The following is a 277745-nucleotide window of genomic DNA, read 5'->3' as shown; positions in this document are numbered from 1 at the left end:
CACCGTCTCCATCAATCACATCATCAGCCACTCGCCACAGTCCGTCTCGCCAAATGAGAGTAGACAGGGCTTATTTCTACCACCAGCTCCGCCCCAAGGCTCATGGGGAAGTCCCACTGTCTTCTCTCCCTGTGACCACATGTGGTGGGATCAGGCTCCTTCTCCCACTGGTACAACAGTGGCCGGGGCTCAAAGGAAGTTCTTTCCTAAGAGGAGCTCAGAGACCCTCTCTGGAAAGGAGTCCCCAGGCCCTACATCACCACTCCTCCTGTGGCTTGGATGGACTCCCTCTGAGCCTGCCGCTGAGGCCACGGAACCCAGACCAGCACCGCCGGCCCTCAGGAGGGAGTGTGTCCTGGAGGCAGTTGCAGCGGAACTCGCTTCTTGCAGTTAAAACACACAAAGCCCTCGGGGAGCCTTCAGTGTTCAAAGTGCAGTTGGAAATGCCCGGTGCATTGTGGGTGGGGCCGGGCTGTATGAGAGGGTAGGCCATGACTGTTTTCCCGGCTGCGGCTTTAGGACTCCAGTGCTACTGCTACTGGGAACACAGAGAGGGGTTGCAGCAAGGAGCTCTGTCCCTGTGCACAAGGCCCGTGGCCTGAAGTGTCCCCTGGGAGATGAGTCGGACCAGCCCCGGTGGGGGGAGGGGTCAGAGAGCACATGGTCCCGGCTTTGCCCACCAATAGCAGCTGGGGTGCTTCCGGGGCTCAGGGTCAAGACAGAAAACATTTGCAGCCCCCAGCTCAGGGGTGGGAACTTCGCTTCAGCTACCATCAGCTGGACACTGAGATGAGGAGACCCCGAGATGCACTGAGACCCCCAAACTCCACACCCACTCCCCTCCTCCCAACAGCCCAACAGAGCCGGCGCCTGGCAGATGCGGACCACGGCACCCCGGCTTGCAGGAGACCACGTGGCATGCAGGCCACCAGCACAGGGCCCGGGCACCCCGGGAGGCAGGAGCCTGCACAGAGGGACCTGCGGGGGCCAATATCCGGCCCTCCCCAGTGGGGCCCGGGGTTGTGGCCAGGGTTCACCAACCCCTGACCTGGCCACAGTGCACTCCCACTGAGGAACGTGGCTCTGGGAAGCCGATGGATAAGGTCTTGGGAGGCCCAAGCCGAGTCTCTGCCCCTGACCGCACAGTTGGTCACTCGCCAGTGCTGGAGGCTCCCCGAGAGTTTGTAGATTTTTGGCTTACTCCCTCTGGAGAGTGTCTTATGTCTTCTCAGTGAAATGGAGCGAAAGGAGCGAACTATGCGGTCGGGGGCTCACGGCACCAGGTGTGCGTCTGGCGGCTCAGGCCGACACAGGCTTTCTCCTCCTTGGGCCGCACGGAGACGGCGTGATGGGGACCTGGGTGGAGGGAACCGCGTGTCCCCTTGCTGGCGGACCCCAGGCTGGCACCACGGAGGCAGGCGGCCCCCACCGAGCCCTGTGGGTCCTTTTCCTCCACGTGGACTCTGGGGTGTCACCTAGGAAACCAGACACATTCCTGACTTGGACGAGGAGCCAGAGCCCCCGGAGATGCCCTTCATGTCATCTGGCATCTGGCCGTCCGAGCGCCACACGTTCAGCTCGCCGAAGACGCCCGTCTCGATCATCTCCTCCTGCCAGGGGATGGAGCAGTTGCCCGTGGCGAATTCCTGAAAGAATTCGGTGTCTGTTTTGTCAAAGGCCACACCTTTGACGGTGGAAAAGGCACCCACGTCCTGAATATCCTTCGCGTACACAGTTTTGGAGTCTGGGATGAAAGGGGGTATCAGCATGCCTGTGGGAGACAGAAAACACAGAGGCAGGCACCTCGCGCGGGGAAGGAAGCGCCGTTTAGCCTAAAAAAAACCCCTGCCATGGCTCTGAGATGCACAAAGGCCTGGGGCAGCTCTTCTTTGGGGAAGTGTCCCCGAGGCGGACAGAGAAAGCCCAGTGTGCCTGGAAGGCCCCTGGTTTCCCTGAGACCACACAGCTGGGCTTGAGTGGCGGCGGAAGCAGCCCGGGATCCCAGGGCCCATTCTGGAGCCTTCTCGTGAAAGGGCCTGGCGCTCGCATCTGCCTCCTTGGGAGCCTCCCCTAGGGCCTCATCATGAAGCCGTCTCCTCCCAAACACCCCTTCCCCTGGGGCCCCGTCCCCATCGGGGCTTCCCCTGCACACTCTGCAGACCCCAGACCTCAGGTGCTTCAGCACTTGCTCCAGTGAACTTGGCAGCTTCCTCCCAAACCAGCGTCCCTCCCTGACGCACCACGGCCCCGATGGCCAGGCACAGCCAGTCACAGACATCAACATCCCCAGTGGGTGGGTGAACCCCTCCTCTCAAGGGTCCCCTCCTCGTCCTGTGACCCCTTGGAGCTCCCCTGGGCTCCCTGACCTCAGTCATCCTTGCCTTGCTGGGCCTGCCCAGGGCACCTGTCTGGCAGTCACTGCTGTGACGCCAATATACAAAAGCGACTTCTCATTTGGGGGATCTCCTGCTCTCTGGTCACCCGTGGCCCTGTCCTAAGTTAGTCACACTGCACGTGGACTGACCCTTCCACCTGACCACAGGTTTCTAGGGGGCATGGCTGTGTCTCAGATGCACAAGTGCACGAACACACACACACGCACACACGCACATGCACACACACGCTCACATGCACATGCACACACGTGCACACACATGCACATATGCACACATGCGCACACACGTACATACACACGCACACACATGTACATACATGCACACACATGCACACGCACATGCACACACACAGTATCTTCCACATCCACTTGACAAGCAAGTGCTGGGGATGGATGACTTTCTCCCTGGCAGACAGCCTGAGCCACCGGCCTCTGTTTGATGGTGGGCTCCCTCCAGCACCCGGGGACGTGGTGGAAGGTTTGGGTCTCGAGGTCCCAGTGCAGCCGGCATGTTTCCTGCCTCCTATCGCACGCAGAGCCCTCTGGCCTGATGCCAGCTCCATCAGCTTGTCCTGGGGCTGGGAGGATGAGTGGAGGACTGGGGGCCTTGCTGGGGGCAGAGGGAGAGCCTTGGGGGTCTCAGGCACTCCTCCCTGCTGACTCTCACAGGCTGGACTGGGTGGCCACACAGCCCAGACCCCCGCTCTCCCCGGGGCTGAGGCATCCAACAGTACCGGCCTCCAGCTGCCTCCAGTTAATGTCTTTGAAGAGGAAGTGGGTGCGGAGCTTGTCGCAGGTCTCGTCTCTGAACCCCAGGCGCTTCTCCGGGTCCTTCTCCAGCAGCGCCTCGCAGAAGTCCTTGCTGGCCTGGCTGAACTTGTCAGGGTACTTCACGGGCTCCGAGATGATCCGCTGCTTCAGTTCCTTGTTCTCCACCTGCAGGGATATGCGTCGCCTTAGCCCTGCCGGACCCACCTCTCTTGGGCAGTCAGACCAGACCACAGCCCCTCCCAGAAGAGCCACTGCTCACCCATGTGGGTGGAGGACCCGTGAGGCCTTGTGCCCCTCCCCAGCACAGCAGCATTTGAGGCTCCAGTCTCAGGAATGGAATCCTAAAGACGAAGCTCCCAGGAGCCACAGGTGGGTGCTGTGCATTTTAGGGACTCTGTCTGACCCACCCCCAGCACAGCCGCACCCACCGAGGAAGGAGGAGAGACAGGAAACTGAAGGCCAGCGCAGGCCCAGCTGGGGAGCAGCCTCCGTTTTCACTCCGCCAAGGTGGACAGAAGCCTCGGTGGCTCTGTGGTCTTCAGGAGCTCTGCCAAGGTCTCACTTCCCCACCAGAGGCCCCACTGGTGGGCACAGTGTGAAGGGTGCTGCTCAGCCCCCAACGCCCCTGGATCAGGCCATCGATGCCCCTCCCATAGACATCCCCTTGCCCTGGCAGCCCACGCCTGTGCCACGTCCCACAGATGCAGAGTGGCCACGGGCGTGCTAGTGTCCCGGGACGACTCTGCTGCAAAACCTGTCTTGGTGGGACGGGTCACACGTCCAGGGAAGTCAGGAGGGAGACGGGTGGGCTTGGCCCAGGTGGCATCCAGTGGGCGATGGGTGACCAGGGAAGAGCCACACCCCTCCAGCCCAATGGGACTCTGAGATGGTGGCCTTCTGGCTCTGTGCGGCCACTCCCTCGGTCCAATGAGAGGAAGCCCCAGCCCTGAGCTCTGAGTCAGCCTCACTGGGGAAAAGCCAGCTTTACTCCACTTGTCTCGAATAAGGGACTCTGGCACCTCCGAATGTTATCTCTATTTGCAGTTCTGGTGACCTAGGAGCCGAGACAGCCCAGGAGGTGCTCAGGGGAGACCCAGCAGCTCAGAGCAGTGCTGGGCCCACCGTGGGCAGTGGGGTTCTTGGCGTCTGGGGAGAAGGGGAGCTTGTGCTGCAACAGCGAGGGATAAGACCGTCCAGGGAGGGGGGGCCCACTCCCGTGTCCCCAGGAGCCCCGGCCTCGCCAGTCCCCAGGGGATGAAGCTGCACCCCATGAAGGTGGTTTGTCCTGCTGCCCAGGGTCTGGTAAGTCACCCTCCCTTCTCCAGCCTGCCCCAGAGGCATCGACCCAGCAGGGCCCTCAGAGGCTGAGTGGTCGTGTGCTCTCCAGTGGGAGGGTCTGCCTGCTCTGGGGCACAGGGTGACTTGGAATCCCTCAGCCCTTCCACCTGCAGGCCTCAGGGGCTGGGGGCGTCACTCATCGAGACAGAACAGCATGGCCCAGGAGCGAGACCCCAGGACGTGAATCTGTGACCTCCCCCCCCCGGGCCCACAGAACAACTCCCAGGTCTGCCCCAGTAACAGACCCCATCGCTGCCCCGTCCCCAGTGAGAGCCAGGGCACCAGGGTGGCTGCAGAGACACCTGCCGGCCACCTCCTACCTTCTCTCCACGGGCTCGGAAGGGTCCTCTGGCCGCAATCATCTCATACAGGGTGACCCCCAGGGCAAAGTAGTCCACGGAGAAGTCATACTCCTCGCCCTGCAGGAGCTCGGGGGCCATGAAACCTGCCAGCAAGGGACATTGCGGGTTCAGAGGCGGTCACCTCCATGGTGGGCACGCACTGCGGCAATCGCAGGACTGATGCTCTGAGGATGCATCCCCCGGGGCCTCAGCACTCTCCACATTTGGGACCAGAATATCCTTTGTGGAGGGGCTGCCCTGTGCGTTACCGGGTGCCAAGCAGCACCCCAGACTCTGCCCACGGGGTGACAGCAGCACCCCAGACTCTGCCCACGGGGTGACAGCGGCACCCCAGACTCTGCCCGCGGGGTGACAGCAGCACCCCAGACTCCGCCCGCGGGGTGACAGCAGCACCCCAGACTCTGCCCGCGGGGTGACAGCAGCACCCCCAGGCTGTGACAACCAAAAGCGTCCCATGCCCACTCGAGTGCTGGGCCAGGGCGGGACTTGCTGACTGTAGCTGCACTGAGGCTCTTACTGGGGAGAATCCAACATCAATATCTTTTGAATTTTCCTCTCGAGCTGGTCAGATCATGCCGAGGCGGGTCCACCACATTCTGGGAACCAAGTTCAGAGGAGGCCTGGGGAGCCCCAGCCATCGGTCACTCTCCTCTTCCTCAGCTGTCGGCCTGTTCTCCAGTTGTCCGGTGTCCCAGGAGTGCTATGGGTGTGTCCTCTCCAGAGAGGCAGCCCCAGTTGTCTGCCAAGAAAGCCCTTAGCTGCAGGGACTGTCTTGGGATGGGGGGACGGCTCTGGCTGCAGCCACAGGGGCTGTCTCGGGATGGAGGGACGGGTCTGGGTGCAGCTGTGGGGACGGTCGCAGGATGGAGGGACAGCTCTGGGTGCAGCTGCTCTCATGCAGTCACTCATCCGCCAAAGCCACCTTTGCACAGACACCAGGCACTGGGCACTGACGGTTCCGTGCTGCTTCAGGGGGCTCTGGCAGCAGCTTAGCATTCTGCTTCCTCGTGTCAGCTGCCGGCTCCCCTCACCCATCGTCCGTCTTTCAGCTGCCATGACGCTGCCGCTCACACCCTCCTTTGAGCACGTGGGTTTGTGCTTTTAGCGAGATTCCTTCACTGCCCCCATCCCGGGACTTCAGGAGGGAAAGCACATCATATGTGTGTCCAGCCCACGAGAATATCTGAGTGTCCGCTTCCCGACACTTCACTAAATTCCGAACACACTTTCCACTCCTCACTCTGTGCTCTGGCTCTGCCAGCGGATCAGGGAGCAATGGAGCCGGCAGCCTTGCTCGCTCGTCTGTTGGTGTCGTTAACGTCGAGGCACATCTCTAGGCTCAGCACTTCCACACTCACAAACACTCCTGCTCTAGGTTCCTGCCTGGAAGCCACGCCAGGCTCACGTATGTCTAGTTTGCTGAAGCCGAGTTCTCTGCCTGGTCCCACAGTCTCAGCTCGAGTCTTCTGTACCCTAAAAGGCGCCTCCCCTCACCGTGGCCTGACTCTGAGGCAGCCAAGCGCCTCTCAAGCCCTTCCCAGCTCCTCCTCACAGAGAAGACGGAATCCAGTGTGGACTGTGGCCTCCAGGCACCCCCACGCTGCTCAGGCTGCCACAGGGTCCTCTCTTCTCCTCCCCACGCTGCTCAGGCTGGCACAGGGTCCTCTCTTCTCCTCCTCACCTCTGGCTGAGGCTTGCCCACCTACCTGCCCTTGTCCACCTTTTGTGGCTCCCTGCAGACCCTGCCAGCCAGGCTGTGCCCTCCCCGGCCCTTCCACCCTCTCCATGGTATCCCTCCTTCTTCACAGAGATGAGGTTCAAGGCCACAGCCATGCACTGAGGTTTCCCTCTCCTTGTGAGCAAGCTTCCCCTCCAGGGTGGAAACCGCAGATCCCGCCTGCCTCAGCTCAGGCACTTCCGTGGTCCAGCCCTGTGCCTCTTCCACGGAGCTGGGGCGTCTCTGAGTGATGGCCGCAGACCCTCCAGGCCCCGCTGCGATGCCACCATGGTGATGAGCACAACACTTGCTCCAGCCTGCCCTGAGTGCCAGGCACAGCAGTCCACCATATGCCATGAGCTCGCCATGGGTACTCCTCATCGTATGGGTACTCCTCATCGCATGGGTACTCCTCATCGCATGGGTACTCCTCATCGCCATGGGTACTCCTCATCGCATGGGAACTCCTCATCGCCATGGGTACTCCTCATCGCATCGGTACTCCTCATCGCATGGGTACTCCTCATCGCCATGGGTACTCCTCATCGCATGGGTACTCCTCATCGCATGGGAACTCCTCATCGCATGGGAACTCCTCATCGCATGGGAACTCCTCATCGCATGGGTACTCCTCATCGCCATGGGAACTCCTCATCGCATGGGAACTCCTCATCGCCATGGGTACTCCTCATCGCATGGGTACTCCTCATCGCCATGGGTACTCCTCATCGCATGGGTACTCCTCATCGCCATGGGTACTCCTCATCGCATGGGTACTCCTCATCGCCATGGGTACTCCTCATCGCATGGGTACTCCTCATCGCCATGGGTACTCCTCATCGCATGGGTACTCCTCATCGCCATGGGTACTCCTCATCGCATGGGTACTCCTCATCGCCATGGGTACTCCTCATCGCATGGGTACTCCTCATCGCCATGGGTACTCCTCATCGCCATGGTACTCCTCCTCGCATGGGTACTCCTCATCGCCATGGGTATCCTCCTCGCATGGGTACTCCTCCTCGCCATGGGTACTCCTCATCGCCATGGGTACTCCTCATCGCATGGGTACTCCTCATCGCCATGGGTACTCCTCATCACGTGGGTACTCCTCATCGCGTGGGAACTCCTCATCGCCATGGGTACTCCTCATCGCATGGGTACTCCTCATCGCCATGGGTACTCCTCATCGCATGGGTACTCCTCATCGCCATGGGTACTCCTCATCGCATGGGTACTCCTCATCGCCATGGGTACTCCTCATCGCGTGGGAACTCCTCATCGCCATGGGTACTCCTCATCGCGTGGGTACTCCTCATCGCCATGGGTACTCCTCATCGCGTGGGTACTCCTCATCGCCATGGGTACTCCTCATCGCATGGGTACTCCTCATCGCCATGGGTACTCCTCATCACCATGGGTACTCCTCATCGCATGGGAACTCCTCATCGCATGGGTACTCCTCATCACCATGGGTACTCCTCATCGCATGGGTACTCCTCATCGCATGGGTACTCCTCATTGCATGGGTACTCCTCATCGCCATGGGTACTCCTCATCACATGGGAACTCCTCATCGCATGGGTACTCCTCATCACCATGGGTACTCCTCATCGCATGGGTACTCCTCATCGCCATGGGTACTCCTCATCGCATGGGTACTCCTCATCGCCATGGGTAGTCACAATGGGGATGTGCAGCAACTTGTCTAAGGCCACAGCCCACACCCCACAGCCCATAGGCCACTGTCCACAGCCCACAGGCCACAGCCCATGGTCCACAGGCCACAGCCCACAGCCCACACCCTACAGCCCACAGTCCACAACCCACAAGCCAGTCCACAGACTGTGGGCTGCCCCCGAGTGCTCTGCCCTCTTGTCTCCACTGGCCGTAGCCATGAGCTCTGGGGACTCCCTCCAGATGGCTGCATGCTCACCAAGCAGGGTCCTTGGTAGACATCTGCTCTGGTGAGTCAGACTCCAGGAGAGGTTCAGACACCTGCCTGGCCCCTGAGCCAGCTCTGTGTGGCATGTGGGGCCTGTGTGAGCTATGTCAGCTCCCCAGCTGCCACCCAGGTGAGGCCAGCCCAGCACACAGTGGTGGACAGGCCCGTTAGATGGCCCCATGACGGACGTCCTGGGACTGGGCAGAGGGGCTGCAGGCTGGGGCATGGGGGCTGCTGGGGCTGGTCAGTTCTGACATTTCTGGGTCAAGGTCCTTCCTGGTCCTTTACTGTGTCTGAGGGCCAGGCTGATGTGGCCACAGAATCCTTTTTCCCCAAAAGAGTCGCAGGAACCCTCCTCCACAGAGCCATAGGCCCTGAATATGCCCTGCTGGTCCAGGATTACACTGATGTCAGAATTCTGCCCAGACTCCGGGGAGGAACTGCTCACATGATCACAGTTTCTAGACCCACCCAGAACCTTCTCAGCTCCAGACCAGGCACAAGCAAGGCCCACCAGACTGCAGGCTCCTGTCAGTTCCTGGGCCAAGGAGCTCCCCAGCCCTCCTGGCCTGACCCTGTGACGCAGCCCGGACGGCGCACCTGTTTGTGCCCCAGGCCTCCTGAGGGACCTGCAGCCACGCAGCGGCCAGTAAATATTGACAGAAAGCGTGAGGGAGCCAGCTCTATCTGCTCTGTTCACAAATTCTCCTGCCCCTGAACTCAAACTGAGGACCGGGCATGACCGGCCCCACCCTGTGCACGCCCCTGGGCCAGCACAGCACTGGCAAGGGGGAGTCCCCGGACAGACTCCTGATGGCTGTGGTGTTTCTCTCTGCGTGGGGGGCTGTGGGAGGGTGCGAGAGTGCCAGGAAGAAGGACGCAGACTCTGCGGCTTTGCTGAACTGGCACCGGCCTCCCAGCCTGCACCCTGACGTCAGCATCTCCAGGTCACTGTGCTGGGGTCACAGCCTGAGCCTAGCCCTGCTGTGTGCACCTGGGGCTCCGAGGAACGGGCATCAGTGAAGGCAGGGGGCCCCCTGGCGGCCAGCCGGGCCATCACACTCGGCCTCAAAGCTGGGCCCTTTCCAGCCGTGAGGTTAACTCTTCAAGTCCTGGCCTCGGAGTCCACCTGGATCTCCCCGAAACGCGTGAGGGGGCTTCCACCCACGCGTCACACCCAGGCTTGGCAAGGATCCCAAAGACTTGAGGGCCACAGTGCCCACTGTTTCTACAGACCCAGAAAGAGGCTTGGATCATCTCACGAAGAACAGGTGCCACCCGAGGCTTCCTTGAGCCATGGGATCCCCCAGGGTGAGCTGCCTTACAGAAAGTTCTCAGACCTTCGACCACTGGGTGCCTTTCACAGAGCCCTAAGCACTCAGTGGCTACTGAATCCCGCATCCAGATTGCAACCCAGCCGTGAGGGGTGTGAGCACAGAACTGCCCCTCTTCAGAACTGTGGGGACACAGTCCTTAGCCCCCACCCCGAGGTGCACCTTCCCCTAAGTCCGGCTGCAGCAAGGATGTCCCCGCCTTGGCCACGGCACAAACACACCCGGTGCCTAAGCAGCCACGTGGGAGGATCCGAAACACCACCGCACACAAACCCCACCAGGCGACGGCACCACCTCCCCAGAGCCACAGCAACCCCGGGGAAGGGACAATCTCTGGAAATCCCAGCAGAAGTGATCCCCGACACGCGGACCCTCAAGACTGCAGAGGAGGGAGGAAGAACTGAAATTCACAGTGTGGCTGCTGTACATAGGCGCCAGGCACATGGCGTGTGAGGTCTCCTCAGCAAACCTGTGCACCGAGTGCTAGCAGGAGGCTCGGAGGTTAAGTAAAGCACACAGGCCACACGCCAGCAGGTGCTGGGCCCGGAACACGGACCTCACTCTGCTTGACTGTGGGGGGTCTCCTCTCCTCCGCAGGTGTTGCGAGCCTCCCTGCCTGGGGGAAGGTGAGAGGAGATGAGACGGGATGGGGGAGGCAGCAGGATGCACCGTGCATGTGCACTCACACACAGGCACATGGACACACACATGTGCACAGAGATGCAGGCATGCACACAAGGCACACATGCACACATGTGTGCACAAAGACACAGGCATACACATACAGGCACACAGGCACACGGACACGTGTGTGCACACAGAGGCATGTACAGGCACACATGCACACACACACATGTATACACAAAGACATACACATACAGGCACACAGCACACAGACACACATGTGTGCACAAAGACCCAGGCATGCACACACAGGAACACATGCACACACACAGACACACATATGTGCACAAAGACGCATGCATGCACATACAGGCACACAGGCACACAGACACGTGTGTGCACAGAGACACAGGCATGCACACACAGGCACACATGCATACAGACACACACGTGTGTGCTCCGAGACTCAGGCATGCACACACAGGCACACATGCACACAGGCACACAGACACACACACGTGCACAGAGACGCAGGCATGCACACACAGACACACATGCACACTGTAAAAGAAAAATATCTTGGGACCCAAAATCACTAAACTAAAGGGAAAAGTCAAGCTGGGAGCTGCTTATGGCAAACGCGCCTCCTGTTCTATTCAAAGCCGCCCTCTGCTCACTGAGATAAATGCATATCTGACCGCCTCTCTAGAGAGACTAATCAGAAACTCAAAAGAATGTAGCCATTTGTCTCTTATCTTCCTATGACCTGGAAGCCCCCTCCCCACTTCGAGTTGTCCCCGCCTTTCCAGACAGAACCAGTGTTCATCTTACGTATGCTGACTGATGTCTCCTGGCTCCCTAAAATGTGTAAAACCAAACCATGCTGCGATCACAGGTCAGGACTTCCTGAGGCCATCACAGACTCGTGTCCTCAACCTCAGCAAAATAAACTTTCTAAATTAACTGGTACCTGCCTCCGATTTTCAGGGTTCACAACACTCACATACACATAAATGCACAACCACACAGACACTGTCAGACACAGGCACACACAGACGCCCATGTGCACACAGACACACATATATACAAACTCACATGTATGTGATGTGCACACACATATATACATAAACTCACATGCATGTGATGTGCACACACACATATACACGAACTCACATGTACGTGATATGCACACAGACACATATACACAAACTCACATGTACGTGATGTGCACACAGACACATATATACACAAACTCACATGTACATGATGTGCACACACACATATACACAAACTCACAAGTACATGATGTGCACACAGACACACATATATACACAAACTCATATGTACGTGATGTACACACACATATATACACAAACTCACATGCACGTGATGTGCACACACACATATGTACACGAACTCACATGTACGTGATGTGTACACAGACACACATATATACACAAACTCACATGTATGTGATGTGCACACATGTACATAACAAACTCACATGTACGTGATGTGCACACAGGCACACATATATACACAAACTCACATATATGTGATGTGCACACACATATATACACAAACTCACATGTACATGATGTGCAGACACACATATACACACAAGCTCACATGTACGTGATGTGCACACACACATATATACACAAACTCACACGTACTTGCATGTGCACACAGACACACACATGTACACAGGGATGCACGCATGCACAGAGCCTCCTCAGCTGCGCTCAGACCCTTACCTGGGGTCCCTGCATAGCCCTTGGTCTTGCTCTGCCCATCCAGCAGCTCCACAGCCAGCCCAAGGTCAGAGATCCGGACATTGCCTGAGAGGCAGACATAGTGGAGTCACCCCTGGATGCACAGGTACCGGTGAGCCCAGAGCCACCTTCACACAAACGCACACACACAACACACACTACACCACACACACCACACAGATCACACCACAGACACCACACACCACAGACACCACACACACACACACCACGAACACCACACACCACACAGATCACAACACACACCATGGACACCACACACACACAGATCACACCATACACACACTACACACCACACACACTACACAGATTACACCACACACCCACACCATACCACACAGACACACCACTACTACACTACACATACCATACCACACGCAGACCACATAGACCATACCACCCATACCACACCACACACACACACATATCGCAGACACACACCACACACAGACATACCAGGCAGCCATGAGGTCCCAGAGCCCAGAAGCCTCTCCTCCCTAGCCAGACTCACATGCACACACCCCACCACCACACCACAAACACATACACACACACCCCACACACACACCCCATGACCACACCACAAACATACACACACACCAAACAGCCATAAGCACCACCCAGTGCCCATGATCCTCCCCTCCCCAGCCAAACTCAGACACACCACACACAACCCACATGGTCTCAGACACACCACACTCACTGCACACTCACATACCACACACACCACATTCCACAGACCACACACACAGCACACGCCAACAACCAAAGACTACATACACACCTCACACACACGTGCCACACACAATACCACACATACCACACCCAATACCAGACATACCACATACCACATCAGATACCACACACACACACGCCACACACAATACCACACATACCATGTACCACACCAGATATCTCACACCACACATACACATACCAAGTGACCACGAGGCCCCAGCACCCCAGACTTACACACACCACACACACCAGACATACCAATCACACACTACACATACACACCATATGCTACACACACCTCACACACAACAGACACCCCACAAACCACATACACGTACACAGCACACACCACGCACAGGACAGCGGCTCCCTGGCTGACGGTGAAGGGCGCAGGGTGTAGGGAAGAGGGCCGGTCGCGTTGCAGCTAGGCGTGGGTGCTGCCCACCGGGATCCTCCCATCCCAGCCCCCCACACTCTCTCAGGCCCTGGTGCGTGTCTCGCACTTGACCTGCCAGCGTCGGGAGCCTAAACCCTTGTGTTTATTTCTGAGAAGAATCCCTGTGTGATGCCTCATTCAGGCAGAAGGAAGGTGGGGACTGGGCCTCGCAGACTCGCCATTCCCAGCTAGTTCTGCACCGCAGACCCCTGCACTCACTCCCGTGACTCCTGGTGCCCAATGACACCCCCGCTGTCCACGCAGCTGTCAACCCTCCTGAGGTTGTGCAGAGACCTCCAGGGAAGCTGCGCCCCGCCATCCTCGGAGCCCCCATCCCTCACCGCCGCGGGCACCGCCTACCGTCATTGTCCAGCAGCACGTTCTCAGGCTTGAGGTCGCGGTAGACGATCCGCCGCTGGTGCAGGTGCTCCAGGCCGCAGATGATCTGCGCTGTGTAGAAGACGGCACGTGGCTCCGGGAAGCCGGGATTCTCCTCATTCACGTTGTAGATGTGGTACCTGGGGGCAGACACGCGGGAGCCATGTGCCCCTGGTTTAATGGGGAGTAAAATCATGGAAAGACAGAGCGGGGACCTCAGAACCACATCTCTCTGCCAGCGTTCTGGTCGTTTTGAGGCCTGGCCCCCCAGCGACCCTGCAGAGGAGACCCTGAGGCCATGGTGGCTGGCGGCGTTAGCAGCTCAGGGACCCTGAACCCCAACGGCTAACGGGGAGAAAGTGCCGTCCACGTGCGTCTCCTGTCCCCCTGCTTCCCGGCGCGGGCTGCAGGTGCTGGAAAACAGCCCAGACCGTCTCAGGAAGAGGCCAGGCCGAGGCGGGACGGAGCTCCGCAGGCTCCGAGTTCATCGGACGCGTGAAGATTTGCAGCAAGGTGTTTCTTCTCAGCCTCTTTCCTCCCCCACAAAACATCATTTCTTGTGTTTTCCGTGGACAGGTTTTGCAGAGAAGCAAAACCTAACAAATAAAATACACGATTTAAACTAGGTGGCACCAGGAGTATAGTCACAGGAAACAGGAGAGGAGGCCCTGGAGCCAGGTGGATCATGAGGCGGCCGGAGCCACCAGGCCCTCCCTGGGCACCCCTGTGACTAAGCTTCCCAGCGCCCCCTCCCCTCCGCCTGGGCACCTGGCATGGTGACTTAGTCTGGACTCACATTCCTCATCTGAAAAATGGGGCCACCAGCCTCACCTGAAGGAGTTTCCTTGGAAATTAAAAGCAGGTGAGAATGGGGCATGGTGCTGCCAACCACAGCCACGGCCCCTGCCCATCCCCAACCTTAGGGGTATCAGACACTGTTAATCTTCCAACAATCTTTCTTTTTTTTTTTTTTTTTTGAGACGGAGTCTTGCTCTGTTGCCCAGGCTGGAGTTCAGTGGCGGGATCTCGGCTCACTGTAAGCTCCACCTCCCGGGTTCACGCCATTCTCCTGCCTCAGCCTCCCGAGTAGCTGGGACTACAGGTGCCCGCCACCTTGCCTGGCTAGTTTTTTTGTATTTTTTTAGTAGAGACGGGGTTTCACCGCATTAGCTAGGATGGTCTCGATCTCCTGACCTCGTGATCCACCTGTCTTGGCCTCCCAAAGGGCTGGGATTACAGGCTTGAGCCACTGCGCCTGGCCAAACAATCTTTCAACTTAGATATTATCTCTTCCCATTTTATAGACCAGGAAACAGAACCAAGCAATGGCTAAGCGGCCCAGGTACCAAACGAGCCTGTGATCTGATCTCCCACACGGGCCTGGGACCTGCCTCGGTGATGGATCCGAGGCCAGGACTTTGGGGAGGCAGCACCACCTCCTCTCTGCCGGAAAGCAGCAAGGCCATGGCCCCAGCTGGCCTGATCTTGTCTCCAGCTCCAGCGTCAGCCCCAGGAGTGGGCACTGGTGAAGTTCATCTTCATTTACTCTCCTGGTGCAAGGCCCTCAGCCCTGCAGAGGCCCCTGCACTGCATCACGCGTCCCCCACAGCACCACGTGCCCCCCACACCCACACCAGGGCCACACACAAGGAGGTGCCCTGGCTGTCAGGTTGGGCGCCTCCCAGGCTCCTGCACCAATGTGGGTCCAGGGTGTATTGTTTCAGGAACCCGCGCCTACCGACAGTGAGAAGGGGACGGTGATGGGTGCAAGGCTTTCCCTCGAGGGCAGGCCTCGGGCCACCATGGCTCTGCACGCAGGAAGCAGCCCCATCGGGCCCCCCGCCGCCGGAAACCCTGACCCAGTGGGACAGCAGGGTCCCCTGGCGCCCTCTGGACCAGCCCTTACCTGATGTCGCCTCCGTTCATGATGGTCATCACCAGACAGAGGTCAGCTTTGGTTTCAAACGCATAGGCCAGAGACACAATGAACCTGCTGTGCACTTTCATCAGAATCTTCTTCTCCACCATAGCACCCTGAAAAGTGAGACGATGAGTATGTGATGGCTTTCTTTTTTTTTTTTTTTTTTTTTTTTGAGGCAGAGTCTCGCTCTGTCACCCAGGCTGGAGTGCAGTGGCTGGATCTCGGCTCACTGCAAGCTCCGCCTCCCAGGTTCACGCCATTCTTCTGCCTCAGCCTCCCGAGTAGCTGGGACTACAGGCGCCGCCACCTCGCCCGGCTATTTTTTTGTATTTTTTAGTAGAGACGGGATTTCACTGTGTCAGCCAGGATGGTCTCGATCTCCTGACCTCGTGATCCGCCCGTCTCGGCCTCCCAAAGTGCTGGGATTACAGGCTTGAGCCACCGCGCCCGGCCTGTGATGGCTTTCAATAGGAAAGGGACCAGTGCATTGTAGAGACCGTGTGCACACAGCCACGCCCACTGCACACACAGCCACTAGTCGCAAACACGCTTTAAATGCGCCTTTCACAGAGCAATTGCAAATGACTTCAAAACATGCCTGTACCCCCATTTCAGAAAACCAGATGTGTGAATTCCTTCACACAGGGGACTTCTGGTCTTCCGGGCCAGCCTCTGGCAAGGGGAGGCTCAAGCCCCAAGGCTGAGCAACATGGGTGAGGACCCCACCAGCCCTGCCTGCCCAGCAATCCTGCAGCCACAGCCCTCCCTCCTGTCTAGGCCCCTGTGGGCTGGGCTCACAGACCAGCACCTCCCAAACTACCTCACCACTCTGCTTTGTTTTGTCTTTATTTTATTTATTTATTTTTTTTTTGAGACGGAGTCTCGCTCTGTCGCCCAGGCTAGGGTGCAGTGGCCGGATCTCAGCTCACTGCAAGCTTTGCCTCCCCGGGTTCACGCCATTCTCCTGCCTCAGCCTCCCAAGTAGCTGGGACTACAGGCGCCCACCACCTCGCCCAGCTAGTTTTTTGTGTTTTTTAGTAGAGACGGGGTTTCACTGTGTTAGCCAGGATGGTCTCGATCTCCTGACCTCGTGATCCGCCCGTCTCGGCCTCCCAAAGTGCTGGGATTACAGGCTTGAGCCACCGCGCCCGGCCTTGTCTTTATTTTAAAACCTCACAATGCTCCACCGAATGAGTTTGTAAGGACAAACTCATTTTGTAAGGACAGCACACCCCTCTTTGAAGAGGGAATTCCTGATGTCGGAGACCCCTTTCTGTGCATTCGCACTGGGGGAGGTGTTCAGCTGATGTCAGTGTGGAGTTCAGTTAGGTGATGGAAGTCAGGAGAAGAGGCTGACTGTTGGGTTACATTTACAGTTAGATGTGAATGGCATGGTGTGGGAATTAGATGTCAAGAAAGCTAATTTTTAAAAATTACTGCTACAACCACGTGGCATAGTTACCCACCCCGAGTTCCACAGCAAGAACACACGGATATTCCAGGGCCTCTGCCCAGCGCCATGACCACCTGGTATTTCACCTTCACTAAGGGGTAAGGCCCTGCAGAGCCAGGTTGCACAGCGGCTGCTGCTTAACCCTAAGAGCTTCCTGTGCCCTCAACACAACTGCGCGGTGGGAGAGGGGCCAGGAGCTGCATGGAGCCGAAGTGCAGGGGGCTGGCTCGGGAGATCACGTCCACACCCGGTGCAGCCACTGCCTCTCACCCTTAAGACCTGTAAGCAGCTTCTGCTGATCCTGCCCCAGATGCACAGTCTGACGCCAGTGGGCAGAGCGGATGAAACTTAGCGTGGCCTGCGTGCCCGTCGTTCACTCCCACCCCCAAGAACAGCGCAGTCAGGGGAATAGTTCCTGCATCCGGTGTCACGCCAGGCTTCTCCTCACAGAAAGTGTCATCGGAGTGAGGCTACCTCCATCCTGCCTCAGTTCCTCCTGCATTCACTGCCATCAGAGGAGGCAGGTCCCTGGAAAGTCTTCCACGGCCATGGCAAAGAATCCGGAGACCCTGCCCTCTTCAGCCTCCCCTGAGAGGTCCTCTTTCCCCCACACTTGAGGCTAGTCTGTGGTTGGTGAAAAGCTGACGAACAAAGTGGCACGTCCCCACCCAAAAACGTGGAGGTCCCTCTCCAAGGAGGGATGTCCCCACCCAAAAATGTGGAGGTCCCTCTCCAAGGAGGGATGTCCCCACCCAAAAATGTGGAGGTCCCTCTCTGAGGAGGGACGTCCCCACCCAAAAATGTGGAGGTCCCTCTCCAAGGAGGGATGTCCCCACCCAAAAATGTGGAGGTCGCTCTCCGAGGAGGGACTTCTGCACATGGACTGGAACTGCCCGTGACTGCATGGCCGCAGGGCGCCCACATGGCAAGGCTGGCGAGGCACCAGCTGTTAAGGGCCACCAAGCCCGACAGCGACTTGGGGGCCCTCTGCACCCTGCTGCCCCATCCCTGTTGGCTGGGCCGCGCTGCTCACCTGGTAGCCCTTCCTCTTCTTCAGTCGCTTCTTGTTCAGCTTCTTGCAGGCATACAGCTTGCCGGTCGCCTTCATCTGGCAGGCCGACACCTCCCCAAAACCCCCTTTCCCCAGGACCCTGAAGTCCAGGAACCAGTCCTCCCCCATGGGCTGGGCTTCCAGCCACTTCCACTGCAGGAACCTCAGGAAGTACAGGCTGCCCAGGTACTCCTGGAAGGGGGCTTGGCCCAGATGTGCCAGGGTGGCCTGCAGCAGGGGCTGGAAGAGCCCGTCCTGGCTCTCCATGGGCCCCTCCTTAAACTTCGCCACCATCCCCTCATCCAGGAAGCTGCAGAAGAGTTTGGCCTGGGGGTCCAGGTACTGGGCCAGGATGGTCTGGGCCTTCTGTGGCTGGAGGTCGTTGTCTGCTGTGTCATAGTCCTCGATGTCTTTCCAGAGCTCCAGGGCCGGCACGTGCTGCTCTGCTGATTGCAGGAACTGCTGAAAGAGCTTCTTGCCGATGGGCTGCTCCAAGCACACGCTCTCAAATTCCAGGCTGAGGCTGTCACGGAGGTACTCACACTTGGACAGCGGGGGCAGCTTGAGCTTGGCCAGGTACTTCTTGTCCCGGGAGGATTGGGAGCTGCTGCCGTCAAAGCTGCCTCGGGCGGCGATGAAGGCAGAGTTGGCCACCACGGTCTCCAAGGACCCGAAATCCATCCCGGAGCTGGCTTCCTGTCCGCTTCAGGAGTGAGGGCCCATCGGCCGAGGCCAAGCCGGCGGTGCTCACAGCAGAGCAGGCCTGACCGCTGCCCTTGGCCTGTGGCCCGTCCCTGCCCTCGCTGGACGAGCAGGACGCCCTGGCCGTGTTGAGGGTGCCTAGGGACCACTGGGAAGCCCCTGGGAGCCCGGGGCTGACACAGCACCAGGCTAAATCTCAGCTGGGGTCACGGAGGACGCTTAGGAGTGGCGAGAAGGTGCTAGAAAAAGACAATCCCCTGAGCTGCTTGGAATCCGATTAGCTCATTCTGCCCGGCCCTTTCCTCCAAGGGGCCGCTTCGCTTTTCCCTGAGACGGACAAACAACTCCCAGGCTTCTGGGGCCCCCGGCTGGAGAGGCACTCAAAGCTCTGTTCTGAATCGCCCTGTCCACCCCCTGGCCTCAGCAGCCAGGCTCAAGCCTGCTCTTTCCTTGGGATGTGGGCCCGACAGGAGAGGGTGGTGCCAGGAAACCATAATTTACAAAGGCTGTTTTTCCCTACTATATTTCATTTTTATTTTTAAGAAAATAGCAAGTGAGAAGAAAACCACGTGATAATAGGAATTTAGAGGAAAAAAGCCCACAATGACCAGCTTCCTGGAGGTCTGTAGGTGAGACCACCAGTGCTTACTGAGGGGTCAGTTCCCAATTATTTTTCTTCTTCTCACCTGGGGTTTGCAAGTAAGGCAGGACTGTCAAGAGACAGTTGCTGGTGACACCAGGACCAGGGAGCAGAAGATCCCCGGAGCTACACCAAACCAAGGCTCCACTCAGAGGGACGTATGTGGAATACAGTTGGGGCACACCTGAGACACACCTGGGGCACAGCTGTGGCACACCTGGGGCACACCTGGGACATACCTGGGACACACCTGGGACAGCTGGGGTACAGCTGGGGCACATCTGGGACACACCTGGGGCACACTAAGGAACACCCAGAATCCACCTGAGACACATGTGGGACACAGCTGTGGCACACCTGGGGCACATCTGGGACATACCTGGAACAGCTGAGACACGCCTGGGAACACCTGGTGCACACCCGGAATCCACTTGAGACACACCTGGAACACAGCTGTGGCACACCTGGGGCACATCTGAGACACACCTGGGACAGCTGGGACACACCTGGGACACACCCAGAATCCACCTGAGACACACCCAGGACACATCTGGGGCACACCTGAGATACAGCTGGTGCACATGTAGGATACACCTGGGACTGCTGAGGCATACCTGGGATATGCCTGGGGCACACCTGAGACACTTGAGACAGCTGGGGCACACCTAGGACACACATCTGGGGCACAGCTGGGACACACTGTAGACAGCTGGGGCACACCTGGGACACACGTGGGCTGCACCTGGGGCACACCTGAGACACCTGAAATGCAGCTGAGGAACACTTGGGACCCATCTGAGACACACCTGAGATCCACCTGGGATACAGCTGGTGCACACGTAGGGCACACCTGGGATATGCCTGGGGCACACCTGAGACAGCTGAGGCACACCTAGGACACACCTGGGTCACAGCTGAGACACACTGGAGATAGTTGGGGCACACCTGGGATGCACCTGAGACACACCTAAGACAGCTGAGACACACCTAAGACAGCTGAGGCACACCTGGGATACAACTGTGGCATACCTGAGACACACCTGGGACAGCTGGTGCACACCTGGGGCACACCTGGGATGCAGCTGGGGCACACCTGAGACAGCTGGGGCACACCTGGGATACAACTGTGGCACACCTGAGACACACCTGGGACAGCTGATGCACACCTGGGGCACACATGGAATGCAACTGGGGCACACCTGGGATGCAGCTGGGGCACACCTGAGACAGCTTGGGCACACTTCGGACACACCTGGGACACACCTGGGGATGGTCACACAAATAGGAGTGTCAGCTTCATGAGGGCATGGCCCTGCCTTATTCCAGCACACAGTAGGTACTCAATAAAGGTTTAGAGAAGAACGAGGAGGAAGTTAGCAGGGGATTGGTTCCAGCTCACACAGGGAGGAAGCAAAGGGTCACAGAAAGGAAGAATGCCAGAGTGTGGAGAGGTTGAGACTGTCAGCCCACCCCGTTCCACGTGGGAGAAGAGGCACCTGTGGGAGGGCGCTGGGGCTGCACCTGGCAGGGTCCTCTGTAGCGACCAAGGAGGCTGAAGAGAGGGCCTGCGGACTGAGCTGATGTCCCCACGGCCTCCTGAGGGCTTTGGCAGGTGGATCACAAGTAAATATTTGAGGTGAGTGATATCCCATCGTCCGCCAGGAGCCCTGCACAGGCCCAGCCCTGCCCTTCACAGCGGTGACCTTGGGCCAATCACATTAACTCCTTCCTGCCTGCTCACTCAGTGGGCCAACTGTGGTGCTTTGTGAAGTGAAGCCGTCTCTGCTGACGTCTCCCTGCCTATCCTAAGCCATGCCTCAAACAGCTACACACACGAATCGCCCAGACACCTTGCTGGAATAAAGATTCTGCTTCAGTGGCTGGGCGGTCCAAGACTGTGCACCTGTAACAAGCTCGCAGGTGGTGCTGATGCTGCAGAGATGTGGGGTCTGAGGAGGACGGCTTCCTGTTGGACTGGGGGCTGTTCCACCTGCAGTCATGTTGGGAAGCGTTCGGTGAAATAAAGTTAAATATGTTAAATAAACAAAGTTAAAAATATGTTAGGAAACATGCCCATCACAGGGCTTATTCAGTGATTTCAGGGTGAACATGGTTCTCAAAGAGAAGTAAAGTATGTCGTTCCCCAAATTCATTTGGCCCTGTAAATCCCTTTTTAAACTCTTTATTCTGTGATAGTTGTGGATTTACATGCAGTGTTAAGAAACAATCCAGAGAGATCCTGTGTACCCTTAACTCCGTCTCCTGTAATGATGACTCTTGCCAAGTAGCGAAGATATTGACATCCATACAGTTGAGACAAAGGCCGCCTCCATCCACGGGACCCTCCTGTGCCACTCGCAGACGCACCCACGTTCCTCCAGCCCGCCCTCCTCAACGCCCAGCAACCACGACTTCTCCAAGAACATTATATGAATGGAGTCAGACACTACGTAGCTTTTCAGGATCTGCATTTCTCACTCAGCACCGTTCTCCAAGTGTCAGCCATGCCCTCCTGCTCGTCTCTGAGTTGTGCTCCACAGAGGGTGTCACGGTCTGTTTCGCCGTTCACCGGTTGAAGGACCCCTGGGTCCTGTGTTTAGCTATAAAGCTGCTATAAACATCTGTGTAGGCCTTTGTGTGAATATGTTTCTATTTCTCTGGGGTCAGTGCCCAAAAGTGTCGTTGCTGGTTGCTGGGGCACACAGTAACTGCACGTTTAGTTTCGAAGAAACTGGCAAGCTGTTTTCTGGAGTGGCCATGCCATTTTACATTCCCACCAGCAATGGGGGAGCAGCTCCTTCCTCAGGATTCTCCCCAGAGTTTAGCACTGCCACGGTCTTTTATCTTGGCTCTCCTGGTAGGTGTGGGGTATTCCCTTACGGTTGTAACTTACATTTCCCTAATGGTGGTCGAACACCTTTCCGTGTGTGGATTGCCACCTGTGCGTGCTTTTGGGTGACATGTCTCTTCACATCTTTTGACCATGTAACAACTGGATCGTTTGCTTGCCTGAGTCTTGAGATTCTATCAATATCAGATACTAGTCCTTTGTCAGACACACGGTTTTCGGATGTCCTCTCCCATTGACAGCCTGTCTTTGCCTCCTTTCTATATGGGCATTCACAGAGCAGAAGTTTTAAATTTTGTTGAATGTAAATATTACGGATTGTGCTTTTGGTGTTGTCCAGCTCCAGATCTTGAAGATTTTCTCCCATATTTTTCCTAAAAGTTTTATAGTTTTGCAATTTACATTTATGTTCATATCTACTTTGGGTTAATTTTTGTAGAAGGTTTAAGAGGTTGAGGGTCTTTTTCCTCCCACTTTGGCCAATGGATATCCAGTAGCTCCAGCACTGTTTGTTGAAAAGGCTATTTTTGCTTCATTGACTTCCTTTGGCACCTCTGTCAGTTGCACATATTGTGTGCGTCGACCTCTGGATTTTCTCTTCTGTTCCATTGATCTATGTATCTCCCTCTGACCATACCCTACAATCCTGAGTACCATAGCTACATGATAAGCTTTGAAATTGAGTAGACTGAGTCCTCCCATTTTATTCTTGTTTTTCAAAAAATTTTTCAAAAAATGTTTTAAAAAATGCTATGTTCAAAATATGCAAGAAAATATTTACTTATTCTAGTTCCTTTGCTTTTCTACATAAATTTTAGAAAAATCTTGTATGTATCTACCAAAAACGTTGTGCTTGGATTTTGGTAGGAATTATATTGCACCCATATATCAATCTGGGAAGACGGATCTCTTTGTTGAGTCTTCCACACTATAAACATGGTGTGTGTCTCCATTTATTCAAACTCTATTTCTTTCATCACTATTACATGGGTTTCAGCATGCAAGTCCTGTACATGTCGTGTTAGATTAGCACCTAAATATTCCTCTTGGTGTTGAGCAATCATAAATGGTATTCTGTTTTTAATTTTGGTATCCATATGCCTATTGCTACTATATAGACATACAGTGGATTTCTGTGCCGTCATCTCATATCCTGAGACCTTGCTAAACTCACTTATAAGCTGTAGTTTTGTTATGGATTCTTTGAGATTTTCTACATAAGCATTCATGTTATCTGCAAATAAGGACAGTTTTATTTCTTCCTTTCTGACATTCATGCTTTTTATGTCCTCTTCTTGTTCATTGCTCTAGCTAGAACTTCCAGTACAATGCTGGATAAAAATGAGGGAGCCTTGTTCCCAGTCCTGGGGTAAAAAAAGTTTCATCTTTCACCATTGGGCATACTGTTAGCTGTGGGTTTTTTGTCAGTGCTTTTAATCAAGTTGAACAGGCTTCCTTCTACTCTTGGTTTGCTGAGAGCTTTTATCACATGGAAGCTGAATTTCATCAAATGCTTTTTCTACACTGATTGATATGATTGTGTGGTTTTTCTTTAGCTTGGTAATGTGGTGGATCACACTGATTGGGTTTTGAATCCTGAACTAGCCTTGTATTCCTGGAATACATCCCACTTGGTCACGGCGTCTGCTTTTCATACTTCATTGGATTCAATTTACCAATATTTTGTTTATGGTTTTTGCATCTATATTCATGAGGGATACTGATCTGTAGTGTTCTTTTTTTTGAACTATCCTTGTCTGATTTTGGTATAAAGATAACACTGGTCTTATAAGATGAGTTGGAAAATATTTCCTCTTCTATTTTCCAAAAGATGGTGAGGAATTGGTGTTAATTCTTTATTAAATGTTTGGTAGTATTATCCCATGAAATCATCTGGGCCTAAAGATTTCTTTATTGGGAGATTTTAAATAATTAATTCAATTTTCTTAATAGTTACAGGCTATTTACATTATCTATTAGAAATTGGGTGAGTTGTGATTTTTGATGAAGCAGACCATTATCTAAGTTGTAAAGTTTATGTATGTAGAATTGCGTGTAGTATTTCCTTTCTTATCTTTTTGATATTTGCAGGGTCTGTAGTGATAGCTCCTATTTTATTCCTGCTATCAGTTATCTCAGCCTTCTCTCTAGCTACAGATTTATTAATTTTATTTATATTTTCAAAGAACCAGTCCTCTCGATTGCTTTTGCATTTTCAAGTTCATCGGTTTCTGCTCTTATCTTTTAATTTCTTCCTTCTGCTTGTTTTTTTTTGTTGTTGTTGTGGTTTGCTTGCTCGCTTTTGCTTTGTTTTACTTGCTTTTCTTTTTCTAGGTTTGTGAGATGAGAGCTTAGGTTTTTTTGAGACTTGTCTTCTTTTCTAAAATATGCATTTTTAGTGCTATAAAGTTTCCTCTTAATACTGCTTTAGCTATGTCCTTTGAGTTTTTATATGTTGTATTTTTTCTTCATTCAGTTCCATGTATTTTTAAAATTTCCCTTGAAACTTCCTTTTTGACTCATGAGTACTAGAAGCATGTTGTTCAGTTTTCATATTTGGAGGTTTTTCTGTTATCTTTGTTATTAATATCTAATTTGATTCCATTTTGATTGGAGAACACACTCTGTATGATTTAAATTCTTTAAATTTGCTAAGACTTCCTTTATGGCCCAAGGTATGGCCTATCTTGATATATATTTCATAGGGACTTAAAAAGTACATGTATTCTCTGTTGAGTATTCTACGAATGTCAATGACATCCTGTTGGTTTGATGATGTTGAGTTCTTCTATATCCATGCTAATTTTCTATTTGGTTATTCTATCAATTGTTAAGAGAGGAGTATTGAGATCTCCAACTATAATTGTGGATTTGTTTATTTCTACTTTTAGTTCTATCAGTTTGCTTTCCATATTTTGCAGCTTTCTAATTTTTCATTTGTTTCAGGCTTGTTTGTAACTGCTATTCAAGCATTTTTATCATGGCTGCTTTAAAATTTTTGGCAGCTAATTCTAACATCTCTGTCACCTTGGTGTTGGCATATATTGTCTTTTTAAATTCAGTTTTAGAATTTTAAATTTTTTTTAGCAGAGATGCCCAGGCTGGTCTGGAACTCCTGGTCTAAAATGATCCCCTCACCCCAGCCTCCCAATGCTCTGAGATAACAGGCATGAGCCAAAACACCCAGCTTTGTATTAATTCATCTTAAAATCTTCCTCATTCTTTGTGTGATGAGTGGTTATCTACTGAAACCCAGATGTTTTCATATTATTTAATCCTTCTCTTTTTATTGGCTTTCTCTGACCCCACTTCAGCAGCAAAAGGGAGAGGCTTCACCTTGTTAACACCATGTGGGGCTAGAAGTCTAGGTTTCCCACTGGAAACCTTTGCGTGGGCTCCTGAGGACTGCTGGGTGGGTGGGTAGGAGTCCTGGCTCTCCATATGGTCTGCACTGACACCACAGTGGGTGGTGGCCTTGTCACCGTGTGGTGGCCACAGTCCTAACTTTCCACTAGGCTGTGTCTGACACCACTCAGGTGGGGGGAGAGAGGGGTGACCGGTGGCTACCAGATGTGGGTGGGATTCTGGGCCCCCCTCATTGTCTGGCACCTAATTTGTATGGAGCACCTAGTTCTATGTTTTCAGAGCATGCTCTGGGGAAACTGCCCTCTACCAAGGTCTCTGGCCCTCCTCCCTACATGCATGTGTCCAGAAGAAGGTCATTCTGATAATGTGTACAGTTCAGCACATGTACCTGCTTGTGGAAATTCAGAGACTACATTAGGAAGACTAAATTCAAAGATGCTTAGAAAGAATTCATACTTTGTTCATTTCAAGAGCCTCTGTATACTTCACAGACAACAGCTGCTGCATACCAGTGTTGTCAGAGCCCTGGCACTCTGGGGTCCCAAGGCCACAGGCTGTGAACGATTAGACTGTGGCCTACTGCCAGACCCTGTGTTTTTATTGCCCTAACATTCCAAAGTCAGAAATGGGTACAATGTTAAAGAAAATGCGTAGGATGGGTCCATTAAGAAATTATGGCTGGATGCAGTGACTCACACCTGTAATCCTAACACTTTGGGAGGATCCTTTGAACTCAGGAGTTCTAACCAGTCTGGGCAACATAGGGAGACCCCATCTTTACAAAAAAATAGAAGAAATAAAAATTAGAAATTAAAAAAAAGAAAATAAATTATACGAATTCAGGTTAAAATGATGTCATTCCATATGAATTTTAGGGCAATTATTTTGCAAACTCTAAATTATCCTAAAAAATTAAAGCAGTGTAATGCCCTGAGGGTTTTTCTTTCTTCTAAGAAATGAATTTGGTTACACGGGTCCCTGAGAGGGACGGCCTAGAGGTGACAGTGTGGGAAACTCTGCATGTAATTCTGGACGCACAGGGCTCACCATTTCAGTCGACTTCGATTCATATTTGTCAGAAGGCCCCTGAGCACGTTCCATTTGCCCTGCGTTCCCGTCACCCCCTGCAGAGATGGGCGCTGCAGCCAGCAGGCAGCAATGGCATCCGACATCCAGGACCCCCGTCTCCAACAGCGAAGCCTCCGAGCCGGGATTCTGTAGTGCCCCGCACAACAAGACTGCCTGGGAGCCCTCCATGTCCTGGGGCTCGGCCCCATGGGCGAGGGGCTCAGGCAGAATCTCTGGGCGGAAGTGGGCAGTAATGACTTCACGGTCCCTGCCCCGGCCCTGTGACCCCAATGCACTGCCCAGACCCCCCGGTGACCCCGAGGTGCTGCCCAGGCTGAGCACTCCCCACCTGGACCCTGCCTTACTCCCTCCCACCAGCACTGTTAGAAATGCAGTGTGGGGCCCCCAGGACTCGCTGGGCTGAATCTGTGTTCAGCAGATGCTGAACATTCAGGGTCACTTCATTTCAGGGTCCTCTAGATTTAAGGGCTTATATTTATGAATTCCTCCACAGACACAAAAAAATCCTAAAGGGCTCTCCATGCCACTGCCCTCTGGGGATCTAAGAGGATATTGCTGCTCTGAGTGAATCTGGGAGACAGAGGAGCCCCCGGGGACCCGTGTGTTCCCTGCTGACCCAGCTCCAGCTGCCAGGCTCACCCTTCCACTGGGTGACCCAGAATCGGGCCAGCCGCAGCTGGGGACCCAGGGAGCCGATCACCCCTCACTCACCTGCCTCACACCCTCCCAGGCCAGGGATGCGGCCCCAGCAGGCTCAGCCCAAGGTCGTGGACACAGTGGGTTCAGGCCGGCTCTGCTTTGACCTCGATCTCTCTCCTGAAGGAGAGGAGGGAAGGGGCAGGGCCTGTGAGTGCTGCTCACCCGGGAACGTGCCCTCACCGCAATCAGAGCAGACAAAGCTGAAGCCAAGGGCGTCCCAAGAGCAGCGGGGTGAGGAATGCGGGCCTGGCCCACCCCAGGGGCAACAGCCGGGCTGCACCGGGCCCCTGGTGTTTGGTGAGGCGATGGCCAGCGCTGATAAATCAGCCCTGGACTCTCCCTGGGATCCTTCGCCTGCCATGCCTTTGACCTCTGGCAGAGGAAACTATAAAGCCGAGGCGGGTGTCTGGTCTCAGTCAGGGCGTAGGGGGTGCAAGGAGCAGGCAGGAGGCTCCCAGGCCAGGGACGATGGCGGCGCTGCAGGAGAAGAAGACGTGCGGACAGCGCATGGAGGAGTTCCAGCACTACTGCTGGAATCCGGACACGGGGCAGATGCTGGGCCGCACCCTGTCCCGGTGGGGTATGTGAGGGGGGTGGGCTGGTTGGGTGCATGGAGGGGGCTGCTCTGAGAACGCGGCCTCCAGGTGAGCTCAGGAGGAGGGGAACAGAGGGCCCCTGACAGTGAGACCCAGATGCTGCCCGGATGGCGTGGATGGGCTTTGGCCAGGGCCTCACTGGCCTCCCAGGGAAAGTGAGGGTCCCCAGAGCATCCTGAAGGCTGAGTTGACCTGGAGCCCCGACTGCAGAACGCCAGTGGAGGGCATCCACAGACTGGCCCCAAATTCCAGCCATATGCCTGACAACAGCATTTTAAAAGTATGTTTTCAGTGAATCATTTTTAAAAGAATGTGAAAGGTGGCCATGGCAATTCCTTGGTCACACAGATTCACTCAATAACCTGAATAAGGGGCTCTGCCGAGACGCGGCTGCTAGCCCCTCTTTCTGGGACACCTGCTGGCGTCCAGATGCGGAGGTGGAGAGTAAACTAGGCCTGCCTCAGCCTGTAGTACCTGTGCCTTGTGTGAGGTCCGCCCTGCGGGGTCCTGTCCCTGTGGCTGCGCAGAGGCGCGGGCGGCCTGGCCCTCCTGGGAGGAAAGCAGATGCCTGGGCCTCCAAGGCCACACAGGCGGTGGAAGCATCTGCGTCTACATCAGGACTACCACACCTGTTCCGGGAAACGCCCTCACCCCTCATGGGAGAGTCTGGAGGAAGCACCTGCCTGCTCCCACCTTCTCCAGCGACCCCTGAGCCTCAGATGCAGCTGCACTGTCTGGCCAGGCGCTGGCCCTGGCTCCCAGGGAAGGTTGGGCCCTCCTCAGTCCCCATGGTACCTGGCTCTGGGGGGTCCCAGCGCCGAGGTGGGAATGCAGAGCCCCAGGCCCGTCCCACCTGTACGTGTAGCTGAGACGTGGTGGGAACACCCGCGACACACTGCCAAGCCCCTCACACTCACTGCAGTGCTGGTGAAGGCCGCGGCCCTCGCTGGAGGCTCTGATGTATCAAAGGGCACCAGAGCCCACTGGAGCCACAGTGCATTTGAAGTAGAACAAATACTCTGTTCTTGAAGAGGAAGGGACCGGGGGCAGGGGAGGAGGCGGAAGGGCCTCCTGGGCCAGGTGGGATGGCAGAGCAGGAGACCACGTTGGGGAGGGAGCTGAGGGTGGGGATTGGGCCGGGGGCTGCCGGCCAGGCCCTTGGAAGCCCCATCTTCTGAGCCATTCTAGATGCTAAGACTCCCATGTGCCGCCTCCTGGCTGCAGGGCCACAGAGAACCTTCCGGAATGGTCTCACTGCCCGCTTGGTAGACGTGGCCTCCGTTTAAGTATAAGAAACTCTTAGGGCCCCGGGAAAACACAATTCAAGTGAAATGACAAAAACAAAAGGAATAGGACACGTTATGTTTACTAATGGGAGGACAGGTGCAGGTGTGAGAGAAGCAGAGTGAGCAGCATCTGGCCGGCCCCGGGAGATGGCAGGAATGGGACTCTCACCTCCCAACCCCTCCCCTATGCACTGCAGTGTGCCCTGAACACCGTGGTGCAAGCGGGGGCCCAGGAAGTCCAGGAAGCACAGCCCACTTGAGCCTGGGCCCAGCCTGGCCAACCTTAGGCTCCTAGCCGGGAGGCAGGGCTGAGCCACCTGGTGGAGCTGAGAATCGCCATGAAGCGGGTCGGCAGCCACTGGGGAGACACTCACCGCCCACGTCTCCACTGTGCACCACAGGCCCCAGGGTAGACCCACAGGACCCGCAGCGGGGAAACGGAGACCTCTGCCTTCACGGTGTAGGTCCCTGGGGGGCAGGCGGCCAAGTCAAATAGAAGCCACAGCAGGAGTGACCTGAGAACACTGAGGCAGAGACCTGCAGGGCCAGCACCAGGGAGGTGCCAGGCGTGATCCAGCGAGAGAACAGAACCCTCTCCACCACCACTGGTCCCACGTTGCTGAAGCTGGAAACCCAAAACTGGAGACTGAAGCCAAGCTGCTGGTGGCCACAGGCCCCCGCCACACGAGAATGCTGCTACCAGGGATGCCCGGCAGGGAAAGGAGGGACTCAAAGTGGATGCCAGGTGAGCAAGACCCAGCCCTGAGCCCAGCCGGTGCTGAAGGGACCTGGCTCAGAGACCTGCGCTGTCTCAGCTCACAGGAGGGGCCCCCCCAGAAAAGGACACACGGTCCGCAGGCCACAGCCTCTCATCACAGCTCAGAGCTCCGGCCTCTTGGCCCCACGCTCCCTTGCTTCTCCCTGACTTGGTCCCGCTCTTTGGTTGTGTTTTGGGTCACTGGAGAACGGCTCACTAAGCAGAATCCATGTCACATCACCGGAGAGGAGGAGGAGGCCCAGTTCATTACAGACTTCCCAGAAAGAGAAAAGCCGTAGCAAACACAAAGCCGTCCTCTTCCTGGCGGTGTCTCCATGCAAATGCCTGCTGCGATCCACACAAGCGAATTTACAGAGACGAAGACAGCATCCAGGAGCCGCCCGTGTCCAGGAGCCGCCCATGGCCACGGGGACGGTGGCCTCCATTAGGCTCTGACTCTGAGGGGAAGCTCACAGGAGGGTCTCAGAAGCAGATGAGATGAAGCCACACCCTGAGTGGCCAGTGCCCGTGGATACCCCTGCTTCTGAGAAGAGCCATCTCCAGGGCCTCGCTTCCTCTTCCTGATGTCCTTGTGGAAGCAGGGCTGGCCATGCGCTTCCAGGCCACACTACAGGTCACCATGGGCAGGACCGCACCTTTCTGCCTCAGTTTCCCTTTCTGTGATGGGGAGAACCAGAACTCCCCTCTCAGAGGGCCCTTGGCTCCTGCTGGAGCTGGGATGGTGGCGCAGCCTCGGACACATCTCAAACAGCAGCTAGAGTGAAGTCAGCTGGGTGCAAGGGCCTCGGGTCGCAGGATTCTGCCTGCGTGGACATCGAGACAGGCAAACCCAGAGGCAGAACGTGGCCAGTGGTGCAGGGCTGGGAGGGGAGTGCAGCAACTGTGGGGACGGGGTTTCTGTTTTGGGGGAAGAGAATGTTCTGGAACTAGGTAGGGAAGATGGTCACGCTACATCATGGACGCGCTCGAGGCCATCGAATTGTGCGTGTTAAAATGGCCGACGTGGTAAATGTTGTGCCTGCCTTGTGTTGTAGTGTGGATCAGCCTGTACTACGTGGCCTTCTACGTGGTGATGACTGGGCTCTTCGCCCTGTGCCTCTACGTGCTGATGCAGACGGTTGACCCGTACACGCCCGACTACCAAGACCAGCTACGGTCACCAGGTAAGTGCCGGAGACGCTGCCCCCATGCTGTGTGACAGGCCAGGCTGCTGCCTCCTGGGCTCTGGAGATGCCCAGGGGGACCCGTGCCTTCCCCAGAAATGAAGCTCAGAGAGGCCAGCCCGGCAGCCCCAGGGTGAGCCACACGCCCCAGCAGGTGACCCCGAGGGCGGCCCCCAGCCCCCGAACTGGCTTTCAGAGCAGCCCCAAGGCCTAAGTGGCCCCTTAGTTTCTTTCCATGAGGAAAATGACCCCAAATTATAAAATCTGACTTTGGCTTTAGTTTTAATTATGAAACAGAAGGGTTTTGTTATAGAGACAAGTTTTTCCATCCACTTACTTCCTACGCTCGGATATGCACATGGAATGTTTCTGCAAGGATGTACAGGAAACAGTTTCCAAGGCACACACCCGGGAGACCAGCAGAAAAGAGCTCACTGGTCACCTACACATCAGCAAGGTGTGAGAACAGGGGAACAGGCACCCGAGTTGTCAGAGGCCACAGGACAGACGTCCCTGTCAGTGTGCAGAGCAAGTGCAGAACCTCCTTTTCCCTTAGACCCTGCTGAAGGCTTTTATTTTAAACCATGTATAGATGTTATTCTAACAACATCCACAGAACAGCAACACCTAGCCTCAAATATAAAGCCAGCAGCATCCACAGGGGATCGGCTAAGCAAACTGCAGGCTTCACACAATGAAACCGCATTTATGGAAAGAATGAGGTGAGTTGACACAAAATGACAGAAAAAGAGGCTCCCAATCGCATGGGAAGTGGAAGTGTGTAGCGTGCGTGGCCACTGGGAAGCGAGTGGCATGTGGATGGCGGGCTGGTCCTAAGGACCTGAAGCAAACACACGTTTCTGCATCTTCTGTTTTTCCACAGAAACAAGAGAGTGTGCAAAGGATGCACATTTGACAGTTCACGTCGGGAAAGTCGGCGGTTCTGGGTTTAACTCCCCGCTGTGTGCATCCTGATATTCAGTTTTACGATTAACACGTTGTTAGACCACTTTTGTTCTTAACCAAAACCAGTGAAGACTTTTCTAATGTGTGTTCAAATACAATTTTACACAGAAACCCAGCTGCAGCCTCTGGATTAGTCATCACCTAACAGAGCAGGCACCCAGTGGAGAGAGCCAGCCACCCCCCGACCCCCACCACAGCAGCCAGCCAGGTTTCAGGGCCTCTCACACCCCAGGCGGAGCCGGGGCAACTCCCAGCAAGGCCCCGGGCCACATTCTAACCGTGCTGTCCTGGGGGTCCTTCCTTCCTGTGCTGCAGAGAAGTTTACTCCGAGGAGGCTCCAGGGTTGGGCCACAGCCTCGGGTGTATCCTCAGCCACTTCAGAACTGATGGCTTAAAAGTGGTGAGCATTTGGAGACACTAAACACAAAGGTCTCTCTCTCCAGGGGTAACCTTAAGGCCGGATATTTACGGGGAGAAAGGCCTGGAAATTGTCTACAACGTCTCTGATAACAGAACCTGGGCAGACCTCACACAGACTCTCCACACCTTCCTAGCAGGTAGTGTGAAACATATCCACAGCTGCAACCTTTTTTTATAAGAAACTGGCACTCAGGGCTCAAGGCCTTCCCGGGGGGCAGCCGGGCATCAGGGCCAGGGCAGGACAGGGCTGGCAGGTGCGTCCATCCGCAGGCTACTCTCCAGCGGCCCAGGAGGACAGCATCAACTGCACCTCCGAGCAGTACTTCTTCCAGGAGAGTTTCCCCGCTCCCAACCACACCAAGTTCTCCTGCAAGTTCACGGCAGATATGCTGCAGAACTGCTCAGGCCTGGCGGATCCCAACTTTGGCTTTGAAGAAGGAAAGCCGTGTTTTATTATTAAAATGAACAGGGTGAGTACTGAGGGTCTCCTTCCGGCGCCACTACAACAGTGCGGTCAGGACCTCTCACTCATCCCCACCACAAGGAGCACATGTGTCCCGACCGGGGCTTGCCCAAGCGGGGACAAGGACTCTGGCCTCACCACCCTGTACCTCGGGGTTTGGCACACACCTGTCCCGTTTGGCTCTCAGACACAAATTTAAAACCACTCGTCAGACACCAGCACATAGCTGGTCCTCTAAAACACGTGGAAACACGTGAACAGGGGTCTCTGTGAGGCCAGGGCCCCCTTCAGGGCGGCCAGAGATGCCAGGGCCAGGTAAACGGGTCTCAAGTTCTGGAGTCAGGACTGGGAGGGCTTTAGCACCTTCTAAAGCAGAGGCTTCCAACATGGGACCAGGAGCCCCTCGAGGGGTGTGGGGAGGTGACCCCTGAGCCAGGCTTGAGCAGGGCAGATCCTGGCCAGGCAGAGGGCTTGGGGCCACTGCTCCATGGACCAATCAGCAGCTCTGTGCTGGGCCTCCGGGCAGCTGCGCTGTTCGTTTCCCACTTAACAGGCTGTACACTTGTGCCCTCCACACCTCACGGGTCCCTCTGTCAGCCAGGGTCTCAGCACTGCTGGCATGGAGGGGCTGTGACGGGGGTCCCAGCAGGGCGTGGTGGCCACTGTGCCCGTCTCATGGCAGCTTCCACCCTCGGAGCACAGCAGGGGATGGCTGGGGCTGGAGAAGCCCAGGGAAGAGGTGTGAGGAAGGGGGCTGAAGGCACGGGTGGACCAGAGAGAGTTTTCCAGAATGGCTGTGCAGAGCAGTGGGCGGACCCAGCCCTGCTTCGAGGCAGGCCGGCCCGTGCTCTGTTTCAGCACTCCACCGCAGACCTGGACGCAGTTCGAGAGCTAAGACCTCCCCGCCCCAGCTCTGCCACCTGCCAGCCACCTCCTGAAGCCTGGGCCAAGCGGCCTGCTAATGGGTGGGTTGGGGGAGGGCTGTGGCTCCAAGTGATGAGTTAGTGACACCTATGGGGATTCCTCCAAGGGAAGCCGCATACCAGACCAAGGGCCCTTCTCAGTCCTGGTCAGAAAGCCCAGGCTGGGGCTGGCCAGGTCCCAGCTCCACGGGTGGGTGCCGCTGCACCTCACATGGTGGTGGGGATGAGGAGCAGACACACTCAAGCTTTTCCCTTCTAGATTGTCAAGTTCCTCCCCAGCAACGGCTCGGCCCCCAGAGTGGACTGCGCCTTCCTGGTGAGTATGGCCGCGCGGCGGGCAGGGCTGCCCCAGGAAAGGAGCTTGTCAGGGTCGTGCTGGTTCACGCTGGGCATGGCCCGCCTGGTTCTCTCCAGGAATGTCAACCTCAGCCCCGTAAGCCAGATGTAAACACCACCGAACCATCAGCACAGCGAGTTCCACCATGGGGGTTAAAAAACCAGCAAGGGAAACACGGTGCTGTTTCCTCATCATTTTGCTTCCAAACGCATCTGAGTAGCATATCACCAGCACGTTTCAAAATGCTTGGCGGCCATGTGGAAAGACCAATGTACATCTACCAGTTCTGTTCTTTTTATGTGCCTCTTTACAAAAATATTCCAGCTTGCCAGCAGCTACAATTGTTTGTGTTTAGTATACAGACTGCTAAGAGTTGGCATTGATCTCAGGCTAATTCCAGGCTTTTCTTCAAAATTGCTTTTTAAGTCAACATTTTTTAAAACTAAATGTTTTAAATTAAATGTTTTCTAAGGTTTGCTTCCACCATTACACCCAAAGGCAAAGGTTTCACAGCATGGTTCCATTACTGCGTGGAGCCTTCCCACTCGGGTGTCCGAGAGAACCTCACTTCCCTCGAAGCCTCCACTTTCCGTGTGGGCTACGGGGGTTTGCTTTTCCTTTTTCAATTTATTTGAGCCACACCATGGCTCCTGAGATTCTAACAGATCCAAAGCACCCTTCAGCTGTTTGTTGATGACCCTGAGCTACCCACTGAGCAAGTCTCTGCTTCTGAAATGAGAGGGCCCCAATCTCACAAAAACACGTGTTCACGTGTCCCTCTCACACCAACTTGTAACCCAGTTGTGGCAAAGCAGCACATGCCACTGAACAGTGGCCATCCTCAAGTGTGGACAAGCAAGCAGACTCCCAGCTTCACCCACCTACATCATCCTTCCAACACTTCAAGTTGTTAGAAGCACACATTGAGGGGTCACTGGGCATTTTGCATGCTAACAAATCATATCCTTGCTGAGATCTCAACACTGAGTTGAGATTGCATCTGATTTATGCTAATTATGCAATAAACCGTTTATGCAAGCACCTACACAGTGCACATGTGCACACATGCACACAAATGCAACACACAGACATGGGCACACACCAGCTCCCACCAGACTCAGACAGTGGCCTCTCCTCCCCAGGACCAGCCCCGCGAGCCCGGCCAGCCGCTGCAGGTCGAGTACTACCCTCCCAACGGCACTTTCAGTCTGCACTACTTCCCTTATTACGGGAAAAAAGCCCAGGTAGGTTCCTTCCTTTCACGCTTCCCTCACCACAGCTGCTGAGTCCTCTCACACTTGGCCAAAGGAAAGCAATAAGCACCTTCATGTATAAAAATGAAACAAAAGTGAACAGTCTGCGTGTTTCCCAAGCTCAGGTTCTTGTATCTACTTGGAAACATTCATTTCATGCAACATGAAAATACAACTCCAACTGTTCTACCTTTTTTTTTTTTTTTTGGAGACAGAATCTTGCTCTGTCATCCAGGGTGGATTGCAGCGGTGCAATCTACAGCCTCAACCTCCTGGGCTCAAGTGATCCTCCCACCTCAGCCTCCGGAGTAGCTGGGACCACAGGCACACAACACCATGCCCAGCTAATTTTTGTATTTTTTGTAGAGAAAAGGGTCTCAGTATGTTGTCCAGGGTGGTCTTGAACTCCTGGGCTGAAGCACTCACCCTGCCTCAGCCTCCCAAAGTGCTAGGATTACAGGCATGAGCCACTGGGCCCAGCCTAATTTTTCTACTTCCCAGATCCTCTAAAACAACTGCATATCCACTTCAAAGACTTTCCTCCACGTCACATGCTTTTCCTGTTTCATTTTTATGTTCATCATCATAAGAGTTTGTAGTTAAATTTACTCCTGGTATTGTCTGTCCCCTCCAGACCGTTGCTCTCCATTCTTACATGAGGGGATGTTATCTCAGCAAATTCCAGGGCATGCATTCGGTCACGACCAGTCTTACACAAACGAGCTGCTTCTCTGCACCAACCTGACTGTTGACACTTCCCTTGCTTAGTTTTCTCTCCTTAACTTCAGAGATTTTTGAAACACCTGTCCTTTCCTCACTCCCACTTCAGCCTCACTACAGCAACCCTCTGGTGGCCGCGAAGCTCCTCAATGTCCCCAGGAACACTGAGGTCGCCATTGTGTGCAAGGTCATGGCAGAGCACGTGACCTTCGACAATCCCCACGACCCGTATGAAGGGAAAGTGGAGTTCAAACTCAAGATTGAGAAGTGAAACAGTTTGCGCAGGGGTCCTGGGCACAGCCTGCGGTGTCGCTCATGGACGCCCTCATGGTTGGGCTTCCCTTGCCCCTCAGCTCCCTGCCAAATCATACCCAAAGTGGTTTAGAGCAGCAACGGTGTTGTCAGTGTGGGAACTCCAGAGAAGTGCCCACATGTGAAGGGCCTGCTCGCGAGTATCAGTTCTTCCTTCTTGAATTCTTACAGTTTTTAAATGGAATTTGCTGCTATAAGAATGTCCAGCTAACATGGGAACGCCAAAGCAGCAACTCTCTAATTTACCAGGTTGTAAAAACAATTCGTCTTCTCCTGTGTAGACATCACTTTCTTATTATAATTTATTTTTCTACACTTCAATATGAACTGCCCACATCAATATAAAAACTATTAATGCACTGATATGAAACACGGCTTACACTAATGACATTCTGAATTCTTGCTTTTAAAATTGCAATTCCTATGTTGTAAACATAAAATACATTAAAGTTACTCTTATTGTATGTAAAAAAAAATCGTGTTTCCTGATATGGGAGAAAAATTAAACCAAACACTTCCTTAAAAATCTCATTCTAAAAGTCTCAATTGCAAGTCAGGGAAATTACAAAAACCATGTTGGTGTGGGGTTGTCACCTAAGGATGCTCACAGCTCCGGTAGGCAAACAGTGGGGAGTGAGGGTGTTGGCAACCTGATGGAGTTTAAAACCCAATTAGTTACAAACACACTTCTCGTTCACCAAGAACAAGTCTCTCTTCCAGTTAGCAACTCTAACCCTTTCAGAAAACTGAAATGAGAACATTCTCCCAAACAAGCAAACCTGCTCTTGCTGAAGGCCACGGGTTGCTCACCCAGACGGCAGTGTGCGCCCTGGGTCCCAGTTCCACCACTGAAAGCCACGGGCTTCTCACCCAGACAGTGGCGTGAGGCCTGGGTCCCAGTTCCACCACTGAAGGCCACGGGTTGCTCACCCAGACGGCAGTGTGCGGCCTGGGTCCCAGTTCCACCACTGAAGGCCAAGGGCTGCTCACCCAGACAGTGGCGTGAGGCCTGGGTCCCAGTTCCACCACTGAAGGCCACGGGTTGCTCACCCAGACGGCAGTGTGTGCTCTGGGACCCAGTTCCACCACTGAAGGCCACGGGCTGCTCACCCAAGTGGTGGTGTGCGCCCTGGGTCCCAGTTCCACCACTGAAGGCCATGGGCTGCTCACCCAGACGGCGGTGTGCGCCCTGGGTCCCAGTTCCACCACTGAAGGCCACGGGCTGCTCACCCAGACGGCGGTGTGCGCCCTGGGTCCCAGTTCCACCACTGAAGGCCACGGGCTGCTCACCCAGACGGCGGTGTGCGCTCTGGGACCCAGTTCCACCACTGAAGGCCACGGGCTGCTCACCCAGACGGCGGTGTGCGCCCTGGGTCCCAGTTCCACCACTGAAGGCCAAGGGCTGCTCACCCAGACGGCGATGTGAGGCCTGGGACCCAGTTCCACCACTGAAGGCCACGGGCTGCTCACCCAGACGGCGGTGTGCGCCCTGGGTCCCAGTTCCACCACTGAAGGCCAAGGGCTGCTCACCCAGACGGCGATGTGAGGCCTGGGACCCAGTTCCACACGCTCAGTAGCGTGGCTGTTAGTGCCCAAAGGGCCCCAAGCACAGCGACTGACACGTGGAAATCCATCGACCCCCAGTAGATACAAAATCCATGAAAAACGGTGTCTGAAGAAAGATTACAAACCTTGCAGATACGTTGTAAGGTTAACGAAATCAATTTACGGACGGAAGGCGCTGTACCCAGCATCTCCACTGCTTACTCCATCGGTAAAAACTGCTGGCAAAGGTCTCGGCACAGACGTGAGTTTACCTCATGGGACGCGTGGCCACACTCACAGTCTGTGCTTCTCGGAGGGAGGGGCTTGTGTGCAGCTGACGCCGCTGGCTGCCACTCAAGCTGGAGACAAGGTGGAAGCACAGCTGCGGCGGGCCGTCTGAGACGCAGGGCGGGGCGTCTGAGGCGGAGGGCGGGGCGTCTGAGGCGCAGGGCGGGGCGTCTGAGGCAGAGGGCGGGACGTCTGAGGCAGAGGGCGGGGCGTCTGAGGCGGAGGGCGGGACGTCTGAGGCGGAGGGCGGGGCGTCTGAGGCGGAGGGCGGGGCGTCTGAGGCGCAAGGCGGGACGTCTGAGGCGCAGGGCGGGGCGTCTGAGGCAGAGGGCGGGACGTCTGAGGCGGAGGGCGGGGCGTCTGAGGCGGAGGGCGGGACGTCTGAGGCGGAGGGCGGGGCGTCTGAGGCGGAGGGCGGGGCGTCTGAGGCGCAGGGCGGGACGTCTGAGGCGGAGGGCGGGGCGTCTGAGGCGCAGGGCGGGGCGTCTGAGGCGGAGGGCGGGACGTCTGAGGCGCAGGGCGGGACGTCTGAGGCGCAGGGCGGGCCGTCTGAGACGCAGGGCGGGGCGTCAGAGGCGGAGGGCGGGACGTCTGAGGCGGAGGGCGGGGCGTCTGAGGCGGAGGGCGGGGCGTCTGAGGCGCAGGGCGGGACGTCTGAGGCGGAGGGCGGGGCGTCTGAGGCGCAGGGCGGGGCGTCTGAGGCGCAGGGCGGGGCGTCTGAGGCGCAGGGCGGGGCGTCTGAGGCGGAGGGCGGGGCGTCTGAGGCGCAGGGCGGGGCGTCTGAGGCGCAGGGCGGGACGTCTGAGGCGCAGGGCGGGACGACTGAGGCGCAGGGCGGGACGACTGAGGCGCAGGGCGGGACGACTGAGGCGCAGGGCGAGACGACTGAGGCCCGAGGCCCAGGGCGGCGGTGGCCGGTGGCGCAACACCAGTGCGGAAGACGAGGTACCTGCAGGAGGCGTGGGAGCTTGTGGAATCAGGTCCTGAGCCCAGGACGCTCCATTATGCTGGGCAGTTAGGATTCACAGAGAGGGAAGGAAATTAGGGGCTACGCGCCAAAGACTTAAGTCTGAGTTTTAATTTTGCCTTTGAGAAGTCAGTGGAGCGCTCTTTCGGGAACCCGGAAGGCAGAAGACAAGTCCTTGACTGACCCGAGGCAGTGCGGGAAAGGGCGGCCGTGCCAGCAAGGTTGGCTGCGAGCCCAGGGTCCTCGAGGACAGCCGCCGCCCCGCTCACTGGGAACACGGGAGGAAGCTGAACCGGGGGGCGGTCATGCTCCCAACCAGGAGTAAAACAGCGCTGCCAGGCACAGAAACGAAGTGGGCAGTGACACCAGAATATTCCAATGAACGCAGCCCTCGACGGTCTTAAGCCTCACATTCAGATCTCAGGTTCATTTTTTTGCACATGGAAAATCAGTTTTCCCAATACCAACACTCAGGCTAATATGTGGGACACCTGGGTCACCTCAGTAAGGTCATGCCATGCTGAAGGTCAGAGGTCAGAGGTCAGAGGTGACACCACCTCAAAGTGAGGTGGGGCCATGAGAGTTCATCCCACCCGACTGTCAAAGTCCACCCAGCTGGAACCCAACACGTCTGCCACGTGTCCCAGGGCCACCCAGAACCCCCATCTCCAGGCCTTCACAGAACCCTAGCCTCCACCTCCCTCCCCAGACTCTCCATGGACACCAAAGCCCCCTTCTTTCTTTAGAGGCAGGGTCTCTCTATGCTGCCCAGGCTGGCCTTGAACTCCTGGGCTCCAGCAATCCCACCCACAGGGCACCCGTGTGCCCGATCAGAGCCCCTTCCTGATGAAGCCGGGGGCTGCTCCTGCCCCACCCTTCAGAATCACCAGTCCTAGTTTCAGCCCCAAGGCTTGGAGGGAACCACAGACACAGGAAGCTCGCCACGGGAAGCTACGGTGCACCCGCAGGTGCTGGCTGCACATGCACCCACACGGAGCGCTCTGAGGCACGACTGCCCACTGTTTTATTAAGTTCTACAACCCTTGAGATGCTTATGGTAATTCAAGATTAGGAAAAAATGACTCTTCTAAAACTAGTCTTTTATTGGAATTTTCAGTGATTTAGCCAACTCAAAACACTTAGCTCTCCTTCATACCTTCTATGTCTTTCCAATTTTTTTTGTGGCAAAATACACATAACATAAAATTTACCATCTTAACCACTTTTAATGCAGTTTGGTGGTGGTGGGCACATTCACAGGGTCCTGCAGCCATCACTGCCATCCACCTCCAGGCCTCTCCATCCTTCCAAAGAGAAGGTCGGTCCCATTCAACACTTATTCCCCACCCCCTCCCTCAGCTCCTGGCAACCGTTCAACTTCCTGTCTCCATGATTCAAAGACTCTAAGTACCTCATATAAGTATTTTATGACTGGCATATTTCACATAGTATAACGTCCTCAAGGGGCATCCATGTTGTACCATGACAGGATTTCCTTCCAAAGATTTAAGATTTCGCTGTCCGTACAAACCACACTTTGCTTGTCCACTCATCCATGGATGGACACTTCGGGTGCCTCTGCTGTTTAGCTATCCTAAATAGTGGTACGTGTAGACGTGGGTGTACAAATGTCTCTGGGTATATACCCTAAGCGGAATTGCCGGGCATAGGGTAATTCTGTTTTTAATTCTGTGAAGAACAGACATTTGGTTTTCCATAGTGGCTGTGGCTCTTTACACCCTCACCAACAGTGTAACAGGGCTCTGCCTTCTCCACATCCTCGCCAATGTTTATTTTCTATTTTATAGGTTAATCTATGTTGCCTTCATGATAGTGACATTGAGCCCCTTTCATGTTCTTACAAGCCATTCACAGACTTTTCTTTGGAGAAATGCCTATTCAAGCCCTTGCCTGTTTTAAAATCAGTTTGGTTGGTTGTTGAGTTTTAAGAGTTCTCTATATATCCTGGATATTAATTCCCTACCAGATACAGGGGCTGTGCACACTTTCTCCCATTCTGTGCATTGTCTTTCTATGTTGACACTGTCTTCTAATGCAAGAAGGGTTTCTATTTTCATAAAGTCCACATTGTCTACTTTTCCCTGTGCCTTTGGTGTCATATCCAAAAAAATCACTGCCAAATCCAATGCCATGAAGCTTCTGCTCTGTTTTCTTCTTTTGTTTTTTGAGGCAGAGTCTCGCTCTGTCACCCAGGCTGGAGTGCAGTGGCACGATCTCAACTCACTGCAACCTCTGCCTCCCGGATTCAAGTGATTCTCCTGCCTGTCTCCCGAGTAGCTGGGATTACAGGTGTGCGCCATCTCGCTGGGCTAGTTTTTTGTATTTGTAGTAGAGACGGGGTTTCACCTAGCTTTTACAGTACTAGCTTGACAATACACACCTCTTACAATACTAGCTTTTATAGGTGCCCACATATTTACCTTTACTGAGATCTTGATTTCTTCTTTTGGCTTCAAGCACGTTGGCCAGGCTGGTCTCAAACTCCTGACCTCAAGTGATCCACCTGCCTCGGCCCCCAAAGTGCTGGGATTATAGGAGCCACCGCGCTCAGCCACTCTTGTTTTCTTCAGAGAGTTTGACGGTCTTAAGCCTCACATTCAGATCTCAGGTTCATTTTTTTGCACATGGAAAATCAGTTTTCCCAATACCATTTGTGAAAAGACCACCCTTTCCCCATTGCATGGTCTTGGCTCCCTTGTCAAAAAAATCACTTGACCAAGTATGTGAGGGTGTTTGGCAGGGCTCTCTATTCTATTCCTTTAGTCTGTAGGTCTTTCTTTATGTCAGTACTGCTCTGTTTTGATTATTATAGATTTGTAGTTTTGAAACCAGAAGTATGAGTCCTCCAGCTTTGCTCTTCAAGATTGTTGGGGCTATCTGAGGTCACTTGAGAAATTCTGTATGAATTTTAGGATGAGATTTCTGAAAAACAAATCATTGGGACTTTGACAGGGATTGCATGTAATCTACAGATTAAGTTGGGTAGTGTTGACATCTTAACAATACTGTGTTCAAATACATAGCCATGGGGTGTGTTTCCATTTGTTAATTCTTCTTAGCAGTGTCTTGTCATTTTCATTCTGTAGGTCTTTTATCTCCTCCAAGTTAATTCCTAAGTATTTCATTATTTTGATGCTATTGTAAATGGGATTATTTTAATTCCCTTTTCAGATTTTCATTGTTAGTGTACAGAAACACAAATGACTTCCATATTTACTTTACAACCTATAGCCTTGCTTATTAGTTCTGTTTTTTAGTGGATTCTTTCAGATTTCCTGCATATAAGATCACATCAACATATGGAGATAGTTTTACTTCTTCCTTTCAAATACAAATGCCTTGTATTCATTTTTCTCACATAACTGCTTCGCTAGAACTTCCAGTACTATGTTGAATAGAAAAGGCCAGGGTGGGCATCTCTGCCTTGTCCTTATCTCACAGGAAAAGCTTTTAGTCTTTCACCTTGATGTTTGTTCTCTTTGAGTTTTTCATATATGGCATTAACTATATTGAAGTAGTTTCGTTCTATTCCTAGTTTGTTCTTTTTGCCATAACAGGATGTTGAATTTTTTTTTTTTTTTTTTTTTTTTTGAGACGGAGTCTCGCTCTGTCGCCCAGGCTGGAGTGCAGTGGCCGGATCTCAGCTCACTGCAAGCTCCGCCTCCCAGGTTCACGCCATTCTCCTGCCTCAGCCTCCCGAGTAGCTGGGACTACAGGCGCCTGCCACATCGCCTGGCTAGTTTTTTGTATTTTTTAGTAGAGACGGGGTTTCACCGTGTTAGCCAGGATGGTCTCGATCTCCTGACCTCGTGATCTACCCGTCTCGGCCTCCCAAAGTGCTGGGATTACAGGCTTGAGCCACCGTGCCCGGCCAGGATGTTGAATTTTATAAAATACTTTTTGTACATCACTTGTGATGATTACAGCTGAACACAGTGGCTCACACCTGTAATCCAAGCACTTTGGGGGGCCAAGGTGGGATGATCACTAGAGCCAGGAGTTCAAAACCAGCCTGGGTAACACAGAAACCCTATCTGTGCAAAAAGATAACAAATCAAAAAATTAGCCTGGCATGGTGACACACACCTGTAGTTCCAGCTACTTGGGAGCATAAGGTAGGAGCTTGAGCCCAGGAGTTTCAGGCTGCAATGAGCTATGATCAGGCCACTGTACTCCACCCTGGATGACAGAGCAAGACTCCATCCCTAATTTAAAAAAATAAAAAGCTTTTAAAACAACATTGAGATGATCATGATTTTTGCTTTCATTCTGTTTATGTGTATATTACAACGATCAATTTTCTTATGTCAAAATATCTTTGCATTCTAAAAATAAATCCCACTAGGTCATGCTGTGTAATCTTCTAAAGACGCTGCTAGTATTTACGTTGTATAATCTTTTAAATACATTGCCAGTATTTTGTTGAGGATTTCTGCATCACTGCTCCTCAGGCATGTTGGTATTTTGTGCTTGTAGTGTCTTTTTGGCTTTGATATTGGGGTAGTAATGGTGGCTTCACAGAATGAATGAGAATGTGTTCCCACCTCGTCAATTTTTTGGAAAAGCTTGAGGACTGGTAGTTATTCTTCAAATATTTGGCAGAATTCACCAGAGAAGACACTAGGTCCACAGTGAGATTTTAAAGTACTGATTCAATCTCCTTACTAGTCAAAGGTCTATTCAGATTTTTACTTATTTTAATTAAATCTGGGTAGGTTTTGTTTCTAGGAATTTGTCCATTTCATCTAGGTTTTTTATTATGTTGACATACAATTGTTCCTATTATTCTCTCATAATCCTTTTTATTTCTGTAGAGCCAGTAGAAATGTTCCCATTTTCATTTCTGATTTTAGTAATGTCAATCTTTCTTAGTGTACCTAACTAAAGATTTGTCGGTTTTATTGATGTAAACACACTTTTCGGTTTCTTGATTTTCTCCATTGTTTTTCTGTTCTCTAATTTTAGCTTTGCTCTAATTTTTGTTAAATTGTCTTCCCTCTACTTGCTATGGGTTTAGATTTTTTTCTAATGCCTGAACTTACAAAGTTAGGCCATTGATTTTGAGATATTTCTTGTTTTTTAATGTAAGCGTTTATAGCTATAAATCTCCGTTATCACTGCTTTTGCCTATTTAAGTTTTGGCATTTTCATTGTCCTCTAAGTATTTTGTAAAATCTCCCCTGTGAGTTCTTCTTTCATTGTTTAGGAGTGTGTTGGTTAATTTACATAATTTTGTTAATTTTCCAGTTTTACTTGTTACTGATTTCTGACTTCATCTCCTGTGGTCTGAAAAGATACTTGGCATGTTATCTATCTTATTAAATCTACTGAGACTGAATCTGTACCTAGAAAAATGTCCCATGGAAACCTGGGAAGAGTGTGCATGCTGTAGTTGGGTGGGTGTTCTGTATCTTCATATCTGAGATCTAGCTGGCTTACTGTATACTCTATTTCCTGGTTTTTCTGTCTGATTGACAGTGCTATATTGAAATCTCCAGCTATAATTAAAGAGCTATTTCTCACTTCAATTCTGTTAGTTTTTGCTTCATGAATCTTGATGGTCTGTCATTAGCTGTGTAAATGTTTTTAATTGTTTTATGTTCTCACTGTATTGAAGCTTTTATTAATATATAATGTCCTTTTTTGTAATTTTTAAAATTTAGTCTACTTTGGTATTACTGCTCTCTTCTGGAGACTATTTACACAGAATATCTTTTCCTATGCTTTCACTCTCACCTATTCATCTCTGGATCTAGAGTGAGTACTGTGAAGACAGCATGTAGGTTGATCACGTTTTTATCCACTCTATCAGTCTTTTGATAGGAGAATTTAATCCATTTACATTTAAAGTAATTACTGATAAGGACTTGTTATTTTGCTATATGGCATATATTTTTCCATATGCCCTATAGCTTTTTAGCTCTTCTTGCCTCTCATTTCTTGTATCACTGTCTTCTTTTATGTTAAGTTGGCTTCTTGTAGCTAAAGTTTACATTCATTTCTCATTTCCTTTTCTGTAAATTCTATAGTGATTTTCTTTGTGGTGGTTACATTTAACACCCTAAAGTTGTAACATTTTAATATGAATTTGTACCAGCTTACCTTCAATAGCATAAACAGTTCTCCTTTAAAGCTCTGTTCCCACCCCTTTAGGTTGCTGATACCACAAAATTACCTCTTAGTACATTGTGTGTTCAAAAACAAATACTTCTTTTAAATACATTAGTCTCTTAATCCTGTAAAAAACAAAAAATGGGAATTACAACCTATTCTTACAATACTAGCTTTTACAATGGCCCACATATTTACCTTTATTGAGATCTTGAATTCTTCGTTTGGCTTCAAGCTGTTGTCTACCGTTCTTTCATTCTACCCTGCAGGACTCCCTTAAGCATTTCTTGCAGGGCAGGTCTAGCGGCAGCACACTTCCTCAGCTTTTGTTTATCTGGGAATGTCTTAATTTTGCCCTCGCCTTGTCTTAACTGAAGGACAGTTTTGTCAGCTGTAGGATTCCTGGTACCCAGTTTATTGTTTTTCTTTTAGCAGTTTGAATATACTGGCCCACTGCTTTGTGGCCTCCAGTTTCCGATGAAAACTCTGTGGATAATTTTAATGGGGGCCACCTGTATGTGATGAGTTGCTCCTACTCTCCTGCTTTAAAGATCCTCTCTGTCTTCTGAAAGCTTAATTATAATGTGTCTCGGTGTGGATCTCTGAGTTCATCTTACTTGAAGTTCACGGTGCATCTTGGATGTTTATATTCATATCTTTTATTAAACTTGTTGCATTTTCAGTCATTATTATCTTCAAATATTCTCTCTGCCCCTTTCTCTTCTCCTTCACAGACCTCACAACATGTGCACTGGTCAGCCTGATGGGTGTCCCACGGGCCCCATAGGCTCTGTTCACTTCAATCTTTTCTCTTTTTGCTCCTCAGACTTAGTTATTTCCATTGTTCTGTCTTCAAATTTGCTACTTCTGCCTTTGAATCACTCTGATGAATTTTTCATTTGTTACTGTATTTTTCAGCTACAGAATTTCTTTTTGGTTTTTCAGGTTGTCTGTCTCATTATGATCCTTGCATTTGGTTCTATTATCATTCTCTTGACTTTCTGCACATATTCTTTGGCTTCCGTGAGCATCTTTGACACAGTTTAAAAGTATTTGTCTAGTTTACCTGCCAGCAGATCCTTTCCAAGGACAGTTTTTTTCCCTCTAATTGGGCCATACTTTGCTATTTGTTGGTATGCCTTGTCACTGTTTGTTGAAAAGTGGACATCTGAATCTATTACTGTGGTAAAACTCTGAAAAGAGGTCTCCTGTTCCCCGGGATTTGCCATTTTTGTTATTGCTGTGTTTATTGTTTCTTTGACAGCTCTAGGCTATACCTGTCCCGTGGTTCAGCCTGAGGTGTAAACATAAGGTCTTCTCGGGTCTTTTCTGAGCCTCTCCCTGGGCAGCCCCGTATATACAGTTGATTTTGTACATCCTAGTCTTCAATGTCTGGCTTCCAAAAGGGGTAAGAGAAAAATGAAGGAACAGGGGTTGGGGTAGAAAGCTGAAATGGACCAAAATTAACTGCAATGTGCTGACCAAGCCTCCCTTGAAAGTTTTCAGCCTTCAGTAGATTCCGTAGTTACAGAACAGCTGCATCAGGCAGATCCTGCCCGCGAGGTAGACGTCTACCTGGGGAGCCAGATTCCTGGTGCTTCCTATTCCGCCATCTTCCCAGAATCCTCTCAATTTTATTCTTGTTCTCAAAGTCAAACTTTTAAATTTTGTCTCAATTTTCATTGTGAAAAAAGGCCAAGGAACTTGGCTTATCTTTCTCTGCACCACAGGCACCAAAAAGGAAGGCGCCTCTTTGCCCTGTGTCCACCAAGACCTTCACCCTTGGCCACCTTCCACCTTCAGGGTAGGCTCCCAGCGGATGTGCCTCAGACAACATTTGGTGGGGAAGGGGTTCACGCCCACAGGGACCACCCGGGCCTACCGCGTCTGGGCCTAACAACCTACTTTCTCACTCAAGTATAAAGTAAAACCAACAAGACAGACAAATTTCTAGATAATAATCCTGAATTAGAGAAACACAGCTTGTTTAAAATGCCCATGCGCGTTTTATTAATAAAAACTAACAGTGCCAAGTTAAACAAGTCAAACAATTAAAGTCTCTTTATATTCCATAAAATATTACAGAAAAGTTTATTTGTGTTTCAATAAAAAGACTATCGTTTTAGAACAGGCAGCTAATAGCAACTGTGCAGTTAATGGGTTTTGTGAATAAATTTTAAAAGAGACTACTGCCTGTCCTTAAATTCCTTTTTCTTTTTATAAAAAAAGAACTATTAAAAATGATTGACAAATTTTGAGTTAAAAAATTGTTAAAACATTCTCTATATTTAATTTCAATTTTATAATAGATTACAGGAAGATGCTTATGAAACAAATACATTTGTTTCAGTAGATGTCTTTAAATGATAGACTTATAAGTATGTAAACAACTATATAATAAAAGGTTTCCAAACGCTGCCTGTAAGAAATCAGGCAAATTTTACCATAAGCAATAAACCATTCCAAGCCTTCCAGACAGTCTCCATAGCCGCACCAGCGTGGCAATAAGCTTTAACCAAACAAAAACAAACAAACAAAAGCACTTCGCAATTTGTTGCTGCAAAATAGGGAGAGAAAAGAGTGTATAAACTTAATGGAATCACAACAGTCAATATAATTTAAGGGACAATAAAGTCAATAAGGTTGATGGTGTTTATTGTTTAAAAAGTCGAATTCTGCTGTTTGCTTAGGGCTGTTTAGAAAGTCGAATTCAGCTGTTTGCTTGGACACCGTACCACTGAACAAACTCCACAGTCTCGCTATCCGCCAGCAGGGGCACTGTCCAAACTCACGGCAAGTAAGTGGCATCAGGGGGCGCCGTCCAAACTCACGGCAAATAAGTGGCATCGGGGGCGCCGTCCAAACTCACGGCAAATAAGCGGCATCAGGTGCTCACCGTCCACAACAGGAGGGTGTTTTATTTTCATGGATGCGGATGAAATACAATTTCTTCAGCAAACTCAGCAAAAACTTTTCAGGGGCAAAAATGAACTCTGCACTTAAAGAAAAATAGCAAATGAAAACACAAAATCCTAAAAAGTAAATAAACGCTCTGCATCAGCACACTGGTATCAAAACACACATCCACAGCACATCCTAATCCTACGGGAAACAATCCTTGCTTATCAGAGGTGCATATCTAAATTCAATAGCTTACCAATATCTTCTTGGGAGTAGGCCAAAAGGAACAGAAAACCCACATTAAAAAAAAAGTTTCTTTTCCTAAACGTTTTCCTGAAGCTGAATTTGAAGTGGGGAGGACATCAGTCGTCCTCGTCATTCTCATTGAAGTCATCATCCTCCTCATCGTCCTCCCCAACGTAGGACACCGGGGTCTCCACCCTGGAGCCGCTGTACTGAGACCCATTGGAGCTTGTGGCCAGCATCCCATCTGCGCCGTTGGTCAGGTCACTGCAAGGCAGGAGGCAGATGAGGGGTGGTCAGTGCAGGGCAGCCCACTCAGCCTCCCCTCGCCTGAGGGCCTGTGGCCAAAGGACAGGCAGTGCCCCGCAGGTGTGGGTTTTGTCATTCACACAAACAGAACTCGGAGGTTGTGAGTGTCTGCAGTAGAGCACGCCAACGCTCTGGCACTCACTCCATCCCTGTCTGGTTCTCTTCTAGCCCTGTCTCCTGGCATCCATAACAACAGAAACAGGAGGCCGAGCAGTCACACGCTGCCTCTCCCTCACATCATTCCATCAGGAGCAGTGCCCCAGAGGGAACAAACTGTAAAACCATTAGACCCCTCCCTCCAGGACTTTCACTCATAACCAGCAACAGGAAAAAAGAGAGCCTGGGGCAGGACCGGATGAAGTCCAGAGCATGGGTCAAATCTGGCAGCATGGACCGAGAACCCAGAGGGTTGGCAGCACCACAAAAACCTACCACCAACCAGAGCTCACAACACTCCTAATATTTTTAAATGTTTTTCAATTAACATAAACCCATATGTACATATTTTAATACATTTTAATGGTATTTATTAACACTGCAATAAAAATGAGTCAATGTGCCTTCTGAGGAAGTAATTCCGTATCTTGGAAACAAGTCAGAATGGTGAGAAATTCAGCCATAAAGTTGCTCACTGTAGTTTTTCCTATAACTGGGAACTCCCTAGATGTCCTTTCATGAGGTACTTTTATAATATGTCCTATCATGCCACTATGGACATTGGTATTTGGTGATAGCTTTGTTTCTATTGTTATGAAAAACTGACAAGTCTGAAGAATCACATCCATAAAAAGATTATATGATGATAAAAGTCCTAAAAATACCCGTATCCCACCTCATGGAAGAACCAGCGTTAAACATGTTAAACATGTTTACAGACGGACCCCTACACGTTCACACATAGCTATAAGAATCGGCCTGTCAAAAGCTTGTCACCAAAGTCCTTTCTTCCATCACCACCTCACTGATCCTTGCCACAGATCAGTAACTCATCAATCACCAGTCTCACAGGTGAGGAGGCTAAGGCTGGCAGAGGCTGGCTTTGCACCTCCAGAGCTGGCCGGGAAGCTACACGTGCCTGACACACCTGTTACATCTCATGGCTACAGCACATCCCAACGCAGGCTCAAGTGCACTGCAACTCGCTATGTCGAGCCCTGTTATCCAGACCCATAGGTTACTAAGTTCTTATATTTCTAATTAAAGATTTTATTAAGATTATAATATAAAGTAATACTATATATTGTATCACAATGCAATATAAGAGTTAATAAAATCATTGTTTTGTTAATATTTACCATAAAAGGTATATTTATCTTTGAAGCACTAAGATCAATACCTAGGGACACCATTCTACTCTATGGGATTGCAGGTTAAAGATTAAATACAAATTTATTTAAATAAAGGCCCTTTAATAGCATAGAAACTGTATATATTAATACAATAAAATGTAAGCTGAAAAATGCACGGAACAAAATATGTGTGCTGTGACCGCAAATGCGTTCTGAAAAATACATGCACTGTGACCGTTCTGAAAAATACGTGCGCTGTGACTGCAGATGCGTTCTGAAAAATACGTGCACCATGTTCGTAGACGCGTTCTGAAAAATACGTGTGCTCTGACCACAGACGTGTTCTGAAAAATACGTGCACCATGATCACAGACGCGTTCTGAAAAATATGTGCCACGTTCTGAAAAATACATGCACCTTGATCGCAGACACATTCTGAAAAATAGGTGCACCATGATCACAGACGCGTTCTGAAAAATACGTGCGCTATGATCGACGTGTTCTGAAAAACGTGCAGTGATTGCAGACAGGTTCTGAAAAACACGTGCGCTGTGACTGCAGATGTGTTCTGAAAAAATGGGAGAAGAAAACCTAGAAATACTTGCTGTTACTTGGGCTGCCCGGGACAGGAGGGTTTGGGTGGTTTTCGTTCCTACTTTATTTATTAGGCCATACTTTGAAAAAATCCACCACCATGTATTACTTTTAGTTTTTAGTGAGCAAAAACCAACTGAGAAAAGCAGGGAAAGCCACACAGGGAAAGCCAGCGGGGCCCCACTGCCTGGACAGACAAGCCACATCAGAGCAGCCTCGGACCTGATGGCCACACATGAGACGGCTGCCCTGCCTTGGCCCCTGGACCCTGGGGGAGGCCTAGACGATGCCTCTCCCACACCCTCAACCACTGTCACCTGGCAGAGAACCTTGTGCCGTTAGACGTGGAACCTGCCGTCGTGATGAACACGCCTCCAACAGTTCCCTGAGCCATTTCTGAAAAGGGAAAGAAAATAAGCGAATGGTCATGAAACAGAAACAACACAAGACGCACAGGCCACCAACAAAATGACACGCAGCGCCACAGGACAGACGGCTGGAGAAGCTTCCAGATATCCTTCACTTGTCCAGTATTTTCTGCACTGTGCCACGGAGCAGGACATCCCGCTGTGCAGTCACATAAGCCTGTCTTCTCTAAAAAGGCACAGACAGCCTTGCAATAAATACCTGCACACACTGACTTACAAACGGCACATGTGTGCTTCTGCATCAGTACCACACCCATCGTGAAACGGAACAGAATGAAGTGTCGAGCTGAAACCCTCTTCCCACAGCCCATCCAGGCGGCTCCATGAAGCACGGGACAGAGGCTGGGGTCAGGGCTCAGCCCACGTGGGCGGCCGGAGCCCACTGTCACCTGACAACATGGACCAGCCAGATTTTCACAAGATCTGGAGTGGTTTAGGAGCTCAGGGAGGAATCTCTGACCCTCTCAGGGAATAAATCCACACCCCAAGTTTAGGCTGACAAGACAAGGATAAGCAGATATGGCACTTTCACAATTTCTCACCTTAAAGCCATTCTGCTGTCAGTGGCTGGGACCCTACGGCCCCACGGAAAGAATTCACCAGAACAGAAAAAAAGTTCCTTCAACAAAAGCTCCTGTGCTCCCGGCCCTCCGGAGCAGGACGCCAATGACTCTGAAACGCTTTTTCTCGGTTACTTTGCCCTAGTGACCAATCAGCTACCATCAGTGGGTGGGATCAGCAATCCAACTGCACTTCTCAAAGAATGTCAACTTCTACTTCTGGGCCTACGTGGAGGGTAAAATCCTGACTTAGCATCTCCTCACACAAACCACACGGGAAATCCACACGAGCCACCTGCAGACTCAAGGCCCCCACATCCAGTGGGTGATGGCACTGGCTGGACCCCGCCCCAGCCACACCCCCGCCCCCATGCCCCTCATCGCCCCTTTGTCTTTGCTCCTGGCCCTACACACGTGGGCCCAATCTCAGCAAGACACATCCCAAGCTGGGAGGGGAGGGCGCCATCCAAGGCTGGGGGCCATTCCTCACACAGCCACGCCGGGTTGTCTGGGCATCGCTGACCTGTCACGTACGGCTCCAGAGCCTTGGGGACCAGACTTCTGGCCATTTTAAGGTCTTCGGCAGAGCAGCTCCCCGTCTCCAGTCCACAAGCCATGCCCATCCGCTTCAGCACTTCTATGTCATCATGGATTTCAAATGTGTTGTCAAAATTAAACAGATACTCAAATCTGAAGGGGAAAGGCACAGTCAGAAACACAGGGTCTCCCAGTGGAGCCAGTAACCGGTGGGGCCAGGACAGCTGACCCATGGACCGCCACACACAGCCTCCACATTCCCAGTCATCAGCATCTCCTCACAGAATTTACAAACTCCACAGTAAATGAGGTGAGGGGCAAATCAAGGTCCATTCTCCCAGCACACGCCCTGAGGCACACGCTTCCGGGACACAGCCTCCCACCACCCCACAATGGACAGCAAACCTTGGCTATTTGTGCAACATTTAAAACTTGTCCTCGTGACAATCCCAACAGGGTCAGCTCCCTCAAAAAGAGATAAGCGACCAGAGAATGGCTCCCCGCCCACAACCTACTTGTCATTGGAGATGCTGCAGTCGATGACGGTCTTCTTGCTGGTGTTGACGATGATGAAGGGCAGGTGGATGACTGAGTTGGGTGGCGGCGGCCGGCTGGCCTGCTGCTCTGCATGCCGGTTTCTCTGCACCAGGTTCTTGAAGGCAATTTGCTAAAAAAAGGAGGAGCCAGGTGGCCCGTGGCGGCACAAGAACACAGTCCCTGTGCTCAAGGGGTCCTCACAGCCCTCCCTGCGCCCAGGCCACAGTGAGAAGTTGGCCTGGACATCTGAAAAGGCCAGCACCAGCAGCTGGGTGCTGACCTCTGCAGCCCAGGGACAAAAGCGCTCAGGAAACGAGATCCTGAGGGAAGAACTAAGGGAAAGCGGGCACATAGCCATCTGGGCCCGCGATAAAAGTGTCCTCCATGGGAAGGGCGCTCACACCTCACAGCCATCTGTGCCCGTGATGAAAACGTCCACCACGGCAAGGGTGCTCAACAAAAGACCAATTTTGGAAGTCGATTTCTTGCTGTCCTTCACCCCTCTGAGGCCACCCACCCCCGTGGCACCTACAGGGTGACAGCCTTGGAGGGGGTGCCATGCCGTGGACTTCGCCCACCCTGGAAAGTGGAACGCGGAAGGGCCCGTGTGCTGCAGGGGTGCTCCTCTGGGGGAATGGGCCCTGCAAGGCTGAACCCAGGGCCAGGGCCTCAGGGCCCCAAACCAAGTGTTCCACTTGGAGAGAACTTCTCTGCTATTAATGTAGAGCCAGGAGATTCCCTTCCTCTCCCGGCCACCCTGGGTCTATCCCCGTTGGGGAGGTACTAAGGCAATGGCAACCAGGACTGTCCCTCCTGACAGACTCTGTGGCCCTGAGCAGCTCTCGCCCACGAGTGTCCATCATCATGGCTGCCACACCATCTCCTCTGGGACGGCTCGAGCACACCTCGGTCAGAGCAGCAGTCAGCTCTGCACTGAGCACCCTGCACACGACCCCTCCACACCAGACACGGGGCCCCCAGGGGTGCCGCCCACCCTCAGCACTCAATGGGAGGTGGGGAAGGCCAGCTCCAGGGCCCTGATCAGCACTGTCAAGACCCAGGTGCACTGCGCCCACCACAGTTTTACATGCCTCGCCTGACACCTGGGCCTTGGGTTAAGCACCTCTGAGGGGATTTTTCAAATGCTGCTTTTGCATGAAGTCATCCCTCCATCTGTCTTTTGGCTGTTTAGACACTGTGACGAGGGATACACACATACACATGCATACACACAGGCACATGGATGCAGGCACACACACGCAGGCACGCACACACATGCGTGCACACACACAGGCACATGCATGCAGGCATGCACACACATGCACACACAGGCACATGGACGCAGGTGCACACACACATGCGCACACACACACGCATGCAAGCATGCATACGCACACACATACACAACCTCGCTCTGGGAACACGGCCCACATTCAACACCTATGAGATGAACTCACACTCAGAATCTTAAAGCAGTCATTTGATTTGCCACACAGGAGTGTAACCCAAGGCAGTATTTTGCTGTTATAAAACTAAATTACTAAAATAAAAATTACCCTGCCTCCAAAGATATGTATTCTCTTACCTGTAGAATAAGTTCTTGAAGTTGAGACTGTTTCTGTTTTATTCTTTCAAGTCTCCTCTGTCTTTCCACCTTCAAAAACAAACCCCCCATGTAGAGAATCATCACACTTGTTCCACACAGTGCATTTTACAACCTACATCCTCACAGTGTTACCTATGTTTACCTTGAATATAATCGAAGGGATATGGACAAATCTAGACATAGCAGGTGCTACAAAATACAGGTGAGTTTTTCTTCCATTTCTAAACTATACCTTCTCCCCTCTCCTCTCATTTCTTGGATTTAACTATGGTATCTAAAAAGAAAACAAAAATCCCACAAACTAGGATTCAGAATTAACCTATGCTAGAGTTTAACACACTCTAGTGGGTCTGGGCCAACCATGCTCCCTCCCCTGGCAGCCGAGACTGAGAAACACAGGGAGACGTCTGCATGACCGTCTGCCAGCCGTCCGGACACAGAGAGCATAAGGGCGTGGAGCCCAGACCCTTCTGAGTGACGGACAACACACACATCTACACAGACTTGAAGGGAAACCAAGGTTGAAGGGCCACCTCTAAGTTCTGACATTCCTGAGCCGAGTTGGTGGGCAGACCAATCCACTTGATCTCCTTCTTCTCCTTAGAGATGATGTTCATGGCCATCAGCACGTTTAAGGCATCGTAGACGCGCCGTCTTATGTTCTTCTGGTCATAAGCCTGGGGAAGACAGGGAGAGGATTTTCTAAATGATCCAAAAAAGCCTATGGATCCCACCTTAAACTGTAGACCACGTGCAACGGCTCAAAGGGGCACCCCGCTCACAGAGCTGTCACCCCAACACGTCCTCAGGGAGCGCTCCCACCCTACAGATGATGGAGGGCAAGACAGGGCTGTGCGAAGCCCGGTGTGTTCCAGGAGGGGAGCTGGGGGCCCTCGGGTGTCGAGCCCAGCTGGTGAGGAGGGCACGTCTGCATTTCTGGGCCGCTGGATGTGCAGAGCCAGCCCACGTGCTCACTCACTGATGCTGACAGAGCATCATGCCAGCAAATGGACTGGGAAAAATTCTTTCATGCTGTACTTGGAATTTTCTGTATGGTTTTAACTGTTCCCAAAATTAAGAGTAAAATGTGCCACACCACTTGGTTCCGCTACCCTGGCCTCTCGGCCCCCAGCACACACTTACTGACTCGTTCGGTAAGATGTGGTTGTCGGCAGCACTGAACTCCGCGACCAGCTCGTCCGCCACTTCGTTGTAAGAAGTGGTCCCTTTCCTCTGCACCTTCTCGCAGACCTTCATGGAGAAATGCCGCAGGCCCTTGCCATTCTTCTCTCCTTTCCTGTTGCGCTTCCTTCAAAATACAAAGGAAAAAAGAACCGACTGTCAGCCCTCCTGAGCATCAGTCTGAATCGAGGAATGCTTTTACCTGAGAGCTCTAATGAGCTGCACAAAAAGGGGCCACATCCCACGGGCGCAGCAGATCCAACACGTGAGCAGGCCAGGACCCCCTAGCCCCAGCCCCCAGGCCCAGTGCTCCTGCAGGTCAGAAAGCGAGTGTCTCCCTGGCAGGCTGCACCTCTGTCCTTCCAAGTGTCAGGGAAAACGGGAGGCATCCCCAGGACCCGAATCGGCATATGGAAGGCCTATCAGTACACCAAGCACTTCTTTTTTTTTTTTTCTTTTTTGAGATGGAGTCTCGCTCTGTAGTGGGCTGGAGTGCGGTGGCACGATCTTGGCTCACTGCAACCTCCGCCTCCTGGGTTCAAGCGATTCTCCTGCCTCAGCCTCCCAAGTAGCTGGGATTACAGGCGCCCGCCCACCACCACACCTGGCTAATTTTTTTGTATTTTTAGTAGAGACAGGGTTTCAGCATGTTGGCCAGGATGGTCTCAATCTCTTGACCTCATGATCTGCCGGCCTCGGCTTCCCACAGGGCTGGGATTACAGGTGTGAGCCACAAGCATCACTTTTCTAAAGAGGGCAACCAGAATCAGGAACTATGGGACATTTCAGTGTACATTTGGGAATTTTTAGGACAAATTTCAGCAGGCTATAATTTCATATGGCTTGGGCTGTGATAGCCGCTTCACAACAGGTGCAAACCACTAAGTGTTCTTCACACAGAGGGAAAGCCCAACTCTACACTCTGGTCAGTCCCTGCGTGGCGGGAAAGGTCACCTGAGGTTCCCAGCTGGTGAAGCTTTGGACACCGACACAGGTAGGTTTTTGTAGCTTTGTGTGTGTGTTTTTTTTAAGGAAAGACACAGCTCATCAGATCTTGCTTTAGTGGAAGGAGCCGCTCTGGTGGGACTACTCACGGGGGCCGTAACCCCAGGGGCAGTAGAGGCTGCATTCAGGGGCAGTGGGTGAAATCCATCCCATGTGCTCCCAGCACAGACGATGAAAAGTCTCCAAGGTCCTGTGGCAAGTACAAGGCCAGCTTCTCCCCGTCTTGGCCAAGAGCTGCCAGCCCTTCAAAGAGCACCCACTACACCAGACACAAAGCAGGGTGGGCAGTGCCCAGCCCGACTTCTCCGCAACCGAGGCAGTGCGCCTCGACTGCACACCTGTGCGGGGCACAATGATGGGTGAGTGTGATTCGGAGGCTGACATCAATGCGCATGGGAGCCCCACCGCGCGACAGTGTCACACACGTGGCCCAGGAGAACGTGGAGGTGCGAACCGCAAGCAATCCTACAACTCTAAGGGTCCGGAGGGAAGTGCTCACCCGGCAGACCAAGGTGAGGAGTCGGAAGGCTGGTTCTGAGAGGCAAAGTGAGTGCTGGGGGTGTGTGGGCTTCCTACCACCAGGGTGTTTGACGCTGCCGGTCTCTGAGGCGTACCAATTACCTATAGTCAAAAAAGACAATTCAGACAGTCAGTCCCCGCCCACACGGCGAGGGTGCCACGCCCACCAACTCTTCGCTATCCGCAGCCACTGCGGAATTTCGTTAACCACAGTGAGCAGCCACGACGGGGCAGGAAAAACGTCCGGCGGTGGACGCTTTTGACACGGTGATGGCATCACCACACCTGTTCTGACTGTGGCTCATCTGCCTCCTGTCAGTCACAGGCATCTTCTCCAATTAGACAAAAGCAACAAGAAACTTTGAACAACCCAAGCAAGAACAGGACAGGGCAGAGCGTGACCCCCAAAGGGCTAACGGTCATTTAACGAAGGGGGCGGCACAGAATTCCACACAGGGCACTTCGGCACGCTTCTGTTTTTCCCTTCACCCTTTTACTTCCTTTTAGCAATATGGATGAGGATGAAATTGTATCCTTCCCTGGTACTAAAAAGAGGCCTGAAACAAACCAAAAACAGCTCTCGAAGGACAAAAAGCACAGGCAGGGTGACAGCCATCACCTGGTAACCCTGTGCCCTGGGGCCCTGTCCGGGGGGACCCCTGCACCCGCAATGACGTCAGGCAAGGAGGGAGGGCGACCAGCACTGGGGGCTGAAGGTGGGGGGCTCCACGCACCCCCGGGGCTCACACACCTGGGCCCCTCTAGGGGGAACCACCAGAGGCAAGGCCAGTGTGGACGCTGACCCACCCACCCCACCCCACAGCACACCCAAGGTGTCGACAACTATCTCTTCCTCAAGGGACATGCCGGCTGCTGTGACTTTTGACAAGTTCTTATCACTTTGGTTCCTCAATGAATGTTTGAGTGCAAAAACCTGGGCACCCTCGTACAGGCAAATACAACTCTGACTTCAAAGATCTTGTGGCATGACTCTATCTAAACTGGAAACACTATTTCTCAGTAAATGTTAAGTCATTCAATTCACCACAAATCCAAGTGCCTCAGCGACTGAACTGCTTGTGTGGGCATGTGTCTTCCGCTAAAGGGATTGGAGCTGGACACCTGCATGCTGGCGGGGGGGCCTCATGCGGCCGACGCCCTGAGCTGCTCTAAGCTGGGCCCGCCACCCCGGCTCCCCTTCTTACAGGGATAAATGCATCACCTGCGGTGGCCCTGGGAGCAGCTGAGGGGATACTTTCCAAGTATCCCCAGGCCAGATCGCCTGTCAGCTCCTGAGAAGAAAAGCATTTCAACAGGACCGATCTTTTCATTGACACTCATGTCTCCAATGATCAGAGACACATCAGAGTGCAGCCTTCCGTGGATCACCCTGTTAGCAGGCCACGAAATCAAACTAGTGAATTTGCTGCAAAACGAAACCATACAAAAGATAAGTCTCCTGGGCATGAATAAATGTCCTGTGAAGCTTGTTTGGTTTAATACGTGTGTGTGTGTGTGTGTGTGTGTGTGTGTGTGTGTGCGCGTGCTGCTGGGGCACTGCACCACGTGGCAGATCGAAAGAGCTGACAAAAGGACCCTGCGACCCGGTTGCCTGCAAGCACACTGGCCCCACACGGCTTCCTGCATTGAGTTCAGCGGATGCCGTTCTCCGGGAGCCGATGTAAGACTGAGAACCCGCCAGCTCCATGCCAGGCAGTGCTGGCTGGCTCTGTGCATACCACACGCACAGGTACGGGGGACTGGAGAATCCCACACACGATTCTAACCCACCTCATGGGTCTACTCCTTCCCCAGGAATCCCAGGACCACACAAGGCACTGGATCTTGGCCCCAAGACAAATGCCATCACTGTGCCGCCGTCCTCCAGTCAGGAGCAAACCGACTCACGAAGCGTGGCTCTGACTCACAATGGGGAACATCCCGATAAACCCGCGTGAGCTGAAAACACCCTAAGTCGAAACGCACGTCATCCACCTGTCCTACTGCGCATCACGGCTTAGCCAGTCTACCTTACATGTGCTCAGATCACGCACATTAGCCCAGTCGGGCCAAAGCATCTCACATAAAGCCCACTCTAGATGAGTGTGAGTATCCCAGAACTGGATACCGCACTCAAAGGGAAAAACAGGATGGTCGTGTGGGCACTGGAAGCTGTTTCCACTGAATGCGTGTTGCTTTCGGACCATCTTAAAGTCAAAAAATTGCAGGTCAAACCCACTGTAAGCAGGGAAGAAGAGAAAGCCAGAGGGCAGGTGCACACCAGGTGCTCAATGGTGCTCACCAACAGCCTTTCCTGGAAGACAGGACTCAGCACCCAGGGACACCCTGAGACGAAGCCGCCAGTGCACTGGGAAAGCGTCGTTACGGAGGGCAGGTCTTACGGGGAGCCCTCCCTACTCTCCTGCTTTAACTGCTCCCTGCGGAAGGCCCCACATCATCAGGCCCAAGCAGTGCTGGGCGAGGTTGCCTGCACCTTCCTCTGCGTGCCCTGCATGGCAGCTCCCCTCGCTGCGTCTCCACAGCACTGTCTCTGCTCTTCACCCATCACCTGCAGCTCACCAGCCCTGTGAGCTGAGTCAGCTTCACAGGGGCGGCCTGGAGCCAGCCCTCCCAGGAATGAGACTCAGACGCTTCGCTCCCGGACCTGGCACAGGTGTGTTTCCTTCCTGGTGCACAGGAAGCCGGGTGAACTCCGGCCGGCCGCCTGGCCACAGGATGCCTTCTGGCCTCCCATTCAACAGACATGGAGCAGGCTCCCAGCCTCACTTCCCTACACCAGGAGCCACACTCAACAACCACAGGAGCCACAGCAACACACTGAAGCCCTGGAGGGCGTGTGTGAGCAAAAGCGCAGGGAAAACAGGAACCAAGGGGGTGCCAGAGGGTGGATGGGTCAGTGCCGGGAAGGACAGTTCAGAGTTGGGCCCCTAGGAGAGGAGGTTTCGGAAGCAGAGGCCACACTAGCTGGAGCGGTGGGCAGAGACCCTGGAAGGGAGAAGTGGTCACAGCACAATGAGGGGTGCTGCCCAAAGTTGGGAGGCAGTGGGTCTGACTCCAACCAGGGCTTTTCAGGAGACCCAGGAGCCCTCTGGGAGCAGGAGGCAGGCAGGGGCTGCAAAGTGCCAGGGACACCCACTCCTTGGATTTAACGGTGGCTTCTCTGAAGGATGGGCTCTGCCCTCATGACTCCCCCACCCACCTCTCGTGGGGGAGCAGGGGAGGTGACCCAGGCCCCACAGGTCACGAGGGGTCTTCTCTTCCTACTGTGCTCATGGCTGGAATCCAAGCTGTGCTTCAGAGAAGGTAAATGACATGGCTTCAAACACAGCCATTTGATTCTAAAGCTTTTGCAGCTTCCATGCCAGCAGTTGCTAGAAAATGGAGCATGCGGCGTAAGCATCCCACAGTAGAGGACCTGCCAGAGGACCACCTTGCCTGAGACCAGTCCTCCTCCCCCAGGAGCCCCCCTCACTGGCTCCACAGCGAACCCTAGTGTTTTAAAGCAGCGATCCCCTACCTTTTCAGTACTAGGGACCAGTTTTATGGAAGACAGTTTTTCCACAGACCGGGGTGGGGGGTGGTTTTGGGAAGAAACTGCTCCACCTCAGATCATCAGGCGTTCGGTTCTCATAAGGAGTGCCGCCTGGATCCTGCATGTGCTGTTCACAGTGGGGTTTGCACTCCCGAGAACCGAGAACCGAGAACCTAATAACCGAGAACCGAGAACCTAATGCCGCTGATCCGACAGGAGGCAGGGCTCAGGCAGTCCCCTCCTGCTGTGCAGCCGGCTTCCTAACAGGCCCAGGGGTTGGGGACTCCTGATTTAAGGAATTCCTTCTGCCCTAAGAGCACACTTTTTGCACCTTAATTTCACACACTCTAAAAACTGAGATTACAACGTCTCTGTGTAGCGTGACCCCACTCAGACACAGAATCCTAGAGATGGACCAAGGTTAACTGCAGTGTCCAGAGAGACATGGCCAGCAGTGCAGCTGCAAAGGAAAGGCCACTGCGACCACAGACGCTGCCTTTCGGGACAGAAGCCTGGGTGGGGGCTGCTTCTCACGGGGGTCTCACACAGGCCGCTGCTCCTGCCGGCTGAGCACATCCATCCCGCACACCTTCCTGTGCGTGAGCTATGCTTTGCAGCACTGCAGGCTTCACGAGCATTTGCACCGCAAAAGACCTTGACCTTGACAAGCCCTGTGCCTGCTGGCTGGTGAAGGTCAGAGACCTAACGAACCTCCCACCACTTTCACTCACATGCCTGGACTGAGCTCCACCCCTTGCATCAGAATGAGCCAGTCCCGTTTTTTGTAAACCTCTGGTATATAAAAAGGTTTAAGAGACATTTGCCATTTGTCAGCTTTAACTCCTATCACTGGGATTTTGCAAAGCATAAAACAGCAATGACAAGCTCCACCCGAACAGGTGAATTTAAATCAGGAACTAGACTTTCAGTGACGGAGTTTAAAGCACATCATAAGATAATCTTCTCATTCATTTTCCTCCAGTGTATTCAGACCGGCAGTAAAGACGGAAGTGGTGCTACAATTATTCACCCAGATAAACTCTGCTATGATACACAGCACCTATAAAATCAACCTTATAATTCCCAATCAACTTATAGTCAAATCTATAATGTAATTATAAAGCAAAACAAAAACTGAATTTTTAGCGTTTATCAAAATGGCATTTACTGAAAAGCCGTGATCAGCCGTGATCAGTTATATCAGCCGTATAACATGGAAGAGCTTCCACAAACCGCTACTTTCAATGGCCACAAAACTTCTGCAGAGCGAGGTTTCTGTCACCTCCCACTGGCAGGAAAGGGGCCATGAAAGCTGCGTGGGACCTGGAACCGCTCACTCAGGACAGCTGTGTGGGAGCACGCACGGGGTGCGGGGGAGCACGCATGGGGAGGGGGCGCGTGGGGGGGCTCACGGGGAAGGCAATCCCGCTCACATCTCTCAAAGGTGTGACCCACAAGCCGCTCTCTCTTAAAACTCATATCCTAAGATCTGTTAAAGAGTCCAGAGAATTTCAAGGGTATTTAAATAAATGGAAATAGCAGGACTGCATATAAAATAAAGACTAAAGTGCAAAAATGACCAAAATATCCCTGGTATGTGGTCATTGTTCTCTAAAGAAAACATGATTAGACCAAAGGGAGATGCCCTAGACAACAGAAAACAGCTCAGTACAGAGAGCTCTCTACAGGGCCGGGGACACCTGAGGATGCCTGGGGACACCTGAGAGAGACGTGAGGACACCTGGGGACACCTGAGAGACACGTGAGGACACCTGGGGACGCCTGAGAGATACCTGGGGACACCCGGGGACACCTGAGAGACACGTGAGGACAACTGGGGATGCCTGAGAGACACCTGAGGATACCTGGGGACACCTGAGAGACACGTGAGGACACCTGGGGACGCCTGAGAGATACTTGGGGACACCTGGGGACACCTGAGACACATGTGAGGACACCTGGGGACACCTGAGAGACACGTGGGGACACCTGAGAGACACCTGGGGACACCTGAGAGACACGTGAGGACACCTGGGGACACCTGAGAGACACCTGGGGACACCTGAGAGACACGTGAAGACACCTGGGGACACCTGAGAGACACGTGAGGACACCTGGGGACACCTGAGAGACACCTGGGGACACCTGGGGATGCCTGAGAGACACCTGGGGACACCTGAGAGACACATGAGGACACCTGGGGACACCTGAGAGACACGTGAGGACACCTGAGAGACACCTGAGAGACACGTGAGGACACCTGGGGACACCTGAGAGACACGTGAGGACACCTGGGGACACCTGAGAGACACGTGAGGACACCTGGGGACACCTGAGAGACACGTGAGGACACCTGGGGACACCTGAGAGACACGTGGGGACACCTGAGAGACACCTGGGGATGCCTGAGAGATACCTGGGGACACCTGAGAGACACGTGAGGACACCTGGGGACACCTGAGAGACACGTGAGACAACTGGGGACACCTGAGAGACACGTGAAGACACCTGGGGATGCCTGAGAGATACCTGAGAGACATGTGAGAGACACGTGAGGACACCTGGGGACACCTGAGAGACACGTGAGGACACCTGGGGATACCTGAGAGACACCTGGGAACACCTGAGACACACCTGAGGACACCTGGGGATGCCTGAGAGACACCTGAGGACACCTGGGGATAGGTGAACGGACAGGTTCTCATCCCACCCGGAGGTGTTCAATCCTTGTAAGAGGACAGGGCCACAGCATAGGCAGTGCAGGGTGAGGGGGTGGAGCGGACCAGGAGGCTGGGGTGCGAGAGGTGCTGCATCACCAAAGCCCACAGCTGGCAGGAACAGGGCTGGGACAGTTGCCCAGGCGGGGCCAGAGCATCATCTCAGGACCAGGAAGGAGCTCTCAGGCACCATAAACAAGTCCCTGAGGAAGGACTGGAAGCCCGGCCTAGCCTTGGGGTGGCTGTGTCCCTCCACCACCAGCTCCAGTCACAGCCGAACCTGCCCACCCAGTGCCTGGGGCCCCACTTCTGGTGAGGTCAGGATTCTGTGCGGGCTCCTTGTCTCCAATAGCCTGCCACCGGCAAGAACGCAGAGGGTGGACAGAGACAGGAAACAGCATTGTGACAAGCGGCATCAGTTGGCCAGCAGCAGCCCGGGGAGGGGGGATGCGCCGTTTCCCAACGCCCATGCGCCCCTCTCCTGTGCGCAGCTGAGGGAGCGGCATCTGCCCTGTCACTGCCCCGGGGCCAAGGCACAGCCACGGCCAGGGCCCTGCCCCCCTGGCTTCCCAGCCTGGTGTTGCCAGGAGGGCCACGGCCAACGCTCAGCCACATCACGTAAGCAGCCCTTGTTAGAAGAAGAGCTTTGAGCTCTGACACTAAGAGGAAGGTGCCTCTGGCTGGGGCCGGGGCCCCGCCCACCACCCTCCACCTACTGGAAGGACGGTGTGGGCTGGGGCACACAGGAGTGCTGTGCATGCCATCGTGTCTCCCACAACAACACGCAGGCAGCTGCAGAGGGCCGTGGAAAATCTAGCACTGGCCATGGGCTCCCTGACGAGGGGAAGGCCCTATGCTGCAACCAGAGTCCAAATCCAGGCAGGCCTGGGAGCACCCCCAACCACACGGCTCACCCAACCCCGACCCCGCACCAAGATCCCGACTGTCCGCTCCTGCAGGAGCCTTACCACTTGCTGGGCAATGTTGACATTGGACTGTCCAAAGGTTTTTGGCAAGAGCTGCTTCCCGAGCGGGTTGACAGTGGAGGGGTGAACGGCCACGAGGGACACCACGCCTGCAACACAAAGACACCAGGTCAAGGGGGAGACTCCTTTTCTAAGTTAAGGCTAAAAGTGACCGTCCAGCAAGACGGTGCTTCCAATTAGAGATGCTTAGCTTTCCCCACTTGTACTGTCTCAAATCCATGGCTCAAGTGCAAACACCTCCATGAAGCTTAATTCCCAACGTAAAACCGTAAGGGGAGAGCTGCAGGGCTGTGCTGACGCGACCCAGGTGACCCAGGCTGATCACCCACTGCTCTGGCCCCTCGGCGAGGTCTGCAGAACATGCTGGTGGGACCACGGCCTGGAAAAGTCTGTGATTCTGTGACAATTACGGAACAGAATTTTAAAACTAGAATTTTTATCCCAATATTTCTCTATGAGGCTGCAAACCTAGCATGGAAATCTGATAATCCACTTTTCCTTAGGAAGGAGAGCCACATCTGTTCCTAGGAAGGAGCGTGCCTTCTGTGGAGGCTGCGCCTCTAAACATACAGGAGCCCTCAGAACACTGGTGAAGCAAGTGGGGACCCCTCTGCAGGAGACGTGAGGCCTCTCTCCTCCAATAGCGGAATGCAAAAGGTCCTAGGGACATAGCAGTGGACAAAGTCCTGGAACATTTACACAAAAATAGTAAAATGAAGCAGTAATGATAAAGTTCAAAAACTGGCATCAGCGGGCAGAGAGAACAGAGGAACCTGTAAACTAGGCGGTAGCGAGCACCTGGGAAACAAGGTGGGAGGCCTGGGTGGCCAGCACAGCCCGCACGCGGAGGAGCAAGGGGCTCGCAGTGCCCCGCGGCATGGCTGGGGGAGCTGAGCCGATGGCCCCACATTGGAAAATGCGCGATACCCTCAGGTGAAGAAAAGACAGACTTGCAGGTCATGACAATATCAGGAAAGGAGAACTCCCCAATCTCACCACACCCCAGGCCTCCCCGGACGGCTGCCCATCCGACCTCGGGCCTCCCCCGACAGCCGCCCGAGGAGCTGCAGGCCCTGGACTTCCCCACAGGCATCTCTCTTCATTCCCACCAGTCAGCACCAAAATGACTCACAAATCATCAGTGAGACTTTCGAATATGTCATCTTTGCGATCTGGTTTCATTTTGGGGCCCTTTACAACCCATGCGTTCTAAGAACATCTACTGCTTTTTGTGTGTTTCTTTAAAATATACTAAAGAATGAATTTTGCTGCTACATAAGAACACTTAATAATTTCTCTTAATAACCTAAGTTGGCCAAGACAGATTATTAGGAAGTGATTAAAAAGACATTTGCCTTTTGATTCAACTGGGTTAAATATTAGTATTTTTACCAACCAGTATCAACACATATTTAAAACTCTTTTCTGGAACTAAAATAAGATGATCTGCTGTGGGATAATTTTCTTCCAAAAATAAAGATGCGTATCCTAAGAAAAGCAAATATTTACTTTTTAATTGTTTTATATATGTGAAAGGTATTTTTATTTTAGAATATTCAATTGAAAAGTAAAGATTGTACATATTCAAAATGTACAAGTGATGATTTGATGCACATATACACTGTGTAATACTTACCAGAGAAAGACTTTTTAAAAGCAAACATAATGTTCTACTATGCAGGGAATGATTTAAAATACACAATTAAACACTTTTCAGATTCATGTACAGATGAGTAAATAGTAAGCTTTCAAGAATATTTAGCTGATTCATTACAAAGATAATATCTTCTAAAATTTGCAAACGAGTCTCTAATAATGTGGAGAAAGCAACAGACCTCTGAGTTCACAAAAGCCAGTGGCACCGTCACTCCCCATCAGCAGCCAGGCAGCTCTTTCCGTCCTGCATGGCCGGGCCACAGTACCACAGCGCCCGGCCACAGCGCCGCCCACCAGCACCACAGGTACCGTGCACTCGGGCGTCCCAGTCTGGGGCTCCCCTTTCCTGCCCCAGCAGGGAGTGTGGGTAGGACTCGGGGATTCGGGGGGTGGTGGGGCTGTGGGGCAGCAGTGTAGCTGAGACCCTCGGGGCATCCGGCCTGCCCTCCATCTGCTCCGCCCACAGGCCGGCTGGCTGGCCCGCCTACGCCATCTGTCCTTCCAACCAGGTCTCTCCCTCTGGGCCAGAGGCCAGCACCATGAGGCTGGGGTGGGTTGCTAAGGGTTTTCACAGCTAGGAAGGGGGAGAAACACACAGAGGGGAAGAGGGTCCCTCCGCTGGTACCCAGCGCAGGATGAGTGAATGCAGGCAGACGTCCAGGGCCCCTGAGCTTCCCCACTCACTCCTGTTGTCCACCTGGAGTCTGAGCCCCCACACCAGTTGCAGGTAAAGGGTTTTGGAGCCCGAGGGCTTGCCAAGCACAGAGGGCCCCTCCCAGCCTAGACACAAACCAACAGAGGACCTCTGAGCAGCACACCACATCAACCAGCAGCACCCCTGGGTCACCAGCTGAGTCTCTGCAGGACAGAGGGCAGGGTACGTGCATCAGTAACAGGGAGAAGAAAGAAATCCTGAGGCTGGGGTGAGTATCCCGTGCCCCGCCCCAGAGCAGCATTTCAGAAGGGCCTTGAGATAGGGGCTGAGTTCGCACGCCCACCCGGCCAGTGAGCAGCAAGGCCCCTCCCTGAAGACATCTCAGACCCACACCCAGAAGTACAGGCTGGAAAGGGCAGTGACTTCTGGGGACCAGAGCTGGGTGGGTGGGTTTCTTTTTTTTTTTTTTTTTTGAGATGGAGTCTCGCTCTGCTGCCCAGGCTGGAGTGCAGTGACATCATCTCGGCTCACTGCAACCTCTGCCTCCCGGGTTCCAGCGATTCTCCTGCCTCAGCCTCCTGAGCAGCTGGGACTACAGGCATCCGCCACCACGCCCGGCTAATTTTTGTATTTTTAGTAGAGACGGGGTTTCACCATGTTGGCCAGGCTGGTCTTGAACGCGTGACTTAAGGTGATCCACCCGTCTTGGCCTCCCAAAGTGCTGGGATTACAGGTGTAAGCCAATGTGCCTGGCCGGGCTTCTTGTTTCTATTCATTGAGAAACTTTTCAAATACAAACAATAACACGACAATTTTATTCCAGTACACTTAAAATACACTGTTATCATACTTGCTTCAAGTTTCGTAGAGACATAAGGAGCAGAAATAAAATGAGTCCCCAGGATCCTCAGCCTCCCCGCGAGGCTGCCCGTGTGCAGCACCCAGGGCCTGCAGGGACGTACTCACTTCATTTTTCATACTTTTCCAGGATGTGCTGAACTGAACCTAAGGCTATAACGATTGTTTTTTGTGTGCCTCTGAAACACAGACAAATACTATATGGCTCGCATTCTGCAATTCTGCCAACGCTGTGTTCAGACTTACCCACACGTACAGATCAGGCTGATTTCCTCAAACGCTGCTATGCTATTCCATTGTAATAAAGTGGTCATATGAACACAGACGTCATATGAAAATGCTGTTTGTTATTACTGAACCGCATGCTGTGTGTTTTTCTCAGCACACCTGCTGCCAGCGAAGCCTGGGTCCAAGCGGCCGCTGTCCCAGAGTCCGCCCAGTTCCCCAAGCGGTCATTCCAGTCCAAATGCACCAGTGGCAGCCAGGCTGTCGCTCCCCGCCACTTTTTTGTCCACCTCAGGGTAGAATGTTATTTCAATTAGTAGTAGTTGTTGTTTTTGAGACAGGGTCTCACTCTGTCACCCAGGCAGGAGTGCGGTGGTACAATCTCAGTTCACTGCAACCTCCACCTCCCGGTTCAAGGGATCCTCCCACCTCAACCTCCCAAGCAGCTGGTCCTACAGGCTCGCACCACCACACCCGACTAATTTTCTTATTTTTTGTAAAGACAGGGTTTCGCCACATCGCACAGACTGGTCTTGAACTCCTGAGTTCAAGTCATCCACCCGCCTTGGCCTCTCGAAGTGCTGGGACTACAGGTGTGAGCCACCTTGCCCAGCCAATCATTTAGTTTTAATCTGGCAATATAAGTAGAGTGTTCCACACATTTTCTGGTAAGACTGCCCCACACAATCTATGCGTGGGAGGGAGGAGGACTAACATTTCAGGGACAAGCTGAGTCACATGAAGACATGGCCCACAAGCCGACTCTACAGAAATAATATTGTTTCAACTGTAAAAGGCACACATAGCCTTTTTCAAATGAACTAATTAAAAACATTTTATATACAGCATTTTAAATGGAGAATTCCTTTCTTGGGAAGAAAATTAGTTAAGAATATATATGGTCTGAGTTGCTATAATCCATTAACAGAAAAAGGAGTCTAAATACAGTACTCACATTTTTATCATTACTTATCCTATTCTATTAATATCTACAGGGCTTAAGATAAATTATGAAACCATAAAGTTTTGTATTTTCTGAAAAACAATTTTAACTTCTTTACATTGTCAGAGCCAGACGTCTACGAGTTACTGTTTTGCCCACCAAGCTGGAGATGTTTTGTCTGCTCATCTGGTCAAGCACAGCCCCTCTGCAGGGGAGCGGCTCCGCAGGGGAGAGCCTCTGTGGCTGGCTTGCAAGCAGCATTTGTGCACACTTGACCGGCCACAACGGAACATTCTTCTCTGTTGTCAGCACTGAGGAGGAAGCTCCTGCCTCAGTGACCACAGCCAGGCACCTGCCCCATGGAGACATTGCTCTCCCCAGACTCCATTCAGACTCAGGAGACCTGAGCTCCTAGAACGCAGGTTGAGGCAGCTCCCACACAAAACCTATCCTCTGGCAGTTATCAGAGACCTCAGCTGCACAAACCACACACCTACTGTGCCTGACGTGCCTACTGTGCCTCACGTGGCTGGGCCCCCGGCAGGACCTGCTCCTGAGAACAGGCAGTTACTACTCCAAGTTCACAGCATGGCTGAAGTCACTCCCACGAACCTCTCTGCACAAACACACAGAGCTCCAGGAGGCTACCCTGCATCCAAGAGTCATCATCTCACACCTGGGAACAAGGGTTACAGCCACAGAAATGTCATTACTGGGCTAAAAACAGAGGCTGGGTTTTTAATGTCCTTCGGGTTAAAAATAGAGAAATATGAAGAGAGAAAAAGCTGATGGCCTCTCCTGACAGTTTTGTAGGAGGTTAGAAGTTTGAAGAGGCCAACCAAAAGTTATACCCTCCCTTCCTATAACCCGCTTCCTAACAGTTGTACAAAGACCAGTGCGTGTGTGTGTGGGGGGCACAGTTCACAAGTGACAGTCACCACGAGTAAGGAATTACGTAAGCAACACTAAGCTTCTGACCACACATCACTGCTAAATTTCCTCCTCCACTTAGAACCCTAAAGCCGACACACATGAGACTGAAGCAGGAGGAAAGTAAAGACACAACACAGGGTGATGCTCTTTTGGAAGCAGTCATTCTGGGCTAAGAGGACATGTATAATCAAATGCCCACATGTGCTGGGCACTCCCATATGAGCAGCAACCAAGGGACCCGGGCCCGGCACCACAGACAGGGTGAGCCTGCACCGCACACAGCCATGACCTGTGTCTGAGCGCCCTCCACGGACCCACTATGTTAAAAATCATGAGCACACTATGAGAAAAAGGCAGCAAATAACAAAAGGTAGCAAAACACATCGCAGTCGCCGAAGCCACCACTGGAAGGGCCCCAGTGACTAAAAACAGGAGCCATCACACAGCATGGGGAGGACGCAGACACTCCACGCACCAGCTGCCAAAGTACACGCTCAAATGTACACTTACACATTTACTCTTTATTTATTTTTTTTTTTTTGAGACAGAGTCTCACTCTGTCACCCAGGCTAGAGGGCAGTGGAGCGATCTTGGTTCACTGCAACCTCCACCTCCTGGGTTCAAGTGATTCTCCTGCCTCAGCCTCCTGAGTAGCTGGGATTACAGGCGCGCACCACAGCGCCCCAGTAATTTTTATATTTGTAGTGGAGAGGCAGTTTCACCATGTTGGCTAGGCTGGTCTTGAACTCCTGACCTCAGGTGATCCACCTGCCTCGGCCTCCCAAAGTGCTGGGATAACAGGTGTGAGCCACTGTGCCCAGCCTACTCATTTGAGACGGGGTCTGGCTCTGTCGTCCAGGCTGGAGTGCAGAGGCTCAATCAAAACTTACTGCAGCCTCGACCTCCCAGGCTCAAGTGATCCTCCTGCCTCAGCCTCCCGAGTAGCTGTGACTATCTGTAGGCATGCGCCACCATGCTTGGCTACTTTTTTTTTTTTATTTTGTAGAGATGGGGCCTCACGTTGTTGCCCAGGCTGGTCTTGAACTCCTGGCCTCAAGCAATCCTCCCACTGCAGCCCCCCAAATCTCACTGCAGCACTGAGATTTCTGGTGTGAGCCCCTGCACCTGGCCTACACACGTATCTGCACTCTCAGGAACAGTGTGGGCAGATTCTCGGTGAGCCTGGATCACCCCTCGGTACAGGGGGTGCACAGGCAGCCCTGAGGTACAGACAGACAAGCACACTTCCAGGCCAGCTGTGGCCTCCCGGCTGGCCTCCCTGAGGACGAGGCGCAGGTCAGACAGGATTGCACACATCAGGGAGGAGGATGCAGGCAGCCCTGGGGCCAGGTCACGCTGGGACAGGGGCAGGGTGGACCAGGCAAAGCCAGAGGGAAAGCTCCTACCAGTACTGCGGGGCCACAGGCATGATATGAGTAGGAGCCCACCTGTGACACACAATGCCTGAAAACCCAACACCACCAAACGCTGGTGAGGACGTGGAACTGTCAGACACACAAAGTGTGTGTGCAAATGTTCACAGCAGCATTTTGCTCTCAGGAAACAATTAGAGGCAAACCAAACAGCCACAACTAAAATAGCCACGTAAAATGTATTGTCAAAACCTCCACGTTGGGACTCTCATCCTTGGGGAGCCTGTGGATGCAAAGTGTCTCGAGTTTGGTGCATTTCTCTGGGTGGAAAGCAGTTTTCTGAGCCTCGAAGGGTGTGGTGGTCAGTTTTACGTGTCAGCCTGACGGTGCTCTATCCCGTTACTCAGCCAAAGGCCAGCCGAGAACTTGCCGCTAAGCTCCTTGAAAAGGAGCCATTAAGCAAAGGAGACTGTGCTCGATGCAGGTGGGCCTCGTCTAACCCGTTGAAGGCTTTTAGAGCAAAACCTACATTTTTCCAGAAAAAGAATTCATCACCAACCGCCCTGCAGGCTCCGCCCCGATGGCCCCACTATGGCTAGGCTGGGTCCTGTCGTGAGTCCCCACCTGGGTTCCCCGTCCCCCTGGCTGTTGCTCTAGAGAACACTGACAATCACAGTGGGGACCTGGACAAAGGCCCCCCACAGCAGCAGCAGGAAGAGACACAGTGGCCCCAGGCAGCTGTGGCGTGGAGTGGAGCTGGGAGGACCAGGGCCAGGGACCCACGAGGAGCCTCGGCTGGGCTCATTCCCTCCACCTTCCCCTGATCCACTCTCACTGGGACAGCTCCTGTCCTGCCTTAAGATCTGACTCAAGGAAGGCCTCCACAGCCCTCGAAGTGCTACCAACCATGCCCTGGGCTCGCAGGGCACAGACGGAGGGAGGCGGAGCCTTGCTCACTTGCACCACCGAGGGCAACTCAAAAAGCACCCGCAACGGCTCCATCTAAGGGCGCCGAGGACCCTGCCTAGACCGCCCCACCTCCCAAACTAGAGGCAAGGGGGGCCCACTAGTGAAGACGGGTGTCTGTTGGGGAGGCAAGGGCTGCACGCTCACACACACGCAACTCACACACATGCACAATCAGAACTCACACTCAACTCATGCACATACACGCACACTCACACAACTCATACTCAACTCGCATATACACACACTGATTCAATTCACGCACACAACATACACACATGCACACGCACAGAACACAACACACACAACACTCCACACACAAAACTCACTCAACTCACACCCAACTCACACGTGCACATGCACACAACTCACATGCAACTCACGCACAACTCACACAACTCACATACTCACATCTCACATGCACACAACTCATGCACACAACATACCTCGACTCACAAATGCATGAACACAACTGACACAACTCACGTGAACTCATGCACACTCACAACACATGCACTCCACACACTCCTCACAATTCACACATACAACTCACTTGCACACACATGCACACAACTCACTCGCATGCACACACACACAAATTCACAGGTACACTCACGTACTCACACAACTCACGCACACAACACACATGCACACTCAACACATACTCAATTCATGCACACTCAGACATGTAGTCATTCCTCATGCACAATGCACCGACAAGCACTCCTCACATACACTCATTCACGCATACCCACTGACACTCATGCACACACTCCTCACATGCACACTCAGTGACACACACGTTCCTCACGTGCACTCATGCACACATATTGACACAGACACATGCAAACACCAACAAACTGTTCTATTTGTTAAACAGAATTCTCTGGAACAAACACCAGAAGTGAACACTGGTGCTAACATGCTGGGCAGAAGAGGAAAGGAAACCTCTCTGCACCTCTTCATACTTCAAAATTTTTAAATTTTGAAAGTATGAGGCTTGGCCCTGCTACCTGTCCCTTTCTGTCCAGTGCTGGTGCGGGTGCCCATGGTGCCATCTGCCTCCAACCCCTACGTGCTGCAGTAGGGGTTGACGAACATGTTTGACGAACATGTCACTGATGCAAAAGCAAATTTAAAATAACCACGTGTGGCCAGGTGCAGTGGCTCACGTCTGTAATCCTAGCACTTTGGGAGGCCGAGGCGGGCGGATCATGAGGTCAGGAGTTCGAGACCAGCCTGATCAACATGGTGAAACCCCATCTCTACTAAAAATACAAAATTAGCTGGATATGGTGGTGAGCACCTGTAATCCCAGCTACTCAGGAGGTTGAGGCAGGAGAATTGCTTGAACCCAGGAGGCGGAGGTTGCAGTGAGCCGAGATCACGCCACTGCACTCCAGCCCGGGTGACAGAGTGAGACTCCATCTCAAAAACAACAACAACAAAGACTCCACGTGTGTGGTGGAATCAACACCAGGTGAGGGCAGGGGAGGCCCAAGAGCCGCTGCCGGCAATCTGAGGAAAGAACTGACCATCCCAAGGCTCACCTCGTGGGGATCAGGGGCCGGGGCACGTGGGGCAAGCAGATGGGAAGCGCACGGCCGCGCAGGGTCAAAACCAGAATATTTTCAGCTATGCCACGAATGCCAGAATATGTTCCCTCCTAATCCCTGCAATTCAACTCTTCAGCTCCATTAAACCTGTTACAGATTTAAGCACAGATTTGTGAAGAAGAATGGAAAAGGAGAAAGCCCACATGTGGTAAGAAAGCCAACTGCATGTAACCTAACAAGAGGAATTTAAATTCAACACCACAGTAACAGACTTCATCATTTCAAGCATAAAATGGTGAAAATGGTGAATTTCTCATTGTTATTTCTGCTTTATCACTTGAACAGAAAATGTCATGCCTGCAACTTGTGCACTTTTAAGTGTTTAATTAGTTATACTAAGACTATACTTCTCTCGAGCAATCTGTGAATCCTCAAATGATCAAGACAAAAAGCTCATAAATAATCCTAAAAGGGCTGCGTAGATTTGCCCCCTATTCCTAGAAAAGCAGCAGGGAAGGACCTGCGTCAGCAGAAGAGCAGGGCCAGTCCCACCACCTTCCTCTGGCAGGGCCCAGAGGCAGCAGGAGGCTGGGGAGGCTGCAGGCTGGCTCAGGTCAAAGGCCAAGTTCTCTCAAGGAAGAGACCAGAGTAGGACCTAGGGACAGGCCCCAAGGAGACACCTGGACCTGGCTCCGCAGCACGCAGGGGTTGGAGGCAGATGGCACCATGGGCACCCGCACCAGCACTGGACAGAAAGGGACAGGTAGCAGGGCCAAGCCTCAGCAGAGAGCTGGTGGCCTGGTCACCACACTACCACGCCCCAGAGCCACGGCAAGCACTGAGAGGTCACTTACAAGGGTCTCAATGTTAAGAGTAAAAAAAGCTCATTTTATATATGGAAATAATTAGAAAAATCAGAAAGTTCCTTCTAGGAATCTAAACCGGAAACGCATTCAGGCCTCTAGGCTCCTCCCTGGGCTGACGCAACCAGGTGCATGCATGTCGCGACCAGAGTACTCAGTGGACCCACTAGGTTCTGCAGGCAGAAACGTCTTAGGACAAAGCAAGCTCTTCCACAAGCTTGTCTCCCAGCAATATCACAACAAACCACAATGAACTGCCCTGCACGCACTCCCAGCTCCACACAGCACAACCTCTCACGAGGGGCCAAGCACCGCACATCAAAGCTTCTAAGTGGTGTGTCCTAACCCAGCACAGGTAAGGAGTTTACCTGGGAAGTAACCAGGTGAGCACACACACCTTCATGAACGTAAACCACAGCACCACTCCAAGGTGTAAAATGGAAACTGCCAACCGTGGGACCTGGAAGAGGCGGCTTCAACCTCTCCAGTTGACTTCCTTCCCTGGATTCCTCAAGACAAGAAAAATGGCTTTTCCTCAAGAGCCAGTAAAACATACATGCGAAGCGTTAAACGTGGCAAGTGCTTGCTTCGCAGGAGGTGTGCACTATGGTACACCCATCTTTCCTCAAACAGCACAGGTGAGTCAGGCTTCTGGAAGAGCCCACACCACTGCTGAGACGTCATTATCTTTGGGTGGCGGGAAAACAAATTACCTTTATTTCTTCTTAACATTATTCTACCTTTTTCTGAACTTTTGCAAATAGTATACATACCTTAGAATTCAAAATCCGCAAAGCTACTGGTGTGTGTGTGCAGGCTGTGTTCTAAATATTAGAAGGCCCCTACGCCCACCCTCCTGGGTTCTCAGAGCACAAAGGTGCCCGTGCAGGAGATGCCATCATTAGCAAGAGGCTTCAACGTCAACAGCTTCATAAACACGTGAAGCTTCACGCATTCATCAACACAAGTGTGTCCAGAACAGGTGCCCTTACCTTTTCCGGGACTAAGGTTCTGGTCTATGAAGACCTTGAGTTCTCCGTTGGCTTCAATTAGACCGGCCTGCAGAAAGCAACAAAACAATAATAAATACAACAGCTAAAAGGGCTACGAAACTAGGGGTGTCTAAAACCACCCTCAAGGGTTCTATCAAATAACGTCATAAAAAGGCAGAAGGGCCACAGTTAAGCAACTCCAGGAACACCCCGGAGAACGCCAGGTCCGGAGAAGGAACGTCGCTATCACCATGGCACCTGCAGGGCCAAAACAGCACCGTCACCAGGAATTAGCCATGACTTACAGAATCCACACAGTCTTGAAAAATCACAACTGTAATGATGAGGAAAACGTTCACAATAGAATGTTAAACGAAAGGCGGCACAGATAAAGAGTACAGCCACACAGCGGGGGCACAGGCATGACTGCGCAGTCACACAGCGGGGGCACAGGCGTGACGGCACGGCCACACAGCGGGGGCACAGGCGTGACTACGCAGCCACACAGCGGGGGCACAGGCGTGACGGCGCAGCCACACAGCGGGGGCACAGGCGTGACGGCGCAGTCGCACAGCGGGGGCACAGGCGTGACGGCGCAGTCGCACAGCGGGGGCACAGGCGTGACGGCGCAGTCACACAGCGGGGGCACACGTGTGATGGTGCAGCCACATAGCCGGACACACATGCGTGATGGTACAGCCATACAGAGGGGCACACGTGTGACAGTACAGCTGCACCGCAAGAACACACGTGTGATGGCACAGCCACAGCAGGGGCACACACGTGATGGTACAGCTATACGGCAGTAACACACACCTAACGGTACAGCCACACAGCAAGACACATTAAGGGGGACTCCTATCAGAATTGTCAACCTCATCCTGCTTCTCCAGAAAAGTCATGAAATCTTTCATTCTCTTCCTAGTCCCAACAAAATGTCAGTCCCCAGGGGCTGGGCTCTGCGAAGGAAAGGCCATCCCAAGAGGAGGTCTTGGAGGGGCAGCCTCTGGGAGTGGCGTGCTGGCAGCCCAGGCGTGGCAGCCTGAGCATGAGCACACACACGGCAGCACGCTTGAGTACCCAGGGTCCGAGGAGGCCACGCACCTCAGGCAGTGGGGCTGGGGGGCGGCGATGGGGGTTGCTGTCTTCGCTGAGGGTAAAGGCACCCGAATGCACCCTTCTGTAGACAACACCACGGGAACAAGGAGACGCCATGACCCCATGGTGCCACCCAGGTAAGTCAGGGGACATGGAGAGGCAGCCCAGGTACAAGCCAGGCAGCCAAGACTAAAAGCCCAGCAAGACGACCCCTGCAAGACCACCGGACAATTTCCTGGGCCTCTTCACAACCCCCCTTCCCCACAGAAGATGAGGAAAGCCAGGGCTGCCCGTAAGCTTGAGGACGGTGGCAAGTTCACGTCCTAGGAGGCTAAAAAAAGACAGGAAGGACAGACGTTCAAACCGGGTCCAACCGCACTTTCTGAGTCTGGCTGTGCAGCAGGCACCATCCCAGCCTTGGCTGTGGGACTTGCTGGGAGGTGGGTGAACGACCCAGTGACCACCTGCACACAGAGCCAGGTGAGGTGGGATGTGCAGGAGGGGCTGCATCACACTGGCCACACCAAGGGGCTGGGATCCAGGCTCCACCACGCCCAGGGGCCCAAAGACGGCTGGTGATGCAATCTCAAGGAAAAGAGCCGTGGGGCAAGAACCTGACCACACCCAGGAGGTGCCTCTGAGGCCACCAACCTGATGCAGCACCAGACAGGCCCGCAGAGGGCTACGCAGACACAAACGCACGACACCACACAGGCCCGCAGAGAGCTACGCAGACACAAACGCACGACACCAGACACACCCACAGAGGGCTACGCCGGCACAAACGCACGACACCAGACAGGCCCGAAGAGGGCTACGCCGGCACAAACGCACGACACCAGACAGGCCCGCAGAGAGCTACGCAGACACAAACGCACGACACCAGACAGGCCCGCAGAGGGCTACACCGGCACAAACGCACGACACCAGACACGCCCGCAGAGAGCTACGCAGACACAAACGCACGACACCAGACAGGCCCGCAGAGGGCTACGCAGACACAAACGCACGACACCAGACACACCCACAGAGGGCTACGCCGGCACAAACGCACGACACCAGACAGGCCCGAAGAGGGCTACGCCGGCACAAACGCACGACACCAGACAGGCCCGCAGAGAGCTACGCAGACACAAACGCACGACACCAGACAGGCCCGCAGAGGGCTACACCGGCACAAACGCACGACACCAGACACGCCCGCAGAGAGCTACGCAGACACAAACGCACGACACCAGACAGGCCCGCAGAGGGCTACGCAGACACAAACGCACGACACCAGACAGGCCCGCAGAGGGCTACGCAGACACAAACGCACGACACCAGACAGGCCCGCAGAGGGCTACGCAGACACAAACGCACGACACCAGACAGGCCCGCAGAGGGCTACGCAGACACAAACGCACGACACCACACAGGCCCGCAGAGAGCTACGCAGACACAAACGCACGACACCAGACACACCCACAGAGGGCTATGCCGGCACAAACGCACGACACCAGACAGGCCCGAAGAGGGCTACGCAGACACAAACGCACGACACCAGACAGGCCCGAAGAGAGCTACGCAGACACAAACGCACGACACCAGACAGGCCCGCAGAGGGCTACGCAGACACAAACGCACGACACCAGACAGGCCCGCAGAGAGCTACGCAGACACAAACGCACGACACCACACAGGCCCGCAGAGAGCTACGCAGACACAAACGCACGACACCAGACAGGCCCGCAGAGGGCTACGCAGACACAAACGCACGACACCACACAGGCCCGCAGAGGGCTACGCAGACACAAACGCACGACACCAGACAGGCCCGCAGAGGGCTACGCAGACACAAACGCACGACACCACACAGGCCCGCAGAGGGCTACGCAGACACAAACGCACGACACCAGACAGGCCCGCAGAGGGCTACGCAGACACAAACGCACGACACCAGACAGGCCCGCAGAGAGCTACGCAGACACAAACGCACGACACCAGACAGGCCCGCAGAGGGCTACGCAGACACAAACGCACGACACCAGACAGGCCCGCAGAGGGCTACGCAGACACAAACGCACGACACCAGACACGCCCGCAGAGGGCTACGCAGACACAAACGCACGACAGGAAAAGTGTGACCCGTGGTCAACGATGGTGCCTGAAGGTCGGCATGCATGGCTTTGTGCTGGCACCCATTAGTGTGTTACAGGTGTGAGATGCCAGATGTCCTGGTCACCATGAGGGCAATACCATCCAGGCCAGGTTGGTAAGGCCGAGACGTTAAGCCTGGGAGAGAAAGGGCAGGAGGGTACGGCCAGTTAGAAAAAGGCGAGTGGGTGTGGACAGGTGGCTGAGCCAGGTACACACGGCCAAGTGGCTATGGCGGGCCAGAACCCACAGGAGATGAAGGCCAAGACACTACAGCAAAGTAGGTAAGGTCAGGTGACTATGACCAAGGAAGTGAAAGCAAACTAGGTAAGACTGAGAAGTTAAACACAAGGTGGGTCAGCCAGGAGGGAACAGTCAGGAGGTTAAGGCCTGGTGGGTGAGGCCGGGAGGCAAGGGCCTCGGTCAGGGCTGGTCAGGCTTGAGCCCAGCTTGAGCACCTGTGTGGGAGTGGAGCGTGCTCCAGCCCCGGGTGCGTGGAGCTGGAGGAAGCCCTGCCAGGGGTCTGATGGAGCAAGTCCCAGTTGTGGAGGACGACCGCCCTCCCCTCTACACAGCCAGGACTGTGCCCAGTTCCCCTGCGTGGCATCTGCGCTCCCAGCCCTGGCCTGTGGCAACCATGGTTCGGGCTCTGAAGCTGTTTCGTACCACTGTCCCTGTCTATCACCCTCCCTCACCAGGATGAACAAATGAGCGCCTGCTAAGAAGTGCAGGGCCAGGGACTAGTGCAGGGCACACACTGCCCAGGGTGGCACAGCACCTTTTTTCTGTTGGTGGGGACAGCCCGATGGGCAGAGACAGAGCGGGGGCTGCTCCTCCCCATGCCTGCAGGGCGTGTGGAAGACCCCCAGGAGCAGCGGCTGCCTGCGGCCTCCATGAAACACTGGTAAGTCAGGCCTCAACAGAGGAGCCCGACTAGGGCCACCGTGCACTCAGACACGGGCCTGGCCCAGCCACCACGAAGCTCGTGTCTGTAAACGTTCTGCCGCTGCTCACAGAAAACACTCCTCAGGTGCACCAACACAGGCCCTGCGAGAACGCCAACTGCCCCTGCCCAGGGGAGACCTCGGCAGCTGCGGGGGCTGGGGCACCAGTGGCCTGGATATTTCTCACTCCGCCCCATTGACGCGGTGGTCAGCCCCAGCTGGGACAGGAACTCAGCAATCCCTGAGTAGCCCACGCCCAGGAAACTGAGGTCCAGGAGACCACGGCCCCGTCCCCGCCACCCACTGGCACAGCCCCTCCTTCCGGGCAGTGCTTCCTCCTCCCCAGCAGCTGTCCAGGGAGTTAACGGCCAGGCTGCGGACCCAGGCGGCCCTTCCAGGAAGACTGAGATGGGGTGAAGGGGCCAGTCTTTCTCCGCCAGCCTCAACGTTGTGACATAAAGCTCTGGGGTAACTGCACGGACGCGGCGCACACAGTGACGGCAGCCAGTGAGGAGAGAACAAGGCCCACACGTGGGCCGGAGTGGCACTGCCAACACAAGCGTGGCATCATCTGTGGGTCCAACTGGGTCTGCCACAAGCATCGTTTTGCTCCAGGAAAAACCCTTCATTCCCCTTCTTTATGCAACTCATGCTTCTGAAAGTAGAAACGGCAGATAGCACTTCAAAATCCACAGCCTCGGCCTGCTGGTTCCACCGGCCATGTGCCCAGGTGTCGCCAGATCCCTGGCAAGCACCCGCAGCTCACAGCTGGCCCGTCCTCAGCTTTCTCCTGGAGAAGCTCTGGGCCCAGGAGGCAGGGGGCATGAATGACGCCCTGCGCTGTCTCAGCAGCAGTGCTGACGCCGCCACCTGCACGGCTCTGCCGAGGGCCAGCCTCCCTGCAGGGTGTTTAGCGGCATCCTCAGCCTTCACCCCGGGTGGGACAACCGGAATCATCTCCGGACACTGCAAAGCCACCTGCAGCCAAGAACCACAGACTCAGAGGCACGACTTCTGGGGCCGCAGGGCCTCTAAAGCAGACCTCTCCAGAGCTGGCGGAGAACAAGTGCACACCTGGCTACAGAGGCTACAGTCTCAACCTTAATTTCCAACTAGGAACATGAGGCTGTAAGACAGGAAATCTGACCTAAAAGGAAACCACACAGTGGGTTCCTGTGGCTGCCTGTAAGTGCCTATCTTGATGGGATGCGCTTACTCCACACTGAGTTTGACAAACACTGAAAATATTTCATAATACAATGTGTGTCAAAATCACAAGGGAAATGCAAACTCTCCTTTCCATAAAGGAGACTAGAAAACAAAACCACCACCTAGACTGCCTCTGTTCACAGATCATCTGAAGAACTCACACAAATGTTCTACAAACCAGCACTGGAGGAGGGTGAACTGGGGAGACGTGAGTGGGAGCAGGCGGCTGACGGCGGGGCTGGGGCACACAGCCTCCAGGAAGGCTCTGCGGCGTCTTCACGTGCGGCCCTCCTAATCCTGCTTGGGATGGTATTTCGAAGTGACTGGGCCACGAAGGCACAGCCTCCCAGATGGAATTTGTGCCCTGATAAAGGGGCTCCCTGGCCCTTCCACCAGGTGAGGGCACAGCAAGAAGACGCTACTTACCAGCCAAGCAGCGGCTCTCACCAGACACCAAACCTACCAGGGCCTTGACAGTGGACTCCTAGGCTCCCGAGCTGTGAGCAGTCGATTCCTATTGTTTACAAGCTGCCCGATTCATGGTCACAGTATTCTTGTGACGGCAGCCCAAGCAACCAGGACAGGCTCTCCTGCAAATACCCACCACTGTGCTGCCTTTCCAATGGGCCCTCCTGCAGACATCCACCACCACACCGCCTTTCCAACGGGCTCCCCAGCAGACACTCCCCACCGCACCACCTTCCCACAGGATCCCCTGCGGACACTCCCCACCGCACCACCTTCCCACAGGATCCCCTGCGGACACCCACCACCGCACCACCTTCCCACAGGATCCCCTGCGGACACCCACCACCGCACCACCTTCCCACAGGATCCCCTGCGGACACCCACCACCGCACCGCCTTCCCACAGGATCCCCTGCGGACACCCACCACCGCACCGCCTTCCCACAGGATCCCCTGCGGACACCCACCACCGCACCGCCTTCCCACAGGATCCCCTGCGGACACCCAGCACCGCACCGCCTTCCCACAGGATCCCCTGTGGACACCCACCACCGCACCACCTTCCCACAGGATCCCCTGCGGACACCCACCACCGCACCACCTTCCCACAGGATCCCCTGCGGACACCCACCACCGCACCACCTTCCCAACAGGATTCTATGCAGGCACTCACCACTGCACCATCTCCTACCGGCTCCCCTGTGGACACTCACCACTGCACCACCTTCCCACAGGATCCCCTGCAGACACCCACCACCGCACCACCTTCCCACAGGATCCCCTGCAGACACCCACCACCGCACCACCTTCCCAACAGGATTCTATGCAGGCACTCACCACTGCACCATCTCCTACCAGCTCCCCTGTGGACACTCACCACTGCACCATCTCCTACCGGCTCCCCTGTGGACACCCACCACCGCACCACCTTCCCACAGGATCCCCTGTGGACACCCACCACTGCACCGCCTTCCCACAGGATCCCCTGCAGACACCCACCACCGCACCACCTTCCCACAGGATCCCCTGCGGACACCCACCACCGCACCGCCTTCCCAACAGGATTCTATGCAGGCACTCACCACTGCACCATCTCCTACCGGCTCCCCTGTGGACACTCACCACCGCACCACCTTCCCACAGGATCCCCTGCAGACACCCACCACCGCACCAACTTCCCACAGGATCCCCTGCGGACACTCAACATTGCGCCACTTTCTCCCTGAACTGACTTCTGTGACCCAACCCCCAGGAGGATGGAAATAAGGGGCGACTTCTGAAGCTAGGTCACTCCCTGCCCTGTTGCGAAAGCTGGTGCCATGGTGTGAGGATACTCAAGAGGCCCTGAGTGGTCCTGGTGCCGAGGCTCCTCCTGCTACTGCTGCCACAGGTGAGACATCCTGGAAGCGGACTCCCAGACCTTGGTCTTGAGGTCTGCAGAGCTGGGCAACGTCTCAACTGCAACTGCGTGAGACTCCAGGACAGAAGCACCCAACCAAGCCACTCCCAAACTCCGGGCCCACAGCCATTGTGTGGGGGTAAGAGAGCGTATTGTTTTAAGCCACTACATTCATCTGTTTCACAGCAATAGATAACACAGCAGTTAAAGAGTTTTCTCTAGAACATTAAAAAAAAGTGGTTAGTTTCATCAACCAGGTCGTCACTGAATTTATTTTCGAAGGGATCTTGAACCCTGCACAAACTTAGCTCCACACGGAAAGCTCACTGGCACTGTCATCTGAAGAACGGGACCCCACGTGGCACGCCCTCAGCATCAGCCTTTCAAAGCTGCACTCACTCTCCGACACCCCCCTTCCTGGAAGGTGACCCCCAAGGACAGGGAAGATCGTTATGACGACCCCCTTGGCTGACAACAGGAAGAGTCGCAAGAACTAAGTGCAGCATTGTCCCTGAAAAAGACAGTGATGATGCCATGATTTAAATCCCATTTGCCACCAAACACAATGCCCCGCTGAGGCTCCACGCAGCCACGAGGCAGCTCAGCCAGCCACATCCCGACAAAAACCTACCAAGAGCTTGAGGTTCATGACTCGCTGCTGCCCACCTGGAGACCACAACCTCCCCACGTGGGCTCCACCTCACTCCCGGGACGGGGCCCACGCAGGGCAGTAAACATGCAGACCCTCAGCCTCCGCTCCTGCCCGAGACAACAGCACCAGACCCCCAGCGTAGCGTGTGAACGTTGAGAACCCTGTATGTGGGGTGACCACCCGTCCTGGTTGGCCCGGAACTAAGAGAGGCTCCTAGGACACAGAACCACCGGGGTCCCGCCAGGCAGGCAGGTCCCGGGCTGGCTATAAATGCTGGCTGCTAAACGGGACTTGTTAACAGGAACACCGGCCGGGGTCGGTCCACTCAGTGTTCGTATCAACAGGATGCACAAGGGTGCACACTGGCCTGCTGGGCAATGGCAAAGTGGCCTTAGCACCCAAGTCCCCACTCTCCAGACCAGGGGCCAGCTGTGGCCTTGCTAGCTCCCACGTCAAAGCCAGCACCTGAATAAGCAACCCCACGTGAGCCACGCAGGATCCAAGGCCACAGCCTCTCCTGTCCTGTGTCCTGTCTTCAGGAGTGTGGGTGTGAGTCTGGGTCTCCACTGACACTTCAGAACTGACTAAGACACACCCAAGTATAGCCTTGTGATTGTTTAATATGAAGTCATTCCTATGGGTTGATATTTAGTAGATACGACAAAACCACAACTAGCAGCTTGAGTATGTAAGGAGCTGTAGGAAAGACCCTCATGTGGGTCCTCCTTACATTTCTCGTGGGCTGTGACCCACAGGAACTCAGTAAAAAGCACCAAAACACAAACTTGACTTTTTTTTTTGGAGACAGGTTCTTACTCTGTCACCCATGCGGGGGTGCAGTGGTAAGATCTCAGCTCACTGAAGGCTTGACCTTCTGGGCTCAAGCCATCCTCCCACATCAGCCTCCGAAGCAGCTAGGACAGGCACGCACCCCATGCCGGGCTCATATTTCCTTAACTTTTAGTAGAGACGAGGTCTCATTATGTTGCCCAGGCTGGTCTCGAACCCCTGGGCTCAAGCAGGCGTAAGCTACCACGTCTGGCCCAGCTTCCTGTGTTTAACATACTGCTGAAATTGCTATTAGTTTAACATACTGCTGAAATTTTAAGACATGTGCACTGGACTTATTTTCCTGTTAAATCTTTATACTCAAGATGCAGCCCTACCTCCCAGTAAGGACACCTCAAGGTGCTAAACACATTCACATATAAGCCAACAGCAAAGGTGCCCCTTGGCTAAAACTAACCTTAATTTCTATTAGAAAAACTATGCTTTTAACTATATTTGTGTTTGTAGTTAATGGAGATAACAGTTGATTATTCTCGTCTTACATTAGATAAAACCGTACTGTGAGTAGCAGCAATAACAGCAAAACACAAGTTCCCAAAACACGCCATGCTGCTAGAAAAAGCTGAACCAACTGAAAATGAGAATTATTAAAGATGACATCATTTAATAAACCTCACGAATAAATTCGTAGACAGGGTCTACGAATGGGACTAACTTCCGTTCCAGGCCTAAAAGGGGGCCTATCACTGCCGTCATCTTTAAAACACACAGGTGACCACGGTTCTCACAACCTGGAGCTGCACTCACCTGGCCGGGATGGAGGCGCTGCCCGGGCCCTCATCGCCTCCTTCCCTGCCGGCCAGCACCCGCTAGGGTGTGTCCAGGGGGCTAATCCCCTGGGGATACACAAGCCCTAGAGACCCAGGACGATGCAAGGGCGTGAAGAGGACGCTCCCCTACACTCGACACACAAGCCCTAGAGATCCAGGAGGGTGTGCGGGTGTGAAGAGGACTCTCCCCCACACAGCCAGTGAGGGGTCAGCCAGTGGCACACAGCAGCCAGGTGGGGCACATGCTGGACCCCGCACCGTCTCACCCCTCTCTGCCCCCTCTTCTCTGTACTTTCTAATCTACTGAACAATTTACCATTTCCATTGCTAACGGCTCCCCACTAAAGTGTAAAGCAGGCTTATCTGAGCCGTGGCCTGCAGGCTGCACGTGGCCCAAGACACCTTTGAATGCAGCCCAACACAAATTTGCAAATTTTATGAGTTTTTTTTTTTTTAGCTCAGCTGTTGTTAGTGTTATTCTACTTTATGTGGCCCAAGACAATTCTTCTTCTTGCAAAGTGGCCCAGGGAAGACAAAAGATTTGACGGCCCTGGCATCAACTCTGTGAAGCAGGAATTTTGCCTGCTAAGAAAACGGCCCAGCAGGGGCCCTGCAGTCCCGACATCACAGGTTCACAAGCCGGGCCCAGGGGAGGGCTGGAGAGAGGGACACCAGGGCCACACACTTCTCAGGGGGGACCCAGCAAATGATTCAGGCTTGAGGGTCATCCAGTCTCTGTCACAGCCACTCAGCTCTGCCTTCACAACAGCCAAAAAAGTGTCAAGGAACAATCTTAATTTCAAAAGTAAGCAGAGGCAAGAAGAAAGTGACCCAGCTGCATTGAGGGGTCCCCCTGAGGACTGGAGTGGCCCATGCCAGACTCCAGGGCAGAAAACACTTCACTGCACATTAAACTGTATAATGAATGAAGAGACCTGGGGAAGAGGCCACTCTGTAAACAGCAGCCAGGATGGGCTGCCTGCTACCAGGGCCCTCCTGGTCCCAGCACAGGACTCCTGCAGAGAACTCTCTCTGCTCCTCCCTTGACTTTTGCGCAGAACTCCGTCTGCTCCTCCCTCAACTCCCGCGGGTAACTCCGTCCGCTCCCCCCTTGACTCCTGTGGGTAACTCCATCCGCTCCTCCCTCAACTCCTGTGGGTAACTCCGTCTGCTCCTCCCTCAACTCCCGCGGGTAACTCCGTCCACTCCTCCCTCAACTCCTGCGGGTAACTCCGTCCACTCTCCCCTCAACTCCTGTGGGTAACTCCATCCGCTCCTCCCTCAACTCCTGCGGGTAACTCCGTCTGCTCCTCCCTCAACTTCTGCACAGAACTCCATCGGCTCCCCCCTCGACTCCTGCGGGTAACTCCATCCGCTCTTCCCTCGACTCCTGCGGGTAACTCCGTCCGCTCTTCCCTCAACTCCTGCGGAGAACTCCGTCTGCTCCTTCCTCGACTCAGGCGGGTAACTCCGTCTGCTCCCCACTTGACTCCTGTGGGTAACTCCGTCCACTCCTCCCTCAACTCCTGCGGGTAACTCCATCCACTCCCCCCTCGACTCCTGCGGGTAACTCCGTCCGCTCCTCCCTCAACTCCCGCGGGTAACTCCGTCTGCTCCTCCCTCAACTTCTGCGCAGAACTCCGTTGGCTCCCCCCTCGACTCCTGCGGGTAACTCCATCCGCTCCTCCCTCAACTCCTGCGGAGAACTCCGTTCGCTCCTCCCTCGACTCAGGCGGGTAACTCCGTCCGCTCCTCCCTCAACTCCTGCGGGTAACTCCATCTGCTCGTCCCTCAACTCTTGCAGAGAATTGCATCCGCTCCCCGCTCGACTCCTGCGGGTAACTCCGTCCGCTTCTCCCTCAATTCCTGTGGGGTAACTCCGTATGCTCCCCGCTTGACTCCTGTGGGTAACTCCATCTGCTCCTCCCTTAACTCCTGCAGAGAACTCTCTCTGCTCCTCCCTTTTGGCTGTTGGGTTGCCCATCACAAACAGCTGGCACCTTCCGCCCACCTGGCCACAAGACCTTCCTCTGGGGCTGGGGCTGGGACCCAGCCTGGAGCTCCCAGGAGCCCTCCTGGGCCCTGGAGAGCACACCTAGGAACAAACACAGCCCCAGAGCTCAAGGACAACCTCTGGCAGCCCCAGCCACTCCTTCCGGTACCCTGGTCCTGCAGGGGACCCTGCGTGGGCTGCCCTGACCTACTCCCACCAAGCACCAGAGCCTGGTGAGGGTGAAGGTGGCCTCAAGAGACTGACTCTGACCTTGCTGGCTTACCCTGAGGAAGCCACCAGTGAGCTGCCCTACACTGGGGTCCAAACGGCAAAGCACAAGAACACAACCCCACCAGCAGCCCACAAGGAGCGTGTTCTCACCAGCAGCCGGGCAAGTTAATCTGAAAGTGGTCCTGCCGGGACCAACTCAGGGCACCACAGGCCAGGGCCACCTGGGACAGGCTGGACAGGGGACCTGGGCTTCTAACAGGCACTGGGAGGCAACAGACGCTGCTGGTTCAAGATCCTAAGTCCAGACAGGACACGCTGGGTGACCGCCAGGCCCAGCCTTTCTCAGCTACAGAGGCCAACACCTCCCCACGTCCGGGAAGAGGACACGGTGCCACCGCAGAGCAGGGATGCGGCAGAAAAGAACCTCACGTCTGAAGAAGATCCGGGACAGTGTGAAGGCTCATCTCACGAACACGCTCCGAGTAAAAGCATCAAGTGGGAAGAGCAGGACAGGAGCTGCCGTGTCTGGAAATGGCAGGACAGGAGCCTCAGATCAGGCCTGCTACGGAAACAATTACAGAAGAAATGTGTTGACATAAAAATCCTAGAAGAAAACCTAGGCAATACCATTCAGGACATAGGCATGGGAAAGGACTTCATGTCTAAAACACCAAAAGCAACGGCAACAAAAGCCAAAATTGACAAATGAGATCTAATTAAACCAAAGAGCTTCTGCACAGCAAAAGAAACTACCATCAGGGTGAACACGCAACCTACAGAATGGGAGAAAACTTGCAATCTACTCATCTGACAAAGGGCTAATATCCAGAACCTACAAAGAACTCAAACAAATTTACAAGAAAAAAACAAACAACCCCATCGAAAAGTAGGCGAAGGATATGAACAGACACTTCTCAAAAGAAGACATTTATGCAGCCAACAGACACATGAAAAAATGCTCATCATCACTCGCCATTAGAGAAATGCAAATCAAAACCACAATGAGATACCATCTCACACCAGTTAGAATGGCAATCATTAAAAAGTCAGGAAACAACAGGTGCTGCAGAGGATGTGGAGAAATAGGAACACTTTTACACTGTTGGTGGGACTGTAAACTAGTTCAACCATTGTGGACGACAGTGTGGCAATTCCTCAAGGATGTAGAACTAGAAATACCATATGACCCAGCCATCCCATTACTGGGTATATACCCAAAGGATTATAAATCATGCTGCTGTAAAGACACATGCACACGTATGTTTTTTGCGGCACTATTCACAATAGCAAAGACTTGGAACCAACCCAAGTGTCCATCAATGACAGACTGGATTAAGAAAATGTGGCACATATACACCATGGAATACTATGCAGCCATAAAAAAGGATGAGTTCATGTCCTTTGTAGGGACATGTATGAAGCTGGAAACCATCTTTCTCAGCAAATTATCGCAAGAACAGAAAACCAAACACCGCATGTTCTCACTCATAGGTGGGAATTGAACAATGCGATCACTTGGACACAGGAAAGGGAACATCACACACCGGGACCTGTCGTGGGGTGGGGGGAGGGCAGAGGGACAGCATCAGGAGATATACCTAATGTAATGATGAGTTAATGGGTGTAGCACACCAACATGGCACATGTATACATACGTAACAAACCTGCATGTTGTGCACATGTACCCTAGAACTTAAAGTATAATTTAAAAAAATAAATTAATTAAAAAAAAAAGAAATGTGTTTAAATCCATTGAATCTGTCTAATGCAATCAGAGAACCCGTGACCAGGGCAGGCAGGGCCAGTGCTGAGGCCCCCAGAAGAAGGCTCCAAGCAAAGCCCCCGTACTGGGGTTGGGACCCCCCAGGGGCCACACCTTGAGAAGAAAGACCTGGAAACTCAAAGAGCCAGACCCTCACCCAGCAGGAAGCCCAGACACCAAGACCCGAGGGATCCGTCGCCACCATCTGCGGCCCAGCTGCTGAGAAGGGCCCTGCACTTCCTCCACAGATTCTGATATAAATGCCCAACAGGCCACAGGACAAGAGGGTAAGTCATGACCAAAAACCAAGAGCACGGGGCCAGACCCACAGGGATGGGGGTGAAATCACCAGAGTAACTGATCAGATGCTCAAGAAATTAAAACTCAGGTTTGACCATTTTAGCAAAGAAATAAAACCTATACAAGAAACCAAAAGACAGTTCCAGAGCAGAAAATATAATAACTGCACATTAGACAGTGAGATGAACTATCCAGTTTGGAGCAGAGGTAGCAGGAGGCAAAATAAAGAAAAACGTAAGAAGCAAACACGATGATGTTAAAAAGGCCAAAGAATTGTATCATTTGCACCCAAGGAAAGAGAAAAGGGCAGTGAAAGTCTCCTCATCAAAGGGAGCCACTAAAAAAAAAAAATCAAGAGTGCCGCAGCCAGGGAGGACATGCCTGCAACATGCAGACCCGAGGCAGGACCACACCCAGAGCAGAGAGGCAGCCCTGCAAGTCAGAACAAAGAGACAGACAGACAGCCCAACTCCTGCGCGTGGACTGGAGACGCCACTCCGCATCAAGACAGAGAGGCTCTTCTGCAGCCCGGAAGCGACACACAGCACCCTCGGGCGCCAGGAATGCAGGTGGAGGCCACAGGCGCCCAGCACCCCAGGAGCCATCACGCCCTGCTGCCCAACAGCTGTGGGCACAGGAGCAAGCCCCCTTGGGTCTGCTCCCAGCTCCGCGACCCCACAGGGCCAAACCATGCAAATCCTCCACAGACACGCACAGACGTGCGCCAAAGACCATGCAAGATGTTCACAGCTATAGATGGTCATAACTACAACTGCCAAAAACAGGACACAGCGAACGTCCGTTTCTGAGAATGCACCTGCAGCGGTAGCGGTATCCTTAGCACAAGGCACTGCGGCTGGCGGCAGAGCTGACTTCTCACTGCTGGACTCCAGCACAGGAGGAGAATCACGGCAGGGGGACTGCCCTAGGCGCATGTGGGAGGCTCCTGGATGGCTGTGTTGCCATCTGGGCAGTGGTGACACAGTGTGTGTGATGTTTAAAATCCATTTAGCTGTATACTTCACATCTGTGTATTTTATAGTAGGTATGTTATCATTCTTTAGGTTTTCTTACACTTTATACATTATTATTCACTGAGGTTTTTTCTTTTTTTTGAGACGGAGTCTCACTCTGTCACCCAGGCTAGAGTACAGTGGCGCAATCTCGGCTCACTGCAACCTCCACCCTCAGAGTTCAAGCGATTCTCCTGCCTCAGCCTCCTGAGTAGCTGGGATTACAGGCGCCTGCCACCACATCTGGCTAATTTTTTGTATGTTTAGTAGACGGGGTTTCACCATCTTGGCCAGGCTGGTCTTCAACTCCTGACCTCGTGATCCACCCACCTCAGCCTCCCAAAGTGCTGGGATTACAGGCGTGAGCCACCACGCCCAGCCTCACTAAAGTTTTTTTAAGTCATAAGAATGCTAGAAAATATCAAGCAGAGTAAAGAAAACATAAAAACAGAAGTAATGGGAGTTAAGCTGTGAGGATGCAAAGGCATAAGAATGATACAATGGACTTTGGGGACTTAGGGGAAAGGGTGGGAAGGGGGTGAGGAATAAAAGACTACAAATTGGGTTCAGTGTACACTGCTTGGATCATGGGTGCACCAAAATCTCAGAAATCACCACTAAAGAACTTATTCATGTAACAAAATACCACCTGTTCTCCAAAAACCTATGGAAATAAAAAATAAAAATAGAAAAAAAAATGAAAAAAATTAAGAAAAAAGTATACTAGAAAAAGCAGACCTTTATAAGCAATAATAACCAGTTAGAAAATACAATGGGTGGCCAGGCACGGTGGCTCACACCTCTAATCCCAGCACTTTGGGAGGCCGAGACGGGCAGATCATGAGGTCAGGAGATCGAGACCATCTTGGCTAATACGGTGAAACCCCGTCTCTACTAAAAAATACAAAAAATTAGCCGGGCATGGTGGCGGGCGCCTGTAGTACCAGCTACTCAGGAGGCTGAGGCAGGAGAATGGCGTGAACCCGGGAGGCAGAGCTTGCAGTGAGCCGAGATAGCGCCACTGCACTCCAGCCTGGACGACAGAGCGAGACTGTTTCCAAAAAAAAAAAAGAAGAAGAAGAACAAAGAAAGAAAATATAATGGATAAAAACACTCAATGATAATAACAAATTTTAAAAACATATAACCCCTAAGATCAAACCTACATGCAAGGTCTATATTTGCAAAACTAAAACTTTCACAAACATCCTAATTTTTCTGAAGGTAAAGAAAAACTTTACTGAAATAGAGACTCAAACTTTGTTCTTGGAAAGAATCAGAAGTTGATTAAAAGACAAATACCTAATAGAAAAATACACAAGACACAAAGCTGTTAACAAATGTAAGACAAGACGTTCTAGCTATCCCAGTAGTGCTCTGAGAAATGCAAACAAAAATGTGCACTCCTGGGCTGGCAGAGATGCCGTGGCTGGCAGCACCCAGGTCCTCTACCCAGTCCTCAATCCCTACCTGGGCAGCTGTACTTCCAAGAACCCATTAGGAGGGTACTTGGAAGCCTAACCCAGCCAGTGCATTTATCACACACCTGCTTAGATAAAGACGAAGTGCTGCAAGCAACCTAAATAAACATGTGAGCCATGTCTTAGTCCTTTCAGACTCCGCCACCAAACACCACAGCCTGCAGCCCTACGTGCAAGGGTTCTCTCTCACGGTCCTGGGTTCTCTCTCACAGTCCTGGAGCCCTAGGTGCGAGGGTTCTCTCTCATGGTCCTGGAGCCGTAGGTCCAAAGGTTCTCTCTCGCAGTCCTGGGCTCTCTCTCGCGGTCCAGGAGCCCTACGTGCGAGGGTTCTCTCTCGCAGTCCTGGAGCCCTAGGTGCAAGGGTTCTCTCTCACGGTCCTGGGTTCTCTCTCGCAGTCCTGGAGCCCTAGGTGCAAGGATTCTCTCTCACAGTCCTGGAGCCGTAGGTCCAAAGGTTCTCTCTCGCAGTCCTGGGCTCTCTCTCGCGGTCCAGGAGCCCTACATGGAAGGGTTCCATCTCACAGTCCTGGGTTCCTTCTCTCATGGTCCTGGAGCCCTACATGCAAGGATTTTCTCTCACAGTCCTGGGTCCTGGGTTCTCTCTTGCAGTCCTGAGTTCTCTATTGCGGTCCTGGAGCCCTACGTGGGAGGGTTCTCTCTCATGGTCCCGGAGCCCTGTGTGCAGGGATTCTCTCTCATGGTTCTGGGTTCTCTCTCACAATCCTGCAGTCCTACACGCGAGGGCTCTCTCCACGGTCCTGGAGCCCTACGTGCAATGATTCTCTCTCACGGTTCTGGGTTCTCTCTCGCAGTCCTGCAGCCCTACGTGCAAGGGTTTCTCTCTCATGGTCCTGGAGCCCTCCACGCAAGGATTCTCTTTCACAGTTCTGGGTTCTCTCTCACAATCCTGGAGCCTTATGTGCAAGGGTTCTCTCTCACGGTCTTGGGTTCTCTCTCATGGTCCTGGAGCCCTACCTGCAAGGGTTCTCTCTCATGGTTCTGGGTTCTCTCTTGCAGTCCTGGAGCCCTATGTGCAAGGATTCTCTCTCACGGTCCTGGGTTCTCTATCACGGTCCTGGAGCCCTAAGTGCAAGGGTTCTCTCTCATGGTCCTGGAGCCCTCCATGCAAGGATTCTCTTTCACAGTTCTGGGTTCTCTCTCGCAGTCCTGAAGCCCTAAGTGCAAGGGTTCTCTCTCACAGTCCTGGGTTCTCCCTCACGGTTCTGGAGCTCTACATACAAGGATTCTCTCTGGCGGTCCTGAAGCCCTAAGTACAAGGGTTCTCTTTCACAGTCCTGGGTTCTCTCTCGTGATCCTGGAGCCCTATCCTACCTGCAAGGGTTCTCTCTCACAGTCCTGGGTTCTCTCTCACGGTCCTGGAGCCCTAAGTGCAAGGATTCTCTCTCGCAGTCCTGGAGGTGGAAGTGGGAGGTCAGGGCAGAGCCAGCTTCCAGGCTGCACCTACCACCTCCTCCTCGGGCCTCATAAGGTGGGAAAAGGGCAGGCTCGCCCTGGGGACTGGCTTATAAGGACGCTGATCCAACAGGCAGGGGGGCTACACCCTCGTGCCCTCAATCAATCCTAGTCACTCTCAAAGGCCCCAACACCGTTGAGGGTAAGGTTTTGAAGGATGAACACTCAGCCAGGGCAGCGCATCAACAGGGTGGAGTAAGTGAGGGTGCATCGACGAGACCAGACTCCAGCAGCTGCGGAAAGGGGGCGAGGCTCCAATGCAAACAAACTTTCCAAATTTGAGACAACTTGAGAAATCTAAATGCTGCCCATGTGACAATAAGAGTGAATGACTATCTCTAAGAGACACATGTCAGAATATTTAATAACTACTTAATGATCACCCTGGCCACGCAGGGAGTCACCCAGGTCCGTGACAGGGATGAGGCAGCAGCACAATCTCTCTCTTTTGTGTGTGTCTGAAATGTTCCACAAACTTTTTAGAATTATCTCTGCTTATATTTACTGATGTGAAAAAAAAACCTAGGACAAACTGTTGAGTAAAAAATAGCAGTGAACAAAACGTGAGTTCATTTACTTAAAATTCCATACTGCACATGTGTGTTTAAACACACACATCTAGCTTATCCCCAAAAACAATCACCAAAAAGCCTTAACAGCAGAGTCCCCATGACTGTCATTTCAGATGACTGCTTACTTTCTGATACCTTTCTGCACCACCAAGTTTTTAAATAAACTTTCCATTGTCGTAACTAAACAAAGCAATAAAGTAATTTCATCCTCTAAACTAAGGGAAAAACCGCACGCCTAACGAGGTCCATCCAGAGGTGCGGAGCTGTAGGCCAGGGTGGGGCCCAATGTCACCCTAAGAAAGAGTCAGAGGAAGTTGGCATCCCCGAGCGGGCAGAGGGACGGCGGCCAGAGCCACGGTGCGAGCCATGCAGGGGCAGAGAACGCCTCCTCCCGGCCCCACGCAACTTAAATGAAGAGGAAAGGGGGTGCAGACTCCACCCAAGTGGGCAACACAAACCCCAGGTCCTCAGGGACAGCCTGGAGCCGCCAGGCAGGGAAGCTGAAGAGCAAGGAGGTGAGTTCACACACAACGCGAGTCACAGGAGGGGCAGGTTGGGGAGGTGGGGCTGTGCTTCAGGGGGCACCAGAACCTTCAGGAAACCCGTGGATTCTGAAGCCCCAGCAAGCACAGAGGGTGGGGCCCGTCCACTCGCGAGTAGACACCTGGAAGGCAGGCACCCAGCATCCCTCTCCCAGCAGAGGCTGCTCTAATCTATATAATCTGTAATCAGACTTTCAGCCACCACTCTAAAGCCTGCTTTTCCAGCAGAAAAACACCAAAAGATGCTCCAATCTACATTAGGCACAAATGCAAAACTGCCTGGAAAACCCATACATTAGTTCCACAGCCGTTAAACAGGTGCTTGCATCCTGCCTCCGGCTGTCTTTGGGGCAGGCTGAACTGGGTCGTGCAGGATGAACCTGGCAGGCGAGGTTTTCCGGGGCTGGGGTGGTGGGGAGTAGAGGGACCAGACAGGGACTTGGCCAGGGACCAGCAAGTGGCTCCCAGCACAGTTGGATTCCACACTCTTGACAACGACTCACCTGAAATGTCAGCAGCTCCGCTCTCTTTTCTTATGAAGTCACTGCTGTGTTCAAACACCTCATGCCTGCAGCCCTCCTGGAAGCCGCAGCCTGCAGGAGAGGCCTGCTCCCTCGGAGACTCCATCTCTCCTGTATCTGGCCAACTGCCACCCCCTCAATCATTCTAAACAGTGCCCAGGGCAAGCCAGGGCCCCTCTGTGCAACACATGGGGTCAGAGGCAGGGGCCACAGAGTCCCCAGTGTGCCTGGCTGCTGGCTCCTGAGCTCAGAGCCCCCACACTGGGCACGTGGCAATGGCTGTCCCTCCAGCTCTGATCAGACCAGTCCCTTGTGGCTGGGAGAAGGTCTGACCCCGAGCCCAGGCCTATGAGGTGCTCCTAATTTCGTCAAAGCCTTATGTTCACTCTTTTGCGTCCACCCAAGTTCAGCCAGGACGGGGCCAGCAGCTGACGCCCTCCTTTCTCCCTCACTGCCCTGTTAGGGAGGGTGGCTGGCCACCCACATGGGATAGGCGAGCACACAGAGGCCAGAGTCCCCACCTGAGGTCCCAGGGATAGCAAGATCCAGCCGTGCAGGCCCTGGAACCCCTGCCTCACACAGCTTCCTCCACAACACGTCACACAGGCCCGGTAGGAAAATGCTCCCCAGGGAAACGCAGCACACGCTGCCGGACAGCGCAACGGGGTCCAGGCCTGGGGCCTCAGGGAAGAGCCGCCCCGGAGCCCTCGCCCAAGTATACCGCCAGCCCGTGGGAGGTGGAGACCATCTCCGTTCATCTGTTTACTCATCGTATCAGCTAACTTTAAAAGTAACAATATGTTCATCTAATTTCTCTTCTGGAAAAGTTTTTACATTAAACTCTTTTCTCTTTTAGAAAGAATTTAAATTTCCATTTTAACAAAAACCAAGTCATCCAAGGACAGAGTGAGCCACCGGCACTCTCAGAAACACTCCTCCAGGGTGGCCTGGGGTCACTACGGAGCAGCAACCCTGGCCAGACAGGGGGTGTCCGGAGGGCCCAGGACACCCACCCTGACCATGGCACCGGGCAGGCACCAGAGCCGCAGCAGACTCAGGTGCAGGGTTTGATGCCCACCCACAAGGAGGCACTGTCAGGCAAGCTCAGGACAGGTTGGGGCGAGGGGACACACAGCCTCCTCACCAGCAGTCTTTCTGTCCCAACAGTGAGCAAAAACAGGGCTCCAGGGAACCAATGCCCAAAAACACGAAGCATGGTTTCCAGGATCAGCGTCCATGTGTGATAAATGCCACTGGAACCACAGCCTGGGATGGGACAGACACTGAGGACACGAATGGGCATCAACGTCGCCCTCGATGCTGACCACCTTCATCCCCTTCCACCCCAGAATAGGATTTGGTCCGGCCACTCCACTGGGAACTGCTTTTCCATTTGTTAGAGAAAAAAGAGTTTAAGTCCAGGCAAAAGTCATCGTGGCTAGCCAACTGCACCACCGGCCTGCAGAGCTCCCAGACACGTAGCCTACAGACCAGGGTTTCCAGTTCTGTGGCTGCACACCCCGTGAGCTGTTGAATGTGTGACTCCTCCTCCCCAACCTGGCCGTGCTGGGGGAGGGGACACCCGGGGTCTCCCAAAGCGAGAGGAACCCCTCATCCACAGACAGCTCAACTCGGGCTAGCTGGATGACGCTGAGGCAGACATCTGTCCTCCATGCTGCATCATTCCAGATAAGGCCTCTAAGCTTAAAAACAACTCCGGGAGTCAAAGGATGCCCTAAAGCAGGAATGGCTTCCAAGAGTCAATAACTAGGTAAGAGGTATGACCTCAAACTCAGGCATGAAAACAAAGTCAGAGGCTGAACTCCCACCACGGTCATCTCCCTCTTCATCCTGCTTCCCTGCAAAATATAATTCGGATTCTATCAACAGTGGTGACATGAGATATTTTCATTCAAACCCTGATTTTTCTTAAAGGCAAAAGAAACAGCAGAGTCTAAAATAAGTCCCATACAAATTACTCCGAGCCATTAATACTCTCAAGGAGAGGAAGTAAATGACTACACAGCAGCTAAAAAGCCTGACGGTACGTCTCAAAGACCAGCGTTTGTACTCGCAGACAAGCACGCACACAGGCAATTTCACCTCCAGCAGTTCATCCTAAAACTCATCCTGGATTTGTGCAAATATGGGAAGATTTAACTGGAAACCACTAGAATCTCCAACCACAGGGCAGTGGGTAATTACTGACGCACATGCATGCAGCAGTAAGAGCTCTCCTAACTCCACCGCCTCTCCCTTATGGCGCCAGGCCGACAGGACTCTCTCGGACAGATGTACGTGTGTCTCAGACTCAGCCTTGTTCATTCCAGACACCCCTCTACACCAGCGGCACTGTTATCAGCATCCCGGGAAAACTGCAAACCACCCAGGAGGCTGCACTCTGTGTCCTGAGACGTCTTTCACGTTCTCCACTCAATCTACAGAAATCAAAACCCAGTACGGTGCTGGGTGTGGCTCGAAGGGGTGGCCCCGTTCTCCAAGAAGAGGAGTTCAGTCCAGAGCCAAGAGATTTGGGGACCAGATGCACATTTGTGTAAATGTAAAATGAAGTGTTTAGGTACAGCATCTTTTTAAAATTATTTCCCAGGTTAATCCACGTTTTCAGTAACTGACCATCTACGACTCCCCAACGTACCAAATAAACGTACAGCTGCTAAAAACATGGTAGAAAAAAATAACTGACCAGAGAAAACACTGACAATATACTGAGGTGAAAAGATTAGAAACAGAAGGTACAGTACGTTCCCATCTTGGAAAAGCTGCTTTATCACACATGGCTAAATAGGAATCCAACAGGCACACGCTATAAAATCCTAACAGTTCAGCTCACGTATGAACGTAACTTCATTTTCTTCTTTTTGCTTTCCTAGAATTTTTTAAAATTTTCTGCAACTAAGATTACTCTTACAATCAGAAGAAATATTGCTCGAACTTTTTTTAGTAAGTCATATTCTTTTCTTGTGAAAAGTCTACTTAATGGATACTATTAAAAAGCAACTGCGACAGAAAAGCCCGCTGGTACAGCAACCGGCACAGGCAGGTCACTCAGTAACACAAGGATTCCATGTCCACTAGGAATGGGCGGCACCCACAGCCCAAGCCTGGGCACAGCTGAGGACCAGCGCACAGGACACCTGTCACCTGGGCACGGCTGAGGACCTGCACACACCACATCAGTCACCTGGGCAGGGTGAGGACCCACACACACCACAACTGTAACCAGGGAAGGGCTGAGGACCAGTGCACAGGACACCTGCCACCTGGGTAGGGTGAGGACCCGCGCACACCACACCTGTCACCTGGGCAGGGCTGAAGATTCGCGCACAGGACACCTGTCACCTGGACAGGGCTGAGGATCAGCACACAGCACACCTGTCACCTGACTTGCACACACACCTGTCACCTGGCCATGGCTGAGGACCAGCGCACAGCATATCTGTCACCTGGGCATTGCTGAGGACCCACACACAGCACACCTGTCACCTGGGCAGGGCTGAGGACTCACGCACAGCACACCTGTAACCTGGGCAGGGCCAAGGACCAGTATACAGCACACCTGTCACCTGGGCAGGGCTGAGGACCCACAGACACAACTGTCACCTGGACAAGGCTAAGGACCCGCACACACCACAACTGTCTCCTGGGCAGGGCTGAGGACCAGCACACACCACACCTGTCACCTGGGCAGGAGGGAAGGGCCAGGGACGCGTTGGCAATGCTGGATTCTGGGCTGATCCATTCGGGTTTCCAACCCTTTCCTGCTTCCCCATCCACTGGAGCAGATCACACTGCCTCTTTTCCTCAGACCCAGTGACGTGATGTTATTGAATGGCACACCAGGGTGCACAGGGCAAGCACCTGTATTAAAAGATACTGTATCTCAAAGCCACAGGGAACACACAAGGGTTTCATTCATCAGACCAGAATCTCTTAGAAACTGGACCATGGAAAAACAGGATTTATGGCTGGGCGTGGTGGCTCACACCTGTAATTCCAGCACTCTGGGAGGCTGAGGCAGGTGGATCACCCAAGGTCAGAAGTTCGAGACCAGCCTGACCAACATGGAGAAACCCCATCTCTACTAAAAATAAAAAAACTTAGCAGGGTATGGTGGCGCATGCCTGTAATCCCAGCTACTTGGGAGGCTGAGGTAGGAAGAATCTCTTGAACCCAGGAGGCAGAGGTTGCGGTGAGCCAAGATCACGCCATTGCACTCCAGCCTGGGCAATAAGAGTGAAACCCCGTCTCAAAACAAAAAACAGGATTCACACAAAAGACTGACAGGAAGAGGTAGATGCAACTCTTCATCCTTGAGTCTCAAAATGATCTGCAGCACCTGAGAACAGAGCCATGACCTGTGTGACAACTTAAAAGCCATAGTCCGCGTCTGCACAGGAGCCCGGAAGCAGAGTCGGGATGCTGTGGGAATCTCAGCCAGACGGGAAAAAAGTGCAAAGGGTGGACGCTTTTCCAGGCCTGCACCACGCACAAAGATACAGACAGCAGTGCATGGCTAGTACCCGAACAACCAGAATCATCTGAGTAAGAAGACACCTGGGGGATGAGGGGTCCTCTAATTCAGCCTCTAATTCAGCCAATGCTGACACTGCCCTTCCCCCTGCAGATCCATCCCCACGTGTGGTCTAAGCCACCCGCTGCTGCTAGGCCTCCTCTGAGCAAAACTTGACAAATCTAGTCCCTTACGACAAACAGCAGACAGCCACACTGTAAGTCAAGCTAAACATCAACTGCAAATCTGGATTTTCTCATTGTTCTACAACAAAATAGTTTTTAATGTAAATACCAAGAGTGAAAAGTTTTTAACATCCCCTGAAGAGCACCTAACAGTTCTACTGCAAACCAAGCTGTGCACCAAAGGTGAGGTTTCTAATTCTTACACAATGAACTCCAGAGATTTTTTCCAAATACCAAATGTAAAGAGCTAACAAAGAGCTGATTAAGATATCCCTTTTATCTTTTGTATTCCAGATGTTCCTATAATACCTCTTTCAAAGCATGTTTTAGGGGCAAAACTTTTTTTTTTTTTTTGAGACAAAGTCTTGCTCTTGTCGCCCAGGCTGGAGTGCAATGGTGGCGTCATCTTAGCTCACTGTAACCTCCGCCTCCCAGGTTCAAGCGATTCTCCTTCTCAGCCTCCCGAGTACCTGGGATTACAGGCGCCTGCCACCACGCCTGGCTAATTTTTGTATGTTTAGTAGAGACAGGGTTTTGCCACGTTGGCCAGACTGGTCTCGAACTCCTGACCTCAAGTGATCCGCTCATCTCCTGGATTACAGGTATGAGCCACTGCAACCAGCAGGGGCAAAACTTTTAATTAACCTATAATTTTCTAATTTTTAATATCTCTTCAGAATTAATCTAACCTCATCCTATGTAGCAAAAAAATCCTGAAATATGAAAAGACTGTTGTAAAAACAAGCATGTCATCACAGATTTCTTCAATACTTAAACCTGAGGGGGCTAAACTGACAACCTTCTTAACCTCAAATGTAAAGTTGTTTCTTTATGAGGACAAAACAAGGCCTGAGTTGCTGAATTCTGTTCCCAGAACTCACTTCTTCAAACACTGAAGGAAACAGCAGTTTGTTGCCACATCAGGTCCACCTCTTCAGGCCTGAACTTCATCGTCCAAGTCTGTAAAAGGACACCTGGTGGTAGACCCTTCGAGGAGCTCACTGGTCCCCTCTTGGCATTAGCGGGGCCTTATGACAGCATCACTCAAAAGCCTCCATGGTGAGAGGCACACAGTTCTCTTTGGTCCCCGCCTCCAATTTCAGGATTTCTCCATAAACTCACAGGACACAAACAGGCACCACAGAACGGCTTTCACAACCAAGGCAAGTGAATGCTGGGCAGTGATGTCCACAGCCACTTTCTCTACACAGGCAGCTGACCAGGTCCGAGTCCCTGCCCAATCCAAGAGCAAGTTCAGATTCCCTGCATCTTTACCAATAGCAGGAGGAGCTTGGAGAGACAAACAGGACCCCAGAAACAGCCCCACACTGGCTACACCCCAATGTCTTACAGCAAAAGCATCCCTGTAATGTCTGATGAATTCATCATCTGCCCGCCTTCCCACTTACAAACCTTCATGACACTGGACAATCGTGTGTGAGGGCAGGATCTTCCAAGGTCGGGAGGGGAGAGGCACAGCTCTGCCTGATCCCACCAAGGGTCGTGCTGCCTGGGCAGACAGGAAACTTGGCTGCAGGCCAAGATGCCAGTGCCAGGCTATACTCCCTCACCCAAGGGCCCTGCCAGCCCAGCTCTAGAACAACTTGAGGCCCTGCAGCTGGAGTGACTCATGACAAGGGCCTATCCAACTCTACAGGAGGCGCCAAAGTATCTTCCAAGACTAAATCTGAAGACGGTTCTGAGCACCACCATTACCTGCCATGTGACCCCATAGATCCGCAGGTCACAGCCACCCTGCTCAGGAACCGGAGGACAGCCTCTCTGGGCCCTGAGGGGGAGGGCCTGAGACGTTTCAAGGGCAGTTCAAAAACTCAGAGTCTGTATGGACCTCCCCGAGTGTCTCCAAACTTAAGACAGGACTGCACCTGAGGCTATCACAGACTGGGTGGGCCAGGCATGGAAACAGACAGTCCCCACAGCAAGGAAATCCTCCCCAAATTGCCAAGGGCAGCCCATAATCTTGATAATAAATTTCTGTAAGTGGCCCATGCTATGCCAGCACTCCTGCTGGGCAAGACAAGGCCTCAGGTTCCCGGCGCCAGCCAGGTGGCCATCTGACAGCTGACTCCTGTTCTCCACATTCTCCCACTCAACAGAGTATAAAGAGAAATATTCCATTAGAATTTACCATTTTAATTCAAATAAATAAAATAAAAAACAAGTCCCTGAGCAAGAGAGCAGAAACCTAATCCTTCTCATCATTTCTCCAGCTGGGCCTGCTCAAGGAACATCAAAGGCAGCCACCTTCTAGGCTGTTACCTCCTCCTGTGACCCTATATCACCCACCCCAGCACTGCCACTCACTCTCCACCCACAATACCATCACCACTCACTCTCCACCTACACCATCACCACTCTCTCCACTCACAACACTACCAACACTCACTCTCCACCCACAATACCATCACCACACTCACTCTCTACCAGCTCCACCATCACCACTATCCACCTACAACACCATCACCACTCTCTCCACTCACACCACCACCAACACTCACTCTCCACCCACAACACCATCACCACACTCTCTCTACCAGCTCCACCATCACCACTCACTCTCCATCCAACCTACCATCACCACTCACTCTCCACCTACACCATCACCACACTCTCTCTCTACCAACTCCACCATCACCACTCACTCTCCACCCACAATACCATCACCACTCTCTCCACTCACAACACCACCATCACCACTCACTCTCCCCCAGTCTACCACCATCACCACCCACTCTCCACCTACACCATCACCACTCTCTCCACTCACACCACCACCAACACTCACTCTCCACCCACAACACCATAATCACACTCTCTACCAACTCCACCATCACCACTCACTCTCCACCTACACCATCACCACTCTCTCCACTCACAACACCAACACTCACTCTCCACCCACAACACCATCACCACACTCTCTACCAGCTCTACCATCACCACTCACTCTCCATCCAATCTACCATCACCACTCACTCTCCACCCACTCCACCATCATCACCACTCACTCTCCCCCAGTCTACCACCATCACCACCCACTCTCCACCTACAACACCATCACCATTCACTTTCCACCAACTCCACCATCACCACTCACTCTCCACCCACTCCACCACCACCACACTCTCTCCCCCAACCTACCACCATTACCACTCACTCTCCACCTACACCAACACCACTCACTCTCCAGTCACAACACCATCACCACTCACTCACCACCCATTCCACCATCACCATCATTCACTCTCTACCCACAACACCATCACAACTCACTCTCCCCCAGTCTACCACACTCACTCTCCGTCCAATCTACCATCACCACTCACTCTTCACCTACAACACCATCACCACTCACTCACTCTCCACCCACTCCAGCACCACCACACTCACTCTCCATCAAGTCCACCACCACTCACTCTGCACCTACTGCACCATCACTGATCACTCTCCTCACCACTCCTCAGTCATTTCCTACCCACTCTGCAAACTTCTCAGAGTACCTCTCTCCTCCCTTGTGTGTAGCTCCTTGCCATACAGACCTTCACACTCACTGCCTGTCAACTGCTGTTCAAAGATGACACCCCCAGAGGACTGACTTCATCCTCTTCTTTCTGCCTCTAACTCACATGGAGCCATTTGTGGCCTTTTCCCACCTGCTTGTCTCCCTGTGCCCTACTTGATGTTGGAAGCTCCTGAGTTGTTTTTCTCTTGTGTTCTCTCCAGAACCTTCCAGTCTCAGGTCTTGGGTGTCCTTGTTTCTTCTCCTCCATGGTGACTACCAGGGACTAGTTCCAGCTCCCTGCATCCTGGGGCACCTCATGGCCCTCTACAGAGGCCCCAGGGCTCTGAGAAGCTGGAGTGGCACAGCTTTCCCCTCGCTTAAGGGCTTTTGGCATATACCTATGGTTTTACTGCAGTACCAGTGCTTTAAAAACCTAACTGGTGGGCTGGACACAGTGGCTTATGCCTGCAATCCCAGCACTTTGGGAGGCTGAGGTGGGTGGATCATCTGTGGTCAGGGGTTCAAGACCAGCCTGGTCAACATGGTGAAACCCAGTGTCTACTAACAAAAAATTAGCTGGGGCCGGGCGCGGTGGCTCAAGCCTGTAATCCCAGCACTTTGGGAGGCCGAGACGGGCGGATCACGAGGTCAGGAGATCGAGACCATCCTGGCTAACACGGTGAAACCCCGTCTCTACTAAAAAATACAAAAAATTAGCCGGGCGAGGTGGTGGGCGCCTGTAGTCCTAGCTACTCGAGAGGCTGAGGCAGGAGAATGGTGTAAACCTGGGAGGTGGAGCTTGCAGTGAGCTGAGATCCGGCCACTGCACTCCAGCCTGGGCGACAGAGCGAGACTCCATCTCAAAAAAAAAAAAAAAAAAAAATTAGCTGGATGTGGTAGTGCGCCTGTAATCCCAGCTATTTGGGAGGCGGAGGAGAAGAATCGCTTGAACCCGGGAGGCTAAGGTCACAGTGAGCCGAGGTCACGCCATTGCACTCTAGCCTGGGCAACAAGAGTAAAACTCTGTGTCAAAAAAAAAAAACAAAAAAAACAAAAAAAACCCTAACTGGTGATCTATGTTCCCTTCTGCAAAAGCTGCCAAAATCATCTTTTCAAAACTCAAATGTCACACCTCTACTTAAAAGAGTTAGCTAGGCTGGGCACAGTGGCTCACGCCTGTAAGGTGGGTGGATTGTTGAGGTCAGGAGTTCAAGACCAGCCTGACCAACATGGTGAAACCCCATCTCTACTAATAACACAAAAAAATTTGCCAGGCATGGTGGCACACGCCTGTAATCCTAGCTTCCTGGGAGGCTGAGGTGAGAGGAATGCTTAAACCCAGGAGGCAGAGGCTGCAGTTGGCCAAGATCGCGCCACTGCACTTCAGCTTGGGAGACAGCGCAAGACTCTGTCTCAAAAGAAAAAGAGCTAGAGAAAACATCAAATTCCTTGACTTGTCCACAATCTCCCTTTCCAGCCAGACCCAGCACTCCTGACCACTCCCAGACTTTGAGCAGGGAACGCCTCACCAGCTGTAGAATCCTATTCTCCTCCCAGCGCCAGCCCCCAACTCAGATCACAACCCCTGAGCGCAAGGTAAGCCCCCAGTCCCTGTGCCTATGCAGCCCCTGACAAATGCCACGTCTCAGATGCCAAAACCGGATAGAGTATTCAGAGTCCCGCAGAGTCGGATCACCTTTCTGCATGCCCCTCACCCCCAGCCTCACACTACATGCTACTCACATACAGTGCCAATGAAATCAAGGGGGAATGAATGAGGGCCCCGGTGGCACCACCCATTATGTATTAAAGCGCGTTTGAGAACCATTTGAGGAAACCACACAGGAAACCGCACAACACCAGAAGCGTGCTCTAACCGAGGCCCTGGGCCCAGCTCCTCACCCTGAGGAGACGTAATGAACACGGCTGCGCGTTGAGCACGTGGCCACATCTGGCATTCTGAGTGCATGCACGCATGAGGTCAGGGCGTGGTATGGACAAGCACAGTGGATAGGATAAAAGTAGCCTCGCAGCACACCCAGATATGACTTCAAAAACCCACATTGGGTCCACCTGTGTGCTCATATGCCCTCTCTAAAGCACATCCCAGTGCTTGAAGCCAGGGACACCGTGTGACGTAGGTGGTCACAGGTCAGGGAGGGCAGACGCCCCACAAGGCCTCACAGGGACCACTGAAACCTCTGCTTCGATGGAGAGGGCTCCACACTCTGGATGCATTTTCGCTACAGCTGTATCAACAACCCCTTTCACTCACAGTTACAGAGCAATGCGTGATGGGAAACACTAAGGAATCCAGCTTGTTTCAGTGACCAGCATTACCAAGCATGGTAAAGAACCACACGCCAATAAAATAGAGTACATTTCTGGCCTTAAAAGCCTCGTTCCCCACACAAGTTTAAAAAATTATTCAAAATATTCTATAGTTTCATGACAAATACTAAGCAGGCTAAGTAGCATTTCTTACCAGATTTCATAAACCACCAAATCTCATCCTTCTGAGAAAAAAAAGTGGCCAAAACAATTGCTTGGCTCTTGGTCCACCCAAGTGGAATTAACTTCCTCTATAGGAAGACAGGTGCCAGCAGGTGGCTACAGTCTGAGACCTGAGCCTGGCCCCCGTCCAGGATCTTATGTGGAAGCCCCCCAAGAAATGGAGGATTCGCTGCGGTGCTGCAACACCCTCCACCTCAATTTAATAAGGAGTTTATTCAAAATTATCAATTAACACAGTCGGTAAAGATAAGGAGAAAGTCAGAAGGCACCACCCCATCACCACCCAACTGCACAGTGTGGTATCCAAGGCCACAACTTGGGGGTGGTGAGCGCAGTTTCAGAGATCAGATCCTTCCATCTTTCACCTTCATCCCGCTTCAGATGCTTTAAAAGTCTGAAAATAAACACTACTGTAGCTTATGTGTTGTCATTCTGAAACAAAGGCAGAAAACTACAAAGAATTTAGTGCGAGGCAAACATTCGTGTGCAGCATGAAGCAAACATACTTACATCTTTTGCCATGTTACCAGATCCGGGAAATAAATGCTACAAATGTTCACCTTCCCAGAGAAGAAAAATGATTTTTCTGGTAAAAAAAAAAAAAGGGAAGGAAAAACAAGAAATAAGTAAGAATGAAAAAAGAAGTTGAAAAAATAACACATCTCAAAGGAAACGTGGACCTTCCTTCCCAAAGGCACCCTCCATCCTGAGAGCGGAGCTGGCCAAACCGACTCCTACACTCAGGATTTTAAGTCGCCTCGTCAGACGGAAATGACCCCTGCGCAAAAGTGGCCCGCGGGCCCGCAGGGTCACCACCACGACCCCCAGGTCCCCGACGGCCCGCCCAGCGGCCGAGGGTGGGGCTGAGCCCCGGCAGCCAGGGCGCAGCACCTCCCTCCCGCCGCTGCAGGGGGGGCCCCACCACCCACCTGGGCGCAGCCCCAGGGTCCCGGCGCAACGTGCAGGCTCGCGGCGTCCACCCCAGACCCCGGCGGCGCCCGCCCGGCTGACCGGTAACTCTGACAGGTGGGCTTCCGGGGTCCGCGCCGCGCGCCTGTCACTAGGCCTCGGGCCGCCTCCGCACGAGGCGCCTCCCGCGCGCGCCGGAACCGGGTCCCCGCGGGCCGCCGTGGGGCGGCCTCCCCTCCCCCGCCCTGCGCGCTCCGGCCGACCCTGGCCCCGTCCCCACCTCCGGCGCGGGGCGCGGGCGCTGCTGTCGGCCAGGAGGGCCAGGCCCTGGACCCCCGCCCCGCGGTCACCTGGGGAGCCCCCACCAGCGCCGAGCGCGCGGGGTCCCCGAGGCACAGGAGCGCGCGGGGCGCGGGAGGGCGCGGGAGACCGCGGGTCGGGGCCGCGCGGCGCCTACACGCGGCCGGAGCACGGGATGGGGTGGCCGGGGGTCCCGCCCGCACCCCCGGCCCCCGCCCGCGGCTCCCGCGGCATCCCCTGCCCGCCCGCACCTGGCTGCCCGGTCCGGCCGCGCGGGCGGGGACGCGGAAAGGGCGCGGTGCGGGGCGCGGGGCGGCGCAGGGAGGCGCGGGCGGGGGCCGGGCCGGGCGGTCCCGGCCGTGGCGGGGTCCCTGCCCTGGGCCGAGCGGCGCCGGGACGCGGGGCTCACCCTGGCCGAGCGTCGGGCCGGCGTGACGTGCGCGCGGCGCGGTGACGTGGGCGGCGGCGGGCCCGCTCCGCGCAGCGCGCCTGCGCGCCTTTTCGCGCCTTCGGCGCCCTCCTCCTCCTCTTCTGCAGCTCGTCGGTCTCCCGCTCCTCCCGCCAGTGCTGCGCGCCCTGGGAGGGCGGGGAGGGGCCGTGCGCGCGTGTCCGCGTGTGCGCGTGCGCGTGCGGAGATGGAACCGGGGCCTGCGCCGGGACGGGCAGTGAGCGCGCGCGGCGTGCGCTCGGAGGCCAAGGGGCCGCGTTTGTGCGCGTCTGTGACGGTGTGTCCGGAGAGACAGGTGGCCGGCTGTGTGCAAGAGTGTGTGTGCACATGGGGGAGCGGGGTCGGCTATGTGCACGAGTGTGTGTGCACGTGGGGGAGCGGCGACTGGTGTGTGCATGTAGGGGAGCGAGTAGTAGTGTGTGCACTAGTGTGTGTGCATGTGAGGGGGCGGGGACTGGTGTGTGCACTAGTGTGTGTGCACATGGGGCAGCAGGTGGGGGGCCGGGTGTGTCAGGATGTGTGTGCAGGGAGCAGAGAGTGCCGGCTGTGTGCATGTGTGTAGGGGGGAGCACGGACTAGTGTGTCCAGGAGTGTGTGTGCGAATAGCGGGGCCAGGTGTGTGCTTGAGCTCTCTCTCACAAAGGAGAGACAGCCAGCTGTGTGCGCGCCTGTATGCACGGAGAGAGGGGGCCGCTTGTGTGCACGAGTGTCTGTGCACATAAAGGGCCGACTGTGTGTGGGGCTGTGCATGTATGGAGAGCAGATGTGTGCACAGACGTGTGTATGTGGACACACGGAAGAGAGGTGTGTGTGCGTGCGTGGCACAGAGGCCGCTGCCTCTGCTGGACCCGGTGACCTCCAAGCCCATGCCTGGCCTACACCCAGATTACCAACAATTCTGGGCGTCCTCGGTGCCCACTGGGCGCAGCCTGGCCCGGGACTCGGGAGGGAAAGCAGGGACAGGAAAACTCCAGAAACAGTTTCATTGCATGGTGAGCCTGGTGGTGCCCGAGTCCTGCAGACTTAGTCCACCCTGGATGGCCCCGCCGCTAGGGCCAGGCCCGAGCACCCCAGCCAAGGGCGGGCTAGGCCAGAGAAGAGTCCAAAGTTCAGGGCCACAGCCGGCGGCAGAGGCTGGTGCGCTCTGAGCGTAAGTCTAGGAGGACTTGAGGAGCTGACCAAAGGCCTCTCTGCCTGTGCCTAAGTCTAGGAGGACTTGAGGAGCTGACCAAAGGCCTCTCTGCCTGTGCGGGGTATTATTACATGACAGCCTGCTTTGCACGTTTTATGCTGATTTTGGCCACTCCTGCCCCTCAGGCAAGGCCGCACCCCCTAAAGTTCTGGTCACCTGGCTTCAACTGCTTATAAATTAGCACCCGTTTCTTCTTTGAAGACTACCAGAAACGCTCACTTTCTGCGAGCTGGTTCACACAAATAGGTACTTAGACAACACTGATGTTCCTCAAATGGCCCTATCTTCCTAGCTCCGTTCCTTCTCTTTCACAGGAATTCTTGATGTGTTCCTAAATTTCAGTCTTTGAGCCCTGATGGCAACAGTGACACCTTCCTGGCCTCTGGGGACTTCTCCCTGAGACCTGGGGGCTCCAGTTAGGAGGATACACACGTAGGGTACAAGATTGGGGTCTTAAACGTCTTCCCCACAAATTCAGGATTCTGATAAGCCAACAATGTTTATATAGTTGATAACTAATATTATTCAAAGAAATTTCTGCACAAAAATCACTGCACTGAGATACTCTGAACACGCATGAGGCACTGCAGCAATGAACGCTCACGGGGCTTTGCGTGGCTTAGGAAAAGGGCAAAAAGTTACTCCCTTTTTCCTCTCCATAGCCACATGTTCCACAGAAAGCCCTCGTTTCTCTTAACAAAAGTCAACAGAATTTCCTCTAAAATTTTTGGTTGATGATCCAAATATTTTTAGCCACTGCCTTGTCTTGCAGTCCCTTGATTGGGTTGCTGAAATGCAAACTTCCTAAATAAGCCCATAACCCTAGGAATTTAAGCCATTGGCCTCCCTGTGTCTCCAGAGCCTGGGCTGTTTAGGAGACAAGGTTCTTTTAATGATGCACTCATTCAGGTGTTGACTTGCACCACATGCCAGAGGCTAGGTTCAGCCCTATGGTTGGGGCCAGATACTGTCTTGTTTTGTGCATGTAGGCACCAGATTCAGCTACCGTCCCAAATATTACATGGAAATGGCCTGTGCTGCGTTTTACTAGAAGTGAGCGTGTCCTTCCCAGGAAAAGTCTTCATCTCCCAAAAGCTGTGTGTGTGTCTGCTCCAGAGTCTCCAGTCATGGTACAAACTCTCCCTGCCAATTCCACACCCCCATTAAACTGTCCTCTTTTTCAGAGAGAGAGAATTTTCTAATCCTGTTTTAATTCTAAATCTGCTGATTACATATCCAGATTGTCTTTTGTTTCCCTCCTCGATGACATTGGTCTTTTCTCCAACCATCTCCTATTTTCTGCCTTCTTCCATCACCATGACAAGAGGCCTTTGGTGGGAGGACAAGCAGGAGGCAGGGACTCATGGAATGTATGGGGAGAGTTAAAAAATAACATTCCTGGATATGAGTAAATGGCATTTTCTTGATCTTTGGTAAAATGTCAATAAAAGCATCTGTAAAAAACTTTGCTCTGTGTATTTGAGTGCATCATAAAACATGGGAAAATCTGTGCACTTTCCCAACCTCCAGGTCTGTCTCGCGTGGCTCTCCTTTGCTCTCACAGATCAACACTCCTAACCCCCCCACCACCCCCAGACACAAAGACATTTTTTTGTGTTTCCTACTCTCCTACTCTCTCCTACTGCATTATTGATCCTTTTTAAAATTCCCGGTCAAATCCCAAGTTCTCCCTCTTGGAAGGAAGGTCCGTTGTGATCCTGCCACATTAGCATGCTATAATATTATCTCTGTCTTAAAGACTGTTACATTCATTTATAGTCTGAAACCACAGTTCTTTCAAAATCACCCCTTGGATCTGACAAATTCTAGAGGAGCATATCACCAAATTTGTAAAAGTCTAATTTACCCGAATTGACCAATTTTGCCTACTCCTTAGACATGTTCCCTTGCTTTGATCTGGAATCTTCTCTGGCTTTTGTGATGAGAGACCCCTTGGCACCTTGGCCATTGACTCTGCAGTTCTCCTGAAGTGTCCCTGCCCTGTGGCTTGCTTCGCTCTGGCTAAGATAATGTCAGGTGATGTTCTGTGGAGTCCCATGATTTCAGGTTGAAAGATATATGTTCTCCTGGCGTCATCTCCTTTCCCCACAGCACCCATCTGTGGTCAGCCCAAGGTGAAGCCAGCACCAGGAGACTACAGAATAATTTTGTTTGAGAAATGTGGCCTCACATGCAATTGAGTACCTTTGGGCGTTTTTCTGCTGCCTGCCCACGCCTCTTATGGATTCACAGAAGGAACTTGGCGTCCACTGGACACTAATGCTGAGATGATGGGGCGTCACATCACTGTGGATAAGTGATCTTAGCCTCCGTGATGTGCAAATTCCTTTAACTGAGAAATAAGTGGATAAAAATATAGTTTGTTAATAAGAAGACAAAACCACAGTTTTGAAACCCTTGCCTTCCCTGCATTCCTCCCTCCCCAAGCATTTCTGAGCTCCTACTAAGTGCCAGACACAACTCTGGGTGCTGATATTATGCCGATAATAAGAGACTGTCCAGAGTCAAACTGGAGAGACAGATGCACCTGCAATTATAATGGATGTGACCTGGTGGGACAAGCTCATGTTCACGATTGGGAAGGGGGCTATGGAAGCACAGAACAATGATTTCTCCCTGCACAGAGTCAGCAACACTTCATGGAGAAGGTGACAACTGAGAGACACTATGACCAGCTGAGTATATACACAGGTATGTCTGAGTGTGTGTGTGTGTGTGTGCACAAACAGAAACAAATCAGTTTGCACTCCAGCCTAGGCGACAGAGCAAGACTCCCTCTCAAAAGGATTAAAAAAAAAAAAAAGCAATGCAAGCAAGAACCAAGCAGCCAGTCCAGACAGAACCAGGACGTTGAACAGATGCTAGAATTAGTCTGCGCCAGATCTCATCAGAGCCCTGTGCTCCAGACTCACGTCCTGCCTGGGAGCCTTCCAAGGGCTGTGTGTCCTCCAGCCCCTAGTTTTCCCACTCTGGATGGCACCTGCCTCGGCCTCCCAAAATGCTGGGATTATAGGTGCAAGCCACTGCACCCAGTCTGATCTGCTAGTATTTTATTGAAGACTTTTGCATTTATGTTCATGAGAGAGATGACTCTGTAGTTTTCTTTTCTTGCAATGTCTTTGTCTAGTTTTCGTATTATGTTAATGCTGGCCTCACAGAATAAATTAAAACATATTCCTCTGCTTTTATCTTCTGGAAGAGACTGTAGAGAAGTGGTATAATTTATTCCTTAAATGTTTAGTAAAATTTACCAGTGAACCTATCTGAGCCTGGTGCTTTCTATTATTCATTATTGATTCAATTTCTTTAATAGATTTAGGTCTATTCAAATTGTCTCTTTTTGTGTGAGTTTTGGTAGATTGTGTCTTCCAAGGAATTGGTCCATTTCATATAGGATACCAAATTTGCAGGCACAGAGTTGTTCGTCATATGCCTTTATTACCCCTTTAATGTCCATGAGTTCTATATGAAGTCTAATGGCCCCTCTATCATTTTGGATATGAGCGATTTCTGTCTTCTCTGTTTTTTCCTTAGCCTGGCTAGAAGTTTATGGATTTTATTAATCTTTTCAAAAAACCATCTTTTGGTTTTATTGCTTTTTGCTATTGTTTTCTTGTTTTCATTTCATTGGTTTCTGCTCTAATTCTTATTTATTTTCTTCTGCTTACATTGAATTTAATTTCTAGTTCACTAAAGTGGAGACTTAGATCATTGATTTTAGATATTTCTTCTTTTCTAATATATGTAGTCAATGCCATAAGTTCTCCTTTAAGCACTGCTTTTGCTGCACTCCACAAATTTTGATAGTTGTATTTTCATTTTCGTTTAGGTCAATGAAAGATTTTTAAATTTCTCTTGGAATTTCTCTTAAGCCTATGTCTTATCTACAAGTATGTTGTTTAATCAACAAGTAGTTTGGGATTTTCCAGTGACAACCCGACTTGAAATTTTATATAGAATACCAACAGATCTAGTAATTCCAAGACCATCTTGAAGAACAATAATATTGAAGGATTTATACTACCAGATTTCAATGCCACATTAAGATAGTGTGGTGATGGCCTACAGATAAATAAATATAGCTAAAGAGATCAATGACACAGAATAGAAAATCCCAAAATAGACTCACATATTTACTTGATTTTCAACAAAGGCATCAATGCCATTAATGAGAAAATAAAAGTCTTTTCAATAAATGGTGCTGGATCTCATATGGAAAAAAAATGAACTTTGATCTCTACCTCACACCAAACCCCACAAATTAAACTGTATGATATTACATTAATTTTAGCTTTATGAAAGCTAAAATTAGATATTTTGAAGAAAACAGGACCTTAGGATAGGCAAAAATTTTTTAAATAGAGCAAAAATAGCACCAAGTATAAAAGAAAAAATGTATAACTTGGACTTTTTTAAGATTTAAAACTCTTGCTCTTCAAAAACAAGTTTAAAAAATATTCACAGACTAGGGAAATATTTACAACACAAATATCTAACAAAGAAATATCCAGAACAATTAAGAACAACTACAAGTTAATAAATAAAAGAAAACTCAGTTATAAGATTGTCAAAAAGCCTTGAGCTATAGTAAAGAAGAAATCCAAATGGCCAAGAAACATGTGAAAATGTTCTCAGACTCTTTAGTAATCAGAAAAACGCAAATTAAAGGCATAGGCAAATACCATTTCATACCCATCTGAATGGCTAAAAGGCAAGGGATTGACAACATCAAGTGTTGGCAAAGAATGTGACACAAGTGGAACTGTCATACATTGGTGGTGGGAGTGTTAAATGTTAAAATTCTTTTGAAACACTGACTAATATTGCCTAATGAAGTCAAACATACAACTACTCCATGGTCCAGCAATTCCACTCCCAGGAATATATCCAAGAGAAATCAATGCATTTGTCTATCAAAAGACATCTTCAGGAGGTTAAAGCAAGAGAATTGCTTGAACCTGGGAAGCAGAGGTTGCAGTGAGCAGCACTATGTGTAACTGTTCCAAACTGGGACCTGTCCCAATGCTCCTGACAACAGGACAAATTCTGATAGAGTCACATGATGGAATGAACTGTCCACAACTACAGGCAGTAATGGGGTAAAATGCCTCATAAATACTGTTTTGAGCTCTTGCTCAAAGAGTAGCAAGACACAAAACACTACATTTTGTGTGGATCCATTTTTATACAGTACCAAACAAGCAAAATGAATCTAGTTGGGACAGAGGCTGCTGGTTGGAAGGTGGGAGTGGGAGTGGGAATAAATGGAAGAGAACACAGGGGGTCTTGGGGTGCTGGCGAAGCTACGTTTCATTGATCTGGGTCTAGGTTAAATAGGTGAATCCAGTGAAAATTCATCAAGCTGTAACTTGTGATATTTGTACCTTTCTATACGTATACAATACAGCAATAAAAAGTAAGAAACCAATCCAGAAGAAATCAAACCAATATCCGATTTGACAACAGAACAAAATATGAAATACAAGGAACTCTAATGAAAAATGTGTACAACACAATACTATAAAATACAACTGAAAGATAGAAGAACTAAATACATAAAGGTATATGCTGTTCATGGCTCAGAAGAGTCAGTGTTGTTGATGGGCCAATATATATACACATGAAAAGATTCTTGTTCTCATTAATTATTAGGGAGATACAGATCAAGACCACAGTCAGAAATCATTTTATGCCCATATGACAGGCAAACTTTAAGAAGTCTGACAATAGCAAATACTGGAAAGGCTGTGGGCCAATGACATTTCTTACACATTACCAGTAGGAGTGTGAGTTGATACAGTCACTTTTGAAAATAATTTGGCACAATCCTATTAGGTTGTATATTTGCACAACCTGCTACCTAACAATTCCACATTCAGGACCTGTCCCAGGGATCATGCTCAGCACCAATGTTTATGCTAACAAAAAGGTGGAAGGCAGCGCAAATGTTCAACTGCAGGACACCAGGTAAACAAAGTGAGGAGTATTCCCACAATAGGATAACAAGTGAGAATGAATGAAGTAAAATGTCCCTAATGCCCATATATAATATCATATCCTTCTTATAAAGTTTAAAAACAAAAAGACAAAACTCATGTATGCATAATAAATATATATAAGAAAAGAGACAAGCTAGAAAAGATAACAAGTGTCAAAGTCAGAGTAGTTCTTTGGTTACTTTCGGGGGGAAAACTTAGGGAGCTGTGTGTCATCATGTTTTTGGGTAGGGCTGTGGTTACACTAGGATTTGTTATGTTCAATGGACATATAAACCAAGAGATGCAACTGGACCATGCATGCAAGAGTGCAGCTGCCACTGAAACAAAGATAAGGATCAACCCTGTCTTCCTACCTGAGGGCAAGCTCTCCTCATTGTCAGTCCTTCCAAATCCTGCCACTTCTAAGGCTCGCCTGACCTCCACATGTTGACCTTCGCTTGTATGGCCCCTCCTCTACCACACATCAGCAAACCAGAGAAGTGAAGGGGATCTTAGAGCTACTTTTACTTCTTACTTTATATAATTTTGTTAACAGTGAAAATTATAGGCACTTTTTCCGGCATTTCTCTGTATTTCCATATAAATATATAAAATGAAATCTTAGTTTTAAAAATCTAGAGAACATGTTTTAGTACAGAAGTTGCAAACTGGTGGTTTACCCTACTCAGGATTAAAAAGAAAAAAAGCAAAGAATATTGCTAACATTTAAAAATCACAAAATTTTATACAGAAGTCCATATTTCTGGCTTCTTTTTAAAAATCAGACGATCTGGCCAGTGTTTGTGCATTCCTACTTAGCAGCTGCCTGCCAAGACTGAGCGGCACCAAGTTCCTACCCCTCTGATGCCACACTCAGCTCATTCACCTGCCTGGCCGCGGCATTTGTTCACTGATTTCTCTTTACCATCTTCCCTTCCTTTACATGGTGCGCATGTTTGTCTCTGTGTCCTGACACCAAGGAAGCCTGTTCTTAGTAGCCCAGGGTCATCATCTCCTTGGGCAGATGAGGACTCTAACAAGAACCCAGGAAAATGACCGCACACCCTGGCACAGAGGTTGCCCCAAGCCAGGCTCCAAGTGAGCCATCAGTAGACAGGGCTCCAAGGGTGAGGGCAGGAGGTGACTGAGTTGCTGTCAGGGGCTGTTGGCCTAAAAGAGCTAAGATCTGTCCTGCTGGGAGGCGGGAAAATAAATCCATGATGGAACCAGACCAGATTTCACAGGGAGACACAGGCTGGTGATAGGCACCGCCAGAGGAGATCACTTGACATTTTGGTACAGGCTGAAAAAGAAACAATTCAGGATTCGTCCTTTTATAGAAAATTATCAAAGCAACGTTTAAAAGAAACGTTCTCACTCAAAACCTGAGACTCACCTTGTCTGAGCTCAAACCACAGTATTTGAGCCTCAGGGGTGGGCAAGAAAACTAGGTCAGGATCAGACAGGGCTGCAGAGTAGGGTGGGGGCCGTGGCAACACCAGGCTGGGCCCAGGCAATTCAGAACGGCCCTGCATGGCACCCTCAGGACACTGACCAGAAACCAGACCTCAAAAAGAAAAAAAGTCGCACTCAAAAGGGAATTCAGGTTCCCTCTGGCCTGCACCTTTTCCTTCTTTCCGTCTTCTGATTATTGAAGGGGTGAATTACCTACGTGAGGCAGGGCTGTGGCTGTGGCTCCGGGCCTCGCTCTCGCCCGCCCTGGCCCCAGACCTAGAACCTCACGCTGGCCTCTGAGCGCTAGGGACTTGCAGGTCCCGCTGCAGGCTCCACCAGTCTCTGGGATGCACAGAGAGAGGAAATGTCCGCGCCAGTTCAGACCAGACAGACTGAGGACAAAACAGGTCCTGCCGACAACCGCGCACGAGGCTCACGCACCACAGGTAGTTTCAGTCAGGCCTAGGCCGCGAAGGGCTGAGCAGTGCGCACCGGAAGGGGCGAGGACCCTGCCGGAAACCCACACGGGCAGAAAGACGTCCTCGAAAGACCAGGATGACCGCAGTGCTGCACGGGAAGACGGCACTGTGATCTACACTGGCAGAAGCTCTGCCCACCTCCGGGTCTGAGGGGAAAGTATGAGGGGACGGTCTGTGGGTCTGAGGGGAGGGTCAGAGGGCCTGAGAGGAGGAGCTGTGCGTCTGAGAGGAGGGTCTGAGGATCTGAGGGAAGGATCGGAGGGTCTGAGAGGAGGGTCTCTGGGTCTGAGGGGAGGCTCTGTGTGTCTGAGGGGAGGGTCTGTGGGTCTGAGAGGAGCGTTCCAGGGTCTGAGGGGAGCGTCTGAGGGGAAGGCCTGTGGGTCTCTTGGGAGGGTCTGAGGGAAGGGTCTCAGGGTCTGAGGGGGTCTGAGGGTCTGAGAAGAGAGTCTGAGGGTTTGAGAGGAAGGTTGAGGGTCTGAGGGGAGGGTTTAAGAGTGTGAGGGGAGGCTCTGAGGGTCTGAGAGGAGGGTCTGTGGGTCTGAGAGGAGCATCTGAGGGTCTGAGGGGAGGGTCTCTCAGTTTGAGAGGAGGGTCTGTGGATTTGATAGGCAGCTCTGAGGGGAAAGTCTGAAAGTCTGAGAGGAGGGTGTGAAGGAAGGGTCTGAGGGTTGGACGGGTGAGTCTGAGGGTCTGAGGGGAGGGTCTGAAGGTCTGAGAGGAGGCTCTGAGGGGAGAGGCTGTGGGTCTCTCTTGGGAGGGTCTGTGGGTCTGAGAAGAGGGTCTAAGGGGAGGATCTGTGGGTTTGAGGGGAGGGTTTGTGTGTCTGAAGGGAGGGTCTGTGCTTCTGAGGGGAGAGTATGTGGGTCTAAGGGGAGGGTCTGGGGGTCTGAGGGGAGGGTCTAAGGGAAGGGTCTGTGGTCTGAGGGGAGAATCTGTGGGTCGGAAGGGAGAGTCTGAGGGTATGAGTAGAGGGTCTGAGGGGAGGGTCTGAGAAGAGGGTCTGAGGGGAGGGTCTCTGGGTCTGAAGTGAGGGTCTGAAGGCCTGAGGGGAGGGTCCATAGTCTGAGAAGAGGTTCTGAGGGTCTGAGGGGAGGGTCTGAAGGCCTGAGGGGAGGGTCTCATGGTCTGAAAAGAGATTCTGATGGTATGAAGGGAGGATCTGAGGGTCTGAGGGGAGGGTGTGTGTATCTCAAGGGGGTTCTGAGGGTCTGATGGGAGGATCTGTGTATCTCGGTGGGGGGCGTCTGAGGGTCTGAGGGGAGGGTCTGAGGGTCTTGAGAAGAGAGTCTGAGGGTCAGAGAGGAGGGTGTTTGGTTCTGAGAGGAGGATTGAGGGTCTGAGGGGAAGGTCTGAGGATCTGAGGAAAGGGTTAGAGGGGAGGGTCTCTGGGTCTGCAGGGAGAGTCTGAGAGTCTGAGGGTCTGAGGGGAGGGTCTCAGGGTCTGAGGGGAGTGTCTGTATCTCAGGTTCTGAGGGTCTGATGGGTCTTTATATCTCGGTGGGGGGTCTGAGGGGAGGGTTGCGACAGTCTGAGAAGAATCTGAGGGTCAGAGAGGAGGGTGTTTGGGTCTGAGAGAAGGGTTGAGAGTATGAGGGGAGAGTCTGAGGGTATGAGGGGAAGGGCTGAGAGGAGGGTCTCTGGGTCTGAGGGAAGGGTTTGCAGGTCTGAGAGGAGGATCTGAGGGTCTGAGGAGATAGTCCATGGGTTTAGGGGGAGAATCTGTGGGTCTGAAGGAAGGGTCTGAGGGTATGACTAGAGGGTCTGAAGGTCTGAGGGGAGGGTCTGAAGGTCTGAGAAGATGGTCTGAGGGTCTGAGGGGAGGGTCTCTGTGTCTGACAGGAGGATCTGAGAAGAGGGTCTGAGGGTCTGAGAGTCTGAGGGGAGGGTCTCAGAGTTTGAGAAGAGGTTCTGAAGGTCTGAGGGGAGGGTCTGTTGGTCTGAGCTGAGGGACTGAGGGTCTGAGGGGATGGTATGTGAGTCTGAGGGTAGGGTCTCTGGGTCTGAGAGGAGAGTCTGTGGGTCTGAGAAGAGGGTCTGAGGGTGTGAGAGGAAGGTCTGTGGGTCTGAGGGGAGGGACTATGGGTCTGAGAGGAGGATCTGTGGGTTTGAGGAGCATCTGAGTGTGGAGGGGAGGGTCTTAGGGGAGAGTCTCAGAGGAAGGTCTGTGGGTCTGAGAGGAGGGTCTGACGGGAGGGTCTGAGGGACTTAAAGGAGCGTCTGAGGGTCTGAGGGAAGGATCTGTGGGTCTCTTGGGAGGGTCTGAGAGGAGCATTTGGGTGTCTGAGGGGAAAGTCTGAGGGTGTGAGGGGGTGGTTTGAGTGTAGGGTCTGTGAGTCTGAGGGAAGGTTCTGAGGGGAGCATCTGTGGGTCTGTTGAGAGTATCTGTGGGTCTGAGAGAAGGATCTGAGGGGAGGGTCTGTGGGTCCCTTTTGAAGGTCTCTTGGTCTGAAAGGAGGGTCTGAGGGGAGGGTTTGTGGGTCTGAGGAAAGGATCTGTGGGTCTGAGAAGAGGGTCTGAGGGAAGAGTCTGTCGGTCTAGGGGGAGGGTCTGAGGGTCTGAAGAGAGGGTTTGGGGATCCGGGAGGAGGGTCTGAGAGTCTGAGGGGAAGGTCAGAGGAGAGGGTCTGAGGGCCTGTGGGGAGGGTGGGAGTGTCTAAGAGGAGGGTCTGTGGGTCTGAGTGGAATGTCTGTGTGTCCGAGAGGAGGGTCTGTGCATCTGAGGGGAGGGTCTGTGTGTTTGCGGGGAGGGTCTGTGTGTCTGAGAGGAGGGTCTGTGTGTGTGACAGGAGGGTCTGTGTGTCTGAGGGGAGGGTCTCAGAGGAGGGTCTGTGGGTCTGAGGGGAAGGTCAGAGGGGAGGGTCTGAGGGTCTGTGAGGAGGGTCAGAGGGTCTAAGAGGAGGGCTTGTGGGTCTGAGGGGAATGTCTGTGTGTCTGAGAGGAAGGTCTGTGCGTCTGAGGGGAGGGTCTGTATGTCTGAGAGGAGGGTCTGTGTGTCTGAGGGGAGGGCCTCAGAGGAGGGTCTATGAATCCGAGAGGAGGGACTGAGGGTCTTAGAGGAGCATCTGAGGGTCTGAGGGTTGGGTCTCTGGGTGTCTTGGGAGGGTCTGAAGGGATGGTTCATGAGTCTGAGGAGAGAGTCTGTGGGTCTGAGACGAGGGTCTGAGGGTAGGAGAATAGGGTCTGAGCATCTGAGGGGGGGTCTGAGGGGATGGCCTGAGGGTTGGAGAATAGGGTCTGTGGGTTTAAGACGAGAGGTCTGAGTGTCTGCGTCAAGGGTCTGAGAAGAGGTTCTCAGGTTCTTATGGGAAGGTCTGAGGGGAGGGCCTGTGTGTCTGAGGGAAGGGTCTGTGGGTCTAAGGGGAGGGTCTGTGGGTCTGAGAGGAGGGCGAGGGTCTGAGGGGTGGGTCTATGGGTCTGAGAGGAGGGGCGTGGGTCTGAGGGGAGGGTCTGTGTTCTGAGAGGAGAGTCTCAAGGTCTGAGTATAGGGTTTGAGGGTCTAATAAAAGGGTCCGAGGGTCTGAGCAGAGAGTCTATGGGTCTGAGGGAAAGTTATGAGGGTATGAGAAGAGGATCTGAGCGTCTGAGGGGAGGGTCTGAGGGTTGGAGAAGAAGGTCTGAGGGTCTGGAGGGAGGGTCTGTAAGTCTGAGGGGAGGATCTGAGAGTGTGAGAAGAGTATCTCAAGGTCTGAGGGGAGGGTCTGAGGGTTTGAGGGGAGGGTCTGTGGGTTTGAGAGGAGGGGTGTGGGTCTGAGGAAGGGTCTGAGGGTCTGAGAAGAGGGTCTGAGGGTCTAAGGTGAGGGTCTCTAGGTGTGAGGGGAAGGTGTGAGGATCTGATGGGAGGGTGTATGGGTCTGAAAGGAGGGTCCATGGGTCTGAGGGGTGGGACTGTGTGTCTGAGTGGAGGGTCTGAGGGGAGGGTCTGAGAGTTTGAGGGGAGTGTCTGTGGGTCTTTGGGTCTGAGTGGATGGTCTTTGGGTCAGAGAAGAGGGTCTAAGGGTCTGAGGCGAGCATTTTAGCATCTGAAGGTAGGGTCTGAGAAAAGTGTCTTAGGTTCTGAAGGGAGGATCTGAGGGAAGGGTCTGTGTGTCTGAGGGGGTGTCTGAGGGTCTGAGGGGAAGGTCTGTGGGTCAGAGGGGAGGGTCTGTGGGTCTGAGGGGAGAGTCTGGGGGTGGGTCTCAGAATAGGGTCTGAGGGTCTGATAGTCTGAGAAGAGGGTCTGAGAGTCTGAGGTGAGGATCTGTGGGTGTGAGGGGAGGCTGTGAAGATCTGATGAGAGGTTGCCTGGGTGTGAAGGGTGGGTTGGTGGTCTGATGGGCGAGTCTGAGGGGAGGGTCTGAGGGTCTGAGGGTCTGAGAAGAGGGTCTGAGGGTCTGAGGCGAGCATCTTAAGATCTGAGGGGAGGGTCTGAGAAGAGAGTCTCATGTTCTGAGGGGAGGGTCTGTGGGTCTCAGGGGAAGATCTGAGGGGAGGGTCTAAGCATCTGAGGGGAGGGTCTGTGGGTCTGAGGGCAGGTTCTGTGGGTCTGAGAGAAAGGTCTGAGGGTCTGGAGGGTGGATCTGTGGGTCTGAGGGGAGGGTATGCAGGTCTGAGAGGAGGGTCTGAGGGGAGAGTCTATGGGTTGGAGGGGAGGGTCTGATGGTATGAGAAGAGGTTCTGAGTGTCTGAGAGGACGGTCTGTGCATCTCAGGTGAGGGTATGAGGGGAGGTTCTGTGGGTCTCAGGGGAGGGTCTGAGGGTGTGAGGGGAGGTTTTGAGGGTCTGAGAGGAGGGTCTGAGGGTCTGAGAAGAGGGTCCGTGGGTCCGAGGTGAGGGTCTGAGGGGATGGTCTGTGGATCTGACAGCAGGGTCTCTGGGTCTGAGAGGAGGGTCTGAGGGTCTTAGGGGATTGTCTGTGGGTCTGAGGGTAGTCTCTGGGTCTAACAGGAGGGTTTGTGGGTCTGAAGGAAGGGTCTGAGGGTGTGAGAGGAGGGTCTGTCAGTCTGAGATGAGAGACTGTGGGTCTGAGAGGAGGGTCTGTGGGTCTGAGAAGAGCATCTGAGGGTCTAAGATGAGTGTGAGTCTGAGGGGAGGGTCTGTGGTTCTCAGAGGAAAGTCTGAGGGGACGGTCTGTGGGTCTGAGAAGAGGGTCTGAGGGGAGGATCTGAGGGGTGCTTCTGTGGATCTGTTGGGAGGGTCTGTGGGTCTGAGAGGAGGGTCTGAGGGGATTGTCTATGGGTCTGTTGGGAGGGTCCCTTCATCTGAGGGGATGGTCTGAGGCTCTGAGGGGAGGGTCTGTGGGTCTGACGGGAGGGTCTGAGGGTCTGAGGTGAGGGTCTGTGGGTCTGAGAAGAGGGTCTGAGGGGAGGATCTGAGGGGTGCTTCTATGGGTCTGTTGGGAGGGTCTGTGGGTCTGAGAGGAGGGTCTGAGGGGATTGTCTATGGGTCTATTGGGAGGGTCTCTTCGTCTGAGGGGACGGTCTGAGGCTCTGAGGGGAGGGTCTGTGGGTCTGAGGGGAGGGTCTGTAGGTCTGATGGGAGGGTCTGAGGGTCTGAGGTGAGGGTCTGTGGGTCTGAGAGGAGGGTCTGAGGACTGATGGGACGGTCTGAGGGTCTAAGAGGAGAGTCTGATAGAAAGGTCTGTGAGTATGAAGGGAGGATCTGAGGATAGTCTGAGGGGAGGCTCTGCAGGTCTGAGGGGAGCATCTGAAGGGAGAGGAGGATTTGAAGGGAGGGGAAGGTCTGTGGCTCTATGGGAAGTGTTCGTGGGTTGGGGAAGGTCTGTGGGTCTGAGGGAAGGGTCTGAAGCTAGGGGATGGTATGTGGGTCTGTGGGAAAGGTCTGTGGGGTGGGGAGATTATGGGTCTGAGGGGAGGGTCTATGAGTCTGTGGGAAGGGTCTGTGGGTCTGAGGGGACTGCTTTGGGTCTGTGGATCCGTGGGAGGGGTGTGTGGGAAGTGTCTCTCGGTCTGTGGAAAGGGTCTGTGGGGCTGAGGGGAGGGGCTGAGGGGAACACTTGTGGGTCTGTGTGGATGATCTGAGGGGTGAGTCTCTCAGGCTCTGAGTTAACTGCAGACATGGTAAGTGCTGCGGAGGAGGTGTTAGGAGCTACAAAAATGCCACAGAGAGAAACCTGGCAATGTTGTTGTCAGGAGAGTTGATCCAAGGAAGTGTTGTGGGTTTAAGATCTCAGGGATGGGCCGGGCGCGGTGGCTCAAGCCTGTAATCCCAGCACTTTGGGAGGCCGAGGCGGGCGGATCACAAGGTCAGGAGATCGAGACCATCCTGGCTAACACCGTGAAAACCCATCTCTACTAAAAAATACAAAAAAATAGCCAGGCGTGGTGGCGGGCGCCTGTAGTCCCAGCTACTCGGGAGGCTGAGGCAGGAGAATGGCGTGAACCCGGGGGGCGGAGCTTGCAGTGAGCCGAGATCGCGCCACTGCACTCCAGCCTGGGGCACAGAGCAAGACTCCATCTCAAAAAAAAAAAAAAAAAAAAAAAGATCTCGGGGATGAGTGGAGAGAGACAGCTGGGGTCGTGCGGACTGGAGGGAATTGGCAAGAAAGTCTTTAAGTCTGATGGAGGACTCTGAAATTTATCTTCAGAGGGAGTGAGAGCTGAGGAAGAGTTTGGGATAAGTGGATAGCTCTTTGTTGTTGTTGTTTTTAACTTTTTGTTTTGAATGAATTTGAGACTTACTAAAAAGTTGCAGAAATAGTACCCAGAGTTCCCACATAATCCTCTCCGGTTTCCCTCATATCCATGTCTGGCATGGCCATGACACAGATATTAAACCCAGCACCCAGTGTGACACTGTAGCCCATGCCTGTAATCCCACAATTTTGGGAGGGCAAGACAGGAGGATCGCTTGAGCCCAGGAGTTCAAGACCAGCCTGGGCAACACAATGAGGTCTCATCTCTACAAAAAATAAAATCAAATTACCCGGGCGTGGTGGTGTGTACCTGTGGTCCCAGCTATTTGAGTGAGGAGGATTGCTTGAGCCCAGGAGTTGGAGGCTGCAGTGACTCATGATTGTGCCACTGCACTCCAGCCTGGGTGACAGAGCTAGACCCTATGTCAGCCCTAACCATCCTTGTCCTGGCGCCTGGGCATGGATTTTGCTGGCTCGTGTTCTCAGGACTGTAATGAAGTCCAGTCCATTTGGCAAGCATCCTGTGGAGCTAAGGCTGTCTCTCAGTGGCTCCTGAGCTGATGTGTCCAACTACAGGTCCAGGTGGTATCAGCTGAGTCTCCTGGTCAAATCACCGTCCTTCCTCTGTAGTGGATACTTGTCTTGGAGACACTGGGAGACCAAATCCTGATTCTCCTGGAACTTCTCTGATTTTGGCGTCCATGGGGGTCTTGTCGGCAGCAATCAGTTCCATGGACTTTGCCTCATGGGGATTTTCTGTTTCCCCCTTTCCTCAGGCATTTATCCGTCAAGGTTTTCCTGCAGGGAAGAGCAGTTGGGTCCCTCTTCCGTTTGCGTGTTGACACGGTCAATGACGACAGCGCGTGAACTTGCATGCATTTGTGTTGTTCTATAGTCTGCAATCAGCACGGCCATTGTGCATTTTGTTGCTCATACCACCCATGGTTGGCCCCTATGTCATCTCAGGGAATGACATTGACAGATTTACACTTTAAAGCCCCTGCTTGCAGTGTGGGAGTGGGGTGTAACTGGGCAGGGTTGGACGCAGTGAGATAAGGCCCAGACTTGTTCCCACGGTAACAATGTCATCTCAGCGACTAATGAGGAGCTGTGAGCTTCCTCAGTATTCAAAGCCCTTCTTCACTGACCTAACCCTGGGTGGAATGCAGGTTTAAAAAGCCTAATGTGGTACATGTTTGGGTCCCTCCAATGTTCTAGAAACAAAACCTACTTTCCTTGAGACTTGCTTTCTTGTATTTGCCTAAAGACAACCCACACCTCTCAGCATGGCAATCCCAGAAGCAGGTCACTGTACAACTCGTTAATTTGGAGTGCGGTGACTGGGATTTCAAGGTGGAGACTTGGTCCACCCGCTGGCTTTTAAGAGTGAGGAGAGTGGTGCCGCCTTCTAACTGCTTTTTAACAGGATTCTGTTTGCAGTGCCATAAACAAAGCAAGCCTCTGGGAGGCAGCAGAGACCTTCGAGGGGGGTGCATTTGGCAGCCGGAGCTCATTGTGGGACTACTGCAGGCATGCGGAGCATCTTTGCCTTGTGGAGCCTGGCACCAGGACTGCCGGGAGGGAAAGGGGCTCAGCTCCCACACCCAGGGAACCTATGCCACACCGGGGCCCTCACCAGCCTCACTGCCAGTGTTTCTGGGACCACTCTCCAGATTACTTGTCCTGGGGTCTGCTCAGGCAAGGGAAGCAGAGCAGCCCTACAACCCCTCTGCAAACACACACATGGTCTCACCACAGAGTAGAACCACACCACATGGATTCTGCATAACACCACACTGGGGCGCTGGATGTTTCCCCCTCATCCACCTTGTTTTGAATGTAGAACGAAGTTTCTTCTAACAGTTCCAGGCAGGTTGGCATATCAAATCCATCCAAACCTAGTCTGCCTGTCCTCAGATCCTCTCTGCACCACAACGCTCAGGCAGTATGATCACCACTTACTTGCCAGAGGCCCTCACAGCTGGGCCTTCGCCTGCGACCTGGGTTCCACACACCGCTTTACCTGCATGAAGCTTGGGGGGCAGAACTGGCCAACAAGAGATGCAGCCACACGGGAGTGGCCTGGGCCTCCTGGAAAGCCTTTGGACACTGTGCGGACTGTAGAGAAGTTCCTGGGGCCCAGTGCCAGTGTTGTTCATGCTTGGGCACCTCTCCTGCCACGTCATCCCTGGCAGTGACGTCCACTGGCTCTCAGCCCAGATGGGGAGACCATCGGTCTTTATCCCTGAGTAAATCTCAGTCTGCTTCCACCTGCTAGTGGGGATTCTGTGGTCTGCAACTGAGCTTCTAAAACCGAGGGCAGGATAGGAGGGACGTGAAGTGGGCATTACATGGTGGGTGCTTGACACTCCTTCCTGGTTGTGTGACCATGAACCAGTGACAGCCTGAGCAGAGGGAGCCGTGATGAAGCTTGTTGCTGTATCGTGCCTGGGCCCCAGCCTTGCAGCTCCAGGTGTGGAGCCCTTCCAGGAACAAACTCTTCTCTGCCACTCTGGAGAGAAGGCCCTGTCCATGTAGGAGGCTCTCACTGCCATTCACACACCTTGACCCTTCACTCCCCTCGTGAGACTCAGAGCAGCCCTTCTGAGAACAAAGAGCAGTGAACATCTCTGGAGCCACCAAATTCCCCTCGAGTGAGAAACAGACTCCAGAATGCAGGTTTTCAGGATGTGAACCCCGGCCCAGAGCCTTACCCATGGATGATGTGCCCATGCAGTCCCCAGGGTGCCTTTCACCTCTTATTCTGTAACTTCACATTTTCAATTAAAGTGTTGAGGGAAGATGGCAATGACCAACACCAGCTCAAAGCTGTCCATCAATACAGTGAAGAAAACAGCCTCTGAAGTCAGCTTTCAGTGTGTGAAAGGCGGGCGGCCCTATTACAGGGCTCTCTCTCTCTGTGAATGTCACTGTCCCGTTGATCAGCCTTGAGTGAACAACTGGACCTCCATGGCTGCCATTTCCTCCCTTGCAAACCATCATGCTAGTCAGCCCCAGCACCCAGGACTGACTCAGAAGGCCATGTCTTGGTGAGCAGCGGGATCTTGGCTGCAGTTCAGCTGGGTAGGAAGTGCCCTTTGGCTTCTGCAACAGAGCTCACTTTCTGTACACCACCCACTCACAGGCCCGTGGGACCCGTCTGTCTGTCCTTGGGCTGTCTCCCTGTGCCCGGGATGTGGCAGCAGTGGCCAGCATCCTGAGCCCCTACCCTCTGTGAGGCTACCGCATCCTGGCTACTGGGTCCTCCTCTCACCCTCCCGTCCCAAATCTGAAGTCTGAGAAGCTTTGTCAGCCCCTCCCGCTTTTGCCTACATTGCATGCCTGCCTCCCCTTTCACCCTCTCAGCTGAGTCTGCAAATGTTCCTGCTACTTAGGCTTTTGTAAAACAAACACCAGGAACACAGGGAACTTGGTTTTTCCTGGGGCTGGGGCTGCCAAGAACGCACCCTGAGATGCTGGGGGAGGAAATGCCCATCTCAAAACCTGCGCAACCCTGTCCAGACCTGCACATGTTCAGGGGGTGCAAGCCGACACTGACATCCGAAGTGAGCATGGGCTTAGAGAGAAAGCCCCCCAGAAATGTGCTCTTTTCCCAGAGGGTGCAGGTGACACCTGCTCAGACACATTGGTTTGTGGACACATTGGCTCGTAGGCATGTCTCACCTCAGACCACTGAAGCAGCGGAGACACTTCAGTGATACAATGATCTCCCTTTAATCATTTTTAAATTTGAAATAGTGACGCTCCCCTTCCCCCGACCTTTTTTTTTTTTTTTTTTTTTTTTTTTGAGACGGAGTCTCGCTCTGTCTCCCAGGCTGGAGTACACTGCCACAATCTCGACTCACTGCACCCTCTGTCTCCCAGGTTCAAGTGATTCTCCTGCTTCAGGCTCCCGAGCAGCTGTGACTACTGGTGCGTGCCACCACGCCTAGCCAATTTTTTGTATTTTTAGTAGAGATGGGTTTTCACCATGTTAGCCAGGATGGTCTCACTCTCCTGACCTCGTGATCCGCCCGCCTTGGCCTCCCAAAGTGCTGGGATTACAGGTGTGAGCCACGGCGCCTGCCAGTGATGTCCTTTTTTTGTAATCTTTCACATAGACAACAGCTACATGTATCCTTGTTCAATTATTTCCTCACAGGCCCTTGTACCTCCCCTTGCCTCTAGTTCTTGGGTCTGTTTCTCTGGACCACACTTCATCTTATTCATAGATCATGGAATAATCTGGTTAGATTGTGAAAGACTCCAGTTACACACCCACGGAAAGAGAGCCACAGCCTCATCCCCTCCCTCGAGAGCACCCCCAGCCCTGGGTTCTCAGGACTTCATTTCACAGCCCTCTGGTCACTGACCATGCTGGGCAGCCTCAGTTTCCTGCCCCTGCCATTTGGGTCCTCTTTCCTCAGTGACATTACACCCGGTGGCTTCAGACTTTCTTGACTACCTCAGTGAGAAGCTACTTTATGCATCATCAGCATACACAAACACACACGAGTGGGAAGTAGGTGTAAAATGGAACCAAAGTCTTCATGAGACAGTGCACCCTCACCATCTATTCTGTTCCACTTCCCTTTCTAATGGCAGTCATAATCTTCCAAATTGAATTTGCTCTCCACTGATAGGTTGCTGTTTGAGAGACAAGCCTCTAAACCATCCTTCAAGGGATCACAGCATGGCAGCCACTCCCAACTCTGTTCCTTGGGCCCCTCCTCTGAGTGCCATTATTCTCACTGCCTGGATTCACTCAGTCAGTCAATCCACAAACATGTAATGAGGGATAACTGTGCAGATCCATGCTCTTCATGACAGGGTTCCAGGCCAGCAGCAACAGCAATGCCTGGTTGTCCATTGTGTGCCTGGGGTCCCTCACATGGGAAACTTGCTTGCAGTGGCAGATGCCCTGAGGCTCATGTCTGACCCCTGTCCAGGATTCGCCAGCCTGACCATTGCCCTGGGGCTGTGAGCCCACTCTTGTGTTCCTCCTGCCCACTGGGAACCAGGGAAACAGCCTGGGCAACCCCTAGTTCTTCTAGTGGAAGGTGCAAATTCAACTCAACCCCCACACATGCAGAGCTGCACACACACCACACACACACCTACATGTCTGCATCTGCATACATATACCTACCAAGACACACACGGGACATTATCCCTGGACACATGCCTACATACCTGCACACACCCATGTACACACACCTACACCCCCCATCTACACACACCTGTGCACACACACCCACGCACACAACCCCACCCACATGAGGGACATTACACCTGTACACACACCTACATACCTGGACACACCTTTGCAAACACTTGCACACACCCACGCATGCAAACACCTATGCATGTGCACCTACACATACACCCCTCCACACATCTGCACACACATATCCCACACACCTTTGCACACATGCCCATCTGTAGACGCACACCTACACACATCTGCACACACCTACCTGTGCACACACGTCCACCCATGCACACCTGCACACCTGTACACACACCTGCACACCTACACACACACCTGTGCACACATGCCCATCTGCAGATGCACACCTACACACATCTGCACACACCCACTTGTGCACACACGTCCACCCATGCACACCTGCATACCTGTACACACACCTGCACACACCTACACACCTGTACACACACATCTGTACATACACCTGCACATACCTGTGCACACACACCTGCACATACACACACCTGTGTAGGTGGAGGACCAGTGCTTTTGTTTCCTGGAGAGCTCCCTTCCTTAGGCCCCTCCAAGCTGACCAGCTGCTCTCTACCCAGGTGGGCAGCTCTTGTCCCAGAACTCTCCTTGGAATCCCCTTAGGGTGGTGCTGTGTGTGCTGGACCCCAGGCCATCTGTCTTGGTTTTGAAACATTTTCCACAGCAGCTTCCAGAGGAGGGGCCTGTGACTCTGAAGACATCTTTATTATGCTCTTCATGGCTCGTTCTCCAGGTATCGGATCCTAGGTGGAATTCATTTTCCTTGGGAATCTCAACAGCTTCACTCTATTGCTTTCGTGTTGTTGAGAAGCCCAAGGCCTTTTTATCTCTGTCCCTTTGCCTGAGAGCTGATTTTGTTTCTTTCTGAAAGCTATTTAGAACTTTATTCAGTGTTCTGAAATTTTGTGATGATGTGGTTTGTAAGGGACTTCTTTCATTTACTGTGTGGGTGGGTATCTGTGGCGCCCATATGACCAAGACAAAGAAATGGAAAATGGCAGGGAAAATGTAAGAAAATTAGAGGATCAAACCAGGCTGTCCAAAAGAGGGTCCAGAAAAAGAGAACCAAAGACACCAGGGACAGAGCTGCCAGAAGCAACCTGGGAAAGTCCCGAGGTCTTAGGAGCATTGGCCAAGCTCCTAGGTTCCACTGTCTCGTCCATCTCTCCCAAGTGTTTTTATTTTGGTAATCCTTTTTTTTTGTTTTCATTTCAAAGAGATTTTTTCTTGATTATTTATTTTTCATGGTATTGTTTTTATTTTATGGATGTACTATCTTTTCATACATCCCTGACAGTGTATTAATGATAAGTTTTTATTTTATTTATTTATCGTTTTTTCTTGGAGACAGACTCACGCTTTGTTGCCCAGACTAGATACAACTTACTTCAAAATGCTTTAATTTATACTACTGCAATCCATAATTTATATGTGCAATACATAATTATACCTGGCATTTTTACCTTCTCTATCTCAAGTATTTTCAAATTGTTAGGCTCTTAAAGCTGACACTTATAGGAAAACCCTGGCTTAAAGTACTTGCTATGTTGTACACAATAAATATGTTGAATTTTATCTGTCAATTAAAAAAATTCATGCAATTGAAAAAGCCTAATAAGGTACCTGCTACGGTTCAAATGCTTCTGTCCCCTCGATGTGCAGTGCAAGCGTTGGGAGGTGAGGCCTGAAGGGAGGTGTTTAGGTCAATCTGCCCTTGTGAATCAGTGCTGCCACACAAAGGGGCCCAGGGAGTGGGTTCGCTCTCCTGGTCTTCCACCGTGTTAGCACCCAGCATTCCAGGCGCCATCCTGGAAGCAGAGAGCAGGCCTGACCTGCCAGCACCTCCATCTTGTTGTCCCCAGCCTTCAGAATTTCAAGAAATGTTTGTTTTCTTTACAAATGACCCAGTTTCAGGCATTCTATTACAGCAGCACAAAACAGATGGGCACGATGCCCCTTAGGGAAGTCCTTGTGAGGCTCAGATCTTCACCTGTGCGGTTTTCTAAAATGGGCACATGATCACCAAGACAGACGCTTAAATATCAAAAGTCATAACTTATCAATTAACACTGCATTGACTTGGTGTGTTGGAGAATAGCATGTTAATCTAGAAATCATCTTAGTTAAAAAAAATTGGCTGAAATTTCGTGTAAAGATTAACTCAACACAAAAAATTAATAAAAAGATTTTAATAAATTTCAATTAATTATACCCTGATCATAAATTATCTTTATTAAAGAATACATATTCTTGCGATTTAAAACCAAATATTTTGTGACATAACTAATAGAAATTGACATGAAATTATTTCATTTAAAATAGTTACAATAAAAGGCAAACAGACATCCATATTTGCCTCATTTTAGAAAACATAGGCTTTAAGAATCAAAAGTAAGCTTCCAAGCTCACTGCTAGGATTACAACTTCACATTACAGAAATGTTTAATAACAAATATTTGACCAATAGATTATAATTCTGAAGTTGTACTTTTTTTTTTTTTTTTTTTTTGAGATGGAGTCTTGCTCTGTCGCCCGGGCTGGAGTGCAGTGGTGCGAACTCAGCTCACTGCAAGCTCCGCCTCCCGGGTTCATGCCATTCTCCTGCCTCAGCCTCCGGACTACTGGGACTACAGGCACCCGCCACCATGCCTGGCTAATTTTTGTATTTTTAGTAGAGATGGGGTTTCACCATGTTAGCCAGGATGGTCTCGATCTCCTGACCTCATGATTCACCCGCCTCGGCCTCCCAAAGTGCTGGGATTACAGGCGTGAGCCACCGCGCCCAGCCAGAAGTTGCACATTTTTAAATGCCTTTTAATTTTGTTTCTTTACTAAAAAAACTATGAACTGATGAACTCACAATAGAAAATTAATAATAATTAATTTCAGGGAAAAAAAAGGCACATCCAGGCAACACATTCAAGGCGATTGGTAAAATGCAGCGTCCCGGGTCTACTGCACATAATCAACTGACTGCAAATAAACTACTCTGCAAAATTCTAAAATGGGACAAGAATATTCTGTAAAAGCCAGGATAACACGACTGCACCGACACTTCGCTAGAGAGCTGTTCTGTTGCCAAGGTGCGAGCTTCCCAGAAGGAACAGCTGCTGGCCATTTAAGCGCACACTCCCCACAGATGCTTCCCTTCCAAGGTCCATCATCTCCGTGCATCAGAGGCTGGACCGTCTCTCTGGTCTGGGCACACACCTCGTGATTGCAGCTCTCCACAGCACCGGGGCGAGTAAGAGGCTGAGCGTGGTCACACTCAGTATAAGGAGGTACACCTGCAACAGCAAAGTGCAGAGTGGGTCACAGACACTGTCAGGACTTGCACCTGCAATAGGAAAGCACAGGGCTAGTCTCACTGAGCTCGGAGGGACGCCTGCAAAGCTAAAGTCCTGAGGCTGAGCGCGGTCACGCTGAGTGCTGGGAGGGATGACTGCACGGGTGGGTGGGGGGTGGAAGCTGACGCGGTCACGCTGAGTGCTGGGAGGGATGACTGCACGGGTGGGTGGGGGGTGGAAGCTGACGCGGTCACGCTGAGTGCTGGGAGGGATACCTGCACATCATAAATTCACTACTATCTCTTTAAAGCACGTCGAAGTACAGCCAGAAGTTGAGGATACTGGGATGCAGGAGGGGCTGTGATTTGAAGATCAATGATGCATGGTTAGTCCTCATGGGCCACAGGTAACAACTTTAGCCTGTGTTTGCCTGAAGGCCAACCCCGGGGATGCGGCCTTGGGTCAGGCCTCAGGTGGAGCTTCCTGTAAGCAATTCTATTTTTCAGCAATTACTTCCACTGCACTTAACACCTGGACTTCTACCCGCCTCACCCTTACAAAATGCAAGGAGACAAGCCCGTGAAATCTGAATGCCCAAGGCTATCCCAGTGTCCACAGGAACTTCCACCCAGCTCTCAGGGCACTCTGCTATTTCAGTTTCTTGGGTGCTACTTATGTGTACACTGGCAGTTAAGCTTTAAAAAGTCAGTTTTCTTTCAGAAGAAATATCTGACTACAATTAGAATTGTTGTAAAAAGTTAACGCAACAGTTCAAGTAGTACTAACTGCACCTTTCCTCTGAAAACGTCACATGCTGGATGAGCAGAGAGCAGCCAGGCCTCTGTGTGCCCACCTGGAGGAAGACCCTGCCCCCAGGCTGCCAGCCACCTTCGCCACACCTGCCTCAAACCCAGAGTGCAGCCCGTGCTGCCCAAGAAGCGCTTCGCGGGGGAAGCCACTCACCTCCCGAGAGATGACGCCCGCTCTTCGTGCCCGGCTCCCCAGGACAAAGGAAAACTCGCTGACCTGGGCAAGCCCCGCGGAGACGATCCACTTGATGTATTGGCTGCTCCTCGGCAGAATGAGAGACAGGACCAGCACCGCCAGGAGAAACTGCAAGAAAGGTTCATCACGCCACCGCTGAAGACCGGACCCGCACAGAGTTAAACACACACGAAACAGAGAACCCAGACAAACCACAGGGACGCTGCGATGGTCCCCGAATAACACACCAACCAGGGAAATGCACAGAAGCACTCCAAATACCCGAAGGCACCAGACACACGCAAAACATCTTAAATAATCCACACAGAACAAAAAGGCAACATTAAGGGTTTAGGTTCATTAGCAGAAAATAAGCCTTGCCCGTGCCCCCCGGCCCCCGCCCCCCTGCCCTCGCCCCAACCAGACTAGATTAATAGCATTAAGCATGGGGTACTCAAATTGGAAATTTCTTTTCCATACAGAGAGATGCGTGTCTCTGGGCTGAGCAGCTAAAAGCTGGTGGAGTGGCCCAGCGATCATCATAGATTCTGCCTCCTTAAAATGGAAATTAACTAAGTCACTGTTTATGAGGCAGAAAACCACTGGTTGCTGACTACGTCACCACACCTTCAGTTCAATGTGGACACAGGCAGCTCGTGACTGGCAGTCATGCAGGACAGACAAAGTGCCTACACCATTCTCAGGTCTTTAAAAAGCACATCTGCATCTGTCAGAAGAGGACAGGTCGGACTGCGGCCAAGGCCCGTCCTGAGGGTCCCAAAAGGTAGTTCCCCCTTTTAAACACCCTCAGTTCTGAAACAATCGATCACATGGACAAACCCAGACCACCCAGCCTAATCTACATCTGCCTCCCCCGGGGTCCAGTGGCCCTCCTCCCGAGACAAGGGACAGGGCCAGCTCTGCAGGCTTGATGTGGGCCCCGCTGGAAACCAGGGCCACAGGGAGGGCTGTGCTGGGCCTGCAAACTGCGAGGGGCGCGGACCCTTCCAGCCCATACCTTCATGACCACCACTGACAAGGTGAGGAACACCAGCACTGTGAGCTCGTACACCACAAATGTGGGGAACACGTGGAGACCTGTTGGGAACAGGACAGACACGTTACAACCACAGGACAGCCTCCCCCAGTGCACACCATTTCTCACAACTTCAGTGTGTCACTTGTTTCAATACAGGAATTGAAATCCTAAATCCTCCCAAGCGCACTTGTCAAAGCAGCAGCAAATGCTAAACAGCCGTCCCTTTCCTGAGTGAACCGGGGAAAAGGCTGCCCCAGGGTGACCTGTCGGATGTGGTGGGATCCCAGCTCCACTCCCTGCAACAGGCCTCAACTGCAGAGAACACAGCAAAACACACAGAGGCAGCACTGGGTCTGGCGCTCCTCCAGGAAATATTCCAGCTGAGGTGCAGATGATCCCGGAGCCCAGCAGCCCCACAGTGCCCAGGAGTGCCACGCTCACAGGACGTCTGTGGTCACTGTTCCTTTCCCTGCTTTATTTGGCTCACACATTTTGAAAAACAATGGGAAACACTGTCTCTACGTATTTCTTCTCTCTGCTCTCAGGGCTCTCTGAAACTGTGTGGCTGCCCACTGGGCTGTCCCGCTGAGTGACGCAGATGGGGTCGGTGGTGCTGGGGCTGGGCTCAGCTCTCCAGTCACACCCTGGGGCTGCCTGGCGATGCACGTCTGCCCTCGGAGGAACCCGGCAGCCCAGAGGCCTCCTCTTCATTGGAGGGACCCAGACCCCAGGGTTAAGTGCATGGAACAAACCCATGACCTTTCTGCCGTTCACAAACCACTGTCTCTACCTGACCCAGAAACACAAATGTAAGCATTTGCCTTTTTCCTCTTGCCCCGACCCAGGTTCTCTTGCGCTTGAGGGCTGCCTTCTCCAGCCGCCCAGTCTTCTAGCCATGGCCCCTCCTCCTGGGTCTGGGTCTCAGAGCTGCCCCCTCCATGCCCATTCTCAGTGCTCCCCATGGCCCCTCCTACCCTGGCCACGAGTCTGGCCCCACCATGTCCCCTTCATCAGCCCCAGCCCCATGACGGCCTGGGGTCCACCTCCCTCTTGCCCCAGCTGTCAGCCAAGCCCTGGCCCTAGTCCTGTATCCCCCCAGGATGTCTGTGCCTCTGTCCTGCTGCAATGCCTGGTCCAGGCCACCTGTGGCCACATTGGTGTCTAGGAAGTCACTACCGTCACAGCCCCACGTCCACACCACGTGATTGAGACAAGCTCACAACAGTGTGTGCCACAGGGGATGCTCCCACCCCTCCCCAAAGGGGGCCTCACATCACAGCCACACAGGTACCGAGGGCTCCCTACCTTGGGCGTACCAGACTGTGTCTTCTCCCTGCTGCTGCCCCGAGGAAAGCCTCGCCTTCATCTCCAGCCCCACTGGCTTCCTTCCTGCTTGGGCATGTCCTGTTCCAGAGACTCCAGGCTTCCTTCCCACCTCCTACCTCTGGACTTTTCCACGAGCCTCTCTTCCTCCCCAGCCCGCCCTGAGCCTCCACCTCTGCACCTGGCGCATCCCTCACCCCGGGCAGTCACAGATGACCTGGAGGCTCCTGTGCTCTCAGCTGAGCTGGGCGCTGTGTCCCTGTATCTGCCCCCACCCCACCCTGGGCTGCAAGCTCCTTTGAGGCAGGGCTGCCTGGGGACATGGCTCACTCACCCCTGCCTGAGCTCAGAGCTCCTAGCCCACGGTCGGAGGGGGAGTGGGAGGCAGTGAGTCAATAATTATGGAGCTGAATGCATTCCAGTCAGTCCCCAAAACAGCAATGAAAGTGAGAGACAGGAAACCTCCCTTCACTTTCTTTAATGAGCTATGCTGCCTTTTCTATGTAGGGTCATTTATTCTCAAAACAAATATCAAACCTATACTTGGTGTAGCATAATGAGAAAGTGTGGGCTCTGGGCTCAAGTCCTGGGTTCCCAGAGCCCACCAGCCCCGTAGCGCCCAGAAGCACCACAGTCACTAGCTGTGGACCCAGGTCGATGTTTCAATCTGTGTGTGCCTCAGTTTCCTCATCTGTGAATGTGGATTTGGAGGCGAAGTAAATGAATATGCCATCTGAGGTGTGTGCCTGGCCCAGGGCTGTGCTAAGGACGCTGCCTGCACAGGTACCAGGTCACGGTATGAAGGTGAGCGAGGCTGGCGGGGGTGCACACCTGCGTCCACCAGGGAGGGACGCCCAACAGCAAGGCAGCTCCCAGCGCTGTCCCAGAGCCAGTGGTGCCTGCTTCTGAATGCGGGAAACATGAGAAGAAGAGGATGAAATCCTTGCTGAAAATTTCACAAGGCACACCAAATGACCGACATTGTCGGTAAAGCTGGAAGTGACTAGGAATTAGGGTGCTGGACAGGCGTCTTCCACAAAGGCCAAGATGGAAAACCTGCTGTGGACTGAGTGTCCTGCAAACTCCTATGTTCAGGCTCCAGCCCCAGTGTGGCTGTATCTGGAGACAGGGTCTGCAGGAGCTACTCAAGGCAAAATGAGGCCATAAGCGTGAGAACCTAATCTCTCTGCGCAGGCCGTGGCAGCTGAGCCACAGACGACACAGCACGGAGGCAGCTGAGCCACAGACGACACAGCACGGAGGCAGCTGAGCCACAGACGACACAGCACGGAGGCAGCTGAGCCACAGACGACACAGCACGGAGGCAGCTGAGCCACAGACGACACAGCACGGAGGCAGCTGAGCCACAGACGACACAGCACGGAGGCAGCTGAGCCACAGACGACACAGCACGGAGGCAGCTGAGCCACAGATGACACAGCACGGAGGCAGCATCTGTGGAGCAGGCACGGCCCTCGCCAGACACCTGGATCTTGGACTTCCAGCCCCCACAACCGTGAGAGATAAGCATCTACTATTTGAGCCGCCCAGTCTGGAGAATTTTGTTGATGGCCCGAGCTAAATAAGTAGCACAACAGCGGCCACTGATAAAGAGTAAATGAGTAAGCGTGACTGTTTCCATAAAGCTGCATTTATAAAGGCAGGTGGTGAGCAGGCCTTGGCCACAGCTGGCCGAACCCTCATCTAGTGGGAAGAGCACCTGCTCTGAAACCTGGGCCAGGGCCACATTGCCACGCGCCATCCACAAGACCCCGACCTTGCTCTGTGGTGCCTCCTGGACCATCCTTCAGCACAGAAGCCCTTCCTCGCTCGGGGCCTAAAGATTGCCCTTCTCCTTTCATACCCTCCAGATGCAGCCTCAACTCAGAAGCATAGCCTGGGCCTCACCCGGCAGGCACGAGCCTCAGGGCTGGAACCCGAGAGCTATGCCTGCTGGCCTGCAGCGGAGTCTCTAAGGCTGCACAGGGCAGGCAGCCCGGACACATCTGCTGGACCCGGGAGTTCCACCCAGGCTTCTGCCGCCCTGAAGTGGACATCAGGTCCCACGCACAGAGGCAAAGCTGCCATCTGAAGCGGGCAGATGCCGTCTATGTGCTGCCTGGACTCTAGAACAAAAATAAGGTCCTGGCCGAGTTAGAGAAAAACATGAGCTATAAACAAGTTTCTCAGATGGCAGAAAAATTAACTTGAATTCCCTGATATACTTAGTACAAAAAACTAGAGCACAAACACGTAGAATTATGTGAATTGAAAGGGTTCTCAATACAAAAGAACTCTAGTTTGAAGATAATTGCAACTATGTCTGTGTAAATAACATATTTATGAAATTTTAAGATTTTTAACAAGAGCAGCTCTCAGACATGCATGTGCAAGAAAGCCCTGGCTGACAAGACACCGGGTCACGGCCAGGGCAGCCTGGGGCTGGGGCAACATGGGAAAAATCAGGTCAGACCTGATCCATGTTATTAGTCCTCGTCTAAAAGAAGTGAGAGGAAGATCAGGAAATCAGTTTAGCTTGCTGAGGAGGGGTCACCAGGAGTGAGGGCAGGGGGCAGGGGGAGGAAGCAGGGGTCATACACAGGGAGGGTGGGGGGCAGGGGAAGGAAGTGGGGGTCACGGACAGGGAGGGTGGGGGGCAGGGGGAGGAGGCGGGGGTCACGCACAGAGGGAGGGCGGGGGGCAGGGGGAGGAAGTGGGGGTCACGGGCAGGGAGGGTGGGGGGCAGTGGGAGGAGGTGGGGTCACGCACAGAGGGAGGGAGGGAGGGTAGGGGGCAGAGGGAGGAGGTGGGGTCATGGACAGAGGGTGGGCGGGGGGCAGGGGGAGGAGGTGGGGGTCACGCACAGAGGGAGGGAGGGTAGGGGGCAGGGGGAGGAGGTGGGGTCACACAGAGGGAAGGCGGGGGAGGTGCTCCCGGGACACAGTGGCTCATAAGGCTGCACTGGGGTCAGGAGGTCACAGAGCCCCTGCTGAATGGTCCTATTTCACCTGCGACAAGGGCCCCAAGCCTCCCAACTCTATGCTGCTTTCAGGACTGCCTCGACTATTTATGGCCTTTGAATTTCCACATAAAATTCAGAATCAGCTTTTGAATTTTCAGTTTTGTTGAGGTTGTGCTGAGTCTGTGGCCCCTGTAAAGCACAGGGCATCTCAGACCCCTGCCGAGTGGACAGCGGCCAGGGACGTGTCCCGACGCCAGACCCCTTGTGATTCCATCGCTTTCAAGTCACTGCTCCAGGCTGCTCCACAGACCCCAGCAAAGGGCCCATCTCAGTACGCTCAATTTAAATTTTTTGTGTCAAAATTAGTATTTCCTCCAAATTTGCCACTGACATGTTAGTTTCCATGGCCGGCCCTGAGCTCCCAGGACTTGCCCTGTGTGGGCACCAGTGCCCGTGATGAGGGGGAATGAGAACATGCATTCTCCCCTGAAGGTGATCTGGCTGCTTTCGATGCCCACCGACAGCACACATCTCCGCGGCAATAAAGCACGGCAGTGACCAGCAATCGTGTGCATGGCAACAATCTTCCTCTTGCCGAATAAAGAGCCCGAGTAGTCAAAGCAACTCCACGCAAAAGGAACAAAGCTGGAGGCAGCAGAGGCCACCTGACTCCAAACTCTAGCACAGACTACAGCAACCCGAACAGCACAGCACTGGCACAGAAACACAGGCCATCGGGACAGGTAGATGACCCAGAAATAAGGCCGCACACCCACAGCCATCGGCTCTTCCATAAAGCCTACAATAACAAGCACCAGAACAGGACTCCCCATTCAACAAACAGTGCTGGGATCGCTGGCCAGCCACACGCAGAACACGGAAACCGGACCCCCTCCTAACACTACATACAAAATCAAGTCAAGGTGTAATAAAAACTTAAATGTAAAGCTGAACACTATAAAATCCCTGTAAGAAAACCTCTGAACATCGGCCTTGGCAAAGGTTTCATGAAGAAGACTGCAAAAGCCATCGCAACAAAAACAAAAATTGACAAGTGAGATCAACTAAACTAAGGAGCTTCTGCCCAGCAAAGAAATGCTCAGCAGGGCAGACAACCTACGAATGGGAGAAAATACTTCCCAACTATGGGTCTGACAAAGGTCTTGTATCTATAATCTAGCAGGAACTTAAACAAATCTGCAAGCGAAAAGCAAACAACCCCATTAGGAAACGGGGAAGGACAGGAACAGACCCTCTTCGAAAGACATTGACACGGCCAACACAACACGTATATGGAAACGATGCTCCACATCTCTGGTCACTAGAGAAACGCAAATCAAAACCACAATGAGATACCATCTCACACCAGTCAGAATGGCGATTCCAAAAAGTCAAAAGGCAACAGATGCTGGCGAGGTTGTGGAGAAATGGCAACACTTAGACAACCATTGGTAGGATTGTAAATTAGCCGCGATGGAAACCAGTCTGGAGATTTCTCAAATAACTGAAAACAGAATTACCACTGGACCCAGCAATCCCACTGCTGGGTCTGCACCCAAAGGAACATACATCCTTCTGCCATAAAGACACAGGTACTCACATGTTCATCACCGCGCCTCTCACAACAGCAAAGACATGGAATCGGCCCAAACTGTGAATTCCAAGGATCTCACTGTCCATCAACAGTGGACCAGATGAAGAAAACGCGGAATAGACACGTCAGGGAATGTTACATAACCATAGCAGAAGGAAATCACGTCCTTTGCAGCAACACGGATGCAGCTGGAGGCTGTTCTCCGTGTGAATCAACCCAAGAACAGAACACCAGACACCACATGTTCTCACTTAAAAGTGGGAGCTCAACACCGAGTACCTGTAGACGCAAAGACGGCAGCAAGAGGCACTGGGGCCTGTGCGAGGTGGAGGCTGGGAGGAGGAGGGTGAGGATTAAAAAACTACCGAGGGTCCTATGCTCATTACCTGGGTGACACAACCATCTGCACACTGAAGCCCTGCTACACTCATTACCCGTGTCACGAACTTACACAGGCACCCCAAGCCTAAAAGAAAAGTGGGACAGAAGAAACAGTATAATAAAATAAGATTTCTCTGCGCTCTATAAAGCAGAAAATAGTTTCTGGCTACTAGCAATCCAAACTGAAATATGCTGAATACACTTAATTTTTAAGATAACCATTTTTGCTACATAAAATATAAACATATATGCACATAAGCACATTACAGAACCACTCTGCATGTGTTTAACCCACACAATTATAATGTAAAGAAGGAAGATTACCTATTGAGGCGAAGAAAACGATGGCCAGGAAGTCGCGGATGGGTTCAATGGAGGTGGCGATCTCCTCGGTGACCATGGGGCCCTGAGAGGAGACCAGCGCTCCGGCCAGGAAACAGCCCAGCTCCATGGAGACGTCCAGCAGCTCCGTGACCTGAGAGAGGCAGGACTGAGCTTTACACGAGACCCCACAGTGCACCAGGGTCACCCCCATCCCAAGGACACCCCGAGACCCAGCAGAGCCACCACAAGAAAACACAGAAGCTGCGCAAATGGAGAGTGGTCCTGAGGCCTCTGCTGGGTCTCAGAGGTTGACATGTAGAGGCTGCTATTAGTTGAATTAACCTTACTGGGAGAAAAAAATTATTTAAAAATATTTGAAACAAATATCCATACAGATTGCACTGAAATTTTTGAATGAGAATATTTTTCAATTGTTTTAAATATTTGTGATACGTTTTCTTTACCTTGAATCAGAATAGCCTGGTGGTAGTGTTAGAAACGCATTCCCACTACCAGCCTCAAAGCAGAGAGAAAGCGACAGGGCGACAAGCAACGGAACCAGGCGGGCACGAAGCCAGAGAGAAGCACTGGCGTGTCTGCGGTGGCTGATCTGATAACCCATATTCGCGGCCACGGCAGAGTGCTGGCTGGACAGCCACGACGCAAGAGCCTCACGGCAGCTCTGCGAAACGCAGGCTTCCAGCAGCCTTGTGGATGAGGCACGGCTGACACCAGCCAACCTGAAAGATGATTTTTATCTTGAAAAAGTAAAATTGTAGACGATAGCAGCATCAGACGAAAAGAAAAGAAACTTGTAAAGAACTACGATTCTTAACGGCAACAAAAACATCACATCCTGAGGATTCAACCCAAAAGAAGACCCGCACCCGACACTGCAAGACACTGAGACCCACGCAAGATGAAAGACTGAGATAACAGCACCACGGGCTCAGCACGGCAGACCGGCGGATGCTCCCTCACCTGGCCGACAGACGCACAGGAACGCCAAGAGACTTCTGTGTGTGTGAAACTGACCAGCTGAATCTAAACACTCGAGTGGAATTTGGAAAGAGTACGAATAGAGCCAAGACGACCCTAGCACAGAACAAAGCTGGGCGATCAAGCTACGGTGCAGCTGAGGGCAGGTGGACAGAGTCAGAGAGGCATGTGCACACACACACACACTCACGTACCACAGGTACACACATCACACACAAAGCGGACATACACGAACATATACCACATGCATATACACCACACGCACACAAAGCACACATGTATGCACGCACACATGCCACACACACATACACACACCACATGCCACATAAAGTACACTCATGCACGTACACATGCCACACCAAAGTACACACATGCATGCACACACAAACGCATACACATGTACACATGCCACACATAAGGCACATGCATGCATGCCCACATACACAATCACATAAAGCATACTGGCCAGGCGCGGTGGCTCAAGCCTGTAATCCCAGCGCTTTGGGAGGCCGAGACGGGCGGATCACGAGGTCAGGAGATCAAGACCATCCTGGCTAACCCGGTGAAACCTCGTCTCTAGTAAAAAATACAAAAAAATAGCCGGGCGAGGTGGCGAGCGTCTGTAGTCCCAGCTACTCGGGAGGCTGAGGCAGGAGAATGGCGTAAACCCGGGAGGCGGAGCTTGCAGTGAGCCGAGATCTGGCCACTGCACTCCAGCCTGGGCGACAGAGCGAGACTCCGTCTCAAAAAAAAAAAAAAAAAAAAGCATACCACACATGCAGACATGCCACAAAGCACACACACGCAGACCACGTACACACACTACAAAGCATACATGTACACACCATACACAAAGCACATACATGCATGCACACAGGCACACGTCATGCACAAAGCACACACACATACACACACCACACGCCACATAAAGTACACACTCATGCACGTACACATGCCACACCAAAGTACACACATGCATGCACACACAAACGCATACACATGTACACATGCCACACATAAGGCACATGCATGCGTGCCCACATACACAATCACATAAAGCATACCACACACGTAGACATGCCACAAAGCACACACACGCAGACCACGTACACACACCACAAAGCATACATGTACACACCGTACACAAAGCGCATACATGCATGCACACAGGCACACGTCATGCACAAAGCACACACACATGCACATGCACGCACAAATGCGGCTACTTGGTTTTTGACAGAGTGACACTATAGAAGGGGGTCAAGAGGTCTTTTCAACGCAGGGCATTCAGAAATGCACGTGAATGAAGGAATCCTCATCCACTCCCTCACTTCCAACACAACGGAAGCTCACCTCTGAGTGGACTGCAGAGCTAATGCGAAAAGCACAACAGAACGCTCACTGACAATAGTAAAGAGCATCTTCACAACCCAGGGGCAGGCGGATCTTTCACACAGACACAGAAGACAGCCACGAAGAAAACAATTCATCACTGGATGGCGCTGAAATTAAGAACTTCTGTTCATCAAAAGATACCATTAAGAAAGTGAAAGGGCAAGTCACAAACTGCGAGACATTTGCAAACACAAACCTGACATGCTGGCGTGGAATGTTTTTCAGCCATAAAAAGGGGTGAAGTGCTGGTGCGCACGGCGGCGCAGCCAGGCCTGGAGGGTGTGACGCTAAATGGAAGCCAGACACAGAGGCCCCCATGTGACATGGCCGGAGCAGCGGCCCTCAGGGCCGGGAAGTGGCTCCGTGGCCACGAGGAGGTGGGGGGAGAACTGAGAGCGATGGGGACTCCTTTGGGGAGGTGGATATAATTGGATAGTGGTGATGGTGGCAAAGCATTTTGAATACTAACTTTCAAATGATTAAAATGGCAAATTTTACGTGAATTTCATCTCAGCAAATAAATTTTTAAAAAGGACAAAAAAATCTGCCGACATATAAAAAATAATTCCTACAAATGAGAAGAAAATCCTCACCCTACAGAAGAGCGTCCTGGAGGCTTTAACAGGAACCACCGGGACAACACCCAGATGCCACTGAGCTTCTGAAAAGGCTCGAGGGACTAGTCATTGGGAAGTGGACGCTGGAGCCCCCGTCAGAGCCCTGAGAAGCTCCACACCCGCAGCAAGTGCAGAGAGGCTGTGGGGCACGGCATGCTCATGGCACAGTGGCAAGACAGGCTGGCACTGGCATGGCCACTGGGGAAACCCACGTCATGACTAAGGCTGAGCTCCTGTTTACTGTGATCCCTGCAACCCACCTCCACAGGCACCGCAGGAGGCTCATCAGCAGTCAGCACCTTCCAAACACACGAGAATGGACAGCGGCTCTATTCGTAACCGCTCTAAATGGAAACGAATCTAAGACTGAACGGTGGAAGGAAACCATTGTGGCATCTGGTGCAGACACGCAGAAGGCCCAGCACCCCAAGCGACTGGCAGCAGGTGCAAGGTGAGTGCTGCCCAGTGGGCGAGAAAACCCGAGAGCCGGGGAGAGAGTCACTATAACGGAAGAAGCCACTGGGAGGGCAACACCGAAGTTGTCCAGATAAGACAATTTCACTGGGAGTTATTTTCAAAGAGAAAAATACTCTGGAATGGATAAAGCAATGTAAAAACTTAAATAAGTCACACTCTTGAAATAGTTAAAATCACTACAGCCAGAAGCAAATCATAATTTTCTCCCAAGTTTACAAAATAGTAGCAGGTAATTAAATTATATATAAGAAACAATTTTTGTTAATTTACTTTTTTTAAATGGAAACTTTTTTTTTTTTTTTTGAGACAGAGTCTTGCTCTATCACCTCTGCCTCTGCCTCCTGGGTTCAAGTGATTCTCTTGCCTCAGCCTCCCAAGTATCTGGGACTGCAGGCATGTGCCAACACTCCCAGGTAATTTTTGTATTCTTAGTAGAGACAGGGTTTCACCATGTTGGCCAAGCTGATCTCGAACTCCTGACCTCAGAAGATCTACCCACCTCGGCCCCCCCAAAGTGCTGAGATTACAGGCGTGAGCTACTGTGCCCGGTGGAAACCGTTTTTTTTTTTTTTTTCCCCCCTGAGACGGAGTCTTGTTGCTCTGTTGCCCAGGCTGGAGTGCAGTGGTGTGATCTCAGTTCACTGCAACCTCTGCCTCCTGGGTTCAAGCAATTCTCCTGCTTCAGCCTCCTGAGTAGCTGGGATTACAGGCGTGTGCCACCACGCCCAGCTAATTTTTGTATTTTTAGTAGAGATGGGGTTTCACCATGTTGGCCAGGCTGGTCTTAAAACTCCTGACCTCATGATCTGCCTGCCTCAGCCTCCCAAAGTGCTGAGATTATAGGTGTGAGCCACTGCGGCCGGCCGGAAACTTTTTATTTTGAGATAATTATATACTAACCTGCAGTTTTAAGAAATAATACAAAGTCCTCATTACCCTTAGTTTCCCCAATGGTAACATCTTGCCAAAGTACAGCACAAGACCCCACTCAGGTGCTGATACGGATACAGCGAAGACAACGAATGCCATCCCCAGCCCCTCCCCAGACCACTCTTCCTCAGTTCCTGGGAACAACGAGCCTTTCCTCAATTTCGTAATCTTCTCACCTCATAAATGTGACACAAAAAGAACCACACAGTATACAGCCTTTGGGGGCTGCCTGCCCACTCTGCACAGTTCTCAGGAGGTGTGTGCTGGTGGTTTTACTGCTGAGTGGCGTTCTGTGGTGTGGACATAGCTCAGTTTGTTGAACATTTATTTACCCACTGAAGTACCTTTGGACTGTTTATGGCTAATATGAATAAAGCTGCTATAAACACCTGTGTACAGGCTACGACTGTGTGAACACGGCTTTGTTTCTGTGGGATAAACAGCAGGAAGTGCACCTGCTGGGCTGAACGGTGACGGTGCCCAGGCGCGCTGTCAGGACCACTGAGGCTCTCTATGGGGGTCCAGGAGCCTTTCCTGCCACTCTCATGTAAAGACTGTCGTCTCAGTAAGGAGAAGTCCACTTTCCAAAATGAACTTTATTTATTTAACCTTCCACATGGCATAAGTCATACAGTTAATTAGCATGTGAGCAACATAGAGTTAAAAACTGCTTTTCCAAACTTAACTTTATATTTCAGGTTGAAAGCTATTTGAAAATTTAAGACAGAGTAACATGGTTTGATATTAGTGTTTATGGCGCTTTTTATGATCACAGTTTTTTTGTTTTGATATGGGGTCTTGCTCTGTCACCCAGGCTGGAGGGCAGTGGTGCGATCATAGCTCCCTGCAGCCTTGACCTCCTGGGCTCAAGCCATCCTCCCAGCTCAGTCTCTCCAGCAGCTGGTACTGTAAGTGAGCACAACCATGCCCGGCTAATTTTTCTATTTTTTGTAGAGGAGGGGTTCTCACTATGTTGTCCTGGCTGTTCTCAAACTTCTGTGCTCAAGCCATTCTCCTGCCTTGGCTTCCCCAAATGCTAGGATTACAGGTGTCAGTCACTACACCCGGCCCACAGATTTAATGTAATACTCACAAACAGTATTTTAGCAAAGTGCTTCAGAGTATGAGTCAAGCCAGTTAAACGGGTTTAGCTCATTGTATTACATATTGATGGGTAGTATAAGAAAGTGTGTATAAAATAAAAAATACTAGTAAATGTTTCAAATATTTTAACCATTATTAAAATGAAAAGGTAAAGAATGGATCACAAGATTTCAGTGAAAGAGATATCAGATTTCATAAATAACACATAGTTTGAGAATTACCGTTAACATTAAGAAGATAAAGGCAGATATTCCCAAGATCAGGATTTCTTTGTTCCCCTTGCTTTCCACGTGCAGCTTCCGATAATAGGGCCCAATAAGATACTTCTTTATAACAAGACATAAAAGAAAAACCGCCGCTAGCGAAAAAAGAATCTGACCAATCAAAACCAGGATTCGCAGAACTTCCATGACAATGCTAGGAAAGAAAAAAGAAGCGACATGTGATTTCACTTCCAAAACATAGTTCTCTAAAACTCAATGAAATAACTTTCACTTTTTTTCTTTAACATGCTACAAAATAAATTACCTGAATCACACACATCTTTATTTCCAAATACAAAAACACCCTATGAATCATACTCATCTCAGAAATTAAGTTATGTTGAGCCAAAGGTAGAAGCTGGATTGGTTTGCAGTCAATACTTTGGGGTGAATACGTATTCTAGGATGTGAAAATTCTCGACTGACGGCATTCCTATCTCAGCTGATGCCTGATGATAAAATTCCTCGTCAGGCCTCAGCCGCACGTGAAAGTCTCCGTCAGGCAGTGGTTGCTCTCTGTGCCCCCACTGCAGTCTCCTGATGGAGATGATGGAGATGATGAACTCTAGCGACCATCATCAAGGCACTCCTGATACAGCCACTGAAGTCTGTGTCTGTAGAAAGTAATTCTTTGCTATGTTCTGTTTATAATATACTACCCAGATATCAGAATAGATCACCATCTCAGCCCACGGACTTCCACTATCTGAGGTCTTTACAAATATACCTGTATTTAACCTTAGCCTTCCACCACTCAGGCCACAATTCTGGTGAAAGTTTCCTCGGTGGAGAAACCTATGATTCCCAAGGCTGTCAGCCTCTGCAGCCTGGCTGAAAGCAGAAGTGCCGGAAACGCAAATCTCAAACTGCCACGATTCCTTGGGGGAATCAGAGCAGAACTGGGCTTGAAGCAGAGGGATGGAATGAAGGGATCAACAGCAGCCACAGAAGCAAATGTGAGGCAGCGTCCTTCAGAGCCCGCTGCGGGGCTCATGTCTGCAACTCGGAAGGAGGGAGGCAGCGTCCTTCAGAGCCTGCTGCAGGGCCCACGTCTGCGACTTCAGAAGGGAGGCAGCGTCCTTCAGAGCCCGCTGCGGGGGCCCACGTCTGCAACTCGGAAGGAGGCCCCTTTCTGCAGCCCTGGCAGGAACGGAGACGGACTCACAGCCAAGCAGGCCAGGCCTGCTGCACTCCTGACAGCTTCACCACACTGCCGGGCCCACATCTGGCCCTGGGCCCAGCCAGCACCGTGGTCCCTGTCTGGACCGCCACCCCTTCCCCTGCAGCTCCAGTGGCCTCCTCCTGACCCATCTGCTCTCCACACAGAGGCCCAGACAGCTCATCAGGATCCTCCATCAGCTCCCGGACGCTGGGATGGAACCCAAGCTTCTCTGCCCTGCCATGCCCTTCCACTGCCCCAGGCCACCGAGCAGCCCACTCAGACAAGCCGCAGAGCCCGCTGCCTGGGAGGTCCCTACCCTAGACTCTTCTCTCCACAGGCTCAGCTGCGTTCCTCAAATTCCAGCCCCGTCTCCAAGGCAGAGCCTGCGCCAGTCTGGAGCTCACTGCTGCTCACCAGCTCACTGCCCCGTCTGAATCATTCGCAGGGCGGTTCCCTGCTGCAGACGTCTTGTCTACCACTCATTTGTTCATCATTCACTCGTTCTCTCTCCGAAACACAAGAGCAGCTCCCCACATGGGGAACGTCCTCTGCTGAGCTCACCCTTGCATCCTGGGCCCCTAGAGCACTGTGTGCCACCTGTTACGGCAGCCCGCTGAGAAATGTCCGACCCCCACTGCCACGTCACAGATGAGAACAGGGCAGAGACCAGGTGATCTGCTCCAGGCCACACGCCCAGAGCAGAGCTGGGGACGACCCAGGTGTCTGGCTCAAGGGCCAAGCCCCTAACAGCCGCACAAGCTCTCCACAGCCACCGTCCCCAGGGTTTGGATTTAGGTCTCATTCCCCGAAGACTCCCACAGTGTCCATGAAATGCAGTGATGAGGGCTCAGAAAGACGCCAATCAGAAGCCACAGTGCACTCAACTCTGACCTCTTTGAAAGACGATCACCGTCACAAGTTTCTCAGGATTCCAGCTCACCGCCATGCCACCTGCAGGTCCACATGTGTGTGCTGCTCTTGATCTGCACGTATGGGGCGCACCGTGTCCATGACTGTTCTGGCTGCTTCCTCTCAGCGTGTTTGGACAAGCTTCCCATCAGCACGTCTGATCCGCTGACAGGTGAGGAAGGGCTCCCTCACAGGGTGCACCAGAATTTGCTCAGCCAGATGCAAGGGCTGTCCCGGTTCTCACACGGACTCCACGGCCATCCTGGTTCTTGTGCACTGCGGTGGCCAAGGGGCCTGTGGGTCTATTGATGGTGGCAGTGAGTGCTCACTAAGGGAGCCAGGCACCTCCCACTGTGACAGGTGCTGTCTGGTGGGCTGCCAGGAGGTTGCTCTAATTCCCATCCCAACAATGACACCCAAGGCACCCCACTTCCCAACCTGGGCCCCACCCAGCTTCTAATGGTGCCCAGTCTGATGGGTGGGCAGTGCCATCACCCTTCTTTGGTGTGAGGGTGGGTGTTTCCTGCTTTACTCACGTCGAATTACCTGTGAAATATTATGAGGGAAAGAGTTCTTTCCTCTAGGAATGATCAAGGTTAATTCTGAATAAAGCCTAATAAGAAAGCAGAGTTTATTACGTTGCAACTAATTTTCTTTCTTTGATATTTTAAATATAAATTTTCCCTGGTTATTAAAATTGAAAGGGAGGTTTTCCCAAATTACACAAAAGTATATATAGTAGAAAAAACTTACTACAAATCTACTAGTCTACTAGTAGAAAATCATTAACACCTTGTTTTATATATATATAAAACATATGTATATATATTTCTAGTCTATTCGTGTTCTTCTATGTCTAATTAAAATAATATAAAATATATATATATATAGATATTTCTTGAGACGGAGTCTCGCTCTGTCACCCAGGCTCTGGAGTACAGTGGCCGGATCTCAGCTCACTGCAAGCTCCGCCTCCTGGGCTCATGCCATTCTCCTTCCTCAGCCTCCCAAGTAGCTGGGACTACAGGCGCCTGCCACCACGCCCGGCTAATTTTTTTGTGTTTTTAGTAGAGATGGGGTTTCACTATGCTGGCCAGGATGGTCTCGATCTCCTGACCTCATGATCCACCTGTCTCAGCCTCCCAAAGTGCTGGGATTACAGGCGTGAGCCACCGCGCCCAGCCAATATCATATATATTTTTAACAGTTATGATATATAATTCACTGACCATACAACTTACCCATTTAAAAGTATTCAATTCAATGGTTTCCAGCATATTCACAAAGTTACACAACTATTACCACAATCCATGTTAGAATACTTTCATCACCCCAAAAAGAAACCCTGTACCCATTAGCACTGGCTCCCCGTCTCCCCCAACCTCCCCAGCCTCTGGCAACCAGTAATTCATTCTCTCTGCACGGACTGGCCTAGTTTGGACGTTGGTATGAATGGAATCCCACAGAGTGTGGCCTTTTTGTCCAGTTCTTTCACAAGCATCGTGTTTTCAAGGTTCATCTGTGCTACAGGATGAATCGATGTTTCTGGGTGGCAAGCCACCCAGGTGCCGAGGCAAGAGACCGAGGGCACGAGCTGTTCCAGTGTAATAAAACATATAAAATAAGAATAGTTATACTAGATATAGATCATAGAATTATATATGAATGTCATTAATCATTAGTTTGTAGCAATTACTCTTTATTCTAATATTATAATAATCCTCACTCTACAATCATAACCAAGGAAAAACCAGGCCATGTAGAGATAGGGGCTGAGGGGACATAGTGAGAAGCGACCAGAAGACAGGAGTGTGAGCCTTCTGTTATGCCCGGGCAGGGCCACCAGAGGGCTCCCTGGTCTAGCGGTAATGCCAGCGTCGGGGAAGACGCCCATTGCCAAGTGGACCGTGGTCTAGAGGTAGCGTCAGTGTCAAGGAAAAACACCCTCTACTCAGCAGACCGGGAAAGGGAGTCCCCCTTTCCCTGGAGGAGTTCAGAGAAGACTCTGCTCCTCCACCTCTCGTGGTTGTCAGGCCCACCCGCAGTTATCCGGAGGCCTAACCGTCTCCCTGAGATGCTGTGCTTCAGTGGTCACACTCCTGGTCCACCTTCACGTTCCATCCTGTACACCTGGCTCTGCCTTCTAGATGGCAGTAGCAAAGTTAGTGAAAGTACTAAAAACCTCTGATATGAAGAAATACTGGCGTAGGCTGTGTCCTCTCTCTCTCTGTCTCTCCGCCTCGGTGGCCAAACAGGGAAGGGTCCCTTGTCCAATGGACACGTGACTCACACGACCTTGTCAATCACTGGAGATGGCTCACACTCCTTACGCTGCCCCTTTTGCTTTGTATCCAATAAATAACAGCGCAGCCAGGCATTCGGGGCCACTACCGGTCTCCGCGTCTTCTCTTTTCTCTGTCTTGTGTCTTTATTTCTATAATCTCTCGTCTCTGCACACGGGGAGAAAAGCCCACTGACCCTGTGAGGCTGGACCCTACAAATGTTCATTCTATGTTATGGCTGAATAATATTCCTTTGTTTGGATATAGTATGTTTTTTATATCCACCTGTTATCGAACTGACATTTGAGTTCTTAATACTTTTTAACTATACGAATAATGCTGCTTGAACATTCATGTACAAGTTTTTCATTGTGGTGAAATTCTCATACCATAAAATGTACCAAGTTAACCATTTCTGAGTGCGTAACTCTGTGGTATCACGTGGATTCACACTGTTGTACCCCCATCACCACCGTGAACCAGTCTTTATGTGGATGTGTGTTTTTCTTTCTTGTGGATAAATACCAAGAAGTGAACAGCTGGGTCAGACGGGAGCTCTGTGTTAGCATCATGAGGACTGTGGTCGATAATTCTGATTCTGTTTCTTTTCTTTCTTTCTTTTTTTTTTTTTTTTTGAGATGGAGTCTTGCTCTGTCGCCCAGGCTGGAGTGCAGTGGCGTGATCTCGGCTCACTGCAACCTCTGCCTCCTGGGTTCAAGTGATTCTCCTGCCTCAGCCTCCCGAGTAGCGGGGAATACAGGCACGTGCCACCATGCCCAGCTAGTTTTTTGTATTTTTAGTGGAGATGGGGTTTCACCGTGTTAGTTAGGGTGATCTCAATCTCTTGACCTCATGATCCGCGCCCCCTTGGCCTCTCAAAGTGCTGGGATTACAGGCGTGAGCCACCGTGCCTAGCCTAATTCTGTTTCTTAAGTTTAACAGTATAACAGAGTACTTTTCCAAGTCATTAACTCTTTGTAAACATGAAGCGTCATGACTGAATTAGAACAATTTCAGTGGGATCAATACCTGTACTGCATTAATTTTCTGAATTGGAAAAATTTTAAAAAAAAAAGCTTTAAAAGTTTTCTGATTAAGACGATATCTATGCCAACGTTTTAGACCTGTGTGTAACTGGAAACAAAGTGGCAGTGAGATCAACATGGTGTTTGAGTGTTACAAGTGCCCTGCAGTCTCTGCCAGGGCTCTGCCTGTTTAGTATGGAGAGTCCGCCCTCCGCTGAGAATGGCTGTGCATGAAAAACGCTCACCTCTTAAATAGAAGTCAAGTCACCTCCCACCAGCATGACAACTCTTCTTTCTGTTGTCCAAACTGTCCTTCACTTATGTTGAAGACTGTAGCCAGAAGGAATAAGAACTGATTCCGATTTGGGGGTTGGGACTAAAAGTGTTATTTTTCCGATATTTAAAGACATGTGGATCAAAGGAAAACGGCAATCATAAGGACCCTCTTAGTGAGTGAACTTTAACCACTGCTTCCACCAGCAGCTGCACTGAGCGCCCTGCCTGGTTGTCTCTTTCAATCTTCCCATGGTCCACCAGGCAGGCACTGTTCCCATGTCCTCCCCAATTTACAGAAAGCTGCCAAGGCTTGCATGGCCAGAGCACAGCCAAGCTGGGGCTCTAGCCTGGGCTGAACCTCTGGAAAACCCACGTAAAAAGCCATTCATTCCTTCTACTTTCCTGCCTGCCTGGCTGAGCTACCGACAGCAGGGAAGACTTAACGTAAGATCTGGCAAAAGGCAAATACTAAAAAATTTTTCCACCCCACTGTCTGCCATGAGGAAGCCCTTGTCAGCCATTCGGGCAGGGGTGGGGCTGGGGGCCTGGCAGGAAGCAGAACCCCCTGGCCAGGCCTCACACCACCCTCCACAGGGGAGCCACTGATTTAAAGCCTCCTAATAAACACACGAACCACCCAGGATACAACGAAAAGTCGCTCATCATATTAAGAATCGGGAAAATCACAACTTGAAGGAGAAAAGACAAGCACCAGACTTCACATCGAGACGAATGGATGCTGGAGTTATCTGACGAGGGTGCTAAAGCAGCCATGATTAAAACGCTTCAAAAAGCCACAAACACTCTCTGTAAACAAATAAAAAATAGAAAACCTCAGCAAAGAAATACAGGCTACATAAAAGAAGCAAGTGGAAATTATACAACTAAAACAATACAGTCATAATAAAAATCTCTGGGGATGGGCTAAGCGGCAGAGTAGAGATGAGAGAGGGCAGAATCAGTGACCCCGAAGACAGACAGAATTCATCTGCCTGAACACAGAGAAACGGACTGAGGACGGGCAAGGCCTCAGGGACCCGCAGGCCCCTAACAAAAGAGCAGATTTCTAAGTTTCTGCAATTGCAGAAGGAGACAGCAAGTGGATTGAAAAAGGGTGTGAGGAAATAATGGCTGAAAACTTCCTGTTAGCCAAAAGACATAAACCCACAGATACGTGAAGCCGAGTGAATCCAAACAGAACAAACCCAGAGAAGTCGGCTCTGGGATGCACAGTAGTACAATTTCTGAAAACTAAAGACAGAGAAAAAACCTTGAAAGCTGCCAGAGACAAACCCCTCATTCCTTCGAGAGGAGCACAAGCCTAAATGGCAGCAGGTTTCACAGCTGGAACACAGAAGCCGGGAGCAGGGACACGCGCTTTCCAGGCACGGGACGAGGGGAGACACCACCTGGAAATCCACATCCCGCGAGATGCCCTCGGAGTGACGCGGGGACAAAGGCCATTCCCAGATGAAGAAACACTTAGAGAATTTGTGGCCAGCAGATTAACTATGAAAGAATGACCGAAGAAAGTTCTCCACACAGAGAGGAAATGATTACAGAAGATAGCTTGGAACATCAGAAGGAAAACAACATCAAAAATAGGTGTGAGAAGAATAGATTATCCTTTTCCTCCTGAGTTTTCAAAACCGTATTTGATGTCTGCAGCAGAAATCACACCACCGTCTGATGTGGTGTTCAATGAAAGTAGAGAAAAGACAACAATTATACAGTCAGGTGTCACTTCACAATGGGGACACATTCTGAGAAGCACCATGAGGCAATTTCATGGTTGTGCAAACATCCCAGAGTGCACTCACACAAACCCAGACCCACCCAGGCCACCTGGCACAGCCTCCTGCTCCTGGGCCACACACCTGCACAGCATGTGACTGCAGCCAACTGTAACACAATGAGAAGCATCTGCATATCTAAACACAGAAAATATACACTGAAAGTACAGCATAAAAGACAAAAATGGCACACGCACATAGGTCGCTTGCAGGACTGGAAGTTGCTCTGAGTCAGGGAGTGAGGGTGAGTGAATGTGAAAGCCTCGGCCCTGTGCACCACTGCAGACGCCACAGACACTGTCCACTCGGGCTACACCAATCTGAGACAGTGTCTCACTCTGCTGTCCAGGCTGGTGCGCAGCGGTATGACCACAGCTCACTGCAGACTTTATCTCCCAGGCTCAAGCAATCCTACAGCCTTAGCCCCCAGAGTAGCTGGGACTACTGGTGTGCGCCACCATGCCTGGCTATTTTTTTTTTTTTTTTTTTTGGGTACAGACGAGGTCTTTCTATGTTGCCCAGGCTGGTCTTGAACTCCTAAGCTCAAGCAATCCTCCTGCCTTGGCCTCCCAAAGGCTAGGATTACAGGTGTGAGCCACCACACCTGGCCAACGACACTGACTTTATTAAAAATATTTTTCTTTCTTCAGCATTAACCTTAACTTACTGTAACTTTTTAACTTTATAAATTTTAAGGCTTTTAAAAACTTTTTGACCCTTGTAATGACACAACACGGAAACACTGTACGGCTATACAAAAATATTTTCTTTCTTTTTATCTTATTCTATAAGTTTTTTTCTATTGTAAGTTTTTTTAACTTTTTAAACTTTTTTGTTAAAAACTAAGACACAAACACACATTAGCCTAAACCCACCCAGGGTCGGGACCATCAGTGTTGCTGTCGTCCACATCCACATCTTTCCCACTGCAAGGTCTTCAGGGGAATAACAGGCACAGAGCTGTTGTCTCCAATGATGACAATGGCTTGTTCTAGAATAGTTCCTGAAGAACCTGCCTGAGGCTGTTTGACAGTTAACCTTTTTTTTTATAAGTAGAAGGAGTACACTCTAAGTTAATGATAAAAAGAGTATAGAAAATACATAAACCAGTAACAGTGATTTATTATCGTTATCAAGTATTCCATTGCATACCTAATTGGGTGTATGAGACTTTCATATGATTGGCAGTGCAGCAGGTTTATTCATGCCAGCATCACCACAAGCACGGGGGCATTACACTGCCCTGCGACATCACCATGGCCACAACGTCACTAGGCAGCAGGAATCATTCAGGTCCATAGAATCCCACAGGACCACTGCTGTACAGGTGGCCCGTCACTGACCAAAACGTCATCATGTAGTGCGTGACTATTTACCATGTGGGCAGGGGAGGCAGCTAAGTGGAAATAAGGCTTCTACATTTCACATGAAGTGGTAAAATGTGGATTCCGGCAAACGGCGATCAGTTACATGTGTCCACTGTAATACCCAGAGCAACCAAGAAAACCACACACAGCAATGCACTCAAAACATTGTAAATGAGTCTAAATGGAATCCCCGAAAACATGCAGGCAACCCATAGAGATGTCAAAGAAAAAGAATGACAAGAGACAAAAAACAAATAAAACGCAGACTTAAGTTGCAACATATCAATATTTACCTGATCTATAAATGGTCTAAACAGACCAATTAAAATACAGAGACTGGCTGAGTGGACTAAAAATCATCCAACAATATGTTCTCTACAAGAAACTCCCTTCAGTACAAGAGCATAAGTAGGTTGAAAGGAAAAGTATGAAAAGGACACACCACTGCAGACATTGACCAAAAAAAAAATTAATATTACATTAATATCAGATAAAGTGAATTACAAGGCAAGGAAAATTACTAGCAACAAAAGAAATATGGCCAGGCACAGTGGCTCACACCTGTAATCCCAGCACTTTGGGAGGCCGAGGCAGGAAGATCACTTGAGGCCAGGACTTCGAGACTAGCCTGGCCAACATGGCAAAACCTTGTCTCTACTAAAAAATACAAAAATTAGCCAGGTGTGGTGGCACATGCCTGTAATTCCACTACTCAGGAGGCTGAGGCATGAGAATCACTAGAACCCAGGAGGCGGAGAGCCAAGGTCACGCCACTGCATTCCAGCCTGGGCAACAGAGCGAGACTATGTCTCAAAAAACAACAAAAAAAAGAAATATTACATAACGATAACAAGATCAATTCACCAGGAAGACAAAATGATCCTAAATGTGTATGTACCAAACAAAAGAGCCCCAAAATACATAGAGCAAAAGCTGACAGAACTCAAAGGAGAAACAGACAAATACCCAACTATAACGGGGGACTTCAACACCATCTCCCTCCACAGCTGATACAACTACAGCAAGAACACGGAATAGTGCAATTAACTGACATATATTTACAAAACTCCACTCAACAATAACAGAATATACTTTTTTTTCCTCCCAAGTGACTTTGGAGCATTTACCACAGACAGTTGTCACTGGCCATAAAACAAACCTCAACAAATGTAAAAGAACTGAAATCATACAAAATATTCTCAGGCCACAGTGGAATCAAACTACAAATCAGTAACAGAAAGACATCAGGAAAATCTCCAGATGTTTGGAAATTAAGCAACACTTCTAAACAATCCCTGAGTCAAAGAAGTATCAAAGGAAAATTTTAAAACTCACTGAACAAAATGAAAATAAAAATACAACATATCAAAATATGCGATGCAGCTAAAACAGTGCTGAGAGGGAAATTTATAGCACTAAATGCTATAAATTTTTACAGTAGAAAAGATGAGCAGTTTAAAATCAATAATCTAAGTTAATACCATAAGAACCTAGAAAAAAAGTAAAATAAACCCAAAGCGAGAAGGAAGGAAGGTGAGGGTAAAACTAATGAAACTGAAAACAACGAAATAAAGAAAATCAGTAAAATGAGGAACCAATTCTTTGGAAAGATTAATACAATTGCCAAATCCCTAGACAAAGAAGATGCAAGTTATCAACATAAGCAATGAAACGGGGGATATCACCACAGACTCTGTGGACATGAAAAGAATGGTAAAGGAATACGACACAAAAACTCTACACATAGAAATCTGACAACTGAGACAGAATGGAATGACTCCTCAAAAAGCTAAGCTACCACAACTCAGCAATATGAAGTAGATATTCTGAATATCTACTGGGACTATTAAGCAAAATAAATTGGTAAGAAAACTCCCCAAAAGGAAATCTCATGACCCAGAGGGTTTTACTGCAGAATTCTACCAAATATTAAGGAAGAACTGACATCAATTTTATACAATGTTTTCCAGAAAATAAAAAGAAAGGAACACTTCCCAAAACATTTTGTGAACCTAGTATGACTCTTATTACCAAAATCCAGAGTATCAAAAAAAAAAAAAAAAAAAAAGAGAGAGAAAACTACACACCAATCTCTCTCATGAACTTAGACCCCAAAATCCTCAATAAATTAGCAAATTGAAGGCAGCAATGTATAAAAATAATTATATACCTAGACCAACTGGGAATTATCCCAGGTATGCAAGGCTGGTTCAACTTTCAAAAATCAATGTTATCCATCATGTCACCTAGCTAAAAAAGAAGGCTGGGCGCAGTGGCTCATGCCTGTAATCCCACCACTCTGGGAGGCCAAGGCGAGCAGATCACAACGTCAGGAGTTCAAGACCAGCCTGGCCAATATAGTGAAACCCCGTCTCTACTAAAAATATGAAAATTAGCTGGGCATGGTGGCGCACGCCTGTAGTCCCAGCTGCTAGGGAGGCTGAGGCAGGAGAATTGCTTGAACCCAGGAGGTGCAGGTTTCAGTGAGCCGAGATCATGACACTGTACTCCAGCCTAAGCGACAGAGCTAGACTCCATCTCAAAAAAAAAAAAAAAAAGCAGCAAAAAAAGAAAAATTACATAATCATATCAATTGGTTTAGAAAAAGCAACTGGCAGAATCCACCACGCATTAATCATAAAAACTCTCAGCGAACTAGGAATAGATGGGAATTTCCTTAGCTTGACAAAGAGTGTCTACAATAAACCTACAGCTAACATCACACCTAATGGTGAGAGACTGAACACTTCCCCCTGAGGTCAAGAGCAAGGCAAAGATGTCCTCTTACACAATCTTTTTCAACAAAGTACTGGACATTCCAGCCAGTGCAATAATGCAGGAAGAAACCCAAAAGCATGCAGGTTGGAAAGGAAGAAATAAAGTACATGAGACGGGTCCTAGCACTTCAGTCAGGTTCCAAAAGAAGTTTCAAAAAAGTCTCCTAATTTTTGATCAGTACTCATTGCTGTAAGAAGTGTAATAAAGAGATTAGATCTAAAGCACAATATTTACATACATAAAGTATAGTATATTGGCCTAAAACAAACTCAAGCTTACAGTCCCATCCCACTTGAAGCTTCATAGGGCACCCTAGACTTTGCAACTGTCCTTATTTTCTGGCTGATATTCTTGGAATGTATTTGTATATGCGGCAAAACCTACAACTTTCTGGATAAATTAATTCTTCCCATTTGGCTTCTCTCTCCATACGAACCCAAGCAGGTGCAGTTTATGTTTGGCAAAACGATACTGGGAGAATGAAAAGAAGGACCGGGGAAGTGGTGATGATGACAGTGACAATGACAACCACACAATGATAGATCTCTCACACACACACACCACACATGCATGCAGACACACATGCACACAGACACATGCAAACACACAGATATACCCCACATACGCACACGTGGATACCCCCCTAGACATACCACAGAACACACACACACACCACACATGCAGACACATGCCCCCCACCACACAGGCACACCACACATACATGCAGAAATACATGAATACATGCACACACATACCATGTAAGCGCACAGATATACCCTACACACACACACACACACACACACAGATACTCCCTCCCCATGCACACATACACATGCATACAGACACCCCCCGCCCTCCACATCACTTACTATGTTCTGGGCATTGTTCTAAGCATGTTTATATCTGAACTCATTCATTCCTCCTGACTACTCTATCGGTGGGCACTACTGCTACCCCTACTTGATGGAAGACAGGACTGAGGAACAGTGAGGATGAGTCACCTGCCCGTGGTGAGGAGCTGCTAAGCACAGACAGCCAGGGCATGAGCAAGGCAGTGTCGCTCCAGGGTCTGTGCACGGAAGCCTGAGCCATCTGAGCTCAGAACATCTCTTTGGAAAAGGTATTAACTAGTATTTTTATGCACAAGTGATTTTAAACTAGAAAAACAAACTGTGTACACAAAGCATTTACCTAGAAGATGCACTGGCGCCCGCCTGTATGAGAGTCGGCATGACGGCCATGAAGAGCCCAAGCTGCACGTCCTGCGTCACCAGCATGCCGAGGAGCACGGTGCTGTAGTCAATGTCGCCTGTGTGGGGAAAGGCATTGAAGACAGGTCTACAGCAACTCAAAAGTATCCGAAGTCAAAATGTCACCATTGTACACACTTCCGAAATAACTCAAATTATTTTGGCACTTTACTTTTTCTTTTTTTTTTTGAGACGGAGTCTTGCTCTGTTACCCAGGCTGGAGTGCAGTGGCACAATCTCAGCTCACTGTAACCTCCACCTCCTGGGTTCAAGTGATTCTCCTGCCTCAGCCTCCTGAGTAGCTGGATTACAGGCGCCCACCACCATGCCTGGCTAATTTTTATATTTTTAGTAGAGACGGGGATTCACCATGTTGGTCAGGCTGGTCTCAGACTCCTGACCTCATGATCTACCTGCCTCAGCCTCCCAAAATGCTGGGATTGCAGGCGTGAGCCACCGTGCCCAGCTGGCACTTTACATTTTTAAGAATAGACTTTAAAATCTCTTTGAGAACGAACACTGAAGCATTTTAAGATTTAAAATGTTGTAAAGCAAATATTCAGAACACCTTTTACTTCCACAACTTACTTGTTATTTACATAATTATTGAAAAACCTCATGACAAAAAGATGACATGGCAAACAAGATGACAGGCTTGGATAATCACACCAACCTCACTGCGTCCCAGAAACACACGGAGAAGCCTTCGCTTCTCACCTTTACAGCTTCTCTGAGCTACTCCAGGAGGCCTGACTCAGGCCCCTCTGGTCACGTGGTGTGTTCCACGTGTGCAAACCCACCCAAGCCACTGCCCAGAATGAGTCCTCACTGTGAGACCAAGGCAGGCTCGGCAGACAAATACTGGCTCCTGAGGGCGGAACAGGAGTAGCCACGACTACCTGAAGAGACTAGGTAACAACTCTGGAAAGAAGAAAGGAAAATGAGACATTTTTCACAGATCCAGTAACTTGCACAAGCCTCCAAAGGTCTCCATTTTCAACAGACAGTTCCAGCTATGAACTATGTAAATACGTTTCTAAAAGTCATTCCCCCAACCCCACCCCAAACAAGGTATTTTTTCTTTAAAAAAAAAAAAAAAAAAAGCAGCTGGGTGCGATGGCTCAGGCCTGTCATCCCAGCACTTTGGGAGGCTGAGGCGGGTGGATCACCTGAGGTCAGGAGTTCGCGACCAGCCTGACCAACATGGTGAAACCCCATCTCTACTAAAAATACAAAAAATTAGTTGGGTGAGGTGGCGGGTGCCTGTAATCCCAGCTACTTGGGAGGCTGAGGCAGGAGAATCGCTTGAACCCAGGAGGCGGAGGTTACAGTGAACTAAGATCGTGCCACTGCACTCCAGCCTGGGGGACAAGAGCGAGACTCTGTCTCAAAAAAAAAAAAAAAAGCTACTGCTATTAACAGATTTTTAAAGACCAATCTGATAGAAAAGGCTTATTTTAAAAAAGCAACAAAACCACACAAAACCCCTTGATGCCAGCAAAAATCTTTTTCTGGATAGAAGTTAGGTAATCGTTTCAGAAGGCTTAATTTACTTATTGTACAAAACTAAATTTTTGGTAAACAAAATATCTTGGCTTAGAATTTTAAAACAGTCTGAACAGATGATCACGTTAAGCTGTTGTGGCTACAGCTTTGTGTCTTTTAGGGTTACACGATTCAGAAGATGATAAAAATCGCCTCCCAACTAACATTGTCCATGCGGAGGCTTCACACATCAGCCATTTTCACCCTGAGGCTGGCACGGGCTTGTGGTCACCGCACCTCTCTTCATCTCGAGGCCTTCGCAAGGCGGGAGGGAGGCTGCGAGATGAGTCTGTGGGACGCAAAGGAGCCGCGGCCCCCCCACCCACATCTTCTGCAGATAACACGTTCACACCTGTGCCCCTTCTATTTAAAAGAAACAAAATCTGGCCGGGCGCGGTGGCTCACGCCTGTAATCCCAGCACTTTGGGAGGCCGAGGCGGGCGGATCACGAGGTCAGGAGATGGAGACCATCCTGGCTAACACGGTAAATCCCCGTCTCTACTAAAAATACAAAAACTTAGCCGGGCGAGGTGGCGGCGCCTGTACTCCCAGCTACTCCAGAGGCTGAGGCAGAAGAATGGTGTGAACCCGGGAGGCAGAGGTTGCAGTGAGCCGAAATTGCGCCACTGCACTCCAGCCTGGGCAACGGAGAGAGGCTCTGTCTCAACCAAAAAAAAAAAATGGCTGCACAAACATTCTAGCACATTGTCAGGGAAACCTCCTTTCCCCTCGCTTGCATTTTCACGAGAAGGGAATGTTTCCTCCCCATTCCTAGCCTCCTGCCTGGTCCCACATACATTACTCCGGAGAGACAAGGGCGTTTCTCTGGGAATGGATACAGCCCCTCTCCCTTCGTAAACCAGCCAGCCCACGGCACCTGGTCTCAAGGTCCTCTTGCAGACCTGAGTTTCACAGGGCAGGCCCTGCCCACGGAGGCCTCTGGAGGCCAGCGCTGCATGTGGCTGGGTGGCGAGTCTTGCTCCGAGGTTACGAATGAGGCCTAAGAAGCTCACCACTGCCAGGCGTGCAAACCACACCTCCATAATCCAGCTGCCACTCTGACCTCCAGGTGCCTGCCTCCTCTGTTCCTCTTTCCATGGGTTTTCGGCACAGGCAAGGCAGAGTTATACATTTGCTGGACTCCTTCGAGGCTTGGGCCCCTCGCAGGAGCTAGAAATCTCGAAAAATAGAAAAGGAGTAGAATTTGGACCAAAATCCATGTAAGAAGAGTGACTGAGGCTGCTGGTGTGGCCAGAGTTGATACCTTTAAGCTCTGGTGAGATAGTCTTAAGTTTGGGCTATATAGGAATTTCTTCTCTTTCTTTTTTTTTTTTTTTTTTGAGATGGAGTCTCTGTGGCCCAGGCTGGAGTGCAGTGGTGTGAACTCGGCTCACTGGAAGCTCCACCTCCCGGGTTCAAGCTATTCTCGTGCCTCAGCCTCCCGAGTAGCTGGGATTACAGGTGCCTGCCACCACGCCCGGCTAATTTTTGTATTTTCAGTGGAGATGGGGTTTCGCCATGTTGGCCAGGATGGTCTTGAACTCCTGACCTCATGTGATCCACCTGCCTTGGCCTCCCAAAGTGCTGGGATTACAGGCGTGAGCCACTGTGCCCAGACATATATAGGAATTTCTAATACAATTTCAAGCACATGCAAAAGTAGAAAGAAAAATACAGTGCATCTCAAGGAACAGATAATCCAGTTTCCATGATCAGGTAGATGACCCTTGTTTCATACACTAACCTCCATTCTACCCTCCTGAGGGAAACCCCAGTCATCCTCTTAACCATACATTTCAGTGTCCATCTCTAAGAGACAAGGCTGGTGTACAAATTGGAAAGAATGAATTTAATGATCCTGTAAGCAGAGGAGATTATCTCATACGTAGAAAATCCAAAAGATTTCACACACAAAAATCTATTAGGATAAACCAATTCACAAAGGTGCGGGGCACAAAATAAACACACAAAAGTCAGCTGCATTTCTATATACTAATAATGAACAATCTGAAAAGGAGATTAAGAAAACAATTCCATCTACAACATATCAAAAAGAATAAAATACTTAGGACAGAGTGAACCAAGGAGGAAAAACACTTATACACTGAAAACAAACGCGTGGCTAAAAGAAATGAAAGACACGCTTAAATAGAAAAATATCTTGTATTCATGGACTGGAAGACTTAATATTGTTTAGATGTCAATACTACCAAAATTACGACTACAAATCCAATGCAATTCCTATCAGAATCCCAACGATGTTTTCTGAAGAAACAGAAAACACTATCCTAAAATTTATACGGAATCTCAGGCGACCCCAAACAGCCAAAATAATCTTGAACAAAGTTGGAGGATTCATACTTCCTGGTCTCAAAACTTACTAAAAACTATAGTAATAAAACAGCAGCATCTGGAAGTTATAGATTGCATTTCCACTTTTTAGTGGTCACTTTTTTTTTTTTTTTTTTTTTTGAGATGGAGTCTCGCTCTGTTGCCAGACTGGAGTGCAGTAGTGCGATCTCAGTTCACTGCAACCTCTGCCTCCTGAGTTCAAGCGATTCTCCTGCCTCAGCCTCCCGAGTAGCCGGGACTACAGGCACCCACCACCACGTGCAGTTAATTATTGTATTTTTAGTAGAGATGGGGTTTCACCATATTGTCCAGGCTAGTCTCGATCTGTTGACCTTGTGATCCGCCCACCTCGACCTCCCAAAGTGCTGGGATTACCGGTGTGAGCCACCACGCTCAGCCAGTTACCTTGTTTTTAAAAACAATTATTATAAAATATTTTGAATCAAGAAAAAAGGTACAAAGCATGTCATGAACAACCAGAGCCATCACTCAGCTTCTGAAACAAATGTCACAAACAGCTGACTGCCCTGTGTCCCTCTCTGATGGCACACCCTCCCCGTCTCTGGCACAGCCACTTGGCCTCATTTGTCATTCTCAAACACTTCTTCTTGCTTTTAGTGTAGAAGTTTGCATGTATGTAAAGTTCAGACTTTACACACACAAACATGTTGTATTCCACATCTTGTATCTTTCCCTCCATGCTATAAAAGTCATTCGCATTTGCTTCTGCAGCATTCCAAAGTATGAATACACCTTAACTGTCCAGCATGTTACTGAATATTCGGTTGATCAACTTTTTGCTATTAAAAATAATACTGTTTTGAATTATAATAATTTGCATGAATTTTCTAGGATATGTATGTAGAAATGGAATTTTCTGATTGCAAAAGTATCCTCCAAAGTGGCTGAACCAATTTACATTCCCACGGAGAATGCTTCATCTTGGCACTCCACACTCTTGCCAACGGTACATCAGGTTAAAAAATGTTTGCTAGGGTCAGGTGTGGTGGCTCATGCCTGCAATCCCAGTGCTTTGGGAAGCTGAGGCAGGAAGACTGCTTGAGGTCAGGGTTCGAAACCAGCCTGGGTAACATAGCAAGACCCCCATCTCTACAAAAAATCTAAAAACTTAGCCAGGCATGGTGGCACATGCCTGTCATCCCAGCTACTCAGGATGTTGAGGTGGGAGGATCACTTGAGCCCAGGAGGTCGGGGTTGCAGCGAGCCAAGATCGAGCCACTGCATTCCAGCCTGGGTGACAGCAAGACTTGGTCTAAAACAAGCTTGGCAGCAAGCTCATGTGGACGGCATCGATCTCAGTCCCATCAGCCTGCATCTCCGAATACTAGCGAGGCTCCTATCTTCATGTTTACTCATCATTTAGGTTTTTCTTCTCCCGTTAAGTTACTGCGCAGATATTCTGCCTATTTTCCCATTAGGTTACTTTTTGGTTTGGATTTACAGACATTCTTGATTCATTCTGAATATTAACCCTTTGCTCTAAACAAACAATAAATAAATAACTACAAGAAATATCTTCCTCTGGCCTGTGGCTTATTAAAAAAAAAATGCCTTTCAATAAAAGTTACAGTTTTCCCCACAGGGAGGTCAGCATGAAAAAGAAAGTTACAAAGTCAAATGTGTCATATGCATTGGTATTTTCTCTTTTGAATTCTGCATTTTATATTTTAAGGAATTCTACCCTGAGGTTATAAGGATATCTTCTATTTCCTTCTTGTAGCTCTAAAGTCAAGCTAATTTTATTTTCTTCCGTTTGGATAGCTAATTCCCACTCCTGGTGAGTCAACCTCCTCGGCTTCTCTGCAGTGTCTGGTCTGTGGGCCCCACTCGCCGGCTCCATCTCAGCCTGTGGTGCTGCTATCCGCTGTGACATCATCAGTCGTGAGAGCTGGTGGGGGACTCCTCACCTCCAATTAATGTTGGCTACTTGGTCTTTTGGTCCCCACTGAATTTTAGGATCAGTTTCTTCGGTTTCATGAAAAACCCTGCCAGATTTTTTTTATTGGAACAGCTATGAGTTTATAAATTCGGGGAGAAATGACATCTTTATGAATAGAGTCTTTTTATGAACTCCATGAACACGAATTCGCTCCATTTGTGACTTTATCCTCAAAGGTCACAGCTCTCTTTTGAGAAGTTTATTCCCGAAGCTTTTTTTCGAATGACATTTTCTAACTGTGCTGTGGGTACATTACACATTTAACAAGTCTAATTGTAAATTTCCTTTCAGTGTCCAAGTCCTTGAGTCTAACTACCTCCCAAACATGCAACCCTCCTATCTTCTTACTATCTAGAGTTTTAGCCTGGCCTTTAAAAAAATACACTCAAACACCTCCTTTTCTAACAGTCATAACTGACTAAAGTTATCAGCCTCTAGACCCCTCTGTCTCCCTGCTGTTTCCATGTCCAGCTCTGCCTCTGCAGGGCCTGTGTCCGGGCCCTGTGGGGACTGCGGGGTGGGCGGTGCTCTGGGGTCTCTGCACATCAGAAATGCCTGCATTTCACGCCCTATCCTTGGATGGTAATTTCGCTGGGCACGCATGACTTGTCTCCCCAGGGCGTGGGTTACCTACCCGCTATCTCCCACCATCTGACGTTGCCGAGGAGACATGTCCTATCAGCCCATTTACTTGATGTTCCTTTTTAGACCACCTGCCTTTTCTGCCAGGTGTTCAGACGTTCCCTTCTACTTCACGCTCTGCTGCAGCACACAACGTGCCGGGTGGACTCACTTCCCTTTATCCCATCAGTGCTGGATGTGGGCTCCTGTCTGGAGTTCTGAAAACCCACCAGGTCCTCTTTCCAGTCCCGGCCCCTGGGGCACCGCGTCTATATATACTGACCCTCTCCATCTACCCTCCACCCCTCTCCAGTCCCGGCCCCTGGGGCACCAAGTCTATATATACTGACCCTCTCCATCTACCCTCCACCCCTCTCCATGTACATTCCAATCCCTGGGGCTCCAAGTCTGTATATACTGACCTTCTCCATCTACACTCCACCCCTCTCCAGTCCCGGCCCCTGGGGCACCGAGTCTATATATACTGACCCTCTCCATCTACCCTCCACCCCTCTCCATGTACATTCCAATCCCTGGGGCTCCGAGTCTGTATATACTGACCTTCTCCATCTACACTCCACCCCTCTCCCTCTCCAGTCCTGGCCCCTGGGACTCTGAGTGTATACTGCCCACTTATTTTGAAGTCTTTATTAAGCTTTTCTGTCCACAAGGGCAGTTCACACGGTGACTGCCGAGTCTGTCAGCTCTTTTCCAGCCACAGATTTCTTCGCAGGTGTGGGTGTCCCCGTGTGCAGGCCACTAAACCAGGAGCTGTTTTCACGCATCGTTCCTGGTCCCCACTTGGTCTTTTTTCATTTCACTCGGTCCCTGACCCTCCACCTCTGTCCAGTCTCACGATGGGGCTGACCCTAGGACCGGCCCACAGGGATACTGGGACTGGCACGGAGGAGGCCCACGGCTGGGGCCGCCCATCCAGCGTCTAGCAGGGAGGCTGCATCCGTGTCCTTCTGGTGCCTCAGGCCCAGCAGAAGGCCGCGGATTTCTAAAAAGCTTTCCCTGCTTCCTTTCACAGAGGGATGCTTCCCAACTGCTGGTCCCACAGTGAGGGCACGTTTGGGTTCCACATGCTCCGGCACCTGGCTCAGCGACCCATGGCCAGCTCTGCTCAGCCTCTCAGCTGCCGGCACAGAGCCTGTCGGTTTATAGGAGAGGTCACACACACCTCTGTGGTTTTCTATTTTTGTATTTTCTCTTCTATGCCTGTGTGTTCTGTGCAGGGTGAACGTCATAGTGAAGTGACTGTGGCATTTCGACCCTGTATTTTACTGACTTTTACAAAATAAGAGCAAAACAGTGACAGCTTAACCAGTGGGTAAGCAGGCTGTCAGAAACAGCAACCTGCCAAGCCTCCCTGCAAAGGGACACGGTCCTGCCAAGGCTTCTGAGCAAGTCAGCTTCCACTAAACAGTCACGACTTAGAGGCGCCAATGTTTCATACATACGATGAAACTAAGGCCAAAGCGAGAGAGTCGGGAACACTTTCAGTCACCAAAGCACCTTGATTCGCAGGAAGAAAGTATCGAAAGTGTGTCGATCCCCAGTGCCTGCTAGAATTAAAGCAGCAAAACATGCAACTTCCTAAAACCCACCAATTCCACAGGTCATTTTCCAGTGCTGACTGGTTTTTCAAAATCTTGGTCCAATTTCTCTCTGGCCCTCATTTTTTCTTAATCAAGTGGAGAAGTGGAGGTTGCGAGGACCTGAGTTCACAGGGACATCAGTTCCTTTCGGAATGTAAGCCCTGACATCCACAATTGTTCGGAAAGTCCTCAGAGGGGAAGTAAGACTTGCATTTTTTCCTCACAGGCCCTCAACTGTGAATCCAAAAGTTACCTACACACGAGCATGAGTCAGACACGCACTTGGAACACGCCGTCACCTACCTTCTTTGTCAGCCCGAGCGCTGCCCACGAGGAACCTGGACACGAGGGGTGTGCTCGACAAGGACAGACAGGTGGAAATGAAGACGCTCTGAGTGGGTTTGATCCGCAAGAGATGCCCCCACAACAAGCCAAACGCAATCATTAACAGTGTCATGTAACACGGCCCTTGTAAGGAAATCTTCCACACCTGAAAAAGAACACAGTGATTCACACGCTTTTTAGTGACAACAGGCAATGACCACACCACACAGACATCATGCATTTCTACACCCAGGAAAGGAGGCAGAGCTGAGCTTTTGTGAGGCAACGCTGGGTCACACATCCAACGTCATCAGCTGAACACGGTGAGTACTCACACGAGGCTTCCTCTGTGCCAGGCACTGCCACAGAGCTGCACACACACAACACACGCACTGCCACGGAGCCGCACACACACAACACACGCACTGCCACGGAGCCGCACACACACAACACACGCACTGCCACGGAGCCGCACACACACAACACACGCACTGCCACGGAGCCGCACACACACAACACACGCACTGCCACGGAGCCGCACACACACAACACACGCACTGCCACGGAGCCGCACACACACAACACACGCACTGCCACAGGGCCGCACACACACAACACATGCACACCCACTCTCTCCCCATGAGTGTAAATAAAACCTAATCCTCAGAACAACTTGAACTCAAGATGACAATTTCCCCTACTTTTAGATGAAAACACTGAGGCACACACAGGTTAAGTGACTCGCCCAAGGTCACATGGCCAGTGAATGTTGGAGCCAGGAAGTGAACCCAAGCACTGTGGCTCGGCAACCAAAGCAGCTCTATCAGGTGCCTCGGGGTGCACTTGGCACTGTGTTAAATGAGACGGAAGGGAGAAGAAAGCACATTTCAATACTATAATAAAAGCTACCTATTTATATAAACATAAATATGATACATCAACCAAAGAAATTAACCTGGAACTCTTCCTACACCACCTGAAGTGCTCATTCATATTGTTTTCTCCTCACTGCATGGTCCCAGTCAAAATAAGCATCAGTTCCCTGATTCCAGGCCCTCTATGGAAAGTGCAAGTTGGGGTGGGGGGGTCCTAGAAGGAAGGGATGCAGGGGCTGTGTGGCTAAACACAGGCGTTGTGGAGCAGTGTACACAGGCGGTTCCGGGGGGGCGACCCAAGGAGTCCACCAGCCCCAGTGTACACAGGCGGTTCCGGGGGGGCGACCCAAGGAGTCCACCAGCCCCAGTGTACACAGGCGGTTCCGGGGGGGCCACCCAAGGAGTCCACCAGCCCCAGTGTACACAGGCGGCTCCGGGGGGGCCACCCAAGGAGTCCACCAGCCCCAGTGTACACAGGCGGTTCCAGGGGGCCCACCCAAGGAGCCCACCAGCCCCAGTGTACACAGGCGGCTCCGGGGGGGCCACCCAAGGAGCCTGCCAGCCCCAATGTACACAGGCGGCTCCGGGGGGCGCACCCGCCAAGCCCGCTGGCCCCAATGTACCTTGAGCGCTTTGGAGCATGTGAGCTTTTCCCTCCCCACCTAGTTCTTTGTGAAAAACAACACTTCTTGCAAAATCACAACTTTTCTTTTTGAGAATCAGGAAAATGAGCAGATACGCCTCAGTCTCCCACAGCTGTGACCCGTTGGCCTGCTTGTCTACCATGGAGCTTCCAGACCCCGGAGGGGAACCACAGTGACTTCCAACCCCACGAGGCCCCAGGCTCACTTCATCTGAACATCGAGAGGCCATGTGACAGGAGACCGGCAGATGCCACCAAACAGCTCTGGGCCGCGGAGACTCGATAAGTCTCTACTCTGCTCGGTCCCCTCTCTCCTCCCACAAAGAGGGGAAGTGTTGGTCCCACAACGGCTGCTTCTGAATTTCTTTTCTCTACTTCCTATGCTTGGCAATCGTGATGGTTATCACAGAGCGCATCTCACCCAAATATGACAGCCGAGGAGCGATGGAAACACCGTGCTGTCCACGCACATCTCACACCCGAATATCACAGCCGAGGAGCGATGGAAACACCGTGCCGTCCACGCACATCTCACACCCGAATGTCACAGCCGAGGAGCGATGGAAACACCGTGCCGTCCACGCACATCTCACACCCGAATATCACAGCCGAGGAGCAATGGAAACACCGTGCCGTCCATGCACATCTCACACCCGAATATCACAGCCGAGGAGCAATGGAAACACCGTGCCGTCCACGCACATCTCACACCCGAATGTCACAGCTGAGGAGCAATGGAAACACTGTGCCGTCCATGCTGGCTGCAGCCTGAGGAGGCCACGGGCTCGGGGGTTACTCCTGGGAGCAGTGCTAACCAGTTCTGATTCAGGGTCTTCCTAACCCTCAAGGGACACATGGAGTTGAGGCCTGATCTGCTGCTAACTCGCTGTGTGCCCTGAGTGGGTAGCAATCTCTCTAGCTTTAGTTTCCACATCTATAGAGAACAGGCGAGACTCTGTTATCTCTGAGGTCATTACCAGGGGGAACCTTATCTGACCTTATTATCTTGTGTTACTGCACATTCCAGCCAGGAGGGCCCTGGGAGCAAGGTGTCGAGACACCACCGTGGGAAACGGCTCCAGGAAAGGCCACAGGGACACAGGTGAGAGTAAGAAACTTCCCGTTCAACATGGGACCTGTGCACACATCAGAAACCCCACCTGCAGGCACACCCAGGTCAGAATCTGTGGGTTAGAAAGCCCCCCAGGTGGCTGCATGCGCACAGGAGGTCAGGTGGCACTGACGGGAGGCCCCTTGGCACCCCCGGCTTCCTCTGCACTAGGACCCCAGCCTCAAATATCACCTCTTCAGCTGTCCTCTTCTTCCTCTTCTAAGACACATTCTCCTGAAATCCCACAATACAAGCCACAGGGTAGAGGCACATCTACATTCCACCCTGCCTCACCCAGCAGCCCCTGAAGGGCCCAGAACGCCGCAGGTGCTCAACAGGTGTTCGCAGTTAGAACAGAGAAGATACAAGACAGAAGTAAATGAAACTCCAACCCCAATGACTCTATGAACGATCTAGAGAGAGGCAGAAACTGACAGATTCTTAAGTGATCAAGTTTAAGGAACAGTTGAAGTCTGGCTAGAAGAGCAAGCGGTGACAAGGGAGAGAACTGAGCGGGCAGCTTTCCTCAGCACGACGCACGACGCGGTTTCGGGGCTTCGGCGTTCCGAGTAGTTTCTAATCATAACTTTAGAAGTCCTAAGAGGGGCCTTCTGGCAAGTATTAACATTTCAAAAACCCAAGGAAATTATTTTCCCACCCACAAGTGGGGTGTGCAAGCTAACCCACGTGGCAGGAGGCTCATCAGTTCAGAAAAGTGACTCCGGTTATCTCAGGCTGTTCTAAAGCTCGGCCAGATATTTACACCTGAGTAATAAAAAGGGGAAAATAATACATTGCTTAGTCATGTCTCCGTGAACCAGGGATGCCGTCTCCAAGAACCAGGGTGGGGCCAGACTCCGAGGGTTCCCGCTGGGGACAGCAGCACAGGCTCAGCAACGTGTGAGAGGAGGAGTTCGGACCGGGAGACCCTCGTCAGCGCCGAGACACCCACACATCCCAGACACAGAAGGAACCCTGCCCAGCACCACTCAATCGGGGTCAACAAGGAGTTTCACAGAAGTCTCCTGAGTCCCAAACCAGTGTCCTTCCACACATCTGACTGTCACCACGCAGGGCAGCTGAGCACAACTTCCTAACGGGGAACGCCAGGCTCCTGCCGAGCCCCTGAGTCTACACCACCAAGCAGGCACTTCAGAACCAGGTGCAAACCCTCGGAAGCGCCACTGAGATGACAGCAGCCCTGATGAAGCACGTTCTCACGCTGCTTACAATTATCTTAATGTTACGTTATACAACATTATTTTTTATTAACTGTGAATACTGTAGTGGAGAAAAATGCAAACTATGAAAACTTCTAGATCCCTCACTGTAGAGGAGAGGAAGCACATGTCCAGGCAGTAGGTGCCTTGTTGAGACTCTGCCGCACAGCCAGAATGTCGCCCTCCCACCTCCCCTAGGGTCTGCCCTAAATTGCCCTTTGCTGTAAACGTCTCTAAATTACACACACACACGCCCATGCTGCACCATGAAATGGAGGCCTCATGTTTTTATGGAGACTCGTGGGACACTGGTGAGACAGGGCACTGGACAGCCACACCTCCTTACCCCCCCATAGCAGGCTCCTCCACAGACCGGGCAGCCACGCGGCCCACGCCCCCTCACCCTCCCCCCATAACACTCCCTCCACAGGGTTAACGGCAAGGATGGCACCGCTTTTCCTTAGGACCCAGGAGAGTGGTGACTTCTCTTTAATCACTGAGCTTAGAAATTAACAATTTACAAGAAATATAAAAAGATGCCAAGTGCCTGGAGAACACCTTAAAGTTAATTCAGAACGCCTCATGAGGCTGCGTGTCTTCAGGAGTGTTCACAGGAAAGGGAGAGCAATGAGAAGATGGACAAACGGAGCTTTTAGTGGAAAAACAGAAGGGTAAAGAAAACAAAAAGTTCTAGGTAAGAGGATGAACTGAGGAAGCAAATGGGATGAGAGTATAAAGAAAAACATGCCAGTGAGATCAGAGTGAACTTCTGAAAGTAAACACAAGACTTTAAAAGAAAAGTTTATTTTTCCTTATAATGACAAAGTATTGACAGCTTATTACACAAAATTCAGAAAATATGGAGAAGAAACCAGAAGTCACCATGGTTACCCGGCACGTTCATTTCCCATTTTCCCCCATGTACTGGTGCTTCTTTTACATTGCCGCGGTCATATTACATGCTCCTGTTTTCCCTCAAGTTTAGCATTCTAACCGAGATTTTGCTTTGCTGCTGATGCTCTTGTGACTTTGCAGTGGCTACCTAACACTCCATCAGCAGTCATGCCACAGTTCAACTGGCCGTTAGACACTTGGGACTGGTTCCGCTGTTTCTTAAAGATTTACAATGAGGAGGTGAAACCTTTTGTGGCTAAATTTTTTAAAAACTTATGTTTGATTCTTTCCTTTGGAGACAGACCTAGAAGAACTACTGGGCGCATATGCATATCTTAAAGCTCTTAGGTCAAACTGCTACACAGCTCTCCAAAAAGAGTGTACAAGTCCAAAGAGCTGGAGAAAATCTCCACAATCTATACATCCGACAAAGGACTAATATCCAGAATCGACAAAGAACTCAAAAAAGTCAGCAAGAAAAAAAGAAACAATCCCATCCAAAAGTGGGCTAAGAACATGAACAGACAATTCTCTAAAGAAGATAGACAAATGGCCAACAAACATAAAAAATACTGAACATCACACTAATGATCAGGGAAATGCAAATCAAAACTACAATGCGATACCATCTTACTCCTCCAAGAATGGCCATAACCAAAAAATGAAAAGAAGAGATGTTGGCAGGGATGTGGTGAAAGGGGAACACTTCTGCTCTGCTGGTGGGAATGTAAACCAGTACAACCACCAAGGCTAACAGCGTGGAGGTTCCTCAGAGAACTAAAAGTAGATGTACCATTTGATCCAGCAATCCCACTTCTAGGGGAAAAGAAGTCATTATGTGAAGAAGATACTTGCACACACATGTTTAGAGCAGCACAATTTGCAATTGCAAAAACATGGAACCAGCCCAAATGCCCACCAATAAAATATGTGGTATTATATATACCATGGAATACTACTCAGCCATAAAAAGGAACAAAATAGGGGTATTTGCAGCAACCTGGATGGAACTGGAGACCATTATTCTTTTTTTTTTTTTTTGAGATGGAGTCTCGCTCTGTCGCCCGGGCTGGAGTGCAGTGGCTGGATCTCAGTTCACTGCAAGCTCCGCCTCCCGGGTTCACGCCATTCTCCTGCCTCAGCCTCCCGAGTAGCTGGGACTACAGGCGCCCGCCACCTCGCCCGGCTAGTTTTTTGTATTTTTTAGTAAAGACAGGGTTTCACCGTGTTAGCCAGGATGGTCTCGATCTCCTGACCTCATGATCCACCCATCTCGGCCTCCCAAAGTGCTGGGATTACAGGCTTGAGCCACCGCGCCCAGCCTGGAGACCATTATTCTAAGTGCAGTAACTCAGGAATGAAAAATCAAACATCCTATGATCTCACTCCTAAGCGGAAGCTAAGCTACAAGGACACAAACGCGTAAGAATGACACACTGGACTTTGGGGATTGGGGGAAAGGGTGGGGGTGGTGATGGATAAAAGACCACACACGGGGTGCAGTGTACACTGCTCTGGTGACGGGTGCACCAAAATCTCACAAATCACCACGAAAGAACTTATTCGTGTAACCAAACACCACCTGTTCCCAAAAAACCTATTGAAATAAAAAAAATTAAAATTAAAAAAAGAATACAACATGAGAGGGCTGAGTGATTAGGCAAACCAGACACTGTAAATTAAGTCACTTTGTTTAAAATAACCAAGTCTTTTGTGGAAAAAAACCCAAAAAAATGACAAGGGTGTACAGCTGTGATTCTCATGAATTTCGTTCAAGAATGCCTATTACATCTCATATCCACTTAAAAGCTTTTGCTAAGTTGATATTAGTTTTCCAGCTAGCACTGCAGGCAAAATGGTATCTGATCTTAATTCACACAGTTGTTTTTTGTTACCAACAGTGTTCATTTTCTCTCTCCCCACCCTAGCCTTTCATCAGCTACTTTCCTCTTCTGTACAGTGTCTATGGAAAAACAAAGTGTTTTTTAATTAACTCACTTCCAATTTACAGTTTCTTCTAGGGTAACACACTGAATATGCAACCTCTATGACATCTGACCCTCTACCAGTCTTGCCACCTTCTGGGAGGGACCATCTGTTAAAGTTCACACACATTACTTTCCAGATCCTTCCTGAAGTCAGGCATGAGAAGCCTAATTCCAATTCTTCATTGAATTTCTACGCTTTCAAACCTCATGTTCTTTATCTTTCTGAATTTGTTTCAAAAATAACATCAAACTGAAATATCACATTCTATTCTAAAAACATTTAATTTGATAGTGAATTCATCAACAAATGTTAAAAGTATATGAACCAAAACCACATGATGTGAAGTCCCTTAAAGGCAGTAATGGGTTGATGAGGTCCTTACCTTTCTGAGCTTTTCTGGAGAAAATTCTAGGCCAACAAGAAAAAGAGTAAAAAACACCCCAAATTCTCCTAATGTCTCCACTTGCACAATAGACTGAAAAACACACAAAAAAATCAAACCATATAATTTTACAGGTTTAACATATTAAGTATACTTAACTAAACAATCATGTCCTAGTATGCCTGGTGGAAGTATCCAAAACACACACACACACACACACACACACACACACAATCACACAGTATACTTCTTCCATTAACCACTTCTCCCTTTGGCTAGTATGTGCTCTGATTTTTATCTTGGTCTATTTATAATTACATTATTTTCCATGGTTTAGCTGATTTATTAAGAATTATAATTTTTACAGCATCCAGTTGTATATATTACTCAGCTATTTCAACTTATTTCTTGGTTTATGAGCACCTTTGCTATTAAGAAAAAGAAGGAAAGAAATTTGTATTTGCTTTTATTTGCAAAGGTCAGGAAGTGATTTTTCACCTCCGGTGTTTCATACTTGAATCACGTGAAAAAGACCTACTCCAAAAACCAAATTGAAATAGCCGTTCTTCCCAGAGGCCATTCTGCCACAGCGAGCCCTGTCCTGGGAACCCCCACATGTGGGCTTGCGGCTCCCCTGCCAGCCAGCTGCTCCCCAGGCCCAGGGTGTTGGGCGCACTCCTCTTCCCAGCCGGGGCTGGAGCTCCTCAGACCCCTCCTGCCGCCCTGCAGTCTGGAGAAAGCCCTGGGGCTCCTGGGCCTGGTCCCAGGCTCCACCAGCAGCAGAGGGAAAAAGGCTTGGAGGGAGCAGGCTGCACTCCTCCCCGTCCCACCCCTTGACACGCCTCCCCACGGTGGGACTCACAGCACCCACTCCGGCACCCGCTCTCCACGCTGCTCCCCTTGACACGCCTCCCCACGGTGGGACTCACGGCACCCACTCCGGCACCCGCTCTCCACGCTGCTCGCACTGTGAGTGTTGTGCGGAGGCAGCTGGAAGCTCAGGAACCTTTCCTCCCTGTCAGAAGTGCCATCAGCGTGACGGGGCCTAGCAAACAGCCCCACTGCCCGCTGCCTCGACTGGGGCTCGTTGACTTTCCCAAGTGTTGTGAGTGAGATGCTTAAAGATAGTTAGTGGGCCGGGCATGGTCAATGGGCTCACACCTGTCATCTCAGCACCTTGGGAGGCCGAGGCGGGCAGATTACGAGGTCAGGAGTTCAAGACTGACATAGTGAAACCCCGTCGCTACTAAAAATACAAAAAATTAGCCAGGTGTGGTGGTGTGCACCTGTAATCCCAGCTACTCAGGAGGCTAAGGCAGGAGAATCACATGAACCCGGGAGGTGGAGGTTGCAGTGAGCCAAGATTGCATCATTGCACTCCAGCCCAGGTGACAGTGCGAGACTCTGTCTCAAAAAAAAAAAAAATACAGTGAATGTAACACTTTGGTTGTATTCGGCACGTGAAGGGCGGTCTGAACAACCTGGCCCAGCATGTTACTGGAAATGGACTCCTTAAAACTAACAGAAATGAGCAGCGTCGTTGTCTCCAGTAACACCGCCCCTTCAGTAACAGGCACAGCGACTTCCTGAGGGTTCAGAGACTTCCCATGACACCTGAAAGGACATCTTCTTTGAAATGGTTTATACGAAGCTGGTATCTTCATTAATCACATTCAACACTTTTTAGTCTTCAGGAATTCTCTTTTTATGTTCTGTTAAACAGATAACAAAACAACTAAATTTTGTTCTTACCTTAATACTATTCAGTCCTGAAGGTCCTAGAAGTACACCACAAATAATATAACCAAACATTGTAGGCAATCCTATGGCTGTACATAGCCAGCCACAAGGCAAGGACAGCATTCCTATGGTAACAATGTCCTGAAGAAGAATCAAATAAATAAGAAACGTGTAAGATAACATGATAAGAAGAGGGCTGGCTGGCTGAGACGCAGAACAGGATGTAGTTCCCTGATTTCATCTGATGGGAATGAAGGGCGAAGACAAAACCACCGATTTTCCTCATGCTGAGGGTTCCAGAGAAGCTGAAAACATGAAGAGTGTATTCTGGGAATAGATGGAGTGAGTTTTTCAGGGCCTAAAGATTACAGTCACCCCTTAGTATCCTTGGGACAGTGGTTCCTCCCCAGCCCCCGTACCAGGATCCTCAGATGCTCAAGTCTCTGATTCCAAATGGAATGGTATGTGCATGTAACCCAGCACATCCTCCTGTATACTTTAAAGCACCTCTAGATTACTCATGATGCCTACACAATGGAAATTGTTGTCATATTTTGTATTTTTTATTGTATTGTTATTCTTCAGTCTTTTTTCTGAATATTTTCATCCACGGTTGGTTGAACTGAGGATGCAGAGCATGTGGACACAGAGGGCTGACTGTCTAGCAAACTTTTTGTTTTGCTTAAGTCCCTTAAGAGTGTTCTAAGAATTCTGAGTCCTAGAATTCCACTGAGTTTTCTCATCTGGGAAACTGTCAGTGCTGGTGTCCACATTGTAATTCACATGGCTTCACCGTGACGGGTGCAGGCAGGATCTTTAGTGGGTGCTGGCACTGCCACGCCTGCAGCCCTGAAGGTCAGCAAGGAGCAGGATACTTACAGTCACAAAACCTCTCCCTAGAAATTACCTATTCACTACAAAGGGAGAAAGAATAGCCTTACAGAGATCTCTGCCCCTTCTTGGAGGGCCCTGACGGCATCACTCGGCAGCCCCAGTCCTCACGGGACCCGCTCCATCGTGACCACCTCTCTCTCTGGCTGGTCCTCTTCCTCTCGCCTGAAACAGCACCATCTTTGAGCCTAGATTCTCTGGCTTGGTTTCTGCTCCTGTATAAACCTCCAGTCTCTGCCGGAGACCTGACAGTGTACCAGGTCTTGCCAAGCTTCCCCAAGGGGCTGCACCTGTCACGGCCAAGCCACTCCCTCCTGAGTGACCACCCGAACCACGATGCTCTCAGCTTCAAGTACTTCCCTGCATAGCCTTTGTCTAGACCGAGTTCCTGGGAGGAAACAGGTCTGAATCCAGTTCCATCTGGAAGGCCAGGCACTGCTGAATGGGTTCTCATGCTCTGCACCCCAGGGTTACATGAAGCCACATATGACTCCTTAGCCAAGACCTCTCTGCCTTTTAAGGATTTTTAATTTTAGTGAAAACGGTTTTTAGATGACTAAAATTTTAATCCCATTACAGTAACTCCTAATTTCAAAGTCTTCCAAATTCTCCAAGACAAAATTAACTTTTATTTTAAATATTAAAGTATCTTATTCCTTTAGAAAAGAAAATTAGAAATTAAGGGAAGATGCCTCAAATCACAGAAAATGTAGGGAATTCTAGTAAAATCTGTTAGACGGAAGGCTGTGCACCCCACTATCATGTTCGGAGGATAAAGCCTGGTCATACTGACACCATGAACCAGGAAGTAGGGGAAAGGTGGGCATCCCGCCATGACTCACTACCTTTATAAAGTGGTGATCCGCACGTGGGATGGTTGAGTCTCTGGGCTTGGTCAAAATATACTGGTTGTTCTGGGAGTCAATCAGCATGCTAAGGCCCAAGTCGTCCTCCACTTCTCGTTTTGTTATATTTTGCTTAGAATTGGCCTCTTCTTCCTCCACCCTCAGAACTGCCTCAAAATTGACCCCCTTGACCTGCAAGAATAATAATAATATGCAATTAAAATCCATTAAATGCTTTCAATTTTTAGAGAATGAATGCTACACAGAAGAATGTTAAAAATGTATCAATGTTCATTAGCAGTGAATTATGACTTTTCAATTAAAGAAGTAATTTAAGAATGGATAGGTTTAGGATTTCTGCTACTTTCCAAGATCTAGTTTACCATTCTTTCAAGAAATTCATAGCCCTTAAAATACTTATGAGTTCTCCTCTAATTCCATAATTAGTAGATTTTTAAAACACCTTGTTTCTTCTACTCTATTTTTATTCTCTCCGGTTTCTTCTCTTTTTCTGATTTGTTTTTATTACCCAACCCTTTCATGAGTCCTCATCAAGACCCACAGTCAATTTTCACCATCAGTCCCACTTTTTTTCTTAGAATCTTAAACATGCTACAACAAAAGAGCAGCCTGAATTCCTGCTTCAGAGATGAAGATCATTTTCTGTAAGAAGTTCACTGTTCCCGTTACAGGTGTTCAAACCAGAGCAACTCCATCTTGAACACGAGCAGGGCGAAATGAGGATGAAACCTACTGGGCTGCATTTCAGGGACAGGCATTCTTAGTCACAGGATGAGACAGGAGGTTGGCAAGATTGGTATCACAAGATACAGGCCACAAAGACTCTGCTGACAAAACAGGATGCAGTAAAGCAGCCGGCCAAAACCCACCAAAACCAAGAAGGCAATGAAAGTGGCCTCTGGTTGTCCTCATTGCTCACTGTATATAATCAGAATCCATTAGCATGTGAAATGACACTCCCACCAGCACCATGACAGCTTCCAAATGCCATGGCAACATCTGGAAGTTACCCTATGTGGTCTAAAACAGGAGGAATCCTCCATTCTAGGAAATGCCACCCCTTTCCCAGAAAATTCATGAATAACCAACCCCTTGCTTAGCATGTAATCAATAAATAATCATAAAAATAGCCCTCAGGGCTCCTCTGCCTATAGAGTTGCCTTTTTTTTGTTTCTTTACTTTCTTAATAAACTTGCTTTCACTTTACTCTATGGACTCGCCCTGATCCAAGAACTCTCTCTTGGGGTCTGGATTGGGACCCGTTTCTGGTAACGTCCCAGTAGATCAGCATTAAAACCCAACTGTCCAGGCTGTCCTGAGACCAGAGTCCCAGTGTCCCAATCCATCTGGAAAATGCAGACAAGCTGCTGAGGAGGGGAACTGACTGTTGGTGTTAAAGTAAAGGATAATTAGCTGACTTCTACAAGACCAAATTATTTTCTCTATGACTGAGAAGCGTCTTAGTTTGTCTTCATTTTCAATCTACACTGAAAACATACATGTGAACAATTTCAACAACATGTCTTCCAATCAGCGAGCGGCTCGGGGGTGAAGCTCTACACTGAAAACATACGTGTGAACAATGTCAACAACACATCTTCCAATCAGCGAGTGGCTCAGGGGTGAAGCTCTACACTAAAAACATACATGTGAACAATTTCAACAACACGTCTTCCAATCAGCGAGCGGCTCGGGGTGAAGCAGCAGCTGCTCTGGAGCGCTTACTGATTTGTTGTCGTCAAAAGCGTGTTCCTCTATCTCTTCCTCCAGACGATCTGCTGCCTTTCTTACATCTTCAAGAATCTCGTCGAGCATGGATAAACTTTGGTTTTGATGTTGCATATTTTTAAGGGCTTCAACTTGATGTTTTTCTGCTGCTAGAAGTTCCATATATTCTGTTTCTTCCTAATCATTTGCAAGAAAAGAAAAGTGAGATACATTAAGAAACAAGCTATGACGTGACTTTCTTAACCAGTCCTCCTGCTTTCTTTGTCAAATGTCCCTGTTCATATGTCAATAACTTAACTCTGGTCAGCTAGGGAAGTCACGTGTCCTAGTTATTCAAACATAACTGAGCTTAGCCAAATGTTTAGGGAAAGCTTTTTGTGTATGTACATGAATACATGTAAGAAACATTTGTTACACAAAAGTAAATGTAGTATCTGTAGGTCATCCATCCACACAAAACTCATTGACTCAATAGCGACTGTGCTCCAGGCCTGTCGTGTGTGAGTGCAGCGGTACTTTAAAACCAGATGTGAGACCTGAATGTGGAACTACCACCTAAATTCAATGCACAGTCAAATTCAAGTTACAAGGGAAAACTGTTCCAAAACACATGTAGAAACCAACAGCATTAATCATTTGAAGAACTTATGGGTGATGCTGACAATAGAATTTAGTAATGTAATTTACACAACTATATTTTATCAATAATCTTACTCTTAAACATTTATTCTTAGCTAAAGGGGTGGGACATAGGCCAGAGCAGAGAGGACCAGAGTCTAGAAGAACATCACTGCCTCAATTACCAAGTAGTCACGAGACATCATCTGATGCCACTGACAAAGAGCTGCGGGTCTCACACAGCTGAGGTCTCACACAGCTGAGGTCTCACACAGCTGCGGGTCTCACACAGTTGCGGGTCTCACACAGCTGGTCTCACACAGCTGCGGTCTCACACAGCTGAGGTCTCACACAGCTGAGGTCTCACACAGCTGCGGGTCTCACACAGCTGAGGTCTCACACAGCTGCGGGTCTCACACAGCTGAGGTCTCACACAGCTGAGGTCTCACACAGCTGCGGTCTCACACAGCTGGTCTCACACAGCTGAGGTCTCACACAGCTGGTCTCACACAGCTGGTCTCACACAGCTGAGGTCTCACACAGCTGCGGGTCTCACACATAGCCGCGGGTCTCACACAGCTACGGGTCTCACACAGCTGAGGTGTCACACAGCTGCGGGTCTCACACAGCTGAGGTCTCACACAGCTGAGGTCTCACACAGCTGCAAGTCTCACACAGCTGCGGTCTCACACAGCTGCGGGTCTCACACAGCTGAGGTCTCACACAGCTGGTCTCACACAGCTGAGGTCTCACACAGCTGGTCTCACACAGCTGGTCTCACACAGCTGAGGTCTCACACAGCTGCGGGTCTCACACATAGCCGCGGGTCTCACACAGCTACGGGTCTCACACAGCTGAGGTGTCACACAGCTGCGGGTCTCACACAGCTGAGGTCTCACACAGCTGAGGTCTCACACAGCTGAGGTCTCACACAGCTGCGGGTCTCACACAGCTGAGGTCTCACACAGCTGAGGTCTCACATAGCAGGTCTCACACATAGCTGCGGGTGTCCCACAGCTGCAAGTGTAACACACAGCTGCAGGTCTTGGACAGCTGAGGTCTCACACAGCTGCAGGTCTCACACCGCTGCATGTCTAACACACAGCTGGTCTCACACAGGTGCAGGTCTCACACCGCTGCATGTCTAACACACAGCTGCAGGTCTTGCATACAGCTGGTCTCACACAGCTGCAGGTCTCACACCGCTGCATGTCTAACACACAGCTGGTCTCACACAGCTGCAGGTCTCACACACAGCTGCAGGTCTTGGACAGCTGAGGTCTCACACAGGTGCAGGTCTAACACACAGCTGGTCTCACAGAGCTGCAGGTCTGATGCACAGCTGCAGGTCAAGCAGACCTGACACACAGCTATAGGTGTAGCACACAGCCGGGGGCCTATCACAGAGCTGCAGGTTTGACTGACACACAACTGCAGACCTGACACGTAGCTGCAGGTCTCACACACAGCTGCAGGTCGAGCATGTGACTGGAGGGCTAGTATAGCTGGTTTACCAGCACCTGGAGCATCTCAGCACAGGAAATAATAACTAGTGTACGTTAAAATACTGTTGATATGTTATGAACTGTGCATATTGGTAGCCAATGTTACTCAAACTCAGGTTTTTTCTCTACAATAAAACCACCACACATCTGGACCCTACCAATGGATCTTCACGTCTCCACTGTACACAGGGTCACAGCAGCTCATGCACATATCACACAGGGAAGACGAATGAATCAGTATTATTGAAAACCTTAATTTATCCATTTGCCTGATGATATTTCTCTCCTCCAAAATATATTTTGGTAAAAAAAGTTTAATGTCTGTATTTTTTCTCATGTTGATGCTGTGTAATAATACCACAGGTTTTTCTATGAAGATGACACAATACTTTGCACATTGAAAGGGCTTGGCATGATGCTTGCCATAGAAGAGGTACTCAAGAAATGATGGCTTCAAAAAATGTAAATAGATAATACAACATCTGATGCAATAAGTTCAGAAACTTCTCATCATTTTAAAAGCATCCTTGGTCAAAGTCCTTAATTTTAAATGCATACATTAGTTTAAAACTAATTTTAATATTTTTATCTTCGATGTATGACACTGAACAAAAGTCAAACTTCACACTAAAAGGAACTCCTGTCAGAAACTCATCAAAATGCTGATTTAAGTTATATTTATTTCTACATCAGTTTACTAGTACAACTTGAGTAACTTTTTGAATTACCAGGGGATTTCTCCATAGAGAAAAGTATGAGAGTGGCTCCTAGAAGTAAGAACTACAGTATTATGCAAAAGGAAAAGATTCTCCCTCACATGAGAGACTTTTCTAGATGTGATTTCCTATGAAAGACAACACCTGAGAGGCATCAGCCGCACTCACACCTTCCCTTCCCATCGGCTCCCACAGCTCCAGGTGGGTTCTCTCTAGGATGCGGATGTGGGCACCCACTCTCCCTCTCTCTCCCTCTCCCTCTCTAGGACTGACCTTTATTGCAGCCTCTCTCAGGGCCTCCAGGCGCTGCCGGCTGCTCTCCTTCATGTTCACCACATCTTTGTAATCCCCCTGCAGGGCTCTCTGCAGTCCATAGATGGCTTGGAAAACGGAATTTTCACTTTCATTCAACTCTTTCTGGAAAATTTCAAATGTGTGCACCTGAAACAGTTTCTCTTCATCTGACAGGCCCACGTCTTTCTCCACTGCTCCAATTGCATTTTTCAGTTTGTTCAGAACTGCATTCTTCTGGCGGAGAAGCCCTGAGAGCTTCCTGCAGCTGTCCCGGACCCACTGGCGGCTCTGAGTGGCAGTCGCCCCTCGCCCGCGGTGCAGTTTGATCACACGCTGCGCCACCTCCTCGTGCTCCACAGGCTGCACCGCCCAGGGAAGGACGGGAAACAGCACCCAGAAGAAGCTTCTTCCCAACACTTTCATGATCCAGGTTCGGAGGGCAGGGTACAGCAATCCACAGGTCTCTGCCCCACTGAGCTTGCATTTCAGATACACATTTCAGCTGAAAAAGAGTTATTGTCACATATAAACAATGATTCATCACTATTGATCAAAATATTAAATAATCAGATCTGGAAAACTGACACCTTTCTGAAGAAAATACCATTTTTCCTAGATAAGTATCAACATCTAAACTATCGCACTGAGATTAAAATCAAATACTGAATGCTGATGCACCTTGTATGGTGCCTCGTGAAGGGCTGAGATGATTAAAGGTCAGTTACATCTTTACAGAAAGGATTAAAGGTAATTTTTTTTTTTTTTTTTTGAGAACACAGCCTCGTATCTCTACAAACCCTACCAAGTCCAAAAGACAGAAAACAAGTCTATTTAAGAGAGTCCATGTTGGCCAGGCATGGTGGCTTATGCCTGTAATCCCAGCACTTTGGGAAGCCAAGGCAGGCAGATCACCTGAGGTCAGGAGTTTGAGACCAGCCTGGTTAACATGGTGAAACTCCGTTTCTACTAAAAATACGGGCCTGGTGGCACACGCCTGTAATCCCAGCTACTCAGGAGGCCGAGGTAAGAGAAAGGCTGGAACCCGGGAGGCAGAGGTTGCAGTTAGCCCAGATCACGCCATTGTACTCCAGCCTGGGTAACAAGAGCAAAACTCCAGCTCAAAAAAAAAAAAAAAGAGACAGCATGTTATCAATACCATCAACTTCCCCTCACAGGTCAGAGGGCTGCCTGGGGACATCACACTCAACATCACTCCAGAAACGAAATCTTCTGAGCTACTGTTAGCTCTGTGGGCTTCCTAAAATCATTTGAAATTTTGTCACATTTCCAAAGTCAGTCTACAGTCAAGTGCTACCAAGATGTGAAGAATTAAATAAATATATATATGTATGTCACAACACCTGGATCTCTAGAACTTTCTGTTATCATCCCAATTCAGTCTCCTTCTCTTTCTTTAGGAAGACCTAAAACAATATATATTAATTCATTCTGGCAAGGAATAGCACAGACAGAAACCTGCTTTCTGAACATTACTGCTTGGGGAATGCGGACGGTTTCAGTGTGGCTGTAGCCGTGGCGTCCAGGTGGTGATGAGCAGGGGCAGGGCAGGGTGCCCAGACAGGACCACTGTTTAGAAAGCAGGTGGAGACAGCAGCCAGCAAAGGTCACTAAGGCAGAACGAGCTTAGAGGCGGGAAACTGAGACTGTGGAAGGAAGGAGTAATAAACTAGTCAGTGGAATTTGGCCTCTAGGAGCTCACCAGTCACAAGTAGCCAAAAAAGCAATAAAACCAACACCTACCACTTACGCAGATTTACGGTTTAAAGCAAACAACAACAAAATATTAACCTAACCATTCTTCATAGCAGCATCCAATGGACTGTTAGTCAGGAATTCCTACTCAACCATCACATATTCCAAAGATTCCCCGACCTGGAAACCTGGTTACTAAAAGGTGTATCTATATATCTATACTTTCCACTGCTAACCCAAATTCTAATTGGTTTAATCCACTTTCCTGGGCAAGGCAGGTTAGCTGCAGCAAAAGGAAGGACGAGGCATTTCCGGAGGCAGCATTCTGCCCAAACCATGAAATGGCAGAAAGAGACAAATCTTATGCAAAACAAACAAGAGAACTCAAAAAGCCTGGAGGCCAGACCACTCAGTGAGGGCTGCGGCTGTCTGCACTTCAGCAGGCCTGTGTTAGACAACAGGCGTCACTGATCAGAATCACAAGCAAAAGTCACCAAGAAAAGACTATATTCTGGTTAGAAAGTGTTCAATTTTAAAACATTCTTGGAGACTGACTCCCAAAAGGTGAAGCATGCTCCACGGAGAATTCGCTTACCTGGAACAGGTAACTTCCTACATGGTAGAATAAATGATAATGTGCTGTTCCAATCACTCAATTTTATGTTAGTTTCAATACAACTTTAAGTACACGTGTACAACTTAAGCACACATTTACCACCTTAAAAACAAACAATGAGGCAATCATTTAGTCACGCCTAGCCATATAGCTGAGCTGTTATTTTAATGACTCACTCAACTGCTAAGCTTCTCTCGGTTGGTCCAAGGGAGCTAAAAAAATCAACAGCTACTTCAGAAGTGCACTTTTAGTATTTTCCAGAACCAAGACAGAAATTTGAGATACTTAGCTCATACTTCCCAGTTCCCCCAAAAAATCCCAAAAAGTGATTCTTTGACGGATTTTATGCTTCAGAAAAATAAGTTTCCACACAGCTCATGTGTGAATGACACCTCTATGTTCATTTCTGGTTCCTTCCTCAATCAGGTTCCTAAAATCAGTTGTCCCTCTAAGGGAGCTATTAATTTTTACGAGAAATCTTTGAGGATTTTAGTTGTAGTTACACTAAAATTTCCCACTGAAACTTACTCATAACATGAAACAAATTATTTATGGACCCTTAAAATACAAATCACCCTTTATTCAAACTCATCTCATTTTACCTTCAAACTTGCCTCCAAAATCCTATGGACTACTAAATTGTAGCATGTTTTTTGAGTAAATTAGTAAACATCTTTAGCTGTTCTAATTATTAAAAAGACACTTTGGATTCCTCTAATGTATTTTTTGTTATTGTTGTTTTCTGAAACGGAGTTTTGCTCTTGTCACTCAGGCTCGAGTGCAGTGTCGTGATCTCGGCTCACTGCAACTTTTGCCTCCCAGGTTCAAGCGATTCTCCTGCCTCAGCCTCCCGAGTAGCTAGAATTACAGGTGCCCGCCACCACACCCAGCTAATTTTTGCATTTTTAATAGAGACGGTGTTTCGCCATGTTGGCCAGGCTGGTCTCAAACTCCTGACTTCAGGTGATCCACCCGCCTAAGCCTCCCAAAGTGCTGGGATTACTTTTTTAATAATGAATTCTTAGAATTTCTGTATCTTGAGCTATGGATACACATAACAACGCGGATGTATCTCAAGGCTAAGTGAAAAAAAAATCTCAATTTTATTGAGAGGACACACAGGCGTAGATTCACACTCACTAGTGCATGTATAGGTGGTGTGATCTCAACAGGTCAGGGGATTTGATCAAAGAAAATGTCCTGCGTATACTATGGTTTTGCATGGTGCTACCATTGGAGAAAACAGGGTAAAGGCACTCTGCAGGATTTCTCTGTATTACTCCTTACAACTTCATGTGAATCTACAACCATCTCAAAATGAAAAGGTTTTCAAATTCTACCTAAGGCCGGGTGCGGTGGTTCATGCCACTGCTGTATTATGCCACAATTATCTGTATTCCCAGCGCTCTGGGAGGCTGAGGTGGGCGAATGCTTGAGGCCAGGAGTTAGAGACCAGCCTGAGTAACATAGCAAGACCCCGTCTCTATTAAAAATGAAATAATTAGTCGGGCGTGGTGCCCCCTGTGGCCCCAGCTCCCGGGGAGGCTTAGGCGGGAGAATCGCTTGAGCCTTGGACCAGCCCCTGCACTCCAGCCTGGGCGACAGCAAAACTCTGTCTCAACAACAACAAAAAAGCTTCAGAATATTTAAGTCAAGCCTGTAGGAGAAAAACCCACAAATATTTCACTAAGTACTCCAAACATTAAGACACTCTTTTTGAAAAAACCGGTAAATAAGATAAATTTGGAAGACAGAACAATCAGAAAAACAGGCAGTGAATAAGGACCCGATGCGTAGCGGTCTTGTTTCCCTGCGCAGGCGTCCACACCCCGTCTCATGGACACCACCAGGAGCCGTTAGGAGCCACAGGAGGGGCGCCAGGGACAGGGCTGCATCTCCGCCGCGGGCCCTGGAGGCCCCGAGTCCACCCGCGCGGCCAGGGTGGGAACGCAGGTCCCATTCCAGGTTAGACCGTGGGCCTCGGCGAAGAGCGCCTGGGTAAGTACTGGAGGAGCGAGACCCCAGGCCACAGAGACCACCCGACCCCGGGAGACAGCACCTGCAAGAGAAGGGGAGCCCCGGGGAGGGAAGGAAGGAAAGGGACCACTGGGAAGGGAGGAAGGGAAGGGGAGCCCCGGGGAGGGAGAAAGGAGAGGGGAGCCCCAGGGACGGACGGAGGGAGGGAGGAAGGAAGGGGACCACTGGGAAGGGAGGAAGGGAAGGGGAGCTCCGGGGAGGGAGAGAGGGGAGGGAGAGAGGGGAGGGGAGGGGAGCCCCAGGGAGGGAGGGAAAGAAGGGGGACCCCCGGGAAAGACCCCCGGATGGACGGGCCTGGCGCTCACCGGGACGCAGGAGGCCGCGCCCGCCCGTCTGGCCCGAGCATCACCGTTCCGCGGCCTGGGCCGGGCTCTGAGGCGCCAGGAGTCGAGGGGCGGAGGGGGACGCCGTCTCCCGCCTCGGAGCGCAGCGTCCAAGGGCTTCCCTGCATCCCTTCCCAGGCGGGACCAGGGCCGGGAGGGAGCGGCCGCCGCCCTGCCCAGCACCGCCCTCGCCCAGCACCGCCGCCCGGGACTCCGGCCCAGCCGCACTCACGACCCCCTTTAAGAGGCGGGGCGGGGGCGGGTCGCGTCGGCCGCGGGCGGCGCAGGGCACGTCGGGAGGTGGAGTTCCGTGCACCGACCACCGCCCGCTTCCTTCCCAGAGAACCTGCCGCCGGCGCGGGGCCTGGGAGCTGCAGGCCGGCGTCGGACTCCGCAGGGGCGAGCCAAGGCCCTGGTAAAGGCCGGGACGCGCAGGGGCGGCGCTGAGCATGCCGGGAGTGGGAGTCCCCGCGGCCGGCTCCCGCCAGTGCCCCGGAGCCCAGGGCCGCGGCGGTCCGAGAACGAGGGCGGAGCGGCCGCCGCGCCTGCGCAGAAGGCCGGGGCCGGCGAGACGCCGGCGGCGCGGGGGAGATGGTAGGTGGGCCGGCGTCGCCTCTGCCGGTCGGGGTCGGGGTCGGGCGCCAAGGTCGGTGCGCCGGATTAGGGAGGCCGAGCCCAGCGAGCTGCGCGGGGCGTTCCGGGCGGATCCGAGGGAGGAGCGCGCCGGGGGCCCGCGAGCCGGAGCGGCAGAGTCGGAGGCGCGGGACCGCGGGGAGCGCGGGTTTGACCTGGAGCCGCGAGGGACGACGGGGAGTGAGCGGAGGGCAGGTGCCGCGGGGCAGGGGTCGGGCCCGAGCGGGAACCCAGGCCGCGGGCTTCCCAGGGCGGCTCGGAAACGGGCAGTCGAGGCAGGCGAGGGCTCGGCTGCTCCTGCGGGCGTCTGTGCAGATGCTGAGGCTGTTGACCGAAACAGCGCAAGGAAGGAATGCGCCCGAAGCGCAGATTCGCGGGGGAGGCCCTGCCGCCGGGAGGGGAAGGGGAGGCGCAGCGGGGCTCTAGCGGGGCCTGGAGGGGGCTCTAGCGCAGGCTGTAGCGTGGCCCTAGCTGTACGTGTGTGGAGCTGGTAGAGTTCTGCAGCCCAGGAGGGAGGCTGCTGGAGGTGCACATCAGTTTGAAATGTGGTGGAAACCATGGTGATGGATGGGATTTATTCAGTCCACGTCCATTCAGAGGCCAGCAGGGTGCTGCTGGGGGTGACTGGTGCTGGGCCGAGCATGATTTTGGCGTTGAGGGAGCTGACGCCCCAGCAGGGGAAACAGGCACCAGATGCACAACTGTTTAACCACAGTTGGGACAAAGGCTAAGGCACGGGTTCCAGGAACCTGTAGGATGCGGGTGTGGGAGTGGTGTCAGATGCTGAGAGTGTGAGTTGAACTCTGGAGAATTTCTCTGGAAATTAGCCAGAGGAAAAGTGAGGTGCCAGGGGCAGCCAGCCTTGTGCAGCTCCAGGCAGAAGAAACAGAACGCACGGACCTTAGTGGTAGGCGATGGTGACGTATAGGAGCTGAAAGATTGTCCTGGCTAAGGCCCAGAGAGCCACCGGAGAAGGGACACGGTAACGTGTAGAGGGGAGTGGAGGGTGAGGACAAGCTTCAGGATGGGAGAAGAGCCACAAAGGAGACGGAGAAGGGCAGGTAGGAGAAACCAGGAGACTGGAATGTGTGGAAACCAAGACGATGGAGTTTAAAGGAGGAAGGAGCCATCAGCAGTGCTGACCAAAGAGCAGCTGAAAAGGTCCCACTGACTGCAGCAGCCGGGCTTTTGTGACCCTTTGGGGTCACTGCGGAGGCCGGCCTGGAGCGAGGTAGCATGAGTTAGGATGCACACCTGGGCAGGTGGAGATAGCTCGCTCCAGCTTTTAGGAGGAAAGGGGCAGAGTGGACAGGAACTTAGCTTGGGGAAAACGACCATGTTCAGGATGCGGGAGAGGAGCGTTCCGCTGCTGCCGAGGTTGGCGATCCAAGCGCAGGGATGAATTGAACTCCCCCTCCCTCTAGCGTGCTGTATACCAAAACAGAGTCAAAGTGATCCATAAGCTTATGTAGTTTATTTGATCAACATGATTGGCCTGCCAGCCCCTTGTAAGTCGACCCTAAGGACATTTTAAGAGTAATTTCTTTCCATTTTACATATGAGTATCCTTGGTGCCAGATTATATGAGTCGTTTTTCACAAGGTCACAATTAACATGTTTGAGACTTTTTCATAGTTTAGAGATTTTATTTGCTGTTTCCACTGGATTGTCCAGATTTTTATTTCAAGAATTGTGTACATTTTAACAGAATAAAATAGTGAAACCTAGAAAATGCCCCCCCGCCCCATGTACACACTTTAAAAGCTGGCCTTAATAATTTCACTTGCATGACATGGTAAGCCTCAGTGAAGGTTGTGCGCTTGAAGGGCCGTCCTAGTTCCAGTGTGTCGACCTTGATTAGATTGACCTGAGTTCAGTCCTGTCTGGGTGCACTCAAAGCTTCCTGCCTACGTCTGGGCCTTTGTTAGTTTGACCTGGGTTCAGTCCTGTCTAGAGAGACTCAGGGCTTCCTCCTCTCCCCTGTAGTTTTTTAGTTGACGAGCCTTTTTGTTTCCTAAGAAGCTTTATGCCAGTTCCCTTTTTCACAAGAGGCAACTTGGGTCTCTTAGTCACTTTTGGACATGAAGCACGTAGTCTTTAGACTTGGCTATCCATCTTTGCTTTAATCACTGTTATTTTGTGGAGGGACCTGTAAGGGGAGACATCAAATGATTACAGCTTTGTTGACTGGCCAGAGGCCTGTTAATGGGCTAAGCCTAGACCCCAGAGCTCGCTCATTCAGACCAGTGCCTTGGCACCACCGTGTGGTTCAGGGTTTGCTGGAGTATCTTGTGACATCAGGCAGTTTGAGTAGATTGCAGGGGAATCTTCGTGTTTCTCGATACCAACTTCTGTCCACTCTGTAGCTAACAGTAATGATTCAAAACCACTATGAATAGCCTGCATCCATGTGCTCCTGCATCTGTTCTTCTAGAGTTCTAAGAAATTAGGCTGCTGGTGTAACGGTGTTGTCACATATTAGAGGAGGCCTCAAGGGGTGACCGGCAGGAGCTCAAGATCAGACACCATCATATCTTCCAAATTTCCACATTCCAGATTTCCTGATGTGGAGTCATCAGTTGTATAATGCTGGTTAAATAGTTCAGTCACCGAAGAGTATATTGTTTGGCTGATTAATCTTGGAGGGTCTCAGGGTACAACGTTGAAATTTTTTAGGTGAAATTCACATAATATGAAATTAACTATTTTAAAGTGTACAATTCAGTGGTGTTTAGTACGTCCACGAATTTGTGGAACCACCACCTCTATCTAGTCCTAAAACATTTTTGTCACCCCGAACGATAACTGTGTACCCATTAGCGGTCACTCCCAACTCCTCCCTTGCCCCAGCCCCTGGCTACCACTCACCTTTCTCTCTATAGACATTTGCCCGTTCTGGATATTTCGTAGAAGTGGAATCGTACCCTGTGTGGCTTCTTGTGCCTGGCTTTTACTCAGTGTCGTACTTTTGAGGTTCATCCGTGTGGCATGTATCAATACTTCATTCCTTTTTATGGCCAAATTATGTTCCGTTGTATGGATATACTAAATTTTGTTGTATAACCATGGCAGAATTTTAAAATCTAGCAATGATGGCCACTTCCATAATAAGGATGTCATGGCTGTTCCTAGTGGTGGACCATTTTGGGGGTTGCACTTCTGCCTTTATCTTAAGGTTTTTGAGGTAATGCTTGGCTTTGCTCACCCTCCCTTGGGAAGTCCGTCAACTTCATAAAAAGACTCTAGCTGTATCTTTTGTCAGCTTACTGTCAGAGAGTATGGGATCTGCCTTAATTTAGTTAAATTTGATCTTACTAGAGAATACAACCTTGAATTTTTTGTTTAGTTCTATTCAAAAGCTCAGTTTCAGAAAATAATGTACTGAATATGTATTCCATTCATTCCTCTAGAATCTAAATCAGGTTCAGCAAACTACAGCCCACAGGCTAGCTGTCTGTTTTTGTAAATTGAGTTTTATTGGAACACAGCCTACGGCTGTCTGCTTTTGCAACAGACCCACAGGCCTGAGATGGCAGAGCCGACTGCTGACTGGAACATTAAGAGAGAAAGTTGGCTGAGTGAAGGCTTCTGATCTTCATCAGTTCTTCATCTGAGTTCTGCCTTCCCCTACCTTATGAGGACTTAGCAGATGAGCTTAAGCCATCTGTGAAACCCCTGAAATCTTATGCAAAGCTGCCTGCACATGTGAGGTCCATATATGTTTTCCTGGAGGGCAGCCTGTGACTCCTCAGTTTCCAAAAGGGATCCAAGACTCCCAAATGCTCAACACTCATTGTTCTAAGTAGCCGAAATGTTAATTCTGTGGCCTCACCTGAATGAGCAGTTCTCTCAGGGTGTAGTCTCAGGAGTTGTGTGGTTTTCAGGTTTGCTTTTTCTAACTTTTAGGGTTGGGGTACGTGCGCAGTTTTGTTGTAAAGGTCAACTGTGTGTCATGGGAGTTGGTGCACAGATTATCTCATCAGCCTGGTAATGAGCACAGTACCTGGTGGGCAGTTTTGGGATCCTCTCCCTCCTGCCACTCTCAAGCAGGCCCCGGTGTCTGTTGTTCCTTCTTTGTGTCCACACGTGCTCTGTGTTCAGCTCCCACTTACAACTGAGAACATGTGGTGTTTGGTTTTCTGTTCCTGCACCAGTTCACTTAGGAAAATGGCCTGTAGCTCCATCCATGTTGCTGCAAAGGACATAGTCTCAGTCCTTTTTATGGCTGTGTAGTATGCCGTGGTATATACGTACCACATTTCCTATATATTTTTAAGAATGATTGGAACCCCATTCTTAAATGAGAGCTCTTGTTTATGTGGGTAATAGTCATCAATATTTACCATGTTAGAAATTAAAATAGAAAGTATTAAAATATTTCTATATTTAATTGGCAATAATAAACCTATTACATTTTTGCAAATATCTTAATGTCTAGCTTGATAAAAGATAGGCTCTCGAATCTCACGTTCATTCCTGTAATATCACAAGCCTTGCAGCCCGTGGAGGCCTCTGCTGTGCACTCTGTGAGAATGAGAGTGAGCAAGGCTGGTGGCGGCTTAGGATGCTCAGGAAGGTGGTTCTGTGGATCTCCTGAAAGGCCTTAGGACCCAGCGGTCGCAGATGCACGTGGGAGAGTATGTGTCTGGACAGTGTTATCTTAATGCTCCTGTGGAATTGTCCGCTGGTATTTTGGCATCAGCATGCTTTTTGATTTCCTGTCTCAAAAAAAAAAAAAAAAAAAACCTTCTGGAAGCTGGCTCTGCTGTACATGGTTGGCATTTTGGTGAGGAATTGGTATGTGTGAGGGGACATGGAACTTTGCCAGGAGCCCAGGAGACATTTCCCTCAGGTTTTAGGCCAGAAGGGTCTATACCACTTCTGAGCTGCTGGTAAGGTTTTAGATCTTATGAAAATGAATTTTCCTAACTAATCATGTTTTCTTTACTGTGGCACTGGGGAAGCTTGGAGCCTGATTTCCAGCTCTTAACATGTGACAGGCACATCCTTGCACTAACGGCACCCCTTTCTCAACCATACCTTGTTATCCTTCTGTACACTTTCGTTATGTTGTAATTCATTCCATGTGTTTTTATAAGTTATCTCATCTTTATTTGAACAAGATTGAGTATAAATCCTTTTGAGTAAAAAATTTCCCCCTTATATTATTGTGTAAAGCATTTTTGTAAAACATTAGCTTCCGGTGGATTCTAAGGTCTGTTTGGATTTAGAGAAGTTAGTGAATCACTTTTTTTTCCAGTGTTGCTTTCATCAGGTTACTTTATTGATTGATTGATTGATTGAGATGGAGTCTCGCTCTGTTGCCCAGGCTGGAGTGCAGTGGCGTGATCTCAGCTCACTGCAGTCTCCACCTCCCAGGTTCAAGTGATTCTCCTGCCTCAGCCTCCCAAGTAGGTGGGACTATAGGCGCGTGCCACAACGCCCAGCTAATTTTTGTATTTTTAGTAGCGATGGGGTTTCTCTGTGTTGGCCAGGATGGTCTTGAACTCGTGACCTCAAGTGATCCGCCTCAGCCTCCCAAAGTGCTGAGATTACATCATCAAGTTACTTTAGATAAGTGGAATCTCAGCCCTCCTATATCTGGAAGTGTCAAGATGTTACTTTGTTTCATTATATACTATATATAGTACAGCTGCTTGGCAGTGTTGTTATTTATTGCCTGCCCAGATCCTCTGTCCTATTTTTCATTTTATTTTTGTCTGGTATACAGAGGCATTCTTGTTATTAGTATTATTGTTTCCATTTAATCATAACAGGCTTTTTTTGTGCCTGCTTGTGAAACTTTCGTAAATTACTTTTAACTCGATGCTTAGTTATTTGTGTACATTTTCATCAATGTGATTCTGCTGATTTAAACTGGGAAAAAATGTCTGCAAACTGCACATCTTCTTTCCGTTCATTAAAGCCTGAAGTTTACTGAAACCGAAGAAGACCCTGCAGCTGGGACCCCGGTGATGCCGTGAGGTCCTTGCCCGGTGTCCTCAGAGGCTAGGTGTGCGTTACAGAGTTCCTGAGAGCTTTAGAAAAATGATAGTCACACTTCATGCAGAGTGAACTGGGTAGCGATCAGAATGTATTCTGTATAAGATGTTAATTCTCATACTTTCTGAAGCTTAGACTGCCTGTTTGTTACAGTGTAGGTACTGTTGTTTCGGAAGACCGTGCAGTCTTTTTAACTGATGACGAGCAAGGCTTTGTCTCTAATTCTGCCCAGTTAAAGTGCAGGCGTTAGGCTAGAGCTGGGACGAACCCCGAGCGGCTTCATTGGCTTTCCTACTTCTTTTGCATCCCAAAGCATAAGCTTAAATCGTCTCAGAAGGACAAGGTCCGCCAGTTTATGGCATGCACTCAGGCTGGCGAGAGAACTGCTATCTACTGCTTAACGCAGAATGAGTGGAGACTAGACGAGGCCACGGACAGCTTCTTCCAAAACCCAGACTCATTCCACAGGGAGTCCATGCGGAACACTGTGGACAAGAAGAAGCTGGAGCAGCTGTACGGCAGGTACAAAGGTAAGAGGTGAGGGCAGCAAAGCTGGACGGATGGCGGCCTCCATGAGCGGCCTGCACGCTGCACTTCCAGGGTTCTTTCTGGTGCCAGGTGCAGATCTCCGGGCTGCTGTTGCTTCTCCTCCCCACTGTTCAGCTGCAGAATCCAGTTTCTTCCGTTTCAGTGGGGCTGGGACTGTGATTGGTGGGGGTGGGGAGGGCGAGAAGAGGGGAGTCGGCGATGGAGCAGGACCAGGCCTGTGCCTGCTTGTTCTGTGCGGTGAGTCTGACGCTGCACAGCCTGTCAGGGAACAGCTGCTGCTGGGAGGCTTGGTGTCTTGGCGTGAATATGTCTGTTCATACAGTATTTTTTTCAAGCACTTCTGTTTGGGCTGAAATATTGATGATGAGAAGGTTAAGAACAACACCAAATCATGAAGATGATCCTGAAGTGAGGGTAAACCTTGGTGTTTTCCTTGCCCGGGCAGTGGCATGTCAGCACTGAAGTAGCTTCAGTGGTTCAAGAGGCTTTGGGAAAAGCTCTCAGCAAAGAAACCTTGTGTTTCAGATTGTGAGCAGTTGTGATTTTTGTTGACATCAGTGCTTGGATGGGAGCTTTTCTCGTCAAAATGCAGCTGTGCCTTGCACTAAGACTACCGTGATGAGCCTATGCAGATCCACGCCCCTCTGCGGATTTTAAATTTCATCTTCAGTGCAGAGGGGGAGGCAGCCACCTAAGAGCTGACTTATTTTGCTTTTTCTTTCTACCAGTTTTTAAGGCTAAGTTTTCTAAAACTTTAAAACAAAACCAAGCCCTGACTCTCATTTAAACAAGTATTAGCCCAAATATACAACAATTTCCTTGGCTTTAAGTTCTTGTTTGTTTGTTTGTCTGTTTATTGGTGTGTGTGTATGTGTGTGACGCCGTCTCGCTCTGTCGCCAGGCTGGAGTGCAGTGGTATGATCTCGGCTCTCTGCATCCTCCGCCTCCCACATTCAAACGATTCTCCTGCCTCAGCCTCCCAAGTAGCTGGGACTACAGGTGCCCGCCACCACGCCCAGCTAATTTTTGTATTTTAGTAGAGATGGGGTTTCACCATGTTGGCCAGGATGGTCTCGATCTCTTAACCTCATGATCCACCCGCCTTGGCCTCCCAAAGTGCTGGAATTACAGGCATAAGCCACCACGCCCGGCCAAGTTCTTGTTTATTTATTATTTTCATTTTTTACTTTTTAAAATACTGTGTGTGTGCTTTAGTCTTTCTGATTAGATCTGAAAAGTGAGTTGAAAATTGCTTTTAAAAATCTTGGCTCAGAAACAGTCAGTGGTAAAACAAACCAGATTTGTACTTATTGTACTTCCCAAAGAATGAAAATTGTTTTTAGTTAAGCATTAGTCTACTTCAAACATTTTTGGCTAAGTTAGTTGTTGAGCTAATTTTGTAAGTCATATGCTGCTTTTTATGCAGATTTTCTTAAAGTTATTTAAATATATACAGCTGCTTTTGAAAAAATACTTGTGTATAAGTGGAAAATTGTGTCTTAAGGTGTTATTGAAGCTTCATCCCTTCATTATTATTTAACTTTATTCATGCAGTTATAGTCAGTTAAAGTGGAAACATGGTACAATCACTTTAGGCTCTAAAAATAAACATAGTTCTAAGACTGTTGACAAATATAACATTGGTTATTACGTTAACATACACAAATGAACAAGTGTACTTGCAAAATTACTTGAAATATTGAACATGGTTGTAATCAAATTTACTGAAATGGTTTATGAAGTCAGAGCATTGTAGATCAGTATTTCTATTCATGAAGTATAATATTAGCAGATGGAATTGAATAAGGTGATAAGTGGGGATTGTTTTTTTGCAGAACCTCTGTCCCATAAACTATGCTGAGGTTTTCTCCCTGATATGAGAATAGAGTTAGAAGGATGTTTATGGTTTTCTTCATTTCTGTTACCGTTTTTCTTTGTTAACTGTATATATGTGGTAATAAACTACTTACATGACCAGACTGAGATTTTGTGTGAAGGGGAAGAAAAGTTTATGATACCTAATCTTTCTTTGAGCAAAGAACCTACAGGTTTTCTATTTTTACCTTCTAAACCAACAATTTACATATGCATTACGACAATATGATATAATCTATCTGAAATTACCAGCTTTTGTGAAGTCTTGCTGGGATGCCTTAAATATATTATACTGTTTGATTTTCTGATAAACAAATGCTAAGTTCTTTAATTTTATTTATAAACTAGGAATAGGGAGTGGGGAACATGAATTTTTAAGCTATTAAATGTGGATACATAAGCTAAATGATTCTGAAAAATAGTTATTGTCCAGTACCATTAGAACTAGCAAATGAAATCACTAAAGAAAAACATCAATCATTCATTTACTTTGGCAGAGTTGTGATAAAAACCCAAGGTACTGTAAATACTTTATCAGTACAGTATCTTTTATAGCAGTTTGCCTTTGCGTGAGCTTAATTTCTCTAAACTTGAATTTTTATTTCACTTTAGGGTAATTAAATTTTTCTTAGTGAACAGATCTTCTCAAAAAAAATTCAATGATTTTTTTTCCCTAAAACCCAGAAACCTAGATTTTAAAAATAGGACTGTTTTCTGGATAAATTATTAGTTGCTCACTGTTTCTTTCATGTGTAGTAGAAAACTGCAGCCTATTGATTGATGTATTGGAAACACGCTTGCTAGAACTATGTAGTGTAATAGAATGCTAGGATTCAAACCTCGTATTCTAGAATTACTTTTCAAAATAGTATAACTTCCTTTACCCCTGATATTAACTACAGATCCACAAGATGAAAACAAAATTGGAATCGATGGGATTCAACAGTTTTGTGATGATCTGAGCCTAGATCCTGCCAGTATCAGTGTGTTGGTCATAGCGTGGAAGTTCAGGGCAGCAACTCAGTGTGAATTTAGCAGAAAGGAATTTCTAGATGGCATGACAGAACTCGGGTAAGTCAATTATTCTTAGCTTAAATTTTTTCAGAAATGAAAATACTTTTAACAATTATTTTTCAGCAACCTCTACATATTAATTTCATATGTTTATTTTCTTTGTGTGTCTTAAAAATTTCTTATGCATCTGCACTCTGCACTATTAAGCCTTTGGTTTCCTTTTAATTTTCAGTTTAAAGCTTTATTTCATTTCACATTTTGATTTTTTCATATTAACCCCTTTTGTAACTCATTTTCTTCTTCTTGAGTTTTTTTCTTTCCAATTTTGAATTGACAGTAAATACCAGGTTCAGTTCATTCATGTTATTTCATAATACTGTATATTAAATGTAGAATTTATTATGCTGCTATGTAAAAATTAACATGTCATTTTGGTTTTTGCTTGTAACATTTTTCTGTTCTACCTACAGGATTGGGATAAAGGCTTCATTAATAAGGTGTTTCTCACTTATCAGATAAGTTATGAAAGTAAATGAAAGGGCCTAATGTAACTGTCTCCTAATCATTAAACTTATTGAATGACAGTCATGCACTGCATAGTGACATTTCGGTCAACAGTGGACCACTTATGCAACAGTGGTCCCGTAAGGTTAGAATGGGGCTAAAAAATTCCTGCATCCCAGCCATCATAATGTCATAGCTCAATACATTGCCTGTGTGTGGTGATGCTGGCACAGACAAACCTGCTGCACTGCCATTCGTATAAAACCATAGCACATCCAGTTATGTGCAGTATATAATACTTGATAATATAAATGATTATGTTGCCAGTTTATGCATTTACTCTACTTTTTATTGTTATTTTTGAGTGTACTCTTACTTGTTTGTTTGTTTTTTGAGATGGAGTCTCATTCTGTCACCTAGGCTGGAGTGCAGTGGCACGATCTCGGCTCACAGCAAACTCCATCTCTTGGGTTCAGGCAATTCTCTTGCCTCAGTCTTCTGAGTAGCTGGGATTACAGGCGCCTGCCACCACGCCCAGCTAATTTTTGTATTTTTAGTAGAGACGGGGTTTCACCATGTTGGCCCGGCTGGTCTTGAACTCCCGACTTCAGGCGATCCACCTTGCCTCAGCCTCCCAAAGTGCTAGGATTATAGGCGGGAGCCACCATGCCTGGCCCAGATGAATGTTTAAATATCACCTGTTCATATTGTTTAAAATAGATACAACTAAAACAACTTTGAGGCACACAGGAACTCTGCAGATAAGGAGGACCATTTCATGATGATAAAGGGTTTATCTCACCAGGAAAGCAGTCACACTTATGTTTTTATGTATTTATTGACGAGTCCCAAAGTATTTAAAGCAAAAATAAGCAACTACAAAGAAAAAGATGCAAATCCATGATCAAAGTGAGGAGTTTTCACACACATCGTAGTAACTGATAGGATGAGTAGATGAAAAATTAGTGAGGAAATAGAAGATTTGGACAGCACAAAAAATGGCCTAGGAGAACATTTAGAACGTTGCCTTCGATGTTGAAGAATACATATTCTTTTCAAAAGATACACAAAACAGCCTGGCAGGAGAGACACCACGATCATGAAGGTGGTTTTCCCGGGGCTGGGCTTATCCATTGCATTCCAGATGTGCTGACGCCTGTGATTTTCCCAAATGTGGGAAACTGGACTGCATAATTTGTGGTAGTGGGGGATTATGTTCGTGTTCTCTCCTGGTGTTTAAAATTAAAAAAAAAAAAAAAAAAACTTTATTAAAGGCACAGAACATTAATAAAAATTGACAATAAACTGGGCTATTAAGTAAATTGCAACAATTTTCAGAGGTTTGAAATGATACAGAGAATGTCTTCTGACCACAGTACAGTTAAACTAGGAATATAACAAAAAGATAACTGGGTAGGCTGTGTGTGGATATTGCATACCTCTGAGTAACCCTTGGGATGACAAAGAAGTTACAATGGAAATTAGAAAATATCTTGGATAGTGAAAATATATGTAAGCTTGTAGAATTCAGCTTATTAAATGCATATTTTAGAAAGAAGGAAAGGCTGAAAATCAGTGAACAAAGCCTTCCATCTCAAGAAACAGAAAAAGAATATAGAAGGAAGGAATTAATATTTTTGAAGCAGTATTCTAATTTACAAGTAAATTAGAAAATTTACTTCTAATTTACAAGAATAATCAAATAGAAAAGAAGTTGTCATTAGGAAGGATCAATAAAGCCAGAAGCTTGTTATTTGAAAAGACTTGTAAATGTAGTAAATCATAAGTAACATACATAGATGAAAAGAGGGACAAGATGATAGGTGCCAGAAGCATTAAAAAAAAAAAGTCTGTTATGAAGAGCTTTATGCCAGTAAATTGGACAACCTATGTGAAAAATATAACTTACTAAAACTGACATATGAAGAAATGGAAAATCTTAATAGTTCTGTAACTCTTAAGAATTTGAGCCTGTAATTTAAAATCGTCTCAAAGAGACAGCTCCCGTTTGGGATGACTTAATTGGCACATCCGACCAAACTCCTAATGAAAAGGAAAATCCCCAATTTTAAACATCCTTTTCTAGAGAATAATAAAGGAAGAAAGATTTCGCCATTTGTTTTAAGGCCAGCACAAGCTGCATGACAAAACCAAGGAATAACATTTGAGAATGGAAAATTATAGGCCACTCTCAGTTATAAGAATCAGAAGATGCCTAAGATGATAAGATGCAAAAATCCTACACACAGTATCAGGAAACTGACCAGTCATTAGCAAAAAATCCAAGACGATAAGCCCAGGATGATACATCATGATAAAGTTGGTTATATCCAGGAATGCAAGATCCATTTAATGTTACAAAGTCAATTGGTATAATTAATTTACCATGGTTAACAGAAAAAAAAGGATCATCCCAGTGCATAAGATGGGTTTGATCAAATTCAGTGTTTCTTCATTTAAAAAAAAAAAAAAAAACTCATGGAAAACTAAGAATAAGAGGGGTAGTTCTTAATCTGACCAAAAGGAAAAAATTCCTATGGCAAACATACTTACGGGAATTGTAAGCCACCTCCCCTTTGAGACGGAACAAAACCTGAATGACTATTTCTATTCAGTATAAAACAGGAGATCACAGCTAGTCTAATCTGTGGATAAAATATTCGAATCAGTAGTGACGTTAACCACACTACAGCGTCCAAAGTCTGCAAATAAAATCCTGTTATATTTCAGGACACCAAGTGCAACAATCAGCAAAACAGTAAATTTTAAAATATATGTCATTTTTCAGTATCTTCAAAAATACAGAATACCTAGAATAAATCGGATTAAAGATGTGTGATACTCCCATAGAGAAAATAATAACTCATTGAGAGACAGGAAAGAAGACCTGAATAAATGGAGAAATATACTTCATTCATAGGTTGGAACACAGTATTTTATCCTTAGGTTTTTATATTGAATGTGATCTCAGTTTGAAAATCCTAATAGATAGTGGGTTTATATATGTGTAATTTGACAAGCTGATTTGAAATTTCTATAAAAATGCGCAGTCAAAAAGCAGTTCTTGAAGAAAAAGAACAGGATGGGAAGATTTGCTCTGCCAGATAATCAGAACTTTACAGCTACGATAATGAAGACTACATGGCATCAAGTGCCAGATCAGATAAATAGACCAGAGACCAGTGGAGCAGAATGGAGGGTTCAGAAAGAAGTCCGTGTATGTAGGGACTTCTGGTTTATGACAGAGCTAGACTTAAGTGGAGACAGACATTGTTTCAACAAATGATACTGGGAGAATTAGCTAGTATTTTGGGGAGATATAAATCCTGACCTCTACCGCATACCATATGTAAACATCAGTTTCAGATAGATGTAGATCTCAGTATGAAAGGCAAAAGCAAAAAGTCTGTAGAAAATAATATAGGAAAAGGTCTTTATGACTGTGAAATAGGATAATTTCTAAAACATCAACAAAAACAATAAATCACTGTAAAGAAAATTACTGACAGAGCGTATTATAGTAAAAATAAGAACTTCTGGTTAAGAAGCATCAAGGTAGTAGAAAGGCAATCCTTATTCTGTGTGAAAGTTCTTTAAAAATACCTGGCAAAGGCTTGTATCTTTAATATATAAAGAATTTCTACAAAACAATAAGAAAAAGATGTTGAAATACAAGCGAAAGATTTGACAAGCACTTTACAAAAGAGGATGCACAAGGGCCAGTTAAACGTATAAGATGCTTAATCTCATTCACTGGGGAAATGCAGGTGAAAACCTCAGTGAAATAGAACCCCATAACAAACCACCCTCTGGGGGGCTAAAACAAGACACGATAGCAGATGTGAGTGAAAATGCGTGGAGCGGGAGCTCCAAGGTACTGTTCGACGTCAGTTACTAAATGGAAGGTGCGCAGACGCTGTGACCCCGCCGGCCACTCTGGAATGTGCCTACGTGGTATGTTGCGATCTGTGTACAGAAGTGTTGACACCATTACTCCAAACCAGGAAACTAGAAACAGCCGGAATGTTCACCAACAGTAGCGTTTATGAATCATACAATATGTATATAACAAGAATTCTATGTGGCAAAGAGAATGAACAGGTGGAGCACCCACAGGAAAGAACCTCGGACGTCACAAAGCCAGAGGCACCCAGATGTGAGATGGTGCACACTGTGAGTTCCTGTTTACGTCCAGCTAGAGGCACGCTAAAGGACCGCTCCGGTAGGTGGTGGGGCACAGTGGGCCTGGCCCAGAAGTCAGATTGTCCGTGCCTCACTGGAGGGAAGAGGAGGCTGAAATGGCAAAGAGCCCTCAGCTGCCACCCACTCCCTTTTTCAAGAGCGTCACACTCTGTTGTGCCAACTGGGGTACAGTGGGTTGCTGGGACTTCGGGCACATGCCACCATGCCTAGCTAGTTTTTATTTTTTTTGGAGAGTGGGTCTCTGAGCTATGTCGTCCAGGCTGGTCTCAAACTCCAGGCCTCAAGCGATCCTCCCTCCTCCACCTCTCAAAGCGCTGGGATTACAGGAACGAACTGCTGCACCTGGCCCAGCCGCCACCCTTGATGTGGATGGTGCTTCCACTCACATTCACCTGCAGTACTGCATCACTAAGAGACAGGGACACGCTCTGAGAAGTGCATTGTTAGGAAATTTCATTGTGCAGACATCACAGAGTGTACTTACACAAACCGAGATGGTACAGCCCACTACACACCTAGTCTGTGGTACAGCCTGTTGTTCCTAGGCTACGAACCTGTTCAGCGGGTGACTGTACTCAGTGCTGTAGGCAGCTGTAACACAATGGTAAGTCTGTGTATCTAAACACACCTAAAGGTAGAAATTGTCATGCATTGTGCTAGACATTGCAGTGGCTCTGACGCCCCGAGGTGGCAGGAACCTCTAGGTGCCATTATGATTTTATGGGACCACTGTCACATCCACCTCCTGCTGTTGACCAGAACGGGACTGTGACTACGCACAGGACTGAGTCCTACATCTGTGCTTTTCTGTGTACGTCTTTATGGACTTTTCTAGCTGCTTTAAAGCTTTCTCCAGTGTTCTTTCCTTACCTCTGCTCTGCTTGGGTAAGTGGATAAGTGTTGCTTTTATTCTGTGCTTTGCTGTGCAGTCGAAATTAGAAAGATAGACTTTGTTTTACTGTTGTCGATTTCTGCCTTAAAGGCTGTTGACTGTTTTTAAAGGTTATTGACTTTTTGATGGAAAAAATCAATTTTAAAACAATATAGAGCTGTGTTTTACAATACCTGGATATTTTAAATCTAACCTGCTGTAATGAAGAGATCCCTAAATAAGGTAGCTTAAGATTTATGTGAGTTTATTTTTCGCTTGTATGATGGGACAGAGGTAGCAGTGGCCCAGGCTGGCAGGGTGACTCCATTCTGCAAGTCACTGAGAAGTAGGCTCTTTCCGTCTTTCCATTCCCTCGTCTCTGCCATCTTGTCACTTTATAACCTGTCACGGCAGGGCAGGGGCCTCTCTCCATGGTCAGAGCCACCGAGTTAGACCACGCCCTTGTTCCAGTTCTCAGGAAGAGGGCAAAAGATGTTGTTTTGGGTTTTTCTTTTAATAATTTTATCGAGATCTAATTCACATACCATATTTTCTCCCATTTAAAGTCTACAACTCATTGGTTTTAGTATATTCCCGGAACTGGGCAGCCACCACCAGTATCCGTCTTAGAGCATTTTGAATTCCTTTTAGCAAGGGAGACATTGTCCCCTTTCCCTTCTCTTACATGATCATTTAGAGCCTTAGGCCGCGCCTGGGAAAAGAAGTTGGGAAATACGGTCTCCAGCTGGACCCGCGTGCCTGGCCACAGTTCCTGCACAGGGGACAAGAGGAGAGTTGACTAGGGAGGTGCGTCTGCCGCAGCACAAACCACTGTCTCTGTCATTGCAGGTGTGACAGCATGGAGAAGCTAAAGGCTCTTCTGCCAAGACTAGAGCAGGAGCTGAAGGACACAGCCAAATTTAAAGATTTTTATCAGTTTACTTTCACTTTCGCTAAGAACCCAGGGCAGAAAGGTTTAGGTGAGTATGAAATCCAAATATGTAAAATGCCAGATCATAATGAGATTATCAGTGGACGTGAGCAACATGATTTCTGTATAGCCAACTAATGATTTTAGGTTTTGGTTTGTTTTTTTTGAGATAGGGTCTCATTCTGTCACCTAGGCTGGAGTGCAATAGTACAGTCACAGCTCACTGCAGCCTCAATCTCCTGGGCTCAAGCAGTCCTCCCACCTCAGTCTCCTGAGTAGCTGGGACTCCAGGCGTCCACCACTGCATCTGTCTATTTTCATTTTTGTTTTTTAATTTTTAATAAAGACAAGGTCTTGCCTTGTTGCCTGTGCTGGTCTGGAACTCCTGAGCTCAGGCATTCTTCCCACTTCAGAGTGTGTGGGGATGACAGGCATGAGCCACCGTGGCTGGCCCACCTGTAACATGACCACCCTCTTGGTTTCTTGCCTTCTCCACACTTTGCTCTGTACGTAGGTAGATGAGTTTATAATACCACGTGCCTGAAAATCTCAGTCGATAGCGTCTCTCCACTTCTGGGTTCACATGTTTAAATTTTAAAATGTAAACGAATTTGTAAATGTCCTGTGTCAGCTCATAATTGTTCTCTCTGTGCCACGTAGACCCCAGCCTGCACACCAACAATTTAGCCCACTTTTGCGTTTTATTTTAAAATACTAGAATCCATTTTTATGGATCATTAATATGGCCCATTTGCGTGGACAATAATAAATGTTTTTTTTACTTGAGGAGTCTGCATTCGCTTTAACTGTCACTCCTAACCCTACGCAGGGATTCGGGGACGGCAGTGAAAGTGGAGGTGGAGCTGGGTTGGGTGCTGGGAGATGTGCACTGATCACCTGAGAGGCCAGTTGCACAGATGAACAGGCACAGGGTCAGAGACACGGGGCAGAAGGACAGGGAACACAGGCACGGGGGGACAAACGGGCAGAGGCACAGGGGACAGGGATAGAGAGATGGGAAACAGAGAGCCAGAGGCATTGAGGACAGAGGGATAGATGGGGGACAGAGGGACAGAGGCATGGGGGACAGAAGGACAGAGGTACGGGGGACAGAAGGACAGAGGTACAGGGGACAGGGGCAGAGGCATGGGGGACAGAGGGACAGAGGCATGGCGGACAGAGGGATAGAGAGACGGGGGACAGAGGTACGGAAGCAGAGGCGCCAGGGGGACACGGGCAGAGGCACGGGGGAGAGAGACACAGAGGCCTGGCGAGAGATACCAGGTGCTGAGATGCGTCTTGGCCCCACACTGTGGTTACTAAATTGCAGTGCCTGCTGTACAAGGCGCATGGGGCCTGTTGGGCTCTCGCTTTGCCTCTTGGGTAACAGTAGCAGTGCCTGCTGCATCCTGGCTGAGGAGCCTGCCACGTGCGGCACCTGAGGACACCAGCAGTGCTGAGACCAGCCTTGCTCAGGGCTGCGAAGCGATGAGAGCCTGTCCTGCCCTTTCTGTTTGTGAGCTGGGATGATGACAGAAGGAAGTCTTTCCATCTCCTGGTGTTGGTGCCAGAGGTACAGGCTGCCCAGAAAGGCCAGATGACCTCGGGGGTGAGTGCGTTCCCTGCTTCCTTCGACCGAGGGTCAGTTTATTGTTCACGTCCCCATGAGCTCGTGGAGTGCTGTTGGTGTGCTCTGGTGGTGACAGCTCCCTTCCTGTCTGCACTGCAGGCTGTCCTGGGCTCGTGCCTTCTGCCCCAGACCTGGACTCGCTTTTTCTCCAAGAAGCCCTGATTTCTTTTAGTGGAAACTGGTTTCAGGCCGTGGCGGAATCGCTGCTGGTGCTTGTTCAGAGTCGTCGTTTCTAGGCTTTTTATTTTTTTATTTTTTAAATTTTGGTTCATTTGGAAGCTTCTAAACCACAGTCAGGACTACAGATCATTTTTCCTACTTGAGCTTGTCTGTGTTAAGCTGTGTTTCCCTCCTCCTGCTCTGGCTCTCCAGGGCGCAGGTGAAGGTAGCGTTACAATGTCCGCGGTGACGTGTTAGCCAGTCCCGCGTGGCGCACACCACAGGCTCAGTGATGATGTGATGTGTCTCCACCAGTGGAATTACTGTGAGTCGTGGAAAGGAAAAGGGGGTTATACACGCTCCCCCCGTTTAAAACAATAGTTTGGCCATGCCTTTGTTTTCCAGGCACACAGCCAGGCCTCCCCTGTCGTTCTGGGTGGTCCTCGCTCTGTGTTGCCCAGCAGCCCCTGCTCGTTGCCCGGGCTTCCACTGACCTCTACCTGCTCACAGGTTTTGAAATTCGTTCTCCGGTGGATCCCCAGGAAGTGCTGCTGGGGACGGTATTCCCCGAGTCCTTGCGTGACGGGTACAGAATCCTAGCCTCCTTTTTGTTCCTTGGAATGTCTCAAGGGTGTCGCTCACTTTCTTCTGGCGTAGACTGTTGTTGTCAGACGGAATGGTGATAAGCCAGTCTTCTTGGCCTTGTAAGTTGCTTACTGTTTTGCCTAAATACCCAAACAAAGGCCATTTTTTCTTTTGCTTTGAAGCCCAGTAATTTTACTAAAATGTGCCTGGGTGTTGTGGGTCATCCATGGTCAGTGTTCTCATATGATGCTGAGTGTTTTCAGTAAGTACTTTCTAATCTTTTTTTAATTTCAGGGAAAATGTTCTTGAATTGTAGTTTTTAGCATTTGTTCTGTTCCTTGTATTTGGTTTTGGTCTCTCTGGAAACTCCAGTTACCCATTTAATTGGAGTTAGGTCCTCTGTGGAGCTGGGTCTTCTGTGGAGCTGAGTCCCTTGTGGAGCTGGGTCCCCTGTGGAGTTGGGTCCCCTGTGGAGTTGGGTCTTCTGTGGAGCTGGGTCCCCTGTGGAGCTGGGTCCCCTGTGCAGTTGGGTCCCCTGTGCAGTTGGGTCCTCTGTGGAGTTGGGTCTTCTGTGGAGTTGGGTCCTCTGTGTGGTTGGGTCTCCTGTGGAGTTGGGTCCCCTATAGAGTTGGGTCCCCTGTGCAGTTGGGTCCCCTGTGCAGTTGGGTCCTCTGTGGAATTGAGTCTTCTGTGGAGCTGGGTCCCCTATAGAGTTGGGTCCCCTGTGGAGCTGGGTCTTCTGTGGAGTTAAGTCTTCGGCAGTGTGCGTTGCTTTCTCTCGGTCCTTTTAATCTGTACTTCATTTCTTTTTTCTTTTAAAAATGATCTTCCTTTTTCACCATCTTCTCTGAAGTCATCACCTGTCATGTGTCACATAATGGCAGCGATAGGTTCTGAGAAATGCATTGTTAGGCAGTCTCATCCTTGTGCGACGTCACAGGGTGCATGTTTGCAAACCTGGGTGGCATAGCCTATTGCACGCCTAGCAGTATGGCTCCCAGGATACAAACCTGGACAGCGTGTGACCGTACTGAATACGGCAGGCAACCATAACACAGTGGAGAGGATTTGTGTATCCAAACACACTGAAGCATAGAAAAGGTGCAGTGAAAATGCACTTTTGCAGTCCTGTTGGACTGCTGTCACTTATGCGGCCTGTCGTTGGCGGAGACGTTATCCAGTGTGTGGCTGCCTTTCAGTTTATCTCCCTCATGTGCCTTCTAGTAAAGTCATTTCTGGAATGATTTTCCTTTGTTTCTAATTCTTGAGTGTGATTTCCTCATTACTAAGTTTTCCTAATTCTCATTTGTGGTGTTTCATGTTTTGTTTCATTTCTTAATGTCCTTTAGCCTATTTTGAAGTCAGTGGTCACACTTAAAAAAAAATTTTTTTTTTTTTTTTAATTTATTTAGAGACGGGGTCTTGCTCTCTTGCCCAGGCTGGAGTGGAGTGGCGTGATCATAGCTCACTGCAGCCTCAAATTCTTGGGCTTAAGCGATCCTCCCACCTCAGCTTCCTCCCAAAGTGCTAGGATTACAGACGTGAGCCACCACACCTGGCTTAACATTTGATTTTAGAGTTGAGGTCTCCCTCCATTGCTCAGGCTTAAGTGCAGAGGTATGGCCATGACTGCAGCCTCAGGCTCCTGGGTTTTGGTGATCCTCTCACCTCAGCCCCCCATCTCACCAGGACTTTAGGCACGCAGACTGTGCCTGGTTAATTTTTAAATTTCTTTTGGAGAGACGGAGTTCTACTATGTTGCCCGAGCTGGTCTCAGACTGCTGGTCTCACGCAGCCCTCCCACCTCAGGCTCCCAAAGTGCTGGGATTACAGGCGTGAGCCATGGTTTTGGCTGAAGGTCGCACTTTCGATCTGTTCTGTCGGTGTGTTTCCCAGCATGTGTTCATTTTCAAGGGGGGACTTGTTTGTAGTATCTTTTTTCTTCGGATAGCATGGTATGGGATTTGATCTCAGGGCTGTTCTGCTGCTCATTTTTATGTGAAATTAGTTTTCCTAAAGTCTTTCAGGAGGATGGTTCGGGGCAGCTTTTTGACTTCATGGTGCTCCCTCTTGGCTGTGTGTGTGTGTGTGTGTGTGTGTGTGTGTCTGTGTGTCTGTGTGTGTGTGTCTGTGTGTGTGTGTGTGTGTCTGTGTGTGTCTGTGTGTGTGTGTGTGTCTGTGTGTGTCTGTGTGTGTGTGTGTGTGTGCAGGCGTGTAGTAGACAGAAATGTCTGCTTTGCTGTCAGATTGTCTGGCACTGATCCTCTCCCCTCCTCAGCTTTTCTCTCTTTTCCGTCTCCATTTTCCCTTTCTGCCCAGCTCTTCTGCTCTCAGGCTTCCCTGCAGTGTGGGCCCGTTGGTGGCCTCTGCCTGCTGCCACAGCCTAATTCAGGCTTGTCCTTACCTGGTCTTGGCATGTAGGCACCTCCGAGGCCCTCCTGTTCTCACATCTGTCAGAGGCCTGTGACCCCCACGTCCCCAGCACCACGCGGGTCCTATTGCTGGCAGTGGCTCCTCCCCTAGTGCTTACAGCTTGGGTTGGTGATGATACTTTCTCACCCAAATTTATGGTAAATGTTGCCTCTGGGTGTTTAACTTTGCTTTCTAATTGCTGCATCTGCTTTTATGCACGGATTCAGGGAAGGTTAAACACTGTGCTCCCTCCGCCCCGACTGTCCAGGGCCCTCCCCAGCCCCCTTTAGTGCTGCGTCCTCATAGGCTGCTTGTCTGAAGGAGAGAGTGATGGAGCGTGGGATGGCTCGTGTTTAACCCAGTCAAGTCAGGAGTCCTTGGGGGTTTATTTCCCCAGGACTGTTCTTTTGTCTTTTCTTTTCTTTTTTTTTTTTGAGACAGTCTCGCCCTGTCGCCCAGGCTGGAGTGCAGTGGCGCGATCTCAGTTCACTGCAAGCTCCGCCTCCCGGGTTCACACCATTCTCCCGCCTCAGCCTCCGAGTAGCTGGGACTACAGGCACCCGCCACCTCGCCTGGCTAGTTTTTGTATTTTTAGTAGAGACAGGGTTTCACCGCGTTAGCCAGGATGGTCTCGATCTCCTGACCTCTTGATCCACCCGCCTCAGCCTCCCAAAGTGTTGGGATTACAGGTGTGAGCCACCACACCCGGCCTTTTGTCTTTTAACCATTTTAACTGTTTAAGTGTACGGTTCAGTAGCACTAAGTACTTTCAAAGTGTGTAAACATCACCAGTGTTTATTCCCAGAACTTTCTCATCTTCCCAAACTGAAACTGTGTCCCCATCAAACACTGACTCCCCACTTCCCTCTCCCCCACCACTGGCAGCCCCCATTCTACTTCTGGTCTCTGGAGTTGACTCCTCCTGGGACCTCACGTAAGTGGAATTTCACAGTATGTATCTTTCTGTGACTAGCTCATTTCGCTTGATATAATGTTTTGTTGTAGTGTGTGTCAGAATTTCCTTCCTTTTTCAAGGCTGAATAATATTCCCTGTATGTATAGACCACATTTTGTTTATCCATTCCTTCCAGTGGACACTTAGTTTAATTTTACTGTTTGGCTCTTGTGAATAACACTGCTGTGAACATGCGTGATGCATGTACATATACCTGTTTTAGACCCTGCTTTTAATTCTTTTTTTTTTTGAGACAGAGTTTCGCTCTTGTTGCCTAGGCTGGAGTGCAATGGCACAATTTCAGCTCACTGCAACCTCCGCCTCCCAGGTTCAAGTGATTCTCCTGCCTCAGCCTCCCAAGTAGCTGGGATTACAGGCATGCACCACCACGCCCGGCTAATTTTTGTATTATTAGTAGAGACAGGGTTTCTCCATGTTGGTCAGGCTGGTCTCGAACTCCCGACCTCAGATGATCCGCCTGCCTTGGCCTCCCAAAGTGCTGGGATTACAGGCGTGAGCCACCGCGCCAGTCGCTGCTTTTAATTCTTTTGGGTATATAGGCAGAAATGGAATTACTGGACTGTCTGGTAATTCTGTTTAATTGCTTGAGGAATGAGGAACCACCATGTTTTTTTTTTTACATTCCCATCAGCAACGAAGCAGAGCATCCAACCAGCCTCTGCACATCCTGCCAACAATCGCTGTTTTCTGAATAGTGGCCATCCTGACGGATGTGCCCGAGACTGCTCTTTGTAAGCTGACATTTTACTTCGGGGACTAAAACTCTTTTTATTTATTTATTTTTTTGCAGTGGTATAACAAATTTTAATTCAAAATAGGCACTCTGAAAACAGTAGGTAAAAATTAAAACAAAGTTCAACAAGCTGTCTTTAAATTTACAACAGACTACACTGGCGATCACAGACCAGTTTCACAGTTGCCTCCAATATGCACATTATAGCAAGTATTATATTTTTTAAAATCCACATCGTTTCTCAGAGGCTGTCACATCCTCTAGATATTTCTACCTAGAGATACAGTAAACGAGCTTCTCTGCTGTGTGCCACCAGCAGTATGACTTCCGGTCTAAACTGGCTGGTCTCCAGCACTGGTTCTGGTGCTTTAGGTTTTTTATATTGTGTGGGGAAAAAAACAAGGTTTAACATCCAAAGGACAGTGACGGCAATGGGGATTCTTTAACAATTTGCCATCCCACACACCTGGATTCCGCTTCCAGCCTGAACCAGCTGGAGAAGAACCAGCTAGAGATGGCCTCCAGGAGATGTGGTCAGAGACTTACTGTTTCAACCACGGAGACTTAGCTCTCGGTCTGCAGACTTCACCCTGTCCCCTGAAAACCTGTGCTGAAATTTAAGTTAGTTTCCACACTCGGGGCAGTAAATGTTTATTCTAAAGGCAGTGAAGAGTTATTATTTTGCCTCTGAATGGAGAAATGACTTAGCATATCAAAAGAGGGGAAAGTCTACACTGAAAAGTATTTCTGCATCTACAGGCTCTGTTTGTAAAATAACTCTTGATTTATGAACTACACACCAGATGTCAGATTCAGTCTACTTTTAACAAATGAAAGCATTTGGTTTTCTACAATAAAACTCTTGTTATTTATCTTCTCTATTCCACTCTTATTTCTTTCTAAGACGCTGAGGCAAAATAGTCATTAAAGTTAAAGCTCATTTTAGTTTAGACCCTGATTACTCAGTAACTATCATCAATATTCTCAAGAAACCATTACCAGTCTTTTCTAGAAACTAACAAGCAGGCCGAGTGTGGTGGCTCATGCCTGTAATCCCAGCACTTCTGGATGGATCACCTGAGGTCAGGAGTTCGAGACCAGCCTGGGCAACATGGCAAAACCCCATCTCTACTAAAAATACAAAAAATTAACTGGGTCTGGTGGCACATACCTGTTGTCCCAGCTACTCAGGAGGCTGAGGCACGAGAATTGCTTGAACCCAGGAGGCAGAGGTTGCAGTGAGCTGATATTACATCACTACACTCCAACCTGGGTGACAGAGCAAGATTCCATCTCAAAAAATATATATATATACACACACACACGTGTATATATATATATACATATACACACACATATACACACACACAAGAATTACCTAGGTGTGGTGGTACGCACCTGTAGTCCCTGCTACTCAGGAGGCTGAGGCAGGAGGATTGCTTGAGCCTGGGAGGTGGAGGCTGCAGTGAGCTGAGATGGCACCACTGCACTCCAGCCTGGGCGACAGAGCCAGATCCTATTTCAAAAAAAAAAAAAAGCAAATAGACAAGAGAATAATGGTGCAGAGGAAGACTTGGGATGAGATCCCTCAGCGTTCTTGGGCTGTGTCACTTGGTAAGGACAGGGTCACCCGTGCTCCTGACAGGTGCTGGTTTCTGCTGTGGCTGTTCTTCCATGTCATGCAGGTTTTTTTTGTTTTTTTTTTTTTCCTCCACTTCTCTCTGTTTCCTCATCCCCTCACCCCCGTTTTCTCTGGCAATAGTCACCCAAACAAGAAATGCTGCTTCTCACACTTTTCTAAAATTTGGCCATTTCAGGTCTGAGTGTAATGATCATGATTTTTCAAGGAAAGTGTGGGTCATGCTTTACTTTTGAGCAGTTTAATTCTTAGACGTCTATCCAGCTTCCTTTCCAAAGTGAGAATTAGTCTGATCCAAATTTTAAAATAATAGCAATTATTTGTTATTGTTAAATGTTTATCAGGAAGGACACTTTGAAATTTCAGTGAATGGGCCGGGCGCGGTGGCTCAAGCCTGTAATCCCAGCACTTTGGGAGGCCGAGACGGGTGGATCACGAGGTCAGGAGATCGAGACCATCCTGGCTAACATGGTGAAACCCCGTCTCTACTAAAAAAAAATGCAAAAAACTAGCCGGGCGAGGTGGTGGGCGTCTGTAGTCCCAGCTACTCGGGAGGCTGAGGCCGGAGAATGGCATGAACCCGGGAGGCGGAGCTTGCAGTGAGCTGAGATCCGACCACTGCACTCCAGCCTGGGCGACAGAGCGAGACTCCGTCTCAAAAAAAAAAAAAAAAAAAGAAATTTCAGTGAATGATAAAACTTTTTTTCTGACTATTTTGAACTGTTACTTTAGTATCTTCAGTATAATCTTAGGATAATTCAGCTTCTATTAGAGGTAACCATTTGTAGTTATTGATACTCTGCAATGCAGGAGATCCTTCATTTAAATGTTGATATGGAAAAATGTTAAAAAGATTAGCATTTCATCTGACTATCATGTGTAGGTATTATCTTTAAAAATTTTTATCTTATAATGCCATGTTAACTTGACACATAGGGAAAAGTATTACGGAGCTTTTCTAGGCCCTTGGCAAAGCCAGTAACATCGGCATCACTGCAGAGCTGGAAACACAGGCCCTCAGGCTTCAGCCAGGCCAGCCGCCTGGGTTAGTAATGACTGCGCAAAACACAGGGGCTTCAAATGACAGTCATTTTGGTAGTTGATGATCCGTTGGGTCAAGAACTTGGGCAGATTCCGCTGGGTGGCCCTTCTCTTCCATCCGTGCTGCTCTGTGCCTCCCACCTGCCCCCAGCTGCCCTGCTTGGGCCTCCTCGCGGCGTGGTGGCTGGGGAAGAGCACTGGGCCTGCAGAGGCTGCCACACGCCCGCAGCGAAGCCCGGCTGCCCCGTCCTGGAAACGCGCAGAGTTCCTTCCACTCCGCGCCACCACTTCATTCCATGGTAATTTCCAGGAGGTTATAAATTAGAGTCTAAATTAATTGCCAGTTCAGAGTTGCAAAATTTATTTTCTTTCTGCACAAATATTTCAAGGAAGGTCAGTATATGTGTAGAGAGTGTTTTGAAACATTTTTAAGATTCAGGACCTACCATGTTCAGCCTGCGTTTTATAAATTTCCTCAAGCATCAGAACTTTCAGTGGCATAACAGGCCATTGAAAGCTGTAACAGATTGAGAGTTTATCCTTGAATTCCTCACTGAGAACAAGGACTTGTTTACTCTTGTAGACACTTAAATGAAATGTTTGTCAGAATCATTCACTATAGGGTGGGAAGCATTACTGGTTTTGTTTCTTTGCTTCGTGACAATAGCTGAGAGAATATGAAATTCTATTATAACAATAGCCTCCTCGGGAAATGATTAGATTGTGTGAACACTTCAAATAGATTATACACTATTTTTAGAAAAGTTTTTTTGAGGGCTTTTAAAAAACAGAAATAAAACAAGAATAATAATTGTATGACTATAACCCAAAAATAGAGCCATCAGTTTGCCATTTCCAAAGATTACATGGTCTGTCTTGTGAGAAATTAAGGATAAACTGAACAGGTTGAGACAAGTGTCCAACTGTTGCTAGAAAAAGCATGGATTGCCGTGGGAACATGGAGCCAAAAGACATAGATTTACCCTTTATTTCCTTCGTGTGTGTGTCTGTGTGTTTGTCTGTTTCTGTGTGTCTCTGTGTGTCTATATCTGTGTATGTCTGTGTCACTGTGTGTATGTGTGTCTGGGTATCTGTGTCTCTGTGTGTGTCTGTGTCTGTGTGTGTCTGTGTCACTGTGTGTATGTGTGTCTGGGTATCTGTGTCTCTGTGTGTGTGTGTCTGTGTCTGTGTGTGTCTCCATGTGGGTATCTGTGTGTATCTGTGTGTATGTGTGTGTGTGTCTGTGTGTGAAAATTGTACTGTATTTTTATGTAAGATGATGCTTTCCTCTTAACTAATGGTTATCCTACTAAAGAGGATAAAGTTACTTGGCTCTGTTTTAATGTAAGAAACAACATAGTTTCATACTGGCTAGAGTCTGGGATCAGTTGGCTTTGGAAATCTTGTGTGTGTGTTTTTTTTTAAAAGAGGTGAGGGTCTTGCTCTGTTGCCCAGGCTGATCTCAAACTCTTGACTTCAAGTGAAGCTCCTCCCTCGGCCTCCTAAAGTGCTGTGATTACAGGTGTGAGCCACTGTGCCTGGCCAGCTTTGAGAATCTTGATGTTTGAGGAAGTCAAGTTTCATGAGAGCTAGCTAATGTTTATGTCTGCCCTAAGGTCCTTTTTTGATAGAGGACACATCTTCATTATCTAATCCTAAGTGGAGCATCACAAGCATGAATTTTAAATAGTAATCCCTTCTTCTAACATGTTTTCACTTAGGAGATGAGACTTTCTCGAGGTTCTTGGGAAGAAAATAGCTGCTATAAAGATGTAGCCACCAGAGTAGCTGTTGGTCTTGATTTCCGCTCTCAAGTTCTGCCATTCCAAGTTGTTGTTTTTGTTGTTGTTGTTGTTACTGTTTTGCAAATGGCTAAGTCCATTAGGACAATATTAAACATTTTTATATAAATAATAAATATTGAAAAAGCATATATTTACTTCTGATAATGTGATTAACAAACATACAAATCAGGGCCTTTGTAAGAAAAGTTTTTAGGACCAAAACTAACCCAAAGTAACTAGATTAAATGTATACCATAAAACTTTAAGTAACTAGATTACATGTATGCCATCAAACTTTATTTTTTCTTCCTCCCCAGGTTCACCTCCATTTCTCAATGTGAGAGCTTTACATCATTAAGATGAGTTGAATATAGATTTCAATTAATGTTCTTCCTAAGTGATAAGGATGTAGACTTATAAGCAGGACAAGACTAATCATCTTCTTAGCATTTTACTGCGGGTCCCATCGGTAAGGTCTAGAGAGCTGTTCTGTATCTCAGTTACGTGGCACTTTCTGACTCTCTCTTTCTTTCTGATTAAGACTCCAGAGTATTCAAAACTGAGGAAGTTGGTAATGATGCCTTTGCACACAGGGAATTTAGAGGCGTTTTATTTAAAGTGGGTTTTGCTACTCATACGTCTCTTGCTTATCCCATTTTAATAATGATCGACCCGGAAATCTTGCTAGAGCTCCAACTTTAGTAACTTCTGTTTAAGTGGGATTAAACCAGATTTAGAAAAAAATCCTTTGAAAAGTGTTTAGTTATGTGCTTTGCATTTAAACTAATACATTACTTAACATATTAATCTGGTTTTCACATTAGTTTATCTTACGTAAATATAACTGTTCTTTTATTGCCTAAAAGTGGTGAACACTGTTCAACATGATTAAAGGAGGTCACTTTATTTATTTATTTTTTATTTTATTTTATTTATTTATTTATTTTTGAGACGGAGTTTCGCTCTTGTTGCCCAGGCTGGAGTGCAGTGGTGCAATCTTGGCTTGGTGCAATCTCGGCTTGGTGCAATCTCTGCCTCCCAGGTTCAAGTGATTCTTGTGCCTCAGCTTCCCGAGTAGCTGGAATTACAAGCATGAGCCACCACGCCCGGCTAATTTTGTATTTTTAGTAGAGACAGGATTTCACCATGTTGGTCAGGCTGGTCTCAAACTCCTGACCTCAGGTGATCCACCCACCTCGGCCTCCCAAAGTGCTGGGATTACAGGAGTAAGCCACCAAGCCTGGCCGGTCACTTTAAAAAAGTAGAATTCTGAACCCCTTTATGTACTTGCTGTGTCAAACATATAAAAAGAAATCATTATCAAGATTCTGGTGAGCAGAGAATAAATCAGTATTTCACAAACGATGGATTGGAGACAGCCCTGAAACTAAGCATTCATATTCTATTAGACATCTTCAGTATCAGAGATTTGTATAGAAGTCGTGAAATAATCACCACCTTCCCGTGTGGGAAAAGTGAGGGTGTTGGCTTTGATTGATGCACAGTGTCGTTGTGTAGATGTCCTGTTTGATTGATATGCAGTGTTGATATGTAGATGTCCTGTTTGATACGCAGTGTCGATGTGCAGATGTCCTGTTTGATACTACTCAGTGTCGATGTGTAGATGTCCTGTTGGATTGATACGCAATGTCGATGTGCAGATGTCCTGTTTGATACGCAGTGTCGATGTGCAGTGTCCTGTTTGATTGACACACAGTGTTGATGTGCAGATGTCCTGTTTGATATGCAGTGTCGATGTGCAAATGCCTGTTTGATACACAGTGGCAATGTGTAGCTGTCCTGTTTGATACTCAGTGTCGATGTGTAGATGTCCTGTTGAATTGATACGCAGTGTCGCAGTGTCGATGTGCAGATGTCCTGTTTGATACACAGTGTCGATGTGCAGATGTCCTGTTTGATATGCAGTGTCGATGTGTAGATGTCCTGTTTGATACGCAGTGTCGATGTGCAAATGTCCTGTTTGATACGCAGTGTCAATGTGCAGATGTCCTGTTTGATACTCAGTGTCGATGTGTAGATGTCCTGTTGGATTGATACGCAGTGTCGATGTGCAGATGTCCTGTTTGATACGCAGTGTCGATGTATAGATGTCCTGTTGGATTGATACACAATGTTGATGTGCAGATGTCCTGTTTGATACGCAGTGTCGATGTGCAGATGTCCTGTTTGATATGCAGTGTTGATGTGCAGATGTCCTGTTTGATTGACACGCAGTATTGATGTGCAGATGTCCTGTTTGATACGCAGTGTCGATGTGCAAATGCCTGTTTGATACACAGTGGCAATGTGTAGATGTCCTGTTTGATATGCAGTGTCGATGTGCAGTTGTCCTGTTTGATTGATACGCAGTGTCACTGTGCAGATGTCCTGTTGGATTGATGCACAGTGTCAATGTGTAGATGTCCTGTTTGACTGATGCGCAGTGTCGACGTGCAGATATCCTGTTTGATTGATGCGCAGTGTCGATATGTCATTGTCCTGTTTGATCAGTGCTCAGTGTTGATGTGCATATGTCCTGTTTGACCGATACGCAGTGTCGATGTGCAGATGTCCTGTTTGATGCGCAGTGTTGATGTGCAGATGTCCTGTTGGATCGATACGCAGTGTCAATGTGTAGATGTCCTGTTTGATCGATATGCAGTGTCAATGTGCAGATGTCCTGTTGGATTGATACGCAGTGTCGATATGTAGATGTCCTGTTTGATTGATACGCAGTGTCACTGTGCAGATGTCCTGTTGGATTGATGCACAGTGTCAATGTGTAGATGTCCTGTTTGACTGATGCGCAGTGTCGACCTGCAGATATCCTGTTTGATTGATACGCAGTGTTGATGTGTAAATGTCCTGTTTGATACACAGTGTCGATGTGCAGATGTCCTGTTGGATTGATACACAGTGTCGATGTGCAGATGTCCTGTTTGATACGCAGTGTCGATGTGCAGATGTCCTGTTTGATTGATACGCAGTGTCGATGTGCAGATGTCCTGTTGGATTGATACACAGTGTCGATGTGCAGATGTCCTGTTTGATACGCGGTGTCGATGTGCAGATGTCCTGTTTGATTGATACGCAGTGTCGATGTGCAGATGTCCTGTTTGATACGCAGTGTCGATGTGCAGATGTTCTGTTGGATTGATACACAGTGTCGATGTGCAGATGTCCTGTTGGATTGATACGCAATGTCGATGTGCAGATGTCCTGTTTGATACACGGTGTCGATGTGCAGATGTCCTGTTTGATACACAGTGTCGATGTGTAGATATCCTGTTGGATTGATACGCAATGTCGATGTGCAGATGTCCTGTTTGATACACAGTGTCGATATGTAGATGTCCTGTTGGATTGATACGCAGTGTCGATGTGCAGATGTCCTGTTTGATGCACGGTGTCGATGTGCAGATGTCCTGTTTGATACGCAGTGTCGACGTGCAGATGTCCTGTTGGATTGATGTGCAATGTTGATGTGTAGATGTCCTGTTGGATTGATACGCAGTGTAAATGTTTAGATGTCCTGTTTGATTGATACGCAGTGTCGATGTGCAGATGTCCTGTTTGATGCGCAGTGTAAATGTTTAGATGTCCTGTTAGATTGACACACAGTGTCGATGTGTAGATGTCCTGTTGGATTGATACGCAGTGTTGATACGTAGATGTCCTGTTTGATACACAGTGACGATATGTAGATATCTTGTTTAATATGCAGTGTCGATGTGCAGATGTCCTGTTGGATTGATACACAGTGTCGATGTGCAGATGTCCTGTTGGATTGATACACAGTGTCGATGTGCAGATGTCCTGTTGGATTGATACACAGTGTCGATGTGCAGATGTCCTGTTGGATTGATGTGCAGTGTAAATGTTTAGATGTCTTGTTGGATTGATACGCAGTGTCGATGTGAAGATGTCCTGTTTGATACGCAGTGTCGATGTGCAGATGTCCTGTTGGATTGATACGCAGTGTCGATGTGCAGATGTCCTGTTTGATATGCAGTGTCGATGTGCAAATGTCCTGTTTGATATGCAGTGTCAATGTACAGATGTCCTGTTGGATTGATGCGCAGTGTAAATGTTTAGATGTCTTATTGGATTGATGCGCAGTGTCGATGTGCAGATGTCCTGTTTGATGCGCGGTGTTGATGTGCAGATGTCCTGTTTGATTGATACGCAGTGTCAATGTGTAGATGTCCTGTTTGATGTGCAGTGTCGATGTGCAGATGTCCTGTTTGATTGATACGCAGTGTCGATGTGTAGATGTCCTGTTTGATGCGCATTGTTGATGTGCAGATGTCCTGTTGGATCAATACGCAGTGTCAATGTGTAGATGTCCTGTTTGATCGATATGCAGTGTCGATGTGCAGATGTCCTGTTTGACTGATGCGCAGTGTCAACGTGCAGATATCCTGTTTGATACGCAGTGTTGATGTGTAAATGTCCTGTTTGATACACAGTGTCGATGTGCAGATGTCCTGTTGGATTGATACACAGTGTCGATGTGCAGATGTCCTGTTTGATTGATACACAGTGTCGATGTGCAGATGTCCTGTTTGATACGCAGTGTCGATGTGCAGATGTCCTGTTTGATTGATGCCCAGTGTAAATATTTAGATGCCCTGTTTGATTGATACGCAGTGTTGATGTGTAGATGTCTTGTATCAGTGAGAACGCTTTCCCTGCTAGGTGCCAACTTAACTTGATGCTTTAGGAACAAATCGGAGCCCTCATAAGGCTCATAAGGCCTTTATAATTACTTGTGAAACAGATTCTGCCTTAGTTCATGTAGTAATAAGGCAGGTTTATTTGGAGAACAGTGTGTCCCTTCCTTTCTACACTGGTCCTTTGATTTGCAGTTTGACACTCAGGCCAGTGATCTATTTTTAAAAACAAATGATATGAATTAATAGTATCCAGATCAGGTCATGTTTAAAGAACACCCACTATGTATGGAAATGCAAGTTTCCAAAACTGATTAATTAGGGGGGAATTGTGTGCATATCCAAATAACTTAATATACAAAACCTTTTTGAAGAAGTTTCCCCAGATGTATAAAATTAGACTACATAGAGTTCTCAGGAGCTCTTCCGTAGAGATGAAGCCTCATGACTCTTGGGTAAGATTGCCACATTTTATTGATGAAGTAAATATTGATGTGCTAAGAAGTGGTCGTTTTTTGTGCAGTAGAAAAAGAGAGTGAGATTTACTAACTGCTCTTTCTCTCTTTTTGCCAGACTTAGAAATGGCTGTTGCGTATTGGAAGTTAGTGTTATCTGGAAGGTTTAAGTTTCTAGATCTCTGGAACACGTTCTTACTGGTAAGTGTCCTCCTGCGTCTCGCTCTCGTGCTCACTGTGGAGGGAGGTCGGTAGGTGTGAGGCTACGTGTGATCATCCACCTCAGGCCTCACACGTGGAGGTTTTCAGCAGATGAACGTCCCACACAGAGATCCACAGGTCCAGACAGGTTGCCACTTGGCTCTGTCACCTTGCAGGAGACCGCAGAGCTGGGATGGGGCTGATCCGGGGCCACCTCAGAATGTGGCTCCTTGGCAGTCATGGAAGCTCCTCTCAGGCTGGGGTTCCTGGAGACTCTGCGACCCCAGCCCAGCAGCCCCCGTGTTGTCTCCTCCGAGGACCTAGACAGTAATTCTGTCTTTCCACTGAGAACTCCGAATCCTCAACACAGTACCAGTGCCACACTTCTGTACGTTGGTTTGGGTTCCAGAACTTTGGAGTGTGTCTGGCGGTGCCCAGCCAGTGTGTGCCTGTGGTCTGAGGCCGTTTCTGAGCGTGTCTTACCGTGCTCAGAAGGAAGGGAGGCCTTCCCGTGTCTGCGGTCTGAGGCCTTCCTGGGCCCTCCGCAGAGACACTTGCCTGGCGGGGAACAGGGCTGTGTCGTGCCAGCTCGTCTTGCTGGCAGCAGGTGCAGCTGTGGGTTGTTGAAAGTGAGTGGCCACAAGCCTGGTGATGGCAGAGATGCCCAGACCTCTTGCCATTCTGTCCATGAAAGTGAAAGAAGTGGTCTTCCAACGCCAACACACAGCCAGGCCAGGACCCGCACCGCCTCCATTCACCTGACACCGGGTGACACAGACTTTGCCACTTAGGAGTCCTGTGGCTTGGGCAGGTCACTTCCACATGCCTCTGCTTCCTCATCTGGGAACGGCACCCAGAGAGCATGGCAGGCGGGGGGCGGAGCTGTCTGTGGAAGATGATGTCACTGAGTCCTGTGGGTGGCACCCGGAGAGCATGGCAGGCGGGGGGCGGAGCTGTCTGTGGAAGGTGGTGTCATTCAGTTCTGTGGGTGGCACCCGGAGAGCATGGCAGGCGGGGGGCGGAGCTGTCTGTGGAAGGTGGTGTCACTGAGTCCTGCGGGTAGCACCCGGAGAGCATGGCAGGCAGGGGGCAGAGCTGTCTGTGGAAGGTGATGTCACTGAGTCCTGCGGGTGGCACCCGGAGAGCATGGCAAGCAGGGGGCGGAGCTGTCTGTGGAAGGTGGTGTCAGTCCTGTGGGTGGCACCTGGAGAGCATGGCAAGCAGGGGGCGGAGCTGTCTGTGGAAGGTGGTGTCCTGTGGGTGGCACCCGGAGAGCATGGCATGTGGGGGCGGAGCTGTCTGTGGAAGGTGGTGTCTCTCAGTTCTGTGGGTGGCACCCGGAGAGCATGGCAGGCAGGGGGCGGAGCTGTCTGTGGAAGATGATGTCACTGAGTCCTGTGGGTAGCACCCGGAGAGCATGGCAGGCAGGGGGCGGAGCTGTCTGTGGAAGGTGATGTCACTGAGTCCTGTGGGTGGCACCCAGGGAGCATGGCAAGCAGGGGGCGGAGCTGTCTGTGGAAGGTGATGTCACTCAGTTCTGTGGGTTTGCCATGGGGAGGCGCCTTTGCAGCTGTGTGTTTCGTCACATCCTGTGCCGTATTACTTCTCTCAAAACATCCAGAGGTCAGTAATGCTGTGCCCACAGCCCCCTTACGCCTTGCCTGGGTCAAACCTAAGTCATAGATGTTTCCCGGAGAACCTCACGCTCTTGGGTGTGGAAATGGGGATGAAGGCGCTCACAATGTCGTCGTAACAGCAGAACACTGGAAAAGCCAGTGACCATCCACAGGAGAACGGACTAAAAAGTCAGAACATTGGTGCGATGGAGCACAGCTTGGGAGCCACGCAAACAAGCCAGCCGGCATACGCCTCAGACGTTACACTGCGTGGGGAAAAACAAGTCGCAGAAAACTACATGTAATTCGATAGCAGTTAATGTTTTAAAATGTAAGACAAGCTTATGAGCTGTTCATGAATATATACATATACATGCAGCTGATGGGCAGGTAACGAGATTAAAATGCTGCCCTTCTGTGTGACAACACAGGAGTTTATAATTGTAATATTTAAAATGTTTTGTTTTTAAATAAGTCACTTTCTATATTTGGACATTGGCGTTGTTGTAGCACTTAACATTTATGCAAACACTATTACTTTTAACAATGTTATTGTACTTGTTCCTAATCAAATTAATGAAGATCATTAATTGAAGATCGCTAGGCCACTAGAATGTATGAGAGTTAAGCTCTGTGTTTTAAATCTGGTGGGGTTTTTTTTTTTTTCTCCTTATATATTAGGAACATCACAAAAGATCAATTCCAAGGGACACCTGGAACCTCCTGCTGGACTTTGGAAACATGATTGCAGATGATATGTCTAACTACGATGAAGAAGGTACCGGAAGTTGTGCTTCAGATGACTGACCGAAATGCTCACACCTGAGAACGTTAACTTTTCCTGCCTCTAGAGTGGTGACCCCGTTACTGAGATGGGGGTGGTGATAATACTACCTACCCCCTTCCTTATTTTCTGTAAATCATACAAAAGAAAAATGCAGCTTTATATTTAGTGTAAATCAAGAAGACAGTCCTCTAAGCCAAAGTATTTCAAAATTGGATGTGCAGAGACCCCCATGGTGGAGCCACAGAGTTAGGTGTTAGAAACCGCCACTCCCAGATTCTGTCACGCATGACGCCTTAGGTCAGTTCCACACCGCGCTCTTTAGGCTTCCTCAGAGATTCCAGCTCCTGTCTTCTTACGTAAATATATCTCTATATATTTGTCTCCCCCTGTGTTTAGGACGCTGCATTGGAGGACCTTTGGAGCCTGCTGTGTGCTGGGCACGCTGCCACCTTCGGGAGGGATGGTCTCTGGGTGGAAGGCCTCCCCTCCAGACCCCCACCCACTTTGCTTCCTCCCTCCCCCTCGGCAGGCAGCGATCTGTTCTGGGCACTGGCGCCGTGCCTTTAACGGGTGGTTTACGTGGCTGTCTGCCTGCTTTAGCTTCTGTTTCTCTGTATCCTCCACACTTTGCACCGTCCCTAGATCAGAGGCACCCAGTAACTGCTTGTCAAATGAAAGAAGGGATCATTGAATTTCATTGACAGAAGCACAGCTTCCAGGATTGAGGCAGCAGTGCAGGAGCTCAGAGGGCCCTCGGGGCTGCCGGGGTGGGGAAGGGAAGGGCACGATGGGGTGGTCCCACTGGGGAAGAGCCGCAGGAGGCAGCACCCCCTGCTGGTAAGAATGCCAGTGACCTGAGGAACGTGCCTCCTGGTCCGAGTGGGTCCATTTCGCTCCCTTCCTGAGCAGCTGGTGTGACTGCCTGGGGCACTCATGGAGCAAGCGGGGCCACTGTGAGCCCACAGCCCCCCGGACATACCAGCACGCACACACCAGGGCTCCCGACCTGGCTGTGCTAGGGCAAAAGAACTGGGTAACTTGGGCTGGTTCATTCTGTGAAACGCAAATGGTATGGACCTCAAATCATTTGGGTTCTTGAAATGTAAGTGTTGGATTGATATGTGACAATGCTTTGAAGATAAAAACGGTGCTCTAACGGGTCTTCTGTTTGCTTGCTTTCCTTTAGGAGCTTGGCCTGTTCTTATAGATGATTTTGTAGAATATGCACGGCCAGTAGTCACAGGTGGAAAACGCAGCCTTTTCTAGGCAGCAAGTTAAGCAGGAGTAAGATGATGGAATGATTTGTATCCTGCAAGGAGATTTCGGTCAGTTCCTGGGTGCGTTGTCACTGATTCCAGAGTTCCTGGGTGCATTGTCACTGATTCCAGAAGTCATTCTTGACCCGCTGACCCGCCATGGAACCAGAGGAGCCATCCCATTCTGCCGGAGAACAGCAGCGGCTGCTTTGTGGACACCGCAGGAAGTTCCCCAGGACATGGCTGCTTTGGGATGTTTGGAGATTTGTCATCATAGCTGTTGCGTTAGGAGATTTCTGCATGATTTTTTAGTAGTTACAAAACACTAAGGTAGAGCCGTGGCGCCGCCTGTGGGACCGCAGAGCATGCTGCGTTGCTCGCGCCATCAGGCGAACCAGCGGCCGGCCGAACGCCGCCGAATGATGTTGCAGTGGCACTGGAAGCACGGCATGTGTCCTCTGCAGGATGCTGCATTTTTATATAAGTCAAAGCTGTTAAGAATGTGCCCTAAAGGAAATGATCTTGTCATAGAGTCTAATGTTTTTTAAAATTGGTGCCAGGAATTCAAGATTTATATTTTTTGAATTATCAAATATCTAGATTTACCAGCTCTATTTTTGTTTCCATTTTCTCTAGACATACATCTGAAAATCATTTTATGGTTCTCAGTCCCCATGTAGCTTTGCACAGCAACGGCACACATGGCACAATTCCAGTAGAGTTTATCTCACACCGTTTATACATCAGTGGACCCCTCTTACTTAAATGTTACTTGACCTGAGAAACTTCATAAAGTGTGTTTTTAAAAAATATGTTTTAGTTATATTTTAAAAGACATTTTTCCATGAAAAACATTTATTTCATGAGTGATGAATTGTAGATTTTAAAATCGAGGCCAGGCACGGTGGCTCACGCCTGTAATCCCAGCACGTTGGGAGGCCGAGGCAGGTGGATCGCCTGATGTCAGGAGTTCGAGACCAGCCTGGCCAACGTGGTGAAACCCCGTCTCTACTAAAAATACAAAAATTAGCCGAACGTAGTGGCACATGCCTGTAATCTGAGCTACTCGGGAGGCTGAGGCAGGAGAATCGCTTGAACCCAGGAGACGGAGGTTACGGTGAGTCGAGATTGCACCGCTGCACTCCATCCTGGATGACAAAGTGAGATTCTGTCTCAGTAAATTAAAAAATAAATCAATACAGTAAAATCGAATGAGTGGTTTTTTCCACCTTCCTGTGGTGCCCATGTTGCCAGCATCCAAACCTTTGTGCCCCTGTGCACATTCGGAAGCTAAAATGTACATCGTTGTCTGAAAAAACCCAACCCCAAAACCTTCATCTGATTGGTGAGCTGAAGTCTGTCTTTGTGCCGTGTTTTCATCTGGTTTTCGTGGCCGCCTGGTTGAGGGGCACCCACGAGGGCCGCCCAGTGTGGAGGGCGTGTGTTGAGTTGTGGACATCACTGCTGACCCTGCCTCACATGTGCCGAGACCCTCATGTCACAAGCGTGCCTTGCTGCCCCCCTGCAGCACCATGCAGGACGTGGACCAGCTGGAGATGCTTCCCAGGAGAGAGGAGAGTCGCCGCAGATGACCTCGCTGCGGTGTGAGAGAGCAGAGCCCAGACACACAGCTGGGTTGGCTTCTGAGAACAGGACTCGCCCTGTGCTTGAGGAACATCTGGTGGCTGAGGTTCGTGAGCTTGGCGGCTGCAGGACGAACTGTCGATGCTTCTCAGCAGAGACGGTCACGGGGGCAGCAGGGACAGGACTGGAAGGGACCTGCAGCCTGGAGACCTCGCCTGGCCCCCGCTGTCTTCTGGTGGTCCAGTGATGGGCAAGTCACAGACCTTCCCCAGGCTCTGCTTCCAGAACTCTTAACGGGAAACTGGGCCTGTCTACCTGTAGAAGTCTTCGATTCTCAGAGAGCATTTGTTTAATACAATAAAAACTGGCTTTAATAAAAACCTCAAATGTGTGAGCGCATCTTGGAGGCTTCATGGATTCTTGACATGTAATTGTTCTGTTCAGAAAAGTTTATAGAATTCAGATAATTCTGTATAAATTATGGAGATCCGCAGTACTTTTTTGTTTTTGAGATTTAAAGTTCTAAGAGATTGTCAGTAGATATCAAAATATCACTGGACAAAGGCTTTTCCAGAAATCTGTGAGTTTTTTTCTTCTGTTGTATACATTTGAGTCCTGCATGCTGTGAAATGCTGAGAACAGAAGCATTAAATTGTTTTATCTCGGGTGTGGTTTCCTTTCGATTTCTCCTCGGCCGCAGGGATGCCTGCCTACAGGTGTCAGCATCTGAGCCCTTGTCCCGGGATGACAGAACAGCCCCCAGCTAGCAACCAGCGGGCAAGCCCCTGCCCTTCCATGTGGCGCACCAGCCCTGGCCAGGTAACAGGTCCTCAGGCAGCTTCTGTCATTGCGTTCCCTCTCAGCGGTGCACCGTGTGCCTGAAGTGGTAGCTCGTGAGGAATTAGAGATCTCACAATAGGATTTACAGGGGTGTGTGAGAGCAGGTGGGGGGACATGTGCCAGCACGCACTGCTGGAAACCATCCCTTATCGGAGGGAAACAGCCAAGCACCGGGGTCTAAGGATCATGTGCGACCTGCCCCTTTGCAGTGCACCTGCCAGGCGTTCCGGAATCAACATTGCCAGCTCCTCTCAGTGACATTGTGCATGTCATTGTGCTGTTTTAGCTTTAAGTTTATATCCATTTGTGACCTCAGGCTTCATGGGGCCAAGAGTAAACTTCTGATATTTGTTACTGTGTCCACGGTTTCAGGTACAAAGTAGGGGCTCTGCAAATATTTCCTGGATAAACTAATTAGCTAACCTTATCCTGTCCTGTTTGCTGAGGGAGCCAGATAGTGCTCTTGGCAAAGGTTTCCGCTGCCTGAGAATCGACTGAAGCGCCCAGCGGGGGGTCTGTGTCACTCCCCTCAACAACACAGGCTTTGGCCCCACAGTGCAGCTCTGCCTGGAACGGGTGTGAGTTCGAACAAAGGGCTGCCCTCCTGTCTGTCCTGTTTGGGTAGGGAACCTGCGTACATGCTGTTTTTTTGTGTTTGGGGTTTTTTTGTTTTGTTTTTGAGACGGCGTTTTGCTCTTGTTGCCCAGGCTGGAGTGCAGTGGCGTGATCTTGGCTCACGGCAACCTCTGCCTCCTGGGTTCAAGCGATTCTCCTGCCTCAGCCTCCCGAGTAGCTGGGATTACAAGTGCACACCACCATGCCTGGCTAATTTTTATATTTTTAGTAGAGATGGGGTTTCATCATATTGGTCAGGCTGGTCTCAAAATCCTGATCTCAGGTGATCCACCTGCCTCGGCATCCCAAAGTGCTGGGATTCTAGGCATGAGCCCCTGCGCCCGGCCTGCCTGCTGGTTTTGAAGGACTGTTGTTTCTGGATCTCAGGATCATGCTAGCTGGCATGATTTTGTTAATGCTTGGCTCTACCAGCAGACAGTGGAGGATGAGATGAGCTCACTGCTCGAGAACCTCCAGTTTAACAAGTGCTGGTATAACGCAGACGGTGACTTAGATGCTTCTTGCTGTCTCACTGTAAATACTGCAAGAGCTTCGTGGTTTTTGTTGTTGTTTTTTGAGACGGAGTCTCGCTCTGTCTCCCAGGCCGGAGTGCAGTGGCCGGATCTCAGCTCACTGCAAGCTCCGCCTCCCGGGTTCACGCCATTCTCCTGCCTCAGCCTCCCGAGTAGCTGGGACTACAGGCGCCCGCCACCTCGCCCGGCTAGTTTTTTGTATTTTTAGTAGAGACGGGGTTTCACCGTGTTAGCCAGGATGGTCTCGACCTCCTGACCTCGTGATCCGCCCGTCTCAGCCTCCCAAAGTGCTGGGATTACAGGCTTGAGCCACCGCGCCCAGCGAGTTTCATTTTTATCAGACGCATTCCTTCAGTCCAGGTGTAACTCCCTTCGCTTCCCCTGGGTCTGATGGAAACCAGGCCCCGAGGTGGGAGGTGGGAGAGAGACAGCCCCGCTGGGCAGCGGGCCTCTGCAGAGACCTGTCCAGGGCTGGGGTCGGGCGACGGTCTGTTTCCCTAATTTATTTCAAACCAGGAGCCGTAACTGGTCTGCCTCACCCCTGGCCTCTGTATTTTTAATATTCTTTTTGTGAGCTAGCAGGGATGTTGTAAATACACTGAGCTGACTGAGGGCTGGATGGGAGGTTCCAGCGAAGGCTGTGCTTTGCTGACGACTTTCCCCCTCACAGTGCAGTCCAGTTATCTGAGAGCCGTTAAACACCGCACAGTGCAGTCCAGTTATCTGAGAGCCGTTAAACACCGCGTGCTGAGAAGACACCGTCATTTTTCACCCAGGAGCTAGACTTTGTTCCCTTTACAAAGTGTTCTATCAAAAACATATCATAATCGAAAAGTACAAAGTGTTCTATCAAAAACATATCATAATCGAAAAGTTTTCTGAAAGATAAAACTGCATGTCACAGATTAATCTCAACATTATGTTGCGTGAAGGAAGACGGACACTGAAGGCCACACATTGTATTTGAAATGTCCGGGAAAAGGCAGAACTGTAGACAGCAGATGGGTTGTTGCCTGGGGTGAGGGCACACCCCGCAGCGGGCCACAGTGACAGGCACACCTGCGCACATTTGCTCCCGCGTCACCCCGCACCACACACGGGGAAGTGTGCACGCTCCTTCCAGGGACAGCGAGAGGAGCCCCCGCTCTGTCAACGCTCTGAAGGTGCTCCGGGTGCTGGCAGAAGCCAGCAGACTCCTTTGCTGAGGAGCTGGTGCCTGTCCAGACGCGGAAGAAAGCTGACACCTCCCACGTGGGGGACAGAAACGTCCTCTCATTGGTGCCACCTGCAGAGATAGACAAGGAGTGCCGGGCCGTCAGAGGACGCTCCTGACAGCGACACAATGACCACTATAAAAGTCAGGCGGGCCGAGGAGGAGACAAAGGCCAGGACGCTCTGCAGCTGTAGGGTAAGAGGAGCTGCCTGCCCTGATGGAGAAATTTAAGGCTGCGATGTTGCTGGGGAGCGTCGGCGATGCTCTTGGCTACAGAAATGTCTGCAAGGAGAACAGCACTGTGGGCATGAAGATTCAGGAGGAGCTGCAACGTTCTGGGGGCCTGGACCACCTCGTCCTCTCGCCAGGAGAATGGCCCGTGAGTGACAATACCATCATGCACATGGCAACCGCCGAGGCCCTCACCACAGGTAGGGCCAGGCCCCGCTGCACTCCGGTGTGTGGGCTGGAGGGAGCACTGTGACCATAGGTAGGGCCGGGCCCCGTCACTCTCTGGTGCGTGGGCTGGAGGGAGCACTGTGGCTACAGGTAGGGCCGGGCCCCGTCACTCTCCGGTGCGTGGGCTGGAGGGAGCACTGTGACCATAGGTAGGGCCGGGCCCGCCTCACTCCTGTGTGTGGGCTGGAGGGAGCACTGTGGCCATAGGTAGGGCCGGGCCCCGTCACTCTCCGGTGTGTGGGCTGGAGGGAGCACTGTGACCATAGGTAGGGCCGGGCCCCATCACTCTCTGGTGCGTGGGCTGGAGGGAGCACTGCGGCCACAGGTAGGGCCGGGCCCCGCCTCACTCCTGTGTGTGGGCTGGAGGGAGCACTGTGACCATAGGTAGGGCTGGGCCCCGTCACTCTCTGGTGCGTGGGCTGGAGGGAGCACTGTGACCATAGGTAGGGCTGGGCCCCGTCACTCTCTGGTGCGTGGGCTGGAGGGAGCACTGTGACCATAGGTAGGGCTGGGCCCCGTCACACTCTGGTGCGTGGGCTGGAGGGAGCACTGCGGCCACAGGTAGGGCCGGGCCCTGCTGCACTCCAGTGTGTGGGCTGGAGGGAGCACTGTGACCATAGGTAGGGCCGGGCCCCGTCACTCTCTGGTGCGTGGGCTGGAGGGAGCACTGTGACCATAGGTAGGGCCGGGCCCCGTCACTCTCTGGTGCGTGGGCTGGAGGGAGCATTGCGGCCACAGGTAGGGCCGGGCCCCGCCTCACTCCTGTGTGTGGGCTGGAGGGAGCACTGTGGCCACAGGTAGGGCCGGGCCCCACCTCGCTCCTGTGTGTGGGCTGGAGGGAGCACTGTGGCTGCTCACGTTCTCCCAGTAAGCCCCTGAGAGCTTTGAAGGCAGTGCAGTCCTTCAGTCGATGGTGTTACATGATGCTGCTGCTAAAAGTGGCAATTTAATAGACACCAGTGTCCCTCAAATTTGATATGAGGCAGATCGTGTTTCTCCTGTGGTTTCTCTGGGGGTCACAGTATTACTTTGCAGATTAAGATTCAATTTTTAAACGTGACTTTTCACTTGTGTTTGTAAAGCGTTAACTAAGCCTAGCACCTTCTGTTTCTAATAGAGTTAAAGCCAATTAAGCTTCTCTCAGCCGTGCGGGTGTGAGCAGGTGATTCGGCCGTGCCGGTGTGAGAAGGGTGAGGGCTCACCTCTCACTACAGAGATTAAACCTTCTTGTTCCAAATTCATTACAAAGGGATGTAAAATAAGCCAGTTTGAAATGTGGACCCATTAATACTGTTTGGGGATTAGTTCTAAATTCCAATGACTGAAGGTTAGAACATCATCTCCCAAAACGGTTCAGCTTGGAGAGTTGCCCATACACAAATGTGTTCTAAGAAAATGACGTAAACTCGACTGGACAAGATTGGAGACAAAGCTTCTTAAAATACCTTTAAGTAGCAAATTGATTTTAGGATCAAGCTTTTGCATGAATTTCAGGGAAACAGCAGGTGCACAGACATGCAGTCCAGCTTTCCTTTAAGTAGCAAATTGATTTTAGGATCAAGCTTTTGCATGAATTTCAGGGAAATGGCAGGTGCAGACATGCAGTCCAGCTTTCCTAGGAGGCATTTGCTCTTCCAAACCTCGTGGGTGCTGTCTGTTGATCACGGCAGAATTAAAATCTGAGGGCTGCAGCTAAGTCACTGAAATCTCACTTACACGTTCACTCCACCATTCCGTTCGTCCGCCACGGACGCGCCCAGTTTAGTTCTGTGCTCACGGCAGAGGAATGCCATCGAGCCTGTGGCCGGTCCCTAAATAACGGGAGAGCTGAAGCGCCGGCGATAAGATAAGGCTCCCGGCTTGCTGGAGACAGGGAGGCGTCCGAGTGTTCACAGCCTTGACGTCCGGGAGCTCCTGCTTCTGGTTTTCCAGGCAGCCTCTTGTGTGCCCTTAGGACCAGCAGCCCCACGATTGTGTCCCCGCAGCCCAGAGCAGGCGCACCCCACACACACGCACCTCTGGGACAAGGCTCCTGCTTGTTTTCACCGTAGACGGCTGGTCCTCACTCTTGAGCATGGCTTCCTCTGGGCGTCTCATGCCGTGTGTGCACTCACAGCAGCTCTGCATGTCCCATCTCTGGTGGCACTTGGTGGGCGTTTTGTGAGTGTCCATGGCTGTGGGTCTGGTCCTGCCAGGCCTGCAGGGAGGGCAGCGGCATAGGACACTCCAAAAATGCACCAACGGAGATCGGCCCAACAGGACACGAAATTCACACAGTTCAAAGGGTTACGGATGTTCGGGGTGCTGTTTTTTGTTTGTTTTTTGAGACAGAGTCTTGCTCCATCACCCAGGCTGGAGTGCAGTGGCGTGATCTCAGCTCACTGCAACCTCCACCTCCTGGGTTCAAGCGATTCTCCTGCCTCAGCCTCCTGAGTAGCTGGGACTACAGGCACCGGCCACCACACCTGGCTGATTTTTGTATTTTTAGTAGAGACCGGGTTTCACCTTGTTGTCCAGGCTGGTCTCAAACTCCTGACCTCAAGTGATCCCCCCACCTCAGCCTCCCAAAGTGCTGGGCTGACAGGCACGAGCCACCGTGGGGCGCTGTTATTAAGAAGGAAGGAAGTTTGCTCCAAGCGCTCACGGTCCTCAGCTGTGGACGGGAAGGGAGGGTTCACTGCGCTGCTGCAGCGTCTAGTTTCTGTGTCCTGAGAAAACACGCGTCCAAGATCACCCCTGGAATCGCTTACCCCTCTAGAAACCAAAGCAAGCAGATTTTTTTCAACTCACTAAAAATCAAAGTTGAAACTTCACTTAAGTTTAGCTTTGTTCTTTAATTCACAAATTGTAGCCTATGGAAGGGGGTCCTCGAGCTGTGTTAACAATGGTGAGGGCTGGGCACAGTGGCTCACGTCTGCAATCCCAGCACTGTGGGAGGCCAAGGTGGGCAGACTGCCTGAGCCCAGGAGTTCTAGATCAGCCTAGGAAACACAGCAAGACTCCGTCTCTACAAAACGACAATGGTGAGTGCTGACTCCATGGCACTTCTGTACCAGGCATTGTTCCAGCTGCTTCACGTGTGTTATCCTCCACACGAGCTCCTCACATCACCGCGGAGGCTGATTTTATCACAGTCTTACAGGAGAAGGAACTGACATACAGAGAGGTTCAGGCACTTGCCCAGTGCCACATAGCCCAGTGAGTGGTGGAGCTTGGACGGGAACCACACAATCTGTCCCTGTGCGCTCGTAAGCACCCTCCCTGACTGCTAAGGTCACGGTGGCCTGCAGGTATCATAACAATTGTAGTGTGCAGTGGCTCTTCAGCATGCTTTCCAAAGACAGGCAGGCTTGTACAAACGGAACTATATTTGGCATCTTTAAGTAAGCTGCACTGAAAAGTCCTTCGCCCCGTGAGCCACAGGGCTGTGTGGTCTGGCAAACCCTGGCTCTGCTGCTCAAGTGAGCACAGGTTGGAGGGTCAGGTGCAGCCTGTGTGGCTCCCCGCTTTTCGGTGTGCCTCTGAACAGGGCACAAAAGCAGACTCTGAACCAGGAATTTGCCGTGTCTAGCGTTCTGCAAGACATATAGGAGAGGCGGCATCCGTGGCCTTGAGCGAAAAGGCCATGTCACGAGCGTGTTATCACCGAGTCACTCGGCAGGCATTTAGCAGGTGTGTGTGCTCCAGGCCTGGCGGGGGAGGTGTGCACAGAGAGCTCAGCCATCGCCCAGGTATGCAGCTGGCCATTCCCAGCTCCCCATCCCCGCTCCCTGGGAAAACGGGGGAAGTGGCTTCCCTGCCAGGGCCTTCCTGCCTCACAGTCACAAAGGATTAAATGGAGTGGCCAGCAAAGTGGGAGGAAGCACTTAGGCCAGTGTGGGAAGGTGGCCGAAGGCTCGTCTGACACGTCTCCGCCGTGAGGCTCACTGAGCCCCAACTTCAGGGCCCAGCAGGACGGCGGGAGGTGTCACTGGCCACGGTCTCCAGGGCACAGGGCCTTCTCAGCCTCTCCTGGGGCTGTAATAACTGAAAATACTTGGAAACACGACAGTTTGCTACAAGTTCACTGAGTGTTAGTATTTTGCCTTTTTTTTAGTTGAGATACTAGTTGGGACACTCAGGCAGCTTTTTTTTTTTTCTCTTTTTAAGACAGAGTCTCATTCTTTTGCCCGGCTGGAGTACAGTGGCACCACCTCGGCTCACTGCAACCTCCACCTCTCTAGTTCAAGGGATTCTCCTGCCTCAGCCTCCCGAGCAGCTGGGCTAACTTGTTGTATTTTTAGTAGACCCAGGCTGGTCTTGAACTCCTGACCTTATGATCTGCCCATCCCGGCCTCCCGAAGTGCTGGGATTATAGGTGTGAGCCACCGCGCCCAGCCCCTCAGGCAGCTTTATAAACTGATTTGTCTTTCAGGAGACCAGACAGCAAAGACAGGAGACAGGAGTTGAGTGTCCCAAAGGAAAGAAACCTGGGGAGAAGCCCAAGGGTAGCAGCTTTGAAATCTGTTTCTAGCTTAAATTCTAACCTGAAAAGACAATGCTTTTTGTGCCATTTTGTTTTATGGACTTCTTTTTGCTTTGAAAAGGCTAAATTTCAGTTAAATACAGACATTTCGTACCTAATTCCAGAATAAAATGAATCCTTTTAGGGGACTCAGGAAGGGTTAGGCTTGTTAACCCAGGACTGAGTTGAGAAAGGCTGTTTGTGGAACGACTGTGCCGGTGCCTGTGAGTGGCACGCGCTGGGTTTAGACACAGCCTGGACAAAGCCACGCAGCTCTACCCCCACCCAGGGGCTTCGTGTGCAGGCAAAGGTGACCTTAATTCTGCAGGAATGCAGCCCTCACATCTCTCCCATGAGACTGCAGGACTTGTGTCTCCCAAACCATGGTCTTGCCACATTCTCTGTCCTCCCTGACTCAGAACTGGGGTGATGAACATGGCATGATGTAAAACAATACTGTGCATGCACACAATACCATGTGTGCAGACAACATGCATGTAGACACCATACACAACAGCATGTGTGCAGACAACATGCACGTAGACACAATACACACAACACGGTGCATGTAGACAACATGATACATACAACATCGTGTGTAGGCAGTGCCATGCACACACAACACTGCGTGTAGATAACACTGTGCATGTAAACACTCTGTGTTTATGCAGTGCAATGCTATGCATTTATGACAACATCATACATGCAAGACAGACAATACCATGTGTGTAGACAACACCATGCACATATAACACTGTGCATGTAGACACCAGGCGTGTAGGCAACACTGTGCATGTGGATAACACTGTGCACATAAGACGACAATGTGAGTGTAGACAACACCGTGAGTGTAAACACTGTAAGTGTAGTCAACACCGTGAGTGTAGACAACGCTGTGAGTGTAGACAACACCATGAGTATAGACAACGCACGAGTGTAGACAGCGCTGTGAGTGTAGACAGCACCGTGAGTGTAGACAACACCATGAGTGTAGACAACACGTGAGCGTAGACAGCACTGTGAGTGTAGACAGTGCCGTGAGTGTAGACAGCACCATGAGTGTAGACAACACTGTGAGTGTAGACAGCGCCATGAGTGTAGACAGTGCCGTGAGTGTAGACAACGCCGTGAGTGTAGATAACGCTATGAGTGTAGACAGCACTGAGTGTAGACAATGCCGTGTAGACAACACCGTGAGTATAGACAATGCTGTGAGTGTAGACAACGCTGTGAGTGTAGACAACACCGTGAGTGTAGACAACACCATGAGTGTAGACAGCGCCGTGAGTGTAGACAATGCTGTGAGTGTAGACAACAATGTGAGTGTAGACAACACCATGAGTGTAGACAACACCATGAGTGTAGGTAGTGCCATGAGTGTAGACAGCACTGTAAGTGTAGACAATGCCATGTAGACAACGCCATGAGTATAGACAACACTGTGAGTGTAGACAGCGCCATGAGTGTGGACAATGCCATGAGTGTAGACAGCGCTGTGAGTGTAGACAATGCTGTGTAGACAACACCGTGAGTATAGACAACGCTGTGAGTGTAGACAACGCTGTGAGTGTAGGCAGCGCCGTGAGTGTAGACAACGCCATGAGTATAGACAACGCCGTGAGTGTAGACAATGCTGTAAGTGTAGACAATGCCGTGTAGACACCACCGTGAGTATAGACAACGCTGTGAGTGTAGATAGCACCATGAGTGTAGACAACGCCATGAGTGTAGACAACGCCGTGAGTGTAGACAGCACCGTAAGTGTAGACAATGCCGTGTAGACAACACCGTGAGTGTAGACAGCACTGTGAGTGTAGACAGCGCTGTGAGTGTAGACAATGCCATGTAGACAACACCGTGAATATAGACAACGCTGTCAGTGTAGACAGAGCTGTGAGTGTAGACAACGCCGTGAGTGTAGACAGTGCCGTGAGTGTAGACAGCACCGTGAGTGTAGACAGCGCTGTGAGTGTAGACAGTGCTGTGAGTGTAGACAGCGCTGTGAGTATAGACAGTGCTGTGAGTGTAGACAGCGCTGTGAGTGTAGACAGCGCTGTGAGTGTGGACAGCGCTGTGAGTGTAGACAAGGCTGTGAGTGTAGACAAGGCTGTGAGTATAGATAACGCTGTGAGTGTAGACAAGGCTGTGAGTGTAGACAGTGCTGTGCCCATATGACAACACTGTGCATGTGGACAACACCATGCACAGCCCAGCCGGCCATGCCTCCCGGGACTGCCCCTCACTCTTCAGAGGCCTCTGCTGGGCTGGGTCAGGGAAATGGTGGTAGGAGGACACAACATGGAGTCCTTGTCCTGAGCACTTCTCTGGGGGTTTGCAGCCACAGAAGCCCTCTCTCTTTGGGGGCTTCACAGCCACGGGGCCCTGCACACTCTCTCTGGGGGGGTTCACAGCTATGGGGCCCTGCGCGCTGTCTCTGGAGGGTTTCAGCTGCAGGGCCCTGAGTGCTCTCTGGGGGGGTTCACAGCTGCGGGGCCCTGTGCGCTCTCTCTGTGGTGAGAGGAGAGGAGGTTTGCAGCCGCTGGGTCCCGCATGCTCTCTGTAGGGTTTGCAGCCGCTGGGCCCCAAGTGCTCTCTCTGGGAGTTTGCAGCCTCAGGATCCTGTGCGCTGTCTCTGGGAGTTGGGGTGTTTGCAGCTGCCGGGGGCCCTGCATGCTCTCTCCAGGGGTTTGGGGTTTGCAGCCGCAGGGGGCCCTGCACACTCTCTCTTGGGGGTTTGCAGCTGCCGGGGTCCCTGCACGCTCTCTCCGGGGGTTTGCAGCGGCAGAGGTTTCGTGTCCTCGAGGAGGGAGTGACTTTGCCAAGTGCCCTTCCTAATCTCACCACCCATCCGTGCTGGGACATCTGGCTCTGATGCAGCTGAGGAAGACCCCAGCCACCAGCGGGAAGGTCTTTTGCTTCCAAGTGCCATTTCTGCCCCATGAAGGGTGGGCCAAGCCTCCGTCTTTGCCTCCTTCTCCCCATTCCTTGCCACCCCTCCCCTCCCCAAGGTGGGGGATTCATCACCAAGGAAAAGGGAGCAGTGGCGTCTCCCAGGGCTGACCCGCAAGCCCAGAGTGCAGTTTTAGTACGGAATGAAAACAAGCTGCTGGGTGTTAAAGTGGCCGTCGGGAGGGGCACCCTCGCCGGTCCCACCTCGGTGGGCATCCGCCTGCCACAGCCTGTCCTGGCATGGCCGGGCGCCCGGGCTCTGGTTTCAGAGGCTGGTGGACTCCATCCACACACTGCAGGCTACTTCATCACAGAAGTGCTCGGGCTTTGCCGGCAACACATTTGCCAGCTCTGGCCTTGGGCAAGACACATAGGCTCACTGAGCCTTATCAGGGAAAACGGCAAATAAGAGCCAGCCCTTGCTGTGGGAGGATGTCTGGGCCTCCCGGGTGCTGGGCATAGGGCGGGTGTCTGCTGTGTCCAGCTCCTTCGCCCTCGTGCCCCAGGGTCTTTCAGGGCCTCGAGCCCACCCTTGTTTCCGGAGCTTCTGGGGCTGGGGATGCTGCTTGGCGGCAGCTGTCCCTGTTGTACCCGGGTTTCCAGCAAGAGAAGACCGAGCCGGAGCCGGGCACATCGGCCTCCACCGTCTGCGTCACAAGCCCATGGAATGGGCCGGTTTCAGTTCTGTTTGTGGCCACATGGAAACAACCGCTAGAAAAGGAGCCCGGTGGGGCTGGGCGCGGTGGCTCACACCTGTAATCCCAGCACTTTGGGAGGCCGAGGCGGGCGGATCATGAGGTCAGGAAATCGAGATCATCCTAGCCAACACGGGGAAACCCCGTCTCTACTAAAAATACAAAAAATTAGCCGGGCACAGTGGCGGGCGCCTGTAGTCACAGCTACTCAGGAGGCTGAGGCAGGAGAATGGCGGGAACCCGGGAGGCGGAGCTTGCAGTGAGCCGAGATCGCGCCACTGCACTCCAGCCTGGGCGACAGAGTGAGACTCCATCTCAAAAAAAAAAGAGAAAAGAAAAGAAAAGAAAATGAGCGTGGTGGGTCTTTTCTCGATTCCCACGTGTGACTAGAATAACAAGTGTAACAACAAACTAGAAGGCCTGAAATCAGAACGAAATCTCAGGTGAACTGTTTGTCTGCATGTTCAATGGCCCTCGGCAACCAGGGCTGTGCAGGACGGATCCCCAAACCCTTCTCCGCCTCTCTGAAGACGCCGGTGTGCCTATTCCCTGCCAGAGGCTCGCTGGGGCTGTGGCCTCGGATGTTGAGCCTGTGGGGAGCCTGCCCGAGCCCGCGGGAGGGAGGCCACAGCTCACACCACAGCTGGCTCTGATGTCTGCCCTCCCCTTTCTTCCCCAGACTACTGGTGCCTGGATGATCTGTACCGGGAGATGGTGAGGTGCTATGTGGAAATCGTTGAGAAGCTTCCAGAACGCCGGCCAGACCCAGCTACCATTGAAGGCTGCGCTCAGCTGAAGCCCAATAACTACCTCCTCGCCTGGCACACGCCGTTCAACGAAAAGGGTCAGAGAAATCCTCTCCTTGCCCCCTAAAGCCACCCGGCTAGGGACCCTGCGGTCCTAACCATCTCTCTTCCACTAGCCCCCAGCATCTCCAGGTGGCTTCAGTGGGGACCCTGTGGTCCTAACCATCTCTCTTCCACTAGCCCCCAGCATCTCCAGGTGGCTTCAGTGGGGACCCTGCGGTCCTAACCGTCTCTCTTCCACTAGCCCCCAGCATCTCCAGGTGGCTTCAGTGGGGACCCTGCGGTCCTGACCGTCTGTCCTTCACTAGCCCCCAGTATCTCCAGGTGGCTTCAGTGGGGACCCTGCGGTCCTAACCGTCTCTCTTCCACTAGCCCCCAGCATCTCCAGGTGGCTTCAGTGGGGCCAGATCAGCCAAGAGTCCCTTTGTTGGGCGGGGGCCCCTCCTGGTCAGCTCAGCCAGCACGGGCGTCTGTTTAAGGAACACAGGCAGTGGCCCCTCCCGGTCAGCCCGGCCAGCGCGGGCGTCTGTTTAAGAAGCACCCGTCACGTGGCACCAGGCTTCCCCATAGGGCTGTTGTCACCCACTGCCAGTTTCCTTTAAGAGATGTTTCCGGCCGGGCGCGGTGGCTCAAGCCTGTAATCCCAGCACTTTGGGAGGCCGAGACGGGCGGATCACAAGGTCAGGAGATCGAGACCATCCTGGTTAACATGGTGAAACCCCGTCTCTACTAAAAAAAAAATACAAAAAACTAGCCGGGCGAGGTGGCGGGCGCCTGTAGTCCCAGCTACTCGGGAGGCTGAGGCAGGAGAATGGCGTGAACCCGGGAGGCGGAGCTTGCAGTGAGCTGAGATCCGGCCACTGCACTCCAGCCTGGGTGACAGAGCGAGACTCCGTCTCAAAAAAAAAAAAAAAAAAAAAAAGAGATGTTTCCCACTGTTTTCCCTTTAAGTTGGTCTTTTCTGTTACCACATCAATGATGGCTTCTGCGGTCTGCATGAATGTCTCTAAAACACTTTGATGTGTTTCTGGTGGAGCTGTATTTGGGTGGCCCCAGTGTCTGCCTCCAAAGAGCCTCTGCTTCTCTAGTCCTGGCCCTGTGTCCTCCATGCTTATCCTTGAAATGTGGGTGGTGGCCGACTTGCTGTGTCATCAGTACCGCAGTGATGAGCCCCACTTCTTGTATAATCCCTCCCCAGAAGGCTCTTTCAAGCTGGAGAACTTGGACTCATTAGTAGACAGAAGAGGAAATGCCCACAGGCTAGAGGGGTTTCTGAGACAACCTGTGTTCCTGACAGAGTAGCAGAGACGCAGGTATCCCCAGAAAGCCACGGAGAGAGGGTAAGACCAGGTGAGCTGCTCTGGCAGCCCCATTCCCAAGAGGAACCTGCTCTGGGCACGTGGAAGGGGCAGTTTGAGCAGAAGTAGATCACCAGCCGCAAAAGCCTTGGTGCCAGCTCTTCTGTGGTGCAGAAGGCACACGGCTTCCTGCTGGACAAGGGTAAGGACAGTATGACCTCTCGAGAGGGAAATCTGTCATTACCTGTCAAAATGATTTAATGAACACGCTTTTTGATCTGGCACTTCTACTCCCAGAAATTCTAAAGGCCCATGATGGTGATATACAAAAGCAAGGGAGCAAAGATACATGGACAGAGATGCTCTCTGCCCCATCGTTTATATTAGCAAAACCTGGAACAGCCTAGTGTCCCTCGGTAGGAGAATGGTGAAACTGACTGCGGCACATCCATATGATGGAATACTACGCAGCCATTAAAAAGAGTGAAGTGGGATTAATGTGTCCTGAGGCGTGGGACCACCTCTGTCGTGGATGAGTGAAGAAAGCAAAATGCAGACCAGTGTGTCTGGCTCATCCCAGCTGTGCTTATTACTGAATGCCAAGTGTCCTTTATATATTTTGGATACAAATCCTTTGTCAGCTCTATATATTATAAATATTTTCTCCCCTTGGATGCCTTGCTTTTTTGTTTTCTTAATGGTATCTATTGAAAAGCATGCTTTAAATTTTTTTTTTTTTTTTTGAGATGGAGTCTTGCTCTGTCACCCAGGCTGGAGTGCAGTGGCGTGATCTTGGCTCACTGCAACCTCTGCCTCCTGGATTCAGCAAATTCTCCTGTCTCAGCCTCCTGAGTAGCTGGGATTACATATGCCCGCCACCATGCCCTGCTAATTTTGTATTTTAGTAAGGATGGAGTTTCACCATGTTGCTCAGGCTGGTCTTGAACTCCTGACCTCAGATGATCCACCTGCCTTGGCCTCCCAAAGTGGTGGGATTACAGGTGTGAGCCACCATGCCCAGCCGAGCTTTAAATTTAAAAAAAAAAAAAATCATTTATTTTTATTTTTTGGTAGACAGGGTCTCACTCCATCACCCAGGCTGGAGTGCAGTGGTGCAGCTATGGCTCACTGCAGCCTTGACCTCCCAGACTCCAGCAATCCTCACACCTTAGCCTCCTGAGTGGCTGGGACCACAGGTGCATGCCACTATATCCAGTTAATATTTTGGTTTTTTTTTTGTAGAGAAGGGGTTTCACCATGTTGCCCAGGCTGGTCTTGAACTTCTGAGCTCAAGCGATCTGCCCACCTCAGTCTCCAAGTGCTGAGATTACAGGCATGAGCCACCACACCCAGCCAAGACTTAAATCCTAAAAGCAGAACCCAGAAAGACCAAACTATTTTCAAGTAAATTAACTGTATCCCAAGACAAAGGTCAAGAATAGTTATAGGAATATAAAAATATCCAGGACTCCATAGCCTATGAGGCATGCAAAGAACCAGGAGAATCCAGTTCCTGACAAAGAAAATCAATAAATCCAAACTCACAAGGCCTGACACAGGCATCATAATTCTCAGGCACCTGTGTTCACCCTGGGCCTGGGCGCTGGGTCCTGGGGATACACCTGTGTTCACCCTGGGCCTGGGCGCTGGGTCCTGGGGATACACCTGTGTTCACCCTGGGCCTGGGCGCTGGGTCCTGGGGATACACCTGTGTTCACCCTGGGCCTGGGCGCTGGGTCCTGGGGATACACCTGTGTTCACCCTGGGCCTGGGCGCTGGGTCCTGGGGATACACCTGTGTTCACCCTGGGCCTGGGCGCTGGGTCCTGGGGATACACCTGTGTTCACCCTGGGCCTGGGCGCTGGGTCCTGGGGATACACCTGTGTTCACCCTGGGCCTGGGCGCTGGGTCCTGGGGATACACCTGTGTTCACCCTGGGCCTGGGCGCTGGGTCCTGGGGATACACCTGTGTTCACTCTGGGCCTGGGCGCTGGGTCCTGGGGATACACCTGTGTTCACTCTGGGCCTGGGCGCTGGGTCCTGGGGATACACCTGTGTTCACTCTGGGCCTGGGCGCTGGGTCCTGGGGATACACCTGTGTTCACTCTGGGCCTGGGCGCTGGGTCCTGGGGATACACCTGTGTTCACTCTGGGCCTGGGTGCTGGGTCCTGGGGATACACCTGTGTTCACCCTGGGCCTGGGCGCTGGGTCCTGGGGATACACCTGTGTTCACTCTGGGCCTGGGTGCTGGGTCCTGGGGATACACCTGTGTTCACTCTGGGCCTGGGCGCTGGGTCCCGGGGGTGCACCTATGTAAAAATCTTAGGATCGTGCATATTTCATTGTGCCTAGTTTGTTGTATGTAGTTATAACTCAATGAAGCTGTTTTTACAGGGAAAACATCTCATTGAAAGCGTGCTGCATATCATGAGCATATCTCCGGGCCTTCAAACGTTCTGTTTTTAGTGACTAAGTGACACCCGATACCTGGATGCCACCGAATTCCCCCATCTCCTTTCTGCTGCAGGCACTTGAGTGGCCTGCCGATAGCTCACTCATTTAAACCACGCTCTGATGAACATGTTATTATGCAAATTTTTACACTTTTAAAATTATTCATGAAAGCTCGATTGTCGGGGTGGAATTATTGGAGCAGAATTCTAAACCAGCTCTTCCTTCTCCGCGCAGGCTCAGGGTTTGGAGCGGCCACCAAGGCCATGTGCATCGGCCTGCGGTACTGGAAGCCCGAGCGGCTGGAGACCCTCATTGAGGTCAGCGTGGAGTGCGGCCGGATGACCCACAACCATCCCACAGGTGAGCGAGGGGCGGGGCCGGGGCGGGGGCGGGGCCTGGAGCTACCACCTTCTGCGCTGCTTAAAGGAGACAGACACCGACCCTGCACCTGCCGGGTACCTGCTGGGAGGGTGCCCTGCCCGGGACACTGGGCTGGAAATCTCGTGGGATCACATCGGTTTTTTGATTTGTTGAGGGAGTTGGCTTATTTTTCAATCTGCTTTGCTTAAGGTCTGTTTTCAACCCAAAAGCAGGATTAGCGGTAAGTGTGGTGATGTTGAAGAAACTGCTAGGGAAAGAATTCTGCTAGGGAAAGAATTCTCAGTGGTTTTGGTATCATTTGTGTCGGAACAAAAGAAAAAGAAACGCACCAGTGCCTGGGTACAGGTGGGATCGGGGTGATGCTGGGAACCAGGGTTTGTACAGTATTTCCTGCATTTTCTTGCTGTGCCCTGGTTTGGCTCCACCACCCACCAGCCAAGGGAGCCAAGGGGACCACGGGAACCATGAGAACGGCTCCACCCCCCGGGCCGCAGGCTTCTCACCTGTAATGGGGCGACCGCCCTACGCCCTACGTGAATCACACGCGCAAATCGGGCTGTGTGAGGATGAAGCGGGTTGGATCATGTCGCCGCCTTCACACGGCACTTCCTTCCTTGTGGTCTGTGCCAGGTGGCCAGCTGCTCACTGGGGTTTGTCCCCGTCCCGTCCATCCTGTGGAGGGCAGGCCTCTGAGAGGCCAGGCTAGGGTGGCTGCGGTAGCACCTAACGAGTGACTTTGAAAGGCAATGAGGAGGCGACTCGGTTGGCTTCCATTTAAAAAAAGCAAAAACAACTCAAAACTCCTGACCTGCAACTGGCCCTTAGTCTTGGCACCGCCCAGTCCCACACGTCCAACAGCCATGCTGGCCTCGTTCAGGATTACCTTTTGGTATCTGCTGCGACCGGCCTCCCAACGAGGAGGGCAGAGCCGCCCACACCTCCCCGAGAACAGCAATGAGCAACCCACCTTGGATCAACACGCAGCTCTGCCGGCCTGGCCATCCCACCCCACCGCGTCTGCAGCGAAGCAGGCGCATGTCTTTACTACCCTGGGGACAGGCAGCCTAAGCGATGGACGCACAGGCATGTGACCAACCGGTGGGGCAGAGTCAGATGCCGAGAAGGGAGCACTGCTGGACTCCTGCTAGCTGAGTGGTGCAACCGGACGCAAATTAAAAAGTAAGGCCGGGCGCAGTGGCTCACGCCTGTAATCCCAGCACTTTGAGAGGCCGAGGAGGGCAGATCACTAGGTCAGGAGATGGAGACCATCCTGGCTAACACGGTGAAACCCCGTCTCTACTAAAAATACAAAAAATTAGCCGGGCGAGGTGGCGGCGCCTGTAGTCCCAGCTACTCGGGAGGCTGAGGCAGGAGAATGGCGGGAACCCGGGAGGCAGAGCTTGCAGTGAGGCGAGATTGCGCCACTGCACTCCAGCCTGGGCGACAGAGCGAGACTCCGTCTCAAAAAAAAAAAAAAATTTAAAACCTTCAGACCCAAAAATGTTGGGCATTTGCCAGGTGCAATGACTCACACCTGTAATCCAAGCACTTTGGGAGGCAGAGGCAGGAGGATCGCTTGAGCCCAGGAGTAGGAGACCAGCCTGGGCAACACAGGGAAACTCCATCTCTACAAAAAAATTAAAAACTAGCCGGGCGTGGTGGCACCTGTGGTTCCAGCTACTGAGGTGAGAGGATCGCCTGAGCCCAGCATGTTAGGGCTGCGGTGAGCTGTGTTTGCGCCATTGCACTCCAGCCTGGGCGAAGGGGCAAGGCCCTATCTCAAAAACAAAAAAAAAAGTTGGACATTTGAAAACAATGTAATGAGCACAAGAATCTGTGTTAATAATTTAAATTTCTAAAACATTTGCTAATATATTTCCTACTCATATTTTAAAAATCATTTCACGGCCAGGCGCAGTGGCTCACGCCTGTAATCCCAGCACTTTGGGAGGCCAAGGCAGGCAGATCACCTGAGGTCAGGAGTTCAAGATCAGCCTGGCCTACATGGTGAAACCTCGTCTCCACTAAAAAATACAAAAATTAGCTGGGCATGGTGGCACATGCCTGTAATCCCAGCTACTCAGGAGACTGAGGTAGGAGAATCACTTGAACCTGGGAGGCGGAGGTTGCAGTGAGCCAAGATCGTGCCATTGCACTCCAGCCTGGGTGACAGAATGAGACTCCATCTCAAAAAATAAAAATAAAAAAAAATCCATTTCACATGTTTAATAGATGAATAATTTATATATTTCTATAATAATGACCAAAAATATTTTAAGGGTTTGATTTTATGAAATTGACACTTCAAAGTGCTTTTTAACTCTACTCCCTTTTCCATTTTCAAACCATTTCTGGCAGCAAGAACCACAGTTTGTGTTACAGTGTGCGTTGCGTGCTCCCATGAGCCCAGAGCTGCAGTGTCCCTGGGCAGAGGCAGAGCTGTAGGCAGGGACAGGACCGGCCCAGAGCCCTGGGCTTGAGAACGATTCATAGACTCTTGCCGCTGCTGCAGCCCTCCCGCTGGGCCAAGGGAGGCCCTGATTAGTGCCTTCAAGAGTGGCCCGACAGCTGCTGGAAAGTGTCTCTACAGCCTGTCTCTGCGGCCCGTCTCTGCATGGCATGTCATGGGCGACTGTGCTCCACACAGCAGCCGTGTTGAGTGGCCATTCACCGTGGCCCAGCCTGGATTTAGGGTCATCTTTTCCCCACGACAGCCCCGGTAGGGCGGGTGTCACAGCCCCGGTGTACAGAGAAGTGGAACATCAGAACACACACGGCACCCACCCTGGAGCCTGCCTCTGGCCAATGGCGCCGTGACAGTGGGCTCGCCCCTTTCCTGGGTGGGTGTGGGCCTCACACCCACAGGGTCTGCAGCAGAACCGACCCCTCTGAAGCTAACATGGCTCCAAAACCAAGCAACACAACCTCTCAGCCCCACACGCCTCGTCCACAAGAGGGCGATCGCCATGCCCTTCACAGGCTCTCGTGAGGACTGAGTGGCACGATGACACCCTGGGAGCAGTGCCCAGTGGGATGAGGGCTGGGCACACAGGGGCTACTGCTCCTCTGCATGGCCACTCACACTGAACTACTGCCACGGCCTCGGCTGCTCCTATCAGCAGCACCGCACCATCCCTACTGCTGCTGTTGCTAGCAACACTGCCACTGCCACCACTAGTACCACTGCCGCCGCAACCACTAGTGCCACTGCCACCACTACTGCCACTGCTGCCGCCACTAGTGCCGCTGCCACCACCGCCACTGTGCCACTGCCACCCCCGCCTTTTGTCACCACTCCGCTTTTATCACCCGTACTGCCATCTCCACTGTGGCTGCTGCTACTGGTCCTGTCACTGCTGATACCACCGGTGCCTCCACATGATACTGTCACTAGTAAGACAACCACTGCTGCAGTCGCTGGCCCCACACTGTTCCCACTGTGACTGTCACGAGTACCATCATTGTTGCTGCTGCTACTGGTACTGTCACCATGGCATCACTGGTCCTCCCACACGACTGCATCTCTGAAACCACATCACGAGTACCATGGCCGTCCCTTCGCCTCCTGCCACTACTGACCCACAGCGGCTGGCAGTGAGAGGAGAGAGCTCATGTCTTTGGAAGAGGCGGCCTCTCCAGGGCTGTCTCCACCCAGACAGTGACCACAGGATTTCCAGGACTGTCCTGCCAGCCCCGGGCATTGTTAGCCTCATCATGGCCAGGATCATTGTGAATAATTCAGATAATTAAGATCAGTCTCTTCCGAGCTCCTGTCTGATGGCTCCCACACTAGCGTCTAATGAGGCCAGTGTAGCAGATGGATGGGAGCCTGGCAGGGCCAGACGTGGCCCTATTCCCTGAGAGCTGCACACCCAGTGCCACCTGCTCCGTGAAGTGCAGGGCTGGCTGTGTGGACTGTGGGGTGAGCTCAGGACCCCAGAAGCCCCTGGCCCCATCTTTCCCCACAGCCCTGGAAGATGGACCAGGACAAGCCTCCCGGACTTAACTTCTTCCTTAACCGTGTTTTATTAAATATATATATGTTTTATACACACACACACACACACTCTCTCACATGCGTTTCTTTTTCAGTAAACGGTTGTAAAATTTGACATACCAAAGAAAATAAGGGAGACAGAGCCTATAAAGTGGGCTCTCAGCTTGTCTGTGCTGATGAGCTTGCCGGCCGCTAATGCACACCCAGAAGTCAGACGAGAAAAGCCCCAAGCACCAGCAGGGCGCAGGAGTCAGCCCTGCACACGAAGCGCCTGAGTGTACACAATGGCCCCAGAGCTCTGCAGGGTCTCCCTCGAGTCAGGAGAGCCCCCACCTCAGCCTTCCTCCTGCACAGGCTCATTAACTGATAATCCCCGGCCACAGATGCTAATGGTCTACCTGACGCGGTGTTCCCAACAGCCAAAGGCAGAGGCGGCCCATGCAGCCACACACAGATGACGGGTAATCAAAATGTGTTCATCCACGCACAGAATACAATGCAGCCACGGAGAGGAAGGGAAGCCATGGCAAGCCACGCGGGTGAACCTGCGGATGCGTGCTGAGTGCAATACGCCCACCACAGAGGGACAAATCGCGTGTGGTTCCACGAGGAGCAGGCACCCAGAGCGGTCACATCCAGAGACAGAAAAGTCGATGAGGGCGGCCAGGGCCTGGGGAGGGCAGTGGGGTGAGTGGGGTGGGGGCAGAGCTACGGTTTGGGAAGATGGGGAGTTCTAGAGAGGATGCAGGACATCCAGTGTGAACGTGGTTAGTGCCGCCAAACTGTGCACCTGAGCATGGGAAAGATGGAACACGAGCAAACCCTCCCTCGGGGGTCCCACACAGCGTGGCGGGTGGCCCAGGTGACGGTGCCCTCTCTCTTCCCCGCCCCTGCAGGCTTCCTGGGCTCCCTGTGCACGGCCCTGTTTGTGTCGTTCGCCGCACAAGGAAAGCCGCTGGTCCAGTGGGGGAGAGACATGCTCCGGGCAGTACCCCTGGCAGAAGAGTACTGCAGGAAGACCATCCGGCACACGGCAGGTGAGCCCTCCCCCGGCCCCAGTCCACACTCGGAGCACCTGGGCAGATTCAGCCCCTCTGTCGGCCCCCAAATACTTCAAGGCACTTTCACTCTTAGACGGAACTGGGAGGGCCCCGTCCGGGCCATGTGAGCAGAGCCGGCCTCACAAGGCAGGCCCCATGCTGCTCCCGACCAGTCTGCCTCTGCCCTGACCTGGGAGGGCTTTGCCTCCCCACCCGGAGCCTCAGAGAGACCTGTGCCCGCCGGGGACATTTGCCTCCAGGGGATCCACCCGTCCCCGTCCACCCCAGTCCGAGGCGCCAAGTGACTGGCAGCCTTTGGGATGTGAGTGGGACCCGCGGTGCGCCCTGGGAAAGCTCTGCTTCTGCCGGTCTGGGTGAGGTCAGGGCTGGGCCCTTCCCTCAGAAGCCCCATGAGGCCGGCCAGAGGCAGGGACAGCAGGTGTGGGGCTAGGACATCCATGACCCTTCCGGAAGGTTCTTCTACCCCACGGCAGGTGCCGTCTAAGAGGGGAGGGGGCGGCACGGGGAGCACAGGCAGCTTCACGCAGCCTTTGGCATCCTTGCGTTGTTGAGGAAATTGGAAATAAGGTATCCAGTGTGTCCTGGAGAAGGAGAGGGAGGATTTGAATGTAGGATCAGGTTTGCTTAGTTTTCAAAACAGCCTCAGCTGAAGTCTTCTCTATTTTTTTTTTTTATTTTTTTGAGATGGAATCTGGCTCTGTCGCCCAGGCTGGAGTGCAGTGGTGCAATCTCAGCTCACTACAACCTCCGCCTCCCAGGTTCAAGCGATTCTCCGACCTCAGTCTCCCGAGTAGCTAGGATTACAGGTGCCTGCCACCTTGCCTGGCTATTTTTTTTTATTTTTAGTAGAGACAGGGTTTCCCCATGTCACCCAGGCTGGTGTCAAACTTCTGACTTCAAGTAATCCTCCCGCCTCGGCCTCTCAAAGTGCTGGGATTACAGGCGTGAGCCACCTCTCCTGGTCTGAAGTCTTCCAGGAACAGAAAAACCAGTGAATCCCTTTATTTCCCCTGCAAGGCACAGGGGCATGTTCTGAAATGCCTCGTGGGGGCTGGTACACAGCTTTCCATCGGGGTGCAGCCTGGACGTGGCTCGGGGGCCGCTCAGCCACCAGGCCTGTGCTGATGGGGGAGCAAGGTCAGCATCCACACACAGTCACCACCTCCTTGAGTCGCTGCTCTGTGTTCCCCGCGGCCTGGCTGTCCTCAGGAAGCATGACCACTGAGCACGCCTGGCAGACCACGGCACACACTTTATCTCTGGTGATTTCGTCTCTGTTACCCCTTGGTGTGGGAGCGGTGGGAGATGGCCAAACCTGTGGTCCCAGGTTCTTTCCAGCTGAGGTGGCTGTTTGGAGCCGGGGCTAAGTCATCTCCCTAACCCCAGGAGCGTTGCCCTGACCCACCTTAGAAACGGGTGAGCAGTGAGGCATGGGGCCACGCCATGACTGAATTCACAGAGTATTAACAAATGTTCTCCCAGAACTCTGGTATTCAAAACAGTCTTCCTCAAAGCATTCTCTGAAGAACAGTCGGAATTATCTGACCAGCAAAACCTCCTCCCCTTTGTGTTCATGGAATGTTTCTGACTGTTCTTCAGAAAGCTTTATTCTTTCTCTTAGGGATTTGAAATGCAGAGACACCAGTTTAAAGCTCTGAGAAACAGTCCTCCAAATAAAGCTATTTCATTTCAAATTTGTTTAACCCAGAGTTTTATGAATTTCCTTGACACAGAAACCTTTTTAACAGAACATCTAAAATCATCCAGTTTTTAAAATCACCCAGATTTAAGTCCACTGGACAGAAACGCTGCTCTGGGCTTCTGGCCGGCCCACCTGACATGACCCCTCCGCAGTGAGGACAGTTCACAAATTAGCTCCCTCCTTTTGTGTCTGGACATCTGTTTCCGAATTGGCCAACCCCACTGACTCGGGTGAGAGGCAGTGCTTTGAGCTTGCGCCCAGGTCCATGTTGACGCTCCACCCGGAGTTTCAGGCCCTGCGGGTTCATGGGATGTGCCTGTGGCCACTGCCCTCTTACTTTTGCATCTTTCACTTCCAATTTCATGTCGCTGAACAAGACCCTAAGGGGGCTGAACTTTTACTTGTGTGAGACCAAGTTGGCCCAGAGTTTCGGAGGACCTGTGAGTCGCGGGTACCTGTGAGCCTCATCCAGGGCCTGGTCCAGGGCCCTCCTGGCCTCCCTGTGGCCTGGAGCTCTGTGGCAGGAGCGTGGCCTCCCCGCTGCAGCCCTCCAGCTCTGCTCTCCAGCGCCCTGTGCCCTCCAACCACAGCCAGGCAGACAGGATCTGTGCTGTCACCGCATGTGATCAGCACACGTGTCCCTTGGGCCTGACAGCCACCAGCGGCCTGCACAGCTCCCGCCCTCTGTGGCTCCCGTGGTGCCAGGGAGCAGGAGGTGGGATGTAGCGGACAGGGGTGCTCACCGTAAGGCAGGCAGGAGGGCAGCGGGCCTGGGTCTGGGCAGCCTGCACGCCTCCTGGCTCCACGGTGGGGAAGGGATTTCCTGTGGTCTGTAGGGTGTGTGGCTGCAGGTTCAGACTCCCTTCTGAGTCCGTGTCCTCTTTGCCAGATGACCTCCAAGAAGTCCCTAGAGCATTCAGGGGCTTGGATTTCAATTAGGAGTAATGAAACATCCTGCCCTGCTCTGCAGGCACAGGACTAATGCAACAATGTAATGAAAATGCTTTTGCCCCATCTCCATCTTGCTTGCTGTCCTTTCAAAGCAGCTACAGGCCGGGCGTGGTGGTTCACACCTGTAATCCTAGCACTTTGGGAGGCTGAGGCGGGCGGATCACCTGAGGTCAGGAATTGACCAGCCTGGCCAATATCTACTAAAAATACAAAAATTAGCCAGGCATGGTGGCGGGTGCCTATAGTCCCAGCTACTCAAGACGCTGAGGCAAGAGAATGGCTTGAACCTGGGAAGTGGAGGTTTCAGTGAGCCAAGATGGCGCCAATGCACTCCAGCCTGGGCAACAGAGCAAGACTCTGTCTCAAAAAAAAGAAAAGAAAAAAAGAGGCTGGGCGCGGTGGCTCACGCCTGTAATCCCAGCACTTTGGGAGGCCAAGATGGGTGGATCACCTGAGGTCAGGAGTTCGAGATCAGCTTGGCCAACATGGTGAAACCCCGTCTCTACTAAAAATTCAAAAATTAGCCGGATGTGGTGGTGGGTGCCTGTAATCCCAGCTACTCGGGAGGCTGAGGCAGGAGAATCCCTTGAACCCGGGAGGCAGAGGTTGCAGTGAGCTGAGGTTGCACCACTGCACTCCAGCCAGGGCAACAGAGCGAGACTCCGTCTCAAAAAAAAAAAAAAAAGAAAGCAGCTACAAACGTCAGCATGTTCATAATTCTGGACAGTCGCTCAGTGGTTTACCCCAGGACAGGTGCTCCGCTTCTCCACATGCCTGCAGCTGGGTAGAGGGGCATCGACACGTCCCCTCCCTCCCTGTACCCGCCCCAGGGCCCTCCGCCCCACTCCATGGATGCCATTGTGTTCAGCTCGCCCTGTTCTTTATGTTTAGAATACCAGGAGCACTGGTTTTACTTTGAAGCTAAATGGCAGTTTTATTTGGAGGAGAGGAAAATCAGTAAAGACTCAGAAAATAAAGCCATCTTCCCCGACAATTATGACGCAGAGGAGAGGGAAAAGGTGAGCCTTGTCCTGGCACTGGAGCAATGTCTGCACACCAGCGGTGCTCAATAAGTGCATAGCAAGTGGGTGGATGGGTGGGTAGGTGGGTGGATGGATAGATGGATGAAGAGAAGCGTGGGTGGGTGGAAGGGTGGGTGAATGGATGAATGGATAGGTGCATGGGTGCGTGGGTGGGTATATGGATGGGTGCGTGGGTGGGTGCGTGGGTATATGGATGGATGGTTGATTAGGTGGATGGAAGGGCAGGTAGGTAAAAGGGTGGGTGAATGGATGGGTACGTAAATGGATGGGTAAATGGATGAATGGATGGGTGGATGGATGAGTGGATGAGTGGGTGGATGGGTGAATGGATGGGTAGGTGGGAAGGTGGTGGAAGGGTGAGTGAATGAATGGGTAGGTAAATGGGTGGGTGAATGGATAAATGGGTGGGTGAATGGATGAATGGATAGGTGGATGGATGAGTGGACCGGTGAATGGATGGGTGGGTGGGTGGATGGATAAGTGGATGGGTGAATGTATGGGTGGGTGGGTGGTGGAAGGGTGAGTGAATGGATGGGTAGATAAATGGGTGGGTGAATGGATGAACAGATGGGTGGATGGATGAGTGGATGGTGAATAGATGGGTGGGTGGATGGGTCGACAGGTGAATGGATGGGTGGATGGATGAATGGATGGGTGAATAGATGGGTGGGTGGGTGGGTGACTAATCTTGTTTCTATTAAAAATACAAAAAATTAGCCAGGTGTGGTGGCGTGCGCCTGTAATCCCGGCTACTCGGGAGGCTGAGGCAGGAGAATCGCTTGAACCCGGGAGGCAGAGGTTGCAGTGAACTGAGATCGCATCCTGCACTCCAGCCTGGGCGACAGAGCCAGATTCGATCTCAAAAAGAAAAGGGTGGGTGGATGGAATGGCAGTTCACTAGGATGGGCCCAGGAAGCTTGTGCTGTAATGTACCCAGAAGTGGCTCCACTTGGGCACATGCCCCTGACCCACGGCTCTCTTGTCAGACCTACAGGAAGTGGAGCTCGGAAGGTCGAGGGGGAAGACGAGGCCATGATGCCCCCATGATAGCCTATGATGCCCTCCTTGCAGCAGGCAACAACTGGACTGAGCTGTGTCACCGGGCCATGTTTCATGGAGGTGAGATGTTCCTTAATGGCCGTGGCTTCCAGGAGGGTAGCGCCCTTCTCCTGAAGCACCCCCTTGGAGTGTCCTAGGATGGCAGGCATTCAGGCACCACTTCCTGAGCCCCAGCATATGCGTCCTTCTCTTCCTTTCTGGAACCGCTTTGGGAGGGCGCAGGCTCCAGGGTACACCGGCTGACGTACGTGCACTCATGTGCAGACGTCACAGGATACAGGTGTGACTGCAGGTCCTGCCGTGAGCTCCAGCAGACCAAGAGTCTCTCGCCTGGTCCACGAGCCTGGAGGGCAGTGCGGCCTTGGAGTAGGTGGGGTGTAGGGGTATGGAGGCTCCTACCCTTGCCACTGCTGCCTCAGGCTGGCCACCTTCGCAGGGTTCTGTTCCGAGGTCACTGTCGTCTTGTCCTTTGCTCTGCAGCCTCTGTGCAAAGTTGCAGACTGCCGCCTGGAGTTAGGTCCTGGGCTCGCATCCTGCTCCATTCATGCTGGCTCTGTGCCACCCAGGCCGTCTCTGGCCATGGAGGGAGAGGACGAAGCCCAGCAGAGTGGCTGTGGCAGCTCCAGGCAGCTCCTACCCATAAGATCAACCCCGTGCCTTGTGGGAGCAGCTGTTAGGTTCTGTGAGACTGGCTGAAATTGCCTCACTTCAGTGAGCTGAGCTTGACCAGACATGAGCTGGGAAAAGACAAATGTGGCCCCGTTTGGTCAGGAAGCCTCTGCACAGAGCCGGCTCAGCCCCTGGAGGGGTTTCCTCTGTGACCCTGGCTCAGGGGTGGGACCGTGTGGCCTCGGGCTCCCCTCTCTCCGCCTTCCTTCTGCACTGTCCTGGCGCCTCACTGACTCTTAGTGCTGAAACACCGCTTCACACAGATGCCTGACCCAGGGAGGGAGAAGGGAAGCACCTGTCCCCCTCCCGTTAGCTTTGGGGTTTTTTTTGAGACAGGATCTCACTCTGTCGCTCAGGCTGGAGTGCAGAGAGGAATCTTGGCTCACTGCCACCTCTGCCTCCTGGGTTCAAGAGATTCTCCCACCTCAGACTCCTGTGTAGCTGAGATGACAGGCGTGAGCCACGGCGCCACCCTGTCTGTCCCTTTTATTAGCCGCCCCCAGCAGAACTAGGGTTTGGCCCACCTTAGGGGTGGCCAGCCCCAGGGGTCTCGCAGCCCTGGTCAGGTGGAGCCCACTGCGACTGCTGCCTTTGCGTTTCAGGGGAGAGCGCAGCCACGGGCACCATTGCAGGCTGCCTGTTTGGGTTGCTGTATGGCCTGGACCTCGTTCCCAAAGGCTTGTACCAAGACCTGGAGGACAAGGAGAAGCTGGAGGACCTGGGCGCGGCCCTCTACCGCCTGTCCACAGAGGAGAAGTAAAGCCATTTCTGCCACTTTGCCCTAGAGAGCCAGTGCCACCCCTGGGGCCCATAGTGTCCTCTCGCAGCCCCCTGGGTGAGGGCGTCCCTGTGCGGCTCCACTGCAGTCTGCGCCTGACTGGTCACATCTAACTCTCATTTCCAATCTCAGAATCCTAACTGTTGCATAAAATACACCGTTTGTCCTGCGGGAATATTTTCCGTCCTCCACCACCATCCACATTGACATTGTGTGGCTTGTCACACTCGGACGTCCACGCGTGGCACTCACCCGCAGTCTCCCGGACAGACGGTGTATTTTATTCCGCCGCAGAGCTAATGCTGTTTACTCACTCACTTCAACAACACTAACTGTGGTGGCCTCCAGCAGGCCCCCGCTGCAGACCCTCCGTCCCGCCTCCGCCTCCACCTCCAGGCATGCATTTCCCTCAAGGGCCGATGCGCCACCTCCCCGCCCTCCACCCCCCGCCATGTCCACAGTGGGCTGTGTGTGCCTGGACAGAGAAACGGTCCACACTGGGAGCTGGGGGACACATATACAAGCATTGCTCTTAACCCCACCCACCTGTTTAATCACACTAGATTTTAAGATCACTCTCTTTTTGAAACAACTCACGGAGAAAACCAGAACCTAAATGGCCTCCTGCCAGCTCCGGCGTCTCTCTGTGGTCTGCCTTAGCGGGCCAGGTCCAGATGCAGAGCAGGCCTTTCCCCTCCGCGCCTGCCCTGCCGGGCTCGCTGACGAGGAAGCGCTGTCCCTGCCATGAGGTTCTCTCTCAGAGAGTCTGGGAAAAGAGATCACTTGCTCTTGTTGAAAATACATTTGGACGTGATTTTTCCGTGCAACATCTGGTGTGAATAAAACAGCAGTTGACTGACGTTTATCGCTGTGCTTGGCCGCTTGGCTGGGGCCTCTCTTTTTGTTGTGACTTCATTAAAGGGCTCGCCCCTGGGCAGAGTCGGAATCCCGGGGAAGCCCCAGCCTCAGGGAGAGGAGGCAGCGGGGCAGTAAGCCTGGGTGGTTGGAATCTCTGTGGGCATCCAGAATGCAAGCCCTACCCCCAAGGGCTTTGTCGTCTCCTATGGGATGATTTGAAAGGGGGAAGTGGCGTCTTTATGCTCCCACTTGGGATTCCTGTGTGAGTGGACTGGCAAGAGAGGCTGGTGGGCTTCACAGGCGGGCGCCACGGACCCCCACTCTCAGGTGTGTTGGGTCCAGGCTTCCCGGACGGGCCCTGCCAGCCACTTCCCAGCGCCTCCCTCCCCGGCCGCCTCCCTTTGGTGGAAACAACCCTGGCATTCATTCAGTGCAAGGAGCAGGCGTGTCCGGGGGTAGGCGTGTCCGGGGGTAGGGGTGTCCGGGGGTAGGGGTGTCCGGGGGTAGGGGTGTCCGGGGGTAGGCGTGTCCGGGGGTAGGAGTGTCCGGGGGTAGGCGTGTCCGGGGGTAGGGGTGTCCGGGGGTAGGCGTGTCTGGGGGTAGGCGTGTCCGGGGGTAGGGGTGTCCGGGGGTAGGCATGTCCGGGGGTAGGAGTGTCCGGGGGTAGGCGTGTCCGGGGGTAGGCGTGTCCGGGGGTAGGCGTGTCTGGGGGTAGGGGTGTCCGGGGGTAGGAGTGTCCGGGGGTAGGAGTGTCCGGGGGTAGGCATGTCCGGGGGTAGGCATGTCCGGGGGTAGGCGTGTCCGGGGGTAGGCGTATCCGGGGGTAGGAGTGTCCGGGGGTAGGAGTGTCCGGGGGTAGGCATGTCCGGGGGTAGGCGTGTCCGGGGGTAGGCGTGTCTGGGGGTAGGGGTGTCCGGGGGTAGGAGTGTCCGGGGGTAGGCGTGTCCGGGGGTAGGGGTGTCCGGGGGTAGGCGTGTCTGGGGGTAGGGGTGTCCGGGGGTAGGGGTGTCCGGGGGTAGGCGTATCCAGGGGTAGGAGTGTCCGGGGGTAGGCATGTCCGGGGGTAGGGGTGTCCGGGGGTAGGCGTGTCCGGGGGTAGGAGTGTCCCGGGGGTACAGGTGTCCTGGGGTAGGGGTATCCCGGGGATAGGGGTACGCTTTGCTTTTTCCATAGAGACGCCCGGTTCGTTTTGTGGGAAGTGTAGTCCATGCTGGTGGAGGAATCTGTGGCGCCTACGCTGGGCAGGCCGCAGCAGTGCAGCTCTGTGCTGAGCTTCCGAATAACTGGACTAACCGAGTTGCTACTGGCGCTTTAAGTCAGAAGAACCAGGGAGACAGGCACATCGGGGTGATGGGCCTCACGTCACACACATCCATGCAGCGTGGTCCCAGGACCGTGGGTGTGGGGAAATTAACCAAGAATTACCTTTCAGGAAAAGAAACCCAGTTAAGGTAAGTCAGAACTGTTGCTAGCGTACGTAACACAGCAGTAGTACCTGTGTAGCCGGCTTTCCGGAAAGAGGCTTTCCCTCTCCGCCTGCTGTGTGCCCTGCTGTGTGCCCTGCTGTGTGGAAGGCAAGGCCAGCTCGCATGAGCAGGGCGCAGCTGGATTCAAACGGGGTGGACTCCGTCTCCATCCGCAAATCAAACCCCTCCGTGAGAATCAGAAAGTGAGTCTATTTAGAAACCGATTCTAGATTAGACACAAACACAAAACCCACAAGCATCGTAAACAAAAGCCGGCAGTGCCTTGCTTCACTTTCCTGTTACAGAGAGATCCAAAAGTTGAAAAGAAAAAGCCACAGAAAGCACTGAGGGGACACTGAGGGGACACTGAGGGAGACACTGAGGGAGACACTGAGGGGACACTGAGGGAGACACTGAGGGAGACACTGAGGAGACACTGAGGGAGACACTGAGGGAGACACTGAGGGGGCACTGAGGGGGCACTGAGGGGACACTGAGGGAGGCACTGAGGGGGCACTGAGGGAGGCACTGAGGGGGCACTGAGGGGACACTGAGGGGACACTGAGGGAGACACTGAGGGGACACTGAGGGGACACTGAGGGAGACACTGAGGGGACACTGAGGGAGACACTGAGGGGACACTGAGGGGACACTGAGGGGACACTGAGGGAGACACTGAGGGGACACTGAGGGGGACACTGAGGGGGACACTGAGGGGACACTGAGGGAGACACTGAGGGAGACACTGAGGGGACACTGAGGGAGACACTGAGGGAGACACTGAGGGGACACTGAGGGGACACTGAGGGAGACACTGAGGGGACACTGAGGGGACACTGATGGAGACACTGAGGGGGACACTGATGGGGACACTGAGGGAGACACTGAGGGAGACACTGAGGAGACACTGAGGGAGACACTGAGGGGACACTGAGGGGGACACTGAGGGAGACACTGAGGGAGACACTTGGGGACACTGAGGGGACACTGAGGGGGACACTGAGGGGGCACTGAGGGGGCACTGAGGGGACACTGAGGGAGACACTGAGGGAGACACTGAGGGGACACTGAGGGAGACACTGAGGGGACACTGAGGGGACACTGAGGGGGCACTGAGGGAGACACTGAGGGGACACTGAGGGGACACTGAGGGAGACACTGAGGGAGACACTGAGGGGACACTGAGGGGACACTGAGGGAGACACTGAGGGGGCACTGAGGGGACACTGAGGGGACACTGAGGGAGACGCTGAGGGAGACGCTGAGGGAGACGCTGAGGGAGACGCTGAGGGGACACTGAGGGAGACACTGAGGGGACACTGAGGGAGACACTGAGGGGACACTGAGGGGGACACTGAGGGGACACTGAGGGAACACAGAGCCAACTCTGCTGTTTAAAACGGCACCGGCGGGTTTCATTGTTGTTATAAAGTGACATGTGCACAGCTTCGGGAATCCAAATGCGTTCACAGCGGCGTGTGGGGAAAGCAGCTTCAGCCACCCAGATAACAAGGCCACGGTGCCCTAAGTGTCCTCCCAGGAGCCTCCTCCACACACACACCCTGGCTGTGCACCTGTACGTGAGACACCCCTGCATTTGTGTGCTGTGCCACACACACGATCTCTTTCCCCAAACAGGAAGCATCGTATATGTCATGGTTTGCTTTTGGCGGTTTTCATTAAACTAGGTTTTAAAATATTTTTCTGTATCACCATACACAGACCAATCTCCGCCTTTTTAACTGCTGCCTAGTATTCCATGGTACTCCTGTGCCATAATTCAAATACCCTGTGGATGTGGTTCTCAGTGGGTTCCGTCGCGTGAGTGGCATTTGCAAACACCTGCTCTTATGGCGACCTCCAGTGTTGCTCCCCAGCTCTTCTGAAAAGGCGTTAGTCTGTCCCTACAGCGCAGTGGTGCCGTATTTCATTCTAGGATGCATTTTTATCTTTCATTTTTCTGAAATTGTGGTGCATCCTGTATTTTATGGTGTCCATAGTTTAAATGATGGAGTTTTTATTTTTGTTTCTCCAAGACATTCTTATGAAATAAAGTGTGGCCAAGTGTAGTGACCCAGGCCTATAATCCCAGCACTTTGGGAGGCCGAGGTGGGAGGATCACTCGAGCTCAGAAGTTTGAGACCAGCCTGGGCAACATGGCAAAACCCTGTCTCTACAAAAAAAAATAATAATAATACAAAAATTAGCTGGACGTGGTGTTGACGCCTGTAGTCCCAGCTCCTTGGGAGACTGAGGTGGGAGGATTGCCAGAGCCTGAGAGGTTGAGGTTGCAGTGAGTCGAGATCATGTCACTGCACTCCAGCCTGGGTAACACAGTCAGACCCTAAAAAAAAAAAGTAAAAAGAAAGGGAGGGAGAGAGGGAAGAAGGAAGGAAGGAGGGAGGGAGGGAAGGAAGGAGAAAAGGCAGGAAGGCAGGAAGGAAAGGAGGGAGGGAGGAAGGAAGGAAAAAAGGAAGGAAGGGAGGGAGGGAGGGAGAAAGGGGAAGGGCAAGGGAAGGAAGGAAGGAGGGAAGGAAGGAAAAGAGGGCACATTTCACAATCCCTTAGGCCCAGCAAGGTGTGGCTCCCCAGGAGTTCTCTGGGAGTGTCAGCGTTGCACATCCCTGTAGATCCACATCTCTTGCGAGACATCAGGCACCAGGAAGGGACAGGTGGGAGGATGAGCACCTCTCACTCCCAGATGGCAGACGAGGATGCTTTAGAGGCAGGTGAGGCCCAGAATATGCCTGTTCTCAGCCTGAAGCTATCGGCAGACACCTCTCTCTCAGGCCCACGGATGTGAGGTCTGAAGCCAGGACTTGGGATGGAGAGTCCCAATCATGGCTGAGAAAGGACATGGGCATCCTCACAAACATGCCACACAAAAATCACACGCTAGGAACATGTGCCATGTGGGAACATGAGCACGTCAGTAACACACACGTGTTTAGACTTCAGGCTGATTTACATGAATCCGTTTTCCCAAACTCTTTGATTAAGAGATTTTGCATTTATATTTAAAATTATTGTCTCCAGTGTTTTCATATCTGAAAGCCATGGCAGAGCTGTCCTTGTCCTTCCTTTCCCACGTTGGAGGGAGCGGATCCAGGGAGGCTCCGTGACTCGAGCAGGCGAAGCAGCTGCCCAGGAAGTGGCAAAGCCCAGCCCCGTCAGGCCTAGCACCGCGGGCTCCCTGACGAATGTTATTTCTCCTATCTATTCCATGCTCCCCTAGAAGCGGGGCCCTTTTTACTACCCCCGTTTTGTAGACAAGGAAACTAAGATTCAGGAGGTCTGAGTATTTCTCCCAGAGCTGCATGTCGTGAGCACAGAGCAGCTTTTAAACCCGATGCATCTGAAAACCACACTCAAGCTTTCTCCCCTTCCCCTAACCCCGGGAGACCTCACCACCACCACAGCCCGCAGCAAACCCTGGCGATTGCATAACCTCAGGCCCAGCTGCCAGAAGCCAGTGCCACCTGTTTTGGCTGTGGGTATAAAAATTAATAGAACATCAGCTGATAAAATTGTTAGTACCCAGATTGGTGTTCAATCCAAACCTCTGCGCTTGAAAAACTCCATCATTGAAATTCATTCCAAAGGTTCCATTAGGTTGGAAATAACTTTGGAGTCAGAGTGCAGGCACTGCAGCTCCCCTGATTAAAGTCCCTGGTGTGTAGACACATTTCTAGTTAACACACAGAAGCTCCCCCGGTCAAAATCCCCGGTGTGCAGACGCATTTCCAGTTAACACACAGAAATAAGTTATCAGCTCACTCAGCCCGCTGCGGGAAAAGCATTCACACGAGGTCTCAAAGAACAGCCTGAGACTGTCTCGGGATTCGTGTGCTGCACCCCGACCAGTGGCTGCTGGTCAGCAAACAAGGGCTTAGACAGACAAAGGCAGGGACTGTGTGTGATCTGGGGCAGACAGACAAAGGCGGGGACCATGCCTGATCTGGGACACTCTGTGTCTGGCACCATGCACATCGCGAACGTTCTGTCTGATGGCCACAGGGGTGGTCCCCAGGGTCTGAACCATCGTGCAGCCCCGTGGGCACGATGCCTTCCCCACCCTCCTTGTGCCCCGAGAAGGGTGATCGCCCAGGACCCCCAACTCTGGCTCTCCCTCAGGCAGGACAGGCTGCACGACCTGGGGCCCTGGTGGTGCCGGTGGGGACCATGACCAGCCTGCAGATCCGGGGGACAGCCTTGTCTTGTCCCACCCACCAGAAAGCCGGAGAGCACACAGCCCCCAGGGCCCTGCCAGCGGGGTGCTCGTGCACCCTGGGGTTCCACAAAGCGTCACCTCTCCCAGGACCGTCTGTGCTGTCAGGGTCCTTGAATGACACCTGTCATGACACAGCTGTGCTGTCTCCCTCTCCTATCTTAACGGTTCATTTTTAAGTTTGTTTCAAACAAAACTAGCCCCGACAACTCCCACACCCCTTCGCCCAGCATCAGCAGCTGTTACTATTTTCTGGTCTCTCACTGCACCCACATGAGCATGCGCACACACGCGCACATATGAGCTCGCACACACAATTGTTTCTGAACCATTTGAGAGTAACCTGCCGACCCTGTATCCTCTCACCGTAAATATTTCAGATGAATTTCCTCAGAAAAGAGCAGGCTCTTCTGTAACCACTGTTTATTCAGAATCGGAATTTAACCTTCGGTAGTGCTATCATCCAACATAACGGCATTCTGTTGCAATATAATATACTATGTTGTAGTTCTTATTATGTGTCAGAAATTTTGCCTGCTGTTTCATCAGTTTGCTTTATAGTCTATATATTTGTAGCACAAATTCGTGACGGAAGCTCACTAACCCGAGGCCCTGCACGTCCCACAGGTACTGAGGGGCCCGAGGCAGTTGCTGTCATTAGGCATCGGGCAAGCGTCCCTGGAACCCTCTGCTGACTTACTCATGTGTCAGGCCTGGAAGAACGTCCAGCGCTTATGGCCTCAGTCAGCCTGGGATGGACAGTGACCCCGTTATCAGTCACAGCCAACTAGACACCCCTTCGCTGGTCACTGCCGGTTGACCAGACGCCCCTTTGTAGGTCCCAGCTAAGTCACTCACACATAAGGTCTTATGTAGGTCACAAAACATGTTCAGGTCAAGGCCTTAGGGTATCCTGGCCCAAAAGGCCACACCCATCGTTAGCCAGATTTATTTCCAGGAAATACAGATACTCAGTTCTCCGACTGGTTCGTTAGCACAGTCTGAACTATTCCCCACCTAGTTACCAAAAATCAACAGGGAGCAGTCAGCAAACACTTGTTCTCGGCTTTCCTAGATGGACAGTGACCGCTGCAATAATGCACAGAAGCTGCTGGGGAGGGGCGTGGCCGGATCAGCCCCACCCCGCCTGAGGGCCGCTCCCAGCCACCCCGCAGGATCCCGGCTGGCCCCCGGCCTTCCAGGATTTTTAGAAAATACTCATCTCTTGGCGTTAGCTTTTCTTTTTCATAAGTCTAATATTAGATTCTTTAGCAATCTCTTCTCAGCCTTTAGGCTAAGATCAAGTTTAGATTTATTTGTAAAATGTTAGGAGCCTCAACTTAAAGGGATCTGTGTTGTTTAAAACCAATCTTTAAAAAAAAAAAGCTACTAAGGAGGCGAGCTTGCTTCTCTCTTTTTTTTTTTTTTTTTTTTTTGAGATGGAGTCTCGCTCTGTCACCCAGATTGGAGTGCAGTGGCCAGATCTCAGCTCACTGCAAGCTCCACCTCCCGCATTTACGCCCTTCTCCTGCCTCAGCCTCCCGAGTAGCTGGGACTACAGGCACCCGCCACCTCGCCCGGCTAGTTTTTTGTATTTTTTAGTAGAGACGGGGTTTCACCGTGTTAGCCAGGATGGTCTCGATCTCCTGACCTTGTGATCCGCCCATCTCAGCCTCCCAAAGTGCTGGGATTACAGGCTTGAGCCACCGCGCCCGGCCTTTTTTTTTTTTTTTTTTTTTTGAGATGGAGTTTCTCGGCTCACTGCAACCTCTGCTTCCGGGGTTCAAGTGATTCTTCTGCCTTAGCCTCCCGAGTAGCTGGGACTACAGGCACACACCACTGCGTCCAGCTAAGTTTTGTGTTTTTAGTAGGGGCAGGGTTTCACCATGTTGGCCAGGCTGGCCTTGAACTCCTGACCTCATGATCTGCCCACCTCAGCCTCCCAAAGTGCTGGGATTACAGGCGTGAGCCACCGTGCCTGGCCCTTCTCTTTTTTTTTTTTTTTTTTGAGACGGAGTCTCGCTCTGTCGCCCAGGCTGGAGTGCAGTGGCCGGATCTCAGCTCACTGCAAGCTCCGCCTCCCGGGTTTACGCCATTCTCCTGCCTCAGCCTCCCGAGTAGCTGGGACTACAGGCGCCCGCCACCTCGCCCGGCTAGTTTTTTGTATTTTTTAGTAGAGACGGGGTTTCACCGTGTTAGCCAAGATGGTCTCGATCTCCTGACCTCGTGATCCGCCCATCTCGGCCTCCCAAAGTGCTGGGATTACAGGGTTGAGCCACCGCGCCCGGCCCGCCCTTCTCTTTTTATAACACTAATTCAGTGGACCCTGCCTGGTGGCCTGGAGCCGGCCACGGAGCCCACACCTGGCTGGTCTCTGGGCAGAATGTCGCCTGTCATCAGCAGAGCAGTTGGGCCACGGAGGCCACTTATTCGAGGCCTTTGGTTAAACCCTCCCCAGGTCCACACTCTGCTTGGGGACCACATCTCAGGCAGGCGTCTCTCACCCTGCCTGGCCTGGACACTGGCAGGTCCACGTCTCCAGAAAGGTATCTCGTTCCTCCAGGCTGGCCAGGGAGAACCCCAGAGGGGAGGGAAGCCGGGGCCTGAGCTGCAGAGGGCAGGGAGGCCGGGGGCAGAGGGCAGGGAGGCCGGGGGCAGAGGCCAGGGAGGCCGGGGGCAGAGGGCAGGGAGGCCGGGGGCAGAGGGCAGGGAGGCTGGGGGCCAAGCTGCCAAGGGGAGGAAGGGTGAGTGGCCCCACACTCATCCGCAGAGGGGCAGGAAATGGCAGTGCAGGCCTCTGGTGTGGATGGAGGGCCAGGACATGTTTTGTAAGCACTGTTGGCTGAGGGCATCCAAATGTCAGTCAGAAGCATGTGGGGGCTGGTGCGGGGATGTGTGTGACATGGCTGAGGCTGGTCCGTGTTCTGAGCAGGCTCCTGGAACAGCCGGACAGTCGTAGGCCCAGCTGCCGCATGAAACTGGCCCTGCCCTTCTCCCAGAGGAGGAAACCACGGCCGAGGGTGTTCCCATGGCCCGAGGGCTCTCCAAGCAGGGCCAGGCTGAGGTGAGCCCAGCACAGCCACTGACCAGGCAGAACAGTGACCTCCAGGCCCTGCTGTCCAGAACCCCAGCAAAGAACCTGCCATAGGGTGCTGCTGTCCGTGTCAAGGTGGGCCCGGGTGTATCTCCTGCGCTGTGATGGACTCTAGTCTCACTGTATTTTCAAACGACCTCTCTGGCTGGCCAGAGCCACCGACAACTAAATTAGGAAAGCCGGGCACCCTGCTGTTTATACTGGCCCCTGGGAGGAAGACATTCCATTCCCTGTGGTTCTGCAGCTCGTCCAAGTGCTGGGGGGACTCCGAGGGAGGCCTGGTCTCGCCCCGCACTGCTGGGCGGGCAGCGGTCACACAGGGCAGCCCAGACTCAGCCAGCGCAGCTCTGACCAGCGGCCTTTGCGGGGGGCTTTGAGGGGCGGGACGGACGGCCCAAGGGGCAGCACTGGCTCTGGCACGTGAGGACGCGTTCACTCAGCAGCACGTGGGAGAGGGCGGAGCCACCTTCGCAGGAGACGCGCAGAGCCTTGTGGGGGAGTCGCCGAAAGTCCTGGGCCCCCCTCTCAGTTCATGACTTGGGGGCGCTCCTGGCGTCCATGCTGTTCCCCTTTGCGGGGACACCGAGGTCTGTGCGGGTCACCGTGGGGCTCCCAGAGCTGGGCCTCTGGGAAAGGCTCCCTGAGGTGGGGGCATCTGAGCCGGGTTGTGAAGGATGAACAGGAGCTCGTCAGGGAGGCAGCGAGGCTGTTCCAGGCTGACGGGCACAGTGAGGTTGGGCGTGGAGTGGGCAAGCGGGGTGGAGGCTGGAGCTGGCAGGAAAGGGCATGGCGAGGAGGGAAAGGGCATGGCGAGGAGGGAAAGGGCATAGCAAGGAGGGAAAGGGGGTTGCGTAGTAAGTGAACCGAGCCTCCGAGGGGCCCTGTCAGCGGTGGGTGAACCGATTCTCTGTGGAACGCTGTTCACCACCCACGGGTCTGCTGCCAGCCCGCCCAGCTGTGCCCAGCACTGCTGTAGGTTCAGCAAAGTAGAGATCAGAACCAACACAGGTGCTGCCCACGGAGGGGCTCTGCTCTAGTGGGCAGCTGGGCAAAAACAGAGGTGACTCGTTTAAAAGTGCACTCGGATCTTAGAAAATTATAGTGCTGTGACCGTAGTCACCCGGGACATGCCAGCAGCAGCAGCCGTGGGCCGTGGACTCCTGGAATCTCCCGGCCAGTGAAGCCCAGAGCGTAGAACACGCTGAGCTGGGGGGCTGCTCGTGCAGACCCCGGAAGAAGGAACCACCCGCAGGTTCAAGGAACCCAAAGACAGCAGCACCTCTGAGGCTACCGTGAGGGGCGGGGACCAGCGAGGGTGAGCGCAATAGTGGGCGGTGGGCGCAGGACCTTGTGATGAGAAGGGGCAGCCCAGGGGGACGGCAGGACAGCAGGGAGCAGGGGAGTGGCCAGGCCAGACCCAGGGAGGAACTTGGTTAATGATGATTGCAAAACACAAAGGCTCTGTGAAGGGGGCTGTGGAATCCCCTCTCGCTCCCGCCCAAGGGTGTCGTCCTGAACTGCGGATGCCTCCAACCGCCACAGGTCCATGGCTGAGGCCACCTCAGCGAGGCGGGACTCACCCCAAAGAGGACTTTCTAGTTCTGGCCGAACCCCTAATCCTCAGTCGATAAACCCAGAGGAGCATCCTGATCTCTGCGAGTGAAAATGTGTTTCAGACGATCACGCTGTGGGGTGAATGCTACTGTGACAGCTGAAGAATGGGACGGGCGGCCGAGTCCGTCCTCCGTGCCCACCTCTGCTCACCAGCCAGGTCCTGATGACACCCTGACCTCATAAACGGTCACAGACTCAGATGTGCCGTGGAGCTAAACTGGATTTTGAGTCACTGTGACTCTTAAGGAGGACGTGAGGCAAGTCCAACCTACGAGGGTCCCACTGACATGGCCGCACCACCCGGGACAGGCGCTCGGCCTCGACAGGGGCTCTGAGTGTGGGGAGTGGTCCCGTCCCCAAGCGACCCACCACCTGAGGTCAGGGCAATGGGAGTTTAGAAGTCAGCGTGGAGCTCCATTACTCTCTGCTTCCAAACTCGCCTCCCGTCAAGGCAGGAGCATGAGCTGGTTTAATTCCAGCTCTGTTTTTCATCTTTCTATTTGGATGGTGGGGCTCAAAAGCCATCAGTGAGGGATGAGGGAAGGGGCAGATGGACGTCACGCGTGGCTGAGCCAGGTGGCCTTTATTCAGATGATCAGAATGTCCCCACCGCAGGCAGTCAGCATGGCTGGGTCAGTCATCCGAATGACTCACCTGCAAAGTCATTAAGACGACTGAAACGCCCAGCCAGCGGGGACAAAACGTGTGACAGGCTCTGTGGACAACGGCCTGAGAAGTTCAGCCTCCTCGGTGAAGGGAGCGCAGCCCTCCACGGGCGGCCCAGTCAGCAGAGGGGACGTGCCCGGAGACGCCAGGCGGAAGGCAGGTAGGGCCGCTGACACTGTGATGGCGGGGGGTGCAGCCTTCAGAGGGAGCACGACGCCCCCAGGCTGGTCCCCCAACCCCGAGGTCGGCCTGCTCCTGTGTCCTCCCCGTCCCCACGGCGCAGTTGAGAGTGTGCCTGTCCACCCTGGCTTCGGCGGGGTGTGGGCGGGGTGTGGGCGGCCGCTGGCTGGGGCAGTTCTGGGGCTTCCCTGGATCACTTTACCAGCCACAGGGACACAGCGGCTCCTTCCTGGGTGGGCTCTGATGACTCAGAACAAGGGCGTGCCTGGCAGTAGGACGCACAGCTGCTCCTTGGATTAGTTTATTTTTACAGTCGTCCCAGCTCGAAGCACACTGTGGCCTTGCGGCAGGTTCCGAGTTTAGTTTTCGTGTAAGTGTCTCATCCTCGCCTGGTTTGGAAGGAGCGCCATCTGCCTCAGTGGTTCCGAGTGAGGTCCCCGGACCAGCCTCAGAATCACCAGGGACTCGTTAAAATGCAGATTCCCAGGCCCCACCCCGGACCGTGGATCACAGGCGGTGGTGGTGTGGCCCCGAAATCCGGATCTCAGCAAGGCCTCTTGATCCACTGATGCCCACCGGGGTTTGGGGGAGAACAGCACACTCTCTCCACGTGAACTCACTGAACCGGGCAAGGGAGGCGTCTGGGGAGGTGGAGGAAGCGGAGTCCTGTGTTCCATCTGTGGCCCGGCCACTCCTCCGTGTGGGGTCCGTCCTGGCCCTGGGTCATCGCATGCCCACGGCAACACAGCCATGTAGTCACGTGGTCAGCCGCTGTCACCTCCCCCGTCAGGGCTGCTTGGCAGCAGCTTTTAACAAGGAAACCTGTCCATGGCTTCAAAAACAGAGCTCTCTCCTTTGGAAAAACACAGACAAACCCAAAAAGAGAAGTATGTTCACATATTCCTTCCAGTCTGTTTTCAGCCTGTTCAGTTTCTTTTTTTTTTTTTGAGACGGAGTCTCGCTCTGTCGCCCAGGCTGGAGTACGGTGGTGCGATCTCGGCTCACTGAAAGCTCCGCCTCCTGGGTTCCCGCCATTCTCCTGCCTCAGCCTCCTGAGTAGCTGGGATTATAGGCGCCGCCACCTCACCCAGCTAGTTTTTTGTATTTTTAGTAGAGACAGGGTTTCACCGTGTTAGCCAGGATGGTCTCAATCTCCTGACCTCGTGATCCGCCCGTCTCGGCCTCTCAAAGTGCTGGGATTACAGGCGTGCGCCACCGCGCCTGGCCTCAGCTTCTTGAAAACAATCGGGTTAGAGTGAGCTTTCCACTTGGCGCCACGTCACCAGCCATGTCTGGCCGCCGAATCTTCTCCCACAAACGTGGACATGCCGTTGTGCGGCCACCTGGAGTTTGACATTGAGGATGCTCTAGATTTTTCTTTTTTTTCTTTTTTTTTTTTTTGAGACAGAGTCTTGCTCTGTCGTCCAGGCTGGAGTGCAGTGGCGCGATCTCGGCTCACTGCAAGCTCGGCCTCCCGGGTTCACGCCATTCTCCTGCCTCAGCCTCCTGAGTAGCTGGGACTACAGGTGCCGCCACCGCACCCGGCTAATTTTTTGTATTTTTAGTAGAGACGGGGTTTCACCGTGTTAGCCAGGATGGTCTCAATCTCCTGACCTCGTGATCCGCCTGCCTCAGCCTCCCAGAGTGCTGGGATTACAGGCGTGAGCCACTTCTCCTGGCCTTAGATTTTTCAACATTATAAACGGCACCGTGAAGGTGGCTTTTCCTGTAATTCTTGAGTCTTTGTTCCTCGTCCCTGATGATTTCCTTAGAGTGAATGACTAACAGGTATGACAGCTAAGATTCTGGGTGCGTCTACACAGAATTACCATCTGTGGAGGTCAGAGGCGGCTCGACCCCCTGCCACAGATGGGGAGACCTTCCAGCTTTGTTCCTGTGGTCACAGCTGCTCGGGAGCAGAACTTACCCTGGACCCAGGCTCAGAAAACACCATCAAATCACAAAGACCCTGTCTCTCCAAGCTGGACCCACTTGGTCCCGTCTCCTTGAAAGCTGGGCTGGTGGGAAGGAGTCCCTGGTGGACCCGCAGAAAAGCATCTCACTGGGAACGGGCGGCCCCAGCCTCAGGGGCTCCTCTGAGCCGTTTTGAAAGGGGCTCCGGAGACCCAGCCAAGTGATGCCAGCCCTCCTCCCTCCTCTCTGCAGCCCCCTGTTTCCTTCCTCTCTGCAGCCCCCTCCCCTCCTCCTCTCTGCAGCCCCCTCTTTCCTTCCTCTCTGCAATACCCTCCTCCCCTCCTGTCTGCATCCCCCTCCTCCCATCCTTTCTGTACCCCCCTCTTTCCCTCCTCTCTGCAATGCTCCCCTCCCCTTCTAACTGCAGCCCCCTCCTCCCTTCCTCTCTGCAGCCCCCTCCTCCCCTCCTCTCTGGAATGCCCCCTCCCCTCCTAACTGCAGCCCCCTCCTCCCCTCCTCTCTGCAGGCCCCTCTTTCCCTCCTCTCTGCAGCCCCTTCTCCCCCACTCCTGGGGGGCCACTGCCCACTGCAGTGCTGGTTCCTGCCCAGGAGCTTGTGAGGAAATTCTTTCTCCTCTCTCCACCCACCTTAGACCTGAGCGATTTGCCAAATCTTCAGAATCTCTGCTGTAGGGACCCAAGTCCCTGGACCGTGGCAGAATTTATGCTGTTAATTTCATCTGTCATACTTAACAGTAGACACATACACAGGCCACACAGAGAGTAGACACTTCTTTATACTTGCTGTTTCACCTACTGTACAAGCAAAATATGTTAATTTTTTAATATGTTGCATATGCAAAGTGGTTTTCCAAATGTTTTCACAAAACCGTTCAACGTCAACTCCTCAGTGCCCTCAGGAGGAGCGTGGGTCAGAAGCTCCTGCCATTTAACAGGAAAGAGTGACCCAGAAAAGCTTTGGCATCCCTGACACCCCCGAATTAACAGCAGGGACAGCCCAGAAGCCACAGCTCCTGGCTCCTAATCTCTCTCTCTCCCTACCACGCTTTCGGGGCCCCTGAGAACGTGGGATTGCCCCATGACCAATGTTCTAGAGTCACCTTGCAAAAAACATGACGACAAAATAAGTGACGATTCCTTTTTTTCCACAGTCGGAAGAGCAGAAAGACCTGCAGGGACATCATGTCTGTGGACGCCCAAGCCCTGAAGAAGAAGATGGGCAAGCTGGCCTGTGACCCGGCCGCCCACTCCATCCTCAGCAGCTTGCTGCTGTACATCACGGGCCGCGCAGACCGGCCCTCGGAGACAGAGGCCGGGGAGAGCAGGCCCTGCCACCAGACCCAGACCCAGGAGGCCACCCAGAGGCCCACACGCTTCCAGCTCCTGCAGGCCAAGTTCCTGGGCACTGGCCGGGAGCGCTACCTCAAGAGGACCCGGGAGGTGGGCCGGCTGATCTCCAAGGACAAGCAGGGGCCCGGTGGGGGCCTCGTGGGTGCCACCATCAACAAGCTCCTGGAGAAGACCAAGGAGCCGGCCCCGAAGCCCTGCCCCAGCGAGAAGCCCCGCTGGGGCCACCCGGCCGGGAAGAGCACCGTGAAGAACATCCTGAAGATATTCTTGGCCGCCGAGGAGAAGGAGGCGAAGGAGAAAGAAGCGCGCGAGAAGCCCGCTGTGGAGCGGCCCAAAGTCGCCAGGGGCCTCTTGCCGAAGATCATGGGCAAGAGCTCAGTGCTGTCCAAGCTGCGGGAGAAGTTCGAACAGAACAGCTGCCTGTGCTCAGAGGCTGGGGCGCTGAGGGTGCACACGCAGGAGCGGAAGAAGAGGAACCTGCAGAGGAAGAAGATGCATCGGCCGGAGGTGTGCGTGCTGCACACGGCCACCATGGCCAGCACCTGCGTGAAGACACCCCTCGCCCGCTTTCTGGCCTGCACGGCTGAGCCCCTGCCAGCCCTCAGCATCGCCACCATCGTGTGTGGCCCCAGGAGCTGGCTGTCCCACTGCACCAAAATCAGCCACTCGGAGGCGAGGCGTCTGCCCACAGGAGAAGCCAGCGTGCTCCCCAGTGCCAGGGAGACGGAGCCCAGTGGGAATAAAGCAGCAGGAAAGGGCCCCCTGGAGGGGGAGTCCCAAAGACAGCCAAGGCCCTCAAAGCCCGTGACACCCCAGGTGATGGCTCGGAGGGACGGCCAGGCTGTCCCCTCGCCGGCCCCCTCTTGTGCTCCCTGCACAGGCAAAGTCCTCCCTGGTCTTGTGCCTGCATCGTCCCCACTGGGATCGGCCAGCCCGTGGGGCACCAGATCAGCCGCAGGTGACAGGACGGCAGACCCCATGGCAGAGAGCACTGCAGGAGGCGTCCAGGAGGTGAGGGGAGCCAGACTCATGTGGCCTCCTGGGTCCCCGGGTGAGAGTGCAGGGGAGGGCCCTGAAATCACCATGACTGTTTGCAGTTCAGAGGACGAACAGGAAGGAGCAGGCTTCCCAGACCCAGGGAGAGACCCGCTCTTTGCCACCCAGAAGTATTTCCCAGAACAGAAGGTGCCGGGCCACATCCCACCCCTGAACACTCCATCGGTCCAGGCTGCTCGGAGAACACAGCCTGACACGGAGCCCCCACGGATAACTGTCCAAATCCCAGTTGTCCACGAAATGCCAGCCCCTCCTGCCATGCTGCAAAATACAGCAAGTTGTGAAAACAAACGTTCTCGTATTTTTGGAGGAGGGAATGTGGTTGAAAATGCACACACAGAATTTCCCACCGTGACTGAGAACAGAAAAGGTCACCAAGCCCCAGTGGAACTGAGCAAGCTTTCAGGGACCCAGGTGGGACTCGGTGTCTCTTCACCGCAAGGGCCAGGAACAGCTTGGGATCCGGCAGCAGCAGGAGGGACTGCGGGTGCCGACCACAGTGTCCCAGAGAGAGTTCTGACACAGAGACTCCAGACAGAGAAGGAAAACAAAGGCAGCTTTGAGAATTCACACAGTCCCAGGAATCCTGACGGTATTTCAGGAGAGAGGACCTCTGAGCTCAGAGAGGAGAAGCATCCGTTGCCAGAATCGAATGAAATATCAACGCGGAACAAGGGCTCCGCAACAGGTTATCCTGCAGCCTCACAAAACCTTCTGAGGGGAAGCACCAGCCATGCCTCCAGCAGCCAGCAGGTGCTGTCCCCGACCGGGAGAAATCCAACAGGTGCTCCCACGTCGCTGGCGGCACCATCCAAGGGGCATATGGGGCCTGAGGGTGTCACCCCGATGGGCACGACCGTGCCCGACGCACTGGAGGAATGCAGAAGGCCACCAATAACAGAGTCCGCTCAGCCCCTGAAGGCTGCCGAGGAAATCACCAGTCGCGAGAACCCACTGTCCTCATTAAATGAACGACCCAAACCAGGTGCGAAAGCCTGTGGGGCGATGGCAGCTGCAGGGAGCGTTGTGAGCCGTGCCACGCCTGCACCAGTGCCAGGCAGCACCCAGAGCCCTGGAGACCTCAGAGTGGGAGAGCCAGAGACGCTGGGCCAGGAGGGAAGCAGAGCCTTGTCCAAAAGCCATCCCAGAGGAGAGGCTCTCCCTCAAGACCCCCACAGCCACGGCCTCCTGGCCCCCGGGGGATCCTCGGAGCCCAAGAGTGAGGCAGCAGGGAGGAGCCTCCTGAGAGGTTCGGCTGTCGCCTGTCACCCAGAGGACGCTACGGCCCTCGCCCGTCACCCAGAGGACGCTACGGCCCTCGCCCGTCACCCAGAGGACGCTACGGCCCTCGCCCGTCACCCAGAGGACGCTGCGGCCCTCGCCCAGCACCCAGAGGACGCTGCGGCCCTCGCCCAGCACCCAGAGGCACCCCGATTACACACTTCAAACACGTCGGCAGCCAGCAGACATACAGCAGCCGTAGGAGGCAGAAAGGATGTGGCTGTGGAAGGAAACCTTTTGGGTTTCAGCACAAAGTCTGGAATTCCTGCTTCTGATCATCCTAGACCACAGGCAAAGAGTGTGGCGGAGTCCCCGAGCTATAGCCCTGGCCTCCCACCGTCGCCTCCTGAGAACCCACAGGCAAAGGGCAGGGAGGGTGTCGTGTCTCCCCGTGGGGCAGAGCCTGACCATCTGCTTCCCGCGATGCCTCCCATGCAGGCGGACATGGGGTGGGCAAGTGGCACCCACCAGCGGGACCCTCCCCGTCTACAGGCACACCTGCCCCCTGCTGCTGGTGACACACAGGCCAAGCTCTGGGCCAGTGTCCCCGAGCCTAGGACCCAAGCAGGTGAATCCCAGGGGCGTCCCCTGACACAGGCGGACCTGGGGAGGCAACAGAGTCACCAGGCGCAGGAGGAGACCCCCCAGCCTGGGGGTGCAGGAAAGAGGGTGGTGCCGTCGGGCCCGAAGGTTATGCTGAACCAAGCAAAAGAGCCTCAGACACGGTGGGCACAGGATCTGGCCAGGGACAAAGGGACGGCCATTAGGGTTGGGGGTGCCTGCCAGCGCAGTGACCAAGGTGAGCAGCATCTGCAGGGACCCTGGGAGGAGCAGGAGAGGAGCACAGCGCGGGGGGAGGGCACCAGGGCTGCCAAGAACCCAGCTGTGCCTTCAGGGGACCCCAAGGGGCTGGGAAGCCTGGCGGCCCAGGGACAGGCCCAGAAATGGGCTCAGGGGCAGGCCCAGGGACAGGCCCAGAAACAGGTTCAGAAACTGGCCCAGGGACAGGTTCAGGGACACGCTCAGGAACAGGCCCAGTGGCAGACCCAGATAGAGGCCCAGGGACAGGCACAGGAACAGGCTCAGGGTGGGACCCAGGGACACATTCAGGGACAGGCCCAGAAACAGGTTCAGGAACGGGCTCAGGGGCAGGCCCAGAAAGGGGCTCAGGCATGGGCCCAGGAACAGGCTCAGGGTGGGACCCAGGAACAGGCTCAGGGGCAGACCCAGATAGAGGCTCAGGGACAGGCCCAGAAACAGGCCCAGAAATGGGTTCAGGGACACGTTCAGGGACAGGCCCAGAAACAGGTTCAGGAACAGGCTCAGGGACAGGCCCAGTGGCAGACCCAGATAGAGGCCCAGAAACGGGCTCAGCAGCAGGCCCAGAAAGGGGCTCAGGCACGGGCCCAGGAACAGGCTCAGGGGCAGACCCAGATAGAGGCTCAGGGGCAGGCCCAGAAAGGGGCTCAGGAACGGGCTCGGGAACAGGCTCAGGGGCAGGCCCAGATAGAGGCCCAGAGGCGGGCTCAGGAACAGGCCCAGAAAGGGGCTCAGGAACGGGCACGGGAACAGGGTCGGGAGCAGACCCAGACAGAGGCTCAGGGGCAGGCCCAGAAACGGGCTCAGGGGCAGGCTCGGGAACAGGGTTGGGAACAGGCCTTGATATGTGGGATGGCGTCTCGGGCCTGGGAGCAGCCCATCAGTGGCACAGCTGAGGGAGTAGATGCTGCTGGCAGGAGTGGGGTGTCCAGAAGCCCAGCTCCCAGGGATGGTGGACAGTCGGGGGGCAGCGGCCTAGGGGAGCCCAGCACCCGGCACCCACCCCCAGGAAGCCGCCCCCTCAGGGGCACGAGCGTTGCCACCTCTCCCCTGAGGCTGGGAAAGAGCCTAGCTGAGCCCATGCCCGAGGCTGGGGGCTGCTGGACTCCCCAGGCCCCGGCCCAGAAGGGGTCCCCAGACCACCCCGGGGCTGAGAGGGTACCGCAGGACACGATGAAGGCATCGGAGCCTGAGCGTCACAGGAGGTCCACGCGCCTGGCCAAGTACAAAGCCCAGAGCTTCAGTGACCAGAGGGCCTTCGATTTGTCCTTCAGACCAATGAGCGTCAGGGCCAGCGACACGTCTGAGCTCCCAAAGTGAGGCCCCGAGTCCACACCGTGGCTCGCCCAGCACTGTGACATCTGCCCATCGAGGGCCTTCAGGCATTTTCCTGCCTCCAAATGCGTCTTGGAGAATCCCCTACGGAGACACCTGTTTCCATAATTCTCTCTCCCTTCTTCACAAGCTGACCCTGGGAGGACTGAGCTACATGAGGGTCGGGTCCCTGTCACCCCACAGAGCCACGAGGCCATGGGGGTGGGAGGTGCGGGCCTGTGGCCTCACCAGGCCCTCGGGATTCTTTGTGTCTTCACCCGAGGGCGCCGGCTCACCCCTGTCTCATATACCCTGCAGCGTGGAGCTCACACCTCCCACAGTGGCACGGTGTGTGCGCCCCCTCAACCTGCAGGACACTGGTGCTTTGGGACGCCTCCCCAGCTCTCACAGGGCCGCCTCCCACCGCTCCCTGTCCATGCCCCGCCATGCCCTGCTCTGACGTGGCCGTGTGACACCCACCATCCATGGGCCCAAAGTGACTCACACGGCCCCACCCCGCAGGACTCGAAAGAAAGGGCAGAGTTTCAGGCCGGACACAGTGGCTCATGCCTGTAATCCCAGCACTTTGGGAGGCTGAGGTGGGTGGATTGCGAGGTCTGGAGATGGAGACCATCCTGGCCAACATGGTGAAACCCTGTCTCTACTAAAAATACAAAAAATTAGCTAGGCGTGGTGGTGGGTGCCTGTAGTCCCAGCTACTCAGGAGGCTGAGGCAGGACAATGGTGTGAACCCAGGAGGCGGAGCTTGAAGTGAGCCGAGATCACGCCACTGCACTCCAGCCTGGGCGTCAGAGTGAGACTCCATCTCAAAAAAGAAAGAAAGAAAGAAAGGGCAGAGCTTCCTCCAGCCTCAGACGCCCAGGCAATGCCAGGTGCTGTGTGGCTGCTGGGCCATGTGGTGGTCACCAGAGGGTGTGGGGATGCTGGGATGCCAGGCCAGAGCCAGCTCATCTGGAGGAAGAGGCCTCAGGAAATGCTCACGTTAAGTTCTGAGAAAGGGACAGAGCAGAGCCCTGGGAAGCCAGGATCCCAAGGAAGCTTCGTCTGGAAACCGAGTGCCGAGTTCCCTTCCCTGCAGTCCCTGCGGGTGGCTCCGCTGGTGCCGGAGACCTGAGAGCATCGCTGTCTGTCCTCCGTCCTCTCAAACAGCATAGAAGTGTTTCCTGCCCTGGCCCGAGGTGGCCCACGACTCCAGCCTTGTTCAGGTGCTGAGATAACGCGTTTCAGGCTGGAATATTTGAATGCTGTCTGGAAGCACGAGACGGAAATCAAAGCGGCCCTTCGTCACATTGCCTCCAGATGGTTTTTGTTGCTACTCCGGACTACTTTTTAGGCTCTTCCTCCATGCATCTATTTTAAAGCACTTTCTTCCCCATGATGGGGTCATGTACCTCCGTGTCGCAATCTATCGTCCCAGGCCACTCGCTGGCCTCCGAAACGCTGACCCGTGAGGCCACCCGGCTGCCTGAGGGGCCCTGGAGCAGGTGGATTTTCAGCGTGAACCGATGCAGCCTGTCGTCCTATGGGGCCCCGCACCCTCGTTTTTGGTGGTGCCCTCCCTGTGGAAAGTTAATTCCTGCTTTTTGAAGGTGTCTTGGCGTTTTCTGCCTTTGCTACTGAGCAGTTTCCTGAAACAGCCCTACACATTCGCACAGGGGCTGTGGTGCCTGCTGTGAGCACCTGTTTTCTGACTCAGATGTTCATTTAGAGGAAGGTGTTTTCCAGCGTTGGCTTTGAGAGGGCGTTTAGCAAGCGCGTCCTACCCACGGCGAGGCTGGGGTCTCTCCTACCAGGGAAGGTTCACTTGAGAGGGCGTTCAGCAAGCGCGTCCTACCCATGGCGAGGCTGGGGTCTCTCCTACCAGGGAAGGTCCGCTCCGGCAGAAAAAAGGGCCCCATTGTGCCAGTGGCTTTGGCTTCGGGGGCCACGCAGGCGGCAGGACGTCATGCTCCAGGGTGCACAGGTTTCCTTCACGTCGAACAATTAACTTAAGATCCAGCAGGTTTGACCCACCCTCACCTGCTAGGACATGCCAGTGCTGGTGTCTGGAAGGAAGGTCGGGCTGTGCTCAGCTCTGGGGGGCCGCTCCCCACAGCTCCCCTCAGAGGGCACCCGGGGCTTTCTCTATAAATTGGGGGGCTGTGCTCCTGGCCCAGCCGAGGGGTTTCTGCTTGGTGTGTGGGTTCTCAGTGTGAGTTGCTGTGTGTGGAGCTCCTGAGTGCTGGGTGCGCCTCGCGTGTGTGGGGCCTGGGGCAGCCCAGCTGCACACAGGATGATCCGGGGGTACGGATGGGGGCAGAGGTCTTGCTATGGTGCTGCTGGACCCCTGCTAGGAGGACAGGGTCCTCTCTCTCACGGAGCACACGGACCTCCGGAGTCCCTGCCCCTGCAGTCCTGGGAGCCTGCGGCTGGGGCTGGAGTTGTCCTCTCAGAGCCACCCAACCAGAGAGGCCCATGAGAGAGGAACTCAGGGGTCCAGCAGAGGCTGACAGAGCGGCCTCTTTGTCCTGCTGGTGGCCTCCGCTCATGCCTGGGGCGTCCTCCCTGGAGCTGGGGGAGGTCAGGGGCCCCCAGGTCTGTGCGGCTGCCCCTGCCACTCCAGGCACAGCGGCGCGGCCCTCACTCTTTACCTATTTAGGATTTGAGGCAATGAATGGCAAGAATGTGATGACAGACATGGGAGGTAAAAATATGTTCACTGGCTGTTCCCTTTAGAAATAAGAAGCGGTGGGACTTGTGTTGCTATTTTTAAATAGACCAGAGAGTGCACCGGAGAAGGCATTGAGTGGTTTTATTTTAAGTGGTGGAAAAAATGATGAGAATCTCCTCCAGATGACAGCTCTGGAAGCGTTGTGCCTGAACCCCTCTCTCAGTCCGGCGGGCACAGTCTGTGAGCGGCCAGGAGGCCACCTGCTCGGCTGGCCCGTCCTCTCCATGTGCCAGATACAGCCCAGCATGACACTGCCCTTAGCTCGAAAACACCACAGTTACTCTGTGTGCAGGGAAAAAAGACCAGTGACTTCACGGGGATTTGAGAGTGGTCTGTACGTTCATACTAAGCTGAGACAGGGCAGGTTAGAAGATAGGGTGTGGAAGTATTCACACTGCAGAGACGACCATCATTTCCGCATGGCTAAGGCCCACACCCTCCCGGGGTGAAATAACTACAGCAGAAGAACGGTGCACTAACCACCCCCATGGGCATTTAAAATAAAACCCAAAGAAAGAAAGAGGCCAGGTGCAGTGGCTCACGCCTGTAATCCCAGCACTTTGGGAGGCCGAGGCGGGCAGATCACAAGGTCAGGAGATGGAGACCATCCTGGCTAACACAGTGAGACCCCATCTCTACTAAAAATACAAAAAATTAGCTGGGCCTGGTGGCAGGTGCCTGTAGTCTCAGCTACTCAGGAGGCTGAGGCAGGAGAATGGCGTGAACCTGGGAGGCGGAGCTTGCAGTGAGCCGAGATAGCGCCACTGCACTCCAGCCTGGGGGACAGAGCCAGACTCCGTCTAAAAGAAAAAAAAAAAAAGAAAAGAAAAGAAAGAAAACACGATATTTATTTTAGCTTCTTAGTTAACATGGTTAATTTTGTGTATTTGAGCGACTCGTTGACTGCCTCCTCCCTGCAGTTTTTTACGGTTCCTCTGGTTGTTGACAGGCCTGCTGTGAGCCGCACGTCTGTGGGTGCAAGTGACAGCAGCTGGGCAGGTGGCGGTGCACTCCAGCAGCAGGAAGGTCCCGAGATGGCTACGAGAATGTGGTCATGCTCAGGACACTTGCTCAGGGAGGGTCATTGTCTAGGATTTTACAAGCTCAGCACCACTTCCTTATTCCATTATCAGGGTATCTCTGCTGTTGGAGTTATGGTCTTTCGATTATGTATTAGGTTATAGCTATTTATTAAATTTTTTCTTGTTCATATTCTTCTTTGTATATAAACAATGCTAAAATGGGTTAGTCAGAAAAAATTACTAAATGTCATTTGTTGTATTCTCTCTGTATTTTTACTAACATCATTCAGCTGGAAATAATTTCAAAAAGAAATAAAATACCTTTCCCATTACATATCTCTTCCTTGCATTAT

At 51.3% G+C, this 277745-nt stretch overlaps 6 protein-coding genes and 1 non-coding gene across 13 annotated transcripts; 4 read left to right on the top strand and 3 right to left on the bottom strand.

Annotated features, from left to right (window-relative positions):
• Window positions 1-1475: 1475 nt before the first annotated feature.
• GRK1 (G protein-coupled receptor kinase 1) lies at window positions 1476-19057 on the bottom strand. The gene is made up of 7 exons (XM_007961008.3): window positions 18239-19057; window positions 15738-15865; window positions 13814-13971; window positions 12244-12327; window positions 4825-4949; window positions 3130-3331; window positions 1476-1771 (listed from the first exon to the last, which is right to left on the bottom strand). Exons 1-7 carry the CDS (start codon window positions 18935-18937, stop codon window positions 1476-1478), a joined length of 1692 nt encoding a protein of 563 aa, XP_007959199.1. The 5' UTR covers window positions 18938-19057.
• Window positions 19058-27847: 8790 nt separating this feature from the next.
• ATP4B (ATPase H+/K+ transporting subunit beta) lies at window positions 27848-37343 on the top strand. The gene is made up of 7 exons (XM_007961009.3): window positions 27848-28180; window positions 31295-31423; window positions 32833-32946; window positions 33080-33279; window positions 34455-34511; window positions 35675-35776; window positions 36615-37343. The coding sequence occupies exons 1-7, from the start codon at window positions 28069-28071 to the stop codon at window positions 36774-36776; spliced, it is 876 nt and encodes a 291-aa protein (XP_007959200.2). The 5' UTR covers window positions 27848-28068; the 3' UTR covers window positions 36777-37343.
• A 10389-nt stretch (window positions 37344-47732) lies between these two features.
• TFDP1 (transcription factor Dp-1) lies at window positions 47733-107572 on the bottom strand. 4 transcript variants are annotated; one of them, XM_038007930.2, is made up of 12 exons: window positions 107519-107572; window positions 106411-106486; window positions 75736-75802; window positions 64698-64804; window positions 57440-57561; window positions 55897-56062; window positions 55287-55430; window positions 54733-54801; window positions 53126-53277; window positions 52597-52763; window positions 51403-51481; window positions 47733-49160 (listed from the first exon to the last, which is right to left on the bottom strand). In XM_038007930.2, exons 2-12 carry the CDS (start codon window positions 106420-106422, stop codon window positions 49013-49015), a joined length of 1233 nt encoding a protein of 410 aa, XP_037863858.1. In that variant the 5' UTR covers window positions 106423-106486; window positions 107519-107572; the 3' UTR covers window positions 47733-49012. The 4 variants fall into 4 exon arrangements, with proteins under 4 accessions (XP_037863858.1, XP_037863857.1, XP_037863859.1 ...); XM_038007929.2 differs by lacking the exon at window positions 107519-107572 and adding an exon at window positions 107361-107467; XM_038007931.2 differs by lacking the exon at window positions 107519-107572 and adding an exon at window positions 107361-107467 and having other exon boundaries at window positions 51415-51481.
• A 23174-nt stretch (window positions 107573-130746) lies between these two features.
• On the bottom strand, window positions 130747-187955 carry TMCO3 (transmembrane and coiled-coil domains 3). Its single transcript, XM_007960998.3, has 13 exons — window positions 187640-187955; window positions 182948-183470; window positions 179833-180012; window positions 178087-178278; window positions 176363-176491; window positions 174611-174703; window positions 167476-167662; window positions 159035-159152; window positions 146210-146405; window positions 140467-140617; window positions 133862-133941; window positions 132823-132972; window positions 130747-131859 (listed from the first exon to the last, which is right to left on the bottom strand). The coding sequence occupies exons 2-13, from the start codon at window positions 183389-183391 to the stop codon at window positions 131746-131748; spliced, it is 2034 nt and encodes a 677-aa protein (XP_007959189.2). The 5' UTR covers window positions 183392-183470; window positions 187640-187955; the 3' UTR covers window positions 130747-131745.
• On the top strand, window positions 187186-226438 carry DCUN1D2 (defective in cullin neddylation 1 domain containing 2). Of its 4 annotated transcripts, none has more exons than XM_038007926.2 (7): window positions 187186-187295; window positions 194607-194823; window positions 197620-197788; window positions 204159-204289; window positions 220446-220528; window positions 222826-222922; window positions 224118-226438. In XM_038007926.2, exons 2-7 carry the CDS (start codon window positions 194649-194651, stop codon window positions 224195-224197), a joined length of 735 nt encoding a protein of 244 aa, XP_037863854.1. In that variant the 5' UTR covers window positions 187186-187295; window positions 194607-194648; the 3' UTR covers window positions 224198-226438. The 4 variants fall into 4 exon arrangements, with proteins under 4 accessions (XP_037863854.1, XP_037863855.1, XP_007959192.1 ...); XM_007961001.3 differs by lacking the exon at window positions 187186-187295 and adding an exon at window positions 188155-188251; XM_038007928.2 differs by lacking the exon at window positions 187186-187295 and adding an exon at window positions 188262-188485.
• On the top strand, window positions 199304-199467 carry LOC119623297 (U1 spliceosomal RNA). The gene has a single exon (XR_005239632.2). It is a non-coding gene; the product is annotated as a U1 spliceosomal RNA (small nuclear RNA).
• Window positions 226439-228568: 2130 nt separating the features above from the next.
• On the top strand, window positions 228569-276653 carry ADPRHL1 (ADP-ribosylhydrolase like 1). Its single transcript, XM_073014539.1, has 8 exons — window positions 228569-229403; window positions 238259-238423; window positions 242373-242498; window positions 247413-247553; window positions 251122-251249; window positions 252260-252392; window positions 253604-253757; window positions 268971-276653. Exons 1-8 carry the CDS (start codon window positions 229190-229192, stop codon window positions 273643-273645), a joined length of 5736 nt encoding a protein of 1911 aa, XP_072870640.1. The 5' UTR covers window positions 228569-229189; the 3' UTR covers window positions 273646-276653.
• Window positions 276654-277745: the final 1092 nt, after the last annotated feature.

Source organism: Chlorocebus sabaeus, chromosome 3 (genome assembly GCF_047675955.1).
Source record: "Chlorocebus sabaeus isolate Y175 chromosome 3, mChlSab1.0.hap1, whole genome shotgun sequence".
Lineage (NCBI taxonomy): Eukaryota > Metazoa > Chordata > Mammalia > Primates > Cercopithecidae > Chlorocebus > Chlorocebus sabaeus.
The sequence above is the reverse complement of the archived record's forward strand: the minus strand, read 5'-3'. Positions and strand labels throughout refer to the sequence as shown.

Bases quoted from the DNA above. Each gene is read 5' to 3' on its own strand.
- GRK1 (XM_007961008.3), bottom strand. From the start codon at position 18,937: ATGGATTTCGGGTCCTTGGAGACCGTGGTGGCCAACTCTGCCTTCATC. The intron at 15,866-18,238 runs GTGAGCAGCGCG...CTCACTTTTCAG, and splicing joins AGAAGAGGAAGGGCTACCAG to GGTGCTATGGTGGAGAAGAA. The intron at 3,332-4,824 runs GTAGGAGGTGGC...ATATCCCTGCAG, and splicing joins TCCGAGCCCGTGGAGAGAAG to GTGGAGAACAAGGAACTGAA.
- ATP4B (XM_007961009.3), top strand. From the start codon at position 28,069: ATGGCGGCGCTGCAGGAGAAGAAGACGTGCGGACAGCGCATGGAGGAG. The intron at 28,181-31,294 runs GTATGTGAGGGG...CTTGTGTTGTAG, and splicing joins CCGCACCCTGTCCCGGTGGG to TGTGGATCAGCCTGTACTAC. The intron at 34,512-35,674 runs GTGAGTATGGCC...TCTCCTCCCCAG, and splicing joins GAGTGGACTGCGCCTTCCTG to GACCAGCCCCGCGAGCCCGG.
- TFDP1 (XM_038007930.2), bottom strand. The intron at 54,802-55,286 runs GTGGCCCTTCAA...TTGTTTTTGAAG, and splicing joins AGGAATGTCAGAACTTAGAG to GTGGAAAGACAGAGGAGACT. The intron at 53,278-54,732 runs GTAAGAGAATAC...TCCTTTTTTTAG, and splicing joins TTCAAGAACTTATTCTACAG to CAAATTGCCTTCAAGAACCT.
- TMCO3 (XM_007960998.3), bottom strand. From the start codon at position 183,391: ATGAAAGTGTTGGGAAGAAGCTTCTTCTGGGTGCTGTTTCCCGTCCTT. The intron at 174,704-176,362 runs GTAAGAACAAAA...TGTGTTTTTCAG, and splicing joins CAGGACTGAATAGTATTAAG to TCTATTGTGCAAGTGGAGAC. The intron at 133,942-140,466 runs GTAATCTTCCTT...TGTTCCCAACAG, and splicing joins CGTTTTCTTCGCCTCAATAG to GTCTCCACGTGTTCCCCACA.
- DCUN1D2 (XM_007961001.3), top strand. The intron at 197,789-204,158 runs GTAAGTCAATTA...CTGTCATTGCAG, and splicing joins GATGGCATGACAGAACTCGG to GTGTGACAGCATGGAGAAGC. The intron at 220,529-222,825 runs GTAAGTGTCCTC...CTTATATATTAG, and splicing joins TCTGGAACACGTTCTTACTG to GAACATCACAAAAGATCAAT.
- ADPRHL1 (XM_073014539.1), top strand. From the start codon at position 229,190: ATGGAGAAATTTAAGGCTGCGATGTTGCTGGGGAGCGTCGGCGATGCT. The intron at 242,499-247,412 runs GTGAGCGAGGGG...CCGCCCCTGCAG, and splicing joins GACCCACAACCATCCCACAG to GCTTCCTGGGCTCCCTGTGC. The intron at 253,758-268,970 runs GTAAAGCCATTT...TTTTTTCCACAG, and splicing joins CGCCTGTCCACAGAGGAGAA to TCGGAAGAGCAGAAAGACCT.